At 35.3% G+C, this 270,582-nt stretch overlaps 2 protein-coding genes across 2 annotated transcripts in view; one reads left to right on the forward strand and one right to left on the reverse strand.

Moving 5' to 3' along the window:
* The window catches only part of LOC150098428 (oligosaccharyltransferase complex subunit ostc-like), a 32,834-nt gene extending 12,233 nt beyond the window's left edge, over positions 1-20,601 (forward strand). Inside the window, exons 3-4 of the mRNA XM_090404989.1 lie at positions 12,793-13,010; positions 19,293-20,601. Coding sequence (XP_090261115.1) covers positions 12,793-13,010; positions 19,293-19,308 — 234 coding nt within the window. The 3' untranslated portion in view covers positions 19,309-20,601. The remainder of the gene's footprint in view (positions 1-12,792; positions 13,011-19,292) is intronic.
* A 22,230-nt stretch (positions 20,602-42,831) lies between these two features.
* Positions 42,832-169,550, reverse strand: mrn (general transcription factor IIH subunit 4 marionette). The gene is made up of 15 exons (XM_090404878.1): positions 169,305-169,550; positions 168,764-168,940; positions 163,271-163,375; positions 163,038-163,169; positions 148,676-148,769; positions 138,315-138,409; positions 112,951-113,059; positions 95,290-95,358; positions 84,213-84,296; positions 73,743-73,875; positions 69,049-69,100; positions 63,985-64,063; positions 62,347-62,394; positions 51,528-51,668; positions 42,832-43,040 (listed from the first exon to the last, which is right to left on the reverse strand). The coding sequence occupies exons 2-15, from the start codon at positions 168,880-168,882 to the stop codon at positions 42,930-42,932; spliced, it is 1,371 nt and encodes a 456-aa protein (XP_090261004.1). The 5' UTR covers positions 168,883-168,940; positions 169,305-169,550; the 3' UTR covers positions 42,832-42,929.
* Positions 169,551-270,582: the final 101,032 nt, after the last annotated feature.

Below are 270,582 nucleotides of genomic sequence, written 5' to 3' on the forward strand. Positions count from 1 at the left end.
ATCGAGTGAGTGGTATCAGTGGAACTAGCTGTAGATCCAGAAATGAGTTGTTGTGTTTGTATACCAATGCTAGAAGTATAAGAAACAAGGCGGATGAAATGGTTGCACTAATTGTGTCTGTGCACCCAGAGATTGTCGGAATAAGTGAGACATGGTTAGATGAGGATGACATCCTGACAGGAATAGAGATGGAAAGGTATGATGTGTTTCGTGAGGATAGAAGGGGTAAAAAGGGAGGGGGAGTGCTATTGATGATAGAGAAAGAGTTATGTCCATACAAGGTAGAGATGCAAGGGGGAAATGGGGCCAGTGGTTTTGAGGCAGTATGGTGTGAGATAGAGGTGAATAGAATCAAATACTTGGTGGGATGTTGTTATAGACCTGGTAATGTGGATGGTGGTGATAGTGAAATGTATAGTCAAATAAGCCAAGCAAATAAGAAAAGGGTGATCATTATGGGTGATTTTAATTATGGCAATATAGACTGGAATGAAGAGATAGCAACTGGAAGTAAAGAAAATGAGTTTCTTGAGTTCTTGAGTTTTTGAGGGATAACTACCTCAGACAGTATGTAACAGAAGGCACAAGAGGATTAAGGGTCTTGGATTTGGTCATCTCATCGGAGGATGTAATTATCAATGAGGTATCAAATCATCCACCAATTGGCGAAAGTGACCATGAGGTGATTACTTGGGTGGTTGCCAGCAGTGCAAGGACCCCTGTGAAAAAAGGGTATATGTGGAACTACAAGGGGGGTGATTATGAAGAGCTCAGGAGACAGCTTGCAGGTGTAGCATGGAATGAGGAGTTAGCTGGAAAAGAGATCAATGCAGCTTGGGGGATTTTCAAAAAATATTTAGTGGATGCAATGTCTAAATGTATACCACGGGTGAGAAGGTTAAATAAGTTAGGTGTGAGATGGATGAATAAAGAGATTAAGCATGCAATACAGAGAAAAAGGGCATTGTGGAGGCAGCATAAGAGAAGTGGAAGTAACCAATTTCATGAGTTCTACAAAGACCAGGCAAGGAGAGTGACTTGGTTGGTGAGAGTAGCTAAAGAGAGGTATGAACAGCAGTTAGCTAATGAAGCTAAAAAGAATCCTAGGGAGTTCTTTCGATATGTAGCCAGCAAAAGAAAGAATGATTATGGAAGGATGACATTGATTGGAGGAAATGGTATAAAGACAGCTGTTGCAGAATGTGTGGTGGAGATACTTAATGAGCAGTTCATAAAGATCTTTCAATCTTGTGAATGTGACTTCATGGAGAGATTAAGAGCAGTTGATGATGGGGAGGAGAGACTGACTGTAAGTGAGCAAGAGGTGTTTGGGGAGTTGAGTAAACTAGATGTAAATAAGGCTGTGGGACTTGATAATATATCACCGCGTATTCTGAAGGAATGTGCCAGAGAGTTGACACCTGCCTTGACATATTTTTTTAATACGAGTCTTGCACTTGGTCAAGTCCCTAAAGAGTGGAAGGAGGGCAAGATTGTGCCACTTCATAAAGGAGGTGATCAAACTCAAGCATCAAACTATAGGCCTATCTGTGTGTCAGGTGTTGTGGTTAAGTTGTTGGAGAAGCTTGTGAGAACTAGGATCCAGAGTTGGGTTGACAACAATGGTATAATCTTTGATGGACAGCATGGATTTGCTAAAGGGAGGTCGTGTTTTAGTAATCTACTTACTTATTACAATAAAGTGACTGCTTCCTTGGACAGAGGAGAAGGATACACAGTAATATACTTGGATTTCGCAAAAGCTTTTGATAGAGTACCTCATGATAAGTTGACAGTCAAACTAGAGCAGATGGGGTTGGATATTAGATTAGTGCATTGGATTGGAGATTGGCTATCTGATAGGTATCAACAAGTTGTGTATGGGGGTGCAATATCCAGGAAAAGGAAAGTCACTAGTGGAGTGCCTCAGGGATCTGTTTTAGGGCCATTACTATTTAACTTGTATATTAATGATATTGGCGAAGATTTGGATGGAGATATTCAGTTGTTTGCAGATGATGCAAAGTTGGGACGAACCATAAAGAGTAGTGAAGATGTTGTGGCCTTGCAAGAAGACTTGAATAAATTAAGTGATTGGGCAAGCAAATGGGGATGTGAGTTCAATGTTGCAAAATGTAAGGTTTTAAAATTCGGAAAATAAAGATGGGATGCAGAATTTATGCTTGGTGAAAATATATTGTTGGAAGTAGAGGAAATAAGAGATCTGGGAGTGATAGTGGATAAGGATCTAAAATTTAGGGGTCACATCGCCAAAATTGTGAAGACAACACAAAGACTTCTGGGAATGATGAGGAGGACACTGACGTGTAGAAGTAGGGAGATTCTTGTTCCATTGTATAAGGCTTTGATTAGGCCACACATGGACTATTGTGCCCAGATTTGGTCACCTGGTTTTCAGAAGGATGAAGAGATGTTGGAAAGGGTCCAAAGGCGACTGACTAAGGTAGTTTCTGACCTCTGGAATGTCGAGTATGAGGAAAGATTGAAAAGATGTAATTTGCAGAGACTAGTGGAGAGAAGGAAGAGGGGAGATATGATAGAGACCTACAAGTTGGTAAGGGGTTGCTATAGGATCAATGGTGGAGAAGTTCTACAGCGAATAGTGGGAGATCAGGGGAGAACCAGAGGTCATCCCTGGAAACTGTATAAAGAGGGTGTGAGTAGGGGAGTGAGAGGCAGGTTTTTTTCGTGCAGAGTTGTGAATGATTGGAATGCCTTGCCTGAGAGTGTGGTGTCTGCAAGGAGTTTGAATGTGTTTAAGACCCGGTATGATGAGATGTGTGTGAGATAAAAGGACCTCCTAGATGAGTCTTTGACTCCATGAGGTCTTGTTTAATAATAATAATAATAATAATAATAAATTTTTATGGAATAAGAAAGAAATTAGTCAAAACATTAAATTAGCTGTATACAAGACAGTATTCAAACCAATTGTAACTTATGGATCCAAGAGCTGGATTAGAAATAAAACACTTAATCAAAGACTAGAGACTTCTGATATGAGAGTTCTGAGAAAGATTAGTGGAGTGAACAGATGGCATCAATGGCAGTATCATATCAAAATTGAGGATATTAGGAAAGAATTTGTCATTGTTAGTAGTCAGGAATGTGTTAGTAGAGCTGATCTCAGTTAGTAGAGCAGGAAAAAGATCCATAGGAAGACCAAAATGTAGATGGATTGATACAATAAAAAGTGCCTTAAAAGACAGAAATATAAGATCTGATAATAAATTTGGAAGAAAATTGTTTGGAAGTTAGTAATGGTGTAACTTTTTCATGTAGTATTATCCTAATTATACTGTACACCCCCCCCTGAAGGTACATATCAGGAATTTGATGATGATGTTTTAAAATTAATATCATGAAGCATGTTAAGTTTTCTGCAGTAAATCTTCATCTCTTTTCACAGTATTACCAGGGCTTTACTTATGCATAGGCACACGAGACTGAGCTAGGGGCCCCAAAAAAGTATGGCCTATTTAATGGCCCAAACAGTGAGGATCCCCAGAACACACTAGCTCCTCGGGAAAAGTGTAAGTACTGCCTAGAGTATTACAACACAAACAATAAACCACAAAGAGTTTTATTAGCTGTACTTATATTTTACTGGATTTTAAACCAGCATCTTTAGATCACAGCTACTTGTTTAGTACATGAGCATTAGTTGAGTATAAGAAGAAACAGTTCAAATTGTAATGGACAAAAAGATCTGAAGTCCTAATTTGGCATCCCTTATTTTTACGATACTTCATAAAGTATTTATACAATATTTTTTAATATTGTATAAACAGATATTTTTTTTTTATACAGTTGTTGGGTTAATGACTGTCCAAAATTTTTGTCTGTCTAATGCAGCCATACTGTAGAGGTGAGTGTTGTATGGCTGTTGCTGACGTGAAAAAAGTTTCTCCAACTTTTAACAACTTCTGTACATACCATTTTTCTTTCATCTGATTTTGTGTTATGGAGTGTCCAAAGTACTGTCTAATCAAACATGCGAGAACCATGGCGCTGGCACAGTGCCAAACGTCAGTTCATGTTGAAAGGGAGAAAGGAATAAGGATGTACCAATTCATCGCCAACACGTGAAATAACCTGCTTTATACATAAAGTTTCCCAACTGTTATAAGCAAAATCGCTTGATTACCCAATTATCAGAATGGAATCACCTTCTGCCATTCATAGAAGTGTCAAGGGGTCTCACATCTGTGGTCAGTCAGCAAGATTTGCCAGTCCTTACTAGCTCATAATTCTGATCAGTTTATAATAGAAGTTATTACAAGCCAGAGAGACTGTTTTTAGAGTGGGCAATGGCAATAAAACACTTCACTTCAACAAGTATGGTGTCATAATTTGCCAACAATTTTGAGAGACCATTGTTATTGTCGTAAAACCAACTTTGGTAACTGTAAAAAAAAATTTTATTTATACAATATCAAATTAAGATTTTAGGTCTTTTGTCCATTATAATTTCAATTGCTTCCTGTACTTGTTGTTGCCCATGTATTGTAATAAGTAGTTGTCCGCTTGAAGATGCTAGTTGAAATCCATTGAGATATAAACTAATTCATAAACATCTTTATGATTATTGTTTCAGAGTAGTAATACCATGAAAAAGATGTCCAATACCTAAGCTTGTCTACAAGGTATGTAATAATCTATAGAATACATATGCAAAAACTGATAAGTAATCAACAGATAGTAAAGCAGCTTTTTTTTTTCCAGAAGGATTGAATGTTATATAATTGAATGCATGTAGGGGCTTAACATATAGACAGCGATAGTATACTACACATAGATTATTTCTATTTGTATCTTAATTAACATACTTAGCCCTTTGTGCTCATTCAGCATTGTAGGGATGACATCCAAAAGCATCCTCTAAGATTAAGTGTCTATGATCAATGGCATGCCCTACAGCTGGGTTGGAGTCTCTGGGATGACAATGAAGAATAGTGGCTCAGCTTGGGTTGCTCGGCCACTGTTTCACCATCAAAGAAGGAAAAACGTCTTTATATACTTTTTTTAACATTTTCCTTTGTATCAGATATATAAATTATTCTCTCTTGAATAGTTCACCAATAAACCAGAAATAGAACTATTTCATTTAAAAATTGCCTGATTCTTTGTTGGTGTCACCATAAAAGAATCCTCTCTCAGATGTCCTACATGTTATAGAAACGTCTGGAAGGTGCCATTCAATCTGTATACATGACACAACCAAGCTAGCAACCAATACCTTTCTCTCATTTTACAGATGGCACCAGACTTGTAGAACTAATCTGTTACACACAAGCATTGAGTGCAAAGAGTTAAATAGCTTTAAAAATTATAGAAATGGTTTTCTGTATAACAAAGGGCTCTAGATTTTTCTAAACAATGCTTAGAACTTAAGAAATGGATTCAGTCAACTTATAATATACACTTATTAACTTTGCATACAGATATATAAAGTAAAGATCTTTCTGTATTTATGCAGTTTGTATATCAGATTATTATCATCATACCCTCCATGGAGTCAGCACTCATCATGGGTATTAATTCAATGGACAACATATTTATGCTGAATCTTAAAATCCTTAGCATTCCCTCTATTAAATATGCCATATTCTGGTAATATGTTCTCTGTGGGAATAGATTGAGGGTGTGTGGGTTGCAGGGTTCAGCTGACAGGCAGAGGAGAGGGGGATATAATAGAAACTTATAAATTACTAAAGGGATTCTATAAGATTGACATAAAAGAAATTTTTTCATACATGGAGATTATGAGGGAGTTGTCTAAGAGTGTGGTTAGTAAGGGCATTCAGACTAGGTTCTTTACTTGGAGAGTGGTGAAGGAGTAGAATGGATTGCCATAGGTAATTGTGAGTGCCCAACAGTAAATACATTTAAGATGTATTTATTGTTGGGTAAATATGTATAACCTCTTTTAAATTTATTGTGTTAATGAATAAAGTGGATCTCCTGCAATGAGTCTTTTGACTCCATCGAGTACCTATATAAATAATAATATTCTTGTGGTTCCATGTTACATCTGACATTATGTGCAGTTGCCCTTCCATAGAAACTGAGACTGTAGTGTTTTAGTGTCCTGCTCAGGCATTCAGATTAGTGTCCTGTTATTAGCCTATGCCTGTAAACTCTCAACTCCTGGTTGATTGTTTCTATATTGGAATGCTGGGATTTCTGTATCATCCTTATGAGTAGCATCCCTAGTATTAACTATTTGGGTCTTCCTGTACATATATAGGCTGAGATGGTACCTTCACACTTCCATTTACAAATGTTGCTAGAGTTGATTTTGGGTACTACAGTCTCATGACAATGTTGTGGACAGAGAGGCTACTGATGTAGCATCCTATAACCTCTTTTAAAATGTCCATATCTTTTCTCCATGTGCCATTGCCATTTGTATGCATTGTATATCATAGACCATATGTGATGACAGGAATATACATATTAGTATATTTCAGTCTTAAACAGGAGATGTTCCAATACTAATTTCAACATAGTCTATATAGCATGTTAGATCACCACAAGCCTTCAGAACAACCTTGATGCTCAAGTGAATTGATGCCACGAGATCTGAAACTCCAAAAGTATCCTTAGCTGCTTAACCTCCCAACCGGTCAGGACGTCTATAGACGTCCAGCTAAATCTGGATGCGATTCAGACCACCTGTCGAAAGAACCTGGATTAGTGCAATTTGGTCGTCATGTCGTTTAGAAGGCGTGATAATCCCTCATGCAGAAGAGAACACTTAATATATTATCTCATGTTCATAACTGCTTCTCAGTTGCCTATAACAAGAAACGCAGTTCCTTGTTCTATGCTGGATAACTGGATTTTAGTTATATTGGATAGACTAAAATATAGAAATTATTTTTGTTTTCTGTCTTTATTGTACAATACAATTTTAATGCCTGTAAAAAATAAAAATCCTTGCATAGTTTCTTCACTTAAGTTTGCCTTATCTTGGAGAACTGATTTCATTTTTAATTTTTTTGCTCTAATTTTTTATAATCACTTACTCGACAAAACGTTTTCTTTGTTCTCAAAGAAATTAATTCATGATAATTATCTGAAATATTATTTAAAAAAAAAAACCTGGCTGCCAATGTTCCAGATTGTTATTTTTGTTCAAAATCATATTTTGAAGAATACTTCACAGATTTCCTGAAGGACATGCTTGAGCAATTTTGCTTTATAGAGAATAACATGAAATTTTTAATCATATCACTAAATTGTTTTTCTTTATATGGTAATCTACCGTTCTTTGCAATTTTGTCTTTTTGATTTTCCTGTATAATTGGTCATTACAAAATGAAATTAATGGTTATGATTTAAATTGATACTAGTTCAGATATTATGCTCCAATTCTATCATTCAAAATATGTATATGCACATACATCAAATGCGAAATTTCATTTCTATATTTTTACAATAGAATTGAACTTTATTTCGCCTGATAGTTTAACCCCCCCCCTGCTGCATCACTATCAAACACTTGAAAACTGTTATGAAACATAGCTGCAGTGCTTATTTAATTCATTATTTTTCTCTAGTAATTGAGAAACTTTAATTTTTCGATACAGAAACTAGTTGGTGATTATTATCAATTAGCAAATTATAAATCAGTTATATAGTTATGTATTGAGTTCCAGGTGAGGATAAGAAGGGGAGGGAAGCATTAGAAAATCTTCACAGTTAGCATAAATTTTGAATTATTTTGAATATGATATCTTTCATATTATATTTTCAACTTATCTATGGTGGTTATGCACCAGATATTATGATAATGTCCATCCTACAAAAGAGAAAAAAAAAATAATGGACAAAAGCAAAGAGTCCCTGCTAAAATATTATTGGATATAAATTTTTGATACCAAAAAGACTTGCAATCAGAAATAGAGTAATGCATTTTAACATCATTTGTTGTTTATATAAACAAAAAAAAAAAAAAAATTCATTTCTAAAACTGAAATCTGATCATCCATATAATGGTATTTTGCTAGAAAAGAAAGCAAATGGTCATTTATTTCAATAAATGTTATTTAAAAATATAAATATTTGAAATAATATTTTCAATGCAAACATTTGAAAATTCGTGAAAAAAATTGTTTCTCTATTGTAAGTAAAGTGAAAGAATAATCAGTGCAACTGTTCCGTTGCACTGATTTGAAGAATAAAATACTGCAAATTTACTATTACTAAATAGATTCATTGCAAGGCTGATCGGTGGTCATTTCAGGATTGATTATTTTCACACATGTGAAATTCGTTTCAATATTTGAGAAGAGACACAATAAATCAATTTTGAGGCAAGAAAAGGTCAAATATTTTAGGACAGTAAAGGAAATTCCAATTAACACAGTACATGTAAAGACAGGTGACACAAAGATTGCTCACCAACAGTTAATCCACTAATGGCTCTAAAATAGCCGTAAAGGGATTAACAGCAGAGGAAGGTAATGTCATGATAAAAGATAGAATGCTGTTGAAGATTTGATCCATGAAAAAAGCTAGGGTGGTATGGCTATTTCATCCATCTCAGCTGGTTGGGAGGTTAATATTTCACTGCTTTTCTAACCAGCATCTTCAGAGCACAAACAGTTTCTCACAGTACACAAGCACTAACAATTAATTATTAGCAGGAATAATTTAAAATTGTAATGGACATAGAAAAAGAACTTCCATTCTTTTTCTATATCCATTACAATTTGGTATTCTTTGCTAGTGGATAAAAAAATTTGCATGTGTTAAGTTGGAGTTGGTCTTAAAATAACCATCACCCAGATTTTTGATGAATTAATGAAGCCATACATAATGAGATTTGGAGTTTTTTATTGCTGTTGTTGACTCTAAAAACAGTCTTGTCTGTATGGTATTTCAGTTTTTTTTTTTCAATTTGATCCTTTTGTGAAGAGTTATCAAATAATGGTCTGCTAGATCCTGAATTGCTACAATGATGGTTGAATGTATTTCTTATTTCTGAGACAAATGTCAGCATAATTTTGTTGTCTGTAGTGAGCCAATTCACAGGAATAAGACACTTCTCACACTCTTGGATGTGAAAGAGAATGGAGTTTGTCCTTAGGTGAACAGTTGAGGGTTGTTAATTTAACATATGATGTGATAAGATAATTTTGTGTGTGTGTGTGCTTATATTTATTAAGCACTCTGGCTGTCTTTTTGGATGTGCCGTGTATATATGAGATAGTGATAGTTCTACTGTATTAGGTTAGGCATTTTGCATTTTATTTATGTTATAGGATTATAGCCATTGTTGGAAATATGTGGGGAGATAAATTAGTTCAGAGGCTTCAGCTGCATCATTGGAACTAGATAGCTCTGGCTCTGCTATGCAGGGTTTTTAGGATGGTGTACTGTTGCTAGATGGCAGTATAATTTCTTGTTTTAAATACTTTCCAATGTTTGTGTTGGAAAAAGATAATGAACTGCTTTAAAGGCATGTGAAAAGGAAGGTCAGACAGATATTTGCTTGCTTCTTTTTCTTTTGTATTTATTTTAGGATGTTAGCTATTTAAATGTGCTAGGGTATGGTACACATATGAGGCACAGTCACATCACTAGTTTAAGTGTAGCTTAGTTTTCTCCAGGTGTTGTATATAATTTCTAAAGGGGGGGGGGATGTATAGCATTTTTTAAGGCAGTAATTTCATTTTGTGGAATATTGCTTTTGGAGGGTTTAGATTTGATCAGGATGTTTACCCTGATGATATTAATCCAGATGAATGTTGGTAGCTGCTGCAGGAGGTAAATTAAATTGTTAAGACCAAACTTATCGGGATCACACTAATATGTGAATATCGCTAACCTTTCATGGAAGAAGTTGTTTAGAACTTTCATTCTAGGTCATAATTTTATCACTTAGGCAAGTATAAAAAATTGGAAATGACATATATTGAAAGAGGAATATATTATCACATCCAAGATGTGTTGCTTTGTATGTGTCAATTGCATATTATAGACAGACAGGAAATTCTCTTGGCCTCAAAGAACAAGAAAAAAAATTTGCTACCATCATTATAATAATAGTTCGCAGATGATGCAAAATTGGGTAGGGCGATAGTAAATGCAGAAGATGTCAAAGTCTTGCAGGATGACTTAGGTAGATTGGAGTTCTGGGCTAAGGAGAATGGATGTCAATTTAATGTGACAAAATGTAAGGTTATGCATTTTGGGGTGAAAAGATTAGCAGCAGTATACCACATTGGTGGAACTGTACTCCAAGAGATTGATGAGGCCAGGGACTTGGGAGTGTTGGTGGATAGGGAGATGAAGTTTAGGGGACACATTGCGAAAGTAGCTAAATCAGCTCATCAACTCACTTGGTTGTTGAAAAATACCTTGACGAGCAGAGACAAGCAAGTTATTGTACCTCTGTACCGAGCCCTGGTAAGATCTCATCTCGACTACTGTGCCCAGATTTGGTCACCTTGGTTCCTTCTTGATGGGGAGGAGGAGGTGGAGAGGATCCAGAGGCGAGTGACTAAGATGATAGCAGGTCTATGGAATGAACCATATGAGAACAGGTTGAAGATTTGTGGGTTGCAGAAACTAGTTGATAGGCGGAAAAGGGGAGATATGATTGAGACATTCAAATTGCTAAAAGGATTCTATAGGATTAATTCAGAGGATATTTTTGAGATCAGGACTGATGGTAGGAGAACTAGGGGTCACCTATGGAAGCTGGGCAAGAATGTGGTTAGCAGGGGTGTTAGAGCTGGGTTCTTTACTTTTAGAGTGGTAAATGAGTGGAATAAGCTGCCAGAGTCTGTTGTGGGTGCTATGACAGTGAACGAGTTCAAGGCAAGGTATGATAGATACTGTGAGAATGTCGAATAGTTGTGTGGACATGATGTTTAGGGCCTCTGTCGATGAGTCTAAGGACTCCCTGGAGTAGCCCGAAATAATAATAATAATAAGTTGGGATCTGGCAGACCATTCTTTAGATATACCTTCACACAGGATTAGACAGAAAAAAACTATAGCTCTACATGACTACTTGGAAATCAGCAGCAGCATTGAAATTCCACAAACCTCAATAGATATGGCTGTATTAATGTACCAAAAGTCTGTGAGATGGTCATTTTAAGATCAACTTGAATTTAATACAATACATGGAAACTTGTTTTTATCCAGCAGTAGATGGTATCAAATTAGGACTTTAGTTCTTTTCCTATATCCATTACAGTTTCGAATTGTTCCTGCTAATAACTGCTTGTCAATACACCATGACTAACAAATTAGCAGTGGTAATGTGACCTATCTGACCTTGCTCTGCTGGTACCAAGGTTCTTAAGGAACGTCAGGAAAACATCATTCTGCTGCCACAGCTTTGCGCTATTGTGATGACTTGATGGGTCATGCCTTTTTTGTTTTCACCATACCTTTTGTAAATGAAATAATAGGAATCCATAACAGGAATTTCTCAGTAATGTCTGGTGATATCAATACATTGTGTACATATAGATACACTTATAGATACAGATGTACATATAGATCTGTTGCTGGCTTTGTCCTTTCAATCCTTTGTCTGCCTCTCACATTAATCAGCTGTTTCTAGTATTGTTTATCACATTGTTCTAATTATACTCAAGACTGTTGTTCATGACCATCCTAGTAGGTAATGATTTACAAAGATTTACTGGTTGTCTGGCTTCTACTGTTACAGCCATATCAGTTGCTCAGGAACTGTTATCTTCTGGAAGTGATCTACTACCTATTTATAGCTTTAATCATGAATCATGTGTTACTGATGGATTCCATTGAGCATGAATATCTGTCTGATGTTCTAATATTATATGGGAATATTAGAGATATTTTATTCTAACCAGCTAGTTGTAGGTTCAAATCTCACTGTGGCATGGATGTTTGTTGCCTAATATATGAGACAACTACTACCCTACTTACTGGAGGCTTTTGATGGCTTGGAAAAAATTGATTTCTAGCGCAGTGAAATAACATCCATCAATAACAATAAACAGACAATGGTTTTTGTGCATGGGATTCATATTTTTTTTATTTATTTTTTCTGCAAGACAATATCCAGATTGAAAATAGTCCTTAATATGAAAATGTTGAGGTCCTCTAGTCTTTTTTTTTTCCAGCTTAAGCTGAGTTAGTGATCTAATAAAGGTGGCAGTGTTCTCTTCCCCATGCTCTGGTATTTCCTCCTGCCAGATAGACAAACTGGTTGGTGAATCTGGTTGAAATAGATATAATAAACTTGTTTCACAGTTTAATTAACTTGAGATTAATCCAAATGATCTAGGTTACCTGTTCTCCATTCTCTCCCTCTGCCAAGATTTGATTTGCTGGTTGCTAAAAATGCACTCTCACATTAGCAATTTAAAATCATGTGAATCTTTTTTTTTTTTTTTTTTTTTTTTTTTTTTTTTTTTTTTTTTTTATAGTTAAGCTGCTCATTAATCATTATTGGCATCATCTTCAAACTTAAGTTTGCTTCTCCCACCTTGTTTTGCATGTGTGTGTTTATTTAATATTCCTCTCTTCAAACTTCCCTACTTGTCAAATTATATTTATTTTTAATGCAGGTTTTTTTATATTTTTACTTTATTTTACAGCCTAAATATTTTCTTTTTTATATTGTGTTGGTTAATTAAAATTACACCGTAAAAACAACAAAGAAATTTTGGAGAAAGAAAAGATTGAATTGTTACTATTAGGAGATGAAGTTGTCTAATTTTTTTTCATAGCTGATGATAAATATGAAGTATTTTTCAGGTTGCATTTATGCCATATAGAGTGAATGGCCAGTATATTATGGAAGGATTAGCTTCAAGTTTTCTTTTCACTATTGGAGGCCTAGGATTTGTGGTCCTGGACCAAACCCATAGCCCTAATACACCTCGCCTGAACCGTATCTTGCTCATATGTATTGGTTACATGTTCATCATTATTTCATTCTTCACTTGCTGGATATTTATGAGAATGAAACTGCCGTAAGTAACTATTTTTATTTTAAGTGAAATATAACTACAGAATATTTTGTTATTGTATATCTGTATTGTTTGAGAATAGTGCAATCTGAGAAAGATGCTTTCCAGTTAGCAGTATTCTTCTGCCGGTTTCCAGTTTCAATGGTATATTCTAGTACACTGATGGATTGACGCTGGAAATGATATCTCGTTGGTAGTTCAGTTTCAGTGGCACACACTGAAACTTGTTTTGACATCAGTTTTGTATGACAGATTAAAACATCATCACCAGTAGGATGGTTTAGTAATACAATATAGATAAACCACACCTTTATGCTATACTTCAATGTGTGTGTGTCACATGTTTTGTTTGATAATGAAGTATTTATTTAGGTGGAGTGTTTTTCATTAGTTCATTGTTTGTTAATCATACTTGCTTGTTGCAACTGATATAAGAATAGTTTCTTTCAGAACTGTCTTTAAGGTAAACAAATTTGCTTTTTTAAAAAAAAAAAAAAGTGTACATGGTAAAGTACAGTAAATTACTGATTTTGAAAGTGTACATATCTCTTGACATTTTGCATAAATCATCTATAATATTGCAAGACTTTTAGGATACTTTGCATTGGGAAATTTCTGCCTTAGCTAGTATTAAAAGTGTATATGTACAATATGTGCTTATTTTTTATTTTAATTTATTGGTGTATATGTGTTTTCGTTTGCTTTTAAACAGAATGATAAAATTATTTCTTCTCATTTGAAAATTAATTTGGTAAACGTTAAGTAAAATGAAAGAAAGCTGAGTTATGTGCCTCTGTAGTGTTATGCACCTCCACAGTATAGTTGGATGAATGACAGGACATGCACATTTCATTTGGAAAAGATCTACGTTTGATTCTCATCATGATAAGAGGAATCTTTATACGGGTTTTTTCAAGTGAAGGTGAGCCAGTCTGACCTTCACATGGAAGCAACGTTCCCCCTCCTGGAATTTTTTTTTTTTTTTTTTTTTTTTTTTTTTTTTTTTTTTTATATCTTGCAAAATACCCTGTACTATACTTCATATACCATGTATTATGGTAGTGCAGTGTGGTCATTGGGTTGTATAGTGTAGATGGCCTTCTTTAAATGGCCCTGCAATGTCATGTGAAATAATAAAAGTGCATGGAAAAAAATTGGGAACAATATTAAAAGGCAGAACAGTTAGAAGGTAGCAAAAATGTTCTAAAGACCAATGGAGGGGGGGGGGGAGAATGGAGGAAAGACTACTGTAAAAGGAACCATAAATGATAAAGATTAAAGATAACATAAAAACTTAAGAATTTCTAGATGTCTGGAATAATTAAATTGAAAAGAATAAAAAAAAAAAACTGATGTGAGTGAGAGGTAGTCAAAGTAGATAATTTGACCAGAAATTCTTTATAGTGTTTCAGTGGCTATTCAGAAGACCAAATTCCAGATAAATGGAGTAGCTCTCATTTATAAAAAATTGAAAATAAATGTGGGCATTGCAGAGGAATCTTCCTACTGAATGTTTCAGGTGAGATTTATGTGAGCATGCTGAGACGAGACTAAAAAAATTGTGGAAGAGAACATTGAAAAACAATCTGGACCAAATAGAGGTTAGCCAAGATCAGATTTTCAACTTTAAGACAGATAATTGAGAAATCATGAGAATATAATGAGGCCCTACATTTTAAACTTTGTAGATCTAGAAAAGCACTGCATATGCTAAGTAGTAAGAGAAAAGCTATTCAAATCCCTACAGCTATGTGGTGTAAATGGGACATTATCTGGGTTTAAAAAAGTTAGTGCTGGCTCATTGGCCAGGCAAATATCTCACTTGTCTGGGTGTGCTCTACCGTGGTTGCCTAATATATCATGGTCATCAAATTTCTGACATATACCCTCAAGGGGCATACAGGATATGATAATACTACATGAAAAATTTACATCATTACTAACTTCCTATCTACAATTTTCCTTCAAATCAGTCTGTTACCTGTCAAGACTCCAACATTATCAGATCTTATATTTCTATCTTCTAAGGCACTTTTTACTGTATCAATCCACCTATATCTCGGTCTTCCTCTGGGACTTTTTCCTGTCAACCTGGCAGAAAACATTCTGTTTAAGTGACCATACCACCTGAGATTAGCTCTGCTAATGCATTCCTGGATGTCAGTTTCTTTCCTAATATCCTCGTTTTTAATATGGCAATGCCATTGATGCCATCTGTTCATGATCCTAATCTTTCTCAGGATTCTCATATCTCCTGTCTTTAGTCTTTGGTCAAGTGTTTTACTTTTGACCCAGCTCTCAGATCCATAAGTTTTTGAACACTATTGTATTCAGCTAATTTAGAGTTTTGACTAATTTCTCGTTTATTCCTTATACATTTATTCAGTTAACTTCCTACCATACCAGCTTTGTTGAATCTGTTGTCTGTTTCCATATTTAATTTACCATCTTCACTAAAAATTGTGCCTAAGCAGCTGAAATGATTTACTTGTTCTGTCGGTTCTCCATTCACAATGCAGTTGATATTTTCAATGCTTCTGCCCATTTTCATTGTCTTTGTCTTGTTATTGCTGACCTTCATACCATATCTATTACAACAGTTATTCAATTTAGTCAGGGAATCTTGCAGATTTGTAGCAGATTTATTTAGGAGTATAACATCATCCACATAAAGCAAAGAGCTGAGATTAACAACTCCAATTTTGATATCCAGTTTAATACCACTTTCCTTCATAATCTGATCCATATAGAAAATCAATAACAGGGGACAATGTACATCCTTGACTGACACCAGATTTAACGTTAAACCATCTTCCTGTACTTCCTTCAATTCTAACTGCTGATTTGCAACTCAAATAAAGACTAAATATTGTTTGATATAATGCCCCATTAACACCATATAACTGTAGCATTTTGAATAGCTTCTCTCTGATACCTTGTCATATGCCTTTTCCAGATCTACAAAACTTAAATACAGGTCTTTTGTTATATTCTTATGATTTCTCAACTATTTGTCGTAAAGTGAAGATCTGATTCTGACAGCCTCTGTTTTGCCTGAATCCAGCTTGTTCTTCACCAAGCTTTTCTTCCACAATCCTTCTCCACCATTTCTCAAGTATATTTGCATATATCTTACCAGGAACACTCAGTAGAGAAATACGTCTAATTCTCACAATCAGTTTTATTTCCCTTTTTATATGTGTGTAGTGTGAGAGCTTTGCTCCAATTATCTGGAATTTGTCCCTCTGTCCAGGCCTTCTGAATTATGCAGTGCAGCTGCTGTGAGACTTTTATACCTCCATATTTGAGCATTTCTGATCAAATATCATCTACTCCTGCTGCCTTTCCACATTTCAGGCTTTTGATGGCTTTTTCTACTTCAAGTATGGATATGTATTCCTGACTGCATGCCCATTGAATGTTTTTTACCACTGTGCTGTCATCACTGCTTGTTTCATTTAGCAGTTTTTCAAAGTAATACTTAAGGATATCTTTTTTTTCCCTTCCATTTTCATGTAACCTTTATCATCTCTAATTCCTTTTACAGCATTCTTTCCTCCATTTCTGAGTTTCTTCAACAACCTTCAGAATATATTGCCACCTTGATATTTATTTTCTATGTTCTTACCAAAGTCTTCCATGACTTTTGTTTAGCTTTCTTACATTTGTCTCTGTATTCTCTAAGAGCACAAGCTGATTTATTTGCTAGAAACTTTTGATATGCTTTCTTCTTTTCCTTCACTGCCTGTTTAACTTTTTGTGTCCACCATGGAGTTATGATTTTTCTGTCCTTACAGACAACCTCACCACATGCCTCTCTGGCTGAATCAATCGGTGTTTTCACTGATTTCAGTGGCTTGCCACTGAATCTCCAAGGTTTGGTTCCTGTTCTCAAACTCCTTCATTTTTTCTTGAATGATGTTTGTATATTTTAGTCTACAGTTCACATCTGAGAGCTGCTCAACCTTTATTTGCTTTAAAACTTTCTTACCTGTTATCCCACCATGGATAGGGATGTTTGTGAATGTATTTAGATTGGAGATGAAATTCATCATCCAATGCAAGACCACTGCCCCATTTATTGGAGTCCTAAACTGATTTAAAGTTTCATATTTGGTCTCTAGAATAGGATTTTTAGACTACAAAAAAAAAAAAAAAAATAATAATAATAAAAAGAAGAAAATAAATAAAATTTTAACAATTTAAATTAAATTAAAATTGCAGCCTGGTTGGCCAAGTGGTTAGTTTATCCACTCTCCAGCCAAAAGATTGTGGGTTCGAATCTCGTCGTGGGCATGGATGTTTTTCTGTGAAAATACTAGTGTTGGTGTAGATGATGAAGGTACTAGCGATTGGTGGAGACGGAGAGTTGTAGAATAGGTACCCCACCTCGATGAGTCTTTGGATTCCCTGGAGTATTATGTAATAATAATAATTAGTCTCCGCATGGTAGTAACGTGTTATAGGATTACAACCTTTGTGGCAGGGAGTTGCACAAAAAATTTTAAAATGAAATTTGATTGCTGAATTCATATTTAAAGTTTATTTCTGTTGAAATAATACTAAACATGACATTCAAAAATGAAAGGATTTTGTTTTAATTGTTATATTCAAATCTTTATGCTACTTTTAACAGTTATATATAATTATGCAACAAAACCTTGAAAGTTTACATATCTAGATTAAATTTTTGGGAGGGTGAGAGAATAAAGATTCCCATTGCAAGCATTATCTATATCCTACTAACACTGCTCTTGAATTTTTCAGTTTACGTTAGTCATTCAAAGAACTGAGGTACTTATAATAACCCTGCAAGCATTAATTTTTTTTTTAACGTGTATAACATATTTTGAGTGTGTATTAATTTCTGCTATTGGAAGGATATGAATTGGAAATACAACTGCAGAGGAGCTTGCTATTTTTAAAGAAATACTTGATCCAGTGGATTATTTAACTTCAGAATTTTTGTTAATTTTTCAGATGTGCCCTTATGGTGAGTGAGAGAAGATGGAGAACCTATAGCTGTCTCCTCTATTCATAAAATATTAAAATCCTAATAAATTAACAACCCTCCACCCCTTCTTTCCCCCTCCCCCTTCAGAGCAGAGATTACACCAAATCTATCACCATTCAGTATGTCTGAAGCACACCCAAAAAATTAACAAAAATCCTAAACAAATATGACCTTACAGCCCACATAAAAAAAAATTGGCATCCCTTATCTGCTCCACTTAAAGACCAGCTACATTCCCTAAAGCTACCAAGTCCTTTTGCTGTTTGCCAACTGTCCTACTATGGTCAAACAGACAGGACAGAACAGCCAATATCAACTTCTGAACACAGCTGCTATGGACTTTCTTACTATGCTTTGGACACTCACCACAGGATATGTTGGAAGGAGGCTACTCTTTTGCACTGCAGCAAATACAAATATGAAAAGCTATTCCTAGAATCTGCCTCAGCCCTGAAAAACTTTCCAAACCTCAACAAATTTGGGTGCCACCTGAAACTGTCCCTAATTTGGAAAGCACTCATCCTCAGATCTTCAGCCCCAATGGCCAAGACCATCCAATTTAGCCCACTGAGGGGCATCATTTAAGACTCTAGGCCTGACTTCGTTTGCCTTTCTTCAGGCTCTGCCTGCATGTACATATCATTGTTTTGTGATCCCTGATGATGGCAATGTAATATTGCCAAAATATAGGAAGTATTAAAGTTATTAGAATTAATATTTTGTATATGTTGTAATTCCTGAAAAATAATAGTTGTTAACAATAAACATCTTATTTCAGTTTTTCTGTTAGCAATTATTTAAAGACTGATTTAACTTTATTTTCTTCACTTTTATAGTAAATTATAGAATTTCATCATATTCAATATCCAATCACTGTCAGATGTAAGATTCATTGTCTCTGAAATGTAATTAGCATTTTTTTCATAACATATTTTGCTTTTATAGTAAAACATTTTTTTAAAAGTTTATAGTAAAAAATAAAATAAAATTGAATTATTTTTTATTATAAATGTATTTCATATATTCACATGCTCGGATAACTAGAAAAAAAAGCAATTATATTTGTACTAAATTAGACTTGTGAAACCTACATACTTGCCAATTTTCTTTATTTTAAAAATATTCCTTGCACTGCAATCACTAAATTTATATGCATAAAAATGTGTACACTTTATACAGCATGCAAGTGATATTATTGTTTTTCGTGATTTAATTCCTTGGTTATGTATTATTAGATAAATTATGATTTTTTTTTTTTTTTTCTGTTTCAGAGGATATTTGCAGTAAGAATATTGAAGAACTAGCAAAATGAAAAGTGATGCATTTGTGTGGTTTCTCTTTGGACATGCTGCAGCACAAATATACTATTTTTGCTATCTCTGGGAAATAATGCCTTAATCTGCTTGTTAAATGAAATCATATATTTTATAAGAGTGATTTGTGAAAGATTTATAATTTATCATACATTTATTTTGTGCATAATAATGTAGTTTAAATCAGGGGTTTTTGTGTCATTTTATGCATTCTTTTTCTCCAAGACATTTTTTAAAAACTGTAAATGTATTTCTATAAAATAGAGTTGATTACAATTATAATATATAAGGTTAATAATAATCTATGTAATTCACAAAAAAGTAAAAAATATATGATACTGCCACCTTCGTGTTCAGGAGAATGCCAATAAAAAAAAAAAATCAAATGTTTACTAACTGATACTGTTCTTAAATAATTTTGCATCAAAAATTCATAATGAATTTGATGCTTGAAGTACAAGTACTTGAAGTATGCCAAATCAAAAGATCTTACTTACACAACTGGGTTTTTTCCCCCAAAAAAAGTAGGGAAAAGGGCTCACAAAATGTAAACGTTTTTTTTTTTTTAAATTGATAAAAATTTAAATCTATAAAATAAAACCACTGAGTAAAGCCCCTGATTTAAACATTTTCTTGCTGTCCAAGAATATATATTTGCATTTAAAGCTTTGATTGTGATATTTTACAGTGGAGAAGTATATTATTATGTATCAAGGGTATTATTTCTTAAAACTACTGTTATATGTTAATGGCTTGTTTTTATATAGATGAAGCCAGATCCAACTGGATAGTTTCATATATATATATTTATATACATATATTTATTATATGAATAGTTCAAATGTTGGAATATATTTTGTAGTATTTGTAACAGATTTTAAGCTTATCACAGAATCTGCATCAATGAAGTGCAATTAGTTGTTAGCTAGTCAAATAGCACCAAAGTTGTCCTCACAGAATATTTTTCAATAACCTAGTCAAAAGTAATTTTAACCTTGATACTGCATTGCTCTCTGTATAGAATGTTCCTGAACAAATGTTCCTGCATATTTAAAATGCTAGATATTTATTATGCATTTAGAAAGTCATATTTTTATAAAGAATAGACATAACTGTCAGTTATATATTAAAAGCAGAAATGAAAACTAGTCTTTAGTTCTTGAAAGTTAGATCTGTCAAAACTGTGATAAATATATTTTCTAGTCTTGTAAGTTCATGGGTTTAGCTTTGTATTGCTGGAGTTACAATAAAAGCAATAAGAGGGAAATGAGTGTCATTTTTCTGTTAAATGTTTTTAATGCTACCTGCATGGTTACTGAAAAGCATTTTTTTTCAAGAAGAGTAGCCTAGTCTGTCAGTTATATTATAAACAGTACACAACCTTATAACACATATAATGTAATGCTTGTTATACATCATTTTTAGTATCAGTGCAACTAATGTTACCACTTCTCTTCCTCTAGTCATATTTAAATTTTACATTATAAAATTTATAAATGTTTTTAAAATATAATTTAAAATAAAATTTAAATGTTCATTCCATATAAGCATTAACATAATTTTGACATACCCTGTATATGCACCTCTACCTATTTACAGCTGCGTATAATACATTTGATTGAACTGTTATATAAATGTGCAGAGTTTTTTGGAAAACTGTTTGCATTTCACTTTTTGTTAATTTTATCTATTTTATTTTTTCCTTTAGTGTTACATGATGATCAGCATTCATTTTACACAAATTATAGAGACTACAACTATGTTAGAAATAATTACTTTAATTTTCTGACATTTAATATGAAGGTCATCCAGATGATGACCTTCATATTAAATTTCGATTGAGATTGAAAGTCAGAGCACATTTCCTTTTCTAGATGCACTTGTGTGACAAGTGCATCTAGAAAAAGATGGGAGCCTACACATACTTGCCAATATATACACATAAACTCCTTCCACCACACAACACAAAAACTAGGTATCATTAACATACTAAAAAACAGGACTTTGTAGGTTTGCTCCAGTGGACAAGTACTTAAAGATGAATTAAAAGTTATCAGCAATACCTTTCTTAAAAATGGCTACAGTCAAAATACTATCAAAATTCTTCACAAGACCTTACATAAAAATAAACTAAATTACAATAAAACTACCATTCCATACATTAAAGGGATATCAGATAAAATAAATAGAATATTATAGAAATACAACCTTAATGCCACCTTTAAACCTCCTGCAAAAATTAAAGAACTTATTCAACTCATCCAAGGATCCACTTCCTCTGCTGGCCCACCCTGGAGTATACCATATTAATTGCACCTGTAATTTGCCCTACATAGGTGAAACAGGATGCACAATTCCTATTCGAAAAAAGGAACATAAATGGCACGTTAAATTTAATAACTATGGTAAATCCGGCCTTTCTGATCATGCTCTTGAATGCTCTGCATAGAATTGACTGGAAAGGCACCTGTTTACATCACACCAAAACGTGGTATGAACGTAAATTTAAGGAGGGCTGCGAAATTCTTATCGACCACCCTAATCTTAACAATAATGATGGTTTAAAAATCCCAAGAATATGGAAGGCACATATTCTATCCACATAACCTTTCATCCAAGAGTTGATTATAAATAGGATTGCAAGTAATCCAGGAACTTAACTCTAATATAACAAATCTCATGTTAAATTAGGACACCACTTTTGCTGTTATGAAACTATGAATTTGTTCTCTGATAATGTTATAAATAGAATATAGCTTTGATGTAGTTTTTTTTTTCTTTCCACTAGAGGTCAGGTATAACAGTTGATCAAATCATTGTCTCTTCGGCATACTGTTGATGACCTTAATTATATGAAGGTCGAAACATTGGGAAATTAATGTAATTATTTCTAACATGATTATCTCCATAATTTGATCAAATTAATCTATTTTATTTTATTTTTTCAAGTTTTGCATCTGTCAGGTAGTAGCATCAGCTGACTTCCTACATACCAGCTTTACTAATTCCATATTTAATTTACCATCTTCACTAAATATTGTGCCTAGGTAGCTGAAATGTTTTTACTATAGATTCATCATTCAGGATAAGGTCTGGCTAGGGGAACTTGTAAACATTCAAATAGTTGATGTTTTCAATGTTTCTGCCTATTTTCATTGTTTTTGTCTTTTTATTGTGATTTTCACATCAAATTTAATTACAACAGTTATTCAATTTAGTCAGTGAATCTTGCAAACCTGTATTGGATTCATTCAGAAGTATAACATCATCTGTATAAAGCAGCGTTTCTCAACCTTTCTACGCCAAGGACCAGTAAAATGCCTAAAACAATTCTACAGACCACTAAGTTACAGAGGCGTAGCTGGGGTGAGAGATCCGCCCGTGGCGGCACCTTTTTTGGCGTTTATGAAATCTTGCCTTACTGTCTATAAAACAGCAACTAAGTGATGAAATAGACTTCGACAATGTGATCGACGATTTTGCGAACAGAAAAGCAAGAAAAATAACATTTTAGAATGTTGGAATTAAAGTTTTACTTCAAAAATAAATGTAGTGTTTTTATTTATTTCCCTATACGTTGTTTTGATTTTTTTGTAATTTTTTTTTTAAAAACCTATGTAGGAATTACCAACATTTCGGAAAGACTGCCATTTATAACAAATCTAAAAGCATGTTTTGAAAGATATGGCAACATAATTAAATTGGAAGTAAACGATTAAAAGTGTATCATCATTGAAAAAAGTTTTAATTTTTATTAAACAAATAAATAAGATGATACAATTATGTTACTACTTACTTTGAATGAAATGGTTGAGCTTCTCGGCCTTTGCAGAGCCGCTGGATATCTGGCTCAATATTAGTCAACTTCAGTCGAAGATCGGCACACGCACTAAGGCGATTTCTGTATTTTGTTTTTATTTGAAGGAGCGATGAAAATCCTTTCTCGCAAAGATAGGTTATAGAAAACTGCAGGACGATTTTCAACGCTTCTTCAGATAATGCGGGAAATTCACTTCTCGCTGAGACGAGATCCAAAATCGAGCAAAACCAAGATGACGGAATTGCATTTTAAGCCCACTGTCACTTGAAAGCTCAATTAACTGTTCTTTTTTCGATAATGAAAGGTCGTTCTCGTGACTGCAAGCCTGAAATGGATCGCGAACCCACAGAAATTTCTTATAAAAGTTATTCGGAAAATATGTTTCAAAATTCCGTTTCAGATTTTGGAGGTGGTCACAAACCCTTTCCAGAAACTCAGACTGAACAAAAATATCATTTTCCACTAAAAAGGATTCCAATGTTGGAAAAGGTGCAAATTGTCTGTCTTTTACATAACACTGGCCAACAACAACAAAAAAAAATTTCCTGCTGATTATGATCTGACACTTGTTTTTTACTAATTTGGATGCGCTGATTTCAAATATCAAACCCGTTTTTATCTATCAAGTCAGGTTTTTCCTCTATGGCATTTTCTTTTTGCTAATTTGTAAGTTTTTGATAGTTTTAAGGAGGCAGTACTATTTAGAGGATCAAAAAAATCGATTTTTTAATATTTTCTGAAAGTATGTACTTTTAAAAATCTGTTCCTAACTTTTTATCAAGGAATTCGAAAAATTCCCGAAGATATAGCCTATTATTCAAAGCGGTGCGCAGATCGGAATCGGAGCGCTCACCGCTCTCCCTTGTTAGTAAACGAATAAATGCGTATCGGTACCAAGGACGATGGGATTCTCACATGATGGCTGACTACTGTTGGAGTATTCAAAGGGATTGCCAAAACAGAACACACAGCACAAATTGCTACAAACAAAAATTGATTCCCTGAAACTCGTGTAAGTAAAATTGTTATTAATTGTGTTGAAATTGTAAAATTGTGTTGAACCTGACGTGTAAGTAAAATTATATCTCTCGTATTCAAAGCGCTAATACGTGCCGTTGCAGGTTCTTACGCATTTATTCGTTTACTAACAAGCGAGAGTGGTGTGCGCTCCGATTCTGATCTGCGCATCGCTTTGAATAATAGGCTATATCTTCGGGAATTTTTCGAATTTCTTGATAAAAAGTTAGGAACAGATTTTTAAAAGTACATACTTTCAGAAAATAATATTAAAAAATCTATTTTTTGATCCTCTAAATAGTACTCCCTCCTTAAAACTACCAAAAACTTACAAATTGGCAAAAAGAAAATGCCATAGAGGAAAAACCTGACGTGATAGAGAAAAATGGGTTTGATATTTGAAATCAGCGCACCCAAATTAGTAAAAAACAAGTCTCATATAAAAGTCAGCAAAAATTGTGTTGAACTGTGTAATTAATCCATAAAACCAGTTTTTTCTGGAATGCCTTTATTTTGTCGTAAAAAAATTTCCCTGAAGGGAGAGATTTAGTTCATTTAATTTCGAAAAAATGTCTGAAAGATAGGATAGTATTAACCATGCTTCGTCAAAGAAGTGATGCAAAATCAGAATTACGTTCATTTACAAATAATAAAACTTCGTGCCTTAATTGAAATAGCCTTGTTAGTACTTTGCCCCTGGAAAGCCAGCGAATTTCAGAATGAAGCAAAAGTTGATTATATTCACAGCCCATTTCATCACAGAGTACTGAAAATAAGTATTATTTAACGGTCGAGCTTTAATAAAATTAACTAGCTTGACAGCGTTGTATAACAAATTTTTTAAATTCTGATGGCATTCCTTTGGAGGCTAACGCTTCCCTATGTATGAAACAATTTGTACCCAATTCATATCCGGAGCTACTTCTTTGACCTTAGAAACAACACCACTATGCCTTCCTGTAAGAGCGCGAGCTCCATCCTATACATTTTCCCCACTGGATCCCTTTGTGTATTATGTAATTATTGAGAGTGTGAAATATTTCTACTCCAGTTGTTTGGGATGACAAAGTTCTACAAAACAGAATATCGTCATGAATGTTGTTATCATGCTCATATCTTATGTAGCATATTAACTGCGCATCATTTGTAAGATCAGTAGTCTCGTCTATTTGTCACGCATAATCAGGGATCTTCTTAGCTCTTTCGATTAACTGAGATTCTACGTCACCTGCCATATCATTAATTCTGCGACCGACAGTGTCATTTGAAAGAGGAATCAAATCAACATCTTTTAGTAACTTGTTGCCAAACATCGTTTTTACCACATCTTTTATAGCTGGAAGTAGTAAATTTTCCCCGATAGAATGAGGTTTCCTTGTTTACGCTATGCGCATACTTAATAAATATGATGCTTCCAGTGCCTTGCTATTAATGAAACCCATGGCCGAAACTATATCTTTCCCGATTTAATGTCCCTAACCGTTGCTGAAAAAATTCAATTGGCTTATTTTTCACATCACAATGTTTAGTATCTAAATGTCGTCGGAATTTCGCAGGTTTCATGCCCTCGTTCGACAACACTTCATAACACAACACACATTGAGGTTTCTGTTCACTTTCATCTCCACACCAAGTAAACCCGAATTCCAAACATGAACAGTTATATCATTTGTATCAGTTGTAAGTGTCCTCCCGCGATGAGTCTTCGGACTCCTTGGAGGTGTCAGGAATAATAATAATAATAATAATATTTCCTACTGTATTTTTTTTTTTTTTTGAACTGCTTGTTTCTTCTACTTTAATAGTATCAGATTTACTGGCCGTTACAACACGTGTATTATAGTTAGGGTTAGCATTACTTGTTTCATTTGCTCTTCTTTTCAAAGTCCTAGTTCTAAGCCACTTTTCCATTATTAAAAAAAACGTATCCGAAAAATATATAAATAAATATATAAATACTGGGTTTAACTCACGACATACTTTGTTCGAGTATCACTTGGCACTTCTGAAGATATACTGAGCCTTGGTTGAAGGAAACCTTCAATAATAAAAATCAATACCCAACAAGCAATTGGTTAAAATTCACTTTACCCCTCTTTAATTATTCGTCATTCTGCAGCTACAAATTCAGCAGCAGAATAACGAATAATAAAAGAGGGGTGAAGTGAAAAACAATAGTCCAGCCACTGGGAAAGGCAAGTTAGCCCACCTCAGTGCCGGTTCCAAGCCCCGATAAATGGAGAGGGTTGGCGTCAGGAAGGGCAACCGGCCGTAAAAAACATGCCAAAACCAGGGATGAAATGTCGAATAACAGAGAAAGGACAACGGCTAGGGCGTCCCCCATAAGCGACGCGCAGTTCTATCGCCCGAGGACTGTGAGAAGTGGGCTTAGGCTACAGAACCAAGGACAGGTTCGGCTAAAGAAGCGAGTCCAACAGAAAGAGAGAGTGTGTGTAAAGTAAGAATCGGGTCGCTGAATGGGTACAATGAATGAGAAGAGTAGGGAGATAGTAGACATGATGAGAAGAAGGAAGCTGAAGATCTTGTGCGTGCAGGAGACAAGGTGGAAGGGCAATAAAGCAAAGGAGCTGGCAGAAGGATGTAAACTGTTTTACAGCGGGGTGAATGAGAATGGAAGAAACGGATTTGGAATCATCATCGACAAGGAGCTGAAGGGTGGAGTCTGTGAGGTGTGCTGGAAGAACGATCGGATTATGAGTGTTAAACTTGAGATTGGAGGAAGCGTGGTTGTTATAATGTGTTAATACACTCCACAAGTAGTTTGTGATGAGGAGGAGAGAGAGGCATTCTGGAGAGAAGAACTAGACCAGGTAGTAATGGGAATCTCTGATGGTGAGAGAGTGATCTTCGGAGCAGACCTGAATGGGCATGTTGGAAGGCGACGAAGTGGTGAAGAAAGGGTGCACGGGGGATTGGAGTAGTGGTGAAAGAAATGAAGAAGGTAAAAGAATCGTAGAGCATGCTGTGGCCTTCGACCTGGCTATAGCTAACACGTGGTTTAAGAAGAGAGTTGGACACCTGATAACTTATGAGAGCAGGGATAGGATGAGTCAGATTGACTATATTATGTGCAGAAGGAAACATCTGAAGGAGGTGAAAAACTAAAGGGATTAACGGAGAAAGTGTAGCAGCAAGGCACAGGTTGGTTGTGGTAGACTTGATATAAAAGGGGAAAGGAAGAATAGACGGAAGTGGCGGAAAGATAGGAAAATGAAGTGGTGGAAATTGGAAGAGGAACGTCCAAGGAACGAGTTTAAAGAAATGGTATTGGAAGGAATGAAGTTACCAGAGGATGTGGAAGAATGGTGGGACGTAAATAGTCGGAATATTAGAATAATTGGAGAAGAGATGCTCGGTATAATATCAGGAAAGGGGCTGCTGAGGAGAAGGAGACATGGTGGTGGAATGAGGAGGTGCAGTTGGCGATCAAGGAAAAGAAAGAGGCAAAGAAAAAATGGGACATGACTGGAACCAGAGCCGACAAGGAGGCATATAGATTAGCGAAGAAAAGTGCAAAGAGAGCTGTGGCAAGGTCGAAGCCGAGGGCAGTTGAAGAGATTTATGAAGTACTGGAGAGAAACGGTGGTATAGCTAAGTTGTTGAGAATAGCGAAAGCTAGAGATAAGGCCTCGAAAGACATAACATCAGTTAAGCAGATAAAGGATGCTACGGGAGTAGTACTATAATAGGAGGGAAAATCAGAGGAAGATGGGAAGAATATTTTCGTAATCTACTAAATGAGGTGAATCCAAGAGAGAGGTGTGAGGATGGAGAGGTAAACGAAGGATCGGTGCAGGACATAAGCAGAGGAAGTGTATTGGGCACTGAGAAAAACGAAGAATGGAAAGGCTGTGGGGATGGACGAGATACCTGAAAAAGTGTGGAGAAGCTTGAGCAGCAAGGGCGTAGACATGTTATGGGATCTGATGAGGAAAATAGCCTAACAGGAAAAGATACCAGAGGAATGGAGGAAAAGCATTCTCATCCCAATCTACAAGGGAAAAGGAGATGTTCAAGATTGTGGCAACTATAAAGAGATCAAGCTGATGTCACACATGTTGAAGATATGGGAAAGAGTAATTGAAGGAAGGATACGGAGAAAAACAAAAATTGGTGAGAAGCAGTTTGGATTTATGCCAGGAAGAGGGACAACGGATGCAATATTTGCGCTAAGGCGATTGATGGAGAAATATAGGGAGATGTAGGCGGAGCTACGTATGGTGTTTATAGACCTGGAAAAGGCATACGACAGAGTGGCCAGACAGGAGGTATGGAGGTGTGGAGGTGTGTGAGGAAGATGGGGGTGTCGGAAAAGTACGTGAGGTTGGTGAAGGAGATGTATGAGGGAGCGAAAACGCAGGTTAGGTCTAGTGTTGGCATGACAGAGGGGTTTCCCATTGTCGTAGGGCCCCATCAGGGATCAACTCTGAGCCCCTACCTCTTTGATCTGGTCATGGATGTACTAGTGGAGGACGTCAAGTTGGGAGCATGATGTTTGCCAGTATATTGTTCTCTGCGAATCATCCCGAGAGAAGCTTGAAAAGACCCTGGAAGAGTGGAGAATGGTATTGGAAGAGAGGCGTGAAAATTAACCGGGTAAAGACCGAATATATTTCAACGGGGAGTGACGAGGATATGATCATACGACTGCAGGGTGAAAGGTTAACTTCAGGGAAGAAATTCAAGTAACTTGGGTCGGTCGTTCTGGATAAGGAAATACAGCACCGAATAACATGCGGCTGGATGAAGATGAGTGGGGTCTTGTACGACAAGAGAGTGAGTTGTAAGATGAAAGGAAAGCTGTATAAGATGGTGGTGAGGCCGGCGATGCTCCATGGCGCGGAGACGTGGCTTACAACAAAGGCACAGGAGAGGAAGATGGAGGTGGCGGAGATGCGGATGTTGATATGGATGAGTGGTGTGACAAAGAAAGACAGGATAAGGAATGACTACATCAGAGGGACGACTAAGGTGGGACCGATCGGTTAGAAGGTACAAGAAAGCAGGCTGAGGTGGTTCGGTCATGTAGAGAGAAGGCGTGAGGAGTATGTTGGGAAACGAGTGCAGCGTATGGAGGTGGAGGGAAGGAGGAAAAGAGGCAGGCCCGAACTCAGATGGAGGGATAAGGTGGCAGAGGATCTTAGGATGAAGTCTGGAAGATGCCCTGGACAGGAGAATCTGGAAGAAGAAGATTAAAGATGTGAACGCAGACCCCGTTTAACACGGGATAAGACATAGCAAAAGAAGAAGTGAAAAACAAATGTCTTATTGCTTCCGCCTTTGAACATTCTGACGCTATTTGTTGGTTTTTTAAGGCTCCATTTGATTTCAATAATTTTACTTACTTATTCAATTTTAATTTGTTTTGTTTGAATAATTAAAAAAATACATTTATTTAATTAATTTAAGTCTTCCAGAAGACCACCTGTCCCATCGTCGCGGACCACAGGTTGAGAAACACCGGTATAAAGTAAGGAACTGAGATTGACATTGCCAATTTTGATATCAGATTTAATACCACATTCTTTCATAATATGATCCATGTAGATAACAGTGGAGATAATGTGCATTCTTTGTCGAACACCTGATTTAATATCAAACCATCTTCCCATACCTCCAATTTTAATAGTTGACGTAGAGCTCAAATAGAACATGTATTGCTTGATATATATTGTCCATATAACTGTAGTGTTTTGAAGAGCTTTTCTCTTAGCACCTTGTCATATGCCTTTTTCAAATGTACGAAGCTTAAATATAAATTATATTCCCAAGATTTCTGAACTATTTATGTTAAAGTGAAAATATGATCCTGACAACTTCCATTTGGCCTGAATCCATTCTTGTTCTTCACCAAGCTTTTCCTTCCACAATTTCTTAGCTATTTCTCAAGTATACTTGCATAAATTCGGGAACACTCAGTAGGAAAATACCTCTTAATTCTCATGTTCCGTTTTATTTCCCTGGGTACTATGAGAGCTTTACTTCAATCATCTGGAGAACTATGCAGTGCAGCCACTAAAATGTTTACACCTCCATATTTGAGCATTCATTTCATTTATCAGTCTTTAAAGTAATTACTCCAGACATCTAGAATAACATCAGTTTTCATGCCACCATTTTCCTCTCTGATTTCTTTTACGTTACTCTTCCCTCCATTTCTGAGTTTTTTATCCAGAACCTCCAGAATATTTTGCAACATCCCTGATATTTATTTTCTATGTTCTTATCAAAGTATTCACAGGACTTTTGTTTAGCTAGTTTTACATAGTGCTTCACTTTCTTAATTTTTCTCTGTTATTGCCTGTGTCCTCAATCAGTGGGAAAACATCAAGTATCAACAATAACATTGTCAATGAGACTTTTCTTATTCCTTGTCTCTTCTCTCCATGTAAATTTGTGCATTTTTATGTTGGAACGTGGTATTAGTAATGACTAGTTTATGCCCTAAACTGAAATCCATCAGAATAATAATGTATACCTTGAATAATGCATATATTAAGTAGCTTTATTTTTTAAGTATATACAGGCAAATTTCCTAACAGATAAAGCAAGTTACTCCACTACAGTATTGAAAACTATATTTTCCTACCTTTACATTGTAGCCCAGTAGAAGTGGCGTTTGCACTCTACAGCGCTTGACCGCACGAAGAAAGGATTTGGTAGTTCAAATCTAGTCATCGATTAGAGGAAATTTTTCTAAGCCTTTTTTCCGGCCGGTTCCCGAGTTAGTCGATCTCTGGCACGGGCTAGCAGGCTTTTTCTCCCGGAAACTCGGGTTTTTCGTCCCGTAAACTCAAGAAAATCGACCGTCGAACCCACACTATTTTCAGACATTAAAAATATTGTGCTAGGGTTAGGGACCACGAGATGGCGGCACTAGCTTGCCGCCTTCTTCACTGCGTACCGATGAATCAGTGATAGCCTTGGGTCAGCTATCTCTCTGATTGGCTACCAGTGGAGATTGAATTGCCCACTCAGTCTCCAAAAGTTAGATAGGGTAAACGGCCCCGCCTACTCCCTATACGGGAACAAATAGGCGTTAGCTGATTTTTTTTTTACAAAACAGGGCCTGATTTTCCCTATCTTCGCAAGCACCAAGCAGGATGTTATCAAATCTCTCTTTCCATGACAGTTTGAATGTTATTATTATTATATTTTTTTTTATTCGTGTGTGTAAGGGGGAGAGGCTAAAAATTACAGTGAGCAAAAGCATTATGCAACAATGTATTTAGTTTTATACTTTGTACATATCACGCAATCTACATGATATGAAATGTCAGATTTAGAAACTGTTCTAAACTTCTTTGATCATTATGGCCACACAGACATCACAGGACATCTGGATATAAAAAACAGGAGGAAAAAACATACTTCAAAATGGACTTGACTTGGAAACTAAATATGCACGTTTTTAACATCTGAAAATGTTGACAGTTTTAGAAGCATAACTTAATTCGTATATCTTGAAGTTTAATTTTTTTATAGCAAGAGCACATTTTCAGTAACACAAAGCTACAATTATGAAATGACCTAGTGATTCAACCATATGACTAATCAGATGTTTTGAACTAATTGCTGTAGTATCATCGGTCCAGTTTATGACACTTTTATCATTCATTACATTTCATTATATTTAAGAGATAATTAGCAACTGAGATTTTGAGTTGGAAGCTAGGCTGCTTGAAGATACTTTGATAGTCTTTCTACTAAGTAGCAATTCTGCATTGAAGGGTTGGATAATATATCCATATCCAACATGTGGGCCTATGTAGCTAATCTGACAGTATCTTCATGGGTTTACCCTGTTGATAAAATCCCAATCCCTTGCATGTCGGATCACTGAAGCCTTAGATGTGATTTTTACGATACAGCATGAAAATGATGATAGGAATAAAACTTGAACAGACCCATCCCCAATATCCTTATATCTATTGTACAAAGAAGATAGTGCTATGCATGATCATGAGATATACGAAGGTGGTCTGAAAAAGTGTTCTCGGCCTAACAATGAAAAACGGAATTTATAATTTCAAAATTATTTTTATTTTTCAACATAATCTCCCTTAAGACTAATACATTTATTCCAGCGATGCTCAAGCACCATTATCCCGTCCCTCTAGTGTTTCTCAGTAAGATCTGCAAAATACCCCTCTACAGCTGCAATCATCTCTTGATTCAAAGAAAAACGCTGATCAGCGAGAAAGAGTTTTAGTTTTGAAAAAAGATAGAAGGCAGAGGGAGCCAAATCTGGGGAAATAGGGTGGATGTTCCAACAATTCATAGTGGAGATCCCTTACTTTTCCCATTGCCAAAACACCTTTGTGGGCAGGTGCATTGACCTGGTGAAAGATGATTTTTTTCTTCTGCAAACAGGGTCGTTTCTCTCGAATTTTTTCATCTAGTTTGGTTAAAATATCGGAATTATATTCCTCGGTTATTGTTTTACCCTTTTGAAGATAATAAACAAAATGCTTTTAACATCCCAAAACACAGATGCCATGACCTTTTCTGCTTTGTCTTCTCTGATACTGAACAACCAGCTTCTGTGCACTGTTTTGACTGCTGTTTGGATTCTGGTGTGTAATGGCGAATCCAAGTCTCATCCACAGTAATAAATTGAAGCACAAAATCAGTTTTATTCTTGTTAAAACGCTCCAAACACTGTTCAAAGATTTTCATTCGAGTGTGTTTTTGATCTGCTGTGAGCAAGCACGGTACCCCTCTTGCGAAAAGGTTTTACATTTGCAATTCTTCATGCAAAATGTATCGTACACATTTCTTTTGAAATGCCTACAGTCTCAGCAATTTCACGCAATTTGACTCGCCGGTCATCTAATACCGTATCGTGCACTTGGTCAATGATTTCTGAGGAGTTGTTACACTTTTTGGACGTCTTTCATGTGGATCGTCTTCAAGGCTGTTATGGCCATGTTTAAACTCGGCAGCCCATTTCTTAATTGTCGAAAAGGAAGGCGAAAAGTGCCCATAAACTTTTATGAACTTCGAATGTTTGGCGATAAACCTTCTTTTACAAAGAATTTTATAACCGCACAATACTCATTTTTATCCATTTCAAGGAATACAGACAACACTTTTGCTTCAGACAACTGTAAAAAAACAAACTACTTGATAGAATGACTTGCTATTTCTTCTTATGGATGCTTATGACAGATGTACCAACTTAAAAAAAAAACTTGTCTATAATGTTGCCATCTACGAGAAAAAAAGGCAGCGTGACAGCTGACAGTTCAGGGTTATTAAAAATGGAGCGCTACACGAAAGAACAACGCATTTTCATTGTTGAGCAATATTTTAAAAATAATGAAGGTTTGGCAGCTACAGTTCGCAATTTTCGTACAAAATCATCTTCAGCGATGAGGCTCATTTTCATCTTGATGGCTTCGTTAATCGACAAAAATGTCGCATTTGGGGTTCAGAAAATCCACGAGTGATTGTTGAGAAACAAATGCATCCACAACGTGTCACTGTTTGGTGCAGATTTTGGGCTGGAGGCATCATCGGTCCATTCTTCTTCGAAAATGCGGCTGGTAAGGCAATAACAGTTAATGGTGCTCGCTATCGCGACATGATAATCCAGTTTTTTGTGCCTAAATTGCAAGATATGGATGTGGACGACATGTGGTTTCAACAAGACGGTGCCACATGCCATACAGCCCGAGAAACAATTCAATTACTGCATGAGTCATTTCCTGGTCGTGTAATTTCCCGTTTTGGTGATCAGAATTGGCCGCCCAGATCATGTGACTTAACGCCGTTGGACTTTTTTCTTTGGGGTTTTTTGAAGTCTAAGGTTTATGCCAACAAGCCCACGATCACCCACGCCTTGAAGGAGGAAATTGAGCGCTGTATCAACGAAATTCAGCCACATTTATGCAAAACGGTCATGGAAATTTTCGAGAAAAGAGTGCGTATGTGCCAGCAAAGCCGTGGAGGCCATTTACCTGATATGCTATTCCATGCATAATCTTATACTGTATACTTTATGAATCAATAGGAAATTACAATTTTTAATTAAAAACCTGTTTCCTATCAAAATTACTTCTTGCGTGAATTTTGGGACACCCTGTATATATATGATGACTATATACTGCATAATTCATCATTATTTTATTATTCGCGACACCTCCAAGGAGTCAGAAGACTCATCGCTGGAGAACACCTACTGTACACCTCTCCGTCTCCACTACTACACAGAACCTCCGCTATCAATCTCCTGCATCAACGCCATCTACTGCCCACAACCAACACCACCACCACAGCTAGTAATTTTTTTTTGTCTGTAAATTGCGTGTGTTCTGAAGTGCCCATTTGTCTGTATGCGGGATGAAAAACCCGAGTTTCCGGGAGAATGAAACCTTGCTACCTTCGTATGAGATCGGCTAACTCACCTTCAATTAAGAAAGTCCATATAAAGATTTCTCCAGTCATATAATCCTACATATAATGAATAGAGTTGGAGAGTGACTACATTCCTGTGTAACTCTTGGATTCATTGCTCTCTTCTGCGAATTTATTGCCTGTAACTTTTAATCTTAATACGCTATTTTGCCAAAGGTGTCCGGACATCCCAATCGTTCTACATTGCCTAGATCATATGATGTAGACACACGGCCACAATGCTATATATGTGCATAGGCATGTGAGCATTAGCTGTGTAGACGTTCTTTGTTGTCAGGATGAGTGGACGGAAAGAGTTGACTCTGTTCAAACGAAGTATGGTAGTTGGAGCCCACAATTTTGGTCACATTAGGTCTGAGAGATGTCTGCCACATTGCACTTGCCTCAGTTTACTGTCAGCATAGTTATTGTGAAGTGGAAATGTAAGAGAACCACCAAACCCCACCCCCAAACTGGTATGCAAAAGAAATTGACAAATCGTAACGGGTGAACTCTCAAGCGTGTTGTCACCGTAAATCATCAGTCAGCCATAGCAGCCTTTGCAAACAACTTCTGCATAAGCTCTGGAATGGATACTGACAGAACTATTTGCCTTGGAATTCATGGCTTGCAAGCTCTTGATTACGCTCGCCAATGCTTGGTGTCATTGGGAATGACACCAGGCCACTGACAGGATTTTAGGGCCCCGGTAACAATATTTCTGGGGTTCCCTATTATATTATGGTTTTTGCTTAATCCTTTTGATGTGCTTATGCAGTGTATAAAAATTAACATGCTTGATTCCGTTTTTATCCTAAAAAATGCTAAAAGGCCTGATTCATCATGTTTTTTTTTTTAATCTGTTACACATTTATATCATTTAGGTCGTTATCAAAACCCCTGACAAAAATTTTATTGTATTCGTTATGTATGGTTAGTCTAGAGCAGGAGTGGGCAACCCTTCGCATGCATGCTAAACGAGGCACGCCAACGACTTTTTTTCGGCACGCAACCCAGAGATCACCTTAAAAAATAAATACATTTCAAACATCTTCGCTGACTTGTATATTTTAATTTAATACAATATAATTTTATTAAATACAGCGATACCAAATAAAAATGCCATAAAGAAGCAAACCCTACCAATTGTTTTAGTAATAAGTAAAAAGAAAATAAGAAACAAAGATCCAATTTCCAAGCCATCCATCTCCGCAATGTATTGATGTACAAGTTTCGTCTAGTTCAGTTGTTACATTATTCGTCAGGCAATCAGACGGCGTGACTCCTTTACCATAAATTGATATATCTTTTCGTGTTTAAAAAAAAAAAAAACTATCCAGTATTAAAATTGCGCTTACTCAAACATGCGCCCAGCGGTTATTGTAATTACAAATCACTTGTTATGTTTAAGTGTTTTTTTTTTTTTTTTAAAAAAAAGATTAACTTACATTTCTTTCCAGAATGGGACAACTTGGAACTATCGACGTTTTCTGAATATTCCAAATTGCTGATTTTAACATATATTCACAGCACAAAACACACAAACACAAGATTTGAAATGCAGTGGACTCTTTTTTCATTATAGGTTACTGTGGCTAACATATATTCACAGCACAAAAACACACAAAACATAGGAGTTGAAAGATATTTCTGTAAATAACCAGAAAAGCTAGTGGACTACTTAATTTAGATTACTATCCGATTAGTTCTCTGTATTAATTCCTTTCCAGTTGCTCATGCTGCTTCCCCAAGCTTGGTGGGACAGTCTATCCGCCGTTTTGTTGAGGGCATGTGTTATTTCCTGTTTCGAATTCCGAGTGCTGTTAGAATATGGAATTCTGACAAGTGAAATGATTTTTTTTTTCAAATTGATTGGTTATTTTCTCTAATAATACCTGGATAGTGCAACATCTGACCCATTTGGTAGTTGCACTATCCAGGTATTTGCTTACGCTTGGACTCGCCGAACTTTATATAGTTTCTATATTCGACATGAAACTCTTTGTTTCTTATTCGGCTATGAAACGACATGGGATGTAATGTCCCTTAACTTAAATAAGTTCATGTCGCCGAATTGAAGCCTTTGGCTCTTTACATGATTAATAATTTATTAGGACACCTTCTTGGCTATTCTCATAGGGTATGTAAGTTCTGTTTGCTACAAACTTGATATTACTAGGTCTACCTACTCACTGATGAGACCTCAATAAAGGTTGAAACCGGTCTGGGTAGTGACCTTCCCTCATAATGTAGAACAGTAATACAGCTCCTAGGAGCTGGGTTTCACATTATGGGTAAATACCAAAAATACTGATCGGATCTTGCTCCACCCTTGCTATGAGTTGCCTCAATGTAGCACTATCCAGGTATTTGCTTACGCTTGGACTCGCCGAACTTTATATAGTTTCTATATTCGACATGAAACTCTGAGTTTCTTATTCGGCTATGAAACAATATGGGATGTAATATCCCTTAACTTAAATAACGTTTTAATTTATTTCCCTATACGTCTTTTTGAATTCTTTGTAGTATTTTTAGTCTGTACTGAGAAGGGCAGCAAAAGCTCTAGCTACGCCACTTCCTATGGAGCAATGAATCACGATCTGGCAAACGATACTTACAGGAATGTCTTGTATTGACTGTGAAATTTGGAGACAGTAGCATAATAGTCTGTTTTTTCTGGTTTGGACTGGCCCCATTGGTTTCTATGTCCGGATCTTTAAATGCTGATGCTTACCATGACATTTTGGAATTCTTCCCACACCGTGGCAACTGCTTGGAATAGGCCCATTGCTGTATCTGCATGATAATGCACCTATTCACAAAGCAAGGCTGGATGGCAGATCTGTTTGTCCGACTAACACTCGTCAGCTGTTCACCATACTACAGGAGTAATGGAAACGAATTCCAGCAGCAGTTTACCAGAACTTCGTGGAAAACCTATCCCAAAGGGTAATGGCTGTAATAGAAAGGAGGCCTGACCTCATACTGATGGGAAATACAAAGTTTTTGTCAAGACACTGTTGGCAACACAGTGTGTATGTAGCATGTACTGGATATTCTTTCATTTTAACAAATATATTTGTTAAGATGTTAGGTTCTACTAAGGTAGAAGTGAAGGAATTATTTGAGGCTTTAGGACAACTGACACAATGAAAAATTGGTCCTTGTTGGGGATCTACATCATGTGTATACACAGTCTTCCTTATGTATAAATATCTTATGATAAAAGAATATTTCTAAGGCTCTACTGCATGTTAGTAATCTTGTTCCTTCAGAAACGTCCACATTTATCTCTTTTTTGATAACTGTATTGATATTTTTGAATAATTTCTATTACCAAATTTGAGTCCTATCATATATTTTTGTAGTGGCTTGTCCATTGTTTCTCCTGTATTATATTCATCATTATCATGAACCATGAGCTCACTGCCAGTTGGTGTCTGATGCCTCATTCACTATCTTCTTCCACCTTTCTTTGTCCAGTGCAGTGTCACAGTTTCTGTACATCAATTCCACACCAGTCCTTTATGTCATCTATCCATTCTCTGTATGGTCTACCTCTTCTGTTTACACCATCCATAATACCAAACATAAATGTCTTTATCTTCCAGTATTAAATCATTTTGCAGATGTGTCCAAATAATTGCAACTTTCGTTTTATAATCTTCTGTATTTGATTCTCCTTTGGTTGTATCTTCTGATAGAGCTCTTCATTTGTGATTTTCTGTACCCATCCTATTCTTAGAATCTTCCTGTAACAAGTTCTTTCAAATGCCAAAATTCTTTTTGATTCCTTATTTATTACCCATTTTTCAGACCCATACAGTACATCGCTAGATGCATGTTTCCAGTAGTTTTGTTTGCAGGCCGATCACTTTGCTTTTTTAGATGTTATCCATGGCCTTCAGATTTCTTCTTCCCTTTGCAATCCCTGATCTTCATTTCTTTTTTTACAGTCCAATCATGTCATTTTACTTCCTAAATATGTGAACTGTTCTGCATTTTCTATATCATTTCCATCCCAGTCTGTTTTTTCCAAGTTCATAACAAGTCCTCATTTAACAGTTTCAATGTTCTCTTTCTTCCATAACAATGTCATCTGCTGGGTTCCCCCCTCCCCAATCATTACCTATTCTAACTGTTGCAACTGCATTCTTGTAAACATCTCTTAATATAGCTATTAGTTTTCTATCAATTCCATAGGATTCTAGCAATGCTAATGTCACGTTATGGTGTTATATTGCTCTGTGTTATCTCCTTATTCGTTAGTTCTTTAATATCTTGTAGGATATTTTTTGTCTTCCACATATAGTAGGACCTTGATTTATAAGTTTGAACGTCTTCCTGTGAGTTTCTAGTAATTTCCTTAGTTTCCCTCAAAAATTCTGGAAAATTCTATTCCAGGCTGCAGCCACATTACTGGGTGGGTCATGCATAACCTAATGGTGTGTTATCTCCCCCCCCCATCTCTCTATTGGGGCAGTTGATAAAGAGAAGGATTCAAATCTACACTTCTTTTCTCTCTTTAAGATGAGTTGAGTCCCACACGAATAACTGATGACCGATAACTCCTCTTACAAACTCTCTCCAATTCCTTTTGCACAGGCATTTAGTATCTATTGCATGCATCTTTTTTATATTTCCATGGTAAATATTCATCAGAACTCACATCAATAATTCCTCCTGTCTTTATCCATTGAAACATGCAGCTACCACACAGCATCCCTTCAGTCAAACTCCATACTCAGAACAAGTCCTCAAGTTTTTCTTCCTCCTCGTTCATTTCTGTTGCTGTTGTATTCTGGAATAACTTTCCTTCCCATGTGTTTCCTAAGAAATACAATGCACAGGCCTTCAAATTCAGTGTAAACAAGGTCCTCATTTCCCAATTCTCTTCCCATACACGGTACTAATATACTACAGGTTGACTAACAACCTCTCGTGTATGGGCCCAACATAAAAAATCTGAACAGCTCTTTGTATGAAGGTTGTATGATAAGTCCATGCAAAAATGAAGAAAACAATTTTTTGGGACAAATATTTATTTTTCAAGTCTCATTTGAGGTCTATCCACTTAGTCCAACGATGCTCGACTTTTTTGATCCCGTCCATATAGTATAATTTGTCCAAATCTTCAAAATAGGCAGTTGTTTCGGGAATCACCTAATCGTTGGATGAAAATCTCTTTCCTGCCAGAATGATGCCAGGAAAATCTCTTTCCTGCCAGATGAAAAATGACTTCATTTTTCCAAACATGAAAAATGAAATCATTTTTTCATGTTTGGAAACAGATAGTAGTCTGAGGGAGCCAAATCTGGAGAGTATGGGGGATGCAAAAGGACTTCATAGCATAAATCGAACAATTTTGCAGTCACAATTGCAGAAGAGTGAGCGGGTGCATTGTGGTGAAAAAGAATCTTTTTTGCCCAGCATGGTCGTTTTTCCTTTATTTCATTATTTAAACAATCCAGCAAATATGCATAATACGCTCCAGTAATTGTTTTGCCCCTTACCAAGAAGTCTATGAAGATTATGCCACGAGCATCCCAGAAGACAGTGGCCATGACCTTTCCTGCTGAGGGAACGGTTTTCACTTTCTTTGGTGCAGATTCCCCGCTTGAAACCCATTGTTTTGACTGCTCCTTGGTCTGAGGCTGGCAGTGATGAATCCATGTTTTGTCCACTGTTACGAAACGACACAATAATTCCTCTGGATTCCGTTGAAATTTTCAAGCTGTCCTTGCAACAGTTCACACATTGACACTTTTGATCCAGTGTGAGCAAATGCAGCACCCATCTTGCAGAGTTTTCTCACATGTAAATGTTCATGTAAAATGTTATGTAAGCAGTCATTTGAAATGCCCACAGCCTTAGCAATTTCATGCACCTTCACTCTTCTATCATCCATCACCATATCATGGATTTTTTTTCAGTAATTTCTGTAGCGACCTTAACAGGGCGTCCAGAACATTCAGCGTCACTTGTGCTCATATGCCACTTCGAAAGTTACTAAACCACTTATAAACTGTTCTAATCGAAGGTGCAGACTCGCCATAATATTTATTGAGCTTAGCTTTGGTTTCCTGAGCCGTTTTGCCTTTCAAAAAGCAATGTTTAATCACTACACAAAATTCTTTCTCATCCATTTTTCACAAATCATAGTACTTGATCAATTCAAATGAACGAAATGCAGAGTAATAGATCTGACTGAAACTTAGTATGTGATCCTCCAACAGTTGCCAGCAACTAAAAATAACCACGATACGTACTGTTGGCAGCATCTCTTAGACTGTGCACAGACTTATCAAACAGCCCTCGTAGTAATGGACATCACAACCTTGCCTCATACAGATATGAGGCATGGTTGTGATGACATTAAAAGTAAAGTGGGCCATACTGAAGAGCTCAGTGACTTTCGACATGGCACTATCATAACTTGTCACCTTTGAAACATCAACTTTAAGTGATGTTACTGTGAAGTGGAAGTACGTAAGAGTAACAACAGCAAAATCATGACCTGATAGGCTACATAAAACTAGAGCAGGACTGCCAAGTGCTGAATCATGTGGAATGAAAAATTCACCTGTCCTCAGTTAAAGCATTTGCTACCAAGTTTTGAAATGCTTCTCCAAGCAATGCCAGAACCACAACTGTTCATCAAGAGCTAAAGAACATGGATTTCTATGGCTGTGCACTGCACAAAAGCCTAACATCAGCAGAAAGTAACACCAAGTGTAAGGTGGAGTGGTCACTACCATTTGATTGGAGCAATGGAAAAAACATGCTCTCTGGAGTGACTCTCAGTTTGGTGAATGGCAAGAGAACCTCACCTGCATGAATGTGCTGCAACATGAAGTTAGGTGGAGGAGGTATTATCTGAGGCTGTTTTTCATGGTTTGTGCTTTCTCCAGTTCCAGTGATGAGGAATCTTCATGCTGCACCCTATAATGTCATTCTACACAATTCTGCACTTTCAATGTTATGACAACAGTTCAGTGAAGGCACTTTCCTTAATCAACACGACAATGTCCCTACCCAAAAAGCAGTATTTGTGTAGAAGTAGTTTGATGAAATGGGTGGTGAAGAACTTGACAGGCTGCACAGAGCCTTGATTTAAATTCTTCAAGAATGTGTTCTGTCAACTCCCCCACTCAAAATGTAATCTATCCATTTAGCATATTCATAACTGTGCTCATTGACATGTATATCAGTATTATGTCTACATATCCTAGCTGAACTTAAATACTCATCCTCAGTATTTCTCCCAAGATTATCTAGTTTCCTTGACTCTCTGCATTAGGTCTCATTCCAGTAAACACTTTTTCTAGGCACCTGATGGCAAATACATTCAAACACAGGCCACCCCTCTTATATACAAATCTTTTCTACCATCACACTCACTACACACATCCAAAAATTCTACAACCCCCCCATAGCCTGTGCACTGAATAATTTGCTATCATTGCCTACCCCTCTTTAATTGATCACTATCATGTCTCAAAATAAACTAACCATGTTTACTTTCCCATCTTTCCTTCTCGCTTCTTCCATCAAGCCTTTCATATCTTCTCTAATACTATATTTGTTACTATTTAAATCATTAGTTTCAACCAGCACTACTACATCTTTTACTTTGTTATATCCTTTATTTTAGCTTCAGGAAGCCTAATGTAGTGACTTCTTCATCAAGTGCAAATTTAATTATCAAATGACCGTATTAATGGTAAATATGGTTAAACCGCGATAAACATTTTCTTATCTTGTAAGTTTATGGTTCATAAAATCAACACCGTCTTGGTTAATGGCTATGACACCTACAAAATAGATAAAATACTACACCCCCCCTCCCAAATACACAAGAATGAAACATTTTTTTCTTTCTGCTCTATTCTTATTCCATGTATCTGAGGTACATCTGAAAAAACATCCAAAGTGCTAATAAAATTAACCTTAGCACCATAATTTGGTAAGGTAACTAACTAACTAGCCATACACAAACCTCCAAATTGGGAGCACCAGAGTATCTCTCTGTTTGGCACCTACTTTTTCATCTACCAACTAGGGAAGCTCTACTAATAGTTTAGCTACTGCTACATAGCCCTTGAGGTCAATGGGGCATGCAAAACTCTTTACCATTTGATAATGAGGCTTACATGCCCCATAATTTTTGGAAATGTTCCATTTCCAAAAATTAAATGTCCTCAGAAAAATTAACATCTTAATACATGAAGAATAAGATTACACGATTAACTTTTTTTTATTATTGAAGAGAAATGTACAAAACAAGTTTGTTGGTTAATGAAAAGGGAACTATTGCAGTGAATTAGCACGTTGATCTAATGCTCTTGCCGATGTCTTTTCCAAAACCTTTTTACATCATCATGTCCTGAGCGACTGACAACCATAACCCTCTTCACTGGATTATCCCAAATGAGAACACCCAGGTCCTAAAAAGAAAATTATTATTTTTCTATGTACAGATCACTGCCTTAGTTTAACAAAATTTAAATGAAACAATCCTAACATGCAAATTTTCACTGTCCTTCATGACTGGGCTACTTGCACATAGAGGCTAATGACCTCATATCAATTGCCTTAGTATCCCATAATGCAAAGTACATATCCTTATGGACATGTATAATGTCCATAATGCCTTAGGAAGGGACACTACTCAGATGGTCTGGGTATACATACAAGTAGCCCATATGTGAAGTTACTTCATGAGCAAACTTTGTTTGCTTACACTTGGTGAAAAAACTTTCAACATCTATTTTTAATCCAGAGTATTTTAGTAATAAGGCATTAAACCTTTTGAGTACTTGTATATATGAGAATTATAAGACTTCTGCATTACTTCAACCTAGGTATCTCTAGGCTCCCACCAATGAGACATCAATAAAGGTTGAAACTAGTCTGGGTAGTGGCGTTTACCATAATGCATAGCATTATACATGGATGTGTATAATGTGAAGTTACTTCACAAGCAAACTTTGCTTACACTTGGATAAAGGATGAAACCTAGAATATAATTTCTTGGCATCTTTAATTTAAGGATAAAATTGAATTTCATATTGAAAAGAATGACATGTAAGAAGGTTTTACAGCGAATAAAAGTTGAGCAGCTCTCAGATGTGAATTGTAAAATACACAAAGATTATTGAAAAAAAAAATAAAAAAAGTATGAGAACAAGAACCAAACCTTGGAGATTCAGCAACAAACCTTGAAGAAAACCCTGATTGATTCAGCCAGAGAGGCATGTGGTGAGGTTGTCTGCAAGGATAGAAAAATTAGAACTCCATGGTGGACACAGGAAGTTAACGAGGCAGTGAAGGAAAAGAAGAAAGCATATCAAAAGTTCCTGGCAAATAAGTAACCTTGTGCTCTTAGAGAATACAGAGACAAATGTAAGAAAGCAAAACACAGTGTAAAACTAGCTAAACAAAAGTCATGGGAGGACTTTGGCAAGAACATAGAAAATAAATATCAAGAAGGTGGTAAGATTTTGTGGACGTTGTTGAAGAAACTTAGAAATGGAGGAAAGAGTGCTGAAAAAGGAGGTTAGAGATGATAAAGGTGACATGAAAAGGGGAAAAAGATATCCTTGAAGTATCGGATAATTACTTTGAAAAATTGCTAAATGAAACAAGCAGTGATAGCACTGTGGTAAAAAACACTCAAAAGGCACACAGCCAGGAATACATATCCATACTTGAAGTAGAAAAAGCCATCAAAGGCTTGAAATGTGGAAAGGCAGCAGGAGTAGATGATATTTGACCAGAAATGCTGAAGTATGGTGGTATAAAAGTCTTACAGAGGCTGCACTGCATAGTTGAAGGTCTGGAAAGAGGGACGAATTTCTGATGATTGGAGTAGAGCTCTAATAGTACCCATATATAAAAAAGGGAAATAAAACTGAATGTGAGAATTACTGAGGTATTTCCCTACTGAGTGTTCCAGGCAAGATTTATACCAGCATACTTGAGAAACGGTTGAGAAGAATTGTGGAAGAAAAGCTTGGTGAAGAACAAGCTGGATTCAGGCCAAATAGAGACTGTCAGGATCAGATCTTCACTTTACGACAAGTAGTTGAGAAAGCATGGGAATATAACAAAGATCTGTGTTTAAGTTTTGTTGATCTGGAAAAGTCACACGACAAGGTGCCAAGACAGAAGCTATTCAACACTACAGTTATATGGTGTCAATGGGGCATTATATCAAGCAATACTTAGTCTTTATTTGAGTTGCAAGTCAGTAGTTAGAATTGAAGGAAGAATAGGAAGATGGTTTAATGCTGAATCTGGTGTGAGACAAGAATGTACATTATCCCCTCTGTTATTCATTATCTATATGGATCAACATTATGAAGGAAAGTGATATTAAACATGATATCAGAATTGGAGATGTTCATGTCAGCTCTTTGCTTTATGCGGACAATGTTATACTTCTAAATAAATCTGCTACAAGTTTGCAAGATTCCCTGACTAAATTGAATAACAGTTGTAATAGATATGGTATGAAGTTCAGCAATAAAAAGACAAAGACAATGAAAATAGGTAGAATCATTGAAAATGTCAACTGTGTTTTGAATGGGGAACTTGTGGAACAAGTAAAACATTTCAGCTACTTAGGCATGATTTTTAGTGAAGATGGTAAATTAAATATGGAAATAGACAACAGAATCAACAAAGCTGGTATGGTAGGAAGTCAATTGAATAAATTCATATGGAATAAGAGAGAAATTAGTCAGAACACTAAATTAGCTGTATACAAGACAGTGTTGAAACCAGTTTTAACTTATGGATCTGAGAGCTGGGTAAGAAGTAAAACACTTGAACAAAGACTAGAGACCACAGATATGAGAGGCCTGAGAAAGATTAGAGGCGTGAACAGATGGCATCAATGGCAATATCATATTAAAAACGAGGATATTAGGAAAGAACTTGACATAGTCAGCATCCAGGAATGAATTAGCAGAGCTAATCTCAGGTGGTATGGTCACTTGAACAGAATGGGCGAGGAAAGATTAGCAAAACAAGTGTTCTCTACAAGGTTGGTAGAAAAACGACCCAGAGGAAGACCAAGATATAGGTGGATTGATATGGTACAAAGTGCCTTAGACGATACAAATATAAGATCTAATAATGTTGGAGTCTTGACAAGTAACAGACTGATTCGGAGGAAAATTGTAGATAGGAAGTGAGTAATGATGTAAATTTTTCATGTAGTACTGTCATATCCTGCACACCCCTTCAGGTACATGTCAGGAATTTGATGATAATGATAATGAAATAAATGAAAAAATGTCTGAAAAACAAGCTATAAACCAAGGAGTAAGACAGGGATGCCCTCAGTCCCCAACACTTTTCAATATTTACATAATGAAATATTAATACAGTGGAACACCTTAAACAATCCAGGTATAGAAATTTCCCAGAATGACAAAATAAATACACTATTATTTGCATATGATCAGGTAATAATATCAGATAAATAAGACAATTTACAAAGAGCAATATATAATTTAACATAGTAGAATACATTCAGTTTGGAATGAAAATTTCCATAGATAAAACTAAAACAATGGCATTTTGTGGATAAACTCCAGTTAGAAGTAAAATAGTTATTGATAATAAAATAATAGAACAGATAAATATTTTCAGTTATCTTGGATGTGAAGGAGAAAAAGACATAAAATTAAAAACTTCAAAATTTTTAGATTATAAGCCTGATAAATAGAACACTAAATCCAAATACAGTACAAAAAGGAACACGCTTGAAAATAAACAATAGTTTAGCAGTTCCAAATTATTATATGGCAGTGAAATTTGGGCAATAAAAAAACAAGATAAACAAAGAATAAAAACAAGTGAAATGAGATTTATGAGAAGAACTGCAAAATACACATTATTAGATCAAAAAAGGAATGAGGACATTTTAAAAGAACTAAAAACAAAATCAACAGAAGAAAAACTAAACAATTATAAACAAAAATGGATAGAACATATAAACCGAATGGCCAACACCCAATATCCTAAACAAATAGTAAAATATAAGCCAAATGGAAAGAGAAGACAGGGTAGACCTCAAAAAAGGATATTGGATGGATAAAGAGATCAGAACAGATCAATATGGTCTATACCTATAATAAGTGTTATGATGTTTGATTCCAAGATGGCAAGCAAGAAATCCACAGGAAAACCAAGATTTAGGTGGACATATAGAGTCACAAGTGACCTAGAAGACATAAATATAAGATCTGGCAATACTGGGGTGCTCCCCCCCCCGATGATATTAATCCACAGCGTCTCAATGAATTTATCCAACCAATTAATTCATAATAGGTGTGTGCCCTTTACTTTTTGCAATGTTTAAGGTATACCAAACTTGGCAATCAATTTCTGATAATTAATTTAAAGCTCTGATCATATTTTATGTTGATCCCCGATCAACAGGCTAAGGGTCAGTGTCCAGAAATCTTGGTCTAGAGATTAAATATTTTTTCTTGCTTTCAGGACATGCTATTTATTTTTGAAACAGGCCAGCAAATTCAAGTCAAAAAAGAAATATTTTCTTCTTTCTTGTAAAGTTTCTTCTTTTTCAAATAAATATCACCATTTCTTGATTCTCACCAACAAGGCTGGGTTCTTCATACAGCTATATTAATTCCATTTGAGTTCTTTATTGCATATTTCCAACACCTTCACTACATGTACATCTTTTCCTTCATCAGAGCCAATGTATTTTAAGCATGCTAAAATGCATTGCCGAAACATTTTTCTTTCATTTTTTTTAAAAATTTAATTATTTTCCATTGTATCATTATTTTTAAAGCCCTGAAAGTGCACAGAGAAAGAAATTGATTTCCATACAATGTTCACAGATAACTGGGACACTACATCCCAGTTATGTGTGAACAAATTTAATACTGAAATGATTTAAAAATTCCTTGGCAGCAGGCTGGCTCATTTTCACTATCACGTACTTCAATAAGTTTTAAAATTTTTCTGAGGTAAGATATTTTGAATGTTGTTAAGAAAACATGGTCACAATCTAGGTCAAGAAACATACAAAACTTCCATTTCATATATCTTCTTCTTCTTCAACCATTTGGTTCTGTCCACTGACAAAATTCTACCCCCATGAATTTCCAGACCACTCGATTTTCTGCCTCTCCCATCCATCTCACTACTGTAACTTGTTCCAGTTCATCCTCTTTGTCATGCTCCATCCACTGGTCTCCACTCTGTTGTTTTTCTAGTCCATCTCCCATCACTGTATTTGGCAATATGCCAGTCCATTTCCACTTAGCCTGTTTAATGTATTTTACAATATCCGTGATACCTGTTTGAGATCTTATCCAGGTATTTGTCTTCCTATTTCTGGATGTTATTTTTAGCATACTTCCCTCCATGCAATGTTGTGTTGTTCTCAGCTTTTTGTTTAGGCCTCTGTTAAAGTCCACGTTTCTCCTCCATATGCTAGGACAGGAAGTATGCACTGGTTGAAAGCTTTCCTTTTTAGACTCATAGGGATGTCACTTCTGAATATGTCTCTCATTTTCCCATAAGCCATAACAACTGGCTCAAATATACATATGAGGTAACTTGTTCTATTTCATGGTTTTCAACTTTGACAGTTCTTTGGTTTATGTATTTATTTATCATCATTTTTGTTTTTTCTCCATTTATCATCATTATCATCACCAAATTCCTGCCATGTACCCTCAAGGGGTGTACAGGATATGATAGTACTACATGAAAAAAACTACATCGTTACTAACTTCCTATCTACAATTTTCCTCCAAATCAGTCTGTTACTTGTCAAGACTCCAACATTATCAGATCTTATATTTCTATCATCTAAGGCACTTTGTACCGTATCAATCCACCTATATCTTGGTTTTCCTCTGGGTCGTTTTGCTGCCAACCTGGCAGAGAACACTTGTTTTGGTAATCTTTCCTCGCCCATTCTGTTTAAGTGACCATACCACCTGAGATTAGCTCTGCTAACGCATTCCTGGATGCTGACAATGTCAAGTTCTTTCCTAATATCCTCGTTTTTAATATGATATTGCCATTGATGCCATCTGTTCACGCCTATAATCTTTCTCAGGACTCTCATATCTGCTGTCTCTAGTCTTTGGTCAAGTGTTTTGCTTCTGACCCAGCTCTCAGATTAATAAGTTAAATCTGGTTTGAACACTGTCTTGTATACAGCTAATTTAGTGTTCCGACTAATTTCTCTCTTATTCCATATGAATTTATTCAAATGACTTCCCACCATACCAGCTTTGCTGATTCTGTTGTCTATTTCTATATTTAATTTACCATCTTCAGTAAAAATCATGCCTAAGTAGCTGAAATGTTTTACTTGTTCCACAGGTTCTCCATTCACAACACAGTTGACATTTTCAATGATTCTGCCTATTTTCATTGTCTTTTTTATTGCTGACCTTCATACCATATCTTTTACAACAGTTATTCAATTCAGTCAGAGAATCTTGCAGACTTGTAGCAGATTTATTTAGAAGTATAACATCATCCGCATAAAGCAAAGAGCTGACATTAACATCTTTAATTTTGATATCATGCCTAATACCACTTTCCTTCATAATGTGATCCATATAGATAATGAATAACAGAGGGGATTTTTAATCCAATTACTCTGGAGAATTCATTTAGCTGATTTAGACTTTCTTCCAGATCTTCAAGATTATTTGCATCATCTGAAATAATCAAATTTCAGATGATGCAGCCTTTCTCCATTTATGTTTATTCCTTTTGTTTCCCAATCAAGGCTTCTAAAGACTTCTTCTAGTGCAGCTGTAAATAATTTGGGAGATATAGTATCACCTTGCCGGATGCCTTTTTGTACTAGAAGCTTTTCACTGTTTTTATATAATTAAATTAATTATTATCAGTTGGAATTAAATTAATTAAATAAAATAATTTAATTATATATTTGCATTATTGTAAATATGTTTTAATGTTTCAATATATGGTTTCTCAGTTCCCTGGGTTTCAAGGGCTTTTAGTGTTGCAGATGTTTTAACTGAATCAAATGCTTTTTTGTAGTCTATATAAGTCAGACATAAGGGTTTATTGTATTCAATTGATTTTTCAATGAGCTGTCTTAATGTGTGAATATGGTCCAAAGTATTATACTTCTTCCTGAATCCAGCTTGTTCACAGGATTGCATTCTCTCAAGTTTAGATTTTATTCTATTATTTATAATTTTTTAAATTATAAATAATAGAAAAAAGACTTTATATATGGTTGGGAGTAGAGGCTTATAGGCCTGTAGTTTTTAATTTCTTCCTTAATTGCGCTTTTTAATATTAGAAGTGAATTGTTCCAATTTTATGGAATTTTTCTCTGTTTTAGGTCAGCTGTTAGATGAAAGGGCTTCCTCCCAGTTTTAAGAAGTCTACCATAATTCCATCTTCTCTGGGGACCTTTCCATTCTTCATTTCCCACAGTGCCATTTCCACTTCATCTTGTAAGATCTCAGGGGCATCGTATTCTTCCTCACTCAAGTTATCTATAGTTGATTCTTAGATGTCTCGATCCTTGTCTTCATAGAGTTCAGTATAAAATTCCTTAATTCTTTTGATTATTGCATCTCTATTTCTTATAAGTTCACCATTTTTTCCTCTTACAGCAGGTATTTCCTTTGTTCCAACTGATAACGTTCATCTTAGGACTTTCATATTACTATTGTTTCTTTAATTTTGCTAGTATTATACGATCTAATTTCATTTTTTATCCTTTTGTGTATAGTTTTACAAATTTCTGAATATTTTATTTTATTGGTCGCATTCAAATCTCCTTTCATATCTCTTCTTTTCTTCATCAGATCTAAGGTTTCCTGTCTAAGTTTTTTCCTCTCTTTGGTGCCTTTTTTACATCTCCTATTTCTAGTGCACAATTCAAGAGAGATTTTGTTAAGATTTCATTAGCATCATCGATGGTAGTGACTGTATTTAACATTTTTAGTTCATTTTTGAGTAATTCTCTATATAACAGCTTTTACTGTGGTAGAGGTTTTTGTAGATTCACTAAATTGGACTTTTTTCTTATGAGCTTATTCCGTTCCCATTTTTTGTTGATCCATACTTTTGCCGTTACTAGTCTGTGGTCACTACGCGTGTTGAATCTATTAAGCACTTCGGTATTATTTACTATATATTTTTTATTGGAAAGGATAAAGTCTATTTCATTATAGGTTTGTCCATTTGGGCTTCTCCAAGTCCATTTTCAGTTGATTTTCTTCTTCAAAAAGCTGTTCATAATAAAGAGATTATTTTCTTCTGCAAATTCAATAAGTCTTTCTCCTCTTTCATTCCTCTGTCCAAATCCAAATTTACTGATGGAGATCAGATGGTCGTCTCTGCTTCCAATATTGGCATTGAAGTCGACCATTATAATTATGTAGAATTCTTTAGAATTATTTAATGTGGATTCTAATGTTTCACAGAAATCTTCTATCTCTTCTATTCCATAAATACATGGATTTCTTTTCATGTGGATCAGGCATTAAAGAGTGCCCAGTTCATTCACATGATGCACATTCTGTATAATAGCATGCTAACAATATTAATAAATAACGTTTGAAATATATTACCCAAAAAATGATGTTATAGAACTTCTATAACCAACTTTAAATTTAACTGCTGATACTTGAACATCTTAACTATATGTCTTATTCATCTTGAAATTTGAGGTAGATATCAGTGGAGATGCTGATTTATATATATATACAGGAGTTATGAGATATCAAAATTTTTGTTGTTTTATAAACTAATAAATGTTTTTCTTTCTATCAGCATAAACTGAACTGAGACAATAAATATTAGTAACTTTTAATAACTTATTTTTATATTCAGCTCAATGTTACAAATAATGATCAGCAAGAAAATTTTCCAGAACTTACATTAGCATAGTTACGAAGTAATTCAAAGTCACTTTGCGATAAGAACTGACTATATAAAACTCCTTCCTGGAACATAAAACGAGCCCTTTCCATTTCCCATAGTCTAATTTGGTCCATGATTGTAGCAGGTACAACTGGTGTCTAAATGAAAACAACAGTAAGGAAGTAAATTAAAATTTATTACACAGTGATTATTATAATGAAATTTCTCAAGCATTCTTTAAAAGGAAAAACACTACAATTATGATTATAGATTTTATCATTCAGTGACAGGGAACTAAACCCAAAATGTATTTCTTCAATTCATATAAAAACACAAGGAAATAAGTGAATATTTGTTTGTTTTAATAATTTTCCCAGGGTTCTTAAGGGTCAAAGCTGTATAATTGAGAGGAGACCTCCACATAGCCTTTAAAGGAATGCGGAGAACTGACCAGGGCTTCTGACCTAATGTCCAATCCTCACCTTCTCGTGGTGCTCCCTGTTGGGTATCTACCTGGATACGGAACAAGCAAGGATGGGCTGGCAATTTGGGATTTAGCTGACCAAATTATATTCTTAAAACAATATACAAAATGATGGTACAACATGACAAAATTTCATGCTGGATGGGGTGTCGACCGGTTAAACAAGGCCCTATTGTTTTCGCCAGGGAACCTAGGAGAATAGCGAAAAGTCAGCTACTGGAACAAATCTGAAAGCACACCCCAACTCAACATCACCATAGTTAAAGATCAGTACTATCAACATAAGAAGCATGAATGGCAAAGAAATGGAGCTAGCTGAGGAATTAGATAAGTACCAGATCGACATAATAGGGGTGACTGAAACAAAAAAAGACAAAAACTGGTGAGATCTTTCTGAACAATAAATACAAAATGTTATATTCTGGAAATGACAATCAAGGAAAAGAAGGAGTAGCCAACACAAAATACGAAGCTAATCTTCTTGAATGGCAAGCAGTCTCAAGTAGAGTGATGTGGGCAAATATCAGAATGGGGAATTGGACAATGCGACTTATTTGTGTCTATGGTACCTCAGAAGGTTCTACTAAGGTAGAAGTGGAGGAGTTTTTTGAGGCTTTAGAAAAAGCAACTGACACAATGAAAAAGAAAAAGTTGGTCCTTGTTGGGGATCTAAATAGCAGAGTAGGAAATGATTGTCAGACATACAAAAATATTTTGGGGAAATCTGGAGAAAAGAGCAAAGCTAATAATAATGGCAAATACCTGTTGGATTTCTGCTCAGGACATGGACTGGTTATTACTAACATCATGTTCCAACATAAAAATGTGCACAAATTCACATGGAGAGAAGAGGCTAGGAATAAGAAAAGTCTCATTGACTATGTTATTGTTGATAGTGATGTTTTCTCCCTGGTGCACGACACCAGAGTGTACAGAGGATTTGAAATTGGAAGTGATCACTATTTAGTCTTGAGCAGGATAAAATTGAATTTCGTATTGAAAAGAATAACATGTAAGAAAGTTTTAAACCGAATAAAAGTTGAGCAGCTCTCAGATGTGAACTGTAGACTAAAATACACAAAGATTATTGAAGAAAAAATGAAAGAGTTTGAGAACAGGAATCAAAACTTGGAGATTCAGTGGCAATCTTGAAGAAAACCCTGATTGATTCAGCCAGAGAGGCATGTGGTGAGGTTGTCTGCAAGGATAGGAAAATCAGAACTCCATGGTGGACACAGGAAGTTAAAGAGACAGTGAAGGAAAAGAAGAAAGCATATCAAAAGTTCCTGGCAAATAAATCAGCTTATGCTCTTAGAGAATACAGAGACAAATGTAAGAAAGCGAAACACTGTGTAAAACCAGCTAAATAAAAGTCATGGGAGGACTTTGGCAAGAACATAGAAAATAAATATCAAGAAGGTGGTAAGATATTCTGGAGGATGTTGAAGAAGCTTAGAAATGGAGGAAAGAGTGATGTAAAAGGAGTTAGAGATGATAAAGGTTACATGAAAACAGGAGAAAAAGATATCATTGCAGTACGGAGTAATTACTTCGAAAAATTGCTAAATGAAACAAGCAGTGATAGCACAGTGGTAAAAAAACACTCAACAGGCATACAGGCAGGAACACATATCCATACTTGAAGTAGAAAAAGCCATCAAAGACTTGAAATGTGGAAAGGCAGCAGGAGTAGATGATATTTGACCAGAAATGCTGAAATATGGTGGTATAAAAGTCTTACAGTGGCTGCACTGCATAGGTCAGAAAGCCTGGACAGAGGGACAAATTCCCAATGATTGGAGTAGAGCTCTAATAGTATCCATATATAAAAAGGGAAATAAAACTGTATGTGAGAATTACAGAGGTATTTCCCTACTGAGTGTTCCTGGAAAGATCTATGCATGCATACTTGAGAAAAGGTTGAGAAGAATTGTGGAAGAAAAGCTTGGTGAAGAATAAGCTGGATTCAGGCCAAATGGAGGCTGTCAGGATCAGATCGTCACTTTACGACAAATATATTCAATACACTACAGTTATATGGTGTGTCAATGGGGCATTATATTATATCAAGCAATACTTAGTCTTTATTTGAGTTGTATGTCAGCAGTTAGAATTGAAGGAAGTACAAGAAGATGGTTTAATGTTAAATCTGGTGTGAGACAAGGATTTACATTATCCCCTCTGTTATTCGTTATCTATATGGATCACATTATGAAGGAAAGTGGTATTAAACATGATATCAGAATTGGAGATGTTAATGTCAGCGCTTTGCTTTATGCGGACGATGTTATACTTCTAAATAAATCAGTTATTTACAGTTATTGTAATTTACAGTCGAATATTATAACTTTATAATTGCATAGCTTTAGAGTGTCTCAATGTTATTTTCAGTGTCTTTTAATATCTTTCTATGTTCTTAACGCCTGATGAAGTCAATTTCGACGAAACGTTGCGTTTTCATATAAATCTCATTTTGTTATAATTCTCAGGTTTTAAGTCAGTTAATATTAAAAATGAACATATCCCAACCCTGAGTTAATAGTAGTAGTCATATATATATATATATAACCAAAAGTATTGCTTATTATAAAATTAGAGCATAATATCTGAACTAGCAGAAAATATATACATATCAATTTAAATCATAAGTGTTAATTTTATTTTGTAATGACCAATTATACAGGGAAACCAAGGTGAAAGTGGAAAGAACAGTAGATTACAATATAAAGAAAAAAATTTAGTGATATGTTTAAAGAATTTCATTATTCTGTATAAAGCAAAGTCGCTCAAGCAGGTCCTTCAGGAAATCTGTGAAGTATTCTTCGAATCATGATTTTGAACAAAAATATAACATAATCTCCAACTTCTGGCCGTTTTTTTAAAATAATATTTCAAATAATTATCGTGAATTAATTTCTTCGAGAACAAAGAAAATGTTTTGTGGAGTAAGCGATTAGAAAAAATTAGCAAAAAAATTAAAAATTAAATTGGTTCTGGAAGGTAATGCAATATTTAAGTGAAGAAATTACGCAAGGATCTTTATTTTGTCCAGGCATTAAAATTGTATTGTACAATAAAAAGAGAAATTAAAAATAATTTCTATATTTTTAGTTTATCCAATATAACTAAAATTCAGTTACCCAGCATAGATCAAGGAACTGCATTTCTTGTTATGGGTAACTGAGTCATAGCTATGAGCCTGAGATAATCTGATTAAGTGCTCTCTTCAGCATGAGGGATTATCACACCTTCTAATGGACATGCTGGCTGTCTATAGACGTTCCTAGCCGGTTGGGAGGTTAAACTACCATTTGCTACTGATGATGCCCTGTAATTTTCAGGCCAAAATATATGGCCTTTGAATAAATATTATTTGCTTATCTGCTTGTTTTCTGAAGTGAACACTTCAGAAAACAAGCATCACAAGTATCTCTAAAAGAACAATAACATGTAAGTAGAAGTCTTATCATTTGTATCCCAATGAACCATGGATGTGAGAAAAGTAGAAACATGGATGGGCAGTTGTCCAATGGCCTTGGTAAGTAACCAGAAGACTAAACTCACATTTGAGCAGATGCAATTTTATTTTGCACTTGGCCCTTTCAAAGTCAGATCTGGATTGGCAGATGTGTAGCTGATGCATACTGCCTTGTAGGCTGAGTGGGATGCTAGAGTTTTAGTATCAAGCCACTTATGATCTGCAGAATTTCTAACTGATTTGGCATGTTTGTTGGAAACAAATATCTGGATAGTGACATGGATTTTTGTGTGAAATGGAGGATGCAGAAGAGTGAAAAGAGTAGAAAAGGAAAAGAGAAGAGAAGAAGAATTTGTGTAGGTCATCCTATATGGTGCTATACTATTTGAAGTGTTAAAGGACATGAGAATGACTGGATGAGGTTATTGTCTGAGTTACCAAGGAAGAGCTAACATATACAGCTAACTTATCAAGAAAACTGATTAGAAGCGATCAAGAGTGTTGGGAAAGAGTGGATATTATATCAGATGTTCTAGTGGAGAGGTGGACAATTTGTTTTGAAATACTGCTGCTGACAATGAATATCTCTGTGTCCCTGCCAGCATGATTAGTTGTTTGCCAACAGAAGCTTTTCTCAGTTGTGATTGTTGAAATCTCCAAGAAACAAACCTCACCGTGTCAGTGTTTGGAGTGTAAATGATCAAGCTTCTCAGACAAACACATAAAAGGTCAGAATGGTTAGCAGAATTCTGAGTGACAGACAATGCAAATGAATGGGATAAAAGGAATCATACAGAGCACAGATAAGAAAACTGAGGCAGATGATAGTTGAGGTTATACTAAGAATAGTGAATCAAGTGAAGTAGATATGAACCTTTTTTTTTTAAATGAGTTTTTGTGATTATTTAGGATTTTTGAAGTAGTTTTCTAAATTTTTTTTTTGGTTATAGTTTGGATGTTTTTTTTTTATCTGCACTGCTAATGAAATTTCTTATGTTAACTTTCAATGTTGTTTAATGCTATGGAGTTAAAGAGTAGGAGCTTATAGTGAAGGAGAAGGATCCCCAAAGGCATGCCTCCTATACACACATAGAGAGAAAGAGAGAGAGAGCCAGCCCAGTTTCTGGTCCACTCTATACCACAAATTATAGGAGGAGTCTAATTATCACTTTATTAGACTCCTTCCAGGCATGACCTGGCAGAGTGAATAGCAACAGGGTTAACTGATCAGAAAGTCTCCTGATGCATTATATGCATGAGGAGGCGTTGATTACGTTAGGGGGCACGTTGATGGTAGGACTACGTTTTGAAGAGCTGCGAAAGATAAGTTATTTAGTTTAAAAAAAAAACAGCGTTATCAGTTAGTAATTGTGCTAGAATTATAGTATATTGCGGAATTAATCTGTTTAGCATAAAAAGTTTGTTTTAATTGGTATTAAATTAGTATTTTGATAAGATACATACGAAGCATAGCGCATGGCACCAATGAGAAGAAATGCCGTCCAAATCATCGCCATCTTTGTTGAATAAATTTAACCCAAGGGAGTTCATTCAGTGTAACATCTGTGGGATGTATGCTTTTCCGAGAGCGGCTGGAGTTTGGTTCGGTAATGACAGTGGTGGGAAAGTGTCAGGAATGCAAGGATTTGAAGTGTGTCTCAGGTTGCGAGATTGATATAATAGATGAAAGCCATAATGTAATCAAAAATAGTAATATGATAGAAATTTGCAATGTAGTGCCAGATAGCATTGAGAGCAGTGTTGAGGGTGAGAGTGAAAGTAAAAGTACAGAGCGTGAGAATGGTTTGAGTGATTAAAAAACAAAAAGAAAAAAAAAGAAGAGTTAGTTGCAATGAGGGAGATCGTACGGTTGCGTGGAGTGATACATAGGACGAAGCGGCAGCTGGAGCGATTACAAAATTGTTTACTGAGTGCATCAGCTAACAGAAAGAAGCGAATGTGTGATAAGAAAAATGAGAGCATGATCGGGAGTGAAAGGAATATGAAGGAGTGAGTATTGTACAGTGATTCACTAGTAAGAGGTGTAATAGATGAGAGTTCGATAAAATAGTATTTACCGAGTGCAAAAATGAAGGATGTGAGGCTATTAGAGTGTAAAACCAGAGGGTGAAAGAAATGATAGTAGTAGCAGGAACGAATGATTTAAAAGGTGAAAAATTTGCTATGAGAGAGGATCTGAAGGAATTACTAGAGGTAGCAAAAGAAAAGAATGAGAGAGTGGTCTGTTGCCACGGTATGACAGAGAAGAGTTGAAAAGGAGGGCAATAATTGCAAATGACTTTATATGCAGGTTATGCAGGAGGAGTGGTGTGGAGTTTGTGGAGATGTGGAATGAGTTTGATGAGCGAAAGGACTTATACAAGATGGATGGTTTGCAGAGACTGGAAAAAGTATTGATGAATGAAGTGAAAGTGGATGTGCAGAATCAGGGAAACTAGAGCTATTGGGGGGGGAGTGGATATGCAGCCATTAGTGAGGCAGTTGAGTGTAAGAATGCGTATAATATGCCTGAGCTAGTATGAAGGACAACAAATCAGAATGGGATAGTTAGTATAAGGCATCAAGATAGGGGTGGGACTGACAGGCTTCTGCACTTCATGTATACTAATGTCAGGAGTATTAGGAACAAGAAGGAAGAATTTAAGGTCTTGGTTGGCTCTTCCTGACCACAGGTTATTGGCATTAGTAAGATATGACTGACAGAAGATGATATAGCTAGTGGGATAGAATGTGAAGGGTATAGTCTGTTCAGGAGGAGCAGAGAGAAAAGAATGGTGGGAGGAATGTTATTGATGACAGCTGATGAACTGCAGCCAATGAGAATTAAAGTTGAACTGCAGGATAGTGAAGAGAACACATTTGAGGCTATTTGGTGTGAGATTGAGACTAGTGAAACAAAATATACAGTTGGGTGCTGCTATAGACCAGGTGATGGATGGTGGAGATAGTATGCATAGACAAATAGATGCAATGAGTGGAAAGAGGGTAATTATTATGGGGGATTTCAACTATGGAAGGAGGAGAGGACAGATGGGAGGAAGGAATTGGATTTTATGCAGTTATTAAGGGATAACTATCCGAGACAGCATGTAATGGAATATACTAGGGTTCGAGAGTGCTTGACCTAGTAATTGCATCTGAGAATTTGACTGTAACGAATATGACCATGTTGCCACCAATTGGTGACAGCGATCATAAGGTCTTGACCTGGGAGGTGGCTAAATGTGTGGAAATTTCAATTAAGAAAGGGTACATGTGGAATTACCGGGCTGGTAAGTACGACAAGCTTAGGAGATTGCTTTGTTCAGTGCCATGGCATGTAAAACTGCAAGGGCTGGAGGTTGATAGTGCATGGGAAGTGGTAAAGGAGCATTTAAAGGAGGTAATGGCTGACTACCTAGAGTTTGGATAGTAAATCAAGTAGGGGTTAAATGGATGAATAATAGCATTAAGCTTGAGCTGCAAAAAAAGAAACTGTGGAGGGAATTTAAGGAGAAAGGTGACCTGCAGGCACACGAACAGTATAAGGCACAGGCCAGAAGGGTAAAGAGTGTGGTAAGAAAAGCAAAAGCGGATTATGAAAGGAAATTAGCCAAGCAAGCTAAAGAGAATCCTAAACAGTTTTTTTGATATGCTGCAAGTAAAAGAAAAAATGTATACGGCAGAATAATTTTAAGGAATGTCGATGGTAGGAAGGTAACTGAATTAGTTGATATAGAGGAATTACTGAGCGAGCACTTTGCAAGAGTATATCATCCAGGTGGTGATATTGCAGAAATGAAGGAACCAATAGCTTATACGGGAATTGAGGTGAATAGTATATTACAAAACCTTAATGTGAATACATCTGTGGGATTGGATGGTATACCAGCTTGGGTCTTAGGTGAAGCGGCAAAAGAATTATCAGTGCCCTTGACCATTTTGTTTAATTTGAGTCTCAGGTCTGGGTTAGTCCTGAGGGGGTGGAAAGAGGGGAAAATAGTACCAATGCATAAAGGAGATTCCAAGACTGCTGTTGTAAATTACTAACCGATCAGCATATCAGGAGTCGTTGTCAAGGTTTTGGAGAAAGTAGTCAAGAGAAAAATACAGGAATGGATAGATGATAATGGGATACTGTATGGGGGACAGCATGGTTTGGTGAAGGGTAGATCATGCCTCAGTAACTTGCTCACGTTTTATAACACAGTGACAGCTGAACTGGATAAGGGTTTACACTTCTTGACTAATGTGCCTAGATCTGGGTGCCAGGGTTTCTTCTTGATGGGGAGGAGGTAGAGAGGATCCAGAAGTGATGACCAAGATGACAGCAGGTTTATGGAATGAACCTTATGAGAATACACTTAACTGGATAAGGGTTGACTAATGGGTTTACAGTGATACTGCTAAACCTTGCTAAGGCCCTTGACAGGATATCACATGGAATTCTAATCAGTAAACTGCAGCATATGGGGATGGATATAAAGTTGGTGAGATGGATAGAAGGGTGGTTGATGGAGAGATATCAGAGAGTAGTTTATTCAGGAGTAGAGTCCAAAAGAAGGCCTGTGACTAGTGGTGTGCCACAGGGTTCTGTTCTTGGACCACTGCTGTTTAATTTGTTCATTAACGATATAGGGAAGGATCTAAGAGGAACGGTTCATTTGTTCGCTGACGATGCAAAGTTGGCTAGGGCGATAGTGAATGCACATGTCAAAATTTTGCAGGATAATTTGGATAGATTGGAGGACTGGGCTAAGGAGAATGGATGTCAATTTAATGTGGCAAAGTGTAAGGTTATGCATTCTGGGGGCGAAAAGATTAGCAGCAGCATACCACATTAGTGGACCTGTACTCCAGGAGTTTGATGAGGCCAGGGATTTGGGAGTGTTGGTGGATAGGGAGTTGAAGTTTAGGGGGGCACATTGCAAAAGTGGCTGAATCAGCTCATCAAATCACCTGGTTACTGAAGAATACCTTGACGAGCAGAGACAAGCAAGTTATTGTTCCTCTATATTGAGCCTTCATGTGCCAGGATTTCTTCTTGATGGGGAGGAGGTAAAGAGGATCCAGAGATGATGACCAAGATGATAGCAGGTCTTTGGAATGAACCTTATGATGAGAACAGGTTGAAGATTTGTGGGTTGCAGTGTTGGTTGACAGGCAGAAAAGGGGTGATATGATTGAGACGTTAAAATTACTGAAGGGTTTCTATAAGATTAATTCAGAGGATATTTTCAGAACATTTCTGGTGGTGAGAGGACTAGGGGCCATCCATGGAAACTGGGCAAGAGTGTGGTTAGCAAAGGTGTTAGAACTAGGTTTTTTATTTGGAGAATGGTGAATGAGTGGAATAAGTTGCCAGAGTCTGTTGTGGGTGCCATGACTGTAAATGAGTTCAAGGCAAAGTATGATACTCTTGATATAACGTCATGTCAAGAGCAACTATTCAGCTTCCACACAGATACTGTGTGGAAGCTGAATAGTTGCTCTTGACATGACGTTTTAGGGCCTCCCTCGATGAGTCTAAGGACTCCTTGGAGTTGCCCATAATAGTAATAATAATAATAATTATCATTGTGTTCTGAATCTATGTACTGTTTAGTGGCTGACCTGCAGGCTTCCTACAATGTGTTCACAGTATGCTCATGAAGCTGCAAACCACAAAAAAGGGGAGAGGGGAAAAACAAACTTTGCTTAAAGAACCTAGCATGGCAATAACCACTTCAGGTCCCCGAATAAGCAAAGGAATTGTATTTTACTGAGCAACGAATTTCATCTACCACCTAGGGGCAATCATCATCAAATACATGGTATGTGCATTCAGGGATGCCACTGATGCCATCTGTTCACTTCACTAATCTTTCTCAGGACTCTCAATATCTGTGGTCTCTAGTCTTTGATCACGAGTTTAATTTTTTAACCCAGCTCTCAGATCCATAAGTTAAAACTGGTTTGAACATTGTCTTGTAAACAGCTAGTTTAGTGTTTTGACTAATCTCTCTCTCTCTCATTCTACATCAATTCATTCACTTGATTTCCTAACATACCAGTTTTACTAATTCAGCTGTCTATTTCCAAATTTAATTTGTCATTTTCACTAAAAATTGTGCCTAAAGAGCTGAAATGTTTTATTAGTTCTATAGGTTCTTTATTCAGGATGCAGTCGATGTTTTCAATGTTTCTGCTTATTTTCATTGTCTTTATCTTTTTAATGCCAATTTTCATAACAAATTTATCACAGCAGTTATTCAATTTAGTCAGGGAATCTTGCAGACTTGTGCTGGATTTATTTAGAAGTATAACATCACCTGCATAAATTAAAGAGCTAAGATTAATATTGCCAATTTTAATATCAAATTTAATACCACTAGTCTATCAAAGCCACACTGAAGTTGTAGAACAGAATTTAGGATTGTAGAAGTTGATATTCTGGAAGTTTTTTTTCTTCTGATGAATGAAGAGAGAGAGAGAGAGAGAGAGCAGGTAAGAGAACAAAGCTTTGTGAAATCCAGATTTTAATTGCAAAGTCTGAGGATAAAGATTCATTATATTCCAAATTCATAACATCACCATAATGTGCAATCAAGACAGAAAACCTAGTTGCAGAAATCAGAGCATATGACTAAAGTTAATGGTTTATGAATGGCTGATATGGACTCATCAGCCATTCAGATGCCAGTGGAATCTCAGCCAGTAAAACAGAAATCAGCCTAATTTGAATAAATATGTTTGTATTAAATAACTTCCCAAAATATGGGTAATACTAATATTTCGAAATCCTAGTTTATATCTTATATCACACCTCCAAATTTAAAAAAATTATACACTTGGAGATATTCTACAACATATAGCATGAAATTCTATATCTTACCTCATGTAAAACTTTAGGATGGGCATGCATTCTTAGAAAGTTTATTATCTGAAATGAACAAACATATGATAACTCAATCAAACAATCATTATTTTACACAGTAGAATAGAATGATGCAAATGTATACAGATCTGGAACATTTTGTGAAGTGCAACCTTGTGAGTAATTGCAAAAGTGATTTGCCATGTCAACCTTCATTTACTGTTAAATAAAATACATTAACTAGATTTCTATTAAGTAGTAGTACTATTAGAGGTGAATCAGACAGTAAAGTGAAAATTTTCATTTAAATTATTCAGTTACCATAACAAGAACATTCATCTCTTATCCAGTTTTGAAGATGCCCTTTATTTGGAAACACTTGGGTTTAAATCACATCTAGGATGCAAAGAACTTTTATCAGTGCTTTTCAGCACAATGTGAGTAAGGCAGTCTATATGGAGGTGGCAGGGTTTTTCCTGCCAAAAACTCATGTTTTTCTTTCTGCAAAACAGGAAAATTGACCAGGAGCACACATAATTCACAGTCATAAAAGGTAATGCAGCTAGGATTAACCACTATAAGCAGTAATCAGGTTTGAAAAGTTACTTGATTACTTACACAACAAGGAAGATGAGAATTATCATCATTGTGAAGAGAAGAGATAGTCCTTAATGAACTTTTTAATTCTGTATACCATGCCAAATATATTATTATTATTTATACTAATATAGAAAATGCTTTAGAAAGGCTTGGAGGAAAGAGTACTGTAAAAGGAATTAAAGATGATACAGGTAACATATGAAAACTGAAGATATGAGAAAGACTGTTAAACAAAACAAGCAGTGACAGAACTATAGTAGAAAATAACATAAAACTTCCCAAAATTTGGGAAACAATAATCATCAGAGGTCCTACCTAGATAGAATGTGGCCAGCATGTGTGCTGGCCACGTTGAATCCCTGTGATTTTTGGCTGTGGGGATATCTTAAAAATGTTGTCTATCATGGACACATAGCCAACTTAGTGGACCTCAAGACGAGCATTACATGCCACATCCATAACATTTTGAGTGAAACTCTACATTCTGTGGCATGCGATTTCAGCACATTGCCGACAATGGAGGACAGCATGTTGTTGTGTAACCACACAACGCACCAGTACCATGTGTGCAACTTTTAGAACTAATATTTGTTTTGTGCAAAATAAAATTCCAGTGCCGCATTCATTGTCATATTAAATATTAAATCCTCTGCTGAGTTACCCAGTTACAGCCCTTCAAAATGTGAACTTTAATTATAATCACTCTGTAAAACAAAATAATTATTTCAATCCAATGACCCATCAGGTATAGTTACTGAACACTTCTAAACAATATTTTGCAAGAAAATTATTCCTTCAATGAATTATGAAAGGAATTCATCAAAAAATTACTGGCTATTTGCCATTTGGTAAACTGTCTTTTGATTAACTGTTTTCGCTGAATTTTCATGAACCCTAAGTATTTCAAGTTGCGCTTTTTTTTTTTTTTTTTTACCAAATGTTAAAAAAACATCTTGAGTTATACTATAGTGATGTCAAAAAAAAAAAAAAAAAAAAATAAAATAAAATTTACATTTCTTCCATACTTTCTGTAAGATAAGGATAATATAATTTTACCTGTTCAGCTGTAATACCACTTCGCAATGCTTGACGTACACTCTCTCTGGTGATGACGCCAACAACCATGTTAGGAAATCTGTAATGTCAATATACAGAAATATAAAAAGCATTCATGATACCAAATGAAATTGTGTAGGATTTATTAATTAGATGAATTATGAAAACATGGCCATGATAAAATGATGATTAAACAGCAATTAAAGCTGTCAGGTATAATTTTGTGCACACTAGGACATGACAAATCCCCTGGTTGTGTAGACTTTTGTGTGGATAGGACATTTTAGAACTATTTTTTCCGGTATAAAACTACAAATAAAGATATTAAATCGATTGGTTTTGTAAAATACTTTGTTTCACTTCATCAGGAAATAACATAAATAAACTAAAACCTAGAAACCGAGTACTGTATTTACTCGAATACAACTTGTCCTCATGTATATCTCACTGATTTTACTTTACAAAAAGAGGAATTAAAAAGTTTTGCATATACCTCACACACAAAAAAAGTTTAAAACTTTTAAAGAAATAGACAGTGAATGTTGTTATGGCAGTTTCAGATATTTTGGAATTTGGTCGAAGAGAATCGGCGTTTCAGTTCAAGAATTGTCGGCTTGCCTTTGTTGTCGAGTTGTGTGATCTTTTGTTAACACCGCACCAATCATATGCACGTCTTCATGACTGTGCTATGAAGACGTGTAGTTAGCTTTTATACTTGTGTGAAAGCTAGCCAGTTCAGTACCATCCTGTTTTCTGGGAGAACAACAAAAAAAAAAGACTTATACATAACGGTTATAAAACTATATTGTCAGCTTCCTAAAACATGCCAATTAATTCATGTTCTCTAGAATGTCACTGTGGGCACAGAGCTCTCTCAATGCTAATCATCAAATGCAAAGCTGAGAAGAGCTGACATTTGATTAAAAAAAACTCTTGTAATACATAGTGACATATCTCCACACTAGCTTACAAATATTGTGACATGAAGCTTAAAGAAACTAGAGGTCCGTCTTAATATATGATTTGCAATAGTTTAAGTTTACTTGCAGTTTTCACCATATTTATACTTGACATGGTACTGAATGGATTTTGATTATATCTGCAAACAGTCCCTTATCAAAAGGCATTAGTGTTGAATGGTAAAACGTTGACTTTATTAATCTCCCAAAAATTAGTATTATACTGGTTGGCTTTTATATCTAAATACTGTTTTGTCAGTTTTTCATGGTTGGAAGTTTCTTATTATAAAAAATAGCTAAATAAATAAAAAATAAAGCATACCACAAATTTTATTTAAATTTTAACAACTTTAATAAAATTTAAAATAAATGTAGCTTTTTGGGTTAGACTAACTATATTAGAAAGGGTGAAAAAATAAAAAAACTGAGATAAATATTAATCACTATATTATTGCTTTGTTTTACATGATTCTTTTGCATTTTCCATAACTGCTTTCTAACAAATAATATAATTTTTAGCATTTTAATAGAATTAGTGGCATCCTTACCTCTGAACACCTTATGTGACCAATTAGTAGCAGAAATATTTGCATGATAGATGGTAACAGTCTAGCACTAGCTGGAGTGTTACTTGCTACTGTTAGTTTTTAAACTGCAGACAAACCATGAATGCTGCTATAAAATGCAAAATGCAGACTTCACAGTTGAAAAGTTCCTTTAGGAGTCACTAACATTACCCATGTCAAGCATGTTAGCTATGCTCTCAACTTGCTTGGTTATTTAATTTCTTTTATTGTTGCACTGTACATGCAAATACAGGATATGCTCAACTAACTGGCACAATTCTACTGCATATAAATTTTAGTATGAATGCATTTCAGCAAGTTACACACACACGTGTGTGTGAGAGAGAGAGAGAGAAGTCTTTTGTTCTCATCTGGAAACTCATGCAATTTAAAAAACTGGACATGGATTTATTTCCAATTAACGGAATACATGCAGACAATTTATAAACAGACAGTTTTAAGACAAAGAATAAGCAAATTTTACAAGACTTTATACTACTGTATATACTTTTTACTACTATAAACTTAAGTTCAACATTAGAAGGTGGTATATCAAAATATCCATGTCTTACATGTCAAGTTTGCAGCAAACAATTTTACAAACTGAGCAATCATGGCAGGCATAAAATTGTATTTGCTAATAGCTTTCCAAGTGATACTATGTCAAATGAAACAGAGGATATGATTTAAACTAGTTGTAATAGTTTTATTTTTTATCTCAAATAACCATAGAGAAGTTACTTTCCGATTTCTATCATAAAACACACTGAAAAAAGCATCTACTAAATGAAAAATTCTAAGTCTAAATAATACGAATGGGAAACCTGTTGCATAAATAGTGATAAAAAAAAAAAAATATATATATATATATATATATATATATATATATTTATCAGTCGAAGGATATTTATTTTAACCTTATATTCAAACTTAAAGATAAAATAAATTCCTTTAAAATCATTCCATACAAATCAATGACCGTAGAGAATAGTAAAAAAAAAAAAAAAGGGTGCATTTTGTAACTGCATTCTTGTATAATGACAACATTGATTAACTTAACAATTAAACCTAGAGCTGTTTTGCGCCGAATTTTGTTTTATTTATCAAATTCTGTCATTAATAAAGTAGTTCACTTAAATGGCTCAAATTTTAACACAGATCTCAGATAACCACATTTCCTTAAATTTCATCCAGCCAGTGCAGAATTATTACTGTCAGTTTATGTTTTGCCAATAAAAATGATCTAACTGAAAGCAAAATTGGAGCATGCAGGCATTCATATGAATATGTCTACACACTTTAATTTTATTAAATTCTATCCAGTTAGTGCACAACTAATGCACTAACATTAACAGAGGAAAATTACATGGGATTTGGAATACCAGATAAGTCAGTAAGACTAAAAAGGTTAATAATGGAAAATTCAAAAGCATAGATTAAAATACAAAATGATTTAGAAGACCCCTTTCCAATAACTCAAGGATTAAAACAAAGAGATTGTCTAACTCCAATACTTTTTAGCTTAGTTTTGGAATATGTTATCTGATCATTGCCAATAGATACTAAAGACGCTTTAAAATCAGTCAGATGTAGCATATGCAGATGACATTAACATTATGTCAAGAACCAAACAGAAAGCACAAGAAACGTATTTGGAGCTACTAAAATCAGCACAAGAAATAGGACTAAAAAAAAGTTAATACTAGGCAGAATCAGTTAACTGATACAAGTTGTGCAAATTGCGACCTTGAAATTGAAAAAAAGTGGAACAATTTAAATATTTAGGAGGTAATGATCACTAGCCAACAAATAAGATGGTGGATGTGCAGATTAAAGGGAGGCAATCAGGCTTTTATTCTTTATCATGTGTACTCAGTTCAAAAGATATTCATTGGAAGACTGCAGTAAAATATATAAATTGATAATTCATCCAACTGTTACCAATGGATGTGAAACCTGAATATTTATGGGAAGAGTGGAGAATTTGATTTCGGCTTTTGAAAGGAAAATCCTTAGAAAAATATTTAAACTAGTAAATGATAATGGTCTCTGGAGAATCATATACTACCATAAGTTATATTAACTTAATAAAAAACCCACAATATCCAGTGTAATAAAATTCAAAAACTGCAGTGGGCAGGACATGTTTTTTGTATGGAAAAACATTATATGTATACTTCTGAAGACAATAAGTAGTAAAATTCTTGGTAAAAGCCCAAAAGAAAAATCTAGAATGAGATGGAGAGACACCATTAGTCAACATGGTGTCTCTCCATCACACTACAATGTCCAAAGTGAAGAAGAAAAGTTTTGGACAAACATGGTTGGAAGCAACAAATCAAGAAGGCCAAGGCTTGATTTGGGCTGTAGAGCAATAATAATAAGTGCAGAGTTAATGCTATATATAATTTTCAAATCTCATCCCTTAAATGGTCTGATAAAACAGAATACCATTTGACAATCTGTACAGTTTCAAATATTGAATTTCAATAAAACTTGTCTAGCTCACAAATAAGAGATAAGGAATAATGAATCTAAAAGGTGCTTATGCATTTTGTGAAATGCACCTAAAACACGAGCCAAGTATTGAGAAAGTAGGAAGATGGCTAAAATCAGATGCGGCTATAGCTAACATTTCTATTAATGGTATAGTCAACTCTACCCATAGCAAATTTAATTTTGAATAACATTATACTTATGGGACTTTCCAGTAGTTTGTTATAGTGAGTGAATTAATTATATGGTGTCTGCTATAGTAAGTTAACTGTACTAACTGGTTGATATTTTGTGTTGCTGGAATTTCAGAAAAGTATGTACATTCACAGCAATTAACAAACCAATGAAGTATGTATCTTGCTGTTTTTACATAGAAGATTTTATGACAGCATTGCATGCTCCATGTGAGATACCTATATTTCAAGTCTGATGTAATTTGGACGAACTAGTTGATTAAACAGAGCAGTTTCTTTTCTATGAGCTGATTTGAATCCTATAAATCTGGGATACAGTTCTGAAATGTTAAATCCACACTCCCCATTTTGTCCCAAATGTGATGAAATCCCCTGGAGACTTTAATTGCTGTATTCAAGGTATTTAATTGAAATCAACTGAACAATGGGAGCTATAAAAGTATATGTGAAGGAGAGAAAAAAGGAACTCCCCCCATCCAGCAAGCCAATTTCTTTCTCTCTCTCCTTAAGGATTTGATATTTAATATTTGTGTTATACAAATATTAAGTGTCAGATCAAAACTTTGTACCATGTTGTACCTTTCTTCTGTTGAATAAAAGTGGAAGATGAATAACATTCAGCCTGGAAGGTTACAAAACATTGAATATGGATATTAATAATGCTTGTATTAAATTTAGTGAGCAGCTATAGTTGCCACCAAAGAGTCACTACTGATGCCATGAATAATTATCCAGCAAAAAGTATAAAATTACTATACAACATAAACTGAATATATAAACCATTTCCAGGAATTAAAATATTTTATGTATTTATTCTCAATATATAAATTTCTCTTAAATAATACATACCTATACATCATTTCAGTAAACAGTGCGAGTAATGCCACTTGAAGCTGCGAATCTGCAAATAAAATTTTTACATGGTTAATCCTATTTATAATATATAAGTGCACAGTTGGGGTGCTTAAGGGTCAAAACTGTATAACTGAGAGGAGACCTCCACATATCCTTTAAAGGAATGTGGAGAACCGACCAGGGCTTCTGACCTAATGTCCAATCCTCACATTCTTGTGGTGCACCCTGTTGGGTATCTACTTGGATACTGAACGAACGAGGATGGGCTGGCAATTTGGGATTTAGCCGACCAAATTGTATTCTTATTGGTTAAACCAAAATAAAAAATGATGGTACAACATGACAGAATTTCATGCCGGCTGGGGCGTCGCCCGGTTAAACAAGGCCCGCGTTGTTTTCGCCAGGGAACCAGGGCGAACAGCAAAAAGTCAGCTACTGGAACAAATCTGAAAACAAACCCCAACTCAACATCACCAGAGTTAAAGGTCGGTACTATCAACATAAGAAGCCTGAATGGCAAAGAAATGGAGCTAGCTGAGGAATTAGATAAGTACCAGATCGACATAATAGGGGTGACTGAAACAAAAAAGACAAAAACTGGTGAGATCTTTCTGAGCAATAAATACAAAATGTTATATTCAGGCATGACAATCAAGGAAAAGAAGGAGTAGTAGCCATAGTATTCAACACAAAATACGAGGCTAATCTTCTTGAATGGCAGTCAGTCTCAAGTAGAGTAATGTGTGCAAATATGAGAATGGGGAACTGGACAATGAGACTTATTTGTGCCTATTGTCCCACAGAAGGTTCTACTAAGGTAGAAGTGGAGGAGTTTTTTGAGGCTTTAGAAAAAGCAACTGACACAATGAAAAATTAAAAGTTGGTCCTTGTTGGGGATCTAAATAGCAGAGTAGAAAATGATTGCCAGACATACAAAAATATTTTGGGAAAATTTGGAGAAAAGAGCAAAGCTAATAATAATGGCAAATATCTGTTGGATTTCTGCTCAGGACATGGACTGGTTATTACTAACACCATTTTCCAACATAAGAATGTGCACAAATTCACATGGAGAGAAGAGGCAAGGAATAAGAAAAGTCTCATTGACTATGTTATTGTTGATAGTGATGTTTTCTCCCTGGTGCAGGACACCAGAGTGTACAGAGGATTTGAAATTGGAAGTGATCACTATTTAGTCTTGAGCAGGATAAAATTGAATTTAACATTGAAAAGAATGACATGTAAGAAAGTTTTAAAGCGAATAAAAGTTGAGCAGCTCTCAGATGTGAACTGTAGACTAACATACACAAAGATTATTGCAGAAAAAATGAAAGAGTTTGAGAACAGGAATCAAACCTTGGAGATTCAGTGGCAAACTCTGAAGAAAACATTGATTGATTCTGCCAGAGAGTCATGTGGTGAGGTTGTCTGTAAGGATAAAAAAATCAGAACTCCCTGGTGGACACAGGAAGTTAAAGAAGAAAGCATACCAAAAGTTCCTGTCAAATAAGTCAGCTTGTGCTCTTAGAGAATATAGAGACAAATGCAAGAATGCTAAACACTGTGTAAAACTAGATAAACAAAAGTCATGGGAGGACTTTGGCAAGAATATAGAAAATAAATATCAAGAAGGTGGCAAAATATTCTGGAGGTTGTTGAAGAAGCTTAAGAATGGAGGAAAGAGTGCTGTAAAAGGAATTAGAGATTATAAAGGTGACCTGAAAACGGGAGAAAAAGATATCCTTGAAATATGGAGTAATTACTTTGAAAAACTGCTAAATGAAACAAGCAGTGATGACAGCACAGTGGTAAAAAAACACTGACCAGGCATGCAGTCAGGAATACATATCCATACTTGAAGTATAAAAAAAGCCATCAAAGGCTTGAAATGTGGAAAGGCAGCAGGAGTAGATGATATTCGACCAGAAATGCTGAAGTATGGTGGTATAAGTCTTACAGTGGCTGCACTGCATAGTTCAGAAAGCCTGGACAGAGGGACGAATTCCCGATGATTGGAGTAGAGCTCTTATAGTACCCATATATAAAAAGTGAAATAAAACTGCATGTGAGAATTACAGAGGTATTTCCCTACTCAGTGTTCCTGGCAAGATCTATGCAAGTATACTTGAGAAACGGTTGAGAAGAATTGTGGAAGAAAAGCTTGGTGAAGAACAAGCTGGATTCAGGCCAAACAGAGGCTGTCAGGATCAGATCTTTACTTTATGACAAATAGTCGAGAAAGCATAGGAATATAACTAAGATCTGTATTTAAGTTTTTTCGATTTGGAAAAGGCATATGACAAGGTGCCAAGAGAGAAGCTATTCAATACGCTGCAGTTATATGGTGTCAATGGGACATTATATCAAGCAATACTTAGTCTTTATTTGAGTTGTAAGTCAGCAGTTAGAATTGAAGGAAGTACAGGAAGATGGTTTAATGTTAAATCTGGTGTAAGACAGGTATGTACATTATCCCCTCTGTTATTCATTATCTATATGGATCACATTATGAAGGAAAGTGGTATTAAACATGGTATCAAAATTGGAGATGTTAATGTCAGCTCTTTGCTTTATGCAGACGATGTTATACTTCTAAATAAATCTGCTACAAGTCTGCAAGATTCTCTGACTAAATTGAATAGCTGTTGTAATAGATATGGTATGAAGGTCAGCAATAAAAAGACAAAGACAATGAAAATAGGCAGAATCATTGAAAATGTCAACTATGTTGTGAATGGAGAACCTGTGGAACAAGTAAAACATTTCAGCTATTTAGGCACAATTTTTACTGAAGATGGTAAATTAAATATAGAAACAGACAACAGAATCAGCAAAGCTGGTATGGTGGGAAGTCAATTGAATAAATTCATATGGAATAAGAGAGAAATTAGTCGGATCACTAAATTAGCTGTATACAAGACAGTGTTCAAACCAGTATTAACTTATGGATCTGAGAGCTGGGTCAGAAGTAAAACACTTGACCAAAGACTAGAGACCACAGATATGAGAGTCCTGAGAAAGATTATAGGCGTGAACAGATGGCATCAATGGCAATATCATATTAAAAACGAGGATATTAGGAAAGAACTTAACATTGTCAACATTCAGGAATGCATTAGCAGGACAAATCTTAGGTGGTATGGTCACTTAAACAGCATGGGCAAAGAAAGATTAGCAAAGCAAGTGTTCTCTGCCAGTTTGGTAGCCAAACGACCCAGAGGAAGACCCAGATATAGGTGGGTTGATACGGTACAATGTGTCTTAGATGATAGAAATATAAGATCTGATAATGTTCTAGTCTTGACAAGTAACAGACTGATTTGGAGGAAAATTGTAGATAGGAAGTTAGTAATGATGTAATTTTTTTCATGTAGTACTATCATATCCTGTACACCCCTTGAGGGTACATGGCAGGAATTTGATGATTACTTTCCTGTGAAGGAAGCCTGGTACTGGTTATCTAGAGTTCTTATAAATAATCACCCTCACCTATTTTATAATGAAGAGATGATCAAAAGTGTGAATTGTTCAGCTTGTGAGATGGTTTTCTGTAAACTGTGAAAGAACATATACTGCTAGGAAGATGTGATTACAGTGTCTAGAAGGTCTATTGCTGGTTTTTGCAAAAGCATGTACTTGATATCAAAATGACAAGAAAAAGAGCAAGAAATAGATGCAGTTGGTTGTACTTTAGAAAAGAGAGAGAGATGTAAAGATTTGCTGATCAAGTCAGAGACTTCAATAATAGACCAATCTGGAAAAAAAAAAAATTGTTGACAGGTAATCCATAATGAAATCTTTAATTTTGTTGGATTATCATGTAATCCAACAACAGAGTACACACCTAAAAATGATGAGGTTTCAGGTTTGGTGAAAATATGAAAAATGTCTCGAAACATCTCGTCAAATTTGAAGAGTTTATTTATTTATTTATATTTTGTATGATGTCTGATGTAAGACGTACTTGTCACTGACTAAATGTTGAAATATAGTTTCCTGCTTTGAAACTTATGAGAATGCTAGAAGATGAATGTCACCTCTTTCAGAACAACAATTAAACTTTTTTTTTTTTTAAATAACAATCTTACACACATAATTTTGTAAACCTGCAATCCATATATAATCTTCCCTTTATCTACTAATTTACCGATCTTCACCTCACACACATATCATGGATGAGGTAAAGGGTAGATAATCTGGGAACACTTATTAGTACTTTTCAAGTTACTTCAGGCCTCCAATAAATAAGGTAAAAGAGCCTCTAATGAGAGAGGTTAATGTCTCACACTAGATCAAAAATCATTTACCATCTAAAGACAATGTCCACACTACAGTGGACTTCAAATCCAGAGCATGTCAGTTAGAAAGCAGAGACACTATCCTGTAATGTGAACTACTTTTGTTACTCAAGTAATGAAAGTTATTCATATACACTGCAAGAAAAAATACCAACTTTTTTTTTTGTAACAAAATGCACTATATCACACAAAATAAAATTTTAAAAATATAACAGCCCTCCCAAACTTAACAAAAATTTGACTTAATAAAAACAGGACTATCTCCACAAAATTAACCACGTGATTGATAAAAATTTTTTTTAGATGTATCCATAATTTTTTTGTATTCTTTTAAAAACATAAATTCAATTTTTTAAAAAATCCTTTTGACTTTTATTTTACTTTACCAACCTGTATATGCATATACTCTGTAATTGGTCTCCACTACAATGTAACCAGGACGATGGGCATCCATGTTTATGCCTTTTAATCCAGAGGCTAAGTTAATGGCCAGTCGAGTAGGATAAAATCTTCCAGATCTACGCTGTAAAAATAAAATAACACTTATGTAGATTGAGTAGTTGTATTTAGTGTTATTTATTTATTTTAAACTGAAGTTACTTTAATATGCACATTTTTGGAAATGAACGCTTCAATAATTTGCCTTATTATATATATGGCACAGATTATATAATATAAGAACATTAAATTATATTAATATGATTTATTATAATACAGATAACATGAATGAATTAGAACCAATTTAACACAAAAACTACATGAAAAAATTAATAGTGTAGTCATGTTCTATCATCTTAACCTTTTTTATGTTAACTTATGTAGTGTCTTTCTTATTTCACAATACAAGGTCATTCTCACTGTAGAAAACATTGTTATAACAAATCACCGAGAAATCCTAAAAGCCCCTCACCCCCCCTTCCTATTTGGCTATTATTATTATATGGACACCTCCATGGAGTCCGAAGACTCGTCGAGAGAGACCCAATCTATCATACCTCTCCTTGAACTCATTAACAGACAAAGCACTCATAATTGACTCTGGAAACCCATTCCACTCATTCACAACTCTCCAACCAAAAAATCTTGTTTTCACACCTTTATTAAACTTCCAGGGATGATCCCGTGTTCTCATCCCTCTAGCCAAATGCAGAAACATATCCACTGCATCTATCCTATAAAACCCTTTCAGGAACATAAATATTTCTATCATATCATATCTTTATCTCCTATTAACTAACTTCTGCAATCCACACACCTTCAATCTATCCTCATAGGGAACATTCCACAGGCCAGCCACTCACCATCTTAGTCACTTGAGTCTGAATTCTCTCCACTGCTTACTCATCCCCAAGAAATCCAGGGAACCAGACTTGAGCACAGTAATCCAGATGTGGGCATATCAAGATCCTATAAAGAGTATTTAACAACTTCCTTATCTCTACTTGTTAATGTGTTCTTCAATACCCAAGTAATCTTATGGACTACCTTAGTAATATATCCCCTCCTGGGAAATTATATCAAGCAATATAATTTCTTTATTTGAGTTGTAAGTCAGCAGTTAGAATTGAAGGAAGTACAGGAAGATTGTTTAATGTTAAATCTGGTGTCAGACAAGGATGTACATTATCCCCTCTGTTATTCATTATCTATATTGATCTCATTATGAAGGAAAGTGGTATTAAACCTGATATCAAAATTGGAGATGTCAATCTCAGCTCTTTGCTTTATGCGGATGATGTTATACTTCATTGAATAACTATTGTAATAGTTTTGGTATGAAGGTCAGCAATACCAAGACAAAGACAATGAAAACAGTCAGAAACACTGAAAACATCAACTGTATAGAATAAGAGAGAAATTAGTCAAAACACTAAATTAGCTGTATACAAGACAGTGTTCAAACAAATTTTAACTTATGGATCTGAGCGCTGGGTTAGAAATAGAACACTTGACCAAAGACTAGAGACTAAAGATATGACAGTCCTGAGAAAGATTAGGGGCATGAACAGATGGCATCAATGGCAATATCATATTAAAAATGAGAATACCATGAAAAAACTTGATATTATTAGCATCCAGGAATGTGTTGGCAGAGCTAATCTCAAGTGGTATGGTCACTTAAACTAAATGGGAAAAGATTAGCAAAACAAGTGTTCTCTGCCAGATTGGCATAGAAAAAGGTGGATTGATATAGTAAAAAGTGCCTTAGAAGATAGAACATAAGATCTGATAATGTAGGAGCACTGACAGGTAACAGATTGATTTGGAAGAAAATTGTATATAGGAAGTAAGTAATGGTGTAAGTTTCATCATATCCTGTACATCTCTTGACGGTACAACTCAGGAATTTAATGATGATGATGGCACAACATGACAAAATTTCATGCCAGCTGGGGCGTTGCCAGTTAAACAATGCCCCTGTTGTTTTCGCCAGAGAACCAGGGGGAACAGCGAAAAGTCAGCTACTGGAACAAATCTGAAAGCACACCCCCAACTCAACATCACCAGAGTTAAAGATCAGTACTATCAACATAAGAAGCCTGAATGGCAAAGAAATGGAGCTAGCTGAGGAATTAGATAAGTACCAGATCGACATAATAGGGGGGACTGAAACAAAAAAGACAAAACTGGTGAAATTTTTCTGAACAATAAATACAAAATGTTATATTCAGGCAATGACAATCAAGGGAAAAAAGGAGTACCCATAGTATTCAACACTAAATACGAGGCTAATCTTCTTGAATGGCAGGCAGTTTCAAGTAGAGTGATGTGGGCAAATATCAGAATGGGGAACTGGATTCTCCAGAGGAGGGTAGCTATATGCTACCATTCTAGGGAGAGATGATTATGAGCAAGGTGGTTTCCCGCTGCCTTCCTTGCCGTAAGTATTTATGACTGTAACCTGTGTGTTCACAGGGCTGGTTTGCCTGCTTGCAGGATGAAAAACCCCAGATAAACTGGTGGAAAAAACCCTGCTGCCCACGCCCAAGACCGGCTAACTTAGCTATGGCTGAGGAAGATCCTTAAGCTCCTCATGTCGTGGACGGGAATCGAACCTAGGACACTCCTTCCCCAGGCATATGGTTGCGAAGTGCAAAGCCACTAGGCTAACCGCGCAGATGGGAACTGGATAATGAGACTTATTGGTGCCTATGGTCCCCACAGAAGGCTCTACTAAGGTAGAAGTGGAAGAATTTTTTGAGGCTCTAGAGAAAGCTATTGACACAATGAAAAAGGAAAAGTTTTTCCTTGTTGGGGATCTAAATAGCAGAGTAGGAAGTGATTGTCAGACATAGAAAAATGTTTTGGGAAAATTTAGAGAAAAGAGCAAAGCTAATAATAATGGCAAATACCTGTTGGATTTCTGCTCAGGACATGGACTAGTTATTACTATCACCACGTTCCAACACAAAAATGTGCATAAATTCACAAGAAATAAGAAAAGTCTCATTGACTATGTTATTGTTGATAGTGATGTTTCCTCCCTGGTGCAGGACACCAGAGTGTACAGAGGATTTGAAATTGGAAGCGATCACTATTTAGTCTTGAGCAGGATAAAATTGAATTTCATATTGGAAAGAATGACATGTAAGAAAGTTTTAAACCTAATAAAAGTTGAGCAGCTCTCAGATGTGAACTGTAGACTAAAATATACAAAGATTATTGAAGAAAAAATGAAAGAGTTTGAGAACAAGAACCAAATCTTGAAGAAAACCATGACCGATTCAGCCAGAGTGTGAGGTTGTGGTGAGGTTGTCTGCAAGGATAGAAAAATCAAAACTCCATAGTGGACACATGAAGTTAAAGAGGCAGTGAAGGAAAAGAAGAAAGCATTTCAAAAGTTCCTGGCAAATAATTCAGCTTGTGCTCTTTGAGAATACAGAGACAAATGTAAGAAAACTAAACACTGTGTAAAACTGGCTAAACAAAAGTAATGGGAGGACTTTGGCAAGAACATAGAAAATAAATATCAAGAAGTGGTAAGATATTCTGGAAGTTGTTGAAGAAGCTTAAGAATGCAGGAAAGAGTGCTGTAAAAGGAATTAGAGATTATAAAGGTGACCTGAAATCAATTTAGTCAGAGAATCTTGCAGACTTGTAGCGGATTTATTTAGAAGTATAACATCAACTGCATAAAGCAAAGAGCTGACATTAACACCTCCAATTTTGATATCATGTTTATACCATGATATCAAATCATACCACTTTCCTTCATAATGTGATCCATATAGATAATGAATAACAGAGGGGATAATGCACATCCTTGTCTCACACCAGATTTAACATTAAACCATCTTCCTGTACTTCCTTCAATTCTAACTGCTGACTTACAACTCAAATAAAGACTAAGTATTGCTTGATATAATATCATTGAGGCATTATATCAAGTATTGCTTGATATAATGCCTCAACGACACCATATAACTGTAGTGTATTGAATAGCTTCTCTCTTGGCACCTTGTCATATGCCTTTTCCAGATCGACAAAACTTAAATACAGATCTCTGTTATATTCCCATGCTTTCTCGACTATTTGTCGTAAAGTGAATATCTGATCCTGACAGCATCTATTTGGCCTGAATCCAACTTGCTCTTCACCAAGCTTTTCTTCCACAATTCTTCTCAACCGTTTCTCAAGTATTCTTGCATAAATCTGGCCAGGAACACTGAGTAGGGAAATACCTCTGTAATTCTCACATTCAGTTTTATTTCCCTTTTTATATATGGGTACTATTGAGCTCTACTCCAATTATCAGGAACTCGTCCCTCTGTCCAGGCTTTCTGAACTATGCAGTGCAGTCACTGTAAGACTCTTATACCACATAATTCGGCATTTCTGGTCGAATATCATCTACTTCTGCTGCCTTTCCACATTTCAAGCTTTTGATGGTTTTTTCTACTTCAAGTATGGATATGTATTCCTGACTGCATTCCTGGTCAGCATTTTTTTTACCACTGTGCTGTCATCACTGCTTGTTTCATTTAGCATTTTTCAAAGTAATTACTCCATACTTCAAGGATATCTTTTTCTCCCAATTTCGTGTCAACTTTATCATCTCTAACTCCTTTTACAGCACTCTTTCCTCCATTCCTAAGCTTCTTCAACAACCTCCAGAATATTTTGCCACCCTCTTGATATTTATTTTCTATATTCTTGCCAAAGTTCTCCTATGACTTTTGTTTAGTTAGTTTTACACAGTGTTTAGCATTCTTGCATTGTCTCTGTATTCTCTAAGAGCACAAGCTGACTTATTTGACAGGAACTTTTGATATGCTTTCTTCTTTTCCTTCACTGCCTCTTTAACTTCCTGTGTCCATCAGGGAGTTCCGATTTTTTTTATCCTTGCAGACAACCTCACCTTTTGCCTCTCTGGCAGAATCAATCAATGTTTTCTTCAGAGTTTGCCACTGAATCTCCAAGGTTTGATTCCTGTTCTCAAACTCTTTCATTTATTCTTCAATAATCTTTGTGTATTTTAGTCTACAGTTCACATCTGAGAGCTGCTCAACTTTTATTTGCTTTAAAATTTTCTTACATGTTATTCTTTGCAATATGAAATTCGATTTTATCCTGCTCAAGACTAAATAGTGATCACTTCTAATTTCAAATCCTCTGTACACTCTGGTGTTCTGCACCAGGTAGAAAACATCACTATCAACAATAACATAGTCAATGAGACTTTTCTTATTCCTTGCCTCTTCTCTCCATGTGAATTTGTGCACATTTTTATGTTGGAACATGGTATTAGTAATAACCAGTCCATATCCTGAGCAGAAATCCAACAGGTATTTGCCATTATTATTAGCTTTGCTCTTTTCTCCAAATTTTCCCAAAATATTTTTGTATGTCTGACAATCATTTCATATTCTGCTATTGAGATCCCCAAAGAGGACCAACTTTTCCTTTTTCATTGTGTCAGTTGCTTTTTCTAAAGCATCAAAAAATTCATCTACTTCTACCTTAGTAGAACCTTCTGTGGGACCATAGGCACAAATAAGTCTCATTGTCCAGGTACCGATTCTCATATTTGTCCACATTACTCTACTTGAAACTGACTGCCATTCAAGAAGATTAGCCTCATATTTTGTGTTGAATACTATGGCTACTCCTTCTTTTCCTTGATTGTCATTGCCTGAATATAACATTTTGTATTTATTGCTCAGAAAGATCTTGCCAGTTTTTGTCTTTTTTGTTTCAGTCACCCCTATTATGTCGATCTGGTACTTATCTAATTCCTCAGGTAGCTCCATTTCTTTGTCATTCAGGCTTCTTATGTTGATAGTACCAATCTTTAACTCTGGTGATGTTGAGTTGGGATTTGTTTTTAGATTTGTTCCAGTAGCTGACTTTTTGCTGTTCGCCCTGGTTCCCTGGCGAAAACAACGGGGGCCTTGTTTAACCGGACGACGCCCCAGCCGGCATGAAATTTTGTCATGTTGTACCATCACTTTTTATTTTGGTTTAACCAATAAGAATACAATTTGGTTGGCTAAATTCCAAATTACCAGCCCATCCTCATTCATTCAGTATCCAAGTAGATACCCAATAGGATGCACCACGAGAAGGCGAGGATTGGACATTAGGTCAGAAGCCCTGGTCGGTTCTCTGCATTCCTTTAAAGGCTATATGGAGGTCTCCTCTCAGTTATACAGCTTTGACCCTTAAGCACCCCAATGTATGCAACTGAGTATAAAATTAATGAATGGAATAATGCCAGTTGTAAACTTGAGGATAGGTGGAAAGAAATTTTTGGTAATTTTAAAAAGGAACAAATTACTTACAGTGAAATAGCTTCAATTATAAAAGTTTTTGTTTGACCTTACCAGGATCAAATGCTTCTATTGAACGAATTTTTTCGTTGATGAATTTGTTATGGACAAATGAAAGGAATCGCTTGTAACTGGACACAGTTAAATCTATCATGCTTGTTAAAACCCATATCAGAAACATGTCATGTTCAGAGTTTTTCGATATAGTATCTAAGAATCAACAACTCTTGGACAAAATCCATTTTTTAACCCATTGGTGCACCCAGGGAGGAGGTGAAGGGGCCCTGGCTCCCCCCCTAAAGAAAAAAAAAGACTAGAAAAATTTCCAAAAATCTTTTCCTAGTTAAAATTCTTTTTTTTTTTTTTTTTTTTTTTAATTTATGTTGTATCTTCTATTTCTATACTAATTATTGCCCGGCTTGGGCAAGCAGAGTATTTCCCGAGCCGAGCTAGAGATCACGGGTATCATGTATTTGCGATTACTGCAGATTCTCAGTCATAGATCGTATGCAATGCGTAGTGTGCATTCTCAAATCATCTACTGAACTCGCTCCCCCAAGATTAAATCATGAGTGCTCGTCCCCTCCCCCAAGATTAAATCTTGAGTACTTGGCCCCTTCCAAGATTAAATCCTGAGTGCACCACTGCTTCAACCAAATATATTTAATGATTCTGCAAGTAGCAGTAAAATGGGACAGGCAATGACCAGCTGTAATGTACAAGAAGAGGCAGAATAAGGAAAAGAGGAGGTATATATTAAAAATTAATTATAAATTTGTTTTTTATATAATTTGATATTATGCATCTACACAATATGCATAAGGCTTGTGTTGTTTATATTTTATTGTATTTACATTGTAGTTCTCGTTTTATTGCCATATTAACATTTTAATTCTTTATTCTATGTCTTTATATTTCATATACTTATTAATGTTTCATTTAAGTGTAACGTGTAACATTTAAGTATTGTCATCTGTGTTTAAGTGTTGTTATTAGAATTCTATTTATTTGACGTATGTATAAACATTTATGATATCTACATTAATAAATCAAATTCAAATTAATATTTAATTTTTTTATTTTAAAATACATAATGTTAACGAATAAAATTTATTTCTCTTAACCCTTAATTCTACAAAATTTATTGTTCCCAGTTTTTTGTTTTCAAAAAATGGGATCCCTAAACAAGCAGTGATAGCACAGTCATAAAAAACACTCAACAGACATACAGCCAGGAATACATATCCATACTTGAAGTAGAAAAAGCCATCAAAGGCTTGAAATGTGGAAAGGCAGCAGGAGTAGATGATATTCGACCAGAAATGCTGAAATATGGTATTATAAAAGTCTTACAGTGGCTGCACTGCATAGGTCAGAAAGCCTGGACAGAGGGACAAATTTCGGATGATTGGAGTAGAGCTCTAATAGTATCAATATATAAAAACGGAAATAAAACTGAATGTGAGAACTACTGAGTGTTCCAGGCAAGATTTATGCCAGTATAATTGAGAAACGGTTGAGAAGAATTGTGGAAGAAAAGCTTGGTGAAGAACAAGCTAGATTCAGGCCAAATAGAGACTACCAGATCTTCACGTTAAGACAATTAGTTGAGAAAGCATGGGAATATAACAGAGATCTGTATTTAAGTTTCGTAGATCTGGAAAAGGCATACGACAAGGTGCCAAGAGAGAAGCTATTCAATACACTACAGTTATATGGTGTCAATGGGACATTATATAAAGCAATACTTTGTCTTTATTTTAGTTGGAAGTCAGAAGTTAGAATTGAAGGAAGTATAGGAAGATGATTTAATGTTGAATCTGGTGTGAGACAAGGATGTACAGTATCCCCTCTGTTATTCATTATCTATATGGATCACATTATGAAGGAAAGTGGTATTAAATCTATTATTAAAACTGGAGATGTTAATGTCAGCTCTTTGCTTTATGTGGACGATGTTATACTTCTAAATAAATCAGCTACAAGTCTGCAAGATTCTCTGACTAAACTGAATAACTGTTGTAATAGATATGGTATGAAGGTCAGCAATAAAAAGACAAAGACAATGAAAATAGGCAGAATCGTTGAAAATGTCAAATATTTTGAATGAGGAACCTGTGGAACAAGTAAAACATTTCAGCTACTTAGGCACGATTTTTAGTGAAGATGGTAAATTAAATATGGAAATAGACAACAGAATCAACAAAGCTGGTATGGTAGGAAGTCAATTGAATAAATTCATATGGAATGAGAGAGAAATTAGTTGGAACACTAAATTAGCTGTATACAAGACAGTGTTCAAACCAGTTTTAACTTATGGATCTGAGAGCTGGGTCAGAAGTAAAACACTTGACAAAAGACTAGAGACTGCAGATATGAGAGTTCTGAGAAAGATTAGGGGCATGAACAGATGGCATCAATGGCAATGTCATGTTAAAAATGAGGATATTAGGAAAGAACTTGACATTGTCAGCATCCAGGAATGCGTTAGCAGAGCTAATCTCAGGTGGTATGGTCACTTGAACAGAATGGGCGAGGAAAGATTAGCAAAACAAGTGTTCTCTGCCAACTTGGCAGAGAAAAGACCAAGATATAGGTGGATTGATACAGTAAAAAGTACCTTAGAAGACAGAAATATAAGATCTGATAATGCTGGAGTCTAGAGAAGATTTAGAGGAAAATTATAAATAGGAAGTTAGTAATGATGTAAATTTTTCATGTAGTACTATCATATCCTGTACACCCCTTGAGGGTACATGTGTAATTTAATGATGATGATGAATAAGATCCACTGACATCTATACATGTTTTAGCATGGCTGTACAGTTTTCAGAGAGTCACAGAAAATTCCACTTGTTCAATGGTCTTTAATTCATGAGTTACAGCTTTTTAAATGGTTGAAACATCCACAAACTGGTGTCAACAGATTAATTTTCAACTTGGGGAACAGAAAATAGTTCAGAGGGGAGAAATCTGGTGAGTAAGGGGGGGGGATAATAAAGGGTGAGGATACTTTTTTGTTTATTCACTCACAAAGCTGGAAATGTGCATCAAGTGATGCACACTGGTAGCTTTGTGAGTGAGCAAGTTATCGTGCAACAGTAAAATATCTCACGATCAGAATGCTTCGGGATGACCATGTTGAATGCATTTCAGGAGATAATCCATAACTTCTTCATAAAATTCTGCATTCATTGTTTTTTCTCCTCTCTAGTACAAATTCTTTGTGCACCACTCCTTGAGAGTCAATAAAAAATTATCGACATTGTTTTGATGCATGACTTTTGGAATCTCAATTTCTTTAGTCTGGGAGTATCTTACCAACATTCAGAAATCTGTTGCTTTGTTTCAGAATTGTAGGCAAAACACCCACTTTCATCTCCCATAATGATTTTGTCAAAAAAAAATGTTCATCTAAATCTGCCATTGCGATAATGTTCCAAGAAGACATGATTCGATCTTCGCTTTGCATGTGACACAAAATGCACATACAATTTCTTCTTCTCCAAATTTCCACTCAACATATGAAGAATGATGCTCTTAAGGATGTTTGAAACCTCCGCTATCATCCATGATGTGATTTGATGATTATTCTTTACCAATCAGCAACAATGGCAATGTTTTCCTGAGTTCATGTTGATGTGGGACAACCACTTCTCATCATATTCTACCAAGTGTCTTCCATCATGAAATTGCAAATACCACTTGAAAATGTTAGTTCTGTTCAGAGCCCCATTTCAAGGGTTTTAGAAAGACCTGCTTTAAAACAAAATTTAATCACAATTCTCTGTTCACTTTTCATATCCATGACATTACACTACACATCATAACTTGCACAGTTCTGAATATAAACTAACCTCACTCTCTGGGGTTGTAGACATTAGCTGGTATTACTTAGAGCATTGCCAATAAATTACTCCAGTACTTTACATGACAAATCAAGTCCTAAAACTTATGAACTGTACTGTGTATATTTAGGTAAAATGCTTCCTCCTATTTCATATTGTTTTTTCCTAAAATTATTGCAAACAGCACTACCGAGAAAACAGTACATTGCAATTAAAACTACTTAAATAATATGAGAACTTACCTTTCTCTGATATACAAGTCCAAATTCTCGTAAATGTTGAAGAAACACTAGAAGGGATTCACTCATTCCTTCTGTACTGTAATCCTAGATCAGAAATGTAGGATATACTGATATTTTTATAAAGCTCTACAAAATATAAAACACAATTTCTTAAAATGAAAGCTGCTATTATTTAACCATATCTTTTACAATCTCATCTTTGACTATCCAATACAATTAAGACTTCATTACCGTTTTAAACAATTTCTTCAAAATTTTCAGATCTCAAACATAGTCAAGCTCATGGGTTTTCTGTCTTTTAAAGCAATACTAATTACATCACTAACCACATCATTCCAATATCTGTTTCATTAATCTTTCAACGCTCAGGAGAAAATCAATGGCGCCTATTCTTTGATCAACTGTTTTGATTCTTACCCAACCCCAGATCTGAGTGTCAAAGTTTATTTAAATACTTTTGTATAATGCATGTCTACTGTTCTGATCATTAGTTAAGATTAGATATTTACTACAATAAATCACATAGTATCCATCTACACAACTGTAACTTAGTTTTGGCCTCATGCTATGAACTAATGACCTCTGCCAGTGATTACACTGATGACAAGCTGGCAGTTCTCATTTAATTACTCTTAGAATGAGACAAAATTTAAGTTGCTGGTTAGTGTATGGAAAGTAACTGTTTCCTTGCCCATTTTCATTGGACTTATTGCTGATTTTAATTAAATTTATTACTATAATATTATTGGCCTTATGTAATGAGACTTAGTTCATCTAGATTGGCAAAAGAATGAACTTAGCGAATCTTTTGGGTTTGAAGCTATATCACGAAAGTCAGTTCATTTAGTGCTCTATAAAATAGGTAATTTTTATTTGTTCTACTGTGCTTTTTCCATTAGAATAATTAGTATTTTATAGAATATTTTTGCTAATTTTTATGTTTTTATTGTATTTGATATTTCATAATATATTTGTTGAGAAAATGCAATATTAAAATAGTCCATAAATAATGCAGTTGAAAATGAGAAGGCTTATACCACTGAACAAAAGCATGCCAGTAGTGAAACAAAGTATGAAAACAAATTACCTATCAAAATCTCAAGATGGAAACAAATTATTACAGACGATGTGGGAATCAGAAAATGTTGAGAAGTTTTATACTTCCATCATAATCATGAATATGATTGTGCGTTCATCCAGTTCTGATGTATTAAAGTATTTTTAGAAAGGACAGACAAGGTAGGAGTAGGGGAGTGTGTAATGCTAATGATATTGAATGATTTGAGTCCAGTTAATGTAGAAAGCTATGGCTACAATACCAGTAACAATTTTCCATGTAGCAGTGAGAAGCTATCTGGTGTGAGGTGGAGGCTAATAAGATCAAATACATGGTGGAGTGTTATTACAGATCTAGAGGATCAGATGCTGGTGACAATGAAATGTATCACCAAATCAACTTTAATTGGTTGCTTTATTGTGACGTTAATTATCCAAACACTGACTGAATAGCATCAAACATTTGGAATGAAAGAATTTATTGAGCTCTTGTGAGATGACTTCCTCAAGAAGCATGTGACAGAATAAACGATGGTGAAGGAGTGTCAGAGGGGTTTCAGTGATCATTCAGAAAATATTACATGGTGAACTACAAAAGCAGGAAATTATGACCAACTGACAAGAACACCAGGTGTGATCCCATGATATAGATGGGAAGGAAATTAGCAATGTATGGAAGCATAAAAAAAAAATACTTAAATGATGCAACATATATATATATATATATATATATATATATTGGAATGTATCCCTGGAGTTCAGAGAATAGATAAAATGAGAGTGAAATGGATGTGCAATCTTATAATGAAGCAAGATTCTTTAAGAAAAAGATGACATGAAGGCATCAATTATAAAAATTATAAGGCACAGGAGAGCCAAGTCCGAGAAAAGGAACTAGTTATGCAAGTTAAATGACAATCCAGAAAAATTCTATCTTTATGCAAGTGAAAGAAAAAATGGTGAAAAAAAAAAAATGTAATGAATTCAATGGTATGTGAGTTGAAGGTGCAGAAGACATAGTTCAAATATCAATGCCAATTTTGCTAAGAGTTATCAACCTGGTGTATGTAACATGGAGCTCAATTCTATTTCGATATTGAAAGAAGAAACTTGGGTGTGTGAGGGAGCTGTTGCATCAACTGAATAAGAATTTGGCAATAGGGCTGATAGGATATCAGCATGAATGCTAAAAGAGTGTTCAGCTGAATTGGCTGTGCCTTTGACTTGGTTCTATAATATGAGTCTCAGCATATGGAATATTACACAGGAGGGGGAAAGAATGTATGATAATCCCACTGCACATGGGTGATACAAATAATGATGTGTCTGAATAATGACCTATCAATATCTCTGGAGTGATGGTAATGATTTTGAAAAAGTTGATAAGAGATCACATGGAGAAATTGGTTAACAGAAAATCTATACTTTGACATGAAAAGCATGGGTTTACTAAGGGAGGGTCATATTTGAGTTAGAGAAGGAGAATGGATACACTGTGATACTTTTTGGACTTTTTAAATGCATTTGACAGGTTACAGTACGGAGGGTTGTCGCATAAGTTGCAGGATATACAACTGGATTATAAACTATTCAGTTTTATTGTTCTTAAAGTTATTCTTTATCCTTCAGAGTTGAATTTATGAATAGACTTGATTATATTTAAAAAATGTATTCCAAAAAGGAACATGCTGTTAAATTGATTTAATTTAGAATAATTAAATTCTAAATTAATTTGCAGGAGTTGCCCAGTGTAAGATAATGTAAATAATTTTTATCATATTAATTCATTGGCATATATATATATATATATATATATATATATATATATATATATATATATATATATATATATATATATATATATATAATGATTTGATAAATAACTTCTGTTTTGCTCATCATCCCATAACATAATGAAATTTAGTCCAACTTTTTAGAGAAAATTATTTCAGTGCACGTAATTGCAGGGGATTAAGAAAAGGTATATATTTTTATATTAATCAAATATTAGATTGAAAATGGTTTCACCTGAATGCAATATTTATAATTAAAACAAGTTCATTTGTAATTCTTCTTTTATATAAGTTCTCTTTCTAGATATGTTTCTTATATCAAGAGCAGTTTCTTTTGTTTTTAAACTGTTTGGCTCATTTATATGAAGCAAGTGAACCAAACAACATGCAGTTGACTGCCTAGGGATCTTGAACTACTTCTTCATATTCTTGGAGCATAAAACATACACTATTTGCCATTTTCATAAGTACACACATTTTTTTGTAAACATCAGTAACTTTTGAAGGTTGTTGCATATATATAGTGGCATTTACAGATCAGGGAGACCATATGTATACAATTCAATGATGGAAATCATATAATGGAGTTTACTTGTTGAAATGTATTTGAGTATATTATTTCATTTATTTTTGGGTGTGTACAGGGAGTGATCTCGTCTCATCGTTGTAGTTTGTTATAAAAAAAAAATAACATTAATAATAAACTATGTTTACTATTATTATTATTATTGTTGTTGTTTTTATTACATAAACTTACAAGGAGTCCAAAGATTCATCAAGAAAGGGCACCTACTCTACAACTCTCTGTCTCCTCACAATCCACCAACAACAGCAAGCTGCATTCACTGCACTAATGGCATCTACTGCCCACCACCCCACTAGTATTTTCAGAGACAATCACAAATATCCATGTCCATGGCAGGATTCAAACCCGCAGCCTTTTGGCTGGAGAGCGTGTATGCTAACCACTTGGCCAACCGGGCTGGCATTTTCTTCTGATGAATGGCCAAAGGAGGCATGGAATTGCCCCCTCCCCCCAACTTCATCAAGATGTTTATTTTGTGTGCTATACTCACTTATTAAGACTCCAAATTTTATACTTACTGCTGACACACATTACTTTACTGTACTTATGAACAGTGAATGATGTCTTAGCATACGATGATCGGTAAAATTGTTTGATATTTTTGTACTAGTTCTCGGTTTTTTACATATTATAATTCTTTTGATTATGCCATAAGGTTTCATTAGGATTTCAATGAAAAAACTACATCCTTACTCTTTGGAATATATTAAATACAAATATTTGTATACAAAATATAATGCAGTAATAGTAGTCTGCTAATTATCATCATCATTGGCTCAACAGCTCTGTTGGGGCCCTGGTCTTTTTCAGAAACTTCTGCCTGCCAGCCTTATTCATTGCTAAGTTTCTCCTGGAGAAACTTAGCAATGAATTTGCAACTCCAAAGTCTTAATATCATGGATCACTCCATCTTCCCATCTCAGTTTAAGTCTTCCAATCTTCCTTTTTCTTTCTGGCCTAGCATGGAATATATCTTCTTAACAACTCTGTTATTATCCATGTGTATAATATGCCCTGCCCAACTTAATCTGTTGATTTTAATGTACTTAATAATGTTTAGCTCATTAAATAATCTATACATTTCATAATTGTATCTGTTTCTCCACATCCCATTCTCTTGAACATATTCCAAAAATATGTCTGAGAACCTTCTTTCCAGTAGACCTAACAGTCTTCCATCTGCCATTGATAATACCCAGTTTTCAAGGAATAAGTTAATACTGGTCTTATAAGCACTTTGTACATATAATTATTTTTGTTTTTCTTGAGATTACTAATATTGAATTGCCACCCATTATTGTTTGTCTACTGTTCCAGCTTATTCAAATCAGTAGCATATCTGATTGTCCTGCCCATCTTTGCATCATCATCACCATTGCAAGTTGAACATCTCCTTTCAAGTCCTTCCCAATATCGGCAATGTATAGATTGAACAACAGTGGTTCAAGGACTGATCCCTAGAGTACAATACTGGTCACCTTAAATCCGGTAGAAGACCCTCCCCCCCATATACCACTTTCTGATACCTTCTGTCAGCCACCCACCTATCCAAGTCAATGGTTTATATTCCAATTCCACAATCTCCAGTTTATGCAACAACCATTCATGCAGTATCTTTTCAAGTACCACATGAATATGGTATTTGAGAAAATCATAGATGCTTTCTCTTTGTCCAACTCAGCTGTAACATTATTACAAAATGTGAGCAAATTGCTAAAGTGTGACCTCCGTTGAGTAAACCCATATTGTTCTTTGCGAAGTTATGCAGGTTCTTACCTTCTCTAAAATCTTCACAATCACTAGAGATACTTATAGGTCTGTGTTTGATATATCGGTTTTTTGCACCACTTTTGTACATTGAAGCTATTATACATTCTTTACAATACCTGTATGATCTTTCTTGGGTTGAGACTCATCTTATACAAAATCCAATATAGTCATAGCACTTTATACTGTTCATAGATTTTAGTGAAGTGAGCACTCAGCCAAAAATCACTTTCCTTCATGATGTGGTCCATGTAGATTTTTTTAAATAATGGTGGATAAAGCATGCACCTCTGCTTCCTACTTTTTTTTAACATTAAACATTGCGCTTCCTTCAGTCTTCAGTGGGGTTAAGAGTTAGATCATTAGGTGACCCTTCTCTAGAAACCAAGCATGGATAATTTTTCTAGCTACTTCATGCCAGCAATGAGAAGAGTGGAAGCCTTATTCTGAATAATGAAGTTTGTGTACAAATTGTATATTCACAAACCACCATACCTATGGATTCAAACCCACAACCTGCAGGTTGCAGAGTGGAGATGCTCAACTTGGCAAATCATACTGGCTAATATTCCCATGATTTTCAGTTATGCATCAGTAGGTTAAAAGCTGATCTTGTTCAACTCTATTTTGGTCTACACCCATTTAGTTTGCCTCCAAATTTTTTTGTGCCCTTTTCTTGGTTTGCTTGCCTAGATCATTTTTGAAGTTTTATTTTATGCCTTTTAAATTAGGTTTATCAAGTCAGTTGGCTCCAATCATCTGAAATTTGACCTTCTGAATAAACCTATTCATTTATGCCATGTAACCATGGTAGAATATTGATGCCACCATATTTCAGCATTTTTGATGAAATATCATCTACTCCAGCTGACTTTCCATATTTGATGTTGATGACATTTTGTACCATAAATATCAATTTCTTGCTGCTTTCTTCCTGTGCATTTTAGTACTTTTCTCCTCTAATATGAGAATACCTTCTAAATGCATTAGAGTGCAAGCCAGTATAGATTAGGTTTGATATATAATAGGATTTGATAATAAATGTACTTGCTTTTTATTTATCAATCAGTATGAGATGTACAGATTTTTTTTTTTTATTGAACCAGTAAAGTAACCAATGGATTTATTTTTAAGAAATAAAAATAAAAATTATCTTTTGGCAGCTTTAGCTAGGTTAAAAATATCTTCTGTTTATTTACTACTAAATATATATAGGAGGGGGTGCTTAAGGGTCAAAGCTGTATAACTGAGAGGAGACCTCCACATAGCCTTTAAAAGAATGCGGAGAACCAACCAGGGCTTCTGACCTATTGTCCAATCCTCACCTTCTCGTGGTGCACCCTGTTGGGTATCTACTTTGATACTGAACGAACAAGGATGGGCTGGCAATTTGGGATTTAGCCGACCAAATTGTATTCTTATTGGTTAAACCAAAATAAAAAATGATGGTACAACATGACAAAACTTCATGCCAGCTGGGGCGTCGCCCGGTTAAACAAGGCCCCGTTGTTTTTGCCAAGGAACCAGGGCGAACAGCGAACAGTCAGCTACTGGAACAAATCTGAAAACAAACCCCAACTCAACATCACCAGAGTTAAAGATCGGTACTATCAAGATAAGAAGCCTGAATGGCAAAGAAATGGAGCTAGCTGAGGAATTAGATAAGTACCAGATTGACATAATAGGGGTGACTGAAACAAAAAAGACCAAAACTAGTGAGATCTTTCTGAGCAATAAATACAAAATGTTATATTCAGGCAATGACAATGAAGGAAAAGAAGGAGTAGCCATAGTATTCAACACAAAATATGAGGCTAATCTTCGAATGGCAGTCAGTCTCAAGTAGAGTAATGTGGGCAAATATGAGAAAGGGGAACTGGACAATGAGACTTATTTGTGCCTATGGTCCCACAGAAGGTTCTACTAAGGTAGAAGTGGAGGAATTTTTTGAGGCTTTAGAAAAAGCAACTGACACAATGAAAAAGGAAAAGTTGGTCCTTGTTGGGGATCTAAATAGCAGAGTAGGAAATGATTGTGAGACATACAAAAATATTTTGGAAAAATTTGGAGAAAAGAGCAAAGCTAATAATAATGGCAAATATCTGTTGGATTTCTGCTCAGGACATGGACTGGTTATTACTTACACCATGTTCCAACATAAAAATGTGCACAAATTCACATGGAGAGAAGAGGCTAGGAATAAGAAAAGTCTCATTGACTATGTTATTGTTGATAGTGATGTTTTCTCCCTGGTGCAGGACACCAGAGTGTACAGAAGATTTGAAATTGGAAGTAATCACTATTTAGTCTTGAGCAGGATAAAATTGAATTTCATATTGAAAAGAATAACATGTAAGAAAGTTTTAAAGCAAATAAAAGTTGAGCAGCTCTCAGATGTGAACTGTAGACTAAAATACAGAAATATTAATGAAAAGAAAATGAAAGAGTTTGAGAACAGGAATCAAACCTTGGAGATTCAGTGGCAAACTCTGAAGAAAACATTGATTGATTCTGCCAGAGAGGCATGTGGTGAGGTTGTGTGCAAGGATAAAAAAATCAGAACTCTCTGGTGGACAGAGGAAGTTAAAGAGGCAGTGAAGGAAAAGAAGAAAGCATATCAAAAGTTCCTGGCAAATAAGTCAGCTTTTACTCTTACAGAATACAGAGACAAATGTAAGAAAGCTAAACAGTGTGTAAAACTAGCTAAACAAAAGTCATGGGAGGACTTTGGCAAGAATATAGAAAATAAATATCAAGAAGGTGGCAAAATATTCTGGAGGTTGTTGAAGAAGCTTAGGAATGGAGGAAAGGGTGCTGTAAAAGGAGTTAGAGATGATAAAGGTGACATAAAAACCGGAGAAAAAGATATCCTTGAAGTATGGAGTAATTACTTTGAAAAACTGCTAAATGAAACAAGCAGTGATAGCACAGTGGTAAAAAATGCTCAATAGGCATACAGTCAGGAATACATATCCATACTTGAAGTAGAAAAAGCCATCAAAGGCTTGAAATGTGGAAAGGCAGCAGGAGTAGATGATATTCGACCAGAAATGCTGAAGTATGGTGGTATAAAAGTCTTACAGAACTTTTCTGAACTATGCACTGCATAGTTCAGAAAGCCTGGACAGAGGGACGAATTCCCGATGATTGGAGTAGAGCTCTCATAGTACCCATATATAAAAAGGGAAATAAAACTGAATGTGAGAATTACAGAGGTATTTCCCTACTGAGTGTTCCTGGCAAGATCTATGCAAGTATACTTGAGAAACGGTTGAGAAGAATTGTGGAAGAAAAGCTTGGTGAAGAACAAGCTGGATTCAGGCCAAATAGAGGCTGTCAGGATCAGATCTTCACTTTACGACAAATAGTCGAGAAAGCATGGGAATATAACAAAGATCTGTATTTAAGTTTTGTCGATTTGGAAAAGGCATATGACAAGGTGCCAAGAGAGAAGCTATTCAATACGCTGCAGTTATATGGTGTCAATGGGGCATTATATCAAGCAATACTTAGTTTTTATTTGAGTTGTGAGTCAGCAGTTAGAATTGAAGGAAGTACAGGAAGATGGTTTAATGTTAAATCTGGTGTGAGACAAGGATGTACATTATCCCCTCTGTTATTCATTATCTATATGGATCACATTATGAAGGAATGTGGTATTAAACCTGATATCAAAATTGGAGATGTTAATGTCAGCTCTTTGCTTTATGCGGATGATGTTATACATCTAAATAAATCCGCTACACGTCTGCAAGATTCTCTGACTAAATTGAATAGCTGTTGTAATAGATATGGTATGAAGATCAGCAATAAAAAGACAAAGACAATGAAAATAGGCAGAATCATTGAAAATGTCAACTGTGTTGTGAATGGAGAACCTGTGGAACAAGTAAAACATTTCAGCTACTTAGGCACAATTTTTACTGAAGATGGTAAACTAAATATAGAAATAGACAACAGAATCAGCAAAGCTGGTATCGTGGGAAGTCAATTGAATAAATTCATATGGAATAAGAAAGAAATTAGTCGGAACACTAAATTAGCTGTATACAAGACTGTGTTCAAATCAATTTTAACTTATGGATCTGAGAGCTGGGTCAGAAGTAAAACACTTGACCAAAGACTAGAGACCGCAGATATGAGAGTCCTGAGAAAGATTAGAGGCGTGAACAGATGGCATCAATGGCAATATCATATTAAAAATGAGGATATTAGGAAAGAACTTGTTGTCAGCATCCAGGAATGCGTTAGCAGAGCTAATCTCAGATGGTATGGTCACTTAAATAGAATGGGAGAGGAAAGATCAGCAAAACAAGTTGTCTGCCAGGTTGGCAGGAAAACGACCCAGAGGAAGACCAAGATATAGGTGGATTGATACGGTACAAAGTGCCTTAGACGATAGAAATATAAGATCTGATAATGTTGGAGTCTTGACAAGTAACAGACTGATTTGGAGGAAAATTGTAGATAGGAAGTTAGTAATGATGTAATTTTTTCATGTAGTACTGTCATATCCTGTACACCCCAGGAATTTGATGATGATGATGATGATGATGATGAAAGTACATATAACCACCATTAAATGTGTTTGGGATCAATTTGAAAGTTTGTGAGGGGGAAACTAGAGGACCTGAAGATAACCGACTCACAGCCATAGTCTAAAACCAATTAATTTAATGATTGAGGAAAAAACATATAGCAAACGACTCATGTAGTGACCAAATATGAGATTCTCCACCGTGCATTTATGTTGGCAAAAGAATATTCACTCATAGCTTATCTTCCCCCATATCACCTCATATTTTTAAAATCTACTTATTACTTCATTTTTTTTCCCAGTTCACTATTTTAACATATGCATTTATATACATTAAATTATTGAAGTGACAGAGGTTGCTTAGAATCGAATTCGAATAGCTTGGAAGAGACTTTTACAAAGCCTTTTAAGGAATGTGGAGAAATGGCCAGAATTGCTAACCTAATGTTCAATCTCCATCTTTTCATAGTATGCTTTGTTAGAAGGAATTCATCAATACCGAACAAACCAAAATGGGTTGGTTATTTGGAATCTAACTGACCAAACAGTATTCTTTATTGGCTAATGATAAACTCAACATGATGATACAGAATAATAAAATGTTGTGCCAAATAAAGCATTGCTTGGCCATATAAAATCCCCAATGTTTTCATCAGGGAACCAGAGCAAACACTGATTGATTCAGCCAGGACAGCAAAATATAAACTTCACCGTAGACCCAAAATGTTAAAGAGGCAGCTCTGAAAACAAGAAAACATTATTAAAATTTCCTTGCAAGTCAACAGATGCAATGAGAGGCATAGAGAGAAAAACGAGAGAATGTTAATCTACAAGTAAAAAAAAAAAAAACTGAACATGAGATTTACAGAGGATTTCTAGTGAGTGTTTCAGAAAGAATTTATGTGGATAAACTGTTGAAGAGCAACTTAACAGGGATCTGAATTTAAGTCTGTAGACTTGGAAAAGGCATATAACAAGGTGTAAGTGAAAAGATATTCAAATCATTATAATCATGTGGTATAAATGGAACATTATGCCGAAGAGCAGTCTATACTTAAATTGTAATTCTGCAGTTAGAATTCAAGGAAGTATATGAAGATGCTTTCTTGCAAACTTAGGCATACAACAAAGGCTTACATTTTAGTTGCATTTTGAAAAGCAATGAGAAGACTTTTAAAAAAATATAAAAAAACTCTGATGAGATTAAAGTATTAAATGAAGAGAATGTCATTACTATACTTTTATTCATGCACACATTAACTAGAAAAAATGTTTTTTTTAAAAAAAATAAACAAATGTAAAAGAAATATAACAATTTAAACATTTGAGAACACTCACCTTTCCTAATATCAAAAAACTAAGTTGAAATAAAAAGGTAAGACATTCTATAAGATTTGAAGTACTGGACTGAAAATAAACAAAAAAAAAAAAAAAAAACCAATGAAAAAAAGTAATATTTTCATTAATTATGTTAGAGTGATAATTAACATTAGTATACATAAGGTTAGCTATTCTTATCATCATCACATTATTAAAAATTTGGCAATAAATTTTCTTCAAAACAATTCTACATAATTAATCCTTATCATTCTCTCAACACGCTGGACCTTTTCTTAACCAGTCTCCCTACAAATACAATGGATTTTGGTTAAATGGACCACATCAGGAATTGCATAATTTGACCCAATTAGGTGGGTTGCCTCACCTAAACACAATTGCATATTAAGTGTTTAAATTGCTTTTAATTAAAATAAAATATTTACCATAAAAATAATAAATTCCTTTCACGTACTCTCAGAGTGTACATGATATTATGATAGTAATACATGAAAACATTACAAACTTCTGATAGATAATTTTCCTATAAATTAATCTGTTATCTTTCAAGACTCCAACATTATCAGATTTTATATTTCTGTCTTATAAGACAGAAATATAAAATTGTCTTTTTTTTTTATTGTATCAATTCACCTATATCTTGATCTTCCTCTGAGTCTTTTTCCTGCAAACATGGCATACTTGTTTTGTTAATTTTTTCCCTTCCCATTCTTTTAAGTGGCCACACCTATCTGAGCACTTCAAGGAACTTTAGTGAGTACAGGAGTGGCGAACCCTTCTCCCCCTCCCCAATATTTCCTATTTTACTTTTCTTCATCTCTTGCACTTTGTTTAGCCTACCTAGTAGGCTAAACAAACTCAGAAGAGGGCAATGGCAAACCACTTCTGTGTATATTTTGCCAAGAAAATCTTATGCACAGAGGCTTTAGTTATTGTGATAGAGTGCTGGAAGATGGAACACCCAGGTCAGAAGGAATGAAATGGCTACTGTGGAAGAGCAGAGAGGAACTTCCAATGATGAAGATGAATCAAAGCCTTCTAGAAGTTCAACTTCTGATAGAGTTAATCTCAGAAGATGCCTATGCTTTACTGATTTAGATAAAGTAGGAACATGGAATGCAAGAAGCATGTATCAAGGACAATTGGAACTGGTGAGGAAATGAGAACTCGAGTTAAGATGTTAGGAATCAGTGAAATGAGATAGACAGGAATGGGTCACTTTGACCCATTCCTGTCTATGATGATTTCATGATGTATTACTCTGGACATGAAAAAAACCTTCAAAGAAATGAAGTAGCATTTATAGTTAGAAGAGAATACAGAAAATACATTTTGGGTTGTTGCAACCCAGTGGATGTTACACTCATACAGGTGTATGCACCCACTAGTGATTCAAGTGAAGATGAGGTCAATGAATTTTCCAGCAGCTTGCAACAAGTAGTATATGCTACTGATAAAACAGATTTTCTCTTGATATAAGGTAACTGGAATGCAAAAGTGAGTGAAAAAGAAGAACGAGGCATCACTGGAAAATTTGGTTTAGGACTGAGGAATGAAGCAAGCGAAAGGATGGAAGTTAGTTTTGTGTTGAGAATAGCTGCTTTATTGCAAACACTTGCTTTCAACAACATAAAAGTGATTTGTACGCATGGACTTCATCAAATGGAGAATACAGAAATCAGACAGATTATGTTCTTGCCAGCAGAAGGTGGAGGAGGAGGAGTGCTATCCAAGCAGCAAAACACTACATGGTACAGACTGTGAGACAGATCATGAATTATTGATAGCTGAAGTTAAATTGAAATTAAGGGCTAAGAAGAAACAAAAGGACAGTAATATCAGATTTGATTTAAATCCTATAAATGAAGCATTTAAAGTAGAAGTCAGAAAGAAACAAAATATACAGTCATAGAAGCAGCAAAGAAGACTCTAAGTAAAGCAAGAAGAAAGAATGATTGTAAATGGTTATCAGAAGAAGCTATTCAGATAGCAGAGGAAAGAAGAAAAATGAAACTTCATAGAAACAAAGAAAGAGTTAGACAACTGAGTGCAGATTTTCAAAGACAGGCTAGGAAAGATAAGGAAAAACATCTAAACAAAAGGTGCAAGGAAACTAAAGAAAGCAATATTATGGTAGAACAAGAGATCTGTTTAGAAAAATAAATGATGTTACAGGGAAGTTTATCCCTAGATTAGGAGCTATAAAAAGTAATTTGAGAAAATGTCTGATGGAAGAAGAAGCAATGAAAAAAAGATAAAGAGTATGTAGAGGATTTGTGCAAGAAAGATAATAATATAGAAGGAGAATTTGAAAGGAGAGAATTTGTTGAGGAACTCATGATAATGAAAAGTAAAGTAATATCAGCAATGGAACAGCTGCCAATGGGGTCCAGAATCAGAAATGATAAGTAAATGTGAAGTGAAATTAAAAGGAGGACAGTCATGGGGGAAAAAAAAAAGCTATGTTAAATTTGACAAAAATTATGAAAGATCACTATGTTAGTAAGTTGGAATTATCAAAGCAATGGTATTTCCAGTAGTGATGCATGGATGTGAAAGATGAATTATTAAGAATCTCGTGGACTGTGAGAATGATCAATAAGAAAGTTTCAGAGAATATAAAGACAGAATGCTCCTTGGAGGCAATGATCGCTTAAAAGAAGTTGATGTACTTTGGACAGAATATGTGAGCTGATGAATCACTGGAAACTTTTGTGGGGAAGATTGAAGGAATGAGAAGAAGAGGAAGACTACAAAAGAGTTGGATAGACAACATAAAAGAATTACCAACTTGAACTTACAATTACTGAAGGAAAGGACAAAAGGCCAAGTGGAATGGAGAGCCTTTCTTTGTGTCACCAAGCTCTGGTATCACATTCATGAATGCTAACAATCTCGAGTTATTTTCTAATATCCTCATTTTTTAATGTGATACCATTAATGCCATCTGATCACTCCCATGATCTTTCTCAGTACTCTCATACACATAGTCTCCAGTCTTTGATCAAGTGTTTTATTTCAAAACAAGCTCACAGATCTATAAGTCAAAATTGGTTTGAACATTGTCTTGTATATATAGTCTGTCCACAGATTCGAGACCCTTCGACATTTCTGCGAATGTCAACAGGAGGAGAATCCATTCCGATAACAGGGTAATCAGTCCGTATTGTGGGATGAGTTGTTTATTATTACACATTGGAAAATTAACTTCTCTTTTATGATCATTGTAGTTAACTATGTTGCTTGTATAACAGTTGGAAATTTTAAAGCACGTGATTTCATATGTTGGCGACCAATTTGTACGTCCTCCATTTCTTTCTCCCCTTCAGCATGAATTGACTATTCTTGGCAAGATGCCAAGGAGAGAGACCTACAAACTGTGGGCGAACTATAGCTAATTTAGTATTTTGATCAATTTCTATCTCAAATCCATATAAATTTATTCAGTTGACTTCCTACTTAGTGGCTTTTTTAATCCTATGACTATTTCCATATTTAATTTGCCACTTTGACTAAAAATGACACCTATATAGTAGAAATGATTTACTTCTTCTACAGGTTCACATTCAGAGTGCAGATTATGTTTACAATATTTCTGCCTATTTTCACTCTTTGTATTTTTATTGCTGATTTTCATACCAAATTTATTACAAGAGTTATTCAATTTAGTCAGATAATCTTGCAGACTTGTACTGAAATTATTTAGAAGTATAACAGCATAAAGCAAAATAACAATGAAAAAGGAAAACTTTTTGGTCCTTGTTGGGGATCTAAACAGAAGAGCAGAAAATAATTGTCAGACATACAAAAATATTTTGGGAAAATTTGGAGAAAAGAGCAAAAGCTAATAATAATGGCAAATACCTGTTGAATTTCTGTTCAGGACATGTACTTGTTATTACTAACACAATGTTTCAACACAAAAATGTTCACAAATTCACATGGAGAGAAGAGCCAAGGAATAAGAAAAGTCTCATTGACCATGTTATTGTTGATAGTCATGTTTTCTTAGTGGTACAGGACACTAGAACATACAGAGGATTTGAAATTGATCACCATTCAGTCTTGAGCAAGATAAAACTGAATTCCATATTGAAAATAAGAACATGTAAGAAAGTTTTAAAGTGAATAAAAGTTGAGCAGCTTTCAGATGTGAACTGTTGACTAAAATAACATTATTCAAGTAAAAATGAAAGACTTTGAGAACAGGAACCAAACCTTGGAGATTCAGTGGCAAACCTTGAAGAAAATGTTGATTGATTCAGCCAGAGAGTTATGTGGGGAGGGCCTCTGCAATGATAGAAAAATCAGAACTCTATGGTGGACACAGAAAGTTAAAGAGGCAGTGAAGGAAAAGAAGAAAGCATACCAAAAGTTCCTGCAAATAAGTCAGCTTGTGCTCTTAGAGAATACAGAGACAAATGCAAGAAAGCTAAACAAAAGTCATGGGAGGACTTTGGTAAGAATATAGAAAATAAATATCAAGAAGGTGGCAAAATATTCTGGAGGCTGTTGAAAAAGCTCACAAATGAAAGAAAGAGTGCTGTAAAATGAATTAGCAATGATAAAGGTGACATGAAAACTGAGAAAAAAAGATATCCTTGATGTATGGAGTAATTACTTCGAAAGATGTATGGAGTAATTACTTCGAAAAATTGCTACATGAAACAATCAATGACAGCAGAGTGGTTAAAAAACACTCAACAGGCATGGAATCAGGAACACATATCCATACTTAAAGTAGAAAAAGTATCAAAAGCCTGAAATGTGTGAAAGAATCAGGAGTAGATGAATGTTCGACCAGAAATGCTCAAGTATGGAGGTAGGAAAGTCTCACAGTGGCTACACTGCATAGTTCAGAAGGCCTGGACAGAGGGACAAATTCCTGATGATTGGAGTAGAGCTCTAATAGTACCCATATATAAAGAGGGAAATAAAGCTGAATGTGAGAATTACAGAGGTATTTCCCTACTGAGTGTTCCTGGTAAGATTTATGCAAGTACACTTGCATAAATCTTAGATCTTCACTTTACGACAAATAGTTGAGAAAGCATGGGAATATAACAAAGATCTGTATTTAAGTTTTGAAGATCTGGAAAAGGCATATGACAAGGTGCCAAGAGAGAAGCTATTCAACACGCTACAGTTATATGGTGTCAATGGGGCATTATATCAAACAATAATAAGTCTTTATATAAGTTGTAAGTCAGCAGTTAGAATTGAAGGAAGTACAGGAAGATGGTTTAATGTTAAATCTGGTGTGAGACAAGGATGTACATTATCCCCTCTGTTATTCATTATCTATATGGATCACATTATGAAGGAAAGTGGTATTAAACATGAAATCAGAACTGGAAACTTTATGCAGAATGGTGTTATACTTTTAAATAAATCCGGTACAAGTCTGCAAGATTCCCTGACTAAAATGAATAACTGTTGTAATACATTTGGTATGAAGGTCAGCAATAACAAGACAAAGACAATGTAAACATCAACTCTATCCTGAATGATGAACTTATAGAACAAGTAAAAATTTCAGCTACTTAACAGGATTTTTAGTGAAGATAGTAAATTAAATGTGGAAATAGACAAGCAGAATCAACAAAGCTGGTATGGTAGGAAGTCAACTGAATAAATTTATATAGAATAGATAGAAATTAGTCACAACACTAAATTAGCTGCATACAAGACAGTGTTCAAACAAATTTTAACTTATGGATGTGATAGCTGGGTCAGAAGTAAAACACTGACCAAAGACTAGAGACCACAGATATGAGAGTCCTGAGAAAGATTAGGGGCATCAGATGGCATCAATGGCAATATCATATTAAAAATGAGGATATTAGGAAAGAACTCTATATTGTCCACATCCAGGAATGTATTAGCAGAGCTAATCTCAGGTGGTATGGTTACTTAAACAGAATGGGAGAGGAAAGACCCAGAGGAAGACCAAGATATAGGTGGATTGATACAGTAAAAAGTACCTTAGAAGACAGAAATATAAGATCTGATAATGTTGGAGTCTAGACAAGTAACAGACAGATTTGGAGGAAAATTGTAGATAGGAAGTGAGTAATGATGTAAGTTTTTCACGTAGTACTATCATATCCTGTACACTCCTTGAGGGTACATATCAGGAATTTGATGAGGATGAACAACATAAAATAAAAAGCTAAGATTAACATTGCCAATTTTGATATCAGATTTAATACCACTTTCCTTCATGCAATCCATATAGATAATGAATAACAGTGGAAATAATGAGCACACTTGTTGCACTCCTAATTTAATATCAAACCATCTTTCTGTATAATTGTAACTGCTGGCTCACAGCTACAATAGAGACTATGTATTGCTCAATGAATATCCCATTTACACCATTTAACTGTAGCGTTTTGAACAGTTTTCCTCTTCTACCTTGTCATATGCCTTTTCCAGATCTAAGAAACTTAAATACAAAGCCCTGTTATATTCTCAAGATTTCTGAACTATTTGTATTAAAGTGAAAAATCTGCTCATCACAATCTCTATTTGAGTTGAATCCAGCTTGTTCTTCAAAAAGCTTCCTTTCCACAATTTTTTTTTAGCCATTTCTCAAGTTTACTTGCATCAATCTTATCACGAACACACATTATAAAAATATCTCTAAAATTCTCACATTCAGATTTATTTCCTTTTTCATAAATGGGTATTATGGGAGTTTGCCTCCAATCATCTGGAATTTGACTCTCTGACCAGGCCTTCTAAATTATGAAATGCAGTCAGTGCAGTGTAATACTTTTATACCTCTGTATTTGAGCATTTCTGGTTGAATTTTTCCATTCCAGACCATTCCATATTTTTAGGATTTTGACAACTTTTTCTACTTCAAATATAGATATGTATTCCCTAATTACATTCCTGTTGAGCATTTCCTAGCAACATGCTGACATTCCACTGCTTGATTAATTTAGCAATATTTGAAAGTAATTACTCCAAACATCCAGAATATTATAATTTTCGATCTTCATGCCACCTTTCATCTCCAATTATTTTAGAGTACACTTCCTCCATTTCTAAGCTTTTTCAATAGCCTCCATAATATTTTGCCACCTTCCTGATAATTATTTTCAATGTTCTTACCAAAGTCTTAGTGTGACTTTTGTTGAAAAAAAAAAAAAAGCAGTGTGTAAAACTTAAATTTTCTCTGTATTCTCTACGAGTACAAGCTGACTTACTTGTCAGGAACTTTTGATATGCATTTTTCTTTTCCTTGACTGCTTCTTTAACTTCCTGAGTCCCCCATGGAGTTCTGATTTTTCTATCCTTACAACTTCAGTGCATGCCTCTGAATCAAACGATGTTTTCTTCAGGTTATGCCAATGAATCTCCAAGTTTGTTCTTGTTTTCAAACTCTTTCATTTTTTCTTCAATGATGTATGTGTATTTTAGTCTACAAGTTAACCTCTGAAAGCTACTCAACTTTGATTCTTATAAAAATTTTCGTACACACTCTTCTTTTCAACATGAAGTTCAATTATATTCTTCTCAAAACTAAATAGTGATGACTTCATATTTCAAATCCTCTGTATACTCGTGTCTTGAACCAGTGGGAAAACGTTGCTATCACCTATAACATAGTTAATGAGACTTCCCTTATTGCTTGCATCTTTTCTTCATATGAGTTTCTGCACATTTTGATGTTGGAACGTGGTGTTTATCTTAACTAGTCCATGTCCTGAATAGAAATCCAGCAGGTGCTAATCATTATTATTAGATTTGCTCTTTTCTCCAAAATTTTCCCAAACATTTCTATATATCAGGTAATTATCTCCTACTCTGCTGTTTAAATCTCCAAGAGGGAACAACTTTTCTTTATTCAGTGTATCAGCTGCCTTCTATGGGGCAATACGCACAAATAAGTCCCATTATCCAGTTCCCCCATTCTGATATTTGCCTACATCACTCTACTTGTTATCACTTACATTCAGGAAGAGTATCCTCATATTTAGTGTTGAATAGTATAGCTACTCCCTCTTTTCACCGACTGTGATGACTAAATATGACATTTTGTATTTTGTTACTCAGAAAGATCTCACCTGTTTTTGTCTTCTTTGTTTCAGTTATGCCTATTATGTAGATCTAGTTCTTAACTGATCTACATAATAGATCCGTTAAGAACTAGACATCAATAGTTCATCCTTGTACCAAGCATGAACTATTGATGTTGAACTGAGATATGTTCCAGTTGCTAACTTTGCACTGTTTGCCCTGGTATCCTGACAAAAACAACAGGATCCTTGTTTAACTGGGCAACACTTTTGTTTTGTGGTTTAAGCCAACAAGAATACAATTTGGTTGGCTAACTGCCAGCCCAAACTCTTTCTTTCAGTATCCAAGTAGATACCTAACAGGGCACACCATGAGAAGGAGGATTGGACATTAGATCAGAATTCCTGGTTAGTTCTCTGCATTCCTTAAAAGGTTACGTGGATGTCTCCTCCTAGTTATGCAGCTTTGACCTTTAAGCACTCCAAATAATTTCATTTATATGTATTAATCACATCTGCAGTTCTTAGCAGTGAATGATGTTGTTGGAATTGATTAAGCTTAGTTCCCTCCCTCTTCCCCCCCCCCTTTTTTTTGATTGACTGCAAATAAAATCAGTGCAAGTATTAAGTGCAGATATAGCATTGCCTTCTTAGATGAAATATTTTCTACTCAAAATCTTCATTTTCATTCTAGTATTGAAGACTGGTGTCAATGGATTCAAGCTCTTCAAAATTTTTGATGTGGTTCATATCAAATGAGATGTCATTTTGACTACTGGCAGTATCTGGCACATGCATGATTAAATGAACAAAACAGTTTTGAATGGTATTGCTGCTCATTCCTTGCCAACTATTGACCATAAACTGCACTACCTATAAAAAATTAAACTTCTGCACTGACCTCCTAAGCAACTGTTAAGAAGCAGTAAAACATTTCTCGATTTATGTTGTAATTCCACATTCCAACTGATTAGCCAATTCTTAAAATATTCAATGCATTTTAGTTCACATGGTAATGAACTGGAAAAATTGCTGTTAAACACTGACCCACCTGAATGATGTACGAAAAGGCGCCCAGCTCCTTAAGGATTCTGTGTAGTGACTACCTCAGTATCCCAAGTTTTATCACTGTTCGGTGTTGACTGCATTTTGGAGACTGTAACATTTGCTCCAGCACACACCTGTGATTCTCATTTATGTTAACAGTTCATGGTCTCACTGAATGTCCTTTGCATTGCAGTGGAACACTCCTTGTACATTGGAACCTCTCAATTAAGACAATGATGACACTATTGCTTAGGGTATGCTTAAGAAATTGACGAACAAACTGTTCACAAACATGTTGTAGGCTTGGACCATTTGTTCCTCTACCAACTCTGGATGAATGAAAATAATGCTAAAAAAAAAGCATGTTTTCTGCCAACATCAACACCATTGCTACAGTTAAATGTAATGGTGCAGATGCTACACATGCTCTTCTATTAATGTGTATGCAGTTGAATGGCACATCTCATAATGAATGTACTGAAGGGCAATGTTGAAGTTCAGTGTTTTTTTTTTTTTTTTTTTTTTTTTTTTTTTTTTTTTTGCACCACACCATATTATAAATGAACATGATATTGTTAGCAATGTGTGAGCAGAGCTAATCTCAGATGGTATAGTAACTTAATGTTAAGGTGTTTGATGGCAGGATGACAAGAAAGAGACCCACAAGAAGACCAAGATATGGGATCTGACAATATTGGAGTATTAATGGATAACAGGACAACATGGACGAAATTAGTAATAACGTAACCTTTTCAATTCTTGAGAATACAAATACATAACAAGAAAGTTTATCATCATGCAGTTCAGTTCCAGAAATATATTCTTAATTCAGTATGCTTGAAAATGTAGCATGCATTTGAATCACTTTAGACATTATTCTTCTCCACTCAGGTAGCAAGTAAGCTTTTTTTTTTCTCCCTATGCAAGTCTCATACAGAGATGTTTTGCGACGTAGATCATTTCATTGTGCTCATTATTGCGAGTCACTTTCAGAAGTGTAAAATTTCTGCAGATAAAGGCACCACACTAAAACTGAATTACATGCATATTCTATGTGTAATGCATTTAACACCAATATTACTTTCAAAGCCTACCATTCCAATGAAATCTCCATGAACTTCACTAGAAATATAAATATTTATAACATTACTTAAATTAAGGGAATATTAAATCCCGCAAGGGATGCTTAAGGGTCAAAGCCGTATAACTGAGAGGAGACCTCCACATAGCCTTTAAAGGAATGCGGAGAACCGACCAGGGCTTCTGACCTAATGTCCAATCCTCACCTTCTCGTGGTGCACCCTGTTGGGTATCTACTTTGATACTGAACGAACGAGGATGGGCTGGCAATTTGGGATTTAACCGACCAAATTGTATTCTTATTGGTTAAACCAAAATAAAAAATGATGGTACAACATGACAAAATTTCATGCAGGCTGAGCCGTCGCCTGGTTAAACAAGGCCCCCGTTGTTTTCGCGAGGGAACCAGGGCGAACAGCGAAAAGTCAGCTACTGGAACAAATCTGAAAACAAACCCCAACTCAACATCACCAGAGTTAAAGATTGGTACTATCAACGTAAGAAGCCTGAATTTCAAAGAAATGGAGCTAGCTGAGGAATTAGATAAGTACCAGATCGACATAACAGGGGTGACTGAAACAAAAAAGACCAAAACTGGTGAGATCTTTCTGAGCAATAAATACAAAATGTTATATTCAGGCAATGACAATCAAGGAAAAGAAGGAGTAGCCATAGTATTCAACACAAAATACGAGGCTAATCTTCTTGAATGGCAGTCAGTCTCAAGTAGAGTAATGTGGGCAAATATGAGAATGGGGAACTAGACAATGAGACTTATTTGTGCCTATGGTCCCACAGAAGGTTCTACTAAGGTAGAAGTGGAGGAATTTTTTGAGGCTTTAGAAAAAGCAACTGACACAATGAAAAAGGAAAAGTTGGTCCTTGTTGGGGATCTAAATAGCAGAGTAGGAAATGATTGTGAGACATACAAAAATATTTTGGGAAAATTTGGAGAAAAGAGCAAAGCTAATAATAATGGCAAATATCTGTTGGATTTCTGCTCAGGACATGGACTGGTTATTACTAACACCATGTTCCAACATAGAAATGTGCAGAAATTCACATGTAGAGAGGAGGCTAGGAATAAGAAAAGTCTCATTGACTATGTTATTGTTGATAGTGATGTTTTCTCCCTGGTGCAGGACACCAGAGTGTACAGAGGATTTGAAATTGGAAGTGATCACTATTTAGTCTTGAGCAGGATAAAATTGAATTTCATATTGAAAAGAATAACATGTAAGAAAGTTTTAAAGCGAATAAAAGTTGAGCAGCTCTCAGATGTGAACTGTAGACTAAAATACAGAAATATTAATGAAAAGAAAATGAAAGAGTTTGAGAACAGGAATCAAACCTTGGAGATTCAGTGGCAAACTCTGAAGGAAACATTGATTGATTCTGCCAGAGAGGCATGTGGTGAGGTTGTGTGCAAGGATAAAAAAATCAGAACTCCCTGGTGGACACAGGAAGTTAAAGAGGCAGTGAAGGAAAAGAAGAAAGCATATCAAAAGTTCTTGGCAAATAAGTCAGCTTTTACTCTTACAGAATACAGAGACAAATGTAAGAAAGCTAAACAGTGTGTAAAACTAGCTAAACAAAAGTCATGGGAGGGCTTTGGCAAGAATATAGAAAATAAATATCAAGAAGGTGGCAAAATATTCTGGAGGTTGTTGAAGAAGCTTAGGAATGGAGGAAAGAGTGCTGTAAAAGGAATTAGAGATGATAAAGGTGAAATGAAAACAGGAGAAAAAGATATCCTTGAAGTATGGAGTAATTACTTTGAAAAACTGCTAAATGAAACAAGCAGTGATGACAGCACAGTGGTAAACAACACTGACCAGGCATGCAGTCAGGAATACATATCCATACTTGAAGTAGAAAAAGCCATCAAAGGCTTGAAATGTGGAAAGGCAGCAGGAGTAGATGATATTCGATCAGAAATATGGTGGTATAAGAGTCTTACAGTGGCTGCACTGCATAGTTCAGAAAGCCTGGGCAGAGGGACGAATTCCCGATGATTAGAGTAGAGCTCTCATAGTACCCATATATAAAAAGGGAAATAAAACTGAATGTGAGAATTACAGAGGTATTTCTCTACTGAGTGTTCCTGGAAAGATCTATGCAAGTATACTTGAGAAACAGTTGAGAAGAATTGTGGAAGAAAAGCTTGGTGAAGAACAAGCTGGATTCAGGCCAAATAGAGGCTGTCAGGATCAGATCTTCACTTTACGACAAATAGTCGAGAAAGCATGGGAATATAACAAAGATCTGTATTTAAGTTTTGTCGATTTGGAAAAGGCATATGACAAGGTGCCAAGAGAGAAGCTATTCAATACGCTGCAGTTATATGGTGTCAATGGGGCATTATATCAAGCAATACTTAGTCTTTATTTGAGTTGTGAGTCAGCAGTTAGAATTGAAGGAAGTACAGGAAGATGGTTTAATGTTAAATCTGGTGTGAGACAAAGATGTACATTATCCCCTCTGTTATTCATTATCTATATGGATCACATTATGAAGGAATGTGGTATTAAACCTGATATCAAAATTGGAGATGTTAATGTCAGCTCTTTGCTTTATGCAGATGATGTTATACTTCTAAATAAATCCGCTACAAGTCTGCAAGATTCTCTGACTAAATTGAATAGCTGTTGTAATAGATATGGTATGAAGGTCAGCAATAAAAAGACAAAGACAATGAAAATAGGCAGAATCATTGAAAATGTCAACTGTGTTGTGAATGGAGAACCTGTGGAACAAGTAAAACATTTCAGCTACTTAGGCACAATTTTTACTGAAGATTGTAAACTAAATATAGAAATAGACAACAGAATCAGCAAAGCTGGTATCGTGGGAAGTCAATTGAATAAATTCATATGGAATAAGAAAGAAATTAGTCGGAACACTAAATTAGCTGTATACAAGACAGTGTTCAAACCAATTTTAACTTATGGATCTGAGAGCTGGGTCAGAAGTAAAACACTTGACCAAAGACTAGAGACCGCAGATATGAGAGTCCTGAGAAAGATTAGAGGCGTGAACAGATGGCATCAATGGCAATATCATATTAAAAATGAGGATATTAGGAAAGAACTTGACATTGTCAGCATCCAGGAATGTGTTAGCAGAGCTAATCTCAGATGGTATGGTCACTTAAATAGAATGGGAGAGGAAAGATTAGCAAAACAAGTGTTCTCTGCCAGGTTGGCAGGAAAACGACCCAGAGGAAGACCAAGATATAGGTGGATTGATACTGTACAAAGTGCCTTAGACGATAGAAATATAAGATCTGATAATGTTGGAGTCTTGACAAGTAACAGACTGATTTGGAGGAAAATTGTAGATAGGAAGTTAGTAATGATGTAATTTTTTCATGTAGTACTGTCATATCCTGTACACCCCTTGAGGGTACATGGCAGGAATTTGATGATGATGATGATGATGATAAATCCCGCATAGTTTTAAAACCGAATAAGAAACTCAAAGATCAGAATCAGAGAGTTTCTTGCCGAATATAGTAAACTATAAAGTATCAGCGACACTAGCGTTGCCTCATACAGTTGTCTCATGCTCGTTGCAAACGAGCTGCCCGGTATTGTACTACATACTAGGATCACTTGCATTGGCTAACGCTAGTGTCACCGATACTTTATAGTTTACTATATTCGGCAAGAAACTCTCTGATTCTGATCTTTGAGTTTCTTATTCGGTTTTAAAACTATGCGGGATTTAATATCCCCTTAATTTAAGTAATGTTTTCATTGCCGAAATGAAGCTTATTAGCTCTTTATTCTTAAGTATTTATAACATGTTACGTTATATAAAGTTTGGTTATTTGTTATGAAATTTATGACATCGAAATTGAAAAATCCCCCACCCCCAAACATCTTTTTTTTTTTGGATGCAGCCATGGATGAGTGACTTCACAATGCATTATTGCCTGGGTTCAATTTCTATATGTGAAGAGCGGAACTTTATTAAGCCTTTTTCAAGATTAAGTGATTTCGAGCAAAGAAAACAGGATTTTTTTCTCCAGTAACTTAGGCACAACCTCCCTGCATTGTAAAGAAACAAACGTGAAAATAACAAATTCTATCATCCATCTGCTCACAGGCCATCATCACAAGCTGTATGGTCACTCCTTTCCTTGGTAATATTCCACATCAGTCCTTGCCAGATGGTCCTGTTGTATGCTTTTCTAGAATCTTCAACTTTCTGAAGATCAGTCACTCCAGACATACCATCCATCCATCCATTTCAATGAAGGTCTACCTCTTTTTCCAAGAACTTTACCTTCTATTAGTGTTTTGAGAAGTCCTTCTTCCAGCCTTTCAATTAATTAGGGTTTCCGGGCAGGAATTCCCTCCCACCCATTCTCGGGAATTTTTTCGTTTTCCCGTTCCCAAATCCTGAGAAAATTTGGTCAGGAAAATTTTTAATAAATACATATTTTAATATTTTTTTTATAGATTGTCTGAAATAAAATGAACTGGTTCGCAAATAAAATTTATTTAAAATGTTCTAACAGTAATATTTTAAATAAATATTTCATATTCCAACTCAAGTATTAGTATTCCAAAATGTCGGGAATTTGGAAACACTCCTTTCAATGTTGCCAAGGTATTTCAGCTTTCTGCTGTCAATATCTTTAAGGAGTCTTAAAGTTCTGTCGATCTTTTCTAGCATCCATCCATCCATTTGACTGCCCTTCAGTATATGATATTGTCAGCAGTCTTTTGTAACACCACATCCACAAAGCAACTATCCTTTTCCTATCAGAATTCTTTAGGTTCCAAGTTGCTCATCCATATGTTGTTCTTGGAAAAGCAGTTGTATCCAAATTCTCAACTTTGTTCTTGTGAAGATAGATCCATCCATCCAGTTAAGTCTCTGACTGTTGTTTAGCCATTCCTAATCTTCTTCTTCTTCTGATGTCCTCTGAACAGCAATTCTTCACATTTATAATGAATCCCAGAAAGAACAGACTTCCTTAATTCATTCTTTCTCTGCTAAGGTACATTTCCTTTTAAAACAATAATCTTTGTCTTGCTAGGATGGAGGTTAAAGTCCTCTGTTCTTACTGATCTCAGTAACTTTGTTAAGGATTCATATTAATTCTTCCTTACAAAAGTATACTGTATCATCAATGTACCTCAGATTACTGATCAACCTGCTACTTTTTTTTTTATTTATTTTTTATATAGTTCCCACTCATTTTTACATATTCCAGAAACTCTACTCTAGAGACCAAACACAGAACTTTTTCTTGCCACTTCGGGCCTGGTAGTGGTATCACACTGGGCGATGAAGTTCATCTCCCATCTAAAGACAATCACAAACACCCATGACCTGCTGGTCAGAGAGCAGGTAGGCTAACTACTCGGCCAACCATGCTGGCAACCTATCTTAATTCCTGTGTTAAGCTCATCCAATACTTCACACATGATGACCTCAGCATAGATATTAAAGAAGAGAGGAGAAAGTAGGCATCCATGCCTAACTCCGTTGCTACCCTGAAATCATTCAGTTAATCCAACACCTGTTCTTAAAGTGGATTCCTAGTTACCGTACAAGTTAGCTATTAACTCGATAATGTATTGAGGAAAACCCATTAATTTCATTACCTCCCACAATTTCATATGCTGAACACAGTCAAAAGCTTTGGAGTAGTCTATCAAACACATTATGACAGGATCATGTGCATGATCTATCCCTTAATACTTCTTTATATTTTTCAATGATCTGTCTAATGCAAAGGATCTGATCTGTGGTATCCTTTCCTAAAACTTGCTTGTTCCTCAGATGTCTCCACCTCAACTTTGAACTCAATCCTATTAGAATGATCTTTAATAAAATGTTGCTTGCATGAGAGGTTGAACTAACAATTTCCTTCATTAAACTAAATCCTTCATATCTCCCTTCTTTGCAGTGGTATGAAAACCGGCTTCTTCCAATCTCTAGGCCACGATCCTGTCTCACATAACCTTGTAATCAATCTATGAAACACTCTTATCCTTCCATCCCCCGTGGCCTTAACCGTGCTGGGATTCCATTTGAACCCAGAGCCTTATTGTTGTTAAGCTGTTTAACTGCTCCTTCAACCTCATGCCTAACTGGAGGAGGTGGCAAATTGAAATTTTCTTGTTAAGAGAGCAGCTCCAAATTTTCCCTATCCTCTCTGCTGTACAGTTCCATTTCATCTTTGATGACATTTAATTTGGGCTTAAACTTGTGGTATTCATCTGGAATTCTATTGCTTCAGGTTTATTAGCATAAAAATTTTCCTTGTCTTGTCTGATGGCTGTTCTCACTTTCTTCAGTTCTTGTGTTTCTTTGTTTCTCAAACCACCTCCTTTCAATCAGATCGTATATTAAATCCAATATCCATAGGTCTCTCAGTCTTCTAACTGGGCCTGGATAATTCTTGGCTGTAAACTCTATTATAACTTTGACCCCCTCCCACAGCATTTCACTGGTCTCAAAAAGATCATCCAACTATGTTGAAGTTTCTTCTGTGAACCTATTAGGGATGGGTTCGCACAAACCTTCTGAATGAGAATGAGACTCTGAAACTTTCCAAGCCAAGCCCATCCAGCAAGATCCAGTCTTGCAGGATGGGTCTGATATGAAAGGTTTCAGAGTCTCAGTCTTACTTTCACTCTTATTAGTTAATGGTCAGTACCACAGTCTGCTCGTAGACAAGTATGCAGATTGAAGATGCTTGTTTTGCACCATTGGAGAACCAGGATGTAATCAATTTGGTGCCTTGTTCTATCAATGTTTGATGTCCAAGTATGTCTGTCACGGGTGTTTTTGGAAGCAGGTATTGGTAATACGAAGGTGGTCTGAAAAGTTCTCGGCCTTGACCATAGATGGCAACACTATCGACAAGATTTTTTTTTTTCTAAGTTGGTACATCTGTCTCAAGCATCCATGTGAAATTGAAAGTCATTCCATCAAGTAGTTTGTTTCATACAGCTGTCTGTATCGCTTGAAATGGATAAAATTGAGTATCGTGCGGTTATAACATTCTTTGTAAAAGAAGATTTAATGCCAAAATTCACTTTTGGACTAAGGAGAAAAGGAATAAGAACTGTACTGTAATGAATAGCTGGTATGAGTCCATTTAGTTGAATTTATATGAATACAAGATGTATTCATATAAACTTTTGTTTTACTTTCACCTGATAAACGGATTTATATTGAGTTTTCATGCATTTATAAGCAATAAACAATCAACGACCACAATGCATTATCTGTTGAAAATTAAACATTCCAACATAACTTTTTTTTTTGTTACTACTGCAATCCTATGATCTAATTTGCATTTTTTTTCTTAGAAAAAATTTAATAATTTGATATTAAAAGATCATGACATTTCAATATTCAATCTGCATATCATCTAACAAACTGTTGATAAATCTTGATAATCTGTTACAAAAATATTACATGTGAAAGAGACAAAAATAAAGTATATATCAAATCATACACTAATATATTCATTTACCTCAATAGTGGAAAGATATTGCAACATGAAATACCAAACTTGTGATGATGTATCCATTAACAAAAATTGAAACCCTTCCATTGTAATTACAGGAGTACTCTCATCTTCCCTGTGGGTGAAATAAAATGATTATATTCAAATAGGAATAAAATTAATATTGAATTTCTGATCGCATTCCCATGATAGTATGAATGAAATGCAAAAAATCTCAATTCAATTATGAATACATCAATAAAAAGTAGTCATTCATTTTTTCTACTTCTACTATTCAAAACAACATTCCTTCATTTGCTATTTACTAACATTTTACAAATACAGTTTTTACAAAGTTCTTTCAAGTTAGAGCTCAGGTTCACTGATATACAGGGTGTTCGGGATAAATTTGACAGTTTCGTAAGGAAAAAGAAAATCTTCTTTGTATCTATTAAATTTAATGAATTGACAAAAAAACATTACAGGCAGAGTTAATTACAATACTATCAACAAGATTTACTCAAAATAACCACCATTAGCATCGATCACAGCTTCAATTCTGCTTCGGAACCTCGAACAAGCTGATGCTACAGTCTCCCTGGGAAGGGCCGCAAAAACTGTTTTAATTTTATCCATTAACTGGGCTTTTGTATTACTGGAAGTGCGATTGGTGTCTTTTTCAACTGCGCCCCATACAAAATAATCCATGGGGTTAAGGTCTGGGGAGTTTGGAGGCCAAACATTTGGACTGGTGAAGTCGTAGAAATTTTCAGACAACCATTTTTGACTTTTCCCAGAGGTGTGGCAAGGGGCCGAATCCTGCTGCCATACATACGGCCTACCATTGGCTACCCTTGTTATCCAGGGCTTGACTACAGTTAGCAACTCCACGAACAAAGCCCGAATTCCAATGCCAGGGTTCTTCAACACCTGTTCCTGCACATTTGCGAGGAATTCTGCTGTACGAACGCAATCAGATCGTCTGCTAGGGATCTTTCTTCTTGCTACATCCTCGTAGTCACCATTGCAAGTCTCTAGTTCATGCCTGATTGTTTTTACTGTATTCAGGGAGCATTGGGCAGCAGTCGTAATATCCTTATTTTGATGGCGGGCACGAATCATCATGATACAAGTTATTCTCTTCCATGATTCAGGTGGGTTCCAGCTATCCATCCTTTCTGACATCTTGTATATGAATGAAGAAGGGTCCAAACTTTTAAATGAAGAGAAGTGTGTGTTAATACATGTAACTTACGGAAAAATATAATTAATTATAAATATGTCAAATTTATCCCGAACACCTTGTATATAGTATAAGTTCTGCATCTGCTCTTATGTGTGACTGATATCACTATCACCATGGCATATATCCTCAAGGAGCACACAGGAAACAGTGACAGTCGCAAGCAGTTAATTTTTCACTGCTAGTTTCCTAACAACATTTTTTGATCAATCATTTAGTCAGTACTTGGTTAATTTAATATATAACCAGTTGAATTCTACATAACCAGATAACTGATGCCTGGTTATACAAAACCTTCACTGTTATCAGAAAACCAGGACAAATAATAATAAAAAAAACAAAAACAGCTAGACTGCTTTTCCAGCCGCTCTTGCTTCAAACACCTATTTTGTTAACCTTTCATTATACAGCCACAAAAAACATCTTAGGATCACATAACGATAAAAGTTAGAGAACTGGAGATTCTGACTTAATGCCTAATTCTCACTTTTATATGGTGTACCTCACTAAGGTATTCATTTGGAGGCTGAATAAATGAGGATGAACTGGCAATTTGAAGCACATAACTGAAATTGCATTCTTTTTATTATATTGGTAAAAGAATGCAATTTAATTGCATAAATGTCTATATTTATTATATGGACATTTATGGTGGAGAGATGCACAAGAATGGCTAAAATGGAAGAAACATGGAGTGGCATTCCTCCACCAGAGGACCGAAGAAACTGTTCATGATGATATTGGTAAAATTTTATGCATTTTCATCAGAGAACAAGGATGTAGTAAAAAAAAATCAACTACTAGAGAACATAACAGAATCAAAGATGATCAAAACATCAAATATGAAACATCAAGGGAAACAGGTATGGCTAACAGAGGAATTAATAACAGAGATGCCAAGTTAATATGGTGTTGCTAAAACAAAGAACATTAAAACAGTGAGATTGTTCTGAATAATAAGTAAAAGATTATTTATTCAGAAATCATTGCCAGGAGGGATCTAGAGCCTTAGCATCAATACTAAACATGAAGAAAAACTTCATGAATGGGGGAAAGCAATTTCAAATAGCATGATGCAGGCAAATTTCAAACTAAGAAATTCGGCATTATTATTACCAGAGAAGATCCTCAATGGAGTCGGGAACTTATCAAGAGAGGCCATATATTATCCACATTAGCTGTCATACCTTTTCTTGAATTGTGAATGAATTCACAATTTTCCTTAATCCTTATGAGAGAAAATCTCGCTGTCATTAATTTTTTGACTGCATCTATCATATCCTCTTTGCTAGTCTAGTCTGCAGTCCAAAAATTCTCAATGTGTTATCATGTTGTGTATTTTATGAAAATATGTGAATCTGCATTGATTTAACTTTGGTAACTTCTTGGGTCAGGCTCTCACTGATGAGACCTCATCATCCTCTAGATACAAATAAACTAGTTTACTTATATACAGAAGAAGTTAATTCATGATTATGCTTGGGTGTAGAGTAAAAACAAATTTCTTATCAAGTATAATATACATCATAACCAAGCATTTCCTTTAGCCTGTTCAGCTACTTATCGAAACACTTTCAATAAGTAGCTGAACAGGCTAAAGGAAATCAGAGAATTTTAGTGTTACATAACAAGTAAAAACAAAAACTTAGTGAATGCAGATGAAAGAAAGTTAAAATGAGTTTTTCACAGCACTTGTGGCATAATAAAGTTTATAGACACATGTATTCACAAGAATATAATAATTTTTTTATTATTGCAAACATTTCGACAAGAAACTAACTGGTCACAATAATGATAATGACCAGTGGCTCTAGAAAGTTCAATTTTGGTGTCTAGAACACAGTTTCCAGATTATGTAAAAAATAAATAAAATTATTATATTCTTGTGAAGATGGTAAAAAATAAACAAGAAATAGCTGAGTTGTTAATTGTTCACTTCACTTTAGTAAGTACATATTCTGGGCAGACCAATTTCCATCTCTGGATGGTGTCAGGGGATGCTGGATGAAAGAACAAACAAGTCATAAATATTAAAGCTAGAACTCACATACAGAAGTTGGATAGGATATTGGCATAGGTGCTGAAGGAATGTGTAAAAAAGTTAGCAATGCCCATGACCTAGTTATTTTGTATGTGTCTCAACATAAGCAAGATTCCAATGTGTAGAAGGAAAGCAATTCTATCCTACAAGAGCTAAGACTGATGCAGAGAGAGAGAGAAAATGATCATTTCACATTGCCATATATACACAGAAATATTCACAATAAGGTTTCACTATCAGGTTAGATTAAATGAAGAGGCTTTCCAGAAGTCAGCACAAAGCCAGAGATGAAATAGCATTATAATTACTTCAATACTTTCACTGCCCCTAAGAGAAACACAACTATATCTCATTATAATCAATTGGTTCTTCTTTTGCCATGATGCAAATTACTTCCCATTTACTGTAACTGTGATTTCCATTCTTATTTAACCTTTATTTTTTCCTTACATCATATTAGGTAGTGTACAGCAATCACATTAGAAATATAGTTACAGTTTTTTTTTTTTTTTTTTTTAAAGCAAATCAAAAACAAAACCATCCTAGTGAAGAAACAGGTAAGGATATCTTTGCATTTAACTGTTCATTTGTACTTTGGGAAATCGTGGCTGCAACAGTGAGAACTGCATGCAGTTGAACATTCATTCTATGATCTCTGCAACTAAACATGCAGGGATCATCACAAAATTGAAAGAACAAAGAAACAATATTAGGATTAACCACCGAAACTGCCACACAGTTAAATATATCAAAAATATATGCTTCATACATGTATTATTTCTATAATATCCAAAGGTTATACTGACTTCATGGATGTCTCACATCCATGTAATTATTGACATATATATATACCAAGGTCAGTATGGTAGTTAAACATAAAGTTAAACAAAAACAGGTACATAAAGAAATACAGTAACTAGAGAAAGCATGTAGATACAACAGTAAGAAGGCAACGCACCCTAAATTCAAAATGGCAGTGTTAACTGGTACCCTCTATGATACTCTATTGGCAGTCTGGAATGCTGATGAACTGCACAGCAAAAAAAAAAAAAAAAAAAAAAAGGAAAAATATCAAGAAATAGGCAAAAATCCATTAGTAATTGTCAAAAGAAACACTATAGGATGAATATAGTTCACAGCATGTGTTCAAAATAACCTGCACTGCCAGCCATGCAGACACTGAGATGTTTCACATGCTTGAAAGTTTCTAGCTTGTGTATGATGGCACATGCGGATTCCCACCATTAATAAGCATTCCCCACTGAGGTAGATTACATTAATGACAGACATTTTATTCATGGTCCCATAAATAAAAATCCACAGGACTGAAGTCACGTGATCAAGAAGGCCATGTAATTGGTCCGTCTCAACCAATACATCATTCAGGAAACCTTTATTCAAGATATCCTTAGCTTCATTATTGAAGCACGGTGAAGTTCCATTATGCACAAACCACATTTCTCCTCAACATCAAGGGGATGTGTAATAGGCACATTATGGAAGATGTTTTCTAACAAGGTCTATGAGAAATCACAATAAAAAAATCTTGTGAGCTTATTTGGCAAACATATGATCCTCTTAATCTGTCTCCAAAGATACCTGCTCATACAATGATGGAGGAAAGTTGATGTATTGATTGAATAACTGCATGTGGATTTTGATTGGCTTGCATGTGATTGTTGTGATAACTGAAAATACCATCTCAAGTAAAAACACTGCCTCATTAGAGACAAGCAAATGAGAAAATACCACTGACAAATTACCAATCAATGATGATGATGACTGTCTGGGTAAAAGTGCAAACCTAATAGAAATGGTACAGATAAAGTCAATTTTCATGCAAGAGTAACTATACAACTGCTTGAAAGATGCCCTCTTCCAGTACAATCCTCTATGTGCCAGTGTGTGAATTCCACACTGGCTCTAGATGAGGTGTAGTATGTTTTCTTGTTTCCAGTACCTTCAGAATTCATTGTCATCTCCATCATTTTGTGGTGCTAAAACTGTGCTATGCACATAAAGGCAGTGGAAAAGATGGATCAGATCATGGAATTCGATAACCAGGGAAAGCTTCTTGATAAAGCCAACATGCATGAACATTGCCATTGGAACATCCATAATAAAAGCACATACAGACTAATTCAGTAAATGGGAACCCACCCTCCATTACAAACTACCAAAATGTGATCAACGTAGTGCATGGATTCCATGCCACTAGATGCAGTCATCAGGTGCTTGTACCATCACAACTTTCTATTACCCTACTTTATTTAATGAACAAGATCTGCACAACATGTAACAAAAACTCTGCCATACTCACAAATGCAGTGATGAAAGAATGGAATTTGGAACAGATAAAGGTGGCATATGTCATGTGCATTTTTGTATAACGCAGTACTTATACAACACGGTTTTGATATAACGCAGTCTACAAATTGTAGTAACCCTTGTTGAACACGGTACTTGTACAGCACGGTTTCTATATAAGACGGTCTACAAACTCTAGTACCCCTTTAATCTTTTCATACATTTATCAACGCGCGACTTAAAAATTAAATTTTATCTTCGTTAAATTTGTGTCTTCCCGTATCGTGGATGTAGTGATAAGTAGCAAATTTATATTAGAGGAAATATCCTTTAGCACGCATGTACGTCAATTGTTTACCGTATAAAGTATTTATGGTTGAAAGTTGTCTTCGTTTTCTGCCAGGAAAGTGCATTAAAAATTATAAGTATATTAATCTCAAGCTGAGCACTTTATTTTTTGGTGAGTTACATACAATGTGTAATGCTTTTTTTTATGTATAAAAAATATTTTTATAGTAATGGCCACTTAGAGCGCTTTTTGCGATATGGTTGAAAACAAAATTAGTGAATTAATTGATGGGGAAATAGATTTAAATGAGAAGGAACTTGTATAATTAATAGATGATGTCGAACCAAATGGCAGAGAAAGTTCTGCCGAAGATTCCGATTGATGAATCCATTAAAGAATTCAGTTTAAAGAAATTAGCAGAAGGATTGGACTTGGCAAGAAAGTTATTTTATGGATAATGATCTTTCAATGGAGCGCTCCAGAAAATTCACAAGACATTGGATATTTGTTTAGCTCTGTATTATGAACTTAAAAAAAAAAAATTGCAGCATAGCAGTAAGCAAGATCTTATTACTGACTTCTTGATAACTAAACCAACCAAAGTATGTAATGAGAATTATACAAATGATGTTCAAGTGATGAAGACGCCTGGTCACTCGTAAATAAAGAACATCTGGAATGACTTTTAATGGGATTATATTGATCAAGTGCATATAATAAACAGCTATGTTATACCAACTAGTTTCACCAACTAAGGCTGTTGGCATCCTCAGGGTACATTACTGATGTATATGTAAACTATAATCAACTGATTCCAATTATATTAAACAAAGAACAGAGTGCGTACAATACATGCATAGAGCATGCATGATATCACTTGTTGTTATTTAGGAACGTTCTATAGTTGGCATTATAATTCAGTTCTGGCAAGTCGAGGATCTAATAAGGGTCTTCCAGATCACGGGCAAGAGATTAGGCTTTGGTTCCTGTTAAGGTTTTGTATACAGCGGGCAATTGTTGTGGCCTCCTTCAAATTCGGGAGCGGAAGTCCTCCTCCATGTAAGGAATTATGCTTCTATCCCACTCTATGGTATGGTTTGTTCTTGAGAAATGAAAAGCTAATCCCAATTTTTCTTCTCTGTTATTATTGACATCACCTATGTGTTCTTTTTGCCTAATTTCAAGGCTCCTTGAAATCTGGCCGATGTAATTCAAACCACACGAGCAGGGTATGTTATAAACTCCAGCATATTTGGAGAAAGGATGGCTATCTTTTGGAGATCTTAAGAATTGTCTAATCGTTTCTGTGGGTTTAAAGGCCACTCTTATTTTATATGGTCTAAGGAGTCTAGCAATCTTATTGGAAATTGTCCCAAAGTATGGAATGACGATGGTAGAAATATAACGTATATCATCTTGTTGTCTTTGTCGGGGTTCAGAGAAAAGCATCTTGTGGAGGGGTCTTCGAGGAAATCCATTCATGGTAAGGTTGGTGGATATCAGGGATAGTTCTTCCTGGAGGTCTTGTTGATCTGTTGTAAGGAGAGAGGAACGGTTCTTCAACATGTGTACAATACTAAGTTTCTGAGAAATGTGGTGGCAGGAAGTGAAATGTAAATAACGTCCTGTATTGGTAGGTTTGTGGTAAACTGAGAGGTTGATACCACCATTTTTAAGGAGGCCACAATAGTTGCCCGCTGTATACAAAACCTTAACAGGAACCAAGGACTAATCTTGCCTGTGATCTGGAAGACCCTTAATAGATCCCTCAACTCGCCAGAACTGAATTATAGTGCCAAGTATAGAACGTTCCTAAATAACAAGTGATATCATGCATGCTCTATGCATGTATTGTACGCGCTCTGTTCTTTGTTTAATATAATTGGAATCGGGTGATTATAGTTTGTAACAGTTTTTAGTGCCTTACATCAGTTATGTACCCTGAAGATGCCAACAGCCTTAGTTGGTGAAACTAGTTGGTATAACATAGTTGTTTATTATATGAACTTGATCAATATAATCTTAAAAGTCATTCCAGAGCTTTTTGGTCAAGAAAATTAAACGTTTTTTAAATAAAGAACATCTACGAAATGTTAGTTTAGAAGAGAGTGATGACGATTAAAATATACACTTTATCTTATTTTGCCTAAAACATTTATGTATTATGTACAATGAAGTTTACATACAATTTCTATTTTTTTTTATCATTTTATACTATGTATTTGTTTCATAGTTTATTTGTTTTCTTAACTTACATGAATTACCTGAATTAAATAAAAATATATTTTTGTTGGATATGTCATTGTTTATATAATCTTAAAAAAAAAAAAAAAAGATTTCGGAACCTAACCTTACTTTTTCTATGTGATCTGAGTCTCGCATAACGCGATTTATATAACACACTGTTTTTGTGGAACCTAACATCCGCGTTATACGAGGGTTACCTGTAATTAGTGATACTGGTTACATTTTAGTATAATTTTGTAAGTTCAGTGTAACTGCAAGGTTGTGGGGTATGGGTTACTTTTTTTTAAAATTAATTTTGAAGCCTGCATTGAATAGAACAAAAAGAAGGAATAGAAGGAAGCATAATGGTATGGGGGGGGGGGTTACTTTTTTTTAAAATTAATTTTGAAGCCTGCATTGAATAGAACAAAAATGGCAGTATGAACAGGATCTGTGCACCATGCAGCACAAATATCAAATGTAATTAATGGTATAGACTTTTTGAGGATCATTTGTTGTCATGAGTGCAGCATGTATGCATAGTGGAATGTGGAGATATTTTGTAGAGAGACTAAAGAGGAGCAAGAGAATGGGCTTGTAGAAAGTGTGATATTTTGTTGGACTATGAGTTATCAGTGAATATAAACATATTGACTGAATAATAGCTAATACAACAGTGGGTGCAAGAGACTGTATAAATGAGAAATGAAAACAATCAAGCAAGGGTGTGGAAGTGAAACAAAGGAACAAGAGGGAGCAAGGCTGCAGGAGTAACAGAAATTGGTAGGATGCAAGATTTGAAGAATGAGATGAAATGAAGAATACATATGGGTGAGAATAAACAGTTGGTAGAAAGGAATGAAAGAGTGCAAATGAATAGAATGAAGGAAAGTAGAGGAAAAAATTGAGAAGAGTGAAAGATAAGTGCAGTAGAAAAGGTTGTCGGTGTGTTGTCACACTATGACAATGACAACTTGAGACAGCAAGAATCATGAACAATATGCTGGAAGAGCTGTTCGAGAAGAAGGGAGTGCAGAAAGTTGTGTGCAGCACAATTAAATGGATTTGGTTAGTTAGTTTCATATGATGATGCAATGGCTGTGAGTCCCTTTTACGGGAAGGTATAGCACCATCTCAACCCCCCAACCCCAAATTTTATCTGGGCTCGGGACTGGCATAGCTCATGAATTAGGCCTATGGCTGGGTCAGTATTCCTGACTGTAATTCGTGTGTGTGTTCACGAGGCTGGTTTGCCTGCTTGCAGAATGAAAAACTCTGCTGTCTAGCCCAATACTGGCTAATTTGGCAATGGCTGAGGAAGATCCTTAAGCTCCTCATGTCGTCGATGGGAATCGAACCTAGGACACTCCTTCCCTACATACTGTTGCAAAGCGCAAAGCCACTAGGCTAACCGCACGGACAATGGATTTGGTATGAGTCAACCAGAGAGACTGTTGTTAGAAGGAAGCATAATGAGTGATGTGAGCAAGAGATCAGAGAAAGAGGTGAAGCGAAAGAACACAGTTGAATGAGTGAGACTAAAGTGTTGGTCAACAAAAGTAATACATAGTAGTATGTGAAATGAGAAAATAAGAGTGCAAGATGGACGGGGAAATTGGGGTGAACAGGGAGACAGAGAATAAGGAGTGGATGTTGGAAGTAGCAATGAATATGTATATATGGATGATCAGCATAGCAATGGGATGGCCTGAGGTGTGTGTGTGGGGGGGCTGAGTCTAAGCTGACTCAGCAACCCATTATGAGATTAAGTGGTGATAAAGGCAATTGGGGTATGGGCAAGTGTGATGGGGGAAGCCACAACCAACAGGTGGCATGGGTAGGAATGGTTATCAAATGGATGAATGAAGGGATTAAACATGAAATCCAGAGGAAGTAGGTACTGTGGAGATAACACAAGATGAATAATGGCAACAATTAGTTGCACAATGAGTAAAAAGAGCAGGCCAGAAAGGTGACTCAATTGGTAAGGAGTATCGAGTTAATTTCTTGTGAGATCAGGCCAAGAAAATCCTGACATTCTTTGATATGTGGCAAGAAAAAAAGAATATGTTAAGAAAGAAAGAATTGTAATCATTAATTAACTGGATTGCACCACTCCATATATATATGTAAGCAATATTCCATGGTTAGGTGGATTTGGGATTCATATAGAACTAACAGCTGTAAAGGTAGTATCTTGAGCAAGAAGAGTACCTAAGTTCTTTGGCAGTTGCCAAAGAATTAGTTGAGATTTGTGCCAGAAAAGGTTGGAGGTGTGAGTCAGTCCAAGGAGGAAAATCTGATTGTGTTTAAGAATCAGATTATTACTAAATTTTAAGGGAAGGAATGTGAGAGGTGCTTTCTTGAGAGAGATCAGACAGGGCTGATTTTTGGTGGCATCGAAGTCTACAAGGTTGTCCTTGTCTCACAGAGATATTGCTAGATCAGAGTTCAGGACACTGGTCATGGTGGATCTTGAGGATTCTAACAATTGATCACTACAAAGTTTGGCAAATAAAAAGGAGGAATGAAGTAATCATTTGTAAAAGCCATGGATAGGATTTGAGGTCTGTGAGAACAGGTCATTTATATACAGGAGAAAGGGAATGGGTAAAAGTATAGAACCTTGGGATACTCCTGCAGTGGTGGAAAATCTGAGGAGAGGAAACCATCCACCATGACTTGTAGTGAGAAACCTGGTGATCCAGCTGTAGAGGATGGAAGGCAAACCACAGAATGACAGTTCGCTAAGTAGGCCACTGTGCCAAACTTCAAATGCTTTTGAAATGTTGAAGGTGTCCAGATGAGTTTCTTTGAATTTTTCCATGGCTTGATTACAGTGAAGGCTAGAATGGCAATGGACTCAGAGCAGCAGAATCTATATGGCTGGTCATGAATTAGTTGGTGGGTTTCCAGGTGGTGCAGAAGCTGGCTGTTGATGACTTTCTCCATAGTTTTTGAGAGAAAAGAAGTGAGAGCAATTGGATGATAGTTTGTTGGCTGACTTTTGTCATCTTTTTTTTGGAATAGCCTGGATGCGAGTTTGTTTCCATGCTGGAGAGTAGATGCCAGTTGAACAGGATAGATTGAAGAGACAATATATACTACAAAAGGAATTAATTCTGAGGCACAAGTTTTTAACACAACAAGTGTTATACCATCATGACCAGATGCTTTGTGTTCAGGTCATTAACCTGGACACAAAGAGAGTTCCCATCACTTCTTGGTAAAGTAGTGGGAACCTTGCCTTCATAATCAAATGGAAGAGAAGAGTGATGCTAGTAAGTCAGCCATGTCTTTTGGTGAAGTTACTATGGTACCATCTGGATGCGAGAGTGGTGGAAACATGGACGGGCAAAAGTTGCACCCAGCCCTGGCAAGGGATCAGAAGGCTTGCCATAGGTTGATGGACTGCTCCACAACAGTTAATAATTAAATTAGAATGGATGGGATTGGATAGATTAGTGAGCTGAATAGGTGACCAGCCGTCAGACAGCAAGTTCTGTATGACAGTGCAGTATCCCACAAGCAAAAGTCTAGTGGTGTGGCACAGGGATAATTTTTGGGCAACTATTTAACTTATATATTAATGACATTAAGATAGGTTTTACTGGAGATGATGCAAAGCTCCGGAGAATGATGAGAAGTCAAGCAGATGTCATACAAGAGAATTTGGGCAAGTGAGTGGAAATATCAGTTGAATGTTGCAAGGTGTATAGTTTTGAAATTTGGTAGGCAACAATGGGATGTGAAGTATACTTTATGGGGAAATTTTGAAAGAGGATGAGGAGACAAGAAATGTGAGAGTGGTTGTGGAAAAGGACCTGAAATTCAGGGGTCACTCTTCAGATGATGTGAAATTATCACAATGAATTATGGACAGCGATACAAAGTGCCTTAATGTGCAGAAATAGAGAGGCTATGGTTCCAGTATACAAGGCTTGATCAGGCTTCATATGGATTCGGTCATCTACTGTTGATCTTTGGAAAGTGGGATATGAAGATAGATTGAAAGAATGAAATTTACAAGCTTCGTTAAGAGGAAGAGGAGAAGGGATATGACTGAGATATTTATGTTGGTAAGAGGTTGGTAAACTGTATAAGTAGGGTGTGAGCATGGGAATAAGGAGCAAGTTCTTTTCATGGAGAGTAGAATGCATTGCCTGGCAGGTGGTGAATGCAGATATGCTGAATGAGTTTAAAACTCAGTCTGATGAGTTTTGTATATAACAGTGTGCACCTTCCACAACGAGTCTTTTGACACCTAGGAAATCTGGTGTTAATATTTGTTACATGCATGATAAAAGTAAATATCATGCCAAGCTTACTAATAGACATAAACTTACTCTCTACTGCAAAATACTTATGTATGGCTTAGAAACATTGAAACAAAAAGGCTTGCTCTGCCACTTGGTCAGAGCAAGCCTATTAGACTGAACACAACTCCATAAAGAGCTGTATCTTAGAGAAATGGAAGGTTTTCAGACCCATGTTTATTGGAACCTGTTGTTAGTTTTTAAGTGTAGAATGACAGGAATCACTCTGTATAACAATGGTTTTTCTCCACTTGATCTAATGATCTGCATCAATGCTATTGCTTCCAGTTCCAGAACAGCTGTAGTGTAGATATTTAAAACTAAGGATGTACTGAATATTCAGTTTTGCTTTGATATTCAGCTGAATCAGTAGCGATTTGGTATTTGGCTGACTGAAGCAGAAAACTTCCTGTTACATATTAAATATCCACCATAACAAAAGCAACCAATCAGAATATAGGTACTTTCTTTGGTGTTTTTTTTTGTTTAAATTTAAGTCTATATTATGCAATCTTAAAATACTGAAAAAGAGTACACTTTTGGCCATGAATAATAGAGCAATATTTGGAAGTTTTATGATTTATATGCAGATTCAAAATTTGCAAAATGTAAAATACACACACAACAAAATATCTGGGTGATACAGAAAAACAGTCATCATCATCATCAAATTCCTGCCATGTACCCTCAAGGGGTGTACAGGATATGACAGTACTACATGAAAAAATTACATCATTACTAACTTCCTATCTACAATTTTCCTCCAAATCAGTCTGTTACTTGTCAAGACTCCAACATTATCAGATCTTATATTTCTATCGTCTAAGGCACTTTGTACCGTATCAATCCACCTATATCTTGGTCTTCCTCTGGGTCGTTTTCCTGCCAACCTGGCAGAGAACACTTGTTTTGCTAATCTTTCCTCTCCCATTCTATTTAAGTGACCATACCATCTGAGATTAGCTCTGCTAACACATTCCTGGATGCTGACAATGTCAAGTTCTTTCCTAATATCCTCATTTTTAATATGATATTGCCATTGATGCCATCTGTTCACGCCTCTAATCTTTCTCAGGACTCTCATATCTGCGGTCTCTAGTCTTTGGTCAAGTGTTTTACTTCTGACCCAGCTCTCAGATCCATAAGTTAAAATTGGTTTGAACACAGTCTTGTATACAGCTAATTTAGTGTTCCGACTAATTTCTTTCTTATTCCATATGAATTTATTCAATTGACTTCCCACGATACCAGCTTTGCTGATTCTGTTGTCTATTTCTATATTTAGTTTACCATCTTCAGTAAAAATTGTGCCTAAGTAGCTGAAATGTTTTACTTGTTCCACAGGTTCTCCATTCACAACACAGTTGACATTTTCAATGATTCTGCCTATTTTCATTGTCTTTGTCTTTTTATTGCTGACCTTCATACCATATCTATTACAACAGCTATTCAATTTAGTCAGAGAATCTTGCAGACTTGTAGCGGATTTATTTAGAAGTATAACATCATCCGCATAAAGCAAAGAGCTGATATTAACATCTCCAATTTTGATATCAGGTTTAATACCACATTCCTTCATAATGTGATCCATATAGATAATGAATAACAGAGGGGATAATGTACATCTTTGTCTCACACCAGATTTAACATTAAACCATCTTCCTGTACTTCCTTCAATTCTAACTGCTGACTCACAACTCAAATAAAGACTAAGTATTGCTTGATATAATGCCCCATTGACACCATATAACTGCAGCGTATTGAATAGCTTCTCTCTTGGCACCTTGTCATATGCCTTTTCCAAATCGACAAAACTTAAATACAGATCTTTGTTATATTCCCATGCTTTCTCGACTATTTGTCGTAAAGTGAAGATCTGATCCTGACAGCCTCTATTTGGCCTGAATCCAGCTTGTTCTTCATCAAGCTTTTCTTCCACAATTCTTCTCAACCGTTTCTCAAGTATACTTGCATAGATCTTGCCAGGAACACTCAGTAGGGAAATACCTCTGTAATTCTCACATTCAGTTTTATTTCCCTTTTTATATATGGGTACTATGAGAGCTCTACTCCAATCATCGGGAATTCGTCCCTCTGTCCAGGCTTTCTGAACTATGCAGTGCAGCCACTGTAAGACTCTTATACCACCATACTTCAGCATTTCTGGTCGAATATCATCTACTCCTGCTGCCTTTCCACATTTCAAGCCTTTGATGGCTTTTTCTACTTCAAGTATGGATATGTATTCCTGACTGCATGCCTGTTCAGTGTTTTTTATCACTGTGCTGTCATCACTGCTTGTTTCATTTAGCAGTTTTTCAAAGTAATTACTCCATACTTCAAGGATATCTTTTTCTCCTGTTTTCATTTCACCTTTATCATCTCTAATTCCTTTTACAGCACTCTTTCCTCCATTCCTAAGCTTCTTCAGCAACCTCCAGAATATTTTCCCACCTTCTTGATATTTATTTTCTATATTCTTGCCAAAGTCCTCCCATGACTTTTGTTTAGCTAGTTTTACACACTGTTTAGCTTTCTTGCATTTGTCTCTGTATTCTGTAAGAGTAAAAGCTGACTTATTTGCCAGGAACTTTTGATATGCTTTCTTCTTTTCCTTCACTGCCTCTTTAACTTCCTGTGTCCACCAGGGAGTTCTGATTTTTTTATCTTTGCACACAACCTCACCACATGCCTCTCTGGCAGAATCAATCAATGTTTATTTCAGAGTTTGCCACTGAATCTCCAAGGTTTGATTCCTGTTCTCAAACTCTTTCATTTTCTTTTCAATAATATTTCTGTATTTTAGTCTACAGCATCTGAGAGCTGCTCAACTTTTAGTCGCTTTAAAACTTTCTTACATGTTATTCTTTTCAATATGAAATTCAATTTTATCCTGCTCAAGACTAAATAGTGATCACTTCCAATTTCAAATCCTCTGTACACTCTGGTGTCCTGCACCAGGGAGAAAACATCACTATCAACAATAACATAGTCAATGAGACTTTTCTTATTCCTAGCCTCTTCTCTCCATGTGAATTTGTGCACATTTTTATGTTGGAACATGGTGTTAGTAATAACCAGTCCATGTCCTGAGCAGAAATCCAACAGATATTTGCCATTATTATTAGGTTTGCTCTTTTCTCCAAATTTTCCCAAAATATTTTTGTATGTCTCACAATCATTTCCTACTCTACTATTTAGATCCCCAACAAGGACCAACTTTTCCTTTTTCATTGTGTCAGTTGCTTTTTCTAAAGCCTCAAAAAATTCCTCCACTTCTACCTTAGTAGAACCTTCTGTGGGACAATAGGCACAAATAAGTCTCATTGTCCAGTTCCCCATTCTCATATTTGCCCACATTACTCTACTTGAGACTGACTGCCATTCAAGAAGATTAGCCTTGTATTTTGTGTTGAATACTATGGCTACTCCTTCTTTTCCTTGATTGTTATTGCCTGAATATAACATTTTGTATTTATTGCTCAGAAAGATCTCACCAGTTTTGGTCTTTTTTGTTTCAGTCACCCCTATTATGTCGATCTGGTACTTATCTAATTCCTCAGCTAGCTCCATTTCTTTGCCATTCAGGCTTCTTACGTTGATAGTACCGATCTTTAACTCTGGTGATGTTGAGTTGGGGTTTGTTTTCAGATTTAGAAAAACAGTACACATCTTTAATTAATCGTGTAAGTAAAAAAACACAAGAATAGTAATGAATATGTGAAAAAAAATAAAATAAAACTGATATATCAAACCACAAAATCTAAAATTGAATTATTAAAAATGGATGTAAACGACAGACAAAATCTTTGTATTATGTTATGGCTGAAATGATTGCATTGGATAACTGGCCACACTGACCTATTCAAAAAGAATTACAGGTAACCCCTGTATAACGCAGATGTTAGGTTCCATAGAAATGCCGCGTTATATAAATCGCATTATAAGAGACTTAGATCACACAGAAAAAGTAGGGTTAGGTTCCGAAATCGTTTTTTTTTTTTTTTAAATTACATAAACAACAATGACATATCCAACAAAAACAATATTTTTATTTAATTCAGGTAATTCATATAAGTTAAGAAAACAAACTATGAGACAAATATGTAGTATAAAATTAAAAAATTACAAATTGTACATAAATTTAATTGCACATAATGCATTAATGTTTTAGACACAATAAAATAAAGCACATTTTAATCGTCATCACAGTCTTCAGAAATAACATTTCGTAGATGTTCTTTAAGTGGCCGGAGGTCGTCACCACTTGAAATCTCTTGGAAATCATTTGTATGATTCTCATATGTATGTAACTCACCAGAAAATAAACTCTCAGCTTGAGAATAACACAGTTATGATTTTAAATGCGCTTTACTGGCAGAAAACGAAGACAATTTTCAACAATAAACACTTTAAACAGTAAAGCCTAGATGGCAAACCTATGGTACTTATGCCAGAGGTGGCATGTCTGAGAATTTTGGATATCACCATGTCAACGATTTACAGGTGATATCCTTTTATACGCTTATAAATTATTCAACTTTTTTTTTAATTGTTACAATACGTACAAGCTGAATTTTGTTTTACACGAGACAGCAGCTATAAAGATGTGCATATGATTGGTGTGTTATTAACAAAAGATCACGTGACCCAAAGACAAAAGCAACCGACAAGTGTTGAGTTGAAATGCTAATTCTCTTCAATCGAATTCCATAACATCTGAAACTGTCATAACAACATTCACTATTAGCTTTAACACATTCAACAGGGTGTCATTTATTGTTCCGAAGGAACTTCTCATTACTAACTGGCTCAACTCACACAAACGTTTCAACCCTTGGTTGAATTTTATGGCTTCTTGTTTGCATTTGAGGTGGCAGGCAAACTCACACATTCATTATATGGCATGTTTCAATTCTTGGTAGTCTTTAATTTTAAGTTAGCCGTTGTGATCTGTCATAATGACATCGAGAATTTCAAATGCAATGAAACAAACACTTATTTCATAACTGAAAAATTGGGCAATAGTTTTTAGTTAGATACTGTGTTTTGGTGCAACATATGGTTTTGCTTAAGTCTATACAGCATAGTTTCTGTGAGAGGGAACATGTGATTTATTAATTAGCACAGTTTTTATTCCATTTGTCTCTAATTGCACTATTTGTTGAGAATGACACAGACTGCAAAAGCCTCTGTACAGTACTTTATGCAGTGATGCAATAAAACTAAATTCGATACTTATAACTACTTGAGCGATACGGGCAGACACAAATGTAACGAAGATAAAATTTGATTTTTAAGTCCCACAGTGAAAAATATGGAAAAATAAATAAATAAAGGGTTACTAGAAATTGTAGACCGCGTTGAACAAGGAATACTACAATTTGTAGACCGCGTTATATAGGTACCACGTTATACGAGGGTTACCTGTATTTCCAAGGCTAATGAGTAAGCTTATTCTGCAGTACAATTTCTCAGTGAAAATATTTTCAACATTATCTACCAGCATATTCATTGAAAGAGTTGTTTTAGAAGCTGAAATTATTTAAGAAACCAAATGTAGACTGCTCCCAAAAATGCTGAAAAATCCCTTTTCCTACATTAAAATTTAAAATAAAAGTTCTGTTAATACTTTTATTTTGATATTTGAGAAAATAAGAATAATGTTTTTTGAGTTTTATGCTGTATTGTTTTTTATATAAAATTCCATATAAAACTGAATGACAGTTTTATTATATTTAAATGGAAGATATTATGGATCCATCTTTATTTTATAGTCAAATGCAGAAAGAAACTTAAGTTTCGAAAATTTACCAAAGAACATAAAAACACATAACCTTTGGAATTGGAGTTGCATTATTTAAACATGAACTCTGCCCAGGAGCCTGTATATATTCGCCTTTTATAAGTGGATTGATTTCACTAGCCTGACAGTTGTTGGTTCTTGCAATAGATTAGGCTTCATATTTCCCAAAGTTCGAAAAACTTAAAGCAAAAAGTTGAAATGAAATGACAAGAACTTTCATTCAGTATTACAGCAAACTATGTCAGAAAGTTAAATTAATTATAAGTGAACTGTTGGTAGGTGCATAATAAAATATTCAAGTATAAAGCTGAGAGGCTTAAATTTGTCATAAGTAATGCATTGAAATAGAGGATATTATGGGTCCGACCCTAATTTTTCATAAGCAATGTATTTGAAATAGAGAATATTATGAGTCCAACTGAAGAAAGTTAAGTGTCTTTCTACACAGCCAAATGTAGAAAGACACTTAACTTTCTTGCTAGATTTTCTCTCTCATAAACTCTGGCATATTTTCGAAAGCTATAAAATATGGACGGATCCATAATTCCAATTCAATATCTTATTTGTGCCAAATTAAAGTCTCTCACAGCTTGACACTTTAATATTTGATAGTTATTAATTACATTTAGGGAAAGCAAAATTTTTATTTTTATTTTTTTTTAATCAAAAAAGAGCCTAAAAGGTTCATTTTGGCATTGTAAAATAAACTGAAGCAGGAGATATTAAATATCCATTATTCCATAGACAAATATACATATATATATAAATAACTCAGAAAGTTTTGAATAAAGACCAGACAGCTTATGAGAAAACAATCTATAGCATTACGATGCCTTAGTGTGGTCAACTTTTTTTAAAATGTATTTTTTAAATTAAAAATTCCAGTCAGTGTATACTGACTGGAAAGAAGCCAATGGTCACCATAGTGTGGGGAACAAACAGCCATGATGCCCATCTGAATAAGATGCAGAACCTCCTTTTGCTGCAATGACTGCAGCAATCCTATTGGGCACATTTTCCACAAGCATACTATAGTGATCAACAAGAATTTTGGACCATTCTTCCAGTAGGCATGTAATGAGTTCCTAAACTGTCGTGCGAAGGACATCCCTTGACCTCATTTGGTGCTCCAGTTTATCCCAGATTCAATAGAGTGTTGATTAGGGCTCTGTGGAGGCCAGTCAAGTGTGGTGATATTCATGTGCACAAACCATAGAGCTTGTGGTTTGTGAATGCGAATGTGACCACATTCTTTCTGACAATGGTAAATTCAATAGAATGACATTTTGGACAATGCAGCACAAAGCAAGAAGCATTGCATTGTTCAAAATGTTCAGATACCTCTGGAAGTTCAGTGTTCATGGCACTACAAACAGAGGACTGAGACCAAACTAGGAAAAAGAGGACCATGCCATCACACCGCCACCTCCAAATTTCATAGTTGAGGTGACGCACTCTGGTAAGAGACATTCACTGGGTATCTGCCACACACCTGTCCATTCCATTTCCTCGATGGAGGATGTAGCGTGATTTGTTGCTCCATAACAGCTTTCCAAGCTTCTATGTCCCAATGTACACACTCTTTGCACACCACTGAAGATTATGCTGCATGTTGATTCAGGTAAGCTGGAGCTTGCATATTGTGGTCCTATGTTGTAAGCCTCAGTTCTGAATGTTTTTGTGCAGATTCATGATCCAGTTGATGCCTGGAACTCTGCATTCAACATATTGGGTGACAAATGGCAGTTTTTACATATTATCCTTCGTGGTACCCTAGTCACATTCGGTGAGTCATCCACTGTGGGTAGCACTTGCAATTGACTCTTGCACTTTATCTCAGTATAGTATCACTGATTGTTGATCCGGGATGGCCTAATTTGTCAACAGATAGACCTACAACATGGCATCCTATCACAATACCTCTTTCAAACTCTGTCAATTCCTTTCTCGCAGCCATTTCACCTGGAGACAGTTACTCTGACTTGGGAGCATCATACTCCTCCAATTTAAACCAGCTAAAAACACGTGACTCGTAACATAGCACAATGTACCTTGCCCATTGGAGTGTCTGTTAACTTTTTTCCAAGCAGTGTATATACATATTTAAATTTTAACAGAGATGTGTTGTCCTTCAATGTAATTCCATTATCCTATTTAACAAAAAAATACACAATACATTAGAAAATATTTCATATTTAACCTTTTAATTTATATAACCTGACTTTAATATCATGCCTACATTTCCATCAAGACAAGACAACCAACCATCTGTTAATTTAAAATCATAATGACTGAGCTACTTAGCAGCTACTCTGATTTATTTTCTCTTTAGCATTAGACCATTGATGCACACTCCTCGTTTTTGGGATGTTCCCTCTTTTCATTGGCATGTCCATTCATCTCACAGTTTATCTTGCTATTGTGTCAAATATGCAAGCATTGATATTGGTACTCCAGTTATCTCTGCCAGACAATGATTGATATTGGGTGAATGGCCTTAGATTTGGTCTAGTAAGGCATTTTTTTTTGGTTAGTGACAAATTCTTTACATGGCATCTTGGTAAGGGTCCAAAAATTTATAAAATTAAAAACAAAATTCTCGAAAAGAGCACTGAAAAATCTCTACACTTGTGTCATCTTTCACGGGCCTAGTAGCATGAAAGATGACACAGGTGCACTCAACTAATACTAGTTAGAAACTGTTTCCCTTAGAATGCAATCTGTATATGCTGAGTAAGTGGAAGGAGTAATGAGTCATTTGCCACTTAAAATATGTGGAGACTGATGAATCATTTATAAGCTGTGGTTTGGCAAAATAATGCCTCTGCACTCCTTGTGCCATTATGCCTTAAATTAACTAATCATTTCTAAGTAATTATATCAGAGGGATAATCTTGAATAGAGCATCTCGTTTCAAATAAATAGCTTGTTGTTCTAAATAAGTCAAGAAAACTATCACAATTTTTTTTGCTTTGGTTCTTTAAGATTTTCCCCAAATAAATGGCTGCCACAAACCAGATTCTACTGAGTTTGTGTATATCATCATCAAATTCCTGCCATGTACAGGATATGATAGTACTACATGAAAAAAATTACATCATTACTAACTTCCTATCTGCAATTTTCCTCCAAATCAGTCTGTTACTTGTCAAGACTCCAACCTCATCAGATCTTATATTTCTATCCTCTAAGGCTACAAAGTGCCATATCAATCCACCTATATCTTGGTCTTCCTCTGGATCGTTTTGCTGCAAACCTGGCAGAGAACAGTGCACCCATTCTGTTTAAGTGACCATACCACCTGAGATTAACTCTACTAACGCATTCCTGGATGTTGACAATGTCAAGTTCTTTCCTAATATCCTCGTTTTTAATATGATATTGCCATTGATTCCACCTGTTCACGCCTCTAATCTTTCTCAGGACTCTCATATCTGTGGTCTCTAATCTTTGGTCAAGTGATTTACTTCTGACCCAGCTCTCAGACCCATAAGTTAAAACTGGTTTGAATACTGACTTGCATACAGCTAATTTAGTGATCCGACTAATTTCTCTCCTATTCCATATGAATTTATTCAATTGACTTCCTACCATACCAGCTTTGCTGATTCTGTTGTCTATTTCTATATTTAATTCACCATCTTCAGTAAAAAACGTGCCTAAGTAGCTGAAATGTTTTACTTGTTCCACAGGTTCTCCATTCACAACACAGTTGACATTTTCAATGATTCTGCCTATTTTCATTGTCTTTGTCTTTTTATTGCTGACCTTCATACCATATCTATTACAACTGCTATTCAATTTAGTCAGAGAATCTTGCAGACTTGTAGCAGATTTATTTAGAAGTATAACATCATCTGCATAAAGCAAAGAGCTGACATTAACATCTCCAATTTTGATATCATGTTTAATACCACTTTCCTTCATAATGCGATCCATATAGATAATGAATAACAGAGGGGATAATGAACATCCTTGTCACACACCAGATTTAACATTAAACCATCTTCCTGTACTTCCTTCAATTCTAACTGCTGACTTACAACTCAAATAAAGACTTGCTTGATATAATGCCCCATTGACACCATATAACTGTAGCGTATTGAATAGATTCTCTCTTGGCACCTTGTTATATACATTTTCCAAATCGACAAAACTTAAATACAGATCTCTGTTATATTCCCATGCTTTCTAAACTATTTGTCGTAAAGTGAAGATCTGATCCTGACAGATGTATGCAAGTTTCTCAAGTATACTTGCATACATCTTGCCAGGAACACTCAGTAGGGAAATACCTCTGTAATTCTCACATTCAGTTTTGTTTCCCTTTTTATATATGGGGACTATGAGAGCTCTACTCCAATCATCGGGAATTCGTCCCTCTGTCCAGGTTTTCTGAACTATGCAGTGAAGCCACTGTAAGACTCTTATACCACCATACTTCAGCACTTCTGGTCGAATATCATCTACTCCTGCTGCCTTTCCACATTTGAAGCTTTTGATGGCTTTTTCTACTTCAAGTATGTATTCCTGACTGCATGCCTGGTCAGTGTTTTTTACCATTGTGCTGCCATCACTGCTTGTTTCATTTAGAAGTTTTTCAAAGTAATTACTCCATACTTCAAGGATATCTTTTTCTCCTGTTTTCATGTCACGTTTATCATCTCTAACTCCTTTTACAGCACTCTTTCCTCCATTCCTAAGCTTCTTCAACAACCTCCAGAATATCTTACCACCTTCTTGATATTTATTTTCTATATTCTTGCCAAAGTCCTCCCATGACTTTTGTTTAGCTAGTTTTACACAGTGTTTAGCATTCTTGCACTTGTCTCTGTATTCTCTAAGAGCACAAGCTGACTTATTTGCCAGCAACTTTTGATATGATTTCTTCTTTTTCTTCACTGCCTCTTTAACTTCCTGTGTCCACCAGGGAGTTCTGATTTTTTTATTCTTGCACACAACCTCACCACATGCCTCTCTGACAGAATCAATCAATGTTTTCTTCAGAGTTTGCCACCGAATCTCCAAGGTTTGATTCCTGTTCTCAAACTCTTTCATTTTTTCTTCAATAATCTTTGTGTAATTTAGTCTACAGTTCACATCTGAGAGCTGCTCAACTTTTATTCACTTTAAAACTTTCTTACATGTTATTCTTTTCAATACAAAATTCAATTTTATCCTGCTCAAGACTAAATAGTGATCACTTCCAATTTCAAATCCTCTGTACACTCTGGTGTCCTGCACCAGGGAGAAAACATCACTATCAACAATAACATAGTCAATGAGACTTTTCTTATTCCTAGCCTCTTCTCTCCATGTGAATTTGTGCACATTTGTATGTTGGAACATGGTGTTAGTAATAACCAGTCCATGTCCTGAGCAGAAACCCAACAGATATTTGCCATTATTATTAGCTTTGCTCTTTTCTCCAAATTTTCTGAAAATATTTTTGTATGTCTGACAATCGTTTCCTACTCTGCTATTTAGATTCCCAACAAGGACCAACTTTTCCAATTTTCACTGTGTGAAAAAGGAAATTTCATTTCCTTTTTCAGTTGCTTTTTCTAAAGTCTCAAAAAATTCCTCCACTTCTATCTTAGTAGAACCTTCTGTGGGACCATAGGCACAAATAAGTCTCATTGTCCAGTTCCCCATTCTCATATTTACCTACATTTCTCTACTTGAGACTGACTGCCATTCAAGAAGATTAGCCTCGTATTTTGTGTTGAACACTATGGCTACTCCTTCTTTCCCTTGATTGTCATTGCCTGAATATAACATTTTGTATTTATTGCTCATTAAGATCTCACCAGTTTTTGTCTTTTTTGTTTCAGTCACCCCTATTATGTTGATCTGGTACTTATGTAATTCTTCAGCTAGCTCCATTTCTTTGCCATTCAGGCTTCTTACATTGATAGTACCAATCTTTAACTCTGGTGATGTTGAGTTGGGGTTTGTTTTCAGATTTGTTCCAGTAGCTGACTTTTCACTGTTCGCCCAGGTTCCCTGGCAAAAACAACGGGGGGGCCCTTGTTTAATCGTGCGACGCCCCAGCCGGCATAAAATTTTGTCATGTTGTACCATCATTTTTTTTATTTTGGTTTAACCAATAAGAATACAATTTGGTTGGCTAAATCCCAAATTGCCAGCCCATCCTCGTTTGTTCAGTATCCAAGTAGCTACCCAACAGGGTGTACCACAAGAAGGTGAGGATTGGACATTAGGTCAGAAGCCCTGGTCGGTTCTCCGCATTCCTTTATAGGCTATGTGAAGGTCTCCTCTCAGTTTTAAAATTAAAAATTAGTCAAAACACTAAATTAGATATATACAAGACCGTGTTCAAACCAGTTGTTAAAACTGAATCTGAGAGCTAGTTAGAAATAAAACACTTGATCAAAGAAAGGAGATCACAGATGAGTTCTGAGAAAGATTAGAGGAATGAGCAGATTGCATAATGGCAGAATCATATTTGAAAATGTTAAACTGAATGGGACAGAAAAGGTTAGCAAACCAAACCAATTTTTTTTTTTTTTTTTTTTTGGCAGGATACCAGGGTAAAGATCCAGGTGATTTGATACAGTAAAAAGAACAGCCTTAGAAGATTGAAACATGAGAACTGATAATATCCTCTGCAACCTCTCAGGGTACACATCAGTATACACAACCTCTCAGGATACACACAATATAATGATGAGGTTTTATCTTACTATAACACAACAAAAATTCTGATTAAATGAATAATTTAAAAATCAGAGCCTCCTTAGGTCAGTAGGTATAGACGAAGCCCTTTGGTCGGAAGGACCTGGGTTCGATTCCTGTCCATGACGTGAGGAACCTTTGTCTGGTCTCTTTCAACTAAAGGTAAGTTTGCCGGTCTCATACAGAAGTAGGTGGTTTTTCACCCGGAAACCAGAGTTTTTTTTGTCCCTCAGAACAGGCAAACCAGCCCTGAGAAACTACACAGATCTGCAGTCATAAACATACTTTATCCCTCTTTAGGAGGGCTCAACTCATCCTATGGGATGGGGGAGATAAGGGGGAACCCCATATGAAATAAATTTAAAAATCACTACTTTTTTAAAAAAAAAAAAAAAATTCAACACAGTGAGGATTCTAAGTTCACTGACTGTTCTATAAAAAACAACAACTAATGAAGAACTTACGATTTCATTAGACCAGCATGCAATAAAATCCTTCCTGCTTCAGCACCAATGCCATCATGAGATTGCTGTGATCCTACCATGTAATGCAGTATATACTATAAAGAAATATATGCATCATATTATTTAAATAAAAATTATTTCATGTTCATACTTTTTTTTCGAAAAATAATATGAAAACGATATACACTTATTGAATCCGATCAAATTTCATCAAGCACTAATAAAATGTTCAAAAAGTGGAAATTTCCATATTTTAAATTACTTTAGAATTATACTAAAATGGGCAATACTTTATAAGCATTACTTTTTAATGGAATGTGTTTTCAATATATTTTCATTAAAAAGGACCTAAGATATGATGTTGAAAGGTCACCTGACCTTTCATCCTGCCAATGAAAGATCAGATGACATAATGCCTTGAATACAAGGGTTTACTACGAATTTGACAATCTGGAGAACATATTTCTAGTGACTAAATATGGAACTTCAAGTCTCCAATAAGCAAAGAGGTGATCCTGCACCACCTTGCTTATTGCAGAAAATTTATGTACCACCTAAAGATGTTCACAAATGTCCATGTCATAGTGGAATTTAAACTACAGCTTGTTGGTTGAAGAGCAGAGATGTTATCTACTTGACCAATTTCAAAAAGGAATTTAAATAAATTCCTCATTTTACCACTATCTATAATCTGGTGTTCATCAGGACATAAAAAATGTATATTACTTCTAGAAAGCAAAACATACTGTGAAGAAAATAAGCTAACAGTTTCTATGAATGCTATTTTTCAACAACTGAAACTATATAATTTCTCAGCTGATTACTGGAGTTGTATTAAAATCTTGTTTTCTGTAGTCTAAGTATATCACTGCATAGTCATACAAGGAATCTTCGTGCAATGTAAGTCCCTTAGTAACTCAGATAAATATTTGTGGTAATGATAATAAAATGTAAATGACTACAAATACTAAAGTAACATTCAATCAAAGATTAACAATTGGTTTATAAGTGAAAAAAGAATGATCAGAGAATTTTTGCATGAAATGTTTGTTTACAGTTCAATGCGTTGGTAATGGTACATTTATACCAGAATGGAAGGCTGTAAATATTTTTAATATCTAAAATAGCCATTTGGCTTTTCATTTTTAATATCTGCTAACTCCCATATTGGGAATGTCATAGCTACTGTAGAAGCAACTATGAAACATTCTCTAAACATCAACAAGTATGGCTGTATCTATTTGCTGAAAATCTGGAAGACAGTGATTTTAATATTGAATTAACACTTGTAAAACTTCTCTTTATCAAACAACAGATGATGGCAAATTAGGATTTTAGTGTTTTGCATTGTGCTTTACAATTTTAAACCATTCCCACTATTAACTTGCTGTTAATAGTTGCAGAACTATTAACAATATTAAAAATATTAACAGTTTAAATGTGGAGTAGTTTGATAGTGTCTATTTCTAGAATGATTTAATTTTGATATAATTGTAGTGTTAAACATATTTCTGCAAGTTTTACTTATCATGGCACCATCATCTCATGCATGTGTAAATAAATTCATCTTGTTATGTATATGGCCATTATTCTGTGAGTAAAAAACTCATCATCATCATCAAATTCCTGCCATGTATACCCTCAAGAGGTGTACAGGATATGATAGTACTACATGAAAAAAATTACATCATTACTAACTTCCTATCTACAATTTTCCTCCAAATCAGTCTGTTACTTGTCAAGACTCCAACATTATCAGATCTTATATAGTATAAAACTAATGACCTAATTGTCTTTGCAAAAAAAAAAGAAAAAAAAAGTATACTCTGCTCATTTAAACTCTGATCATGATAATTCTATCTTCACCGTAGAATATGTTGACAACCACATTTGATTTTGAAGAAAAATGAATGAAAAATCCCATCTCATTTTACCTTTCATGTTAGGCTCAATAGCCTGCCATGGCTACTGACAAATTCTTTTCCACTACCAATACAAAGTGAAGAAAGTGGTTTTACAAGAGATTTAATTCAAAATGGTCTGTTGATTTCCAATTATTATGCTCCAGACAACAAGAAAGGTTTACTTTGTCAAGGAATATCTTTAATTTTGTATGAAAATCATGAAAACAAATTTGTCCCATATTTTATGTATACTGATCTGTTGGTATGCTGCAATTTAATAATCTGAATGACTGGAAACTTCATTCCTACACCCCCTCATTCAGTTCATCTGAGAACAACACATGATTGTAACAATCTCAAATTACTCTTGGAAAGAATACGCAATATGAAAATCACAAATGGGTCATAAAAGAACTTGCAAATATGAAGTGTTTTACTTGACCAGAAATATGGCTAATTTAAATTGTTTCATTTATGAATAGAGTAGCAGCACAAAAAGTAAACACTGGCAGAACAAAGAAAAGATACTGAGGAGCCTCACACTCAAAGTTTCAAAGCTGTTATAAAAAGTTTTTGGGAAATATTGCTGAAAACAATTTAAAAATTCTAGTAACTAAGGTACAATACAGTGGTGGCTGGTGAAAATTTTAAGTGGGGATGCTGCATATACAAAATAAGAAAAATAATAATTTTTCCCCCCTAATCAGTAACCAATTTATTAATAAGTAAATTTACATATTTACAATATGAAAATCACAAATGGGTCATAAGCAAATAAAAAAAAAAATTAGTATAGTTTCTGGGAAAATTCCCATGCTACTCCTCTTAAATGCTATTATTATAATTACGGCTATTATAGCCTGTTTTTGTTTAGGAGTGTCTCTTATTTTAAATACATTAGCTATTATTACTCAAAAAAGGGGTGTGTGTATGTGTGTGTGTGTGTGTATATATATATATATATTTTTTTTAGGGCATTATGGGTGAGTATAGAAGGCAATTATAGCAGAATAAAAGAGGTGGGAAAATTTTTGTACATACCTTGTTTGATTCCAGGATGTCTTCCAATTTCATGATTCTGCTTAAGGTTGTTTATAAAGAGGTGGGGGGGGGAAGGAAGGGAGCATGGGGGTGTGTTTTGACATGGAAAAATAAATTTGGAAACCCGGGTTATGTATTAATAATATATATATATTATTGTGTTTAGGGGCACATTTTGTGGGGGGGGGGAAGGGTTCGCTTATTTGGAAACTGGGGAGAAGGGGTTAACGGGGTGCGGACCGTTTCGGTCGACCGACCATCATCGGAACTTTTTTGGAATGAGTCAAGCACTCATTCCGAAAAAGTTCCGATGATGGTCAGTCGACTGAAACGGTCCGTTTAACCCCTGCCCTGCCCCAGTTTCCACATAAGTAAACCCTTCCCCTTCTCTCCCCACAAAATGCATCCCTAAACACAATAATATATATATATTATTAATACATAACCCGGGTTTCCAAATTTATTTTCCCACGTCAAAACACCCCCCCCCTTTATAAACAACCTTAAGCAGGATCATGAAATTGGAAGACATCCTGGAATCAAAACAAGGTATGTACAAAATTTTCCCACCTCTTTTATTCTGCCATAATTGCCTTCTATATTCACCCAAAATGCACTAAAAAAAAAAAAAAAAATATATATATATATATATATATATATACACCACTTTTTTGAGTAATAATGGCCAATGTATTTAAAATAAGGGACACTCCTAAACAAAAACAGGCTATAATAGCAGTAATTATAATAAAAAAAATTTGCTTTATTAAACAAAAAATATTATTCAAAAATAAAATTCATTCTTCTATTTTTGACCTGACAAAATTTTTTTCAATTTTCAATAAAATTTGTAATTTGCAAAACAACAATTGAGAAAATATAATTATTTTCATATTTTCAACAGTGACACTCGTCATAATTCGGCCTTGTATCTATAATAAATAAATAATTATATTTTAGGGGTGCTTAAGGGTCAAAGCTGTATAACTGAGAGGAGACCCCCACATAGCCTTCAAAGGAATGCTGAGAACCGACCAGGGCTTCTGACCTAATGTCCACTCCTCACCTTCTCGTAGTGCACCCTGTTGGGTATCTACCTGGATATTGAACAAACTAGGATGGCTTGGCAATTTGGGATTTAGCCGACCAAACTGTATTCTTATTGGCTTAAACCAATATACAAAATCATGGTACAACATGACAAAATTTCATGCCGGCTGGTGCGTTGCCCGATTAAACAAGAGCCCCCGTTGTTTTTGCCAGGGAACCAGGTCAAACAGCGAAAAGTCAGCTACTGGAACAAATCTGAAAGCACACCCCAACTCAACATCACCAGAGTTAAAGATCAGTACTATCAACATAAGAAGCATGAATGGCAAAGAAATGGAGCTAGCTGAGGAATTAGATAAGTACCAGATCGACATAATAGGGGTGACTGAAACAAAAAAGACAAAAAACCGGTGATATCTTTCTGAGCAATAAATACAAAATGTTATATTCAGGCAATGACAATCAAGGAAAAGAAGGGGTAGCCATAGTATTCAACACTAAATATGAGGCTAATCTTCTTAAATTGCAGGCAGTCTCAAGTAGAGTGATGTGGGCAAATATCAAAATTAGGAACTGGAAAATGAGACTTATTTGTGCCTATGGTACCACAGAAGTGGAGGAATTTTTGGAGGCTCTAGAGAAAGCTACTGACAGAATGAAAAAGAAAAAGTTGGTCCTGGTTGGGGATCTAAATAGCAGAGTAGGAAGTGATTGTCAGATATACAAAAATGTTTTGGGAAAATTTGGACAAAAGAGCAAACCTAATAATGATGGCAAATACCTGTTGGATTTCTGCTCAGGACATGGACTGGTTATTACTAACACCATGTTCCAACATAAAAATGTGCACAAATTCACATGGAGAGAAGAGGCAAGAAATAAGAAAAGTCTCATTGACGATGTTATTGTTGATAGGGATATTTTCTCCCTGGTGCAGGACACCAGAGTGTATAGAGGATTTGAAATTGGAAGCGATCACTATTTAGTCTTGAGCAGGATAAAATTAAATTTCATATTGAAAAGAATGACACGTAAGAAAGTTTTAAAGCGAATAAAAGTTCAACTAGCTCTCAGATGTGAACTGTAGACTAAAATACACAAAGATTATTCAAGAAAAAATAAAAGAGTTTGAAAACAGGAACCAAACCATGGAGATTCAGTGGCAAACCTTGAAGAAAGCCAGAGAGGCATGTGGTGAGGTTGTCAGCAATGATAGAAAAATCAGAACTCCATGGTGAACATGAAAACATGAGAAAAAGAAATCCTTGAAGTACGGAATAATTACTTCGAAAAATTGCTAAATGAAACAAGCAGTGATAGCACAGTGGTAAAAAACACTCAACACGCATACGGTCAGGAAGACATATCCATACTTGAAGTAGAAAAAGCCATCAAAGGCTTGAAATGTGGAAAGGTAGCAGGAGTAGATGATTACTCCATGCTCAAGTATGGAGGTATAAAAGTCTCACAGTAGCTGCACTGCATAGTTCAGAAGGCCTGGACAGAGGGACGAATTCCTGATGATTGGGGTAGAGATCTAATAGTACCCATATATAAAAAGTGAAATAAAACTGAATGTAAGAATTACAGAGGTATATCCCTACAGAATGTTCCTGGAAAATCCATGCAAGTATACTTGAGAGACGGTTGAGAAGAATTGTGGAAGAAAAGCTTGGTGAAGAACAAGCAGGATTCAGGCCAAATGGAGACCATCAGAATCAGATCTTCACTTTACGACAATTAGTTGAGAAAGCATGGGAATATAACAAAGATCTGTATTTAAGTTTTGTTGATCTGGAAAAGGCATACGACAAGGTGTCAAGAGAGAATATATTCAATACACTACAATTATATGGTGTCAATGGGGCATTATATCAAGCAATACTTAGTCTTTATGAGTTGCAAGTCAGCAGTTAGAATTGAAGGAAGTACAGGAAGATGGTTTAATGTTAAATCTGGTGTGAGACAAGGAAGTACATTATCCCCTCCATTATTCATTATCTATATGGATCACATTATGTGGTATTAAACATGATATCAGAATTGGACATGTTAATGTCAGCTCTTTGCTTTATGCAGACGATGTTATACTTCTAAATAAATCTGCTACATGTTTGCAAGATTCCCTGACTAAATTGAATAACTGTTGTAATAGATATGGTATGAAGGTCAGCAATAAAAAGACAAAGACAATGAATATAGGTAGAATCGTTGAAAATGTCAACTGTGTTTTGAACCGAGAACCTGTGGAACAAGTAAAACATTTCAGCTACTTTGGCACGATTTTTAGTGCAGATGGTAAATTAAATATGGAAATAGACAACAGAATCAACAAGGCTGGTGTTGTAGGAAGTCAACTGAATAAATTCATATGGAATAAGAGAGAAATTAGTCAGAACACTAAATTAGCTGTATACAAGACAATGTTCAAACCAGTTTTAACTTATGGATCTGAGAGCTGAGTCAGAAGTGCAGATACGAGATTCCTGAGAAAGATTAGATGAGCGAACAGATGGCATCAATGGTAATATCATATTAAAAATGAGGATATTAGGAAAGCGCTTGACATTGTCAGCATCCAGGAATGCATTAGCAGAGCTAATCTCAGGTGGTATGGTCACTTAAACAGAATGGGCAAGGAGGAAAGATCAGCAAAACAAGTTGTCTGCCAGGTTGGCAGGAAAACAACTCAGAGGAAGACCAAGATATATGGATTGATATGGTACAAAATGCCTTAGACGATAGAAATATAAGATCTGACAATGTTGGAGTCTTGACAAGTAACAGACTAATTTGGAGGAAAATTGTAGATAGGAAGTTAGTAATAATGTAAATTTTTCATATAGTACTATCATATCCTATATGCCCCTTGAGGGTACATGTCAGGAATTTGATGATGATGATAATTATATTTTATTTTAACAGAATAAAATAAGATTTACCGAAAATATTTCACTCTCACCACGAAAACGCACACACCAATAATAAAAGTTTTGTATCTCACAGAAATAACATGCACAAGCATAGAATTTATCTGTAGCGACTGCTCAATGAGAAGTGTTAGATTCACTTGTTATGAGCAGTGACAAGTGCAAACAAACATCGGCAAGTCTAGCCGCAACTGACCGAACGCAATAATTCTGATACTTCGTTAGATCACAGCGCATTTGTTTCATAATCTAAAGCATTAATCGAACAATTCCAATTATTAATTATTCAATCAATGTCGAAACATAAGCTGTAACCTTTAACATGTTGTATTACATTTATATGATGTTGTAAGCATTATTATTTATAAACACAAACAAAATTAAAATTTTTCATTTTTTCCTTGGGGTCGCTGTAGTGTCGCGGTGCTTATGTACAAGCCTTAGACAAACCACTATCTCAGAAGTGGTGGTAAAAGTACTGAAAAAATTGGTCATAAAGAGAATTCAGGAATGGGTGGATAAGAATATGCTACTTTGAGGGGCAGCATGCCTGTATGAAGGTTGGAGGTTGGTCATGCTTTAGTAATCATTTTATAAGAGTGGCAATTGAGTTGAATAAAGAGAATGGCTGCATGATGATAATGCTGCATTTTGCAAAGGCACCTGACAGGATACCACATGGAACTCTGTTATGTAAACTGGAACAAAAGGATATGAATATCAAACAACAGTATATGGAGGAGCAGAATCCAGGAGAAAGCAGGTGACTAGTGATGTGCCAAGCAGTGGTCCAAGCAAAGCTCTGTGCTTGGACCACTGCTGCCTAATTTGTACATAAATGATAGAGGAAATAATTTGAAGGGAGATATTTAGTTGTTTGCAATAATGCAACGTTGGATAGTTAATCAAGATGTAGAAAGCTTTCAGGATGATTTAAATAGGCTGACAGTATAGACAAAACATAATGGATGCTAATTTAATGTGGAAAAGTAGAAAGGTATGCATTTTAGGACAGAAAGATTACAAACTGTGTACCACATTGAGGGAAATGCACTCCAGGAAATGGATGAAGCTAGGAATGGGGGACTGTAGTAGATAGAGAGTTGAAGTTTAAAGGGCATAATGCTAAGGTAGCCAGGATACCTCACAGGATTACTTGGGTTACTGAAGGACACTGAGATAAGAGAGTTATCATTCCTCTTTAAAAACCCTTGATACAATTACATCTGGATTATTGTGCTCAGGTCTGGTCACGTGGGTTTCTTGGGGATGAGCAAGTGGTGGAAAGGATTCAGAGGTGAGTGACCAAGATAGTGAGTTGTCTGCAGAATACTCCCTATGAGGATATAGTGAAAGGTTGTGGATTGCAAAAGTTGATTTATAGGCAAAAAAGAGAGGACACGATAGAAATAGTTAAGTTACTTAGTGATTTCACAGGAAGATTATTTGGAAGTCTCTTACCAATTAATTATTTTTCTGGATAAAAACCGAGAAGTATTAAGAAAAGTTTGTTTTAAATTGGATAACAAATTAAAAAAAAAGAAAAAAAAAAGGCTTTTTTGTACATAGCAGGCAATATAAAAATTGTTGCTGTTGTTATGATCCATCAAGTCGTTTCCGACTCCTGGCGACTCCATGAACATGCACTCTCCATTCCAATCTGTCCCTGACTATGTCTTTCAGAACCTCCAGGTGCACTCCAGTTGCTTCTTTAACTCCATCCACCCATCTAATTCTTGGTCTTCCTCTTCTTCTGCTTCCATCATCATCTTCTCCAGACTGTCATTTGCTCGAACAATATGTCTGAAGTATGAAAATTTTTCTTGATGATCATAGCTTCAAGGGAGCAATCTGGCTTTATTCTGTCTATCATTGATTTATTGGTTTGCTTTGCAGTCCATGGTATTCTTAGTAAGCATCTCCAAACCCATAATTCAAATGTATCTATCTTCTTTCTTTCACTCTTTCTCAGGGTCCAATTTTCACATCCATACCATTGTTTTCACGATTCTGATTTTTGCTGCGAGACTAATATCTTTAAAGATCTTGCTTAATTTGTCATTGCTTTTTTTCCGAGTAATAATCTTCTTCGGTACAATAATCATCTTTATCAATTTGGGATCATAGGAACACAAAATTGTTAACTGCTTCCATTTTCTCCCCATCTATTTCAAAATCATTACGTTCACATGTTGCCATACCTTTTGTCTTTTTGAGGTTAAGTTTAAGACCATATTTAGCACTTTCTTCTTTAACTTTCACAATAAGTTCCTTCAAATCTTTTTTACATTCTGCTAGCAAGGTGGTATCATCTGCATACCTCAAATTATTAATATTTTTTCCATCAATTTTAATTCCAACTGGAGACTCCTCCAGCCCTGCCATTCTAAAATGTATTCGCTGTACAAGTTAAACAGGTACGGAGATAAAATACATCCTTGTCGCACCCCTTTACCTATTGTGAAATACTCAAGTTTCTCCAAGATCTGTTTGGACAGTAGTTTCTTGTTCATAATAAAGATTCATCAGAAGGATAATGAAATGCTCTGGGACTCCCATTGTTCTTAACACATTCCACAGTTTCACATGATCTATAGAGTCAAAAGCCTTGCTATAGTCAAGGAAACAAAAGCAGGCATTCTTGTGATATTCCTGTGCTCTTTCTATTATCCATCTCACATTGGCAATTTGATCTCTTGTTCCTCTGCCATTTTGAAATCCTGCCTGTTCATCTGGCATTTCTCTCTTCATGAATGGTTCCAGTCTTTTCTGAATGATCTTAAGTAAGACTTTACTTGCATGAGAAATCAGTGCTATAGTTCTGTAATTTTTGCACTCTCTTGCATCGCCTTTCTTCAATAAAAGTATATAAACTGATTTTTTCCATTCACTAGGCCATGTAGTTATGATCCAAATTTGCTGACATAGATTTCTCAGTAATTTTGAAGTCCTTTCTGTAAAGGACTTCAAAATTACTGAGAAATTATCTGTAAAGGGCTTCTGTATACTCTTTCCATCTTTCTTTGATGTCTGCAGCTTCTGTAAGTTATCCTTTGTGTTTACTTCTCAATATTGTCACCTTGGCACTAAACTTCCCTGTTAGTTCTGTGATCTTTTTGAAAATATCTCTTGTTTTTCCTTTCTTGTTTTGGTCTTCTATTTGTTGGCATTCCTGGTTAAAGTATTTTTCCTCGTCTCTTCTGGCTTGTTGCTGAAACTCTGCATTCAAATGCCATACTTCCTGCAAATGTGGCCTTCGTTTTCCTCCTTTCCTGAGCAGTTTTGATGCCATCAAAACTGCTCAGGAAAGGAGGAAAATTTTTATATTACCCATGTAATATAAAAATTACATAAATCAAAATACAAATAACTTCTAGAGAATAATTTGTTTTAAAAAATAAAGTATATATACATGCTAATATAATAAGGCTAATACCTCCCATCTTTCCATTGCATAGGTATCCAGAGACTGGATGTCTTTTGTATGTTTATCTTTTTCAAGCGGAGCACAAACACTCCATGGCTGGCCTCTAAAAATGCATATAATATAGAAAGAAAGTCAACAAATATTTGGAAAATATCTGACTATATTTTACTAGAAGCTATAATTTAGTCTCAAACAAGGAGGTACACTATATAATTTGAAAAAATGCAGCAGTCAAAGGCAATTTTTTCTAAGAAATCTTGATTTATTAAGTCTCTAAAACAAGTTTTAGAGACTTAATTTTAGTTAAACAGATCTTGCAAACCACAATCTTCATATATTTTTATATTTGAATGTAATTATAAATATCCCAAATAAGCAACTGTTCCATGTCTTGTCATGGAATCCATCTATAGCTTCTATTTCTGAATATTGGCATTTTATTTATGGTATAATTGCCAGGTTGATTTATTATATGGGTATATTTTAGTATGACATATATCAAATATCATCCAAATTCATTATATAGTTTGAGAGTGATATAATGGAAGTTTGAAATATGATATAATGGAAAAGCAGATTATGCCTAAGGCATTTTTTTAAAGAATCAGCTTCTTCACTGGTATACTATGTTTGATTCAATCTTTCAAAAATTTCTTTAAGAAATTAGTCTTAATTAAAATTATTTATGAAATAAATTTTTGAAGGACTAATTAAATAAAGATATTTTAAAGTGTTTAATGAAGTTCAATATGAGATTAGATAAGATACATGAATTATATATCAAATGATTGATCTGAAAATTTAGTTAATTGCAGCTTGTTCTCCAATTCTCCTATCAACTATATATATATATATATATATTATTTTTAATATATATATAGTTGATAGGAGAATATATATTTTTAGCCCTTTCTCAAACATTAAATTAAAGATACCATGAAATCATATTCTTGGTTTATCCAACAAACAAAGTTTGCATGTGAAGTATCTTCATGACTAAGTTACTTGTAGATATAGAAGCTAATGACTTCACATTAATTGCCTTAGTATCCCATAATGCAAAGCACACATTCCTTTAGGTGTATATAATGCTAAGCATTATGAAAAGGGCCACTACCCAGCCCAGTTTCTACCTTTATGGAGGTATGTTAAAGTGTGGGGATATCTCTCAAAAAAAACTCGAGTGATCTACAAGATCACTTTAAATCTCACTGAGTGACCCTAAAGGATCATTCCTGACCAGAATCACTCCAGGACAGGAAACTCAGTGGGAGACAGACCCAGAAGTGATACCAAGGCTGAAGTAATATATTTCTCATGTACAAGTATTAAAAGACTCTGATCAGAGCTAGCAGTTGAAAGTTTTTTCACTTGGTTATAAATTAAAGATGCCAAGAAATTAGATTCTTATTTTATCCTTTATCCAAGTGTGAGCAAACAAAGTTTGCATGTGAAGTGTCTTCACTACTCCAAGTAAAAAAACTTTCAACAACTAGATCTGATTCAGAGTATTTTAATAACAAGGTGTGACACCTTTTCACTACTTGTATATGGGAAATATGACTTCTGCATTACTTCAACCTTGGTATCACTTCTGGATCTGCCTCCACTGATGAGACTGCAACAAAGGTTGAAACTATTCTGGATAGTGGCCCTTCCCAGAATGCTTAGCATTAAGGGATACTAAGGCAATTGATATAATGTCATTAGCCTCTATATACAAGTAGCTTAGTCGGGAAGATAACTCATGCAAACTTCGTTTGCTTATACTTGGATAAAGCATAAACCAAGAATATAATTTCTTGGCATCTTTAATTTATATCTAAGTGAAAAAATTTTCTCAAATATGTTTGTATAAATTGTTCCTGGAATAGAAGTAAAGAAATTTCTCAATAACTAACATTCTGTTTCATTTCAGCTTTTATAAACTGATATGATTACTACTTACTCAAATATTCTCTCACCTAAATTCATTTTAAAAATTTTTATGGAATTTACAACCGTGTTAAAAAAACTTTTTTATTATCCCGATGTTTTGATCTTCACATTAAGATCATCATCTGAAGCGTACATAAGTATACAGAACAAGCTGAGTTACATCATTAACTGTAAGCTAGAGAAACAATGATTTGATCACATGTTATTCTACTGGCGTGACCTCTGCTGGAAAAAAAAAAATTAAAAAAAATAATAAAATAAATAAAAAATAAAATAAAATAAATAAATAAAAAAAAAATAAATTTTTACATCAAGCTAAATTCTATTTTTACGATGACAGGAATAAACATTCTTTTAAATGGTTTTTTCAGAAACAATTGGTGTCCTATTTTTATTATTACAATTCTTATTTTTGATTTACAATACTGGATTTTCTACAGTCCTGTTTATAGTTGTTCTTGGTGAGGAAGGTCGAATATATACCTTCCATATGTTTAGGATTTTTAAACCATCGTTGTTGTTCAGATTGGGGTGGTTGCTGATAATCTCACAGGCTTCCTTGAATTTTCATTCATACCATGTTCTAGTGTGATCGTGGTTTTCCAGTCAATTCTGTGTAAGGTATTCAGGGCATGATCAGAAAGACCAGCTTCACCATAATTATTATATTTAATGTGTCGTTTATGTTCTTTTTGTCTAATAGGAATAGTGCATCCTGTTTCTCCTATATATGGTATGTTGCAAGTACAATAAATCCGGTATACTCCAGATAGGGTGAGCTAGTGGAGGGAGTGGGTCTTTGGATGAGTTTAGTAAGTTTTTTAATTTTGCAGGAGGTTTAAAGGTGGCTTTGAGGTTGTACTTTTGTAGTACTCTGTTTATTTAGTCTGATATTCCTTTAATGTAGGGAATGGTTATAGTTTTACTGTAGTCCGGTTTGTCTTTGTTTTTTTTATTGTGGTTTTGTAAAGAATTTTGTTTATAGTATTTTGGCTGTATCCGTTTTGTTGTAGGTTATTACTGATAATTTTAAATTCGTCTTTCAGTGCCTGTTCATTGGAACAAATCGTCTGAACTCTGTTTTTTAGAGTGTTGATGACACCTAGTTTTTGTGTTGGGTGGTGGTAGGAGTTTATGTGTATATATTGTCCAGTATGTGTTGGTTTTCGGTAAACAGTGAAGGAAAGATTGCCCGAGGGAAGACGTGTGACAAGTGTGTTGTGTTTTTAAATTTCAATTGTGAACTATATGCATTTATGTTGTTTGTTTAGGTGGCTAAGGAATGTGTCTAATGTCTGGCGGCCATTTCGCGATCTGGTCCCATGGCCGCCAGACATTAGACACATTCCTTAGCCACCTAAACAAACAACACAAATGCATACAGTTCACAATTGAAATTTAAAAACACAACACACTTCCGTTTCTAGATACACTTGTCACACGTCTTCCCTCGGGCAATCTTTCCTTCACTGTTTACCGAAAACCAACACATACGGGACAATATTATTATTATTACGGGCAACTCCAGGGAGTCATTAGACTCATCGAGGGAGGCCCCAAATCATTTTCATCACAACTATTCGACATTCATACAGTATCTATCATACCTCGCCTTAAACTCATTCACTGTCACAGCATCCACCACAGACTCAGGGAGCGCATTCCACTCATTCACTACTCTAAAAGTAAAGAACCCAGCTCTAACACCTTTACTAACCACACTTTTGCCCAGTTTCCATGGATGTCCCCTAGTCCTCCCACAACCAGCCCTGTTCTCAAAAATATCTTCTGAATTAATTTTATAGAAACCCTTCAGTAATTTGAATGTCTCAATCATATCTCCCCTCCTCCGCCTATCAACCAATTTTTGCAACCCACAATCCTCAACCTGTTCTCATACGGTTCATTCCACAGACCTGCTATCATCTTGGTCACTCGCCTCTGGATCCTCTCCACCTCCTCCCCATCAAGAAGAAACCTAGGTGACCAAATCTGAGCACAGTAGTCGAGATGAGGTCTTATCAAGGCTCGATACAGAGGAACAATAACCTGCTTGTCTCTGCTTGTCAACGTATTCTTCAGCAACCAAGTGATTTGATGAGCTGATTTGGCCACTTTTGCAATGTGTCCCCTAAATTTCAATTCCTTATCCACCAACACTCCTAAATCTCGTGCCTCATCAATTTCCTGGAGCACGGTTCCACCAATGCAGTAAACTGCCTCCCATCTTTTCACCCCAAAATGCATAACCTTACATTTTGCCACATTAAATTGACATCCATTCTCCCTAGCCCAGACCTCCAATCTATCCAAATCATCCTGCAAAATTTTGACGTCATCTGCATTCACTATTGCCCTACCCAACTTTGCATCATCCGCAAACAAATGAACTGTTCCTCTCAGATCCTTTCCTATATCATTTATGAACAAATTAAACAGCAGTGGTCCAAGAACAGATCCTTGTGGTACACCACTAGTCACAGGCCGTCTTGTGGACTCTACTCCTGAGTAAACCACTCTCTGATATCTCTCCGTCAACCACCCTCCTATCCATCTCACCAACCCTATGTCCATTCCCATATGCTGCAATTTACTGATTAGAATTCCATGTGGTATCCTGTCAAAGGCCTTAGCAAGGTCCAGCAGAATCACTGTAAACCCATTACCCTTATCCAGTTCAGCCGTCACTGTGTTATAATACGTGAGCAAGTTACTGAGGCATGACCTACCCTTCACAAAACCATGCTGTCCCCGATACAGTATCCCATTTTCTTCTATCCAATCTTGTATTTTCCTCTTGACTATTTTCTCTAAGACCTTGATAATGATTCCTGTTATGCTGATTGGCCGGTAATTTTCAACAGCAGCCTTGGAACCACCTTTGTGCAGTGGAACTATTTTCCCCTCTTTCCACCCCCTTGGGACTGACCCAGTCCTGAGGCTCAAATTAAACATAATGGTCAAGGGCACTGACAATTCTTTTGCCGCTTCACGTACGACACGAGCTGGTATACCATCCAATCCCACAGATGTATTGACATTGAGGTTCTGTAACAGACTAGTTACCTCTACCTCATTCATCACAATTCCAGTATAAGCTGTTGGTTCCTCCATTTCCGCAAAGCCACCACCTGGATGATATACTCTTGCAAAGTGCTCGCTCAGTAATTCCACAACATCGACTGATTCAGTTACCTCCCTACCCTCAGCATTTTTTAAGATCATTCTACCATGAGCATTTTTCCTTTTACTTGCAACATATTGAAAAAACTGTTTGGGATTCTCTTTAGCCTGCATGGCCAATTTCCTTTCGTAATCTGCTTTTGCTTTTCTTACCACCCTTGTTACCATCCTGGCCTGAGCTTTATACTGTTCATGCACCTGATGGTCACCCTTCTCCTTAAATTCCCTCCACAATTGTTTCTTTTTTTGCAGCTCAAGCTTAATAGTGTTATTTATCCATTTAACCCCTACCTGATTTATTATTCGGACTCTTGGTATACAGTCAACCATTGCCTCCTGCAAACAGTTCTTGACCACCTCCCATGCACCATCAACATCCAGCCCTTGCAGTTTTACATGCCATGGCATTGAGCCAAGCACACACCTAAGCTTGTCATACTTACCAGCCCGATAATTCCACATATACCCTGTCTTAATTGTAAATTTGACTCCTTTAGCCACCTCCCAAGTCATGACCTTATGGTCACTCTCACCAATTGGTGGCAACAAGGTCATGTTCGTTACCGCCACATTCTCAGTTGCAATTACTAGGTCCAGCACTCTCTGCCCCCTGGTATTTTCCAATACATGTTGCCGTAGATAGTTGTCCCTTAATAACTGCATAAAATCCAATTCCTTCCTCCCATGTGCCCTCTCCTCTTTCCAGTCAATATTACCATAATTGAAATCACCCATAATAATTACCCTCTTTCCATTCATTTCTTCTATTTGCTTATGCATACTATTCCCACCATCCACTCCATCACCCGGTCTATAGCAGCACCCAATTGTATATTTTGTTCTGCTAGATTGTATCTCACACCAAACAGCCTCAAATGTGCTTTTTTCCCCATCCTGCAGTTCAACTTCTATACTCCTTGGCTGAAGCTCATCAGCTATCATCAATAACACTCCTCCCCCCTTTTTATTCACCCTGTCACTCCTGAACACGCTATACCCATCGCATTCAATCCCACTAGCTTTATCATCTTCTGTCAGCCATGTTTCACTAATACCGACAACCTGTGGCCTGGAAGTGCCAACCATGGCCAAAAACTCTTCCTTCTTGTTCCTAATACTCCTGGCATTAGTGTACATGAATCGCAGAAGCCCATTTGTCCCATCCCTACTTTGATTCCTTATACTAATTATCCCATTCTGATTTGTTGTCCGTCGTACTCGCCCGGGCATAATATACTCATTCATACACTTAACTGCCCCCCCTAAAGTCTGCATATCTACTCCCCCCCCTCTTAATAAATCTAGTTTCCCTGAGTCTGTACATCCACTTCCACATCATTCATCAACACTCTTTCAAGTCTCCGTACACCAACTCCATTCAAATGTAACCCATCCATCTTATATAAGTCCTTTCGCCCATCGAACTCATTCCACACATCCACAAATTCCACACCACTCTCCATGCATAACCCACGCATAAAGTCATTGGCAATTATGGCCCTCCTTCTAAACACTTCGCTGTCATACCGCGGTAAGATACTCACCATCCTAACTCTCTCACTCTTCTCTTTTGCTACCTCAAACAACTCCCTCACATCCTCTATCATTTCCATTTTGTCCTCTTTCAAATCATTCGTTCCTGCCACTATTATCATCTCTTTCACCCTCTGTTTTTGCAGTCAAATAGATTCGCTGACGTCCTTTATGTTCGCACCCGGCTGGTACGACTTCGTTAAACTCTCAATTATTATGCCTCTTAATAGCGAATCCCCATACAGCACCCGCTCCTTCATTTTATTGACGTTTACGTACATTCTATTGTTTGCCGTCACAGACTTCCGCCGGTTATTTGTCGGTACGTTCAACACACATTTTTGCATACGCTCCAGTTGTCGTTTGGCTCTGTGTATCGCGCCATTTAAACGGGCAATTTCGCTACTCGCATTTATCTCACCATTTTCATTATCGATCAAATCATCCATTCCTTCGGTGTTTCTACCTTCATTTACACTTTCAGCGACGCTCTCACACATATCTGGCACTACCACGCAATTCTCTAGTACACCGCCATTTTCTGCATTCTGACTACCGTTAACGATATCAGTCTCGATACACGAAACACGCTTGAAGTCCTCATTCTCTTTACACTTTCTACACATATTAACTCCACTATCACTTTCTAACCAGACTCCTACCGCTCTTCGCAAGGCATACATCTCACAGACAGCACATTGCATAAATTCTTTTACATCAAAACTCTTAAGCAAGCATGGCGACCTGGCCGCCATTTTTTTCTTTATCGGTGCCATGTGTACGCTATCTTTTCTTAAAAATAATAGTTAAAATAACAGAAAACATGCAAAAATTGCACAGACACACCAAGAAACAAAAAGCAAACAATACTACTTAAAATTCTGGTAAAATATCTAATGTTAACACAAAATAATACTGATCTTTTCAGGAGCTCTCGACAAGCCGACGATCTAATCCGTGCGACACCTAGCGACCACTAGGTGTATATACACATAAACTCCTACCACCACCCAACACAAAAACTAGGTGTCATCAACACGCTAAAAAACAGAGCTCAGACGATTTGTTCCAATGAACAGGCACTGAAAGACTAATTTAAAATTATCAGTAATAACCTACAACAAAACGGATACAGCCAAAATACTATAAACAAAATTCTTTACAAAACCACAATAAAAAAAAACAAAGACAAACCGGACTACAGTAAAACTATAACCATTCCCTACATTAAAGGAATATCAGACTAAATAAATAGAGTACTACAAAAGTACAACCTCAAAGCCACCTTTAAACCTCCTGCAAAATTAAAAAACTTACTAAACTCATCCAAAGACCCACTCCCTCCACTAGCTCACCCTATCTGGAGTATACCGGATTTATTGTACTTGCAACATACCATATATAGGAGAAACAGGATGCACTATTCCTATTAGACAAAAAGAACATAAACGACACATTAAATATAATAATTATAGTGAAGCTGGTCTTTCTGATCATGCCCTGAATACCTTACACAGAATTGACTGGAAAACGAGCTGTCTACATCACACTAGAACATGGTATGAATGAAAATTCAAGGAAGCCTGTGAGATTATCAGCAACCACCCCAATCTGAACAACAACGATGGTTTAATAATCCCAAACATATGGAAGATATATATTCGACCTTCCTCACCAAGAACAACTATAAACAGGACTGTAGAAAATCCAGTATTGTAAATCAAAAATAAGAATTGTAATAATAAAAATAGGACACCAATTGTTTCCGAAAAAAACCATCTAAAAGAATGTTTATTCCTGTCATTGTAAAAATAGAATTTAGCTTGATGTAAAAATTTATTATTTTTTTTATTTTTATTTTTTATTTTTTTTTTCCACCAGAGGTCACGCCAGTAGAATAACATGTGATCAAATCATTGTTTCTCTAGCTTACAGTTAATGATGTAACTCAGCTTGTTCTGTATACTTATGTACGCTCCAGATGATGATCTTGATGTGAAGATCGAAACGTCGGGATAATAAAAAAGTTTTTTTAACACGGTTGTAAATTCCATAAAAATTTTTAAAATGAATACTGATCACCGTGAAACTCTCACCTAAATTCTTTCTAAAATAATGGAAAAAACCATCAACATACAACTCTTGCATTACATTTAAAGCTCTCATCTAATAAATGACCAACAGCCACTGGACAAACACCATGGAAAAGTTTGACAAATCTCAAGTGGTTGCCCTTGTTATCTCCAAGGCTTTTGACTCAGTTTGGGTAGCCAGCTTTCCGACCGGACACTCACTTTGAGTGATGATTGATGGCTCCTTATCTTCTAACTATACAACTAATGTTGGAGTCCTATAGGATTCTGCTCTTTTCTCCACCCTCTTCCTTCTGCATCAGAAGTGTAGATGATGGTTTCTGTAGATGTGTGAGTGTGCAAGAAAGGATTAAGACTGTCAAGGAGGGGGATGGAATATCAGTGATTATAGAGAGGGATGGACAGGGGAAGAAGGAGTCATACCCAAGAAGTGGAGTCAGTGGGACTTGTTATAAAAACAGAAATGAGCTAGCATGTATGTTTACAAATCTAGCAGTATTCAAAACAAAGGGAATAAAACCGTAGCATTGATAAAGTTTATTCACCCAAAATTTCTGGAATGAGGATGACATTCCGACAGGAATAGAGATGGAGGGATGTACAGTCTTTTGTGAAGACAGACAAGGCAAAGAGGTAGGAGGAGTGCTATTGATGATGGCAGAAAAGTTGTGTCCATTGGGATGCAAGGAACAAATAATGACAGCGGTTTTTAAACAGTATGGTGTGAAGTGGAGGCAGACATGATGAGATATTTAATGGGGTGTTGCTATAGGCCTGGTAATGTGGAAGGTAGTGTGAAAGAAATGTTTAGATAAATTGGTCTGGCTAATAAGAAAAGGGCGATCATTAGTTGATTTCAATTATGGTAATACAGACTGGAATGAAGAAACAGTATCTGGCACCAAAGAGAATGAATTGCTTGAGTTTTTGAGGAACATATGAAACATCTTAAGAGGTACATAATAGAGGCTACACGTGGATCAAGGGTCATATTTGTTTATCTCATCAGAGGATATTATTGTAAATGAAGTGTCATATCTTCCTCCATTATAACATGTATTATACAGATGTATTCATAGGAATGTAGTAATTTTATTACTGAAAATTTCAATCAGAAACAAAGTGGTAATCATTAGTGCATCTATCTATATTCTTGTGAATACATGTATATAATAAATGTTATAATGGCAAGAGTTCCACTAAAAATTCATCTAATTATCCTTCATGGGGAAGAAATGACCTAAAAGACCAGTAAATTTGGCAAACTTTCTGTTCAAAAAGCTAACAGTGAATGAGGATTTCCCTTTAAAATGAAGCTTTGACTCAAAGATAATTTCTAACCACCAAATTCAAAGAAACGATATCACCAGGAGCTCATATTTATGCCAATATTAACTATGCACTCATATACAATCAATCAACTACAAGCTGCCAAATGTGATCTCACCATGTCCTCTCTTCAAGAGATATCTTCTATCTTAAACATCGATCTTTTTTTCCCCTTGATTTTAGACTTATCTAGGATTCAAATTCTTACAATAAAAACAGACTTACTCTTGACTGTGAGTTTGACTCACTGGCTCAGAAGCAAAATCAACCAAGGTAAACCTGGCAATAAACTGATGAGTTGTAAACATATCCAGACATTCCCTCACTCCTGCAGAAACCTCAGTTCTTGCAAAAGGACATGATTTTACTACAGTGTCTAAAAAAATCCACATCTGGATTTGCTACATAGCATTGAGATGAACCTAACCATCCTCTCAAGTGATGATGCTAATAAACTCAAACTTAAAGCCTTCTCAGTACTACTCAGAGCTAAACTTCCTTTCTCAAACTTATCGCCAGCTGAAATCAAGGCCTTAAAATCATTGAGACATAATAACCATCTCACCATAATAAAAGCAGGGAAGGGTAAAGCCATAATTATCATGGACACCACTGCATATAACAAAAAAAATTCTCTTCTATTATAAGATCAGTCCACTTACCAGGAGATTACCCAGAACTCTACCAACCGTCAAATTCATAAAACTTACCTTACTCAGCAAAGTGATTAGTTAGGATAAAGACACTATAAAAAAATTTGAAGACCCATTTAGGTATAAGCCTACCTTTTTATGGCCTTCCAAAAATATATAAGGAAGGAGTTCCACTTAGACCCACAGTGGACTGCATACACTCCCATACCTATCACCTTAGCCGAATTCCTAGCTCATCTTTTAAGCTCCATCACTGGCCACATGCAAACCTCTATGAAGAGTTCAGATTTGACAAAAATAAAAAAACTTAATCTTTCAACCTACGGATCTCATGATTAGCTTTGATATCCAGTCCAAATTTACTAGTGTAAATTTGGACTGATTGACACTTCCAAATGTTATCAGACGAGTTTACTGTAGACATAATTGAACTGTTTGACGAACAGTTCATGTTCGAACATGAATTGTTCAGTTAGATGAACAGCAACAGAGATAAGACACTTCCTTGTCACAGTCCATTATTAAGTGCAAATCACTAAATTTAGTCTTCACTCAGCTCTTAGATTTAACATACACATTCTTGATCACAACTATTTCTTCTTTTCCTATGTCTATCTTTTCCAAACTTTTGCAGACTTTTTCTCACTAAACCCAATCAAAGTTTTTTTTTTCCACATCAAGAAATGCCATAAATAAGGTTTGTTTCTATTCCCATCACTTCTCTCACAACAACAATCAAATTAACAGTTGACTATCTTCTTTTTTTTTTTTTAAAAAAAAAACAACAACTTGCTCTTTTCTTAGATGTTCCTACATTTTATCTCTTACAGTTGTCATAAATATCATTATGGCAACTGTAAGAGATAAAATGTAGTTATCTTTAGTTATTACTATGTACTACAAAATCTGATTTAAACCAAAACTGAGATTGGCTCATTAATTTAAATAACATCCATGCAACCAAAAACTAGAAATAGACACAACAAATCTAATACGTGTTGTTATATGAGAAAACCAAAAAGGCATCACAAATTTTTGGCACTCACTCCAATAATTTTTTTTATAGAACAATGAGATAAATTAAAAACGAATCTTCTTATGTAATATACAAAAGAAGCAATGTACAGAATAGAGAAAGAAATTATATTATATAAAAAATATCTAATATCAATATTGAAAAAATATCTTTTATTTAGAAAGTCACTATTAATGTAATATTTTCTGCCTACAGTTCTCTCTTTCAGTGTATAAAATACTAAATGGTTATAAATCAAGTAATGCTCTTAATATGCTGTTAAAATCAAAACTATTGATCAAGGAAAGTAAACCACCTGGAAGAAAGAGAAAAAGAAACCTGCATAAATCTTTCTATTATGTCATAATTTAAGACTGATTCTATTAAACTTCCTCGTACTAATCCATCTTCCTTGCATGTTAAGTTCAATGGCTTGTCTGGCCAAATAACTTGGTTGCTTAGAAACTTAATTGCAGCATATCAGTTTCCAGGTAGAAAAAACCTTGCAACCTTTGAATGAGACTAATTCACCTTAAGTTGAAAAGTTGTGATGAGAGGTTCTTCACATCATAGACAGGACTCAAACCCAGGTCATTCAACTGAAGGATATCAATACCAACTGAGCTATGAAGACTTCCTATTACTAACACATCCTCAAAAATCCTGGATAACATTTTTCAAAGCTTTTAAGAAAATGAAAGTACTTATTACACATTATAAATATTATGATATTGTGTATGATCTTCTCATTAGTAATAACTATGTTCAACAGCCATTAAAAGAAATGCAGAATTTTATATGTACAACATCACATTAATGTCTTCCCCATAACATATTAGGCTTATAATGTGTAAACAGAAATATGCAAAAACACTAAATGGAGATAATGTAACAGTAACTTTATTTCTTAATAACGTAGAATTTAATTCAATGGAATAGCAGAAATGGAAGCATCAACTAAAAGCAAGAAGCAATGGGAGGTGGATTCTTTTCCAGGTTTATCTCAGCTATCACAAATCAGCATCATCAATAGGCTAAAGGCAAACTACTTCAGAAACTTGCGCTACAGGCCAAACACGAAACTTTTTGGGGCCACTTCAGGCCTTCAATAAGCAGGATAGCAGTCTCACATCATGTGATGAAATTATCTAACACTTAAAGACATTCAAAACATCCATAAAGTGCAATTCGAATCCATTCTACACTGGTTGGAGAACAACTCAGTAAATCAGGGCAAATTAATTTCTTAATGCTTACTAAAGGGATGCAATTTCTAAAACAACTAATTTGGACAGCCAAAATTCAAAAATAAAACAGATATGGTAAGACTTATTTATAACTTACTATGGACAGTAAGTTTTACCATATCTGTTGCTCAGTGTTTCCTCTAAGTTCAAGGTCAGTGTACTCAACACCCAATTTGTTATATGGAAGAGTCCTGGCACTAAGTGCAAATACAACATATATACATACATACATCTTCAAGACCCACCTTTCCTAATTGGGTTGTGGGGGCAACAGCTGCAAGAGGAACTTCCAGTGGTCACGATCCTCTGCCACCAAGCTCAGGTGTTCTGGTGGGATTCCCAAACGTGTCCACCCAAGGTTTTGGATATAATCTATCCAGCGAGTCCTTGGCCTTCCATGTGGCCTCCAATCCTCTGGCTTGGCAAAGAGGGCCTGCTGAGGGAGCCTCTCTTGTAGCATTCTGACCAGGTGCCCGTACCAACGTAACTGTGATCTCTCAACACGGAGAAGCAGCTGTTGAGTATTGAGGGTTTCCCGAATTGCAGAGCTTCTGACTCTGTCGAGTCTTGTCAGCCCTGCAACCCCTCAAAGGAACCCTCATTTCAGCTGCCTGGATTTGTGTCCGCATTTTTTCAGTCATTACTGAAGACAGCCAGCTTTGCCTTTGGCTTAACTCCTGCTTCAATACTACTGAACGGCCAAGCTCCTGCAATATTGAGCAAATACAAATAACTAATATCAACCATCACTGTGAATCTGTTTGTTTCAAAACAGAAAATTAAAAAAATGTCATAAAGAGTATGATAGCAAAATAACCATTTTGTATTAAGTAAGTTTTACCATATCTGTTGCTCAGTGTTTCCTCCAAGATCAAGGTCAGTGTAGTCAACCCCATTTGTTATATGGAAGAGTCCTGGCACTAAGTGCAAATACAAAAAACTAATATTAACCATCACTGTGAATCTGTTTGTTTCAAAACAGAAAATTAAAAAAAATGTCATACAGAGTATGATAGCAAAATAACATTTTGTATTAACACATATTCAGCTCTTACTTGGCAAACAAAGAACTCATTAGCTAAAAAAACATGAAAGAGTTCTGAGCAAAGAGTTATATGATATCAACATTGTTTAAAAAAAAAAATCACTACAGTAAATATTCTGTTATATGCTCTTCTTTTATCCCACATGTTTGTCATACAGTGAGAACTCTTGTGGGTAGAGTTAGATAAATGATTTCAGTTGATAGGTTGTAAATGGGTTTTGATTGAAAATTAATCTTAACAGTCTGGGTAGTTAAACAAGAATATCACACTCATAATAATTACAAATAATCTAAAGAAAAATTTTGCAATATATATTCATTTGTTTGACACTAACCCTCCTAACAAAGCAACCTTCACATTTTGCCTGAACGTTGAACTTAAAATCCATCCTGGTAATCCTCCAGGCATTGGAATTTCATTCCAGATATGTAATGAACATAATGCTTCTACAGCTTCAAGATGCTTTCTGCAAGTAAAACATTTCAGGACATATGAAAACTGCAAAGAAGATGTGTCTAACAGTATTAATCACAGAATTAAGAATATTCAATGAAGATGTGAGCTTACTTAATGTGATGTTGACCTAGCCAACCTCCTACAACTGCTGGAGGAACAGGCTGTTCTACAAAGAGCAGCCTCATTACATAGTGCCTGGCCATCACTGGCAGTTCTCTGAAATGAAATAGCTAATTATTAATGTGATAAGCTTTTTGTACTATATTAAAATTTAATTATCTACAAAAAATATATTCATAATACATTCAAGATATGACATGTAGTGGACCAGAAAAGGTTTCCACAAAAATGCCAGCATTTTAAATGTAAATATTTTCAAACCAGATTGTTATTTAGGATAGTTGTTCATTCACTCGACAAGTTCTGTATGGATGTTTGCACATCCCATTGTAATCATGTGTAACGAGAGTGAAACCTTAGCAAAAATGCTGTATGTAAAACTTGAGTCATCATGCAATGAGAATTTAGGCAAATCCATCAGATTATTCAGTTTGAAGAAATTGGCAATGGTGAGAAATGTAAATCTACAGGACAACTGAGAATTTTTCAGAAGATTATAGGGTAGGTTCATAGGTCATTTCCATGAAGTTAAAAAAAATTATTTTTAACAATCAATTACCTGTATAAGTGTGAAATTAGGCATTCTCAGTCCACTATTCAATTAAGCCCTATAAAAGATGTATGCAAATCATTCAGCATATTATTATTATTATTGTTCCGGGAAACTCCAAGGAGTCGACAGACTCATCGAGGGAGGCCCTAACATCATGTCTGGAACAACTATTCAACATTCACACAGTATCTATCATATCTTGCCTTGAACTCATTCACAGTCGTAGCACCCACAACAGACTCTGGAAGCTTATTCCACTCATTCACCACTCTCCAAGTAAAAAACCTAGCTCTAACACCCTTGTCAACCACGCTCTTGCCCAGCTTCCATGCATGGCCCCTAGTCCTCCCACCACCAGTCATATTTTCAAAAATATCTTCTGGATCAATCTTATAAAAACCCTTCAGTAATTTGAATGTCTCAATCATATCACCCCTCCTTCGCCTATCGTCCAATTTCTGCAACCCACAAATCCTCAACCTATTCTCATAAGGTTCATTCCACAGACCTGCTATCATCTTGGTCACTCGTCTCTGGACCCTCTCCACTTCCTCCCCATCACGAAGAAACCCTGGTGCCCATAACTGGGCACAGAAGTCCAGATGGGGTCTTATCAAGGCTCGATACAGAGGAACAACAACTTGCTTCTCTCTGCATGTTAAAGTATTTTTCATAAGCCAAGTGATTTGGTGAGCTGTTTTAGTTACTTTTGCAATGTGCCCCCTAAACTTCAACTCCCTATCCACCAGCACACCCAAATCCCTGGCCTCATCAATCTCCTGGAGTACGGTTCCACCTATGTGATATACTGCTGCTATTCTTTTCACTCCAAAGTGCATAACCTTACACTTTGCCACATTAAACTGACATCCATTTTTCCTAGCCCAGTCCTCCAAACTATCCAAATTATCCTGTAAAATTTTGACATCCTGTGCACTCACAATTGCTCTACCCAACTTTGCATCATCAGCAAACAAGTGAACACTTCCTCTCAAATCCTTTCCAATATCATTGATGAACAAATTGAAAAGCAGTGGTCCAAGAACAGAGCCCTGCGGTACTCCACTAGTCACAAGACGTCTTTTTGACTCCACTCCTGAATAAACCACTCTCTGGTATCTCTCCTTCAACCACCCTCCTATCCATCTTACCAACCCTATATCTATTCCCATCTGCTCCAGTTTACTGATTAGGGTTCCTAAAAAGATGGAAGAGGACAATTTCCTTAACAAGGTCATTTTCAGAAGAAGCAACATTCCACATTTCAAGAAACATACACAGACAATACAATGTTGAATTTGGAATTCAAGTTTATTGAGTGAATACGTAGATAATGAAAGAGATTCCTGTAAAGTGAATGTGTCACGAAGAGAAGAGCTAGACCCAGTTTTCTTTGAGGAGAAAAGAATAAATAATGCGCTTTTTTTTGTGGGGGGGGGGGATATGTTTAAAATTGTGTTCTTACACAGCTTCAGAGAACCTGATGTCATTTTCCAGTTAGAGGGATTGTCAATGTGTTTTGGAAAAACTGTGACAAAATCAGGAAGTCTACTTCACAAATAGAATAGCAGGGTAGAAAAGAGCCAATTTGCTGCCTCTTTGAAGTTCCAAACTTTGACCCACAGATGTTGTTACATAAAGGATAAACAGTAGAGGTCAAAAGTGATGTCACTGTATGAGGTAAAAGACAAATTCAGATATGGTAGCTATAGTTGTTCCAGAAATGTTATACTGAACATGGTAAAAGGCTGAGTTACAGATCAGATGTACACTTATTTATATGAAGAGTATACTAAACTCTGGCTTAATTTGTCCAATGTAAACCAAAACAAATGGTTTTGTTTTGCATATTAACTGGGGCATTTTGCTAATTTTTAGAAAGTTCTAAATATTACCTCAAAAAATTGACAGCAAGACCCCAGTTAATACTGTTTTGTTATGGTGTTTTTTTTTTTTTTTTTTTTTTTGCAAGAACTCAGTAAAATGGTAATTTCCAAAATTCTTTGGCTTTAAGAGATAACACTAAATGTATCATGTGCCTTATATGTGCTTGGTATAGAACATGTGTTTAGTATGGATGTTTGGATATCCATACTGAACATGTAAAAATACAATACAGCAAGGACTGAATTGGCTAAAAAATAATTTCTTATTTTTGAGTCATAATGTCTAGAAAAAATATGAAAAGTGAAAAATCAAAGATGCAAAGAAAAAAGCAAGGTGGTCTGAAAATTTCTCGGCCTTGACCAAAGATGGCAACGCTATCAGCAAGATTTTTTTTTTTAAGTTGCTACATCTGTCATAAGCATCCATGTGAAATTGCAAGTCATTCTATCAAGTAGTTTGTTTTATAGCTGTCTGAAGCAAAAGTATTCTCTGTATCCCTTGAAATGGATAAAACTGAGTATCGTGCAGTTATAAAATTCTTTGTAAAAGAAGGTTTAACGTCAAAAGAAATTCATTCAAAGTTCATAAAAGTTTATGGGCACTCTTCTTCATTTTTGACAATTAAGAAATGGGCTTCGGGTTTAAACGCAGCCGTACCAGCCTTGAAGATGATCCATGTGAAGGATGTCCAAAAAGAGTATCAGCACCAGAAATCATTGATCAAGTGCACAATATGGTATTGGATGACCAGCGAGTCAAAGTGAGTGAAATTGATGAGACTATAGGCATTTCAAAAGAATTGCACAAGATGGGCGATGTGTTTGCTCATAGCAGATCAAATATGCACTCGCATGAAAATCTCTAAACAGTGATTGGGGCATTTTAACAAGAATAAAACCAATTTTGTGCATCGATTTGTTACTATGGATGAGACTTGGATTTGCCATTACACACCAAAAACAAACAGCAGTCAAAACAGTTGACAGAAGCCACTGTTTTGTTCAGCACCAAAGTCGATTTCATCAACAGGAAAGGTCATGACATCTGTGTTTTGGGATGCTAAAGGGATTTTGTTTATTAATTATCTTGAAAAGGGTAAAACAATAACTGGGGAATATTATTCCGATCTTTTAACCAGATGAGACGAAAAAATTTGTGAGAAAAGACCCGGTTTGCAGAAGAAAAAAATTCATCTTTCTTCAGGACAATGCACCTGCCCACAAAGGTGTTTTGGCAATGGGAAAATTAAGGGATCTCCACTATGAATTGTTGGAACATCCACCCAATTCCCCAGATTTGGCTCCCTCTGACTTCTATCTCTTCCCAAAACTAAATGCAAAATTAAACTCACTGGTCAGAGTTTTTCTTCGAATCAAGAGGTGATTGCAGTTGTAGAGGGGCATTTTGCAGATCTTACTCAGAACCACTAGAGGGATGAGATAATGGCACCGAAGCATTGCTGGAATAAATGTATTAGTCTTAAGAGAGATTATGTTGAAAACTAAAAATAATTTTGAAATTATAAATGCGTGTTTTTATTGTTAGGCCGAGAACTTTTCAGACCACCATGGTAAGATCTTCAACTATAACTTTCAAAATTTTCAGCAGAGGTAATCCGTTCAAGAAGCCATAAGTTTAAAGAAATGGGGGGATAAGGCTTTGTATTTGGGTGGATGATCAAACTCAACATTACATATCTTTAAGTCAATTAATAATAATGGAAAAGGCAAGAAAACATATTTACATGTTCAAGAATTAATAACAGAAATGTCAAAAACATTTACAGCTAGCAGAGACTGGCTTGATTTAAAAAGCATAGTAACCTAATAAAATACATTTCCTCACTGGATAAAGTGGCAAGTTCAGATAAAAAGGCAGCTCAAGAATTTCCTGCGACTTTGAAAGCCATTACTGAGTAAGGCAATTATCCTCCTGAACTTGTCTATAATGTGTTTATAATTATTTAAAATTTATACATAATAACACTGTTGAATAAAAGTTCAATAATGTTCTAATTAGGTTTGCGTTTTCACCTTTCCTTATTTACATATAGTTACAATGATCCCACATTTAGTACTCTAAATTCTACGAATGTATCTTGAGCATTAACCAAGATATTATTGTCCTCTGTTATCATTTTATTCCCTGAAGGAAAGTGAAATTAGACCTTTTTTGGATAAATTAGATCTGTTCACTTTAAACTAAAACAAATAACTTTTACTAATTTTTAGGTCTTAAAATAACAAGATAAAGTGTGATACATGATAGAACAGGAGTCTGGGAAACATTGGCACTAGTAGAAAATGTCAAGTTTTTTCATTTGGCTACAAAGTAAATTATACTTGACAACTGTATTCTTGCTTAATTCTTTATCCAAGGCAACTGATGTGAAGTCAACAGCCTCTATATATAAGAAGATGCTTAATGCAGAAGTTCTGTTACACTTATATAAAAAATTAAATAAGATTATAATTTGACAAGTAGAATTCACTAGTAGGAAAGTTTGAAAAGAGGAAGACTTGAATAGACTTTTAGCTTGAACAAATGAATTAGGTTATAGTTTTAATAAATGCGAGATGCTGTACTGTGGAGTGCAGGAATATAAGAGTGATTTTGATTTTTATTGTCTTTAATTTATTAGATTTATTTGTTTCATTCCTGCTAGAGGCATACCAACATCTTTTTCTAACTCTCACTCATTTTGACTCCAGTAGATAATAGATATTGAAATCACCCCTACCTCCAAGATACGAGGTATATTCTAATTTGTTCTCTTTTGAATCCAATTAAATTTTCAATTAATAATAATGTAATTAACATAAAAACATTAATTTAAGGGCAGCTCCATTCTGTGTATAAGCCTTGCTAGCCATACTTCTCCAACATCAACATAAGATTTAACTGTATTCAGATATATGAAATATTTGTTTTGAATTAAAAGAAATCTTTCTTTTCTTGTAAATCATTTATGAAGAAATATTTCTTTTGTCACAAAGTTTTTTTAAGAAGTTAAATAAATATGAATGTGCCACTGATTAACTGACCTGAATACTGCAAGACATGTTGCTGGATGAGTATAGAGTTTATCCAATGTGGCTGGACTTAATGTTTTCAAATACCCATGCAGATCTTTACATTTCAATCCTTGGTGACTTGAAGTCATTGTGTACAGACTAAGTCAGTAAATAAATTTGCTCTTTAATTTTCCATGTGATAAAAATCTAAAAAGGAAACAAATTACAGTTCATAAATTGCCATTCACTTTATTAACTTAAAGTGAAACATAATCTTATAATTTAACAGAAAAAAAAAATTAAAATAGTCACCATTCAACTTGCATATTCTCAAACCAGATTTTATTCCTAGGTTTAGGCATTGCAATTCACTCATGTTATTTATATTTTGTATATGTACAATGCATGGCTATTAATTATAGTGTTCAATGTACCAAATACATAACAATTCCAATGTCGAAGATTGTACGTTAAGACGCTCTCTAATCAATTTCGCAAAGCATAAGCATATTTGGATCCAAATAAATAAAAGTTATTTAACATCCTTTATAGATTAGACACTGCTTCTTACCTGTAACTGAATTAAATATTTAGGTGAGTTGGCATCACATCAGAATTCTGACGACTTGTACGATGTTCTCTCAACAGAGATACATTTGAAATGTGAACATAGCATGCCACTTAAAATTTACAAATCTTAAGAATAAATCCTGTAACAAGAAAAACTACATCACTATTTTATAAGCACAAAATCACATTTCAGAACATGCACAAACATAACCGACAAGGACTTCTAACACAGAAACCAACGTTCTAAAAGAACTACCCATGTCATCTAGTACAAAAACAAAACGACACCACAATACTTAAGCTAATAGAGAATATTTTTATAAAAAAAATCCCTTGCCCAAATTTCATATATTATCCCTGATTGATAAATGATAATGTTGAACAATGACCGTACAAGAATTATTATTATTATTATTATTATTATTATTATTATTATTATTATTATTATTATTATATAAATCAAGTGGACATTAAAATCCAGCATTATTTCAAAGCCGAAGTAGAAACTAGTAGAACTTACGGGAGCTTAAAGAGGACATATAGAAGACATGATCGCTTGTCCAAGCGTCCACATATTCGCCTTTATTGGTCCATTTTGATAAGGTTTCACTGGCCTGACAGCTGTTTCGAACTAGTTGGTTCTTCTCAGAGACCAGGCAGAAACCTTAAGAGAGCGAAAAACTCTCATTCAGTACTAAGGAACTCGAAGTGTCGGAGAGGTGTATTCAGGGCCCCGCCAACCCGAGGGTGTAAGGGGTGCACCGTACCCGGGCAAAAACATTGATAGGGCGGCATTTTATGTAGCTAATATCTAATTTGGATTACACAATGCAGTATTAGAGGCGACCGATAAAAGTTTGCACCCGGGCGGCAAATACCCTTGGCGTGCCCCTTGGTGTATTTTTCGTAAGCGAACTCTCGGCTGGTGCGTAAAGTATTTACTAAAATAAAGAGTCAAAAGGCTTCAGTTCGGCGATGCAAAAGTATATAAATCAAGTTCTTAATTTATCTAATTTTGCATCGCCGAACTGAAGCCTTTTCGCTCCTTATTTTAGTAAATTATTATTATTATTATTATTATTATTATTATTATTATTATTATTATTATTATTAAGAGAGACCTCCAGGGAGATAAGGACTCATCGAGGTAGGCTTACCCACACCAGCAGTCAAAATCGTTTTTGAATTCACATTATTTGCACACAACATCCAATGGCAACCCAGTCCAATCATGCACGACTCTATGAGAAAACTCTAGCTTTCACCCACTTCTTGAAGGCAAATCATTCTCAACTAACAAGGACGCCCTCTCGTCCTTTCTCTACTCTCAAAATGAAAAATTCCACCTAGTGAAATTCTGTATAGCCCATTCAGAAGTTTGTAAGTCTCACTCATATCATCCCTCTTTCTATTGTTTGCTAGTATCTGCAGTCTACATATTATCAATCTGCCTTCATAATCAGTATTCCACAATCCTCATACCATTTTTAACTCTCCTTTGCATTCCCTGCACAGTATTAGAATCGAAACGGAAACCAGGAGACCAAACCACGTGAGATCTTATCAAAGCCTTTTAATGATTCAAAATGGCTTCCTTATCTTTACACCATAAAGTTCGTTTAAGCAGTGTAATTATCCTTTGAGTTGTATTTGCAATCTATACTATTATGTGGCTTGAACTGCGATTTGGCTTAGATACCACAAGGTTTTGGATTCCATCTATGGCTACAACTTTCCAGGTGTTCAATAGACAGTTCTGTTGAACCTCAAAGTCCTCTATCGTCATATCTGACAGCAGAGGGCTTTTTTCCCAGATCTGTTTGTCTAGCATGCTGCATACATTCTCAATAGGGTTCAAATCCGGACAGGCAAGGGAAAATGATGGGAGTAGCAGTGATACTTGCTGAACTGCTGCTAAACAATGCTTACAGGATAGACAGTAGCACTTTGTCGTCCATGAACACAACCTTCACTCGTCAAATACTAGATAAAAATTCAACATTGCAGTATGGACTTGATCAACAACAATGTCTAGGTATTCCTTCTAGGATATTCAACCTTCCAGCAATATCAGGGTACCAGTTACACATCAACAAAACATGCTCCACAGACCATGATACCTCCTAAAGAATTATGAGTTGTGATTACAAGGCAAACCCTCTGTACAGAAAAGGTGACTCTTGAACCGCAACATTTTCCCATTCTTCAGTGTCTGGTCACAGTGTTCTTCAGACCATTGTAGACAAATTTCGGTTCTTCACAGAAATCTATGGTTTTTGTATAGGAATGCGACTACCAATACCGATCCTATTCAAATAATGCGAATAGTTAGGTGAGAGATGGCTCGGGAACAGCCTTCATTAAATTCTTCAGTCAATTGCTGCACAAAGGATATTCTGTTTATCCATACAAGCCTTCTCAGATGACGCAGATCTCGATCATTATAGACTCCCGATCGCAGTTAGGGCCTCTTGTGGGTTATTTTTTCACTGAATAAATACCTCGGATATCTCAACTTTTGAGAAACCAGTAAGGTCTGATGTTTTCAAAATCATTGTTCCAGCTAGACGACACCAGTATTAAGCCCTTTATCGAGTTCCGAAAAATCCTTTGTTTTTTGCATTGCGAGCAATACTATAGACCAGGGATTCTCAACCTGGTGTTCAATATGGTGTTCAATAGGTGTTCAATAAGGCAGTGGTACATGAGCCACTGCCTTACTGGCACATCTAATATCTTGAATTAAATATAGTGGTACACCACTGAAAAAGGTTGAGAACCCCTGCTATAGACTATTACTAACCAACAGCATTATTAAATAGTTGCCTAGAACACGTGATGATGAATGTAACCAAGTATATTGCATACACGATCGGAAAGTGATGATTACGTACATCTGCATAAAGATTTTTAATTCAGTGATCTGTATGTGTATCATAATCCCACCACTACAACAGTAATAATAATAATCAGCTAATGCCTTTTATTCCCTTATAGGGAATAGGCGAAGCCTTTTAACCCTATCTAGCTTTTGAAGACAATGGACAGTTCAATCTCCCCCAATAATACCCAATCAGAGATAACTGGCCCATGACCATCACTAATTATAGGCGGCAACCAATGAAGAGATGGGCAAGCAAGTGCTGCTATCTCTTGGTACCTAACCCTAACAGAATGTGTTAGTCTGAAATAATGTGAGTTCTACGATCGATTGTCTTGAATTTACGGGACGAAAAACCTGAGTTTCCGGGAGAAACACCTGCTTTCCCGTGCCAGAGATCGACTAACTCGGGAACCGGTCGAAGAAAGACTTCGAAAAAGTTCCTCCAGTTGGAGACTAGAGTTCAATTTAAGTCCATCTTCGGGTGGCTTAGGCAAAAGAAGTAATCGCCACTTCCACTGAGCTACACAGGCCTATCATCATCGGTTGTTGCCTATAATTAGTGATAGTCATGGGCCAGCTATCTCTGATTGGCTACCGGCAAAGATTGAACTGCCCATTGTTTCCAAAAGCTAGATAGGGCTAAAAGGCTTAGCCTACTCCCTATAAGGGAATAAAAGGCATTAGCTGATTATTATTATTACTATTATAGTGGTGGGATTATGACTCACATACAGATCATTGAATTAAAAATCTTTATGCAGATGTATGTAATCGTCACTTTTCCACCGTATATGCAATCTTGGTTACATTCGTCATCACTTGTTCTAGGCAACTATTTATGAATGTTGCTGGTTAGTAATCGTCTACAGTATTTGCTCACAAGGCGAAGAACAAAGAATTTTTCGCAGTTTGATAAAGGGCTTTTTGTGGGTACCATCTGGCTAGAGACATCATTGTGCAGACTGTGCTCAACAAGTGATTTCCAGGAAAATGAATAGGTAGAGGAAGTCACCGGGCAGTCCAGGTTTGACCACAATGGATTTCTTCCTTTAGGCTACGTAAAAGGCATTGTGTCAACGAAAAAATCCAGTCCCTTGCCCACTGCACCATAGATTAACATCAACCAAAAAGCAATTCCAATGGATATGCTCATCGAGTGTGGTCTGAGGTGGAATTCCGTTTTGATCTCTGTAGGGCTGTAAATGGTGCGCACAATTGTGTTCCACAAACACTAACAGGTCATCAAACCTGTAACACTGTACTTTGATAATATATACTACATTCATTTTTGCTTCAACATGTCATAAAATAAATTTCATTGAAAACCCGGAGTTCTTTTTCGGACACCGTGTACATAGTATGTCATGCGGGAGCGATATTATTAAGGAAAAAAAAGGTAGTTCGGAAATTTACTACCAGGGGCAATGTAGACACCAAATGCATGGATTTGCATATCACTCAACTAGAAATGTACCAGGAGGATTTGAAAACATGGACATGAGATTTCCCCCTTCATTTAGGTTGTAAATACCGTCTACAGTGATGGCACTAACCTTGCTTTAATGTGCTTTTAAATTGCTTTAATGTGCTTGTAAAGTTGTACTACCTAAACAATTGCAATGCTGTTACTACTCTCCACGAATTTCGTCTCCTGACCAAATTAGTCGTTTTGAAGAAACCTGATCGTTTGGGCATTAGACTTGTCAGAGGTCTCAAACCAATCAGTTCACAACAAGCCAATGAAGTTGCTAATACTTTTGTGAAGCAGGTCATGAATAACAGCTGTGGTTTCTGCAGTGCATATGCTATATCAAACACATGGATGTGTCTTGCACAACTTTCTGGAACATTCTACGAAAGATTCTGCACTTCTACCCATTCAAGATAATCCTGACACAGGAGTTGCGTACGCAGGACTTTGAAGGTCGACTGATATTAGCTTTAACATCCTTGCTCGAGTGAAGTTGGATGCTGTGCACCTGCGATTGATTTTGTAGGGATATTAGGCACATTTTTACTTGACTGGAGCTGTATTTTGCATTTGTAAATTCGTAATCCGAATTTTTTGAAAGTAGTAGTGACTTTTAGCACACGTGCTGATATCCCATCAGTCTCTATTGCTGAATTCTTATTCAATTTGTGCAACAGCACTGATACCTCGTTGTCATACACCTGTGTCTCTTCACCTAGTGAAGAGGTAAGAGTGAGTTCAATGTTGCGTACACCAGGTTGATAGCTTTTAACAAAATGGGCACTCTTTAACTGAACAACCTCTTCTGCATCTGTAACTTTCATATCATCTGGATTTAGAAGAATTATTCTTTCATATTCATTCTTTCTTTTACCTACAGCATATCGATAGAATTCTTGTGGGCTGTCTTTAGCACGCAGAGCCTGCTAAAGTTTCTTTTCATAGTCAGATTTTGCTTTCCACACAACAGTTGTGACTATTCTAGCCTGCTGCTTATAACGTTCATAACGGACGTCATTCTTATGCACACGATATTCATTCCACATCGTCATTTTCTTACGAATCTCTTGCTTAATAAGATTACAATTCATTTGACTCCTACTCTATTTATTCGAACTCTCGGAACACATTGTGATATCGCATCATTCAAGTGTTGTTTAAATGTTTGCCATCCATTGTCGATATTCTTACCATCCAGCAACCAATCCCATTCCACTGAACTCAGTTTACTCCTCAGTTGGTCATAATCTCCGGACTTTTTAGTTCAGAATGTAACCTTTTCTGAATGGAAAATTGATAAATTTAGTCACTTCCCAAGTGACTACAGTACCACATGATCACTGTCACCAACCGGAGGCAGAATAGTTACGTGTTTAACTGAAATGCCCTCTGACATTATAATCAAATCTAACACTCTTTGCCCTCGAGTTCCTTCTGTTACATGCTGCTTGAGGAAGTTGTCCGGCAACAGCTCAATAAATGTATTTTCATTCTTCTCGTGAGATTCTATTGCTACCCAATCAGTATTTGGATAAATAATGTCTCTCATTATGATTACTCGTTCCGCGCTCATGTTTTCTATTTGGTGATGCATTTCTTCATCAGTAGCAACCAATCCACTAGGTCTGTAACAACATCGCACTATGTCATTGATGTTGTTAGGTTCCATCGCACACCAGGTGGCTTTAAACTCACCGTCACATGAAATATTGTTAGTAGTAGTACCACAATCATAGGTTTCAACTCTTTCATGTCATCCAATATCATTAGCAGCATGCTCCCTCCTCTCTTGTCCTCTCTATCCTTCCTAAAAATATTGTACCCTTGACACTTGATACCAGTTAGTATGTCTGATTCTTATAGCCAGGTCTCACTAATACCTACAATCTGAGGTCGCAAATACTGACTAAGGCAATAACTCTATCCCTTTGTTTCTGATACTCCTAGCAATCATGTACAGACATAATAATCTTTGTTTGTTCTTTTGTATTGTCTTGTCTGCAGTCTGCCTGACATAGTTGGACAACTTGCAGATCTCTATTTTTCTCTAATGCTTTACACATGTAGACATCATTGGGCACATTTGATGGGCCCAAACCGGACGAACACAAACCCAAAATCGTTCTCTCCTCGTCAACATTTCCATGACAAAGCCCATTCCAGTCATTAACACAGTTATAATACATTGTCGCTCTTACACTCACATTCATACCTTAACTCCCTTTATAATTTAGTTTCCAGTTATTAGTTTTTCTACACTCCAGGTGTAGAATGTATAATATGTAGAATATAATGTCGAGAATAGATATTTAGAAGAGAATGTCGAGAATATATACGTACAATAGAGTGTAGAATGTAGAATATATAGATCCTCAGATTATTATCTGGGAATCTATATATATATTATGTTTATCGTGTATTTGAAGCTGTTTGTCGTTATTTGTCAGCTAAAAAAAAATCAGCTAACGCCTTTTTATTTCCGTATACGGGAAGTAGGCGAGGTCATTTAGCCCTATCTAACTTTTGGAGACTGAGTGGGCAGTTCAATTTCCACAGGTACCAATCAGAGATAGATTGCCCAAGGCTATCACTAATTAAGCAGTACACAGTGAAGAGAGACGGCTCAAATGTGCCGCCATCTCGTGGTCCCTAACCCTAACAATATATTTAATGTCTGAAATAATGTGGGTTCTAGGGTCGATTTTCTTGAGTTTACAGGACGAAAAATTCGAGTTTCCGGGAGGAAAGACCCGCTTGCCAGTGCCAGAGATCGACTAACTCGGGAACTGGTCGAAAAGGCTTAGAAAAATTTCCTCGGCGACCAGACTCGAAACCAAGTCTTCCTTCGTACGGCCAAGCGCCGTGGTATGCAAACTCCATATCCACTGAGCTACACAGGCTTTTGTCGTTATTTGTGATTTCCAAAATTATTTCTGCATGTTCAAAACTCGTTTTGAACATGCAGAACTAATTTTGTTGGAAAAAAAGTGAAGGGAAAAAGGGTGACAGAAAATAGGCTGTTTTTTCCGTCACGCTCTTTGATAAATGCCTTGATGCTGCAAACATAAGAAACATAACATAAATTTCAAATACCTTCAAATTTATATTATCTAACTAGATATGTTGGTCCAGATTTGAGATCTCCATGTTATAGTTTTTAGAAATAATTTTAAAGCTTGCTCTTAAGGATAGGAGAGTTAATGCACTATATTGATAGACAGCTTAGGATTCTCTTTTGTAATAATTTTAAATTTAATAATGATAATAACTGCCATTGAACAGGTTTCCGAATTCAAATATTTTGGGAAAAAGAAGTCCATGTCATAACACAAGGCTACTTAAATTTGCCTTCTTTCCAAAAGGTACGGTACTTCTACGATGACTAATAGAATTCGAACCAAAGTCTCTTTTTACGGAAAAGTAATACTGGTGAAACCATCTGATAGGGAGATGTTTCATAAAATAATCATGAAGGTGAAATTAATGTGTTCCAATGAAGAACAATGAGCCTCACACTCTCATATGTAGAACTATTGTTTCGTTCCCAGATTAAGGGAGCTAATCATGAGTCCTATTTTACGAGAGAGAGAAAGAGAAATGATTATCACATAGTAGCATATTTTGAAAAATGTCCACATTTATGAGTATGTCTGGATGGGGAGGTGGAGAATTGCCTTGGATACGAGCGTGCGATGCAGTTGATACAATACATTAATTGCAAGAATCATTTAAAGAGAATGCACGAAAATAGATGACTAAAATGAACCATAAACGATACCTCTAAAACCGAAGAACAAAAGCCAATTGCATTACAAAGGCGAAAATATTAATGCTTCATGAAAGTGTCGAAAAGAAGTGGAATAACAGGATTGTAATTAATATACAATTATCTGCATGTAAACAGATCGTTTTCTACACAGCTTGACTTGTTTGAAGTTTCATGGAGAATCTCTCTAATTTAACTAGATTCGATGTAGAAAAAAATTCTGATAGTTGTGGTAATTGTTTTTAAGATAATGGTTTTTTGTATATGTCTACTTCATGGTATTATTAATAATGATGACAGGTAGAGTACGACTGTTGTACCTAATTCTAACTTCGAAATAAATAACAACCGTCATAATAAACTACATTATATTGACAAAGGCAATTGGACACCTTGCCTGTCATGAATTTCGGATCCTACTACACGTCGCGTACAACTGAACTAACAGACCTCCAGTGGGGGATGATAGTTGGGTGCCACATCAGTGGCCTATCTGTCCATGACATTGTTACCCCTCTCACTATAACAAAATTCACTGCTGCTTATCATTCCTAAATGGGAAGTTGGTGGTGGTGCACACCAGGAAAATGCCCTAAGAGGCCACCGACACTGACCGAAATCGAAGAGCCCTCGAAGAGGTGGAAACAGCAGAGCTATGGAGTGTCGCAAACCATATGACTTCTGATGGCTTCCTCAACATCGACTTCATTCTTCCGACGCTGTGTAATTACTTAGCAATCCTTAATTGTTGCAGCACGACAGTGCGCCATGTCATACTGCATTATGCGTCGGAGACTAGTTTGCTCAAAATATCGTTGAAAGTGTTGGACTAACTGGCTCAAAGTCCACACCTGCAGCCCTATTGTAATGCCTTTGGAAGTTTTACAAAGATGATGAATTAGGTCGCATAATGTCAAGCTAGCAACCAAACAGGCAGCATGTTGCAAGCAAAAGGTTCTGCTTTTACTCTTCAAATTAGCATTCCGTATTCGAATTCGCTGAGACCGCAGCGAGTGTCATTGGTATCACCAATGGTGAAGGGACTCTTTAAGAGAAGAACGGAAGGGCATTCCTGTGAAATAAATAAATATCATTAAACAACATAATATTAAAAAAAGAGAAGAAAATGCAGAACTTAAAATACTACCAGGTTTGATTCAAAATTAGTAGGAAACCTCTTCAGAACTTGAAAACACCAGTTTGCATGTGACATGTAAATGGTATTATTCGAAATTATTCCAATTGCTTATACTCATGTGAGTAACTCACATGTGATAACTTATATACATATGTGAGTAACATTGAGTGAATATACAGGGTGTTCGGGATAAATTTGACAGTTTCGTAAGGAAAAAGAAAATCTTCTTTGTGTCTATTAAATTTAATGAATTGACAAAAAAACATTACAGGCAGAGTTAATTACAATAATATCAACAAGATTTACTCAAAATAACCACCATTAGCATCGATCACAGCTTCAATTCTGCTTCGGAACCTCGAACAAGCTGATGCTACAGTCTCCCTGGGAAGGGCCGCAAAAACTGTTTTAATTTTATCCATTAACTGGGCTTTTGTATTACTGGAAGTGCGATTGGTGTCTTTTTCAACTGCGCCCCATACAAAATAATCCATGGGGTTAAGGTCTGGGGAGTTTGGAGGCCAAACATTTGGACTGGTGAAGTCGTAGAAATTTTCAGACAACCATTTTTGACTTTTCCCAGAGGTGTGGCAAGGGGCCGAATCCTGCTGCCATACATACGGCCTACCATTGGCTACCCTTGTTATCCAGGGCTTGACTACAGTTAGCAACTCCACGAACAAAGCCCGAATTCCAATGTCAGGGTTCTTCAACACCTGTTCCTGCACATTTGCGAGGAATTCTGCTGTACGAACGCAATCAGATCGTCTGCTAGGGATCTTTCTTCTTGCTACATCCTCGTAGTCACCATTGCAAGTCTCTAGTTCATGCCTGATTGTTTTTACTGTATTCAGGTAGCATTGGGCAGCAGTCGTAATATCCTTATTTTGATGGCGGGCACGAATCATCATGATACAAGTTATTCTCTTCCATGATTCAGGTGGGTTCCAGCTATCCATCCTTTCTGACATCTTGTATATGAATGAAGAAGGGTCCAAACTTTTAAATGAAGAGAAGTGTGTGTTAATACATGTAACTTACGGAAAAATATAATTAATTATAAATATGTCAAATTTATCCCGAACACCCTGTACATGTTTATTCCATAGCCAAGACGTAAATTTGACTATTTGTGTCATCTGTTTTTGTGGTGCTGTCGTATATTTTATTTATTTGTTTCGTTTTTTTAACCCACATAGTTACGAGTCGTATATTGTCAAGCTGGAAAACCAAACAGACAACGTGTTACAAGCACAAGGTTCTGCTTTTCCTCTCCAAATTAGAATGCCGTGTACTCGAATTTTGTAACTGGTATACATTGGAGGAATATGATGCTCCCAAGTCAGTGCAACTGTGTACGAGTGAAGTGACTACGATAAGGAAACTGACACAATTGGACAGAGGTGTTATGATAGGATGTCATGTGGCAGGTCTATCTGTTCTGCAAACTGTTGATAATTGAGCCATTGCAGGTCAACAAATAGTGATACCATGCTGAGATGGAAACTCAGGATGGAAATTATAGTGCTACCCGCAATGGACGACCCACAACAGTCACTGAACGTGAACGTAGGTTGATGCGGAGTTCTGGGCCTCGACTGGAACTCGAAGCAGCACAAAAACATTCAGAACCGCGGCTCACAATATTTACTTTTTTATGTATTGGTATCAATGCAATTTTATTAAGCGCCTCCGTAGCGCAATTGGAAGCCCTTCGATTGGACTAGGTCTACGTTCGATTCTCGTCGCGACGGGAGGAATCTTTATGTGGACTTTTTCAATCGAAGGCGAGTTAACCGATCTCAGACGAGATAGCAGGGCTTTTTCTCCCGGAAAAACCGGGTTTTTCATCCCGCACACAAACAAATCGGCCCTTCAGAACATGCGCCATTTACTGACAAAAAAAAAACTAGTTGTGGTGGTGGTGGCCGGTAGATGGAGTTGATGGAGATGATTGGTAGAGGTTAGGTGGAGACAGTTGTATAGTAGGTGCCCTCCTGCGATGAGTCTTCGGACTCCTTGGAGGTGTCAAATAATAATAATAATAATAATAATTTCAATTTTCTAGCGAATCGATGATAAATTTGGTCATCGTGAACCGTCCCAAATAAATACTCTATTGCACATCCTTGATTTCGTTGAAAGTTGTTTCACTTATGTGGCTAAGCAAAAGGTAGTTGCCCAGCAACTACAACAAAAGGAAAATCACAAAAATCCTACCTTTTTAAGTTAACTTTCATAGCAACCCGATTTTCAACTCGAAAATTTTCCGTCTTCCCTAGTAACAAATTCAGTGTAAAAAATGGAAATTTAAAGGTAAATTTCAGGAATGGATAGATATCGATATGATACTCTAGTCTAGGGTATAGTACGACTATATAAAAGTCTGTTCCTTTTACAAAGGAACAGACTTTGTATAAATGTGAATTATATTCACATTTATACAAATATAAATGTGAATAATATTATGATACTGGATTACAGAGACTGGGGATCTGGATTTGATGATGCTAGAGATTTGAAGTTCAGGGGACATATTGCAAAAGCGGACAAAATCGCTCAAATAATTACTTAGATGTTGAAAAACATTGAAGAATAAGACAACAATATTCCGATCGAGATGTAAAGCCAATCTTTAAGAAAATTACAAGTAAAGATGTGGAAGTTATTATTCCTCTTTATAAGAAAATAATTCGGCAACAATTTGACTGCCGTGTATACATTTGGTCACCTGGATTTCTTGGAGATCAGAAAGTGGTGAACAGGCTTGATTGAGAGACAAGTGACCAAGCAGGTGACAGATCTGAGGAATGCTCCCTATGAGGATAGAATGAAGATGTATGGATTGTAGAGTTTAGTTAACAGAGAGAGGAGATGGGACACGATAGAAATTTATAAGTTGCTAACGGGATTCTATAAGTTGCATTAAGAGATTTTTCCATACACGAGGAGTAAGGAGGAGAACAAGGGATGGCCCCTGGAAATTGTGTAAGAGTGTGCTTAGTACGGGTGTGGAGATAGGTTCTTTGCTTGGAGAGTGGAGTAGAGCGGTAGGTGTAAGGAGAGATATGATAGGGGTGTGAATAATGGGTAGCTCGGGTCTTTGCAATGTGATTTGACTCCATGGAGATTCCTGTATAAAAAAATCATAATAATAAGAAGAATTTTCACTAGATTACTATACATTGATTTTAATATTTGTACTTTGTAATTATATACATACCTGAAAGTTCAGATATAAGATTCTTGGCTTTATTCTTTCCATCTATAATGGGAATTAATCTGTATTTTTCATATGAGAAATACAGATTTCCATCTGCAACATAAAATTTCCAAATTTGACAACAAGAGTAACAGTATTGAATCTTTAAATTTTTTTCTTCTTTTTTTCTTTTTTTCTTTAAATTTTTTCTTCGTTTGCCGAATAATTTCCTAATGGAAATCAAATCTTTAAGTCACCCGTGAGTCGCCTCCCTGAAATAAAGAGTAACAATAACGAACACTTCGTACTTCAAGAATACAAGCTAAGATGATTTAATTATAATATGATTTTCTTGCAATGTTTAGTTGTCAAGTTTAGTAGTTAATCTCTCTGATTTAATTAGATGAGACACAGAAAAGTATTCTGATAAAATATTTGTTTGTGCTTGCTTTTCAGATAATGTTTTGTACACGTCTCATTTCTGGTATTATTAATGATTACGAACAAGGGATAGCCCCTGGAAATTGTGTAAGAGTGTGCTTAGTACGGGTGTGGAGATAGGTTCTTTGCTTGGAGAGTGGAGTAGAGCGGTAGGTGTAAGGAGAGATATGATAGGGGTGTGAATAATGGGTAGCTCGGGTCTTTGCAATGTGATTTGACTCCATGGAGATTCCTGTATAAAAAAATCATAATAATAAGAAGAATTTTCACTAGATTACTATACATTGATTTTAATATTTGTACTTTGTAATTATATACATACCTGAAAGTTCAGATATAAGATTCTTGGCTTTATTCTTTCCATCTATAATGGGAATTAATCTGTATTTTTCATATGAGAAATACAGATTTCCATCTGCAACATAAAATTTCCAAATTTGACAACAAGAGTAACAGTATTGAATCTTTAAATTTTTTTCTTCTTTTTTTCTTTTTTTCTTTTTTTTTTTAAATTTTTTCTTCGTTTGCTAAATAATTTCCTAATGGAAATCAAATCTTTAAGTCACCCATGAGTCGCCTCCCTGAAATAAAGAGTAACAATAACGAATACTTCGTACTTCAAGAATACAAGCTAAGATGATTTAATTATAATATGATTTTCTTGCAATGTTTAGTTGTCAAGTTTAGTAGTTAATCTCTCTGATTTAATTAGATGAGACACAGAAAAGTATTCTGATAAAATATTTGTTTGTGCTTGCTTTTCAGATAATGTTTTGTACACGTCTCATTTCTGGTATTATTAATGATTACGAAGGATAGACTGTGATCATTGCACCTAATTCCAGCTTCTCAATAAATAATGTAATAAAACTATATGATGAGCAATTGACTTTTATTGAGAATCGTAATAAAACTGGATAATTCATTTTATGTCAAGGTTGAAAAACGTTTACCCAATCCTATCATGTAGGAATAAAGCGTTCGTCGGGTACAATTAGAATTATACGTTGGAGAATATCGACAAAGAACTGATTGCATGCCTTGCATATTTTGAATTGAATATGCTATTGAGGGAATAGGAAAAATCGTTCAGAAATCGAAGATGTGCAATATGAAAATTAGTAATAAATTATAAAACGCGATGAAGAATATGACAGTAATATTCCGTAAAGACAGTATGTAAGAAAATATAGAAAATCGGAATTAAAATATCCTAATCTGTTAAAAATATTCTCATCTATATCATCCTACTTAGTATACTGTATATTTGTAGAGATGACAGTTGTATTTTTTAAGTTCTTCTCGCCGGCCTCACTGGCCGAATGATTAGAGTAAGCGCTCTCAAATTGAACAAGTTACGGGTTCCATTTCCGCTGTGGGCATGGATGCTTTTGATTGTCTTTAGGTGGGTGATGAATTTCATTGGCCAGTGTGAGACTTCCTCGCTTCTTATTGGATTCCTGAAGTGGCTTGAAAAAGTTTCATGTTTGGTATCTAAAGCAGGGTTTGTCGACTGTGTGAAAAAAAAAAATGTAAAATTGATAAAAATAGAAATAAAATCGTTAGCTCACTCATGGTACATAATGTACTATAAATTTGCACCTAACGTTTCATGGGCGGGAGCAACATAAAAAAATCTGTTTTGCAAATTTCCTTTGTGATCATAAACATGATTATTAGCATTGGATTGGTACAACTAATAATGACAATGAAATAGATATTAGATATCTTTTATCAACAGAATTCTCCAATCAATTTACTCTTAGGACATCATCCTATTCACTATTAAAAGACATACCTGCTATCTGTTCGCGCGGTTAGCCGAGTGGATGTGCGCTTCGCAACCATATGCCTGAGAAAGGAGTGTCCTGCGTTCGATTCCCATTGCTGACGTGAGGAGCTTAGGATCTTTCTCAGACATAGCCAAGTTAGCCGGTCTTGGGCGTGGACTGCAGGGTTTTTCTCCCAGTTCATCTGGGATTTTTCCTCCCACAAGCAGGCAAAGAGTGTGAACACACGCTTCTACAGACATAGGATACCTCCAGGAATAACCAACCTATTCTGTAGGATTTCGGTTCCGAATGCCTACAAGGTAAAAAAGTGTAGGTCTGCGCGTGAGAGTAAATCAGGAAAAAAAAAAAACCCTGCTATCTGTCTATTAATTTCATGTTTTAGTGTCCACTTTGTTTATCTTGCTGATGAAAAATCTAAATATCTTGGAAGTAAATGGATGGATGGTACATGTACTCTAATGTTAGACGGTAAAGGTATAGACGTCCAGAATCTCTATGTAGAGCAAACCTATATCTTCGATGCCTATCGTGGACATTTAAAAAAGTTCACCGAAAAGCGTTGTAATTTGGTTATTCCTGGTAAACCAATCTTTTAAGTCTCATTTGAGAAAGAAATAAGAATCCTAGTTGTTGTTGTCTAAAAAAAAAACTATCCCGTTAACACTTTCTGGTAATATATCAAGAGCATCTACATAAAAAAAAAATAAAAAAAAATGCAGAATGTGTGTTAGCGGCTTGGAAAGAAGTATCAAAAACATCTGTGAAACAAGTGTTCCACAGATGTTTTTAATACTTAAAATCATGTTCCAAGAAATGATGCATGGCAACGCATTGAAGACGATATTTTGTGGGAAAATTGAAACATCATCAACAACTCGAAGTAGAAAAATAATTGAAAAGGATGAAACTGAAGACTAATGTCTTGGATTTAGACATAATGTAGAAAAACTTTGAGTATAATATGGATATGTTTAAATGCTCTTTATTGTTTGGATATTATGAAGAAATATTATTCTGTTATAACGATTTTTTCTTTCTTTCTTAGTGATACTGAACATAATTGTGTGTCTCAGAATTGGAGAAATACAGTTTCTTTTCTAGACAGATAATAAAACACCTCTCGCGAAGTTGGTAGAGCCGACACCTCTCTTTTGATTTGCATTTCATCTAGGATGCGAAAAATAATTTTTTAATACCTTGTAAAATGATAGCCGATATTCTCTTACAGAGATGGGCAGGGTTTTTTCTCTTGCAAAATAGACCTCTTGCGTAACATGCATTGGATTGACATAGCAAATGTTCAGATTAATCGCTTTGCCAATTAATATTTATATGAATTTATATGAAAGCCGGATCGTTTGGCCATGAAAAGCCATTGAGATAACACCTAAAGAAAGATTAAATGGACAAACTTGAACTTAGTCTAAATTATACAGTTTTCACAACTTGAGTGTTGTATATAAGATTGTTTCCACTTCCATGTGGTTATGATTTACGGGAAAAGGTTAACAGAACTGACTGGACTCAAACAGTTGTAGATAGTGAAGCTTAGGCAATAAAGTTATTTAGAGTTAAGACCGTTAGGCTGAAGATAATATTTCCACATTATCTTCAGCCTAATGGTTTCCACACTCAAAAAGTAAAGGTTTGTGTTTCTTCCGCCTGAAATGAGGAGGCATCTTTCATTAGGAAAAAAATCAAACATAAAGTCTATTTAATAGAAATAATTAAAGTTTAAGATGGTTATGGATCTCATTACTCACCATCAAATGCTTCCTCAGCATCTAAAGAACCTGTGGTTCAAAATTTCCTCACAGGTGGGCCGATTTTCTGGCTTCTAAACAAAACAGCATACAGCACAAAATATCATATTTTAGTTACGTGATAAATGCAACAATTTATAGCAGTAATAAAGTAAAGTTAAAGAAGGTATCAAGATTTAGTTGGTTCAAAAATAAAATTATTAACTTAGCTAAGATTTACTGAAAAAATTATATTATTTTGAGAAATATTTGATTTTTTTTTATTAATTTTTAGAGACATGAAGTCAATTTTTAGAAACGTATGAAAGAGAACAAAGAGTTTTGTGATCTAACAGTTGTTCACACTGTAATTGATGCAAACAAGAAACGCTATACATACGAGACACTAATTTTTTTTTAAACAGAATCTCAAAATATTTGTTGTCAGTATTTCTCTTCAAAATATACAAATTGAAAATGTGAAAATACACATTTCAAGATTATTTTTGCCTTTTGAAAACACATACCAATATTTTCAAAAACACAAAAATAAAATTCGGGAGGGCAATTTGTTTACCGGGTCGAATCCACCAAGATAGAAAGTCATGTTTATACCCAGTAGAAGTTCATTTTTTGCTATTTGTTGAGTTAGAAGAATTAATCTACGAATTCTCACTAAACACCTTTTCTCTTTGAGCCATCAGACAGGTTAAAATGCAGAACGCTCATCGCCTTTTACAGTTTATTGAGCTCGCCTAAAGCTAAACGTACGAGGGTGGTCGGAAAAGTTCTCGGCCTAACAATATAAAAAACGAATTTATAATTTCAAAATTATTTTTATTTTTTAACATAATTTCCCTTAAGACTAATACATTTATTCCAGCGATGCTCCAGCGCCATTATCCGGTCACTCTAGTGATTCTCAGTAAGATTTGCGATATACCCCTCTACAGCTGCAATCACCTCTTGATTCGAAGGAAAACGCTGACCAGCGAGGAAGAGTTTTAGTCTTGTGAAGAGACAGAAGTCAGAGGGAGCCAAATCTGTGGAATAGGGTAGATGTTGCAACAATTCATAGTGCAGATCCCTTACTTTTCCTATTGCCAAAACATCTTTGTGGGCAGGTGCATTGCACTGATGAAAGATGTTTTTTTTTTCTTCTGCAAACCGGATCTTTTCTCATGACTTTTTTCGTGTAGTCTGGTTAAAAGATCGGAATAATATTTCCCTGTTATTGTTTTACCCTTTTCAAGATAATTAATTTAAAAAAAAATGCCTTGAGCATTTCAAAACATCGATGCCATGACTTTTCCTGGTGATGGAACCGACTTTGTCTTCTTTGGCACTGGATAACCGCTTCTGTCCACTGTTTTGACTGCTGTTTAGTTTCTGGTGTGTAATGATGAATTCAAGTCTCATGTATAGTAATAAATCAGTTTTTTTAATTCTTGTTATAACGCTCCAAGCACTTGATTTGCTGCTAGAGCAAGCGCGGCACCTATCTTGCGCAAAGCTTTTTCATTTGCAATTCTGCATGCAAAATATATCCTACACATTCTTTTGGAATGTCTATAGTCTCAGCAATTTCAGGCACTTTGACTCGTCGGTCATCCAAAACCATATCGTGCACTCGATCAATGATTTCTGGTGTTGTTACACTTTTTGGACGTCCTTCACGTGAATCATCTTCAAGGCTGGTACGGCAGCGTTTAAACTCGGCAGCCCATTTCTTAATTGTTGAAAACGAAGGAGAAGAGCGCCCATAAACTTGTATGAACTTCGAATGAATTTCTTTTGACGTTAAACCTTCTTTTACAAAGAATTTTATAACCGCACGATACTCAATTTTATCCATTTCAAGGGATACAGACAACACTTTGCTTCACACAGCTGTATAAAACAGCCTGTCTGAAGCAAATACGATAGAATGACTTGCAATTTCACATGAATGCTTATGACAGATGTACCAACTTAGAAAAAACAATCTTACCGATAGTGTTGCCATCTGTGGTAGAGGCAACGTTTCAGACCACCCGCGTATAAAGTTTTGAAACATCGAAGTTTTACATAATTATTAATTGATAACTTTTTGAGAAAAATTCTTTCTTTCTCTCTAGAGGCTATGCAAATTCATTTCTTCAATATATTCTTAGTGGCAACATAAAATATTAATGATAACATATTTGCAATTTGTGTTTACTGTACTATCGTAATTAATATTTTATTTCATGAAGAACAGGAAAAATAAACTTACCCAGTGTACCATTTTGATACATAGATCTCTTGCTGGTTCTGATACGTCTATCGGAATGTCCAGGATTAAGTATACAGGGTCCCCATATTCTAAAAGATAAGTAAATCCCTTGAAAGATGTCAAAATTAGAATAATAATATTTCATTATCAAGACATCTCTGAATATAACAGTTACAAATATTTGCATCTAATGATCGTCTATTTAGTGTATTTCAACTAATTTTACCTGTGTGTGTGTGTGTGTGTGTGTGTGTGTGTGTGTGTGTGTGTGTGTGTGTGTGTGTGTGTGTGTGTGTGTGTGTGTGTGTGTGTGTGTGTGTGTGTGCATGCGCGTTGCTATCAGCAGCACGTTCGTGTTCTTTGTAAACTACGACCACTTGGAAACATTCCCATCCAAGTTACTGTTGACATGAACTCCTACAAGCAAACACAAAGACTGCATCAGGCGATTATATCTCATACTTACTATCAAAAGCGAAACGGTAATTGTGGACGGTATTCTTATTAGCCAACAGCTGAGCAAAGATAACCCCGAAGCTGAAGATATCTACCTTTTTGTCTGCAAAATACAAACATATTTAATTCTCTTTTCACAGCAGTTATATTTTGAATAGATTACAAAGAATCATTTAATCAATAATTTATGATAGAAAATAAAAATAGTTTTAGAAAGAAAGATAACAGGACTCTCTCTCTCTCTCTCTCTCTCTCTCTCTCTTTCAGTAACCATAACAATCATAAGGACTTACCGTAATCCTTCTGCATGACGAGCTCTGGGGCCAAGTAACTTCTTGAGCCACAGAAAAGTTTATCGATTTCTTTGTCCTGAAAAAACAGAAAGCATCATTACTGAAATAACCAATTGCTTCTATGAAATGTGCTACTTCAGCAAAAAAAAAAAAAAAAAAGTTTCTAAGTATTGGCGCGTTTTCTTTAAAGAAAATAGACAATTTTTTTTAGAGTCATTTGGAAGTGCTAGACGCATAGACGACTCACCACACTGAACGTCACTGTGACTGTACAGGGTGACTGGGACGAAGAAATTATACATAGAATTCGACTTGGTGAGATAGTTTTTGGTAAACATCGTGAAGCACTCAAAGGAAACTTCCCAATCAGCCTTAAAAAAAAAAAATATTCGACAGGTGTATACTTCCGGTCATGACATATAGAAGTGAAACATGGACTCTGACAAAAATGACCAACAAATTGAGGATTATCCAGAAGAAAATGAAGAGATCATTACTCGGCATTACGTTCTAGATAGAAAGCAAAATCCTTCGATGAGAGCTCAACACTAAAATGAGAGATCTATAAGCTTCCATTTTTGCGGTTAGAAAAGGGATATTTTTCTAAATTTTTTTCACTCACAGAGCAGTGAGTGAGTGAGTGGAACATTTTGCTTGTTGAAGTAGCGAGTGTATCTAGTGGGAGTGAGTTTAAGAAAAGGTATAATAGCCAGTGTGGGTGAGGTGTGGCTTCCCTCGATGAGTCCTTGACTCCCTGGGGGTCTGAGGTAATAATAATAATAATATCCAAACGGCGAACACACCGTTATGTTGCTGACTTAGGAACAGGGGGACACTATGCAAATTCTGTACAGCAAAGAGTTGCGGCCACGCATGCGCATTTGCGCGCATGCATGACTGAAACTGTGGTTATACTGTGAGAAGCTCGTTCGGACACGTGTCCCATAACCTCCGGACTTGAGCGAATTGTGGACAGCTCAGGAGAAAGCACGAGTCGCAACCTTGTGGAGTCCTTGCCTCGTCGCGTGGCGGCCGTTATCAGGGCCAGAGGGGGGGGGGGGTCCCAACACTCTATTAGGTAGCTACCTGATTCAATGGCACTTCCATGAAGTAAGGATTTTAGAGTTTCTTGTTGTTTTAATTTAAATTTTTATTGTTCTTTTAAAGCTTTACTGTATTATATTCATATAAATGTATTGCTGTTGTCCCATTTTCTAAATTTTATACTGTCTTGGCTTCATTGTATTCGCTATTTATTATATATATTAAAATATAAAACAACACATTAAAAAAAAACTCAATACGTACATCAGATATGTTATCATCTTTCTGATATATAATTTCCAGTATGATCTTTCAGAGTAGTTTTGTTTAATAACAAAACTTACTTAACTAATGTACAAATTTAAATTGAAATCTTGAGGGTAAGTTTAAAAGAGGGTTAAAGTCTTTTTTTTTTTTCAGTTAAAATTAGATAATAGTTTCGTTTTGATGATGATGAGTCGGGTTTTCGTCTACAAACATATCCCAGACTTTGTTTGATCTAAAGAAATGTGGAATCATCATCATCCCTCCAACATCATAGAAATGCACAACAACATACTTCGGCAAATGATGCAATCATATGTAACAGTCATTTAAACATTGAAATTAAATGCATTAATCTATATACATTAAATTAAAACATGTAAATTCTAAAACAGTAGAATTGTTATTAGGAATTCGTTTTTATCCAATATTAGAAATGTGTAAGTGAATTTCATCTTTTTTTTTTTTTTAAAAAAAAGAAAGAAATATTTAGTAATCTTTATAAATATTATATTAATGCCAAGAGATCAAAATAAACTTACCGTGCTGAATCCAAAATCAATAATTTTCACTTGATTTGAATCTGATACTACAAGGTTTCTAGTTTTTAAATCTCGGTGCATGAAGCCTAATATAAAAATTAAAACAACGAATAAGCAACTGTACAATATGTATAAAGTCTAATATATACGAGGCTAGTCTGAAACGTTCTCGATATCGACCATAGATGGCAACATTATAGGCAAGATTTTTTTTTCTAAGTTGGTACTTCTGTCATAAGCATCTATGTGAAATTGCAAGTCATTCTATCCAGCAGTTTGTTTTATACAGCTGTCTGAAGCAAAAGTGTCGCCTGTATCCCTTGAAATGGATAAAATTGATTATCTTGCGGTTATAAAATTCTTTGTAAAAGAAGGTTTAACGCCAGAAGAAATTCATTCAAAGTTCATAAAACTTTATGGGCACTCTTCTCCTTCGTTTTCGACAATTAAGAAATGGGCTGCCGAATTTAAACGTGGCCATACCAGCCTTGAAGATGATCCACGTGAAGGTGGATCATCTTCAAGTGTAAAAGTGTAAAACCAGAAATCATTGATCAAGTGAAGGATATGGTATTGGATGACCGGCGAGTCAAATTGCTTGAAATTGCTGAGACTACAGACATTTCAAAAGAACTTGTAGGATATATTTTGCATGAAGAATTGCAAATGAAAAAAGCTTTGAGCAAGATGGGTGCCGCACTTGCTCACAGCAAATCAAAAATGCACTCGCATGAAAATCTCCGAACAGTGCTTGAAGCGTTTTAACAAGAATAAAACTGTTTTTGTGCGTCGATTTATTACTATGGATGAGACTTGGATTCACCATTACACACCAGAATCCAAACAGCAGTGAAAACAGTAGACAGATTGTTCAGCGTCAATGAAGACAAAGTCGGTTCCATCAGCAGGAAAGGTCATGGTATCGATGTTTGGGGATGCTAAAAGCATTTTATTCATTAATTATCTCGGGGAATATTATTTCGATCTTTTAAGCAGACTACATGAAAAAATTAGTGAGAAACGATCCCGGTTTGCAGAAGAAAAAAATCCTCTTTCATCAGGACAATGCAAATACCCACAAAGGTGTTTTGGCAATGGGAAAATAAAGGGATCTGCACTATAAATTATCGGAATATTCACCCTATTCCCCAGATTTGGCTCCCTCTGACTTCTATCTCTTCCCGAAACTAAAACTCTTCCTCGCTGGGCAGCATTTTCTTTTCGATTCAAGAGGTGATTGCAGCTGTAGAGGGGGGGGGGTGTTTTGCAGATCTTACTGAACCACTACAGGGACGGAATAATGGCGCTACAGCATCACTGGAATAAATGTATTACATTTATTCCAGTGGGAAAATAAAAATAATTCCAAAATGGTAGAAAAATTATAAATTCGTTTTTTCATTTGTTAGGTCGAGAACTTTTCAGCCCACTCTCATATATATATTAGGAATTCGTATATAATATATATTAGAATTTTTTTTTAATTCTCAGGAAACAGACTATTCAGCCACTAAACAGGGAAGTGGAATGATACGAATCACTGTCTCTGTCATCCTCATATGGAACAACTCACTCGATTTTCTGTTAATTTGTTTCATTTAAGCACAATAACATTACTAACGTGAGTTGTTTAGCTTATTGTACAACATGAGATGATGGTAATCAATATAAATTATAAAAATATTATAACTAATATTATAAACAGTACCTCGCTGATGCATGATATTTAATCCAGTGGCTATTTGCTTCATATATCCCCGAATCTGGTTTTCGGTTAGCCGTTCCGAATGTATTACATCGGCCAAATCTTTACCAGAAATGTACTCCATTAGCAGGATATAACTGCAATAAAGCAAATTATGTTATTTAGATTAAGTTAAAGCATTGGAAAGAACGAGACATTAAGAACCAATATCTTAAATAAAACAACATCTAGGTTCAATATTGAATATCGACTCAGGTGTTGTTTTATTTGGGTGACCAAAAGATAACGACGAACAACGTTTTTACCTGTATATAAACAAATTTGCATGAATACAGCCAAATGTGGATATAAATTTGTTGCCAGCATACTAATAAATTATATTATAAAAATGTTTAATAAATCTCGCACAAATTAACTTGCAATATGTTTTTGACAAAAGTTAAAAATTTCATAAGGACGTAGTTAGGAATTAATGTACAGTGCTTACAGCAAACTATGCTGAGAGACATATCCATATGGAATATGTTCACCCAGAAGTGCGATGCAGCTCTCAACATCGTAATATGTTTTACAGCCTTCAATTGAGACGACTAGCAAGCTGACCTGTCTTGGTGAGCCAATTATGTTTTGCTGTTATACCCAAACATCTGTCTGTGCTCCGTGGTAGAACAAGGGCGACCTCTTAGCAAACGTCTGGAACACATTCCATTGATTGAAACAATGCCCAGAGCCAGGATACATGGCTTCTATGCTCTCTGGCAACATCAGTAATTCTGCGGCCTTCTTTAATCATTTCTCAATTCAATTCACTTCTTTACAATCATTTTCTCCTGCGTGAAATCATCTGAATGAATGCCATTACAAGACATCGAAGTTTGCCACTTTATTCCTTTACGAAAAGAGCTTCCTTTAAACACAATTCGATTAGCGCAGCCTTTTGTCCTTTGTCCCGTTGAAGGCTATCATCACGCGATCCCTTTGCACGTGATTTGAAAATATAAACGTATCCGGGCTTTCTACTCGAAATCGTCAGTTTTACAAATTGCCGCAAGCTGATTCGTCTGAATTTGCAGTTGTAATCTTCAGAAAAATGTTCGTCCTTAGTTTTTGGACACCAGTGTATTTCTAAGGATATGTGATATTTCAATTTTTCTAGTTGCTTCATTAACGAAGAAGCACAAAATAAAATTAGACCACTGTGTTTGCAGTGAATATGAATGCTGAACGTATTTCATTGTGTCCTGAGGAAAGAAACATTATGGATTTTTCCCTGTCATATGAGACAGTTGGTCACTACTTATTAAGGACACGAAACGAAAAAGAAAATGGTATATGAAATTTGGTTTATTTACACATAAGAAGAGTTTTCAAGGAAATGATTACAGAAAAACTTTGAAAAACCATACTTTTAAGCTAAAAAAAAATCTGAAAAACTGAAAGAATCTCTCTCTCTCTCTCTCTCTCTCTGTGTGTGTGTGTGTGTGTGTGTGTGTGTGTGTGTGTGCGTGCGTGTGTGTGTGTGTGTGTGTGTGTGTGTGTGTGTGTGTGTGTGTGTGTGTGTGTGTGTCATTACATATAGAAGATAGAAGACACAGGCTTTAGTGGAAAAGCTTTTATAAAGGTTCGTGTCCAACATGGAATCCAGCTCAAGGATATCGTAGATAGTAACTGTTTTTTGGAGGATCACCACACTCAGATTCTACGAGTTCTTTATTTATTTGCTATCAATTCCATTCATTCCATCCATCCCACCTGTATTCACTTGTCGACAATCAGGTGTGCTGCACTAATTCCAGTGACTTTTCCTGGATGAGACTGCAAATGCAGAAATGCAGTGGGCCTTGTTTCACAACATCCTGCTAATGTCAACCAAATAGTACAAATTCAAACTTATTGACTCAGGGATTAGCAACTATTATTTAGTTGCACAGAAATATGCAAATAAACTGTTCATCGCAGCAAAAACAAAGCCATCATTTACTGATTCCATCTAAAACGCACAAAAAACAATGATCATCCAACTCATTCAGTCTACACAAAATATCCAGCGAGACATAAGTAAAACACTATACAAGCTGATGATTATTTCTCGAATGTCGCTGTCAAAGAGAAAAAGGAGGAGGACTATCTCATTTCACTAGATAGTTCTCTTCACTTTCTTATGCAGATGAAGTTTCCACTCGAAATTTCTCAACGAAACGCAGTGAAAATGCCATCCCTTCCACCTTATATATATATAAAATATTCATTTCCATATTCATTTTAAATGTAGAATGTCTTGTAATACATAACCAAACTGTTGTACATTTTCATGAAATTGAAATACATATATATCGTAGAGTCAACTTACCACCTACAGGTCTGCCAGGTACAGATAACTTGTGGAAATGGTCCGAATTCGCCGAAGATTTTGGCAATTTTGACTTCATTCGAAATCTAAAACAAAGGTTTAGTTTAGCTGAATAGAAGCAAATTACTAACACACCAATAACATTACACACAGACACATGAGGCATTGAACTAATTTCTGAATAAACAGGTGAATATTTTTTCATTTATAAATCTCTGTTTGAATATCATCGAAAATTGAGCACCTAAGAGCGTATTCGTTTGAGATAGGAATGAAATGCATCATCGGTTATTTCGCTTTCCTGCCTCATTTGCATTACATTAGCCTGGTAGATTATTTCAGTAATGTGACACTAAAAAAAGACAGCAACAGCATGATTTTCTTTGTGATATGACATCATGTGAAAAATTACTTGCCATAAAAACTGATGAAAGTAGTAAAAGAACTTACTCTTTCTTTGTCGCATCTGCGTGAACACTGCTTTATAAAAGATTTCAATATGTATTTCTTTCCACTTTTTTGATCCATCACTAAAAAGATTTTTCTTTCCTGTCCTTCTTGTATTAGGCGCAATATGTGCAAATCATTTAGTTTTGGCTTCTAAGGAGTAAAAAAACAAGTTAAAAAATCATATTTAGATTACTAACACTGCTTGTACTGAAAAATATCAGTAAATGTCTATACTCATAGATATTTATATAACTGACGTGGTTAAAATAAAAAGAAAACTTAAAATTTTCATTACTCTTTATATATATATATATATATATATATATATATATATATATATATATATATATATATATATATATATATATATATATATATATATATATATATACACACAGTACTGTATATACCTGGTTTCCTCCTTCCCAGACACGGGAGAGGTATGCTTTCAGTCTGATGGAAGCTTTAACGAGACGCCAATTATGCCACTGGAAAAAAATAAAAATAAAAATAAGAAAAGTGAAATTTTAGCTTCTTACATCAACCCTTCAAAATTAGTAATCACATATTAGTCACACATTTCTATAAAAACAACACATTATCGAATTTTGATAAAACGGGATAACTTTTTTTGAAATTAACTTTTTCGACTATTATTTACTAATATATTGTTAACGAGTAATAAAAATGTCCACGATGTATTCATAACATTTGTTCGAATCACTGAAAAGGCATTAATTTAGGGTATGTGCTATCTTTTTAGTGGTGAGGTATTCATCCTTCTTAAAAGGAACATAGGGATCCTTTGAACCTTCTTCTCCTCCATGTTGCATACGTGTATAATACACAGACATCTGTAGAGTATCATTACATAGCATTCATTTGCTAGAGCTGAAGCAGGAACAGCCAACATAACTTAATAAAAGCTTAGAATTTGAGGCGGGAATTGCAATGAAGGTGTAAGTTATTTTGAAGCAAGTTATTTTTTCTTCATCATTCATAATAATATTTACAACACACACACACACACACACACACACACACACACACACACACACACACACACACACACACACACACACACACACACACACACACACACACACACACACACAGTTGAAGAAACTCGAGTTCTTCAACTCTTCAGCCCAGTCAAACAGGCCATAGAACACATACGAGTACATGTGATAAATATTAATTAGGATTAGGAACATCATTTGTCGTTATCACGCCTTAGAAATACAGTAAACTGCGAGCAATGATTTCTTTTATCGAAGGGCTTTGAGGATTTGTTTATGTTCTCATAATAATTTATTTTAAGCATGCCTATTATGTACCTCTATAGACATATACGAACAAAATGGAAGAAAGAAGTAAATAAAATCAAGCATACAAAATATGTCTATTACAGGAAAAAAAACATTAGAATTCTATCAGTCAAGATTAACAGATTACCTGAAACAAGTGAAATTTAATGAAGATATAGAAAAAAGAATGGAAAACTTTAATAAACATAATTCATTTAACAGCCTCTGAAGTACAGTGCTTGGAAAGAAAAATAAAATATTTGAAAGAAAACATTAAAAATTTGGAACAAAGATACAGAAAATGCAATGGAAAAAAAAATAATTAGCATACAGATCATTCCTTCAAAAACAAACAAAAGTAAGAATAATATACAGAATCAAAAGAAATATACCTAAAATCCTAGTAAAGAAAGCACACACACACACACACACACACACACACACACACACACACACACACACACACACACACACACACACACACACACGAGTTGGCAGCAATCTCTTTAGTCTGACGATTTGAACCTCTGCTCGCAGACGGTCTATACGAGTTGTTCCCAAACTTATGGATGTAAAGGTCCCTTTGGAAAAATTAAAATATTTCATGGCCCCCATCTTAAAAAATAAATTCGTAATACATATTTTATTATAATATTTATTGTATTATATTCATACTTCTATATTTATATTCTCACGATTTATATTCTCACTTGGGGGCCGTGAGAATATATTCTATATTCTCACGGCCCCCAAGTGGGCAGCAGCCTCCAGTTTGGAAAGCGCTGGTGTACATCCGAATATTGGTTAAATGCTAAACGGTAAAGCGCAAGTGTATCGATATGATATATGGCTGCCATTATTTCAGGATCTTAATGCTGAAATAGTGTTATTATGTGAAATAACGCCGGTTGACTTTCCAGAGGAGCGGGGGAAACCGTACTTTAGATAGACTACTTGAGATGTCACGTGTTCTTGTTCTTGTTTATACAGTCCGAGCTCAGATTGAGGTAGATTTTTTATTAGAGCTGACCACACTTGATGGAGAATTAAACCTTGATTTTTATTGCATTGAGTTGGGTTTTTCAGCATATTGGCAGCTTCTTTAAATTTTCTTATATAGCTGTTGTTTTCTATGTATGACAATACAAAAGAGAACAAAAAACGGGTCTTGCTTTCCATACCACCTCCACTGGACACGATGTACTCTGGCAAAAAATTAAACCATAGAAAATAACCATAGAAATACATAGAAAACAACAACTATATAAGAAAATTTAAAGAAGCTGCTAATATGCTGAAAAACCCAACCCAGTGCAATAAAAATGAAGGTTTAATTCTCCATCAAGTGTGGTCAGCTCTAATAAAAAATCTACTTCAATCTGTGCTCGGACTGTATGAACGAGAACAAGAACACGTGACATCGTCTAGTATTTTTCAACGTCAATAACGTTATATATCTGCATTCTGTTATTTGAGTTTCTGAATAGCCAGACGGTTATGATTTGTATTTATTAATTTCTCTTGTCAGAAAAAGAGAAGTCAAAAAAAGACATAGAGAATCATGGAATAAATTTCTTTCTAATTTAGAACATGATTTATATAAAATAAGACCCAATGTATATAAGATTTTGAAACACCTAAATGCAGATACCGAAGAAAACATAAAATTAAACACTGAATTGAAATTAGAAGAATTTCTAAATTACTACACAGAACTGTGGACAGACAAATATTTTAAAAAAGACAACTGGCAAACAGTTAACGAAAATGAAAAGGAAATAACTGAAGAAGAATTGGAAATCAGCCTGAAAGAAACAAGAAACGGAAAATCACCTGGAGAAGATAAGCTAGGTTCAGAACTATATAAATACGCAGGAACAAGATTCAAAGGAAGACTCTTATTATTTTTAAATAAAATTTACTCAACTGGTATCCCCCAATAGAATGGAAAAAAGCAATTGTGATTCCTATCTTCAAGAAAGGTAATAGAGATGACCCTAAAAACTATAGAGGTATCAGTATACTAAATTCCTGCTACAAAATATGTAGCAGAATCTTAAATAGCAAACTAATGAAATATTCTGAAAACTTTATTTTAGAAGTACAGAATGGATTTAGAAAAGGACGATCATGTATAGACCCAGCCTTCTGCCTAAAATTAATAATAGAGAAAAGAAGAGAATATAATTTAGAAACACATATTGCATTTATTGACTTTGAAAAAGCATTTGACAAAGTTAAAAGAAACATATTATTTAACATATTAAAAGAAAGACAAATACCAAATAATATCCTAAAAGCTGTCACAAGTAAATATGAAAATAATCAAATACAAATAAGATTAAATCATGAGCTATCATATACAAGAGAGATAAACCAAGGGGTCCGACAAGGATGTCCCCTCTCAGCAACTCTTTTTAATATCTACTTAAATGAAATAATAATAAAATGGAGTAAAAATTTACATCAAGGAATTAAACTTTCACCTACAGTTAACTTAAACACTCTCCTCTTTGCAGACGACCAAATAATAATTACAAATTCTGAAGATAACTTACAGAAAGCTATTTTAAATCTAAATGAGATATCCAAAGATTATGCTATGATAATATCAACAGAAAATTCAAAAACTATGGCCTTTAAAGGACAAGATCCAGCAAGAACTAGAATAGTAATAGATCACAAGATCTTAGAACAGGTGAATTCATTTAACTACCTAGGATGCACGATCACACATGAAAATGAAAAAGATATAAACATAAAAAAAATTGCAAAATATTTAAAAATAACAGGTGTAATTAACTATATATTCAAACCAAACCTAGTTCAAAAACAAACCAGGCTAAAAGTATACAATACATTAGCCCTACCAGTCTTAATGCATGGAAGCGAAATCTGGACAATAAAACAAAAAGACAAACAAAGATTAACAACAGCAGAAATGAAGTTTATGAGAAAAACTGCAAAGTATACCCTATTTGATCACAAAAGAAACGAAGAAATTATGAAAGAATTAAACCAAGAACCAGTAATAGAAAAAATTAAAAAATATAAACATAAATGGATGGAACACGTTCAAAGAATGGAAACAGAAAGATTACCAAAACAAGCCTTAAAGTACAAGCCATTAGGAAATCGAAAACCAGGACGTCCTCTTAAACGATTCAATGATGACTTCTAAAGCCGGAACAGGCCATGCTCGGCCTAAATCCTTGATACGTATGATGATGATGATGAGGAATTTCTCTTGTTTAAACTTTAAGTTATACTATTTACCCCTGAAGATGTAAATCCTATGATTTACGAAACTTGTCGGGAACTATTATTTCAGTATAATGCATTGCTGAATAATAAAAAATGTGATATAATCACCGAAATATGTCTTTTGAATAATAATAATAATAATAATAATAATAATAATAATAATAATAATAGAAGAAGAAGAAGAAGTCGTAAGAGTAAAAGAAAATCTGAAATCTTACCGATTTCTGTTTATAATAAGGGAAGTCGTCTGACATTGTTTGATTTGTTAATTTTTCCCACCAGCGAGGAATATCACGATAGCGATCTTCGTGGTCTAAATAAAACTTAAGCTAACGAAATAAAAAGAAGCAGTGAGATTAAAAAAAACAAAAACATTATGCATGTTTTGCTATAAACGATTTAAAGAATGCATTCTACCTCCTTAAAATATGCATAACCAAAACAACAGCGGGTTTATATATATATATATATATATTTACTGTATATCGAAACTACAACTATTCCAATACTACCTTCAGAAGTTACCGCTAGATGGCCTACATTTTCTGAACAGTGTCTTATTATAAAGCATTGTTCAAACCATAGAATGTATTGAACCAACAAAGAATAGAATAACAAAAGAACATTCATATTATCATTTCTGCACAAAGTTACTATAATTATATTAAAGTTTGTTATACATTATGAGCAGTTCGACTTACCTGTTCGTCAGTCGTTTCGTCTTCAATTTTAGCTTCTTGGCTGTAAAATTAATAGAAAAAAAAAAATAATGCTAAAAGATATAACTGTATATTATAATCATAAAAATATTTTTTTTAAATTATAAAAGTGATAAAAAATATAGAATTTATTAATAAACCTTTATTTAGACTAACATGACTGGAATATATTTAAAATATAATAATACACCATTTAAGAAAGAGTAAAAAAAAAAAAAAAAAAAAAATCAGCTAACGCCTTTTTATTCCCGTATACGGGGAGTAGGCGAGGCCATTTAGCCCTATCTAACTTTTGGAGACTGAGTGGGCAGTTCAATCTCCACTGGTACCAATCAGAGATAGATGACCCAAGGCTATCACTAATTAAGCGGTACGCAGTGAAGAGAGACGGCTCAAATGCGCCGCCATCTCGTGGTCCCTAAGAAAGAGTAATAAGAAAGAGGTCCTTAAGAAAGAGTAATAAGCAAATATATAGACTCGTGTAAAAGGGAAGCTAAGCTTACTCAAAAAATTACTAAAAAAATTTGAAGTGGAATGGCCAGACTACTTGAACCTGTACTCCACAACGAGGGACGATGAGGAAAGCGAAGATACTGCTAATACAGAGGAAAAACTGGATTTGGTGGTCTCCAATTCCCCCCCCCCCCCAGGAACAAGGAGAGACCCACTCGCGAAAAAAACGCAAAACACAGACGACAGAACCACCCACAGATGAAGGTATGGAGGAAGACAGACAAAACTCTGACCCCCCTTGCCTCCACTGAAGAGAAATTACCCCAATTATCTTAAGAGAAAAGAACAGGTGGACGGAACTGAGGGCTACTATGACTAATCTACAGATAGCATACACAACAGCAAAGAATTTAGACGATGGCATCAAAATTCAACCTGCCACTATAATGGACTACCGCAGACTCACAAAAGAGCTAGACAATAAAGGTGTACAATTCCACACCTTCACCCTCGACTCCGAGAGGAGCCTGAAGGTGGTTCTCCGTGGAGTATCAGAGCACATACATACAGAAGACATAGCTGCTGATCTCTGCTAACAAGACCTACCACCCATTAAGGTCAGCAGAATGACCAGAGCAGACAAAAGTCCGATTCCACTCGTCTTAGTAGAGATCCACCAGGCATAGAAAAACATATATGACCTAACATCAATTTGCGGGCTAAAAATCAGCTCAGAACCACTAAAAAAGGACCTCATCAGGACAGTGCCACAGGTGCCAAAAGTATGGTCATGCCCAGAGATTATGTAAAGCTGAATACAAGTGCTTAAAATGCAGTGAGAGCCACCCCACAAACACCTGTTTGTGGGGTGGCTCTCACTGCATTTTAGGAACAATACCACTCAAATTTAGCAGCCGTCATCACAAACTCCCTCGCAAAAATGCTGCAAGACTTCAGAAATCTAACCCCACATCGGACTCCAGAAAAAAATTTCTACAAGAAACCCAATCCATCCTAACAGCTCTCATAAATGCATAAAAACAAAAGCACCCCAGTTTCCCTACAAATCATTGCGTGGAACGCGAACGGACTTAGAAACAAGATTCTGGAACTCCAAGAATTCGCAGTGAGATACAACCCAGACATCATCGTAATAAATGAATCCCACTTAACACCAGCAGACAACCCCAAAATTAGAGGATACCTCCTCCACAGAAACGACAGAATAAACTACAGAGGAGGTGGCACCGCCATTTTCATAAAAAGTAAAAAGCCACATCGATCATCACTCTGTAACCAGCCCCTCAACCAGAAATCTAGAGCTCACAGGAATAGTAGTACCCACTACCTCAGTAGGGAAACTAACACTTTATGCAGCTTACAACCCTCCATCAAAGAATCTACTACATTCAGATTTGGATGCCGTTGTGGGCAGTAAAGAGCAAGTCATCATTGCCGGTGACCTAAATGAGAAACACTCTGCATGGAACAGCAAAACCACCAACAGAAACGGCTACACCCTCTTCAGCTACTCCAGTTCAAACTATGCAATGGTGGCAGGCCCCGCAGAACCAACACATCATAGTACGTATGGCACAGCCAACATACTTGACATTGCTATTCTACAAAATATTAAGCTACAGTATAGCCTAGACTCTTTAAACGGCATCCGATCACAATCCAATCCTGCTCCAGCTGGAAAAGCAAGAACAACTGCTGCCCCCCCCCCTCTACTCCTTCATCTCATGGAAAAAACTACCAGAAGTGCTATCGGAACACATTGGACCTGTCCCTCACATCAGATCCGTAAAAGAAATTGAAAATGCTGTCAAAAGCCTGACTCAGCAAATCAACACAGCCATAAAGGTTGTCACCTCTACCAAAACCGCTCTTGAGCTAAACCGACTACCCGAAGACATCATGGATTTAATTAGAGACAAAAACAAAGCAAGGAAAAGGTACCACAACACCCGTGCACCTCATGACAAAAAGATCCTCAACAAACTGAACAATGAAGTTAGAGAAGCACTTAAAGCTCACAGGAACGAAACATGGGAAGCCAAACTAGCCTCTATATCACCCGGCGAACACTCCATCTGGAACATATTAAGAAGCCTCAGAAACAAAAACAAATCTCTTCCCCCACTCAAGTCAGACAGGGTACTAGTACACACGGACGCAGAAAAAGCTGAAGGGATAGCAAAGAACCGAGAAAAACAGTGTAGCCCTACATACGACAACTTGGACATCAAGCATGTCTGTAAAATTCACCTCCATGTCAGACATGCACTAAAACTCACCGACACCTGCAACAACAAACCTGCAAATACCTTACCAGCGGAAATCTATGAAGTTCTAAAGAAACTAAAGAATAAAAAAGCCTCTTGGCCCAGATGGCATAACAAATAGAATAATTAAACTGCTGCCCCGAAAAGCTGTCGTACATCTCACCACCATAATCAACGCCATGTTCCGATTTAACTATTTCCCCAGCTATTGGAAAGTCGCAGATGTGGTCCCAGTGCATAAACCAGGTAAAGATCCACACCTGCTTGAAAGCTATCGACCCATCAACCTAATCTTAAACTTAGGCAAAATTGCCGAAAAAATCATCCTCTCCAAACTTCAAGCCTCAGTAAACGAGTTAAATATCATTCCAAAAGAACAATTTGGCTTTCGACAACATCACAGTACTACTCAACAGATTCATAGGATCATTGAGTACATCACCACCGGCTACAATTGGCACCAGTACACTGGAGCAGTTTTCCTCGACATAGTAAAAGCTTTTGATAAGATATGGCACTTCGGATTACTACACAAACTCATCTCAGCAGGCATACCATCAAGAATTGTCCGTCTAATTAAATCTTACCTCCAGTACAGACACATACAAGTCAAAATAAACGGAACAGTTTCAAGTCAGCGACGGATCTCTGCGGGAGTTCCCCAAGGTTCCCTGCTGGCACCGATCTTATTCTTGATATATATATGGCAGACATCCCACACAATCCAATGTCATCCATCTTAGCACTCTATGCGGATGACGCAGCAGTATTTGCCAGATCTCTACAACCACATCTCGTTACTAAATACTAGCAACAACGATTAATCTCCGTGCCCCCCACCAGGGCGAGCTTACGAAAATTCAGCACTGATATATATATATATATATATATATATATATATATATATATATATATATATATATATATATATATATATATATCAGTGCTGAATTTTCGTTCTTTTATAGCATCTGGTGTTTTCATAGTACCGTATATACTTATTCAGATATTAAATAGTGTTGACAAATGGCGTCAAAAGACCACGAAAAAAACCAAAAAAAAAACAGTGAATTTGAGAACAAGAAGCCCCCCCCTCCCCTCCTCGCTTAAGAAAAACCTGCATGATATTGAAATTCAATTAAACTCTGAAATCTTAAAATTAAAACAGATGATTAGACAGACGACGCAGGAATTACAAAAATCCTCGAGACATTTAAAGAAACATAAGGAGAATAAGTAAATGAAACAACCAAATAAGAAACAACAAAGTATGGAATCACATAAGATATTGCGTAACGAAAATAAGTTGAGTAAAATCGATTATAAAAAGAAGGATTGTATTTAGATGCAATCATAACACACACACCGATGGATGACAGTGTCATTATTTCGAATTTTCTGGATGCTAAAATTAAAAAGAAAAAAAAATCTAGCGAACGAAAACCGGAAATGAACATTAAAAGAGAGTATCAAAAATACTTTTGACAGAATTCATATGAATCCCCCTTTTTTAGTATCACAAAAATGACGTTCCTGAAACAGCCTGTTGAGTATCACAGAAGAAAAAAAAAATCTTTCAATTATGAATTATCCAATATGTCTATACGAATATGATTATGAATTAATAAAAAGTTTAAGTAATTTATTTATCTTATTCTTTAATTATATTTATATCATTTGCTATAGAAACAGAATTTTAAACACAATGTGTTGCAACTCCAGGTAAGTCCTCTGTCTTGGCCTAATCAAGCACTCTTGTCTTACGGAAGCTTCTGTGTAAAATTGAAACCAAGCGCAATAAATAAAATAAAATCCATGGCGTCTTATTGTAATCTGTTACGCTACTCAAATGAATATGGACTCATCATCAAGAATGGACTATGGACATCTACTATTTTAAGGTAGAAAAAAAGAACAAGTTTGTGTATTGGCTTGGAGGCACAAACTTTTCTCAAGAAACTGATGAATAAGGAAAACAAACTATTTTCCTAAAAAATCAAGGAAATTTGAAGAACGATTGCCTGCAAATTGAAGTGCGCTTTGAAATGCTTTTTTTTTTTATGATTATATTAAGTGCTTTTTTATTTCAGGTGCTCTCTGTCTTGGGGCTTTTGTCATATGACGGATTGGTCCGTTTCGAATAAAGAAAAATAATAAAATAAATAAATAAAAAATCTCCAAGAGGAAAATTACTTCATCCCCATATGAGATTGATTTAACTTATATTTAGCTGAAAAAAAAAATAATAAAGAATTCTCGCTTCCTTGACTCGATAACCCTCTAATATTCTTTCCCATTTTCTTACATATATATTTGATATATATACAGTGGTGAGCTATAAGGGGCTCGCGCGAGCCCTTTGTTAAATTTTTCTCAAATTTGCGATCCCCCTGTTCTTCTTGTTTAATAATCTTGTAGAACTAGAAAATACCACCGCCGAAAGTATACATGCTACTATAATTGCTACTTTAAATTCGTATGGATTTTCTGATAACTATATAAAAAATCATTTCATTGCATTTTGTTTATTAAGCTAGTGCAATGTTAGGAAACAAATCATGTTGTAATCAAACTTCTACAAAAATTTCCCAACGTTGTGATTTGGCATTGCGTAGCTCATCGTTTACACTTAGCATTCGACGATTCTATAAAAAAACATTAAAGAAATAAATCATTTTCAAATATTTCTGGATAAATTATATGCTTTTTATCATCAATCACCAAAAATTAACGAGAATTAAATACGATCGCAAAAGACTTGGTATCGAAATTTAAAGATCAGCCGTGTGTTTGGACCACGATCGGCAGCTTGCAGTTTACGAACGGCTCTTGCTGTGTGGAGAAATTACCCAGCTTTATTTTGCATCGAACGATAAATATAAGAGCTTTTTAAACCGACTTCTCAATTTGAAATTTTTAAAAGATCTAGCATTAATGATTGATATCCTACAGGAATTATCATATCTGTCAGAAGCTCTGCAAAGTCGCAATATAAGTATTACAATAAGTATTACAACGGTAAAGTTAGCCTCCCCCCCCCCCTTTTTTTTTTTGCTCGACGATGCGAGCCATTTGTTAAATTTTCCATAGCTCACCACTGTATGTGTGTGTGTGTGTATATATACATATATATATCACTGCTCAGACCGGTTTCAACCTCTATGTATAGGTGAAGCGGGCTCTAAAAATAAGACGATCCCGAAAGATCGCCCAACTCAGTGACAGGCTCACCCTATCACCAAGAAGAACGTCTCAGCATTGGCTCACCCCTCCACCAAGCAGAGTCATAATCTCATCTCAGCGGTGGCCCCACTCACAGACAGGCAAAGACCTACCTCCAAGAGGAGCCTCTCAAAGCCAGATCCTCCCCGCACCGGTTTCCACCCTCATTGGAATCTCATCAGCGAGTAGCAAGACCCTAAATACCAAGATTTTAGTAATACAGAGCCTTATCAACTTTACCTATACAAGTTTCTACAAGGTGTTATTTTGAATAAGAATCTCTGAAGGAGATATATATATATAATTTTTTTTTTTAACTTGGGAATAATGTATATTAGGGTTACCAAGTAATTTTATAAACTTGGTTATTTTACTCCTAATCCCAAGTAAGCAAACAGTTAAGTTTGCGCCTGAACATAGTTCAAGTCTAAAGGTGGTGCAATACCAGGTCAACTCATTGTAAAGGTGGGTAAAGCTTAATTATATATATTATATAATTAAGCTTTATATATATATATATATATATATATATATATATATATATATATATATATATATATATATATATATAATATATAATTTATATAATATATGTAATAATAAATAATTTATATAATATATATATATATTATATATATATATAATATATATATATATATATATATATATTATATAAATAATATATAATATATAATTATATATCATCATCATCATCAAATTCCTGCTATGTACCCTCAAGGGGTATACAGGATATGATAGTACTACATGAAAAAAATTACATCATTACTAACTTCCTATCTACAATTTTCCTCCAAATCAGTCTGTTACTTGTCAAGAGTCCAACATTATCAGATCTTATATTTCTATCGTGTAAGGCACTTTGTACCGTATCAATCCACCTATATCTTGGTCTTCCTCTGGGTCGTTTTGCTGCCAACCTGGCAGAGAACACTTGTTTTGCTAATCTTTCTTCGCCCATTCTGTTTAAGTGACCATACCACCTGAGATTAGCTCTGCTAACGCATTCCTGGATGTTGACAATGTCAAGTTCTTTCCTAATATCCTCGTATTTAATATGATACTGCCATTGATGCCATCTGTTCACGCCTCTAATCTTTCTCAGGACTCTCATATCTGCGGTCTCTAGCCTTTGGTCAAGTGTTTTACTGCGGGCCCAGCTCTCAGATCCATAAGTTAAAACTGGTTTGAACACTGTCTTGTATACAGCTAATTTAGTGTTCCGACTAATTTCTCTCTTATTCCATATGAATTTATCCAATTGACTTCCTACCATATCAGCTTTGCTGATTCTGTTGTCTATTTCTATATTTAATTTACCATCTTCAGTAAAAATCGTGCCTAAGTAGCTGAAATGTTTCACTTGTTCCACAGGTTCTCCATTCACAACACAGTTGACATTTTCAATGATTCTGCCTATTTTCATCGTCTCTGTCTTTTTATTGCTCACCTTCATACCATATCTATTACAACAGCTATTCAATTTAGTCAGAGAATCTTGCAGACTTGTAGTGGATTTATTTAGAAATATAACATCATCCGCATAAAGCAAAGAGCTGACATTAACATTTCGAATTTTGATATCATGTTTAATACCACTTTCCTTCATAATGTGATCCATATAGATAATGAATAACAGAGGGGATACTGTACATCCTTGTCTCACACCAGATTTAACATTAAACCATCTTCCTGTACTTCCTTCAATTCTAACTGCTGACTTACAACTCAAATAAAGACTAAGTATTGTTTGATATAATGCCCCATTGACACCATATAACTGCAGCGTATTGAATAGCTTTTCTCTTGGCACCTTGTCATATGCCTTTTCCAAATCGACAAAACTTAAATACAGATCTCAGTTATATTCCCATGCTTTCTCGACTATTTGTCGTAAAGTGAAGATCTGATCCTGACAGCCTCTATTTGGCCTGAATCCTGCTTGTTCTTCACCAAGCTTTTCTTCCACAATTCCTCTCAACCGTTTCTCAAGTATACTTGCATAGATCTTGCCTGGAACACTCAGTAGGGAAATACCTCTGTAATTCTCACATTCAGTTTTATTTCCCTTTTTATATATGGGTACTATGAGAGCTCTACTCCAATCATCGGGAATTCGTCCCTCTGTCCAGGCTTTCTGAACTATGCAGTGCAGCCACTGTAAGACTCTTATACCACCATACTTCAGCATTTCTGGTCGAATATCATGTACTCCTGGTGCCTTTCCACATTTCATGCCTTTGATGGCTTTTTCTACTTCAAGTATGGATATGATTTCCTGACTGCATGCCTGGTCAGTGTTTTTTATATTATATATATATATATATAATTACATATTATATATATATATATATATAATATATAATTATATAACATAATTATTTACATATATATATGTAAATAAGTTTTTTACCTTGGGAATAATGTATATTAGGATTACCAAGTAATATTTATAAACTTGGTTATTTTGCTCCTAATCCCAAGTAAGCAAACAGTGAAGTTTGCGCCTGAAAAGTAATTCAAGTCTAAAGGGGGTGCAACACCAGGGAACTCATTGTAAAGGTGGATGAAGATCTGTAATCTAAAAAACCATAACGTAAAGCACATATCACTAAGAGATGTATACTGCAATACATTATGGGTGGGGTCACTACCCAGACCGGTTTCAACCTTTTTTTGAGGTCTCCTCAGTGAGTAGGTAGACTCTAAATACCAAGGTTTTAGTAATACAGAGTCTTAACTTATATAGGAAAAGTTGATAAGGCTCTGTATTACTAAAACCTTGGTATTTAGGGTCTAGCTATTCACTGAGGAGACCTCATAAAAGGTTGAAACCTGTCTGGGTAGTGACCCCACCTATAATGTATTGCAGTATACATCTCTATGTGAGATGTGCTTTACATTATGGAAAATACTACGAATAGTGAGCAGAGCTTTACCCACCTTTACAATGAGTTTCCCTGGTGTTGCACCACCTTTAGACTTGAACTACGTTTCAGGCGCAAACTTAAATGTTTGCTTGCTTGGGATTAGGACTAAAATAACCAAGTTTATAAAATTACTTGGTAACCCTAATAATATATATATATATATATATATATATATATATATATATATATATATATATATATATATATATATATATATATACATACATACATATATATATATATATATATATATATATATATATATATATATATATATATATATATATATATATATGTATATATATATATAATTCTTTTAAAATTTTATTAAAGATTTGTATTTTATAAAAAGATTTTTCAAATATAATAAGCTATACTTATACTTTACCAGAGATTGTATTTTTTATTCTAATTTTAGCGATACTTAAAAAAATTAAAAAAATGTTTTGACGAGAAATGTTGTCAAGAATAAGTTACAAGTATATAGAAGTATTTGGTTTCATATCAATTTTTTAATTTTGTGGTTTTATTCTGTTTTATTCGTTCGTTTAATTTCATTTTTTTTAATTCTGCGATTTAGTTAATATACATTGTTTTTTGAAAAATATTATTTTGTTTCCTGTATATCAATATATTTCGAGACCAGGTGGCGTATTAGTTAGTGTTGTATATCTTACAGTTCTCGTATTTATTTTATTAGTTGAGATTAATAGTTTTGTGTGTTGAAAAATTGAATTAGTGAATAGTCAGTTCTCAGAAATGATCAGAAGTTCTTACCATAAGTAAAGTTATTAATATGGTGAGTAAAATCAGTAATATGATGTGATTCTTCATTGATTGGAATTTCGTACCTGTGTCGAGTTAGGCCTAATTTATATGTGCGTGATGATTAGCATCGTATTACCAATAAAGACATGACAATCTGTTACTAAAGAGCTAGTTCTATTTTTACAACCTGGCTCTGGTTTAAGAAATTTTTTTTTACTAAATTATAAATATTGAAGCTCAGCCAATCGGTTTAAAAGGAATAACAACCATATCAACTTGTAGAAGCAGTAAGGATTTCTTATGTTTATTCACTAATGCTATATAGAAGTATTCGAAATAAGGGGAGTGAAATTGTTGCTTTGCTTGTGCTTATTTGCCCCAAAATTGTTGGTATAAGTGAGACGTGGTTAGATGACGATGACATCTTGACAGGAACAGAGATGAACGGATATGATATTTTTCGGGAAGATATGTAGATATGTAGGTATTATATGGGTAAATAAGCGAGGATGTCAATTCAATGTTTCAAAGTGTAATCACTCCACACAGCGGATAATGGGAATGATGCGGAGGACACTGACTTGTAGAAGGAAGGAAGGATGTTATGGTTCCTTTGTATAAGGCTTTGTTCAGGCCACATATGGATTACTGTGCACAGATCTGGTCACCTGGTTTTCAAAAAGATGAAGATGTGTTGGAAAAAGTTCAGAGGTGATTGACTAAGGTGGTTTCTGATCTCTGGAATGTTGAGTATGAAGACAGATTGACAATTTGCAGAAATTGGTGGATAGAAGGAGGAGGGGGGGATATGATCGAGACATATAAGCTGTTAAGAGGTTATTACCAGATTAATGTCGGGGAGGTTTTGCACAGAATGGGTGAGGATAGCAGGAGAACAAGAGGTCATCCCTGGAAGCTGTATATAAGGAGGGAGTGAGGAGCAGGTTTTTCGCATGGAGAGTGGTGAGTGATTGGAATGCATTGCCCGAGAGTGTGGTGAGCGCAGAAACAGTGAATATATTTAAGGCGCGGTATGATAAACTGTGATAAACAATGGACCTCCCACGATGAGTCTTTGACTCCATGGAGGTTTTTTATAATAATAATAATAATAATAATAATCAATGTATTAACTGCTTTTAATCGATTACTTTCTAGTAATGCTTTACAAGCAATATATTATTATTTTATATTATATATTTTATATAAGCAATATAAAATTAAAAAAAATAATAACAACTGGTGTCATCCTCAAATAAGCTTACATATAAGCTTCGAGGATGAAAGCAGAGAAATTAGTTCTCATCCAAGATGTATCATATGTAACCAAGTGCATGTAATGTACGTATCACATGTAAACCAAAGTATTTAATGTATGTATTATATGTAAACAAATATATGTAATGTAAGTATCATATGTAAACAAATGTAAGTAATGTAACATATGTAAACAAACGTAAGTAATGTATTATATGTAATCAAATGTATGTAATGTATGTAATAACTGTAACAAAAGTATGCAATATAGAGTGATCATATCCATTGATATTGTATATATAGAGTGTAAAATTGCAAAGAAACATCTGTAATAATCATCATTATGAATATTATAATAATATATGTTGTAAACAAAAAAAAATTAAGAGAGACCTTCAGGGAGTCAGAGACTCATCGAGGGAGGCCACATACTACACACTACACCAGCTATCATACTTATTCTTGAATTCATTCACACTGCTTGCACTCACAACATCCGATGGCAATCCATTCCAATCACGTACCACCCTCTGAGAGAAAAATCTAGCCCTTACATCCTTCTTGGCAGCCTTCATTCCAAGGATGCCCTCTCGTCTTTTCCCCATCCTCCAAAAATTGAAAAATCCCATCAATTGAAATCCTGTATGACCCTTTCAGCAGTTTATAAGTCTCAATCACATCACTCCTCTTTCTCCTGTTTGCTAGTGTCTGCAATCTACAAATTCTCAACCTGTCTTCATAATCAGTATTCTACAATCCTGATATCATTTTTAACACTCGCCTTTGTACTCTCTCCAATATATCAGAATCACATCGTAAACCAGGAGACCAGACCTGCGCGCAATAGTCCAAGTGAGGTCTTATCAAGGCCTTGTAAAGAGGAAAAATAACATCATTATCTTTACATGTGAACGTTCGTTTTAGCATTGCAATTATCTTTTGAGTTGTATTTGCAATCTTTGCCGCATGGCCCCTGAACTTCAACTTCCTATCTATTAACACTCCAAGATCCCTAGCCTCATCAGTTTCTTCTAGCCTAATCCCACCAATATAATACAACATTGGATAGGTAATCATGACGAAGTGAATGACTTTATATTTACTGACATTGAACTGACACCCATTTTCCCATGCCCACAATTTCAGCTTATTGAAATCATTCTGCAAGGAATACATATCAGCAGCATTCATGATTACCCTGCCTATCTTTGCATCATCAGCATATAACTGTATGTCGCTTGTCAAATCCTTCCCAATATCATTAACATACAGATTGAATAACAGTTGACCAAGCACTGATCCTTGTGGTACACCACTTGTCACCTTAAAGATTGCAGACTCAGATCCCCCATATACTACTTTTTGAAATCTGTCAGTCAGCCATCCTCTTATCCATGCTAATGTTGTATAATCCAAACCCATTTTCTCTAATTTATGCAGCAGTCTGTCATGTTATATTCTGTCAAAAGCCTTAGCAAAATCCAAAAGTATCATGGTATATCCATTCCCTTTGTCTAGTTCAATGGTAACATTGTCATAGAATGTGAGCAAGCTGCTAAAACATGACCTTTCCTTAGTAAATCCATGTTGTTCATTGCAAAGTAGAGATTCACTGTCCCATTTCTGAATGCGGGCCCTAACTAATTTTTCTAAAATTCTTCACCACTATTCCTGAGATACTAAATGGTCGATAGTTTGATACATCGGTCTTTGCACCACCCTTATGCAATGGAATTACAATACATTCCTTCCATTCCTGCGGAATCCTCCCTGTTCTGAGACCCGTATTAAACATCCTGGTCAAAGAAATGATCATTTCAACTGAACACTCTTTTAGCACACATGCTGATATTCCATCAGTCCCTATTGCTGAATTCTTATTCAGTTTGTGCAACAGCTCTAATACCTCGGCATCACATACCTGCTTTTCTTCATCTAGTGAAGAGGTAACAGTGAGCTCAATGTTGCGTTCACTAGGTTGATAGCTTTTAACAAAATGGGCACTCATTAACTGAACAACCTCTTCTGCATCAGTAACCCTGACTCCATCTGGATTTAGAAGAATTATTCTTTCATATTCATTCTTTCTTTTACTTGCAGCATATCGATAGAATTCTTGTGGGTTGACTTTAGCACGCAGAGCCAGTTTCTTTTCATAATCGGTACAATTGTGACTATTCTAGACTGCTGCTTATAATGTTCATAACGGACGTCATCCTTATGAAGTTTGATTTTCAAATAACTATCATTTGGTAGAGAAGCCTTGGCTCAATCATCAAAGACAATGACTTTTGGCTGGATTAGAATTTTGTATAGAGCTTGAAGAACATTTATATGGACTTCACAGCTATTGCTGATTTGGCTGTCCTTATACACATCTGTAAGACCTTTTTCTTTAGAAAACTGGGGCATTTGCTCTAAAAAAAAAACACGTAACCAACAGATATAATTTACTAGCCTCGTAATGTATTGCTTTAGTTGTTTGCTAATAATCCCCAAACCCATTAGATTTAAGAGCATCAGTTATTTCTTGTAGTCGTTTGAATTCCAGGTGAGATATATTTGTGGAGTGTACTCGACAGAAATATCTAGTGTCTGATTGATCTGGTTTCAATCACATGTCAAAATAAATATTTAAAATGAAGTATATCGAAATTATCCAAATATTATCATACTCACTCTTGTTGTTTACTTTTTATGTTTTCATTATCATCCTCATAAGCAACAGCCTTTTGCTTTTTCTGTAAAAGCCTAAAATGTATAATAAAAATTAAACTGTTGTTTTGGAACGAAAAGTACACAACATATCTTTCTATGTTCATGTTAATATTATTTTCAGTTTAGTAAGAGCGAGTTTTTAAATCAGCAATCTACCCAGTCAGTTTTGTAATAGAGGCGGCTGATTTAAAGCTTGCTATGTTTTCTTGTGATTTCTACTATCAAAGCAGCGCAAACAGAAATGGAACGACCCCTGTAGATACATCGTGTCGTGAAGAGGTAGCATTTTTAGTTGCTTTACTACATAAAATCTTAACATTTTACTCTTCAGAAAAAATAAATAATCATGCCATGAAATTTATCTACCACTTAAACACATTCACAAAACATTCATGCCATAGTAGGATTCAAATCTGCTATATGTTCAATACTCAGCTATGTCAGTTTATAATAGACAACACTAAATCGTTTTCATTGTACTCTGTTCATTGCAGAATATCGAGTTTCATTTGAGCGAACACACGGACGTGATGTAATGTTCCTATGACAACCATAGGTTCTGCTACTATTACAATCATTGGTTAGAGTTATAACTTTCAAATATTGTTGCGTTTGAGTCAAACTTGTCCACAAATTATTTTTATTAATTCTTACTGAAATATTTTCTTACAGTAATATTTTATATATTCTTCCTATTCTTTTGAAATTAGAAATGAAAAGGGAGGGAAAGAACAACTGCTCTACTCTATAAAATATTACTGTAAGAAAATATTTCAGTAAAAAACCAACCTCGTCGAAGTTGGTTTCTTACCGAATTAATAAAAAGAATTTGTAAATAAACAAATGATTAAATGTTTAAACCCGTTAGCGACTTTTCTTTTCGTTTTTTTTTAATTTATTTTGATTTTTTTAAGTTACACCAATTGTTAACTTAAACGTTATTTAAAATATATACAATTCACATTTAATCAATATATTCAATTCAGAAAAGTAGATTTATTCATATTGTCGTTAAATATACATACTCTTTATTATTTAAATGCTATTCATATACATTTTCAACTTGGTATACAGGATGCTACAGAATGTACGGCATTATTATTAATACAGGGCAAAATTCATTTCATTAGATTTTAGATCATAGATATGGAATAATAATAATAATAGTAATAATAATAATAATAATAATAATAATAATAATAATAATAATAATAATAATAATAATAATTATTATTATTATTATTATTATTATTATTATTATTATTATTTCTAAGAGCTGTATATTGTTTAACGACAATATGAACTGTATTTTAGTATACTTGGCTATGCAGTTTCCATTTATTCATACTCACTTTCTGAAAACTGAACGAGGTGTCTTTTTATCTCTTTACGAAATTAAGATAAACGCGGCAAAAACTAAAATAATGGAGGCATATTAGAAAAAATAAAATAGAATAGATAAAATAGTGATTAGAGGGTAAGACATTATTAAAATCATTCATATATCTCGGAAGAAATGATGGAAGTTGGAAATACGAGGAAAAATTTGCTATAACAAAAGAAGCGCAAACGAAAAAGATATCATTTGTTACAAGTAAGATAACTAAATACATAAGTGAAAGATTTATATATTAAAAAAATAGCATTTGTTTCGAATGTATTCTTATAATGTTTGTAAGACTTGGGCTCTTATAGATGAATACTGGTAAAGAATGGAAACGTTTGTAATGTACTGAAATAAAAGAGAACCACTTAATGCAATAGAGAATCATGTGAAAGATGAAATTCCTGGCACACGTATGGAGACATAACCAAGAGATTGTAAACATGTTAGAGGGGAAGAGACTACTATAGGAAAACGCTGGAAATGGGGGAGATCTGGAAGAAGAAGAGGAAACTTCCCATAGCGACAGGAACCCTCCTATAGAAAGAGAATGATGATTACACACACACACACACATGCGCGCGCGCGCGTCTGCATTTATACAAATTCTTTGTCTGCTAAAGTTAGTTTTCTTGTTAAAGAATTAGATCAGTAGAAATAAATAAAAAAAGAAAGTAAATTCCAGAGTTTATCAAAGAATGCGAAATTCAAGGAACCCAGTTGAACACTTCTGCCGTACCGACATTACAGGACTGCCGAATTCCCCCCCCCCCCACCTCCGACTCACAAACACGTGTGAATACTCACTTCGCAAACGATGAAGGAGAGTTCTTTATATTAGTGTGTCAAATCATTGTCATCAAAGAAACATTGACTTCCCCCCCCTCTTCTATCCTGTTTCTGGTTAACGATATTTCAGTTTTCTTATTTTAAAAGCTACTTAAGTATCCTACTACGACGCTACTATCATCAACGCCATCTACTGCGCAACATCATCAGCTTATTATACTCGCATCAAGGTTCAACTTCGCTTGAATATTTTATTTCGTTTATTTTAGACTCCTTCACTTTGTAATGGGCTATTTCTGCAAGTTATTTTTGAACGGTTATTATTTATATTTCTCTTCAGTTATTTCATACTGAAAATGAGAAGTTATCCCTTTAAAAATGAATTAGGAAAAGAAGTCGACCCACGCCTGACTTCACAAACATGAATGAGCGCTTTGACGTCGAGCATGCGCAGAATGTTCTATAATATGCCAGCAAGAATACTGTACTACAGTAACGTAGGCAAATAATAACGTCCCTAGCTTAAGTATTTTATAGGTGTAACAATATTGTACATTTCTGTTTAATTTAATTTCATTTTCGATTTTCCCTATCGACAACTAACACACATGAATTTTGAATTTTGATATTTTCTGAGGACTAGTAACATTCAACTGTACACAATCAATTTACAGACAAAAAAGACCAGTGGTAGTAGATGGCGTGTGTGTGTGAGTGTAGGCGATAGATTGTGTCCTAGTGTATATATGGGTGGTCTGAAAAATTGTCGGCCTCAACCATAAATGGCAACACTATCGGCAAGAGTTTTTTTTTTTTTTTTCTAAGTTGGTACATTTGTCATAAGCATCCATGTGAAATTGCAAGTCATTCTATCAAGTAGTTTGTATTTTACAGCTGCCTGAAGCAAAAGTATTGTCTGTATCCCTTGAAATGGATAAAATTGAGTATCGTGCGGTTATAAAAAAGAATGTTTAAGTCAAAGTGCGTGAAATTGCTGAGACTATAAGCATTTTAAAAGAACGTGTAGGATATATTTTGCATGAAGAATTGCAAATGAAAAAGCTTTGCGCAAGATGAGTGCCTCGCTGATGAAAAACGCACTCGCATGAAAATCTCTGAACGGTGCTTGGAGCGTTTTAATAAGAATAAAACTGATTTTGTGCGTCGATTTATTACTATGGGTGAGACTTGGATTCACCATTACACACCAGAATCCAAACAGCAGTTAAAACAGTGGACAGAAGCCGGTTGTTCAGCGCCAAAGAAGACAAAGTCGGTTCCATCAGCAGGAAAGGTCATGGCATCGGTATTTTGGGATGCTAAAGGCATTTTGTTTATTAATTATATTGAAAAGAGTAAAACCGGGGAATATTATTCCGATCTTTTAAACAGACTAGACGTAAAAATTCGTGAAAAAACACCGGGTTTGCAGAAGAAAAAAATCATCTTTCATCGGGACAATGCAAATGCCCACAAAGGTGTTTTGGCAATGGTAAAATTAAGGTTTGTGCACTATGAATTGTTAGAACATCCACCCTATTCCCCAGATTTGGCTCCCTCTGACTTCTATCTCTCCCCAAAACTAACACCATTCCTCACTGGTCAGCGTTTTTCTTCGAATCAAGAGGTGATTGCAGCTGTAGAGGAGTATTTTGTCGGTCGTACTGAGAACCACTACAGAGACGGGGTATTGCCGCTGGGGCAAAACTGGAATAAATGTATTAGTCTTAAGGAATATTATGTTGAAAAATAAAAATATTTTAAAATTATAAATTCGCTTTTTCATTGTTAGACTGAGAATTTTTCAGACAACCCACGTAGAGATTTCAAGTAGTGTAGACTGTGAGTTGTGTAGAGTGTCGTAACTCGATGATTAAAAAAAAAAAAAAAAAAAAAAAAATATATATATATATATATATATATATATATATTTACGCTGGCAAGGCCATTATCTCTTATGAAATAAAGCTTTTGTTTTCTTATTACCAGTTAAACCATGAGAATGCAGAAATAGAGTAAATTATTTTATGTATATAAAAAAAGTTACAATATATATATAATTACCACCATACTGTTTCCTTTCCTTCATATCATTGTGTGTGTGTGTGCGCCATCAGAGGAAATAATTATTAATTATTAGTATTCTAATTACTTCTCAATTATTGGTATCTTAATTAATAAGCAGTTATTAGTTCTTAATTTATTAATCATCAATTATTAGCATCCTTCTTCCTAATTTAACATAGAAACACATTGAAGTAATTAGGATTCATGTGAATGAATCCTAAATTACTTGTCTTTTGAAAGACAGCAAGTTTCATGTTGATTTGTATTTATTTATTTATTTTTTTATTTTTGATCAGTATTAGAATGCTAATATATTAATACGCGTTTATTCTTAAATTGATATCTGCCCTATAGAAACGAAAAATAAGCACTAAAATTTGCAATTAGCTGTATTGCGGGAGTTATATTATGAGATTGTTTTATCTCTATTTTTCAATCATGATGTAATGTAACAGTATGATATTATAAGTCGCCTTTGGAAACCTCCGTAGCTCCGTCAATTTCAACGCCGCCCTTTGGCCGGAAAGCCCTGGATTGGAATCAAAACTCTGGTTTTTCATCCCGCATTTTACTAAGGACGCAATACAGAAATTGTCATCATGCAATAGAAAATTTTGTATCAACTCCTTAAAGGTTTTCGAATGTGCAGTCTAAAATAATGTAAGACATAACAAGCAGACAATTTACTTTGTAGGAGTCATTTCCACTTCTAGCAGTTCTTCTTCGGTGTTGCTAACTGTCTCTTCTTCGCTGTTGCTAACTGTCTCTTCTTTCTGTGAGGCAAGCACCATCATTTCGGGCTTGCTGTTTACTGCATTAGTTTTTTCTTCTTGATTCTTTTCTACATCCTGTGAAGGATTAGCTGGTTGTGATTTCTCGTTTTCAAATTGGTCTTTTTCTATAAATTCTTTTTCAGTCTCTCCACTGGTACTAACATCATTCCTATTAAATGAAAATCAATAACATTAATTTCATCATTTTGTGATTATTTTTAATATGATACATAAAGATTGTTTATAGGCCAATAAATGAAAGTGTAGAAAAAAGATGCGCTGAATTTAAAAAAAAATTCGAATAATGTGTGTAACTGTTTCCAAAGTTATGTGCTTTAAAATGGTTCAAAATAAATAAAGAATTTAATTTTAAAATAATCACTGTATATATATAGTGATTATTTTATAGATTTTATATTATGAAGGTTATAGATGACAGAATGATCATTAATATATATATATATATATATATATATATATATATATATATATATATATATATGTTAAGAATACCAAGCAATTTTTAAACCTGGTTTTACTCCATTTCCCAAGTAAGCAAACAGACAAATAAGTCAAGTTTGCGCCTGCAAGTGATGCAAGTCTAGCTGATCCTACAGGTAGTGCAAGACCAAGGCAACTCGTGGTAAAGGTGGCATGAGCTCTGATCACTAATCTTTATATTTACCCTTAATGCCAAAACACATCTCTAAGAAGGAGATGCATGATGTTTTGTACTAAAGGCAAGAGGCCACTACCCAGACCGGTTTCGACCTTTATTGAGGTCTCATCAGTGGGAGCTAGACTAGAAATACCAAGATTTAGTAATACAGAGCTCATAAGTATTTTACCAGAACAAGTTACCATAAGGTGTTTTAACCTTATTAAAAAAATCTCTGGAGGAGATATAAATGTAGAAAGTATTTTACCTTGGGTATAATAAATGTTAAGAATACCAAGCAATTTTTAAACCTGGTTTTACTCCATTTTCCAAGTAAGCAAACAGACAAATAAGTCAAGTTTGCGCCTGCAAGTGATGCAAGTCTAGCAGATCCTACAGGTAGTGCAAGACCAAGGCAAATCGTGGTAAAGGTGGCATGAGCTCTGATCACTAAACATCATGCATCTCCTTCTTGGAGATGTGTTTTGGCATTAAGGGTAAATATAAAGATTAGTGATAAGAGCTCATGCCACCTTTACCACGAGTTGCCTTGGTCTTGCACTACCTGTAGGATCAGCTATACTTGCATCACTTGCAGGCGCAAACTTGACTTATTTGTCTGTTTGCTTACTTGGGAAATGGAGTAAAACCAGGTTTAAAAATTGCTCATTATTCTTAACATTTATTATACCCAAGGTAAAATACTTTCTACATATATATATATATATACATATTCTATTTACCTGAAAAATTGAATATAAAGAGGATCAGGGTGATGTGGGGGGGAAGAAGAGTAAGGAATAAAATATGAACATGGACAATGTCAGAAATGCTAACCATACGGTTCTGAAGCAAATAAGCTACGAGTATATGAAGGTTCCATTATACTTAAGTATAATTTGCATATTTGAAAAAAAAAATAGGCTATAATAGCCCAATATTAAAAAAAAAAAAATTGCTATCCTAAAACTATGCAAAAAATTCTCAAGAAACTTATTTTCGAGGTTTCAGATAAAGAAGCAAATTACATGTGCACACGCACACCCATACTGCATAATGGAAATCATTTGACAGATCGACATGAATCAAAATCAATTTAAATTAAATGACTAGAGTTGACACAACTGTAAATAGGATTAATTTGAAGGTAATTAGTTTCCAGCGTGTTACTATCAATGGCGATTAATGATTAGAGCTAGAAGCCCAACTCTATTGCAGATGATGTTAAAACATCTGTATTAGAGCATTTGCTAATGCCATTGAAAGATGGAAATAAAACGATGGGAAAACAGATAGTGTCAGACATAAGTGAAGGATGAAAACATTTGCTTTATCCTTCTATCTTATATAACAGGATTCTGTCAACCAAGAAGTCCAGCCTATCCACATCCATAGAGATTTTTCTGCCAGAAAATACAAACTAGAGTGCTTAATTCGGTTTTCCACGTAGGCCCTGTTACTGTTATGAGTTAACATTTTGTGTTTGATCGGTTTCATGGAAAAATCCTACTTTCACTTCTATTTCGTAATATTCCTTGCGTAATGGATAAAATTCGAACCCAGAATTCCAACAGAAATGCATCCAATTTTATCGTACTCACCTGTTTATTTATTATAATACGTATGATACATGAATCAGTTATCATTATCAAGTCGATTTTTGATCTAATAATTTAATGAACTGCAACATCTGAAGGAGGTTTACATAAAGTGGTTTTTAGGGATATAATTCTCTTTACCATATCGAAGCGAGTTTTGGCTTCTTAAACATAAACATCTATCAAGTTATATGTGAATTCCAATCTAATTTTCATTTTTGCAATGCAAAAAATAAGATTGCACTTAGCAAAAGAAACTACATTTGCTGCAAACAGTAGGCTAGCTTATGCCTAGCTAATCCCATCTGAATCCAGTAATTTTATTATAGTTTGCTAGAAAATGACTAGCGAACTGAATAGAGAAAATGAATGTGGAGTAACCTTTCTTGATTTTGAGATTAAAAATAAACCGTGAAAAGTGGTAGTAAAATTAGGGAAATTCGAATGTAGTTAGCGGCTGGAATAGAGGGATGTTGGCTATGTAGAGCTGTGTATGGAAGAAAAGTGAGAACACGTGTTATTGGAAGATCCTCTTCTAGATATGAAATTGTTTACTGAACGATACACCGCACACCCTGAAGAAAGATATTCAGATTTTTCGAGGCAATGCACAATTGCATAGAACAACAGCAAGGAGTTCTGTTGTGGTGCCTCTTTAAGGAACATGGATTAATTTTGCTGGTGGGGAAAATATAGCCACAGACAAATCATCGTAGCACTGTTGGCACATCGTTCTAGCATTTGATTGTCCCATCGTACTTTTGGAATAGATCCCGGTGTATCCTCTTTCCTGAATGTCTAGAGATGAGCAACTGCTGGTGATATTGTAGCAGCCTTGTGGACTGTTCAATATGAAAATAGATTGCTGGAGCATCGTTTGCAGAGTTTGAGTAAGAGGAATGAAATATGACGGTAACTTGCAAGTTGGTGAGAGGAGTTTGTAGGATAACGACCAAGGAAAAACGAGAACTCATTCTCGGAAGCGGTATATGGATGATGTGAGCAAGAAAGAGAAATCTGCGTGGTGGAGAGTAAAAAATAAGTGAAATGCTTTGCTGAGCGATAGAGAGTGATGGCTGTGAACCTCTGGAGATAAATGTAGGAAATGCAGTAATATTAAATAACTGAAGAAGAATTAAAAAATTAGTATGATTGTTCTAATGTTATGTAAAGATCTAATTTCAACCGATTTTTCGTGCCTAGAAATGGCCGCTCCCGATGCACCTGCGTTTGACAGCAGATCGGATGAAGACATAAGACCCTTCTTCTGGTGTTGAAGTGCTGGTGTCTATTGGGCATAGAAACAGCCAATCTAGGAATTGATTCTGATACGGACCAAAATAAATAAATATATTTAAATGACTGTATATCAAAATAATCGATATAATATTATACTTACCAAAGTGGTGATCTCTCTTTCCGTTCTTTATTCTTGCCACCAAAAATCCTGAAGGGTATTAGAAGTATGATTTAGAAATAGTTTTGAACACACATACATTACCCTGCTTTATATCTGCAATTCTATATTATTTTTATTATAAATATCAATTATTGGAATCCAGAAGCTACTTAAAATCTTCACTCTAAGAACTTTAAGTTTTCGGATTATCGAACCCATAGCTATACAGCCCTTTCGTGGGTGATGTCGCATAAAAATCATAAAAAAATACATTTTTAAAAAGTTTGATTGGAAGATTTGAAGCAACAGCCAGAAGCGGTATCGTCTGAACTCTTGCAAAAATGTTACAGCGAACCGCTTATTTGATGTTGCAGTAAAATTCGAAAATAATGTTTAATTATTCTACGAATTTATTAAGTTTATAAATAATCACTCGATCAAGAAAAAAATCATTTATAAGAAAAAATGAAGTTTTGTTTTTCTGTAACGCCGTTTATAAACCATATATATATATATATATATTTTTTTTTTTACTAAATACGGTTTAGTAACCCCCCCCCCCCCATTCGTGTAACCCGTGCATTAAGTGGCGAATATACAAATTGCAATATCGATAAAAAAAAAAAAAACAAACCAACCCTCACTTTAGACAGTCATATTCCATTTGTTGTTGGCTAGATTAGCCGAGTAGGTATGCATATCCTTCAACCAAAAGGCTGCGAGTTCGAATCCCGTTATGGACATAGATGTTTGTGAATGTGTAGAGGTGGACAATTTTCATCTCCTGATGTGAGATCGGCTCTCTGTTTACTGGAGATCCGAAGCGGCTTGAAAAATTCCATGTTTGGTCCTTACTGTAAGACCATCAGCATTTATACAGATGTTCTACAGCATTTTTATTTAGCTAAAAAATTTAAACTTAAATATTCTGTTTAAAATTGGCGGTTTCTTTGTTAGTGCATCTATATTGAGATAAAAGCACAATTGATTGTTTGTTTAATATATAATGCAGTTGTGCATTGTATATTAAACAAACAATCAATTGTGCTTTTTTAACGGTGATTTTTTAACGAAGCGAATTCACTTGATTTTAATTTAGTCTAGCCGAAAATTAGTATTATAGTTTAGTGTTTGTGTATGTTTGAAATAATTAATTAAAAGACATGTATTGAGTTTTAACCGCTTTCAAGCGAAGCCCCTTGAAGATAACACGTAATGGCGTCGGCAGCGGAACCGGAAATGTTAGACGCGGTGGAGCATGCGCGAGTGGTAAAAACACAGTAACTGAAAAATAAATAATTTCATAACCTAAAATAACATCATTTAGTAACTGAAAAATAAATAAGATAAAAAAAAGAGTTGTGGGAGAGAGATACATATGTCGAGGTAGGATGTTCTTTTTAGCTAGCATAATTTTGGTCCCAGATAAGATTTGATTTAACTTTTTAGATTTTAAGACTAGTTTCTGTTGTTGAAATAAAGTGTAAAACATTGGATATAATGTGTATTGAAATGTATATATTAAAATATTAAAACTCATTATATATATATATATATATATATATATATATATATATATATATATATATATATATATATATATATATATATATATATATATATATATATAAAATAAGTTTAATGACTATTACCGAGAGAAAAGATGGCAAGATATATTTAACAAGATACTACTAGTTTACTAGTTTCGTTACAAGAACATCATCAGGTATCATACTCGAAGAAATATATAAAAGATTACAGAGACTTAAAATTGTATTAACAGAACAAGTGAAAAACAGTAGCTTGTTTGAAAAAATGCAAGTATGAGTTCCATACAAAGTTAAGTTCCATATATCTTGCCATCTTTTCTCTCGGTAATAGTCATTAAACTTATTTTATAATATTCCTACCGAGTAAAAATGAATTCTCCTAATATATATATATATATATATATATATATATATATAGAAGTGTGAAGAATAATCAACTGACCTAATTATTGTTGAAGGTTAGGATTGAATTTTGAAAATACAAATGAATTATCATAATAACACACACACACGCGCACACACACACACACACACACACACACACACACACACACACACACACACACACACACACACACACACACACACACACACACACACACACACACACACATATTCTACATAACATAGACATATGTTACAGCCGTCCCATGGCATAAAAATTGCAGAGGAAAAATGCCATCAGTGCATGGGATATAATCAACGGGTATCTGAGGGAAGCAATATTGTATTACCATTGTCAGGAAGATAAATAAGGAAGGCGTTAGATGGATCAGTAGTAGTATTAGGCTTGATCTGCAAAAAAATAAAATGTTATGGAGAATTTGCAAGGAAAAAGGTGATCAGTACACTCACGAGCAGTACAAAGCTCAGGTTACTAGCATAGTAAGAAAGGCTAAATCAGATTATGAGAAAACCTTAGTCAAGGGGGGGGGATCAATGGAAATTCCAAAGAATTCTTCCGCTATGTGGCAAGTAAAAGTAAGAATGACTTTGAAAGGATAGCCTTAGTGGACGCTGATGGTATCGAAGTGACTGAGTCAGACGTAATAGTAGAATTACTGAGTGACCACTTTTCAAAAGTCTATCACCCGATAGGCTAGTTCTGTGTCTTCTGTAGCAACAACTGATATGAGAATTGAATTTAATGAGTACTTAAGGATATTGCAGAATTTAAATGCAATTTAAATTGGATGAAATATCAGCTCGGGTTTTACGTGAATGTACAAAGGAATTGTCAACGCCTCTCTTACTTTATTCTTTAACTTAAGTTTGAGATCTGGAGTCTTAGAGCCTCCTAAAGGAGTCTCTATGACACTTTATGTGGGGTGCAACACGGTTTTGTTAAAGGTCGGGCCTGCCTTAGTAATTTGTTATCTTTTTATAATAGTGTGACAGTTGAGTTGAACGGGGGGGGGGAGGAATGGCTACACAGTTATACTTCTGGATTTTGCCAAGGTTGCCAGGATATCAGATGGAATACTGTTACGAAATTAGAAGAAATGGGAATGGATATTAAACTGGTGATATGGATAAGAGAATGGCTCATGTACAGATACCACAAAGTAGTGTATGGAGGAGTAGAGTCCAGGATGAAGCAGGTGACAAGTGGTATGCCTCAAGGCTCTGTGCTTGGCTCATTATTGTTTAATTTGTACATAAATGATACAGGAAATGACTTAAAGGGTGATATTCAGTTGTTTACTGACGATACAAAGTTGGGTACGCATTAAGTCAAGCTGATGTGGAGAGCTTGCAGGAGGATTTAAATAAGCTGGCAAAATGGGCCAAAGGTAATGGATGTCAGGTCAATGTGGAAAAGTCCAAAGTTATGCATTTTGGGATTAAAAGATTACCAGCTGTGTACCACATTGATGGGAAGGTGCTCCAAGAGACTGATGAGGCTAGGGACTTGGAGGTGTTAGTGGAGGGAGTCGAAGTTCAGAGGATATATTGCTAAGGTGTCCAAGATAGTTCATGGGATTACTTGGTTATTGAAGAACACACTAACATGCAGAGATAAAGAAGTTATTATTTCTCTTAATAAGGCGTTGATACGTCCACATATGGATTACTGTGCTCACGTCTGATCGCCTGAATCCCTTGGAGATGAGGAAGTGGTAGAAAAGATTCAGAGGCAAGTGATCAAGTTGTTGAGTGGTGTAAGGAATGCTCCCTACATTAATAGAGTGAGAGCTTGTGGATTACAGAGGTTAGTTGATAGGCGGAGAAGAGGGGATATGATCAGTTGTGTAGCTACAGCTTTTGCAGCTCGGGGCGGTCCCTGAATTTGCCGACCCTCTTGAAACATACCAAAAATACTACAAAAAGTCAAAACGACGTATAGGGAAATAAATTAAAACACTATGTTTAATTTTGAAGTAAAACTTTAATTTCAACATTCTAAAATGGTTTTTTTTTTTTGCTTTTCTGTTAGCAAAATCGTCGATGGCATTGGCGAAGTCTGTTTCATTCATAGTAATATGTGTAATTCTTAATCAGTTTTATTTAGAAAAACTCCTTTCACAACTAGCAACACTTACAACAGTTGTGAGGAAAATTCGCAGCAATATTACAATATTTGGAAATGAATTCTCCAGACTGTATTTTTGAATTAACTGCAAGAGTTCAAACAGGTTCAAAGTGCTGCCCCCCTCAGCTACTCCTCTGGTAATGATAGAAATATTTAAATTACTAAACGGTTTTTATAAGCTTAATGCAGGGGAAATATTTCAGCAGCGGGATAGTGGTGGAAAAACAAGAGGTCAGCCCTGGAAATTAAGTAAGAGTATGATTAAGTAAGTAAGGGTGTGAGGACTGCATTTTTCGCTTGAAGAGGGGTGAATGAATAGAATGCTTTGCCTCTCTCAGTTTCAAGTGCTTCGACTGGAAATGAATACAAGAAAATGTATGATAGATATTGTGTGGATAGTTTGGCTATCTGGCGGTGAGTCTTCTGACTCCATGGAGATATCCATATAATAATAATAATAATAATAATAATAATAATAATAATAATAATAATAATAATACTCACTTATTAAAGAATGCTCTCTTTTCTTTTCTCTGCACGATCTTCTGTGCTTTTCTGAAATATTAACAAACAGAATTAATAAACACACGCGCACGCACGCACGCACGCACACACACACACACACACACACACACACACACACACACACACACACACACACACACACACACACACACACACACACACACACACACACACACACACACACACACACACACAGTATGTCTTTCTGTTCTATTTCTAATGTTTGCTTATGTTATTTCATATACAGAAAAATGAAGAATGCAAAATGTTGACAATTTTCTATTGATAGGTCATTACCTATTCATATTGGTGTTTTGAAATCATTTTTAATTATAAAAATAAAATCGTATCATTCCTAAAATATCAAAAAATAATTAGTATTGATTTTTATCTAACACGTTTTTCATCAATTTTCAGTCAGATAACGATTAATGCATACATACATAGATACATCTTCAAGGCCCACCTTTCCTAATTGGGTTGTAGGGACAACAGCTGCAGGAGGAACTTCCAATGGTCACGATCCTCTGCCACCAAACTCAGGTGTTCTAGTGGGATTCCCAAATGTATCCACCCAAGGTTTTGGATGTAATCTATCCAGCGAGTCCTTGGCCTTCCACGTGGCCTCCCACCTTGGCTTGGCAAAGAGGGCCTGCTGAGGGAGCCTCTCTTGTGGCATTCTGACCAGGTGCCCGTACCAACGTAACTGTGATCTCTCAACACCGAGAAGCAACGGTTGAGTATTGAGGGTTTCCCGAATTGCACAGCTTCTGACAGTGTCGAGTCTTGTCAGCCCCGCAACCCCTCGAAGGAACCTCATTTCAGCCGCTTGGATTCGTGTCCGCATTCTTTAGGTCATTACCCAACTCTCATGACCATAGGTGAGGATGGGGACATCGAATGCATTGAACACCGCCAGCTTTGGCTTCTGGCTTAACTCCCGCTTCAACACTGCTGACCGGCCAAGCTCCATAACGATTAATTATATAATTAATTATCGCTTTGAATAGAACTTCAAAACCATATCTTTAGTGTTTAGGACAGCACTTTGAGAAATATAACCGTACTTATATATTCTTATCCAAAGAGATTAGATTATTATTATTATTATAAATAGTAGTAGTAGTACTTGTAGTAGTAGAGCAGCTAAGCTCCATCTCGAGAGTAGGCTATTCTGTCTCTTCCACGTCACACCTCTCCTTAAGGCACAAAATTTCACTCACTGCTTTCTACGCCAAAATATTCCACTTACTTGCCATAAAAAAAAAAAACATTCATTCTCTTCTAATTTTTCCTAATAATATCATTCGCTTATCAATTTGCAAGTGGGATTCCTTCTTGTCCACCCTCCTACAAGGTCTTGAAAAAAATTTCTGTATTTATGCTGCAAAAAGTTTGATTTGTGATCATTTCTTCCAGATGATAACGTAAGGCATTTTCCAGTGTTTCTTCAATCAGTTGATGATGCAATCTGAAGCCAACCTGAAATCACTTATTTAAATTTAAAAAGAAAATCACGTATTTAAATTTTCGATTTGTATCTAAATAAAGACTTTGGTATGATACTCACTGGTCTACTTTCATATTCTTAGTCTTTTTCTTGCTGTCACTGTTACTAAAAAAAAAATAAAAAAATATTAATACTGTTGAAAGCTTATATATGCACGCAATATTCATTAATATTTTCCTATAAAAATCTTAATTATTATTAAGTATCTAATTTTTATGAGTAAAAGGGTGATGATAAGTAGAAACACTTTAAATGCATAGTTATTATGCATGTTTTAAAGGAAAAATTGCTCAAAATACTCTTTTATAGGAAACTTACTGCTAATAGAAATCATGTGGCAGAGCAACATATAAAAGAAAAGACATTTAGACTAATTGACTCGAGTTGTACACAATACTGAAAATAATCTTAAAGTAATCAACTTCAAGCGGGTGTTATCAGTTACGATGAATGAATAGAATATCATAAGAACATCCCTGCTTAACTGTTGCTAGCGTCATTAATAAATGAAAATGCGATGATGGGAAAAACAGAAAGTGTTATGTCTAAAACATAAGATGATTGAAATCGATAAGTGAAGGATGAAATCAGTTGCTTATTTCTTCCATTGGGTATAACGGGATTCATTTATTCTGTCCGAGCATAAAATTTGAAGACAACTTCTTTATAGGAGCTTGTGCTTTATCATCCCCGCAATGCTCTGATTGCACATAACACGTATTCTGCGATATTCGTCAAATTAAACGGACATATTTTGATATTACTGGTGCCATGACAACTTTATTTCCGATAGTGTATCATGTCACCGTTAAGTATTTTGGAAAATCAAGCTAAGGTATGGGATGCTTCTTCTGATTTGGACCATCTTGAATTATTAATCAAAATAATTGAAAATATCAAAAACATTTAAAAATAAGCAATTTTTAAATGTTTTTGTATGTTTTATAGGAGAGAAAAGCTTTTCTCTTCACGTTCCCATTTTTATATAATTCCCAACCACGAAATGCTTTAATCCTAGTGCACATTAATACCTCGGTAGAGCAGCTAATGATTTTTTGTTCATTTGTTATATTTTATTTTTTATACATTTTTTGTATTTTATTTATTTTTTATATAGTTGGGAATTCCTGTTTTGGAAACCAAACGTAGAATGGTTTCAAACCGGCTAAAGGCTTCCAATTAGCGGGGCAGTTGTTCCCACCTAAAGAAAATCACCACTATTCATGCCCATTGTGGGATTCGGACCCCTCAGCCTGTTTGTTGATGAGTGTATATGCTAATCACGCGGTTAATTCGTGCCTTGAAATTCCTATTTAAAAGTTATTACGCGCATACAAAACTCTTGGGCTGCCAAACAGCTTTATGTAACTTTCTTTGGCTGGCTATTTTATCTTCGGAAACTTTAAACCTAAGAAAGTCAAACACTGCGAAAGTTTCTATTAATTTATTTAAATGTAAAAACGTTATCAATGGAGAAAAGTCAAATTAGGACCCCTTTACTATTCCACTTAAGTAGAACTACGCATAGAATAAAAGAAAATGTGCTAAAACGAGTTGTAGTTCACTCTCCATCGCCGATGCCATTTAGACGGAAAGAGACGTCGAATCCCGTAGTAGAAGACATTTTTAAGCAAGTTAATAGAAGTGTTAGCGGGTCTCCAACGGAAGTTAAATAGTCCCCCCCCCTCCCCCTTTTCATCCGCGAAATAGGCAAACAGGCTATAGGAATACCCTCAATTTACAGTCATAGTACACTGCCTCATAATAGGTTTCGTTTTGCTTCAGCCTAAAATCAAACTTTCCACAAGCGTTAGTAGAGAGTGGTCTGCGAGGTTTTCGGCCTAACAATGAAAAAACGAATTTATAATTTCAAAATTCTATTTAGTTTTCAACAGAATCTCCCTTAAGACTAATACATTTATTCCAGCGATACTCCAGCGCCATTATTCCATCCCTGTAGTGGTTCTCAGTAAGATCATAGATCTTACTGAGAACCACTTCTACAGCTGCAATCACCTTTTGATTCGAAGAAAAACGCTGACCACCAAGGAAGAGTTTTAGTTCTGGGAAGAGATAGAAATTAGAGGGAGTCAAATGTGGGGAATAGGGTGGGTGTTCCAACAATTCATAGTGCAGGTCCCTTAATTTTCCCATTGCCAAAATACCTCTGTAGGCAGGTACATTGTCCTGATGAAAGAATTTTTTTCTTCTGCAAACCTGGTCTTTTCTCACGAAGTTTTTCGTCTAGTCTGGTTAAAATATCGGAATAATATTCCACGGTTATTGTTTTACCCTTTTCAAGATAATTAATAAACAAAATGCCTTTAGCATCCCAAAATATCGATGCCATGGCTGATGGAACCGACTCTGTCTTCTCTGGCGCTGAACAACCGGCTTCTGTCTACTGTTTTGACTGCTGTTTGGATTCTTGTGTATAATGGTGAATCCAAGTCTCATCTATAGTAATAAATCGACGCACAAAATCAGTTTTATTCTTGCTAAAATACTTCACACTGAGGGTCCCCTAACTGTCATCCTTCATACAGAAAGTGCAAGACTCTCCTCACAAATTAACTATAGCCCTTCAATACACAACAAGAATCCTGGAACTAATATCTCAACTGGAGGACCTACACTGGAAACTGAAATTTAAAAAGAGCAGAGCAGAGGTTAACAGGAGTAAGTGAATCTACTACCTAATTAATGGGCTAGAAACATAATACCAGGACCAATATTAGATTAAACTTATGATCAAATTTCATAAACATATTGTCGTTGAGCCTTTTTTCTCTCATTGTAAAAGGATGTGCCTCTGCTTTACTCAACAGAATCGTCCTTGACCAGGTACAAAAATATCATATAGAACTAATACTTCTGCAAGAAACAAATATCAACTCTTCATCCAGTTTATCTCAAAAATGGACAGAGTGGCCTTATGACCTACATCACTCTGTAATCCAACAATATCATGGAGCAGGAGTTAGCTTAGGTGTACATCATCGATCTCCCTACAAACTGAAAGTGATATACCAGGATGTGCCTTGTATGCTCACATAAAAGCACCCAACCATAATACCCTGCATGTGTTCAACATCTACATACCACAGCAGGATGCTCTGGCATCACAAATCCTGGATTTCATTCAAAGCCATTTTTCTAGTATTGACTAAGAACATATCATAATAGCTGGAGACGTTAATTGCACTCTTGACCAAGAAAAAGACAAACTTCAATGTGCTGGACATCGTAGCCAATTAATAAACAAATTTCAAACACTGGTAAACGATAATGAACTTATCGACGTCTTTCGGCATCAACATCCAGAGAAGAAGTCGTACACATGGAGGACAGCAATCGCAGCCACTAATAGGCCACTCTACCAAACACGACTGGACAGATATTTTCATTTCCAAACACACCTTTCCTTTAGTTAGAAACATCTCACGCATTCCTTCATACATCTCAGATCATTGATTCATCGTGCTGCAACTTTCATTATCTTTGGAAGATGCTATTGAATCTTTAACAATATCCTCCTGAAAGATCAAGATTACATAATAAACACTGAGGCTTTAATAACCAACCTCACTCACTACAAAGTGGATACAGAAGCAATGAAAACATGGTAGCCCTACCTGAAATCACAAACAAAATCCTTTAAGCAGATCTACAGTCACTAGAAAAATCAACACAGGAACATTAGAATTCGACAACTTCAAGAACAGCTCCAGTATTTCCCAGAAGAAAGCGATGAATATCATTCAGCCTTCCAAGCCATGCAGAGACACTCAGAATTATCTGCATAAGGTGCCCTACTTAGATCATGGCATGCACAAATAAATCTTTCAGATGTCCCCACAAAATATTTTTTCTCTTTGGGAAAAAAAATGCCATTCAGCAAACTCCATGTGTGCTATCAGACTTCAAGATGGCAACATCAGAGAAGATCCAAGTAAAATCACTTCTGAAATCCTAAAATACTACACACGGATATCCGCAACTGGCGTCAAATCTCTCTAATTAAAACCGATTGCAAAATTATTTCCAAAGTTATAGCAAACCGGATAAAGCAACACTGCTTGAAGTTATTGGCCAACATCAAACGTACTCTGTACCAGGAAGATCAATACATGATAACCTCCATATAATAAGAGATCTCATCCACATCGCAAACAGCCAACATGAAAACCTAGCACTCGACAGCCTTAATCAGGAGAAGGCTTTCGACAGGGTAGATCACGAGTACCTTTATGAAGTCCTAAAGGCATTCGGCTATGGTCCTCTCATCATCATTGAAACAGTGTAATTGCTAATACAGAGATGCTCTATTCTGTTTAAAAATGAACAACAGGCTCACTTGCACTTTATCATACTCTCGAGGGATCAAGCAAGAATGTCCTCTCTGTGGACAGTTATACACACTGGCCATAGACCCCTTCTTAAAAAGAGAGTACACGAATCATTTCCAAACGAACCAGTATAAGAGAGCCACATCAAAAAATAACCCTATCAGCATATGCCGATGACGTCACTATAAGAGTCCGAAATGAAGAAGAAATGACAGTAACCGAGGAAGCACATAGACAATATGCATAATCCTCAGCAGCCAAATTAAACTCTGCAAAATCCACTGTCTTATGGTCAGTCAGATGGAAAGCTAGAAATGATTCTCCGATCGAATGTAGTCAAGTGAAGGACAAACATACTTAGGTGTACACCTTGGCAATACCAAAATATATAACATACTGAACTGAACACAGCTGCACAACAGATTTAAACAGATGCTAGGAAAATGGAACATTCGTTGCATGTCTTCACTTAGAGGAAGAGTACTAATAGTTAACCAGATGGCAGTAAGTGTGTTATGGCATACCATCAAAGTACTCACACCCTTGAAGACTTTCTCCATCACATTCAAAAGGCAATCAAGCGTTTCCTCTGGAACAATACTAACTGGACAACATACTTTGGACTCTGCAAGCCACTCAGTAAGGGAGGTCAAGGCCTGATTTCCCTTGAAACAAGATTAGATCCTTCAGGATAATCTTCCTCCCAGACATTTCAGTACAATCATAATTATGTAACCACCTTCGATTACATCATGAAATCATCCACCAGAGGACTTACACTTTCAACAATCTTCCGAATGGCCAGTTCTGCACCATCACCTCCTAAACTACCTCATTTTTACAGAGATGGGCTAAAGCGGTGGAAAAATACAGAACTTCATCACATACACAACAGAGTCAGCTGTACTTACAGAACCACTATTTTCGAACATAAACATAACAAGTCTCACAACTGGCTAGCCCTTTCTTTTCCCTACATGGAACTGGGTAGGAATACGAATTGTAGGGGACCTCCTGACCCAGACGCTAAAGTAGAAAACATTCACATGCCTACCAATGAAAAATCCAAAAACTGGAAAACAATATCAACAGATGCAAGCTGCTTTTATGAAAGCCTATCCAGATATCGCTAACCTCAGAGAATCTGTATTCCTTCTAGAAACTACGCGGAGCTATCTTCCATCTTGTATCATCTGAAGCCTCACTTCCAGTTATTCCCTCCAGCTAAAGAAAATATACCACTTCCTCATGTCAGTGCCTCGAACTTCTCCCTTCGTATTTTCATCCTTAACCGTCTCATCTACAAGACTGCACATGCCACCCTGTTTTCAGTGGGATCTTCCATATAAATCGAGGTGTGCCAAACCAGATTCCGACATACAGTGGAGGCTATGGCATAACATCTTGCCAACTCATTCTAAGCTCTACAAATTTCAACTTAGAAAAACGGATCTTCGAAGTTTCAGGTACCTTGGAACACACATCTAACTTGTCCCGCAAACAAAGCCATGATCACCCATGACCGGAATGCTGCCTCTAGAACCTGTAACTACGCACATAGTCAAGACGGAATTTAGTATATATAGAAGAAAATAGACACAGAATATGCAATTTCCTCTTCATCTGCGCTAAGGCTGTCATCTACAGCTTCTACTTAAAGCACACAAGAAACAATTACCACTTGTCCATCACTGAATCGACACAAATCCTCATTCATAACCTACGTCGGAAACTGCAAAGCAGGCTTTCACTGGAACTTGATTACCACAAAGAAACAAGAACTGTCACGAAATTCATAGACGGGTGGAATCCAACTGGTACCCAGTTCTGGATTGCCGACGACAATACACTTCATCTGAAAGATAGCTAATAGTGAAAGTGAACTGTAATGTTGATTCATATATTGTATTTTCTATTGCATATCCGAAAGGAAAATCTTTCTTTCTCTGTAATATATATACTTATGCAATGTAAATAGTCCTTTTGTTGCCTATCTTCAAATGTATATTTTATCACGTTAAATAAAAAATGTATGTATCTATGTATCTATCTATATTACCATGCCCTTTCCTTTCTTTATGTCATAATTTATGTGTGTGTGTGTGTGTGTGTGTGTGTGTGTGTGTGTGTGTGTGTGTGTGTGTGTGTGTGTGTGTGTGTGTGTGTGTGTGTGTGTGTGTGTGTGTGTGTGTGTGTAACTATCCTGGACCTAATAATATTGTTGATCGCGGAGGTGTGTTGGATTCTCGTTTGCCAATTCCGAATTCCAGTTGATTGACAGTGGGATAAGTGCTATCAAAGAGACAGGTGTCAAGGTTTAGCATTGTTTCCTGGAAAGTCAGAAAATATTCATTATTGATGATTATCTTAATTAATTAGTATTAATCATTTGTATATAAATTAATTATTAGTATTTTTATTAATTATTAGTAGTTTTATTAATTATTATTAGTATCTTAATTAATTATTAATCATTAGTATCTTTATTAATAAATTATTAATTATGAATTATTAGTATCTTTCTTTTAATCTTAACATAGCAATACAGTCAAGTAATAAGAATTCATGTAAATGAAAATAATACTATCCTAAAATAGTTGGGTACTTTGCATATGTGTACGTGTATCTCCAGGATAATCCCCTTCCTCTGCACAAAGTAGGGGAGAAGGGAAATCCTTCTGCGAAGAAAAAAAAAATTCCATTAAGACCTTTTCAAATGAAGGTGTAAAGTAAGCCGATCTTGAACGCAAGCCTTTTGTAAGCCTTCCAAATATGTGTGGGTGAGATTCCTGTGTCACATACTTCTGCCTGACGCATTTCAATTTTATTTGAAATTGGAAATATTTTATTTGAAAAGATGGGTTAAACACTTTTCCATAATTATTTTTGATAAGTTTTTTATTCGTATTCTTTTGAGTATCTTGATAGATCTGTCTTTCAGAAGCCTTCTCTATCAAGACGGCAAGCTTCGTGTTGATTTGTGTTTATTTTCTTTCATTTTTGATCAGTATTAAAATGTTAATATATTAATACGCGTTTATTCTTCAATTGATATCTGCTCTATAGAAACGAAAAATGAGCAGTAAATTAGCAATTAGCTGCATTGCGGGAGTTATATTATGAGATTATTTTTCTCTCTCTATTTTTGAATCATGATGTAATGTAACAGCATGATATTATAAGTCGCCATTGGAAGCCTCCGTAGCTCCGTCAACCTGGAAAGACCAGGATTCGAATCAAAACTCTGGTTTTTCATCCCGCATTTTACTAAGGACGCAATACAGAAATTGTCATCATGCAATAGAAACTTTTGTATCAACTCCTTAAAGATTTCGGATAGTGCAGTCTAAAATAATGTAAGACATAACAAGCAGACAATTTACTTTTTCTGAGTCTTTTCCACTTCTGGAAGTTCTTCTGGGATGTTGGCAACTGTTCCTTCTTTCTGGGAAGCAAGCGCCATGAATTCATTAGTTTCTTCTTGATTCTTTTCTACATCCTGTGAAGGATTAACTGGTCTGGATATCTGAGTTTCACGTTGGTCTTGTTCTATAAATCCTTTTTCAGTCGCGTCACTGGTAGTAACGTCATTCCTATTCAATGAAATTAAACACATTACTTTCTTCGTTTTATTTTTTTTTTAATATGACACGAAAAGACTGTTTCTTTACAGGCCAATAAATGAAAGTATAGAAAAAAAAAGGATACGCTTTATTTAAAATAACGTATTTGTTTTCATATTTCTTACTTTGAGAATTATTTAGTATTTCTTAGGTCCTTGCCATTGTAATCTCAGATAAAGATTCGGAAATATAATATTTTTCAGCTCTTTATTCTCGAGCTCAGTCTCCTCTCGAGAAATCTGTTTGTGTCTGAGACTTTGGTAACAAATGGCGCTTATACAGTTTAGCATAGAATTATATTTAGCATCCGACTAATATCAAATATTTAATCGTAATATTTATTTCGAAATATTTCTTTTATCATACTCTGTAGGATTTGATGGCGGCTGGCTGTTGTATGTCGCTATCTTTACATCTAAGTAGAAATCTGAATACTGTTAAGATCAAGGCATGTAGTACCACTTTATGCTTTTGGATATAAATTAATATTTTTTTTATTACTTTTAAAGAATGGTTTAATATTATGAAGATGATATTAAGGTCCGTAATTTCCTCGATCACAGTAAATTGAACATATGTTGAATGAACTGGAGCGTCCAGTGAGGGTAAGGGACGTCCACCCTCTCAACAATGCAAGCCTCATTACAGGTCTACAGAAGAATGGTCCAAAATTCCCCCAGATTCAAGCTGCTATTATAAAAGCCTATCCAGATATCGCTACATCTCAGGGAATCCGTATTCGTTCTAGAAATAGCGCGGAGCGATCTTCCATCTTGTATCATCTGAAGCCTCACTTCCAATTATTCCCTCCAGCTAAAGAAAATATACCACTTCCTCATGTCAGTGCCTCCAACTTCTCCCTTCGTATTTTCATCCTTAACTGTCTCATCTACAAGACTGCACATGCCACCCTGTTTTCAGTGGGATCTTCCATATAAATCGAGGTGTGCCAAACCAGATTCCGACATACACTGGATGCTATGGCATAACATCTTGCCAACTCCTTCTAAGATCCACAAATTTCAACTTAGAAAAACGGATCTGTATCTAATCTGCGAAGTTTCAGGTACCTTGGAACACACACACATCTAACTTGTCCCGCAAACAAAGCGATGATCACCTATGCCCTGAATGCTTCCTCTAGAACTTGTAGCTACGCACACAGCCAAGAAGCAATTTAGTCCATACAGAAAAAAACAGACACAGAATATGGAATTTCCTCTTCATCTGCGCTAATTAGACTGTCATCTACAGCTTCTACCTAAAGAACACAAGAAACAACCACCATCGATCCATCATTGAATCGGCACAAACCCTTATTCACAGCCTACGTCGGAAACTACAAAGCAGGCTTTCACTGGAACTTGATTATTACAAAGAAACAAGAACTGTCGCGAAATTCATAGACGGGTGGAATCCAACTGGTACTCTGTTCTGGATTGCCGACGACAATACATTTCATCCGAAAGATAACTAAGAGTGAAACTGAACTGTAATGTTGATTCATTTATTGTATTTTCTATTGTATATCCGAAAGGTAAATCTTTCTTTCTTTCTCTTTTAATATATATATATATATATACTTATGCTATGTAAATAGTCCTTTTGTTGCCTATCTTGCAATGTATATTTTATCAAGTTAAATAAAAAAAAATGTATGTATGTATCTATCTATATAATTATCATGCCATTTTATTTCTTTATGTCATAATGTGTGTGTGTGTGTGTGTGTGTGTGTATGTGTGTGTGTGTGTGTGTGTGTATGTGTGTGTGTGTGTGTGTGTGTGTGGATCTAATAATATTGTTGATCGCGGAGGTGTGTTGGATTCTCGTTTGCGACTTCCGAATTCAATTTGAATGACAGTCGGATAAGTGCTATCAAAGATTCAGTGTCAAGGTTTAGCATTATTTCCTGGAAAGTCAGAAAATATGCATTAATGATGATCATCTTAATTAATTAGTATTAATCATTAGTATCTTAATCAATTATTAATCATTAGTGTCTTAATTAATTATTAGTAATGTAATTAATTATTAATAACCTATGTAAATATTAGTATTTTTATTAATTATTATTAGTATCTTAATTAATAAATTATTAATTATTAGTGTCTTTATTTATTAATTATCAATTATTAGTATCTTTCTTTTTATCTTAACATAGCAACACAGTCAAGTAATAAGGATTCATGTAAATGAAAGTAATACTATCCTAAGATGGATGAATCTACTTTGCGTATGTGTGTGTGTGTATATCTCCAGTATTTCCCGCATCCTCTGCACGAAGTAAGAGGGGGGGGGATCCTTCTGCGAAGAAAAAAAAATGTCCATAAAGACCTTTTGAAATGAAGGTAAATTAAGCCGGTTTTGAACGCAAGCCTTTTGTAAGCCTTCCAAATATATGCTGGTAATATTTATTTCAAAATATTTCTTTTATCATACCCTGTAGGATTTGATGGCGGCTATTATATGTCGCTATCTTTACATCTACGTAGAAATGTGAATACTATTAAGATCAAAGCATGTAGTACCACTTTATGCTTTTGGATATAAATTAAAATTTTTTCCATTACTTTTAAATAATGGTCCATAATATCCTCGATCACAGTAATATTGAACATATGTTGGATGAACTGGAGCGTCCACTGAGGCCAAGGGACGTCCACCCTCTCAACTGTGCAGGCCTCATTACAGGTCTACAGGAAGAATGGGCCAAAATTCCCATTGATCGCTATCGTACACTTATGGAGAGTGAGCCTCGTAAGATTGCTGCAGTCATCACTGCGCAAGGAAGTCTTACATCTTATTAAGGTGGGCGCCAATGGTTTTTAAGGAATAAAGTCTGATAACTGTAATAACCGAAGACCAATAACTAAGAGCTATACCTATCATTTATATATAAATTTGATCTAATTATATGAAAAGAAGAGTGAGTCAAAAGTTCTCGTGTTGGCTGTCATTGTATCTGATAAACGTTCTTTGAAATAATACATGAATATGAAATAACGTTTCTATGACACCCTATGGTTGTCATGGAGACTACTGCAACATTAGACAGTCGTATAAGATGCGCTCCTCCTTCCAAACATGTGTTTTAATATATTTAAACATAAATAACAAATTATAAAATGATTTTAAAATAATCACTATATCTGTTTTTCAGTACAGAATGCTAGGGAAATAATATCTATCTATCTATCTCCCACAATACATCACGATCTCAGTAGCACGACTGATACCAAAGAAGTTAGACCACACGGTCATCTGAAACTGTAAAAACACTCAGAATTATAGGCAAAGGGTGCCCTACTTAGATCGCGGCATACAAAAATAAATCTTTCAGATGCACCCACAAAATATTTTTTCTCTTTGGAAAAAAATTGCCAGTCAGCAAACTCCATCTCTACTATCAGACTTCAAGATCGCAACATCACAGTTGATCGAAGTAAAATCACTTCCGAAATCCTACAATACTACAAGAATGCATACAGCTCCACAGGAACATCCCTTCATGCCATTCACGAAATACTGAAAGAAACAAAAAAAAATCTCTCCAAGACATCGGAACTACTTTGGAAATAAAATCATGCCAGATGAACTGAAGACTAAATGCCCATCCTTGCCAAAGAACAAATCTCCCGGCCTTGATGGTCTCACGTCACAGTTTTTCCAAATCTTCTGGGCCACTTCTACTCAAAACACTGCAAGAAGCATACTCTAATGGGCTTCTACAATCCGTCACGACCTCAGTAACACGATTGATACAAAGAAAGAAGACCACACAGATATTCGAAACTGGCGTCCAATCTCACTAATTAATACCTATTACAAAATCATTTCCTAAGTTATAATAATCCGAATGAAGCCGACACTGGCTGAAGTAATTGCCAACATCAAACTTATTCTGTTCCAGCAAGATCAATACATGATAACCTCCATTTAATAAGAGATCTCATCCACAACATTTCATGTTGGCTGTTTGCCAACATGAAAACCTAGCACTCGTCAGCCTTGATCAGGGGATCAGGCTTTCGAAGTATAGAGCACGAGTACCTCTATGAAGTCCTAACGGCATTCGGCTATGGTCCTTTCATCATTATTGAAACAGTGCAATTGCTAATACAAAGATGCACTATTCTGTTTAAAAACCAACAACAGGCTCACTCGCACTTTGTCATACTCTCGAGGGATCAAGCAAGAATGTCCTCTCTGTGGACAGTTATACACACTGGCCATGGAACCTTTCTTAAAAAGAGAGTACACGAATCATCTCCAAACGAACCAGTATAACAGAGCCACATCAAAAATAACCCTATCGGCATATGCCAATGACACCACTGTAAGAGTCCGAAATGAAGAAGAAATGACAGTAACCAAGGAAGTACACAGACTATTAATACACGTTTATTCTTCAATTGATATCTGCCCTATAGAAACGAAAAATAAGCACTAAATTAGCAATTAGCTGCATTGCGGGAGAAACAAATCTCATTATATTATGAGATTTGTTTCTCTCTATTTTTGTATCATGATGTAATGTTACAGTATGATATTATAAGTCGCCTTTGAAAGCCTCCGTAACTCCGTCAATTTAAACGCCGCCCTTTGGCCGGAAAGACCAGGATTCGAATCAAACCTCTGGTTTTTCATCCCGCATTTTACTAAGGATGCAATACAGAAATTGCCATCATGCAATAGAAAATTTTGTATCAACTCCTTAGAGGTTTTAGAATGTGCAGTCTAAAATAATGTAAGACATAACAAGCAGATAATTTACTTTGTAGGAGTCATTTCCACTTCTAGAAGTTCTTCGGTGTTGCTAACTGTCTCTTCTTTCTGTGAAGCAAGCACCATCAATTCGGGCTTACTGCTTACTGCATTAGTTTTTTCTTCTTGATTCTTTTCTACATCCTGTGAAGGAGTAGCTGGTTGTGATTTCTCGTTTTCAAATTGGTCTTTTTCTATAAATTCTTTTTCAGTCTCTACACTGGTACTAAAATCCTTCCTATTAAATGAAATTAAATAACATTAATTTCTTCATTTTCTTATTATTTTTAATATGATACATAAAGATTGTTTATAGGTCAATAAATGAAAGTATAGAAAAAAGGTACGCTGTATTTAAAAGAAATTCATATAATGTGTGTAACTGCTTCCAAACTTATGTGCTTTAAAATAGTTCAAAATAAATAACGAATTATGAAACAATTTTATAATAATCACTATATATATATATATATATATATATATATATATATATATATCAGTCTATTTACCTGAAAAATTGTATACAACGAGGATTAGCATGATGTGGAGGAAGAAGAGTAAGAAATAAAATACTAATCATGTCAGAAATACTAACCATGCAGCTCTAAAGCAAATAAGCTACGAGTATATGAAGTTGCATTATACGTAAGTATAATTTGCATATTTGAAAAAAATGTAGGCTATAACAGCCCAATATTCAAGGGAAAAAAATTGCTATCCTAAAACTATGGAAAAAAAATTCCCAAGAAACTTATTTTCGAGGTTTCCGATAAAGAAGCAAATTACATGTGCACACACACACCCACACTGCATAATGGAAATCATTTGACAGATCGACATGAATAAAAATCAATTTAAACTAAATGACTAGAGTTGACACAACTGTAAATAGGATTAATTTGAAGGTAATTAGTTTCCAGCGTGTTGTTATCAATGGCGATTAATAATTAGAGCTAGAAGCCCAATTCTATTACAGATGATGTTAAAACATCTGTATTAGAGCAATTGCTAACGCCATTGAAAGATGGAAATAAGACGATGGGAAAACAGATAGTGTCAGACATAAGTGAAGGATGAAAACATTTGCTTTTTGTCAACCAAGAAGTCCAGCCTATCCACATGTATAGAGATTTCTACCAGAAAATACAAACTAGAGTTCTTAATTTTGTTTTCCACGTAGGTCCTGTTACTGTTATAAGTTAACTATCACCCCGCCAATGATCGCGTTCTACTTGCATAGAATTTTGCGAAATTCGACCAATAGTTTAGAAAACTATTTTGATTGAAAAATAAGAATACACACTGTTCAAATCAGATGCAGACGTTTTAACATGATTGCCACCATCAGAACGTTATTTATCACATTGTGTCACCTCATCCCAACTGTTAAGTATTGAGAAGGTTACGCTAAGATGTTCGATGCTTCTTTTCATTTGGACCACACCCGAATTACATTGCCGGTGTAGAGAAATATCTGGGTGGATTCAAACACTGATATATTACCAATATGACAAGACAAATAGAAACAAATAAATAAATAAAACAGATCTTAGTTCGTAAGGTTTTTTGTGATTTTTTTCATGCTGATGGAATAAGAGTTTAAAGGTCCTCTTTTTATATCCTAGAGTACATTAGCACCGGGGGTAAGGTGCAATAAGGACTATTTTGTTATGTTTTTTTATAAGACTATATACAAAATATATTCATCTTTTTGTCTGAATATTTTTTTGTGTGTATATATATATATATATATGGGAATAAATTTTTAACTTGGGTATATTGTATATTAGGATATTAGGATAACCAAGCAATTTTATATGCTTGGTTATTTTAGCTCCCAATCCCAAGTATGCAAACAATTAAGTTTGCGCCTGAAACAAAGTTCAAGTCTAAAGATGGTACAACACCTGTGCAGCTCATTGTAAAGGTGGGTAAAGCTCTGATCACTATTCTTAGTATTTTCCCATAATGTAAAGCACATCTCACTAGAAGATGTATACTGCAATGCATTATGGGTGGGGTCACTACCCAGACCGGTTTCAACCTTTTTTAAATACTAAGAATAGTGATCAGAGCTTTACCCACCTTTACAATGAGTTGCACAGGTGTTGTACCATCTTTAGACTTGAACTTTGTTTCAGGCGCAAACTTAATTGTTTGCATACTTGGGATTAGGAGCTAAAATAACCAAGCATATAAAATTGCTTGGTTATCCTAATATCCTAATATACAATATACCCAAGTTAAAAATGTATTCCCATCAATATCTCCTCCAGAGATTTTTATTAAAGCTTAATACACCTTATTGCAACTTATATAGATAAAGTTGATAACGCTCTGTATTACTAAAACCTTGGTATTTAGGGTCTAGCTACTCACTGAGGAGACCTCAAAAAAGGTTGAAATCGGTCTGGGTAGTGACCCCACCCATAATGCATTGCAGTATACATCTTCTAGTGAGATGTGCTTTACATTATGGGAAAATACTAAGAATAGTGATCAGAGCTTTACCCACCTTTACAATGAGTTGCACAGGTGTTGTATCATCTTTAGACTTGAACTTTGTTTCAGGCGCAAACTTAATTGTTTGCATACTTGGGATTAGGAGCTAAAATAACCAAGCATATAAAATTGCTTGGTTATCCTAATATCCTAATATATATATATATATATATATATATATATATATATATATATATATATATATATATATATATATATATATATATATATATATATAGAGGCAAAGGTATATAAAGTTGGGATATAATTCTCTTTACCAGATTGAAGCGAGTTTTGGCTTCTTAAACATTAACAGATATCAAATGATATGTGAATTGCAATCTAAGTTTCTTTTTTTGCTTCTGGTTGCTCTTTTTAGAATTTCAACATGAGGTTTTTTTTTGCAATGCAAAAAATAAGATTGCACTTAGCAAAAGAAACTACATTTGCTGCAAACAGTAGGCTAGCTTATGCCTAGCTAATCCCATCTGAATCCAGTAATTTTATTATAGTTTGCTAGAAAATGACTAGCGAACTGAATAGAGAAAATGAATGTGGAGTAACCTTTCTGGATTTTGAGGGGGAAAACAAGTGAAAACTTGTAGTAAAATTAAGGAAATTCGAATGTAGTTTAGCGGCTGGAATAGAGGGATGTTGGCTATGTAGAGCTGTGTATCGAAGAAAAGTGAGAACACGTGTTATTGGAAGATCCTCTTCTAGATATGAAATTGTTTACTGAACGATCCACCGCACACCCTGAAGAAAGATATTCAGATTTTTCGAAGCAATGCAAAATTGCATAGAACAACAGCAAGGAGTTCTGATGTGGTGCATCTTTAAGGGACATGGATTAATTTTGCTGGTGGGGAAAATATAGCCACAGACAAATCATCGTAGCACTGTTGGCACATCGTTCTAGCATTTGATTGTCCCATCGTACTTTTGGAATAGATCCCGGTGTATCCTCTTTCCTGAATGTCTAGAGATGAGCAACTGCTGGTGATATTGTAGCAGCCTTGTGGACTGTTCAATATGAAAATAGATTGCTGGAGCATCGTTTGCAGAGCTTGAGTTAGAGGAATGAAACATGACGGTAACTTGCACGTTGGTGAGAGGAGTTTGTTTTGTAGGATATCGACGAAGGAAAAACGAAAAATGGAGAGTAAAAAATAAGTGAAAAACGTTACTGAACGATAAGGAGTGATGGGTGTGAACCTCTGGAGATAACTGTAGGAACTGTAGTAATATTAAATGATAATATTAACACTTACCAAAGCTCTTGTAATCTTTTTTCTAATCTCTCTTCCCGTTCTTTATTCTTGCCACCAAACGTCCTGAAGGGTATTAAAAGTATGATTTAGAAATAGTTTTGAACACATACATTACCCTGCTTTATATCTGCAATTCTATATTATTTTTATTATAAATATCAACAGCGATTGCCTCCAGAGTCAGCTGCTGTTATCATTTTTGTAGTGAACAATATGGATAGTAGTTTTTTAGATCCGTTGCAAGATGATACTTTTTTAATTTAATTTTAATATAATTTAATTAATATCCCTATAATAAATCTGCCGAATTGTTAGAGTATCTGTGGATTTCAATTCTAAAATGGATGTAGGAGTTATAATATCAGAAAGTATTACCATTGTCAGGAAGATAAATAAGATAAATTAGGAAGGCGTTAGATGGATCAGTAGTATAAGTATTAGGCTTGATCTGCAAAAAAAAATAAAATGTTATGGAGAATTTACAAGGAAAAAGGTGACGAGTACCGTCACGAGCAGAACAAAGCTCAGGCTAGAAAGGCTACCAATCATAGTAAGAAAACCTGAGTCAAGGGGGTCCGCTACGTGGAAAAATTCCAAAGAATTTTTCCGCTACGTGGCAAGTAAAAGCAAGAATGACTTTAAAAGGATAACCTTAGTGGGCGCTGATGGTATCGAGGTGACTGAATCAGATGTAATAGTAGAGTTATTGAGTGACCACTTTTCAAAAGTCAATCACCCGAGAGGCTAGTTCTGTGTCTTCTGTAACTGATATGAGAATTGAATTTAATGAGGTACTTAAGGATATTGCAGAATTTAAATGCAAACACTGCTGTAGGTTTGGATGAAATATCAGCTCCGTTTAGGTGAATATGCAAAGGAATTTACACCTCTTACTTGCCTCTTTAACTTAAGTTTCAGATCTGGTGTGCTCCCGCAGACTGCGGTAGCAAATTACAGACAATGACTTGAAGGGAGATATTCAGTTGTTTGCTGATGATGCAAAGTTGGGTACGCAATAAATAACCAAGTTGATGGGAAGAGCTTGCAGGAGGATTTAAATAAGCTGGCAAAATGGGCAAAAGGTAATGGATGTCAGTTCAATGTGGAAAAGTCCAAAGTTATGCATTTTGGGATTAAAAGATCACCAGCTGTGTACCACATTGATGGGAAGGTGATCTAAGAGATTGATGAGGCTAGGGACGTGGGGACGTTAGTGGTGGGAGTTGAAGTTCAGAGGACATATTGCTAATGTGTCCAAGATAGTGCATATGATTACTTGGTTATTGAAGAACACATTAACATGCAGAGGTAAAGAAGTTATTATTCCTCTTAATAAGGCGTTGATACGTCCACATCTGGATTACTGTGCTCAGGTCTGGTCTCCTGGATCCCTTGGAGATGAGGAAGTGGGAGAAAAGATTCAGAGGCAAGTGTCCAAGTTGTTGAGTGGTGTAAGGAATGCTCCCTACATTGATAGAGTAAGAGTTTGTGGATTACAGAGGTTAGTTAATAGGCGGAGAAGAGGGAATATGATCAGTTGTGTAGCTACAGCTTTTGCCGCCCGGGGTGATCCCTGAATTTGCCGTCCCTCTCGAAACATACCAAAAATACTACAAAAAGTCAAAACGACGTATAGGGAAATGAATTAAAACACTATATTTAATTTTAAAGTAAAACTTTAATTTCATCATTCTAAAATGTTATTTTTCTTGCTTTTCTGTTAGCAAAATCGTCGATGACATTGGCGAAGTCTGTTCCATATTAATGTAAGTAATTCTTAATCAGTTTTATTTAAAAAAACTCCTCTCACATCTAACAGCACTTACAGCAATTGTGAGGAAAATTCGCAGTAGTATTGCAATATTTGGAAATGACTTCCCGAGACTGTATTTTAGAATTAACTGCAAAAGTTCAAAAAGGTTCAAAGTGCCTCCCGGGGGGGGGGCGCTCCCTCCCCCTAGCTACGCCTCTGGATATGATAGAAACATTTAAATTACAAAACGGTTTCTATGAGATTAATGCAGGGGAACTATTTCAGCAGTGAGATAGTGGTGGAAGAACAAGAGGTCATCCCTTAAAATCAAGAAGAGTGTGGCGAGGGGTGAATGAATTTTTCGCTTTGAGAGTGACGAATGAATGGAATGCTTTGCCTGACTCGGTTTTAAGTGCTTCGTCGCTAATGAGTTCAAGATGTATGATAGATATTGAGTGGATAGTTTGGCTCTCCCGCGATGAGTCTTCTGACTCCATGAAGATATCCATATAATAATAATAATAATAATAATAATAATAATACTCACTTATTAAAGAATGGTCTCCTTTCTTTTCTCTGCATGATCTTCTGTGCTTCTCTGAAATATTAACATACAGAAGTTATAAACACACACACGCACACACACACACACAGTATATCTCTCTGTTTTGCTTTAACGTTTCCTTATGTTATTTCATATACAGAAAAATGAAGAATGCAAAATGTTGACAATTTTCGATTGATAAGTCATTACCTATTCATATTGGTGTTTTTAAATCATTTTTTATTCTAAAAATATAATCGTGTAATTCCTAAAATATCAAAAAATAATTAGTATTGATTTTTATCTAATATGTTTTTCATCAATTTTCAATCAGATAACGATCAAAAAAAAAAAAAAAACAGCTAACGCCTCTTTATTCCATATATACAGGGAGTTGGCGAGGCCGTTTTTAGCCCTATCTAACCTTTTGGAAATAAAGATTAATTATATAATTAATTATCGTTTTGAATAGAACTTCTAAACCATTTCTTTAGTACTTAGGACAGCTCATTGAGAAATATAACCGTACTTATATATTCTCATTCAAGAGATTAGATTATTATTGGTAGTAGTAGTAGTAGTAGAGCTGCTGAGCCCCATCTCAAGAGTAGGTTATTCTGTCTCTTCCACGTCACACTTCTCCTTAAGGCACAAAATTTCACTTACTACCATCTACGCAAAATATTCCACTTATTTGCCATAAAAACAACATTCATTCTCTTCTAATTTTTGCTAATAATATCATTAGCTTATCAATTTGCAAGTGGGATTCTCTTTCTTGTCCACCCTCCTATAAGGTCTTGAAAAAAAATTTCTGTATTTATGCTGCAAAAAGTTTGATTTGTGATCATTTCTTCCAGATGATAACGTAAGGCATTTTCCAGTGTTTCTTCAATCAGTTGATGATGCAATCTGAAGCCAACCTGAAATCACTTATTTAAATTTAAAAAGAAAATCACGTATTTAAATTTTCGATTTGTATCTAAATAAACACTTTGGTATGATACTCACTGGTCCAATTCCATATTCTTAGTCTCTTTCTCTCCTTCACTGTCACTAAAAAAAATTAAAAATATTAATACAGTTGAAAGCTTATATATGCATTAATATTCATTAATGTTTTCCTATAAAAATCTTAATTATTATTAAGTATCTAATTTTTATGGGTAAAAGGGTGATGATAAGTAGAAACACTTTAAATGCATAGTTATTATGCATGTTGTAAAGCCGGCTAAAGGCTTCCAATTAGCGGGGCAGTGGTTCCCACCTAAAGAAAATCACAACTATTCATGCCCACGGTCGGATTCGAACCCCCTCAGCCTGTTTGTTGATGAGCGTATATGCTAATCACGCGGTTAATTCGTGCCTTGAAATTCCTTTTTAAAAGTTATTACGCGCATACAAAACTCTTTATGTAACATGCTTTGCCTCGCTATTTTTTCTTCGGAAACTTTAAACCTAAGAAAGTCAAACACTGAGAAAGTTTCTATTAATTTATTTAAATGTAAAAACGTTACCAATGGGGAAAAGTCAAATTAGGACCCCTTTACTATTCCACTTAAGTAGAACTACGCATAGAATAAAAGAAAATGTTGTGCTAAAACGAGTTGTAGTTCACTCGCCATCACCGATGCCATTTAAACGGAAAGAGATGCGTCGAATCCCAATAGATGACATTTTTAAGCAGTTAAAAGAAGTGTTAGCGCGTCTCCAACGGAAGTTAAATAGTTCCCCCCTCCCTCTTTTCATCCGCGAAATAGGCAAACAGGCTATAGGAATACCCTCAATTTACAGTCATAGTACACTGCCTCATAATAGGTTTCGTTTTGCTTCAGCCTTAAATCAAACCTTCCACAAGCGTTAGTAGAGAGTGGTCTGCGAGGTTTTCGGCCTAACAATGAAAAAACGAATTTATAATTTCAAAATTCTTTTTAATTTTCAACAGAATCTCCCTTAAGACTAATACCAGCGCCATTATCCTACCCCTGTAGTGGTTCTCAGTAAGATCTGCAAAATACCCCTCTACAGCTGCAATTACCTCTTGATTCGAAGAAAAATGCTGACCAGCAAGGAAGAGTTTTAGTTTCGGGAAGAGATAGAAGTTAGAGGGAGTCAAATCTGGGAAATAGGGTGGATGTTCCAACAATTCATAGTGCAGATCCTTTACTTTTCCCATTGCCAAAATACCTCTGTGGGCAGGTGCATTGTCCTGATGAAAGAATTTTTTTCTTCTGCAAACCTGGTATTTTCTCACGAATTTTTTCGTCTAGTCTGGTTAAAATATCGGAATAATATTCCACGGTTATTGGTTTACCCTTTTCAAGATAATTAATAAACAAACTGCCTTTAGCATCCCAAAACACCGATGCCATGATACTTTGCCGCTGAACAACCGGCTTCTGTCCACTGTTTTAACTGCTGTTTGGATTCTGGTGTGTAATGGTGAATTCAAGTCTCATACATAGTAATAAATCAACGCACAAAATTAGTTTTATTCTTGTTAAAACGCTCCAAACACTGTTCAGAGATTTTCATGCGAGTGCATTTTTTATTTGCGCGGCACCTGTCTTGAGCAAAGATTTTTCACTTGAAATTCTTCATGCAAAATATATCCTACACGTTCTTTTGAAATGCCTATAGTCTCAACAGTTTCACGCACTTTGACTCGCCGGTCATCAATCAATGTATCGTGCACTTGATCAATGATTTCTGGTGTTGTTAGACTTTTTGGACATCCTTCACGTGGATCATCTTCAAGGCTGGTACGGCCGTGTTTAAACCCGAAGCCTATTTCTTAATTATCGAAATCGAAGGAGAAGAGTGCCCATAAGCTTTTATGAACTCGAATGAATTTCTTATGGCGTTAAGCCTTCTTTTACAAAGAATTATATAACTGTAGGATACTCAATGTTATCCATTTCAAGAGAGATGCAGACGACACTTTTGCTTCAGATAGCTGTATAATACCTGATAGAATGATTGCAATTTCACGTGGATGCTTGTGACAGATGTACCAACTTAGAAAAAAAATCTTGCCGATAGTGCTGCCATTTATGGTTGAGGTCGAGAACTTTTCAGACCATCCACGTATATATATATATATATATATATATATCATCATCAGCAGCCATTGTCGATCCATTGCTGGATGAAGGCCTTTCCAAGATTACTCCAAAACTCTATCTGTCCATGGCTCTCCTTTTCCATGTCACTCCTGCAAATCTGATGATGTCGTTAATCCACCGTGATTTAGGAAGAGTGAACCATCTGAAGTGGCAGTGGGCTGGGCAAATTGCTCAAAGACAAGATCGGCGATGGACAAAAGAAGTACTGAATTGGATTCCACGAAAGGAAAAATGATCACGACGCTGATATATATATATACAGGGTGTTCGGGATAAATTTGACAGTTTCGTAAGGAAAAAGAAAATCTTCTTTGTATCTATTAAATTTAATGAATTGACAAAAAAACATTACAGGCAGAGTTAATTACAATACTATCAACAAGATTTACTCAAAATAACCACCATTAGCATCGATCACAGCTTCAATTCTGCTTCGGAACCTCGAACAAGCTGATGCTACAGTCTCCCTGGGAAGGGCCGCAAAAACTGTTTTAATTTTATCCATTAACTGGGCTTTTGTATTACTGGAAGTGCGATTGGTGTCTTTTTCAACTGCGCCCCATACAAAATAATCCATGGGGTTAAGGTCTGGGGAGTTTGGAGGCCAAACATTTGGACTGGTGAAGTCGTAGAAATTTTCAGACAACCATTTTTGACTTTTCCCAGAGGTGTGGCAAGGGGCCGAATCCTGCTGCCATACATACGGCCTACCATTGCCTACCCTTGTTATCCAGGGCTTGACTACAGTTAGCAACTCCACGAACAAAGCCCGAATTCCAATGCCAGGGTTCTTCAACACCTGTTCCTGCAGATTTGCGAGGAATTCTGCTGTACGAACGCAATCAGATCGTCTGCTAGGGATCTTTCTTCTTGCTACATCCTCGTAGTCACCATTGCAAGTCTCTAGTTCATGCCTGATTGTTTTTACTGTATTCAGGGAGCATTGGGCAGCAGTCGTAATATCCTTATTTTGATGGCGGGCACGAATCATCATGATACAAGTTATTCTCTTCCATGATTCAGGTGGGTTCCAGCTATCCATCCTTTCTGACATCTTGTATATGAATGAAGAAGGGTCCAAACTTTTAAATGAAGAGAAGTGTGTGTTAATACATGTAACTTACGGAAAAATATAATTAATTATAAATATGTCAAATTTATCCCGAACACCCTGTATATATATACATATTGTTTTATGAAGAATTAAATGACTAGAACCGAGATTTAAGTAAAAAGGTTTTAATATAAACACACTACTAGTTTCGGTATACAATTAACCTGTGCTTCTCAGTTTTCTTAATATCTTCAGTCTTTTATTATTGTTTCTTCTACCTACAAAGATACCTGCTCTCAGGGGACCCTGTAACCCCTAGAGAGCGCGTCCCCTGGGTGGCGGATAGGGGAGCCCACCATATGTGTGTGTGTACATGCGCGTGCGTGTGTGTATATATATATATATATGGTGGGGTGGTCCGAATATACTGAATAAGGACTCGTGGACCAACAGGGCCATAAGGGGCAATCATCTTGATTGTAAGGGAAGCGGCACTCCCATGGACCCCTAGCTGGATCTATCCTCTCCTTCTTCTACTTTGAGGAAGATCCACTTACTTTAATCTTTCCTATAAGGCCTTATTAGCCAACTCTTCTTACTTTATGACCCTTGTGCTATTAGAGTACTCGAGGGCGATGGGGTCTTTTCATTTCTGGCCTTACAACTGTGTCCTCTCTATAAACCTTACTATATTTCTTCTATAATCTACCCTTTCCCCTTCAGTATACCCTATTCCTCCTATGGGTTTAAATTCGGAAGAAGGCGAGTTCAGAAGCCTTAAGGTAGCAGCCCTACCACTGAACTATTCCATCGTCAGGCTAGTCCCCTGACATGGAGAACATAACCATACTTGTAAGCTGACAGAAAAAGATAATCGGATTGAATCTATGGGAAACAACCCTAGAATGGAAAAGGGAAAACGAAAATGGAAACGACAAAATATAATACACATAGCAAACTGGAATGTAAGAGAAATAGCATATAAAGAAATAGAATTAGACCAACTATTAAATGAAAGAAATTTTAAAATAGCAGTAATCACTGAAACAAAAAAGAAATTAAAAAGAACTATGAGAACTGAAAATTTTAATGTGATATACAGTGGAGTCGACAGAGACCAAAGAGCACAAGCAGGAGTCATGATTTGGATTCATAACTCCCTTTCAAAACAGTTAAAACATTATAAATTATGGAATGAAAGAATAATAGAAGCTAGAATAAAAATAGATAGAGGCTATTTAACAATAATTGGTTTTATATGCCCCAGAAGAAGGAAGAGAACAGGATAATATTGATTTTTATAATCAGCTACAAAACATCTATAATAAAATAAATAAAAATGATTACATAATTTTAGCAGGAGACTTAAATGCAAGAATTGGAAACACGAAAATTAATAATAATATAGGAATACATGGAGAACACACTCTAAACAGAAATGGTAAAAAATTGATTGACTTTGTAGTTTATAATAACCTAAAAATAATGAATTCCTTCTATAAACATAAAGACATACATAAATATACTTGGGCAGCAAGAGGATGGAAATCAATATTAGATTACTTCATATTAAATGAAAAGACATCAAAATTTTCACTGGATGTTAGAGTTCACAGAGGATATGAAATAAGCAGTGACCACTTCCTTGTTAAAATAAAATTAAGATTACCACCTAAATGGCTACAAGTAACAAGAACAGAAAGAAAAATTGAAACATTTGTTTATAAAACTAGACTATTCAATGACACAAATGTACAATGGTAAATGAAAAAAGAATTAACCAGTATCTAGATAAAATAAAACAAAACGAAGAAATAGAAATAGAATGGCTTAATATAAAAACGATACTAAATGCAGCAGCAAATGAAAGCTTAGGAAAGACCAAAAAATTCAATAAAAGAAAAAAACTGAAGATCTGGGATGATACAATCAAAGAAATAATCAAAAAGAAAAAAGAAGCCTATCACAAATGGTTAAGCAGTAAAAGATTAGAAGATGAAATAGAATATAAAAGAATAAGAGCCATAGCTAAAAGAGAAGTCAGAAAAAGACATAGAGAATCATGGAATAAATTTGTTTCTAATTTAGAACATGATTTATATAAAATAAGACACCCAATGTATATAAGATTTTGAAACACCTAAATGCAGATACCAAAGAAAACATAAAATTAAACACTGAATTGAAATTAGAAGAATTTCTAAATTACTACACAAAACTGTGGACAGACAAATATTTTAAAAAAGACAACTGGCAAACAATTAACGAAAATGAAAAGGAAATAACTGAAGAAGAATTAGAAATCAGCCTGAAAGAAACAAGAAACGGAAAATAACTTGGAGAAGATAAGCTAGGTTCATAACTATATAAATACGCAGGAACAAGATTCAAAGGAAGACCCTTATTATTTTTAAATAAAATTTACTCAACTGGTATCCCCCCAATAGAATGGAAAAAAGCAATTGTGATTCCTATCTTCAAGAAAGGTAATAGAGATGACCCTAAAAACTATAGAGGTATCAGTATACTAAATTCATGTTACAAAATATACAGCAGAATCTTAAATAACAAACTAATGAAATATTCCGAAAACTTTCTTTTAGAAGTACAGAATGGATTTAGAAAAGGATGATCATGTATAGACCCAGCCTTCTGCCTAAAATTAATAATAGAGAAAAGAAGAGAATATAATTTAGAAACACATATTGCATTTATTGACTTTGAAAAAGCATTTGACAAAGTTAAAAGAAACATATTATTTAACATATTAAAAGAAAGACAAATACCAAATAATATCCTAAAAGCTGTCACAAGTATATATGAAAATAATCAAATACAAATAAGATTAAATCATGAGCTATCATATACAAGAGAGATAAACCAAGGAGTCCGACAGGGATGTCCCCTCTCAGCAACTCTTTTTAATATCTACTTAAATGAAATAATAATAAAATGGAGTAAAAATTTACATCAAGGAATTAAACTTTCACCTACAGTTAACTTAAACACTCTCCACTTTGCAGACGACTAAATAATAATTACAAATTCTGAAGATAACTTACAGAAAGCTATTTTAAATCTAAATGAGATATCCAAAGATTATGCTATGATAATATCAACGGAAAAATCAAAAACTATGGCCTTTAAAGGACAAGACCCAGCAAGAACTAAAATAGTATTAGATAACAAGATCTTAGAACAGGTGAATTCATTTAATTACCTAGGATGTATGATCACTTATGAAAATGAAAAAGATATAAACATAAAAATTGCAAAATATTTAAAAATAACAGGAGTAATTAACTCTACATTTAAACCAAACCTAGTTCAAAAACAAACCAGGCTAAGAGTATACAATACATTAGCCCTACCGGTCTTAATGTATGGAAGCGAAATCTGGACAATAAAACAAAAAGACAAACAAAGATTAACAACAGCAGAAATGAAGTTTATGAGAAAAACTGCAAAGTATACCCTATTTGATCACAAAAGAAACGAAGATATTATGAAAGAATTAAACCAAGAACCAGTAATTGAAAAAATTAAAAAATATAAACATAGATGGATGGAACACGTTCAAAGAATGAAAACAGAAAGATTACCAAAACAAGCCTTAAAGTACAAGCCATTAGGAAAAAGAAAACCAGGACGTCCTCTTAAACGATTCAACGATGACTTCTAATGCCGGAACAGGCCATACTAGGCCTAAATACTTGATACGTATGATGATGATGACAAAGATACCTGATGAAGGCCATAATAAGCCGAAACTAGTTGTATCATGAAAGTTTTCTAACTTATTCTCGGTTTGTTAGTCATTAAATATATTTTTTTTAAATGTATCACAGTAACCGAGTCAATACTAACGAAAATACTAACGAAAGTGATCAGGGCTTACCCCACCTTTACCATAAGTTGCCTCAGACTTGAACTATGTTCATGCACAAACTTGACTTACTTGTCTGTTTGCTTACTTGGGAAAAAGGATTAAAACCTAGCTTATAAAATTGCTTGGTATCTTTAACATAGTATATTCCCAAGGTAAAAAACTTTCTTCATATATATATATATATATATATTTCTCTCTCTCTCTCTCTCTCTCTCTTTATATATATATATATATATATATATATATATATATATATATATATATATATATATATATATATATATATATATATATATATATATATATATATATTAGGAGGGCTCTGCCCCCCCCTGGCGCCTACGGCGTCCCCCCCCCTCGAGTTTCAGGCTGGTAAGCCGGAGACAAAAAACGTGGCATAAAAACGTTTCAAATTTCCGCTTATCTTTTTATATACAGGATGTTTCAAAAAAAAAAAAAAAAATTACCCGATTTCAAATAATTATATTTAACTAGACGCCATCTTCTCATTAACTAAGCGCAGCGGCTATTTGGGAGCTAGTAGTAGCAATCTAGCGATCGTCATATCTTTAAATCTGGATATAGAAAGCCGAAATTTGAAACGTTTTTATGTCACGTTTTTTGTCTCCGGCTTACCAGCCCGGAACTCGGGGGGGGGGGGAGCCGTAAGCGCCAGAGGGACAGAGTCCCCCTAGTATATATATATATATATATATATATATATATATATATATATATATATATATATATATATAAACTAATATTTTTTTTATAATTTTTTCTTTAACGTATATTATACCCAAGGTAAAAAACTCTCTACTTCTGTAAAAAAAAAAAAAAAAAATATATATATATATATATATATATATATATATATATATATATATATATATAGATCCATGAAGTTGTATGGCAGGACAGTGGTGCATGGTATAAGGCCAGTTCTTCCAGTGTTGATATAAAGCTTTGCTGTTGCAATGGAAGTTAGTTTCCCGCAGCATAACTATTTCTGGCCGGTGGGCAAGGATATGCTGCAGGATCAGACTGTTTCGCAGTAGTGTGGCACATCCTCTAGCGTTTAGTCAGAGAAGGTTTACTGAAGTGTTCATTATTTTATGGTTTAGTTTTGTTTTGGTGCGGTAATCCTCACTTCCTTTACGGATAGTTACGCTGCCGCTGGGATTCAAGCCCGTTTATCAGATAGTATATCCTTTTCCTGAGATGGGTAGTTTTTCTCCCTCTTTTTCCTGCTAGAATTGTTCTTAATTCTTCCAGCTAGGTGATAAGGCCACTGATGTCACGATGAAGTCATAGGCTGTCAGCAGTTTTTGTGAAGAGCCTCGAACTTTTTTTAAGAAAGCTCTGAAGCTGCTCATTTGTAAGTGGTCCTTCAGTGTGAGGAAGACCTGCATTTCCAGCTTCCTCTTCATCATCTGAGGACTCAAGAAACTCGATCTCTTCATCCCCCCCCCCTCTACAGGCTGTTGGGAAGGTTCCGGAATGCTTGGAGGCAAAGGTTCCCTGTTGCAGCTGCGCTAGTTTGTCTTTGGCTGTTTTTCCGTTTTTGTTTCTTGCTCCTATTCGTTATTTTTATCTTTATCAGAGTTAGTTAGTTGTCTGTGTTCTGTTTCCTTTTCTCTAGGATTGCTTTTAATCGATGTTGGTGGAGGTTATTCCGAAAATTGGGTTTCGTTAGTGCTACCACTTGATTTTGTCTCCTCGGTACTCGACTGAGAGTTGTTTCCATGAGATTTTTGTTGTTTGTTCGGGATCTGGAGTCAGCATTGGAATTCACCAAAACAGCGCTCTAAAAGCAGAAATAATCGATACCTTTTCTGGGTGTGCAATATATTCACTTATTACAACTCAGACAGGAAAGAAAATATATATCATTAACATATACATCCCACAAAATGAACAGCTTGCAGTGCAGGTACTTGAGTTTGTCCGAAACCACCTCAGCAAGGTCAATGACCATATCATACTGGCAGGGGATTCCAACTGCACTCTGGATCCTGCAATGGACAGACAGCAGTGCCCCGAACATCGACACTCAATAGCTCAGCTTCTCCAGGATGTAATAAATGACTACGAGCTGACTGACACCTTCAGACACTTGCACCCACATGAGAAAGTGTTCTCCTGGAGAGCCAAAGGTGGTCCTACCAGTGTCCTATACCAGGCACGGCTCAACAGATACTACACATCGATGCACACAATACTCTACATCAGGAGAGTCACATACCATCCATCTCATGCATCAGACCATGATTCCATCCTTCTTAGCATTTGCATTCCTGGACACACCAGACACAAAGGAGGAGCATACTGGATATTTAACAACAGCCTACTACAGGATACAGAATATCTCAGAACCTCCAAAATCTATATCGAAACTCTCATCAGAGATGTACCTACATCCCAATCAATTTCCGAGTGGTGGTCACTCTTTAAATCCAAAGTTCGGGTATTTACCCAAAAATATAGTCACCAGAGAAATTTGAATAAGCATTCAGTCCTTAAAAATCTGCAACAACAACAGCAATTACATCATCCAGAATCTGAGGAATACCAGTCCCTAGAAGTCGCCATACGCTCAGGCCTAGAGCACTCTGCAAGAGGAGCACTAAAAAAGAGCACGACGCAAACACATTAATTTCGCAGATGCACCCACAGAGTATTTATTCTCTAGTAAAACGCCAACAAGAGTGCACCACTATATCTGCTATTAAAACAGATAGTGGAAACATCATGATGAAATCCTCATATTCCTTGCAGTACTTCGTATAAAAATTTATACCAAGCCAACTCAACATCTATGGAGGCCACGAATATAATTCTCTCCGATGTAAAAAGACTCTCACTAACAACAAGGTGTAACATAGAACTCCTCATCACGTTACACGATCTGACATCTGCCTGTACCTCCTTACCTAAAGATAAATTTCCTGGCATAGACGCGCTCACCACTGAATTTTACCAGTCCTGGGGACAGCTTGGACCTATCCTCTACAGAGTATTTGTCGACGCGAATACCAATGGCTTTCAATTTCAATTGGCACAATATGACAACTCTGGTGACTATAAAATTCAAATTTCTCTGGTGACTATATTTTTATAGTCACCAGAGAAATTTGAATAAGCATTCAGATTAATTTCGCAGATGCACCCACAGAGTATTTATTCTCTAGTAAAACGCCAACAAGAGTGCACCACTATATCTGCTATTAAAACAGATATAGTGGTGAAATCCTGCAAGGAATATGATGAAATCCTCATATTCCTTGCAGTACTTCGTATAAAAATTTATACCAAGCCATGCAAGGAATATGAGGATTTCATCATGATGTTTCCACTATCTGTTTTAATAGCAGATATAGTGGTGCACTCTTGTTGGCGTTTTACTAGAGAATAAATACTCTGTGGGTGCATCTGCGAAATTAATGTGTTTGCGTCGTGCTCTTTTTTAGTGCTCCTCTTGCAGAGTGCTCTAGGCCTGAGCGTATGGCGACTTCTAGGGACTGGTATTCCTCAGATTCCTCAATATGACAACATCAGTTATTAAACTCATTCCAAAGAAAGGAGACGCGACGAAATTAGAAAACCGGAGACCCATCTCTATCACAAACACCGACTGTAAAATTATATCAAAAGCCATTGCCAACAAACTTAAACCCGCTCTGAGCGAAATAATAAATAGGCACCAGAGCTCTTCCATCCCTGGAAGATCTATCCACGAAAACTTACACCTCATAAGGGATCTCATAAGCATAGCGAACAACAACAGTGAAACAATGGGTCTTGTAACACTAGATTAAGAAAAAGATTTCGACCGCATTGAACACCTATACTTCTTCAGCTGCATGAAAGCATTTGGCTTTCATGCAACTATGCCAAGCCACAGTTTTGCATGAAAATAAACAACAAGCTCACCATAACTGTACATACAGCAGAGGTATTAAACAAGGCTGGCCACTTTTCGGTCCTCTCTACACAATTACCATTGAACCCTTTTTGTGTAGACTCAGCATGCTGCTTAGGGCATCCCGCCCTAAACTTCCCTACCAAACCATAACCCTGACAGCATATACTGATGATGTTACGATCATAGCCCGCAAAGAAGAGGACTTCCATAACATACAAATGGCATACCAACAATATCAGGCAGCCTCGGGAGCCAAACTAAACACACATAAAACCACAGGACTGTGGTGTGGCAAATGGACAAACCGAACGGATTCCCCAATGTCTGGTACCTAGCCGCAGAGGGAAATAAATACCTGGGGGTTGACCTAGAAAACACGTCCTCTTATGTGGATATGAACTGGGAAACACTAAACAAACGTTTCAAGCAAGTACTAGGAAAGTGGGAAGCAATACGAGCCTCTGCCTCCACAAGAGGGAGAACAATAATCGTTAACTAGCCACCAGTGTCCTTTGGCATACACTAAAGATTCTCACGCCACCAGTGCAATTCATCAAAAAAATAAAGTCAACCATCTATCGATTCATATGGAACAAAACAAACTGGCTTTCCTACTCCAAGCTATGTACTTCTCTCAAAGATGGAGGACAAAATTTGACCTCCATTGAGAACAGGATAACAACGTTCCGCGCTCGATTTCTCCTTAATGCCCTACAACAGGAAAATCACACAAATGCACCACTGAATATATTTTCACTTCTGCCACTAGAGCTCTCTCTCTCTCCACAACCTTAAGAATGACAATGGCTCAAGTGCCAGTAAATTTAGAAAACTTCTAGAAAGATGCCCTTCGACGATGGAAGAAGCTAAACCTCCAGTACACAGTGAAGACAGCATCCCTACCTGAAATCCTCATGGAACCCATCTTACACAACACGATGGTAAGAAATCCGATCACTCAGAAAGAGATTTTCTTTCCTCCATGGAGCTGGCGAAGCGTGAGGATCTTGGGTGACAGATCTTGAGGATCTCCAAGCCTCACCTGGCGCTTTCCAAAATCGCTCGAAAACCTGGAATATGGGAATCAGTCTGAGCAGATACACACTGTAAAGGCCGCTTTTCAAGCCGCTATGCCTGATAGCATAACAGAAGTGGGGCTTAGCCCTCCCAACTCAGAAGATCCGGCGCTTATCTTTCTGATAAAAACCAATAACTCATGGGAGAAACTTACACCCAGCAACACCAACAAAATCTACAGCACTCTCACACAACAGTCGAACCAAAGCACTTTACTGGAAAATCCTGCATCATCTGATCAAACACTATTTCAATGGGACCTACCATATCGCACAAAAGCCATCAAACCTGACGCAGATATTCAGTGGAGAATGTGGCACAATGTATTACCCACTCCTACTATATTACGAAAATTTAACTCAAACGTCTCAGATAACTGCCTGTTCTGCTACCAATTAGGAACAGTCCGGCATATCTACTTGGAATGCCCAGTCAACACCCAATTAATCAGTTTGTCTCGGGAAACGGCAGCTCTCACTTGTGGTAGTCTTCATACAGAAGAGAAGTATTTCGTCCATGCGGAGTAAAATAATCATTCATTCTGCAATTACCGCTTCATCACCTCGAAAGCGGTAATATACAACTTCTACCTCAGACATACAAGACCAGACAGCACAGCAACTTCACAGAGAGAGGCAACTGTCCAACTCATTGCAGCCTTCAAACAAAAGGTGAGAAGTCGCATCCTACACGAGCATCACCACCATAGGCAAAACAGCACCTTAGATCTTTCCCACCAAGACTGGAATCCTTGGAATCAACTCCTGGCTGAGCAGGGCGACTGCATCATAGTCCACTTTCCAGCATAGAAGTGACATCATCCCCCCCCCAAAGAAAGGGAGAGAAAGGATTGTTGTGCTACAGTGCGAAAATTAATCAGCTGGCACTCTCATGTAAATAGATAATATTGTGCTATAGTGTCTCTTATGCTCTTATACAGTATCATGTCAAAATAACTCTTAATGGCTTTAATCTTAAAAAAAAAAAAATATGTAATTCGCCTTATAAGTGACTTCGATGCAACATACCTCAACAAGAGCATGAGCATGTAACCTCTCTGCCCGACTACAGAGAACCCAAAACCGGTTGATCCTGTATATAAGATTGTTATGTTAACAATAAAAAAAAAAAAAAAAAATATATATATATATATATATATATATATATATATATATATATATATATATATATATATATATATATATGTAGAGAGAAAGAGAGAGACATTTCCGTTATAATTTTTGCAATTATATTTTCTGATGTTGTTTCATCAAAAAATTTTTTAGTAAACATGAAGATTCTATAAAGGTATGTCAAAAATTACTCTTCTTATATCATTTCTCTTTCAATATATGTTTAAAGTACATATCATTCGTGTCTTAATTTAACCACAGTTAAAAAAATCCTCAATGGTTTAATACAAGGCGTACTCCTTTAGAAAATAGGCAAAATAAGCTGTAAGTATTGATATCAATTAAGAGGAGTAACATGAAGAAATAGAGCCTGTTCATGGAGCCTGTGTAGCTCAGTGGATGTGGCGTTTGCACGCCACGGTGCTTGACCGCACGAAGGAAGACTTCTTAGTTTCGAATCTAGTCGGCGACTAGAAGAAATTTTTCGAAGTCTTTTTTCGACCGGTTCCCGAGTTAGTCGATCTCTGGCACGGGCAAGCGGATTTTGTCTCCCGGAGACTCGGGTTTTTCGTCCCGTAAACTCAAGAAAATCGACCGTAAAACCCACATTATATTTTCAGACATTAAATACGAGTGTTAGGGTTAGGGACCACGAGATGACGGAACTTGTTGAGCCATTCTCTTCACTGCGTGCTGCTTAATTACTGATAACCTTGGGCCAGCTCTCTCTGATTGGGTACCAGTGGAGATCGAACTGCCCACTCAGTCTCCATTCAGCGACTACATTGAATTTACAAAATAATTATACATGATCATCATCATAACACTAATTACGGTTATAGACAATATTGGTCTGTTCCGGTCTCAATATCCATCCAATATCCTTTTTTTTTTTTTCTCAGGGGCTCATCTCATATTGGTGAGTACAGGCATGGCAGACCAAGATACTCAAGCTAGACCTGATCTTGCTTCGTACAATATACACTTGGTATATCACATCTGGAGACTGGTCTTCTACTCTTCTTTCCCTCTACTCTCTCTTACTTCTTACTCCCCCCCCCTTCCCAGTGCTATTAGAGCAATTCGAGGTCGAGGGGCTGTAGTTTCCACTATCTACTAAAAGAGACAAGCCTAGTTGTTGCCTTAAGGTGGTAGCCCTACCACTAGGATACCTATCGTCATGCTAGTCGCTTGACATAGGGAACACATATTACTTTCGAGTCTCAACGAAATCCAAACCTGACAGAAAATATGGGAAACGACCGCAAACTGGAAAAGGTTAAGAAACTTTGGAAAAAGAAAAACGTGGTGAAATATGCCACATGGAACATTAGAAGCATGACACATAAAGAAAAAGATTAGATAAAATTTTAAATAATGAAAATACAGAAATTGCAGTTATTACAGAAACAAAAAAGAAACTTAAAGGAACAAAATAAATAGTTAATAAATAGCAATATCATCTATAGTGGAGTGGACAAACAAATACATGCAAAAACTGGTTAATGATTTGGATCCATAAATCAATTAAAGTAAAAATAACTCATTATACATACTGGAAGGAAAGAATATTAGAAGTGCAATTAAAATTAAATAAAGAAAATCTAACAGTTGGTGGAGTGTATGCCCCTGAAGAAGGAAAAGAAGAAGAAAAATATTACTTTTATAAAGAGTTCCAAGGAATATATTAAAAATTAAATAAAGCAGACCATATAATTATAGCCAGAGATGTTAATGTCAGAATAGGAATGAAAAAAAATTAACAATAACATACAAAAATTTGGAGAACCAACAGTAAACAAAAATGGAAAGCAACTCATTGATTATATAATATATAATAATTTAAAAATAATGAATACATTTTACAAACATAAAAATAAACATAAATATACTTGGTGCGCAAGAAGACAAAAATCAATAATAGACTACTTTATAGCAAATGAAAAGCAGCAAACCTCTTCCTAGACGTTAAAGTTAGAAGAGGGCTAGAAATTGACACAGATCACTATTTAGTAAAGGCAAAACTAAGATTTCCACCAAACAGTCTAAAAAAATACACAAAAAAATAAGATAAAATAAACAAAATAAAGAAAGGAACTAGAGAAACAAAATCTAATTACAAAGTAAGAGTACTAAATGATTCAAGTATAGGAAATTTTTACCAACAGAGGATTAATAACTACTTAGAAAAAAATACAAGAAGATTATGACATTGAGAAAGAATGGAATAATATAAAAGAAATGATCGCACCAGCAGCATATGAAAGTCTAGGAACACACAAAAAAATATCATAAAAATAAAAAATTACATATATGGGACAATGAAATAAAAACGATAATTGAAAATAAAAAGCTGGCTTCTTAAAAAATAGGTTAAGTAGCAAAAAACAAAAAGATGAAATTGAATATAAAAAAAAGACGAGCAACAGCCAAAAGAGAAACCAGAAAGAGACACAGAGAAAGATGGGAAAAATTTGTATGATAGCTAGAAAATGACATACTGTATACAAAATAAGATCAACTGCGTACAAAATACTAAAACGCATGAATGCAGATATAAAAGAAACTGCAAATATAAATTGTGAAATAGATGTAAAAGAATTCTTGGATTACTTTACAGATCTTTGTACGGATAATACTGGCATCAAAAATAATTACCTCAGAAACTTACAAAATACCTTAAATGATACGATAACAATGAAAGAATTGAAGGACATCCTAAATAAAATAAAAAAATGGAAAATCAGCAGGAGAAGATAGGAAAAACTCCGAACTGTATAAATTAGCTGGAAAAAATTTATCAAAGATTATTAAAATTTTTAAATAAAATATATACAAATGGACAAATACCAATAGACTAGAATACAAGCATAGTAACACCTATATTTAAAAAGGGGATAAAACAACACCTGCTAACTACAGAGGTATTAGTTTATTGAATACATGCTATATAGCAGAATACTTAATGAAAAACTAAAAATATACAGTGAAAAAATATTAGAATGTCAAAATGGATTTAGAAAAGGATGCTCTACAATGGACGCAGCTTTCTGTTTAAAACTACTTAGAAAAAAGAAGAGAATTAAATTTGGAAACTCGTCTTTTGTTTATAGATTACGAAAAAGCATTTGACAAAGTAAAAAGATATATACTGTTTGATATATTACAAAGAATAAATATACCTAATATTTTACTACATTCAATATTGAATATATATAAAGATAATGAAATTAAAAAAAAAATAAATTAAAAGTTGTCTGAAAAGCAGTCTATAAACCAAGTAGTAAGACAGGGATGCCCTCTGTCTGCAACACTTTTCAATATTTACATTAATGAAATATGAATACAGTGGAACTCTTTAAACAATCGAGGTATAGAAATTTCCCGGAATAACCAAATAAATACGCTATTATTATTATTATTATTATTATTATTATTATTATTATTATTATTATTATTATTAAAGAGAGATTCCAATACAAATAGACTACATACTGATGACATACAAATCATCAGACAAACAAATAGACTAAAAACTTTATTTGGTCCGGACGTTTGGGCATAATTTTCAGAAAATATCCAATCTAAAATTAATGCTTACTCAAAATTGATTTGAAACTCGCAATACAAAAAAAAAAAAAAAAAAAAAAAAAACCCGATTATAAAATTATCAAACTACAATCCCACACATTATAAACAAAAATTTAAAATTTGCAATATCCCCAAAATATGTATCAAGCAAAGTTATTATCATTGAAATCCAGGCAAAACTAAAACCAGACCCTGATAAAGAAGTAATATTTCATAAAATAAATAACATCATCAATAGCAAAATAAAAATACAGTTTAATATTACTCCTAACCTGCATAAAACTTTGATATTACTAAAAGAGAACTTGAACATTATGTTCGTTAAAGGCCACATGGTTGTCATTATAAATAAAACTGATTATCACAATAAAATTGCAGAAATTTTGAATTATCAAAACACGTACCAAAAAATTTCGAACGTTTCTACTCCTAATCTCATAAAACAGATTGATACTGTATTACACGAATTTAAAAAAAAATAAGATAGATGATAAATAGATGAGTCGTTGGACTTCTTGGAGGTGTCACATAACAACAACAACAACAACAACAACAAAAAACTACCATATAATAACACTACCACGTCACCTTTATAAATTCTTTGTAACATTACTCAAACCATTATTAATTACATTTATTATTAAAAATTTATTTATAAATTTATTATTAAAAATCCAATGATATTAAAAATATCGTAGAAGACTTAGAACACATTTAGAATACGCAGTTATATGTTCTTTTTTTTTTTTTCACTGTTAAAGTTTAAAATAGGTGAAATTCCCTTTAGCATCGGGGTAGAGAAGCAGCCAATTATGTAATTTTAAGACGAAATTAGATATAATGACTACAAGATGCGTTAATTAAAATGTGTGGGTGGTGATTATGTAATCTAGCAATGATGAAGTGTGAGAATTCGTACCATAAGCATTGGCTTAAAAATATGTGTTAAAAAATAAATAAATAGATAAGAACAGTGAAAGTAATGAAAGGGGAGAAGAGAACAAAAGGAATATACTCAACCCATCCTAGATGGAAGTGATCAATATTGTTTTTGGAAATTTTGAATCTGTTTGACCACAGTAATTGCTTAATAAATGAATCCCATGCTGTTGTTTGCTATTTCATAGCATCAGTCTGGCATTGGGGATTGATTTTATTTCGCGCATTCACAAAAATGGACATCAATACGTATTTATTGATGAATGTTTGTTAATGTGATACCAGGAAGACATTATGGGCGACACTAAATCAGCGCCAACATCGTCTACTTATCAGAAACAAACTGTTACTGTCAGAAACAAACATTTAATGTCAGAAAGTATATTTTTCATAAGTGAACTCTCGGCAAGTGTGTGAATAAATTACTAAATTAAGATCGTGATATACATGAGTTCGTGGGCTGAGTTTCACCTCTTTTTTTTTTTTTTAGACTTTTTTCCCCCTCCTAACTCAATACTGAAACTCAGAGATTTATCAATAATAATAATTGAGTTATTACAAAGTGCCATAAGAAATATAAGAACATTTATTTATATAAAAATGAAAAATATATTAGAGCCAGTACAAGGATGTGATGTGTGAGGGGGCGCCTCAGTCGCCACATCCTTCAGCCAGGAAGAATGAATGAGAATTGAAAAGTAATATTTCGATATTAACATTCGAAATCTTTGTCACAATTGCACTCTTACCTTTCTAATTCTGCATCACCTTCCTTCATATTTGTTTTCCTATTATGTTGAACTTTAAAATTGTTTTCCTGCATTGTCTCTTACATCTTCAAATATAGAAAGGTTATGATTAATTAGAATTAAAGTCACTTCAAGTAATAAAATCATGTAGTTGAAATTAACCTTAGTGACAACGCTGTAAAGGATACTGTGGTAGGCGGATCATCATGAGGAATGAGAAACCGCTAGCACACTGAGCCTCTCTAGAAGGCTATTGCTGGACAAGGAAGGCAAGGGGATACCACCTGGTTCTATTTTCCCCTAGTAAGATAGCCGTATGGATTGACATTCTAAAAGATAGTAAAGCGCATAATGGCTCAATACTTGTGCACGGCAGGGGAAGAAGCAAGGCTTGGTCGTAAACCAGCGAAATCCTAGTACAGTCATTGGGACGTGGAATGTGATGACCCTCCTACAAATTGGAAAATTTGAAGAGAGAAATGGATAGATTAAAAATAGCCATATTGAGAATTAGTGAAATGAGATGGACTGGAACTGGAGGCTTTTGGAGTGGTGATTAAATCACCTCATCACCTGAATAAATGACTACAGAATCATTTATTCAGGTGATGAGACAGCAAAAAATGGAGTCGCAGTGGTTCTCAATAAACGAATGGGGAAGAAGAGTAATCAACTCAGTAAAATGTAGTAGCAGATTGATAATGGTAAAACTAGAAGCAAAACCAACAAATATTATAATAATACAAGCTTACATGCCTACTAGCGACCACCGTGATGATGAAGTTGAGAGAGTATATGTAGATATAGAGAATCTAATCCAACTGACCAAGAAGGAAGAGAATCTTATTGTCATGGGGGATTGGAATGCAGTCATTGGTGAAGGCAAAGATGGTAGAGAGGTGGGAAAGTATGGACTTGGATGCCGAAATGAAAGGGGAGACAGACTTTTGGAGTTCTGCCACCAATTCAATCCGATCATTACTAATACCTGGTATGAGGTACCAAAAAGAAGAAGGTATACTTGGAAAATGCCAGGGGATATAGGAAGATAACAGATTATATTATGACAAAAAATAGATTTAAAAATAAAGTAAAATCATGCAAACGTTACCCGAGAGCTGATGTTGACAGTGACCACAATTTGGTTTTATTGAAATGTAATCTGAAATATAAAAAGTTGTCACAACCAAGGAAAAGGCCCAAATGGAACAAAAGTAACCTGAAAACAGAGGAAAACCATGGAAACTATAAACAGCAACTGATGAAAGCATTTAAACTGGAGAGAGGGAAAAGAAAAACATAGAGGAAAAATGGACTCATTTGAAGGATACAATCATCAAGGCCACCAATGACTGCATAGGATTAAGGAAGAAGCAAATAAAAAAACCATGAATCACCCAGGACATTCTAGATCTTATAGATGAAAGAAGAAAATACAAAACCTCGCTAAAGGAAGAAAGCAAAGACAAATATAAACATATAAAAAATATGATAAATAGAAAGTATAAAGAAGCAAAAGAACAATGGTATACAGAGAAATGTAAAGAAATAGAAGATCTAACAAACACTAGGAGAATCGATAAAGCTTATAACATTATAAAAGGAATAAGCCAGCAAAACAAGACAAGAAGTACAATTATCATCAAAAATAAACAGGGGAACATACTTATAGATAAGGAAGAAATTTCGGAAAGATGGAAGGAGTACTTAAAAGATCTGTATCATGGAAAAGATCTAGATGCCAAGGCTATAGAATATGAAACAAGACTTGATGTAGAAGAAATTGGTCCAACTATATTAAAAGAAACATTTGAATGGGCACTGAATGAATTGTCAGCCAACAAGACACCGGGCACTGATAACATCCCTTCAGAATTAATAAAATACTCCGGAAACCTAACTGAGTAATATCTTTTCAAGATCATAAAGGATATTTATGAAACGGGGGTCATCCCCAAATATTTTACACAATGCTCTATCATACCCATTCCTAAAGTAAATAATGCAAACAAGTGTGAAAATCATCGAACAATAAGCTTAATATCACATGCTTCGAAAATACTACTCAAAATTATCCAAAAAAGACTAACAAAGAAGGTTGAAGACGTTGGCAATGACCAGTTCGGATTCAGGAAACAGCAGTGGACAAGAGAAGCAATCCAAGCTCTAAGAACAGTTATTGAAAGAAGATTGTAGAAGAATCAAAATACTCTGATAGTCTTTCTTGACTTGGAGAAAGCCTGCGATAGTATTGACTGGAATCAAATGTTTCACCTCCTAAAAACAATAAAGGTAGATTGGAGAGATAGAAGGCTCATATTTAATCTTTACAAGCATCAAGAAGCCCTAATAGAAGCAGCCAGCAATACAACAAAAAAACCACAATAGCTCTCTCTTTCACCCATATTGTTTAATCTGTACAATGAAGATGCAATAAATAAACTGAAAGAACTAATAGAAACCGGAATTAAGATAAATGGAATTGATATTAACTGGCTACGGTTTGCGGATGATATTAGTATCAACCTGTATTTTTTTTAAAAAAACAATATACTGTCAAAAAAAAAAAAAAAAGATGAAGAAATTTACCAGTTTGCCAAACTAGCCCACGTCGCTAGGGACAATGCCCTTCATTTTCTTCGATGGGGTTGGGGGGGGCGGATTGCAGTGAACAAATAACAATAATGAATGAATAAATAATAAAAAAAGCAACTGAAATGTTTTAATTCAGTTTATACATTAAATATGAATTATTATTTATAATTAATAAATATGAATTATAAATTTAAATAATATATATGAATTATTAATTTATACTTCTAAATTACAAATATGGGGCAGAACCATAATTCTGCAAGAAACCGCTTCTCCTAAAAGAACGATAGCTGTAGTGGTGAAGCTACTTATTTGGTGTTTTATAGCAATATCAACTACAAAATGCTGTAGTTGATATTGGCCATAATACCAAAACTTACTAATATACTGTATGATAAACTCATGAGTAAAATAAGCCCTCGGTATTCACATATATACTATCCATAATTTGTAAAAGCGTGGTACGAGTTAAATATTTTTTTTAACTCCTCAATATTTTGATAATCAATTAATGATTAATTCTTTCATGGTATACCTCTCTCTCTCTTTCATTCTAACATGTTAAAAAAAAAAAAAGAAAGGAAGAGAGATATTTTGTATTTAATACATTTTATCAATAAGCTAATATAGTATAGCAATCTAGTAGAATTCGTGATGTACTTACGCGCATAAAATTAAAATTGCTGATTGAGAGTTAAATTAGCACTGCTTAACACCAGGCTGGCCTCCACTCAAAAGCAAAGAATTCGAGGTTTCATCGTGTGTATATTGGAAGTTTAATTGTTGCGTCACAAAGTTTGGGAAATGTGAACTTAACTGTTCACAGCATTTATGCCTAATAAATACAAACTGTCGATTTCGCTTCCTA

This window comes from Typopeltis vanoorti, chromosome 15, assembly GCF_054136105.1.
Source record: "Typopeltis vanoorti isolate ZY-2024b chromosome 15, IOZ_Tvanoo_1.0, whole genome shotgun sequence".
Classification (NCBI taxonomy): Eukaryota; Metazoa; Arthropoda; class Arachnida; order Uropygi; family Thelyphonidae; genus Typopeltis; species Typopeltis vanoorti.

Bases quoted from the DNA above. Each gene is read 5' to 3' on its own strand.
- mrn (XM_090404878.1), bottom strand. From the start codon at position 168,882: ATGACTTCAAGTCACCAAGGATTGAAATGTAAAGATCTGCATGGGTAT. The intron at 64,064-69,048 runs GTATGTATTATT...TTGACATTACAG, and splicing joins TTTACTGAAATGATGTATAG to ATTTCCTAACATGGTTGTTG. The intron at 62,395-63,984 runs GTAAAATTATAT...TGTTCATTTCAG, and splicing joins GTGGTATTACAGCTGAACAG to ATAATAAACTTTCTAAGAAT.